Source organism: Lutjanus erythropterus, chromosome 10 (assembly GCF_056507025.1).
Source record: "Lutjanus erythropterus isolate fLutEry1 chromosome 10, fLutEry1.hap2, whole genome shotgun sequence".
In the NCBI taxonomy this organism is placed as follows: domain Eukaryota; kingdom Metazoa; phylum Chordata; class Actinopteri; order Lutjaniformes; family Lutjanidae; genus Lutjanus; species Lutjanus erythropterus.
Window position 1 is genome coordinate 36,483,136 of NC_139326.1, and position 288,358 is coordinate 36,771,493.

General features: G+C 39.4%; 1 protein-coding gene across 1 annotated transcript; it reads right to left on the reverse strand.

The window, feature by feature from the left end:
- Positions 1 to 9,550: 9,550 nt before the first annotated feature.
- On the reverse strand, positions 9,551 to 209,994 carry unc5db (unc-5 netrin receptor Db). The gene is made up of 16 exons (XM_084729244.1): positions 209,886 to 209,994; positions 208,985 to 209,200; positions 159,047 to 159,190; positions 153,010 to 153,113; positions 128,837 to 129,017; positions 127,894 to 128,061; positions 109,079 to 109,243; positions 100,338 to 100,523; positions 91,984 to 92,346; positions 81,457 to 81,541; positions 60,659 to 60,830; positions 35,630 to 35,857; positions 28,312 to 28,461; positions 20,888 to 21,052; positions 16,576 to 16,754; positions 9,551 to 10,690 (listed from the first exon to the last, which is right to left on the reverse strand). The coding sequence occupies exons 1-16, from the start codon at positions 209,992 to 209,994 to the stop codon at positions 10,426 to 10,428; spliced, it is 2,880 nt and encodes a 959-aa protein (XP_084585370.1). The 3' UTR covers positions 9,551 to 10,425.
- Positions 209,995 to 288,358: the final 78,364 nt, after the last annotated feature.

Consider the following 288,358-nt stretch of genomic DNA (forward strand, 5'->3'; position numbering starts at 1 on the left):
ATCAGCAGATACTTCTGTATCTCTTGCCAGACGGCAGCAGGGTGAACAAGCCGTGGCTTGGGTGGGCCTCATGTCTTAGTATCCTCCTTTCTCCTTGATTTGGGTTCTACTGAGAGCTTTTCTTCATTTATCCACCGGAAATATCTGTCTACACGAAGCTGAGCCGTTTATTATTTTCCACAGTTGTGTAAGATCATGGAATAGTCCAAGTTAGTGAGGAGGCCCATGAGACACTCATGAATTAAGGCTGCTAATTTTAGCATAAAGATTTTTAGAAGGACATTATCAATTATCTTTCTTAACCATAAGTTTTGCCCACCCGAAGGTGGTCTGTATGCAAATACTACACACACAGCATGGATGTATAAAGACAAGTGTGGAGAGTATTAAAGCAAACAAGCGTATAATTGGGGGAGAATCACACATCTATGTTTTCCTTAACAAACAGAACAAATTGAAAACAAATAGGAACTAAAAGTAGACCAAGACAAAACAAACAAACAAAAAAAAATCTGTTTCTGGTTGAAGAAGAAAAGAGCTCACCAGACCTCTGCAGCCCGCTGCTCATCTCTGTTTGAGGCTCATGGCTCGAGGCTACATCAGCCGATACAAGCAAAATACACCTGAATCTCTGATCAAATGGTTGAGGTTCAAATTGCATTGTGGGTAATGTGTTTTAACAAGACAGAAGAGCACGTGGGATAACGAAGATGATGCCTGTCTCTTCTTGTGCATTGATTTTGATCATTTTTTTAAAAAAAACTCTTGTGTACCGAACAGTGTTAAAAGAATTAAAAGCTCAATCAATATAACTTCAGATTGAATTAGCATCAATATAATAGGTTGCACTGATTTAGCATTATACACAATATAACATTATACTGATATTGCATTATATTAAGATGTTTAATGCATTCAGTGCACACTTAAAAAGCATGACACTAATGTCCCTCATTCTTGCTTTTGTTAGCTAAATATGTGCAAATTGAATACAGATACGACAGATTTGACCAAGTTTCTGACAAAAAGGCCAGAAAATAACCCACAATACCTACGTCAGAGCATAACCACATGGGTAATCAATGCCTGAAAATAAAAATGCAAAAAAAAGTTACTCAGTCTAACACAACTTGGCAGGTGTCATCAAGACAAACCTTGAAATAAATAAGATGTAGTTTGTTCTCTTAAATGAGCTCATGTTACATTCAGTTAATTTGTGCATTCAAATTAAATATCTGAAAGCAAGAATGACTAATTTATGCACATAAATTAGTTCTTCACTTTTCACAATTCACTCTTTACAATTACAATTATGACATTAAATATAATTTCTAAGTTTCACTTTTGAAACTAAGTATGAAAAATTAAGAATATATTGTACCACGAGAAGCAAAGCTGAAATGAATTATTAAAGCAAATATATTACAGGTTTCACCTTGAGAAAAGTTGATCTAGAGGAGAATACATATTTGTAACTACAGAATGCCTGAGAGTTTTGAATAGTCACCTGGTGCTTTTACTTAAATAAGACATTTCCACCACAATTTGGTGCAGAGAAAACACAAAGCTGGTGCAGAAAACTTTACCAGAATGCAGGAAATTAAATTGTGCTTAATGGTCAATATTTCCTGGACCGTCCATCAAACACAATTCTCCTCTCATGTTGAGACAAAGTCTATGCCAGGGATACTCAGCTTGCTTTGTCCAGGGGCCACTTATGCAAAATGACAGAAGTCCAGGGACCAGTTAATAATAATAAAAAAACACATTAATAATAATGTTTCTTTGTCAGATACAATTAATGAACATCAAAAGGCCATAATTTATTTTTCTTTCTTCTTAAACACAGTGGTTTAGGATTAACATGAGGTGACAAAATAATGGCAAATTAATCTGTTTTTCAATGAGGTGCCTGTTTTCAATGTCAGCCTTTAGACGTTTGCTGTTGTTACTCATCTTTGCCAATCTGCAGCAACAGACACAGAACCACTTCCTAACTACTTCCTGCTCCACACTCCTTCATGCTTCCTTGTGTGGAGTGACCTAAACACCACATAACAACGCTGGACATATTCTTCACTCAAATAATCCACTCCATGTGAATTAGATGATGGAAAATTAATTTAAGGATAGCTTCAAAATAACTAGGGTTTAGACAAGTTGAGATCTTTCAACTGTACATTTATTTCCAAAAGGCTGCATATACATTTGCAAATTCTACTGTACAGAAAACATCCAAAATGTCCATAATTATAGATACAATATACCACAAAGCTGCCCTGGCATTACCAAACATAGATGTTCAGCACTAGAAAAGCTCTGCAGCCTATTCAATATTATAATCTTAAATACTTTGTCAACTAATACCTTTAAATGTATGTCAGTATGATTAATTGTTCTTTTTTTTTCATCCCCATCTGTACTTTACAACATTCACCATTTACAGTAGTTAAACAAGGCACAAGAATAGTGATATGAAGCCGAAGGCCATGCGTGAAGCAAAGAAGAGCATGAGACCGAACAACTGAGGTGACAGAAAATCATGGACTCAACAGTGAGCTTTTAATCTCATGAAACAGGGTTAGTCTTACACCAAAGCATTATACACAGTGAGAATACGTTTGTGTGTGTGTGTATGTGTGTGTGTTTGTGTGTGTGTGTGTGTGTGTGTGTGTCTGAGCTCAAAGAACAGAATTCCAACACGTCGATGAGATACAGTAGACAGAGCCGAAACACATCCAGGATGGCGGTGAATGCTGAGTGTGATGGGGTGTGCCGCACAGACAGGTTTTGCTCTCGATGCAACAGAAGCCACCGCTAAGCGTTACAAAAGCACACATTTTTCCATTTTTGACATTCTTTGCTTGCAGGAATGACAAGGAGAATCCAGATAGTCACAATTAAGGATCAATCAACAATCATAGGAAAAACAATCGAGGAAAAAAAAAAGATTACCTTTCACTGTCTTCACTTACCAGCTTAAATTACAGAAAAGATGAATATAATTTTGATCAGGAATGCATAGAGATGATGCAGTGAAATAAGTAGGATGAAACCATTCACATAGGTCAGGTCAGAAATACTGTAAATACTGATGTGTTCAAAGTCACCAAATCATTCCTTACAAACCACTGAGGGACATATTCAAAATACATTTAGCTCTCTTATCTTAAAAATAGCCAACAGAGCGAAAATGAAGAATTGAAGCGTTGGGTTTACGGACAAAAATGAAAACTGTGGGTTGAGTTTATTTAGCCAACAGCGAGGATTTTACCAATCTTTATCCAGGTTAATTGTGTAAATCAATTATGTAAGTCAGTCATGGTTGGAGGTAGCAATTCAGAGAGTGAGAAATGGTTCCTGACTTTGTTAACGTCTCCAATAATGAGCCAAAAAAATCCCAGAATGTCAGTCTCACTGCTTTTGACTCTTATCAGTCCCTCCAGGATTTCTCAGGCTGTCTGATTTTACAGCAGCTTTTCAAACAAATTTTATTACACCGCATTGTCAAATGCTTGATTCTGATTGGTCAGTTACAGCATTCTAAGGTTTGTTATTTCTGTATAGTAGACCGCTGCTATTAATAACAGACTGTTGCTATGGACACCATTCTGATTGACTCTGGCAGATCACGTCCTGTCATATCAATCTGCAGAAAGACGTCTACACCCTGCACCAAGAAACTGTTTTCTGTTGCTCCGTCAGGAAAAAAAAGGAATATTTTTCCAATATCAATTTTAATGTATTTGGAGAGAATGAAACTTTGTGTTCATGGTAAATAGCTGACCAGTCCCCAGTAAAGAAAAGAAGAGGAGAGGAAAACAAGGCAGAGAAAGAAAGAGAGGTGAAAATACACAAGGAGCTGAACAACAAGGAAACTGACAAAACTGAAGAAGACAGACATGAAGTAAATACTAAATGAAACACAGTCTGGGCCATGACTGTGAAATGTTCAGTTTAATGTGAATTATAATGCTAAGTAGGGTCATCTTCACTACGGAACGTATTGTTTTTTCAAGTGGAAGCAATGAAACATTTTCTAAATCAATAAAATCATATTTAAATCAACATTTTATGTCAAACTTTTGATTTCTTTAGTAAGTAGCCGTGTAATAAGTGGGATAATGTAAAGTGAGCGGGTGGGGGGGTTGATTCCTCTATAGTGACCCGCTCACTCTACATTATCCTTTATGTGATGCATGTTACAATCTTTTTAAGTGTTTGTTGCAATGAAATTGCAGGAACAAGTGGAGAATTTTTTTTTTTTTTTTTTTTTAAATAATTAAAAATCAAAAGCAAGTGAGAATAAAACCACACTGTATTCTGTGTTCTTAGTAACCTTACATAAAAAAAAATCTGTTTTATTAGTAAATAAAGAAATGAACCAATCTTCTTGGAGCTCAAACTAAGTGAAACCAGCACAAAATGATAAAATATAAAAGTGCACAGAGCACTGATATATATATAATACCAATGACAAACCATGTGTTCTTTTCAGTACCCGAGACAAAATAAAGAATAAAACAAAATTACAAAAAGACGAGAGACGTACGTGTGACGTTTGCACAGGGAGTGCTAAGATTGGTGGAGCTTGTGGGAAGCTACAATGATTGGTCAAATTTGTGGAAAACTTGTGGCGGTTTGACAAAATGTCAAGGTCATGCAGAATTCACGGGGATTGGCTGAATTTGCGTTAACCGTTGTGATCGCAACATCGCAACTTCCTGGAGGGACTGGATTATGGTGCATTCCATTTGAACTGGGATGTCAGAATTTCCATGCTCCCAGTTGGAAATTTCAACTTGAACAGTGTTGGTCAATTTATTTAAACTGAGTTATTAGTTACAATTTCTAGTTACTTCTCCCTAAAAGTAATTGAATTACTTTACCGATTACTGCATGACGAAGGTAATTAGTTATTAGGGAAAGTAAATTTTGCATTACTTTTAAATGTCTGCTTTAATTCTTCTGTCACACATTACTTTTGTGACAACAATCAAATTTTTATTTATCACTGCACCCATTATCACTAATTCTTCATAGAATTTCCCCTCCAGGAGATCAATAAAGGAGCATCTTATCTTGTTTTAATAGGAGTTATTAATACTCCTGACCGCCAGAGGGCACCGATGACTAGTGTCTACCTGTAAGCTACACTTTTATTGGCTGTTAAGACAGAAGACTTTTGTAGAAGAGGACCCACAGGAAGCTGGATATGTTAACCAACCGAGAGATCAGAAATGAAGGATCTCGCCAACCCTGAACTCAAAATCCAAGATGGCTGCTGCACGTATCAACGGTACATGAAAGCTGTAGTAACATATTGTTCATTAGCACTTCTGTCCTTTGTGTCTCATTAAATCAGTCATACACAGTATTGTCCAACTTCTATCTGTGCATATGCTGCTATGGCGTTTGCATGCACAAAATAGTGCATCTGCATTCCAAAAGAGCAAGCACAACTAAGGTTTTCCTGTAGACATCTATCTTGGTTTTACCATATGTTGTACTGGAACACCAAGGTAAATAGAGTGCAGCATCAGCGCTGAGATCAGAGACACTCTGGGATTTTTGGGCAAAAGAGATGCAGAGCTGGGAAAAAAACAAAACTCGACTCGACTGGGTGTTACAACAATATCAAGTATGTGCAAGAATGTGGATCAAAGCCAGTGCTTTCATGTCTACCACATTACTCATACTGTATGTTTGCACACGGTTCCAGGTACTGTGATTAAAGAGCTTACTTCCTGAATCGAACCGCTGTTGAGATTGTGAAACGGCAAGACTCAAACCACAGGGTTCACTGATGTTTACCATAAAAAGCCTCACATCGGGGACTCATGATGAGTGAATGAAGCTGTGTGAGTCATTACTGAACAAAAATATTTGTCTCATCTTTACTTAAGGAGAAGTAACGGTGAATATGATGCCACTTCTTCTGGTCTATTTGTTTTAACAGTGGGTTACAATGGTCACAGATGAGACTAACCATGTAGCAAACATGCTAACACTTCAGACAAAGGTGCAGATATGTGATTTGACAGCAGGAGGCAAAAGACGGACATTTCTGACTTTTATGTCAGATTTTCCAGAGTTCCAGGACATTGTTTATGGAAAGATACGCCGCTGTTAATTTTTGTCAGTGTGATTTTTCAGTGCTGCGAGGAGCATAAATGACATTCCGGGATGGACGCAGAAAGCGTGGGGGATCTGGGAGCCTGGGGAGGGAAACAACACTATTTGCATGGCAACATACCATTAGGAGTAAGTGAGGGAATATGTTCTTGCATAATATGGGTGGCCTTATTTACCCAGAGTGCATTTCTCTGGCAGACTGAAGGCAGAGGAGCATTATGATCTGAGGTACAGAATGCTGAATGTTGTTTCTGAAAACATTTCATCTAAATGTGAAGTATTTGTAATTATGTGTATTGAAACCTGTACCGAATCATTTCTTCAGTTAATTCAGTTATATAAATTCTCACCTCAGTGACAATGAGAGTCTGTTTACACCTGGTATTAATGTGCATCTTGGAGGATCCAGTTGCTCATTCAGAGGTCTGGGATGTGTCATGTGACATCCTGTGATTTCCATTCCATCACTGTAATAGAAATGACAAGTTTGGGATCTCTGACCTGCCAAGATAAGCAGTAACTGCAATAATCCCCATCCTCCCTTAAAAAAATGTGCAATTTTGTGAGTTGTTGAGTGAGGAGAAACTTTACAAACTTTGTGAAACTCTGTCTATGACTAATTCTTAATTAATAAGACCCTTGTGTGAATTCGGCAAATGTAATACTTTAAATTGTTTATTTCTTTGTGTAAAAAACATTGTGTTTGCTTGTTCTGGTGTGTTTGTGACCACTGTTGGGCAGCTGCATTTGGTCTTTGCAAACTAAAATGAAGTACATGTTTATTTATATATATAGCAGGGAAGTGAAATGGCTATGGCCAATTCTTAATCATCAGTACCCTCTTGTAAATTTGGAACTGAATTCAACACATTCAGTTGTTTATTTCTATGTAAAAACCAGTGTACATCTAGACCGCATCATCATGACAACATCATGTCAGCGTCATGCTTGCATAACAATCTACATTTCCAATGCCTTTTACTAGGCATCAGCCTTGCATTTATACGTATATTGTTGAAAAATTAGACTTGAAGGCTAAATACAATGCTTCAGGTCAGATTTACAGCCATCACATGCAGGTGGGCAGACAGCTGCAAGTGAAAAACGCAACTGAGTTGCTTGCGGTCGAGAACGGGGGTTACATACCAACATTTTGGTGTTTGAACGCACTTTTTTAAATTATATCTGAACTGACACATGCCAATCCAAATTTTGTGAGTTGTAGAGGAGAAACTTTATCAACTTTGTGTAACACTGTCTACAATACATTCTTGTAAATTGTAGGTTATATCTTACAAGAACAAATTTAGCAAACGGATATGACGAAGCTAGGTGTTTGTTTGCATATAGAGTGGAAAAGTGAGAATCAATTACAAGTGGTCACTTGAGACGCATTGTAATAAGAAGTACTTATGGGTTGATTCCACCAAAAATTATTCTGTTGCGTTACAGGTGTGCAGCATCTGCCACAGCTGATTGCTGCCATTCTACAAAATGCTTGTGCAGAAGCGCCACTATGCATTCCAGAAGTGTCTCTCTATACATGCCAAGTCTAATTTGGCGGATGTCTCGTCAATCTGCGCAGAGCAGACAGAGGAGGCAGGAAGTCAGAAATGGAAATGGCATAGGCACAAAAAGCAAGGAAAGAGGACTAAATTAGCGAAATCGGAGCAAGTAAACAGGTAAGTCATGTACTGTGCTTCTGAAATGCTGCCAATGTGATCTGCACCTGTTTGGAGGAAGGATGAACATGGACAGTGGAATCAACAGGTTAGCGCCGTCCATTTGGGATCATATCACTGAAGACGCATGATAACACCAGGTGTAAACAGGCTGCGAATGTCCACAAAACTCTGACTAAAGCTCTGATGTTCAGTTGGGTGCGGTAACATAATCAGTAATTGCGTTAAGGTTAAAAGTTTAATGGCGTTCTTAAACTACAATTGATTTACTTTAAATCTTGCTGGCTTCTTCCTTTATGATGATTTGAAAAAAGAAGGTCATACAGTATTACCAGCGTTATAATATGCCAACTTTTCATTTACCATCACCTCAGTGGCTGACACCAAATATTTTTGGCTATTTTGATTTCAAGCCTCAAATTCCAGAACACCCTGACCCTCATCGTCCTCTCAGTGTGTATTTGGTGGTGATTTGAGCAGATATGTGACTGCATATTGTATTTCTGACTCTGACCACCATTTGTCTTCCTCTTTTTGTTTGTTGTACATTATGCAAACCCAGAGTCCATGTGCACATGACCTCTGTGGCCATGAAATGTCAATGTGTGTCTGCGTGTGTGTTCGGGGTGAGGAGGAGTTGGCGGCGGGGGCAGTCGGGTGTGTCAGGGCCTGATATGAGCTCTATGTGATGGGTGTTAATAGTTGGAATTGGGTGATAAGATGTGGCGATACGCTCCCCGCAGTGCCAGGAAATGATGTTTTACAGCTTCCTGCCTCTCAATCTCTGGGTGGAGGAAACTGTAATGAACTGTAATGCCACGGTTAGAAATCTCACTCTGCCACATTACACCACAACCAGGGCTTTTTTCCTGTGTAACACACGCTGAGTCACTCTCTGACTGCGCTGTCCGACCTTCAAGGTTAGACTGGGGCTGATATTGTTTTGTTTTTTTAAACACTTTGACACTTTGTTTGAAGGAATGTACATAAGATTGACATAACACTGTCAAAACCATGTCATGACACCTGACATAAGCATGAAGTCTTTGTGAATGTATGACGGTTGTCATTAAGCCAATTATGTCATGCTTGGTGCAAAGTTGACTTTGTTTGAGATGTCTGTTATGACATCTTGACATTAACTGAGCTAATATCATTTATGTTTTGACAACCTGACATTAACCAAGCTAATAACGTCCTTGTTATAAAAACCTCAAAATGACTACTTGACATTAACATAGCTATTATTGTCTTTATTTTGACAATCTGACATGATCCAAGCTAATAAGGTCTTTGTTATAACAACCTGACTTTAGACAAGCAAATATTGTCTTTGTTATAACAAGTTTGCATTAACCATGCTAATATTGTCTTTATTATGACAACTTATGCTAAGATTGTCATTGTTGTGGCAACTTGACATTAACCAAGCTGATAATGTCTTGTTGTCATAATGTCATAAGCTATCATAACAAGGACAGTATTAGCTTAGGTAATGTCAAGTTGCAACAAATACATCATTGGCTTGGTGAATGTCAAGTTGTTATAACAAAGACAATATTAACTCATTCATGTTAAGTTGTAACAATGACATTATTAGCATGCTTAATGTCAAGTTGTCATAACAACATCTCAAACAATATCAACTTTGCATTAAAAATGGCATATAATTAACCAAATTACACTTAATTCATAAAGAACCTCTGTGTTCATGACAGGTGTGAGAACATGGTTATAACAGTATAATGACAGTTTTATGCACACCCCTTCAAATAAAGTGTTACCAAACAGTTTCATGTATAAATGATCATACAACACTGGCTGTCTGTCAGAAACTTCCAACAGACTAGATTTTTTGATTTTTTTTTTTTTAAGAGATGAACATGAGTGAATCTCAAGATACTTGGCTTTGAAAGTTCACAAACACAACATTTAAGCAATCAGCAGCTTCCTTTGAAAAATATAATATCGGACGTCAAAAAAGTAGCTTCTAAGTCCTCACTCATTCGTTGACACAGGGATATGGTGTGGGGGGAAAAAAGATCAGGTGTTTCTGAAATGACGCCACAGGTGTATTAACCTTATTTGCATAGAAGAAGCTCTATGCAAATATGTCCAGCTGCCATGTTGACCACTGGGGACAGTAGGGGGGAGATGGCAGGGACGGTCTTGAGAAAAAAAAAAAGAAAAAGAAAAAAAGGAGCTCCCGTCTCTGCCAACGCAAATTCAGAAAATAATGAGCACAAAAGTTCAGGAAACACCACCTCCCCTCCTCCTTCCTCACTCACCCTTTGAGCTGGAAAATGACGCTTTTAGGTTTAAAATAAGGAAGAAATAAATTAAAGATTAACTTAAATAGAGTGGAAAGGCAGAAAAAGATTTACAATCCATCCCAGGATAGATTCTTAAAAGAAGAAGGGTAGATCCACAGCAGGTACCGGCTCACCTCGACCTGTTGTGATTGGTCGGCATGTCGGCATCTCGCGCCGTCTACTCACAGACAACCTGATGACCTTCTCGCGCACCGCCACAGTGTGTTGTCCGTCACTGGCTGTGCGTGTGCACAGATATACGCCTTAGTTTGTCAGTTTTTCGCTCACTGTCTCTCTCAGCCTGTGTATTCAGGAGCAGAGTCCTCTGTCTTCTGGTTTTTTGTGAGCGTGCCCGTTCCGCACAGGCTGCCCGCCTGTATGTGATTGAAGTCAGACTCCGGCTCATCCTGGTCCTTGGGGGAGCTTTTCGAGTGGATCTTGCCAATCTCCTCGAGGGCGCTGGCTAGAGAGTCAAGGTCAGCAGTGTCCTGGTGGCGAGCCTCCCACAGGCTCAGTATGACCGCCGACGGACTCTGCTGCTTTGCAAAATAACCCAGGTTTCTGCAGAGGAGCAGACAAAGCTGGATTAATGAATGACACAGGGAGAGGTCACACAGGGACATGGGACAGGAAGAACGTCTCACAAAGGGACTGTATCATTGTAGAATATGAATGCATTTATGCAATTATCTTGTAAAAGACATGTGCCAATAAATAATTTAATAATTCTCAATAATCTCAATAAATTCTTGTTAATTTAAATGGTTTTAATTTCCTTTGAGTGAATGTGATTTGCACACATTTTGCACAGAAACTGAGGCCAGTAGTTAAAGTGTGGACCTTCAAGCATGACATTCATGTTATTCTACATTTTTCTTTTGGTAAGAATTTTTCCATATGATCAACTACATAAGAATTTCCCAATCGTAAATATTGATGCTTTATTTATTTTTTATTTAGATCTTCTTTTCAAGTTTTCTGGTTTAGATATTTATGTTTAAAAGACTAATTTACTCTTGAAAGTGGTCACGTTTGCACTTTTCTCATTAAGTATAAGTATGAATCAAGTCAACATTTTCTGTTGTTTATAAGCAAATTATTTTCTGTATATGTAAGTTTTTTTTTAGTTTTATTAAATACCTAAACATGTCTCAGTTACAAATAGATATTCTTTTTATATATAAATACATAGCATTATAAATATTTTGTTATGATTAATTGTATGTCTCATACTATGATTTACTCATGAAAGTGGTTTGCTTTTTTTTTTTGCACATTATCTATGTTCTTTGCATGTAAAGTGTGTGTCTCATATATGTGATGTCTAACATGTATTGTAAGGTGTTTATATATAATACTTGCAAGGGTTTAGTTTGACTAGAGGTTGCCCAAATCATGTAAGTTTCATATTACACATGTCTACACAGGATATTCTATGTGGTTTAATTCACATATATATTAAATTTAATCGTCCAGATTATATAAATTTCATATTTCACTAATTTACTAATAATCCTATATCTGGTTTGGCTGTCATAATTATTGTTTACAAGTTTCAGATAAAACATATAAAAATTTAGCAAAATTCATCTTGATATTTTTTTTATATATGGGTCCATCTGCCAATACTTGTCCTGGTTCTCACTGAAAATCTTGAAATCAGGTCATAAATACATGCTTTCATGTAAAAAAGCAGCCATTACTCAAATACAGGAAATAGTGCATTTTAGGGGGGACTGTTTTCAGCTGTGGATTAATTCGCATTTGGTGCTCCTGACACACCATCCTGCTGCTGGAAATACTCACTAGACTCTAGTGAGTATTTGTATTTTTAAATACTTAGAAATTAAAGAAGTTAAGAAATTCGGGAGCTCTCTGGCCAATTGGGGTTAAAATGGGCTTTGGCAGGTGGGTTGGGTTGGAAATTACAATACATTCAAAATATGTTCATAACTTGTATTCCCTTAGTTATGGAAACACATCCAGTCACTCAGAACATAATTTTATTCATTCTGCGGAGAGCAGACACGAGTTACCAACATCACCACCCACCTGCAGTTTACCCTGTAAACACTGTAGTGTTTTTGCAAATGTGTATTTTCACTGTAACAGAAACCTCTATGATTGCAAGATGTAACATCACTATTGTTTGGCTTTCTGTTGGCATGTGACTGATTGTGGGTACTCCTCTCTCTTCCTTCTTCTCTCTTTCTCCCTCCTCCTGTGTGCGTGTGGGGGTGTAAACTTTAAGCTGGCACACTGTTGTGGTTTGCTATAATTTACCAAGTTAGATAAAACCTCTTGTTTTTGTTATTTGAGTTGTCCATTTATTTTTTCTTCACTTTTAAGGCTGAGAATAGAAATGGAAAAACTATCTGCTTTCTAGTGCCCTATTACTATTATTATAGCTAATATTTTCAAAATCAATATTGCTGGAAAATATCAAACCAATCTGGCAACACTGGAACAACATTTACCAGGCTGTGAATTCACACACAATGCTTGACGGTAGGACACACTCATTGTTGGTTTTGATCTTTTCATTGGAAAAATACAGAACACCACCAGACTTAACCTTTAGCGGTTGATCCAGTCAGTGTGCAAGAACATGTGAGGGCCTCTTCCAAAAATATCTGTTGACTAAATGTGAGCATGTGCTGTGCATCATTTTATTTATTGATCTGTTCAATTATTTAAGGATTGTTGGTATTTTTTTCATGGGAGAAATAATAAGCCAAGAAGCAGCTCTCTGATTCAGCCTGGCCTGCATGGCGATGACTCCAGTATTACAGACTAACAGTAATAACAGGTGATATAATAATGTCTATTAGCTGCAATGATTAGTCAATTAATCAGTCTATCAAAAGAAAATTATTTGTTTACTATCTTTATAGCAGATGTATTGTTTCAGTCATTTTTCAAGCAAAAATATCAAGACTGGCTGGTTTCTGCATCCTCAATATGAAGATCTGTTGATTTTCTCTGTTATTTATGACAACAAATAAAGAGTCTTTGGAGGGTTGGAGGGTTTAAAGATGTCACTTTGGTGATTTTGGAAATTGTGATGAGTATTTTTCTCAATTTTTTGACATTTTATAGACTAAATTACTGATTCATTACTCATAAAAATAATCAGCAGATGAATTAATAATTTAAAAAAATGCCAAACAGTACAAAATGGTTCTATTATTAACAATTTTGTCCTATTGTTTCTACTGTGGAAGCTGTCCCTTAATTAGAATGGCAGGGACCGTGATGGGTGCCCTATAAATTACAGTGTTTTTACCACAAATGATGATTACATGCTCTAAATGGTTGTTTGTTTAATACAAAATATTTAGTGTCTGAGAGCTCAGAACAATTGTTTTCTATGTTTCGATTAAGTCTTAAGTGTCAAGTTTGTGTTCTAAGACCTTTAGTACAAAAAATGTTCCTCTAATTATATGTACTTAGAGAAAGCTCTGTATGAAGAAGAGTTATTCACATGTCTCAGAGCACTCAGATAATTTCTAATAAAACCCACCTGGGTCCTTGGGTCCCCTGCATTCCACTATTAGTAAATCTATTTATTATATCTGTCTGCTGCTGAAAATTAATTTAGCTCAAATTATCTTGGTGCAGTAAACAAAACCATCTGCTCCAACATGTAGGTAAAACAAAAAAGATGACCTTTTAAGACTATTAAAAATATAATCAGGAATAAATTACCATCACAAAAGATGAGTAATTACTGGCACACACAGTCTGGTTCGGATTTAATTCTCAGGTGCTGCCAGAATTAAAGAAAAGGGAGCTTGTTGCCATGCCAATAAAAAATGCCTTTAAGCATCAGGGTGCAGGTGGTGTTGGATCCAGTTGGGGGCAGTGTTTCACCACCGCTCCTCTGTGCTCCACATGAGAGGGGGTAAAAAAAAAAAAACATGAAGCAACATAAAAGGCTGCAGCCATTGGTCACATCAGGCTCAGTTCAAAGCCGCCCAACTTGGAGAGGAAAGCTTATCTGGATAATTTGGAATCCCAAAGGACTCTTAGATACCAGGCTCTCATGAATCATGCACTTAACAGGAGATTATAGCTGCCACAAGCTAAGACAACAACTGGATTGAGTAAATATTAGTAGTAGCACTGTCATCATAAATGCATGTTTTATTATTTATCAAAGGACAAACAAGTGATAAATAAGTAATCACACATACGTTAGGCTGACTGAGATTGACAGAAATGTAAAGAAATCATATAAAGGCAAACACAAAAGCACAACGCAAATTAGGAGCCACAGCATTCAACAGACAGCCAGGCTTGAGGAGTAATAGATAACAAGTAACAGGATTACGTAATTAGGACACAGAAAAGGTAACTGCATTCAAATACAGCTACAGAAAAAAAAAATATTATTAGATGACAGTTACATTCAGTAAAAATGGGGATTATTAAGCGCACACACACACACACACACACACACACACACACACACACACACACACACACACCAGTGTGCACACATTATAACACTTCTCACACCACTCTGGTCTTTGTGAAACCAGCTAATCTTACAGTCAATTCATTATCATGCTAGCTACACAAAACAATCATAGATGTTACCCACACAGACCAACCACTAATGTTACTCACACAGACCAACGAATAATGTTACCCACGCAGACCAACGAATGTTACCTATGCAGACCAACCACTAATGTTGCTTACACAGACCAACCGTTAATGTTACCTACCTAGACCAACCACTAATGTTACCCACACAGACCAACGAATAATGTTACCTACACAGACCAACCACTAATGTTACTTACACAGACCAACCACTAATGTTACTTACACAGACCAACGAATAATGTTACCTACACAGACCAACTGTTAATGTTACTTACACAGACCAACCGTTAATGTTACCTACCTAGACCAACCACTAATGTTACCCACACAGACCAACGAATAATGTTACCTACACAGACCAACCACTAATGTTACCCACACAGACCAACTGTTAATGTTACCTACACAGACCAACCACTAATGTTACCCACACAGACCAACAAATAATGTTACCTACACAGACCAACTGTTAATGTTACCTACACAGACCAACGAATAATGTTACCTACACAGACCAACTGTTAATGTTACCTACACAGACCAACCACTAATGTTACCCACACAGACCAACAAATAATGTTACCTACACAGACCAACTGTTAATGTTACCTACACAGACCAACCACTAATGTTACCCACACAGACCAACGAATAATGTTACCTACACAGACCAACCATTAATGTTACCCACACAGACCAACCACTAATGTTACCCACACAGACCAACGAATAATGTTACCTACACAGACCAACCACTAATGTTGCCCACACAGACTAACCACTAATGTTACCCACACAGACCAACAAATAATGTTACCTACACAGACCAACTGTTAATGTTACCTACACAGACCCACTGCTAAGGTTAACTACACAGACCAACAACTAATGTTGCCTACACAGACCATCCGCTAATGTTACCCACACAGACCAGCCACTAATGTTACCTACACAGACCAACCACTAATGTTACCTACACAGACCAACCACTAATGTTACCCACACAGACCAACCACTAATGTTACCTACACAGACCAACCACTAATGTTACCCACGCAGACCAACCACTAATGTTACCCACACAGACCAACCACTAATGTTACCTACACAGACCAACCACTAATGTTACCCACACAGACCAGCCACTAATGTTACCCACACAGACCAACCACTAAGGTTACCCAGCCAGACCAACCACTAATGTTACCCACACAGACCAGCCACTAATGTTACCCACACAGACCAACCACTAATGTTACCCACACAGACAAGCAGCTAACATTAGCAGCACAGACAATCATTAATATTAGCTACACAAAACAATCACAGACGTTAGCTACCTACACAGATCAACCGCTAACGTTACCGACACAGACCAAATGCTAACTCTTGTCAACCATTACCTCTATCTAAACATGCATTTGTGCATAACAAGAGCTGACTGGACAAGCAATTAATAAACCTATAATGAGCATAAAACATTATATTAAGCTAACTTGGTGAAATCAATATTGTGATACTTGGATTAGGTTACTGATTTTTTAACAGATACTCAGTAATTGTATCAGAATAGATTTTAAAGTAACCCTACCAACCCTGCAGACAGCACAGTTAAATAATCAGCTCCGTCTCCTGCTGCTGAGAATAAAAACTACCTGCCGGCACGCTGCACTGAAAGCCTCATTCATGAGATTAACAACACTCGCAGTATTGTTATCATTCTCCTCAGCGTGTGTGTGTTCAAGGCGAGGCCATTACAGAGGAGAGAAGGGTGCACGGCACACATCACGCAATCTCAGAGAGGATGCACATCATGCGGCATGCACGCTCACCGATCTAAGTGGAGTTTCTGGGCTAAGAGTTGCCAGTCCTTGCCCTTGGCGTTGGCAGTGTCGAAGGTGGCACAGATCCTCTGGCGGATGGACAAGGGGATTTTGAAGGCCTTGGGCCCCGTCTGGGACGTGATGGTGCAGTCTGTCTGCATAAAAAATGGAACTGACTCCTTTTCAGTCTGGAGGAAGAGGAACAGAAACAGACGATAATCAGACCGGGGTCAGACAGGGGTTTGCAAAAGTCGCCTTGTGCTTGTTTGAACCAGCCTGGAGAGCCAGGCGGGAGGGATTTACTGGGTATGATCCAGAGAGGCAGGTTTAACATTTAAAAACATAAGTACAAAGACTGCAAATGAGACAAAGGCAGGAGACATTAAGTTATTCCATCAAGGAAAAGCCTGGCTTACTTTGATAAGGCTTGCTAATTAAAACACACAGTTCACTCCAAAAATCCAAAATACATATTTTTCCCCTGGCCTGTAGTGCCACTTATCCATCTACATTGTTTTGGTGTGAGTTTTGGAGACATCATCCGTGGAGATGTCTGCTTTCTCTCCAATATAATGGGACTAAATGGTACTCGGCTTGTGGTGCTCAATACCAGTGTCTCTTTCCAAAAATCATGACCCAGTTACTCAAAATAATACACAGATCTCGTTGTGAGCAGTTTCATGTTGCTTTTTGGTAGAAAGAAAGTATTTCTGGTACTGCAGAAACAGGCAAGGACAAAAATATATATTTTTTTCATTTTGGGGTGAACTGTCCCTTTAAGCACACATTTCATTATCAGCCTGAATTTAACTGATTGGCTTCCAGACATGTCACAGTTACTTACACTTGAAAAACCAACTCAAGAAAGCAAAGAAGTGAATTTACTATTGAACACTGCTATACTGTGATCATCAAAAATCCCAGCATCCTTTGTTCTACTTCCACATAGAAGCAAACTACAAGCTTTAAAGCCCCTTTCAAGTCTACAGGTGGTCAGGATTTGGGCTGGGGTATTACTTTAAGACCACATTTCCCATAAATCACATTGCTTCATGTCTTCATGCTGGCACTGAATTTTCAGCATTCCGCTAACTGTCTGCAACAGAAGCACAGCGCCCTCTCTCTGCTATGTCTCATATCACAGTCCAGCAGATATTCAGCCTGAGGCACCTCCAACTGCAGCACCAGCAGTTTTCAGCACACACACACTCCTGGGTAGCTCAAGCATGTGTCGTCTCCTGATGTTTCAATCACTGAAGAAATGCCCAGCACAACTGTAAAAGTACGGTCACATTATGCTTCAGTGCATCTCCCATTCACTTCAATCGAAGCCCATAACTGACAAATTCACGCATGCAAACTGTGCTTGGAAATACTGTACTACAGTCGTTATTCTACTGTGTGCCATCAACCTGTTCGGTACATCACACTGCCAGACGACCAGCAGCATGTCTCTCTTACACTGTTTACAGCCTGTGATGGCTCTGCTCACTATTTATTTATTACCCACTGGGACCCTGACATCACAGTCTGTCAGGGATGAGGGACGGGCACTTTTATTCAAGGGAAAGCTAATGTGACAACTGTACAGTACAGCCCCTTTGCACATGATCAGCAGAACGTGGTGTGTTCGGCAAGATGCAGTGAATAGTGTGTAGGCCAGTTGTGTAGTTTCAGTTTGTATATCTGACATTTGAAAAATCACACAGCAAGGCTGTTGTTATTTTAGCTTAGCTTAGCGTAATTAAGCCACGCAGAATAGATAAGCATGACATCAACCCATCTAAGAAGTCATGTGAGCATGAATTTTGGATTCAGCAGCATAGATGGAAAAACTGTGGCTCTTTGCTTACTTCCTAAAGCCTTAAAGGGATAGTTCACCCAAAAACAGAAAAGTCGTTTTTAGTCATTCACTTTAGCCGTTCAGCCCTTCAGCCGTCACACCACACACACCCAGCTCAGATGGTGTGCATGTGTATGTCAATGTGGCTCCAAGCTAAGGATCCACAGTGAAGATTCAGGCTAAAAAACATGGTGTAAATGACATCTTTCAAGTCAACTTAGAATGTCACGGCTTTAGGAGACTTGGATTACACCAGGCGAGCAGTATGGAGGTATTTTATTTTTTATTTTTTTCTGGTTGTTTTTTTCCATTTTAAAACTGGTCACCATTCACTTCCATTGTTTGGGAGATTCTGCAACACTGTTTTCCTGTGAAACTCCAGCAGTGTTCTGTGGACTAAAAAACTAAACTCAACCTTCACTCAGCATGAAGGTGAGTAGATAATGACTGACTTTTCATTTTTGGGTGAACTGTCTCTTTAAGGCCTGAACACTCCCAAACAAATATGAAGAACTGGGAACACCACAGACATATAGTTAGCGTTTATACTACTTTCAGACTGTGCTTGGAGGATGGAGACACACATGCATGGACGGTATTCCGTAGTGTAGTAGCCTTGCACACAAGCCACCGACAAGTCCACGCAGTTGGGTGTACATGTACAACTTTGCTTATTCACTCATGCAGAAAGTATAATTTCAGCTTTGGAGTAACACTATTACAACATTATTATAGCATTATTACCTTCCTGCTTAAATGAGGCAGTTGAGTTGAGGTATGGAATGGATGTTCATTCTAGTTTAGTATAAGTTCTGTGGGTCGCGTTTGAATTCAACACAAGTTCAAATGAATAACAGCCTTCAACAGGACAACAACATGTCTATCCATCACTTTTTATGATAAAACCCTGAGTGGGGTGACATGGTTGGCTCAGTCAGTGGAGTGTTTGCCCCATGCGCTGGGGCTGTGGGTCCTCTGCAGCGGTGTGGATTTGACTCCCTCCTGTGGACCTTTGCTGTGTGTCATCCCCCTGCTCTCTCTACCCCCTTCCTGCTATGTCTTCAGCTGTCCTATGGATTAAATGCATCAAAAATCTGTCCCTAAAATAATAATAATAAAAAAAACTTGAGTAGAAATGGTTCTTAAGATAAAAAATACCACAAAGAGGTTTTTACACTTGGCTAATATGGAAATAATGGATGAAAACCTGGACTGACCAAGTTACTTTTGCCAGTTGACAGGAAATTTGGTTGCAATTTGTGCTAAGTCTGGACTAGAAAATAGTTGGCATAAATCATTGACATATGCCATATGTGAGTCTAAAACATCTTGATTGCCCCCTGGTGGCTGGCTGCAGTATAGGTCATAAATCCCATCCCCTCCATGTTAGCAGATGGGAAATAGGCCAAAAAAAAAAAAAAAAAAAAAATCAAAATACATGTCAAATACATTTTTCCAAAAGATGGTTTCTGTTGTTTTAGGTAGTTCTTATCATGCTGATGTTTGACCATGTGTTTATTTTTCTGTCCTGTCATGACTGACAGCTGAGCTCTGTTAGCGACTGCATCCAACTCTGATCACAACTGCGCAGACTCCAGCTCCAAATCATGTCACCAGCGCAAGATGGCAGCACTCTGTATCTAGGATATTTTTCTGTGATTTGTGTACAGTGGGAGGAGGTGGAGATGCATCGTCCATATTTCTATCCAGTATATGGCATGAATCAGCTCCAAAACAGTTGTGTTGGTGCTCTGTACGTAGATGATACTTATCAAACCTGGTGAACCACAATGTAAAATCAGTGTAACCTTATACAAATGGTCATGTCTATTTACTGAATGAGCCAGAATGAATGTGGCGATGATGTGAACTGATAAACACTTTTATTTCTGCATCTTATCTGCTATAAAAAGCAATATTTCACCTGTGTCTGACTGAGATGCTGTGTGTTTAAACAGTGCTGGTGGCCTTGAGGTAGGACGAGCATGTTTGTGACTGGTTGTGAACGAGCGGTTGGGTAAAATCAATGAGTAGCACTCTCGTCTGCCTTAACAAGTACTGTCAAGGTGCTCTTGAGTGAGGATTTCTAACTCCGACCTGCTCCAGTGGAGCTGCTCCGCGGCTGACAGAAGACAGTTGTTACACCGGGCAGCTCCCAGGTGTTAATGCATGTGAATGTGATGCAGGCTATTTGCTGGAACACATGTCTCCATGGAAAAATAAAGGTTAAAAAATATGTATGGTAAATGTGGTGAACAGCTGGATCTCTGATGTCTGTGTTTAGCATAAATCTGCGAAGAAAGTGTGAAAGTAAGAGTGTCCTCCTTGCTCTATTAATACACAATGCAAGCTCAGGAGAGCTGGCCCTGCTGTCAGTGGACACACTCCAGGAAGGTTACACAAAGGTTGAGTGCGAAAGTGAAACACACCCCACCCCCTCCTCCCCGCCCCCTGCCTCCCACAGCTGCAGAGCCTCACCTCGGCCACAGCCGTGTAGACCTGCAGAATCTGCTCGTGGCCTTTGACCTGGCGCACGCTGATTTTGCAGGAGAGCTGGGCGGTGGCAGGGCTGTATCTCTCCAGAGAGAAGGCACAGTGCAGGGGCTGCTGGTTGCTGCACCACACTTGGGGGAAGGAGAACTCCTGAGGAGGCAGAAGAAAAAGAGGGACATCAGAAACACAACACAGTACACAGCAATGTTCAAGTTCCCAGGAAGTCAGAATTTACGTTTAAGTGCCTTTATCACAGGATATGGCCAACCAATGATGAGGAAGTTGTTTTGTAGACTTGCTTGGGTATTTGTTATAGTATTTCAGAGTTTATATTTTTCTGGAAAATTATTAAAAATGTTAATGACTGCACTAGGAGGCATGCACTAACTTTGAGTCCAATGAAACACTGCTGTCATTTATGACACTGCCAGAGCATTCATCAAAGCGGACTGCAGTGTTTCTGGGCACCTTGCTGTACAAAAAACAACTTTTTGGATCATATTTTCTGAAGATAATATTTTCTGGTTTCCATACTGATTGCCTCCAGTTACTCAGCTTCAAATTTTGCTGATTTAATCACAGAATTTCCTGATGGAATGATAGCTTTAGCAGCTTACTTGGTGCTAAAGTGGCTAACCATGACCGTTAGCTGCTGAAAGTGGGCTACAGAACCAGGCTCAGCAGCCTGCAAGTGAACATGGCTGAGAAACACAGCCTCTGAGGCTGACAGAGAGTATAGTGCCAAGATCATTTACATTGTTCCTTTATGGAAAGATAGCTTTAATTGTTGGTAAAGGAGCTGAGAGCTCTGAAGGTTAGCTAATATTGGTGGGCAATAGAACTGGGTTTAGCAACTTCCTGTAGATCTTTTCCACCAACATGAAACTGGCCCTATTCTAGTTTGTGCACCTAATTTTGAACCTGTGAGAACTTGTTTTTCAAATCAAAAATAAACTGGTTCAGACCATGAAAAGTTCTGTTCCAAGCTAAAACCAAAAATTGGCAGGGTTTCCTCGTGAACCAAAGTCAATTCAAAACTGGTGAAAATGTGGGCTAGATAGTGCCAAAGTTCCAAGAATCTTGAAGAGAACCAGTTCAAGAACCACAGCTTATTTGGTGGAAAAGGGCCTCCAGTGAACACTGCTGGACCAAAGTCATTTATGGCATTTCTTGACGGTAAGACTGCTTCACTTGTTGCTAAAGGAGCTATCCATAAGTCTTAGCTGCCATTAGTGGGCAACAGAACTGCTCAGCAGTTACGGAGTTTTGTAATGGAAAGATAGCTTTAGTTGTTGCTGAAGTAACTTAACTGACTGCTAACAGCTGCTAGTGGCAAACAGATCCAGGCTCAGGAGCCAACAACATGGAACCGGCCCTACTCAGTTTGCGCACCTAATTTTAAACCGGTTGGAGCATTTCCACCAAATCTAAACTGGGTTGGACTGGGACCGACCTAACTGATGTTAGCTTGGTATGCCATGATGTAGCTTCGAGGTGCAAGGAGCCAAACCCTGCAAAAAAACTACCTCAGTATTGAAGCGTATTCCCTGCCGTCACACTGGCCTCTGTTGGTTTTTGAAAACTGTTTTTGGTCAAAGTCGGCCCATGCTCACTGGGAACTCTCAGTCTGGGAAAAGTCAGCTAATACGACCGCTCCCCTTCCTACAGCCACGGACCACTTAAGCTGCAGGGTGGGGGGTTAGGCACGTTCAATTGTAAGCGCAAATTAATGTCCCCGATGAGTCCCACGCTAGCTGCCTTCAGTATGAAGACTAAACTTCTACATCAGCCTACATGAGAATGTTTTACCAGTAAGGCTCATGAAAATATCAGATTTGTACACAGTCAGAGAAAGCACAGGAGTACATCATGAGCTCTGGTGAAGTGGCTGACAGGGCCTCACCTGTGCTCCTTTTCTATCACCCTTCTCTGCTTCCATCACATATAGTTTTGTCGTTTGTGTTGATTTTTCTTTTTTTTACAGCCTGCCATGCTGTTGTATTGTTCTGTGCACAATGACACAGCTAAAACCATCACCACCCATTCCTTTCATCTTCTCTCACATGCTGTCACATGTTTTTTTTTTTTAAAGTGCACCAGCAAATACAAAAACATATTTATGATTCCCTTTATTTGCAATTCCTCATGGAAATATTCTCCCAGTGCATTGTGTAGGCTTCTATCTTTTTTTATACTTTTATCTCTTTTTTACTGTAATGCATACTGACTGACAAAGGAAAAACTACACTGCTCAACTGGAAGAATCCCGGTCGACTGAGGGGTTTCTGACTTATGATTCCCCGCTCTTTTCACTGGAAATACGTCATGTACGCAAGAATTAAGCACTCCTCTAGATGTTTCATGGGGACATTAACATATGCTGTAAATGAGATGATTCAGCGGGCTCTTCTACAGTACATGTGGCTGCGCTGTCACATGCGCAGCCACTTACACGCGGTGAGATAAAAGGTAAGAGCTGGCTTTGAAGTCTCAGTGATTCCACGGTGTGATATATTTATGCATAGCAATAACTATTGTGCAGGAGAGAAAGAAGATATCTCAATATCATTTACAAATACAGCCCGACTCCCTCGCCTAGAAACTCTGATAGCAGCCTGCAGGCTTTGTACTGTAAGCAATCTACAATATGTAGGCATATGGGGAGCAGGGAAAAGATTGCCTTTGATGTATAATTAATTTCCAGAGAACGGCCACATCTGCGGGGAAACGTCCTTGACCTCTGCCAGACTCCGTCTTCGCCACATCTGCATATTAAAAGTGACCTGTAAACGATTCTTAGCGAAGACCGCGGCATTAAAAGCGGCGGCCGGTGTGCCTACTGATGGCTTAACCCTTGTGGCTTTGATCTGCCCGGTGCAGCTCACAGCGGCAGATAATGGAGTCTGGGAGCAGTGGCGGAGGAGGAGGGGGAGGGGTGATGGACGTGGAAAAGCTCGGATGCTCTTTAGCACTAAAAGCTGACTTGATGTATGGCACGGCGCTCGGCTATTATTCTACACCTGCTCCACCAAAGCAGGTTCGCGCCGCCTGCCTGTCGTCCCGAGGCCCTCATGAATAAGGCCGCGTGGAGAGGGTGGGTGTCTTTGAAACGCGGAGCTTTCACCCTGCATTCAGATCTTTAAGCAACAACAGCGTACAGTGGGGACACGGCTCAGCTGCTCCGCAAACGGCAACAACAGGTCTACAAAACAGCTTTCACTGACTGCCGCTGCATCTTAATGCTCCTGCAAGCAGAACAAACACACACAGCTATTAATCTCCAGTCACGTCCGTCTTTATGAGCCCCGGGAGAGGAACGTGGGTGACAGCAGGACTCACACACACAAACACAAATATACAGTCAGAAGCAGATGAATGTTACGAGTGGAAGGGAAATTATTTTCATCGAGCCAGATTTGACTTGACTCGTCTTCTTTATGTGACAACAATGAGAACCAAACATCACCGTCTAACGCCGTCATGGTTGCAGCAGTAATTTAAGATGCAGCTGCGCACTATAAGCTGCAAATGATTGCTGTGTCAAAGCTTACTTTGTTCTTATTCATCAAAACATGTACAGATACATTGAAACATAAAATACAATATATAACAATGTGAAAATATATAATTTATAGTCCAGTTGTACCTATGGCTGTTCTACTACCTGGGTAGTAATAGTATAGAAAGTAGTAGGGCACAGAAAACAACATAAAATACCAATATTTGTCTGTATTTTGACTGATTAACACCATTAAAAGTAGCGAAATCAACTATCAGCAGCTCCTGTTTGCAATGTATCAGTGGATGTACAGATAGCAACCACTGATTTACTCTGATACTGAAGGAAACTTAAAAATGTGATAAAACTCAGGCAAGTTGTGGAGTATATAAGGAACATAGTTTTTCTCTGTTTTGTTAGATAATTCATGGACACTGCATCACTTCGTGGCAAGGGGTTAAAGTAGAGAGTTTGTCCAATAATATATCACACCACACTGTAGAACATTTGGCCCCAGACAATAGTAATAATAATCTACTGCCATATGAATTATTCATGAAATATATGGGCTCACATTAAAATTGGTCCCACAATAGATTTATGACTTTTTGTACGAAAAAAAAGAGAAGACCACACTAAAGATTTGAATTATCTTTTTTTTTTTTTATCATTTGGAAAAGAAAAATGATCTATTTGCATACTTGCAAAGCTTGAGTCCTCGAAAATAGCGTGGATTTCAAAACCAAAGTTGGAGGTGTGGGGTCTGCAGGGTCCACCCCCAGAAAAAATTGACTTTTAGAGACTTAGTTTCCTGCATGCTGGTGACTTTTAAACAGAGACTGCAAGTAACTAAGTACAAATATTTAGTTACTGTACATAAGCAGATTTTTCAGGTATCTGTGCTTTACTTAAGTATTTATTTTTACATTTAGAGGAATTATTGATAATTTCATTTTGCATCACATTCTCAACATCAAGACTGACTTAAATCTAAATGGATCAATAACACATAGAAAAGATAATTCTTATCAATGCATTTGCAATGCACTTGTCAGTGCATTTCACACACGACAGATGTAACTGTTAGCTTTGTTCAGAAATAGCTTGTAGAAATGTCCTTCAAAGGGCCATTTTTTTCTTTTACAAAAGTTGAGTCACTACTTCTATTTTAAAAATCTTTTTTAAGACAAGTATCTGTACTTCTACTAGCACAAAAACTGTGTGTACTTTTGCCACCTCTGCTTTTAAAGAGTAAAAATAACATAATAATAAATAACTCGCACCTAATATCTGGAGAAAACTTGGGACTTGTGACCAGAGCATTTGGTCTTACCCGGTCCAATTTTAAATTTGATTACATCACAGTAAATAAATATCTTACAAATGTTTTTCTCAGGGTACATTAGTCTGGCTGCTAATAGAAAAATGTGTCCCTTCGCTTTAAAACTTTCCGTAAGAGACAGGAGTTCTTTCCAGGAGTATTTCTTTCGTCAGTGCTTTGCTTTTGTCTCTCTGTCTCTCACTCACTGAGGAGGATGATGTATTAAAGAGAATTGAATACAGCAGACAGCTCCGCATCACATGCAGCTATATTGTTGTCTGGGTGGAAACATCAGAGTGTTGAAGTCACAGGGTTTCTACATAATGCACAGTGCAACAAACAGGTTGTGATGACGAAAAGGGGGGAAAAAAAAATGATGTGAAAATCTGTCATAAATCAGTGTTTATGTCTATTTGTGCTCAAATAAGAGCTACTATACTGCCTCACCATACTGACAATGGTTGCTATACTCCTTTGGAAGAAGAAAATTAAATTAGAATAGAATAAAATAGAATATATTGTCCTCAAGGGGAAATTCGTCTGGGACAACATGGAAACATCTGTTGCAGAAACTAGAGGTAACAGTAGTAGGAGCCCAGGTAGCTACATAGCAGCGCTATCAGTTTCCACAAATTTATTCAAACTGGCAACTTATTCAGTGAATGCTAAAACTGTATGACGAATGAGTGGATCATCAGTATAATTTTATTATTCTTTATTGTCATTTATGGTCTTGGTATAATCACTAAGGCTTATGTGTGACCAGTACAGCTGGAAACTGTTCACTGTTATATTGTAAATAAACCTGGAACCAACAATAGCAACTAAACCTGACCTACATCCAATCAGATGTGTCAAAACGTAACCTACAAAAAATTATAGCAACAAAACGTGACCTCCAACCAATCAGAGTGACAAAATGAGGCCTCCAACCATTCATAGTGACAAAACTGTTACCTGCAATCATTCATAGCAACAAAACATGACCTACAACCATTCATAACCACAAAATGTAACGTAAAATCAATCAAAGCAATGAAACGTGTCCTACAACCAATCAGACTGACAAGCCCTGACGTAAAACCATTCATCTCAACAACATCACCTACAACTATTCATGTCAATGAATCCTGACCTGCAACCATTAAAAGCTATGAAACATGACCCACAACCAATTGTAGCAACAAACTATGCCCTACAACCAATCATAGCAATGAAACGTGACCTAAAGCTAATCAGAGCAAAAAACATGTCATACAACCATTCATAGCAATGAAAACAACCAATTATAGCAATGAAACATGACTTACATCCTATCAGAGTGATAAAACGTGACCTTAAACCTGACCCACAGCCATTAAAAGCAATGAAACATGGCCTATAATCAATTACAAAACGTAACCTACAACCAATTATAGCAACAAAACGTGACCTGTAATCAATTGTAGCAACAAAATGTGACCTACACCCACTCAGAGTGACAAAATGTGGCCTGCAACCATTTATAGCAACGAAACATGACCTGTAACCACTTATAGCAGCAAAATGTGACCAACAACCAATCATAGCAATGAAATGTGACCTATAACCAATCAGAGTGACAAACTGTGACCTACCACCAGTCACAGCACTGACATGTGTCCTACAACCAGTCAGACTGACAAACCCTTACATAAAACCATTCATCTCAACAACATCACCTACAACCACTCAAAGCAATGAAACATGACCCACAACCAATCAGAGCGACAAAGCATGACTGACAACCATTCATAGCAACAAAATGTGACGTACAAACAATAATAACAACAAAACCTGACCTACACCTAATGAGAGTGACAAAACGTGACCTACAACCATTCATAGTGATAAAACTGTTACATACAACCATTCATAGCAAAAAAACACGATCTATAACTAATAAAGCAACAAAATGTGACCTACAACCAATCAGAGCAACAAAATGTATGAGGTGGCACTGAGTAACAGTATAGTTACACATCTGTAATAGGGACCATCGTCTGCTGAGGCGACACAACATATGTCTTTGGTTTTGGTTGAAGTTGGGACTTTGCTGGTCAAAATTCATCAAAATTGAACTCCACATGAAGCAAAGATGCAAATTTGAGCACATCTGACCGTGTCCTGACACATGCAAGTCAGGGCAGCACTTGGTCTGATTTCAGGCAGGAACAAATGGAAGGCTGGTTGCAAACTTTCTCAAATTCCAGTTTTGATGCGTTGCACTCGACATGTCATTGACATATGACATTTTAAATCTGCACCAGTGAGGCTCCTCTGCAATCATACCAAACCTACCAACCTACTAAAAGTGGTGGCTTTAACATTACATTAAAATACATCCCAAAATACACATGCAAGTAAAAAGGGCCAAATGCAGGATCTTTAACTAACAAGCGGAAACACATCAGTGCTTTTTACACGGTCTGATTTATGAGTGAACCCTGGAAGGAGCAGTGCTCAAAACACCATGATAATTAGTTCTCAGCAGCAAAAAACAGGATCTTGCAAATTAGTATGTTAGCATCCGATCTGTGTTTTCATGTGATATCTCGCTGGCATGGTTACCTGACATGTGGTAAAGGGTTTGATGTTCCACAGGAACTGGGGAACATCCTGGATGGACACCTGGAGGCTGAAGGTGTTCGCTCGGAAAGGCAACATCTTTGGCTCCTCGAGGAGCTGACCCCCTCTGCTCTTCTCTGCCGCCACCACTCCCTGGAGAGGAGAGGAGAAGAAGGGAAAGGAAAAGAAAAGGAAAGAAAGGAAGCAAAGCAACAGGGAAAGGAAATGGGATAGTGTAGAAGAAAACAGGAGGAGGAAAAAAGAGAAACATGATGAATGTAAGAGAAAACTAAGTATACAAGAATCCTCTACTTTGAAGGTATGCTACCTTTGCATATCAGCACGAGCACCTGTTGCTAATCCTCTCTTCTGTCACATCCACTAATTGACTCGTCACAAATATTAACACAGAAGCCGAGAAGTGACGTCGAGTCTCAGCTGAACAAACTGTACGACTCGCGCTCGCATTAGCATCACATTTGCAGCCTCGACATGACAGATTGAAGCTTGAATTTAATGCAGGGGAAACGCGCGCGCTGGGGCGGGTGTAGGGGGGCGAACGTCCATCTCCCAAATTGAATTTGTGATGATGAAAGAGCACTTTGATTGTCGCTTGCAGGTATTCATCTGTCATCATTGTTCAGTGTCCCGGTGGGATGGTTCCGTGTCTGGTCTGTCTGTCCTTAGCCATCTCAATCACAAAGGGAAGAGACAGAGAACAGAGCTGTGACTAATGCCAGGCCGAGCTGATTGATTCTGACTAAGTGCATGCAAGATGGTTATGCACATGTGTGTGTGTGTGTCTGCAGCTTTACACATGTGTTTGCAGAAAAGCATATTGCATAGTGTCATTGCTGTTAAGTGTGAGAACAATCAACTTATTGGCAAAGCACAGATGAAAGATGTTCATAGGAAAAACACATGTGACAGCAGGGAGCCTGAAATATGGCGTTCCTCCTCCGCCATCTGCCTGCGTCTCTCAAAATGTCAAAACAGCAAGCAGCTGGACAACACTGGATTTCACTGACTTTACCATATAGCATGTAGCCAGCTCAGATCTGTGGTAAGGTTCCCTCGTTTGAACTCATCTGAAGCTGTCAACGCGCCGTGATTGAAGCCTGTGTAGACTGCGACTGTTGCTGATCTGCCGTTTGACACATCACACACAGCTGATGTGTCTTAGATCGTGTTTTACAGCTAAGGGAGTGTTGCAATGTCAACCAAGACTGAGAAATCCAGACAGAAGAATTGCAAAGTTGGTGGAGTTATTTTGGAAGTCCAGGGCTCCAAAAGTAAAAGTTCTGCTCAGCATGCACAAAGTGAGGAGGCTGCAAGATGGAGCTGAGTGTTGCTACCTTGGCAGTTTTCTTGCTAGATTTGTGACTCGCTGTCTACATTTTCGTTGAAAACATTAAGTTGTTTAGATAACTACATTCATTTTAATAGCATTTTGACTATGTGACAGGTTGTTTAGGATCTCCTGGACATATTTCTTAGCAAAAGCTGCTGAAAAGAAGTTAAAAAAGGAAAATCTTCAGAGATGGGACCATGTCATTTGTTTGCAAGTCACAAGTAAGCCTCAAGCGTTCAAGTACCAAGTTAAGATACTCTCTCGTGCACTCCTCACTAAATGTAATGCAATTTTAACAACAGAGCAGGAACTTGTTGTTCTTTGTGCAACTTCAAATGTCGAATGAAGTTGAAAGTTGTTGCATCATCATGTTTTGCCTCCAGCAATTTGTTTTTTGTTGTGCTTTTTCAGACTGGAGCTCAGTAGCCTAACGTTATTTTTTCATGGTTCTCTCCCACGACTTGACTGGATGCTCTCTGATTGGTTCAAACAAAGCAGATCTGGGAAATTTAGTTGTTGATTCAAGAAAATTGATCCATGGCAGACTTTTAATTAACAGACCTTTTAATCTTTGTATTTTCAGACCAAAAGCATCAAGCCCATGTGAAGTCATAAGTCATTGGTGTTCAAGTCCAAGTCCAGTCTTAAGTCATCGAATTTGTGACTTGAGTCTGACTCAGTCATGTGCATCCTACACCTCAGAAAATCCTTTATATACTACATACATATAAAGTGTCATTTGGCAGATTATAGATTTATATGTATGATACCTTTGCAGTAATGGCAACTTGTATACCTCCACCTCAGTTTACTGTGTCCATTCAACAGCTTAGCAGTAATGACTGGGTGCTAAGCCACATGGGTATTATAGTATTCACAGCAATCTGTCATTCCTAACGGATGAAAAAAAAAAGTTGGAAGAATGATGGACAAAACATCAACATAAATCTACAGAATTATCCCTGATACTTTAGTGTTCTTATGTTGATGAACATCGGAAATATAATAAAAGGAAACTTTAAAATGGGAATTTACAGTATAGTAAAAAGTAAAAGTATTTAAGAAACAAGCTCGCCCAAAACTGCAAGTTAGTTCAGGTTTCCTTGCATGTTTCTAGCTTGGACATGTTGCTGTCATGATGGTATTTTTGAAGATTTCTGTAGAGTGTAACCTCCTGATCTGCTGTGATGCATGGTACATGATGTTTAGCAGCAGAGTAAGTATTGCAATATCAACCAAAAACAAGAAATCCATCAGACAAAAGAGTGGAAACACAAACTGACTACTATGATGGAAACCATTGTGGTCATCATTAAAAGAAAAACAGATTATTTCCTGTTGACGTTAGAAATTCTAAGAATTACATTTGTCAAGGTAAAGGCTAAACGTTGAGTGTTTACAGCGGATGGTAACGTCTGCCAGCAGAATACCAATATGGCTGCTATTTTCAGGTAATGAGCATGTATGCAGTTTCTCTCCAGTTTGACATGAATGCTGACCTTGGAAATAGCGAGGTCTTATTTCTGCCCATTTCTCAACAGCGAGACTTTTCCTGACATTTTTACATTTTGGAATGGATCTGAATCACGGGGTGAGTACACATATTATTTTTCACTTTTGCTAACATTGTAAAATGGGCTAATGCATATTTCCCCCCTAGTCTTTAGTGCTATTTATCCATGAGTTTTGATACATCAGCTGTGGAGGCATCTGCCTTCTCTTGAATATAATGGGACTAGATAGCGCTCAGAGTTTGTGGCGTTCAAAGCACCAAAAAAATAAAAATAAAATAAAAAAATTGAAAAACTCAAAACCAGTGTTTCTTCAAGAAATCATGACCAGCGGTTTCATATAGGAGTAGATCTGGTAGATTCTCTTGCAGAAAGAAAGTAGTTCCTACATGAGACTGCTCACAACACGGCCTGTAGATTATCTTGAGAAAATGGGTCCTGATTTTTTTAAAAGAGACACTGTTTTTCTTTCTAATTTTTAAATGTATTTTTGGCACTTTGAGCACCACTAGCCAAGTGCCATTTAGTTCCATTATACTGGAGAGAAAACATCTAGCAAACATCTCTATGGCCGTTATCTCCGAAACTCTGCAACTCTCAGCAAAAAAAAAATCTAAATGGATAAACAGCACTACAGGCCAGGGGAAAACATGTATTTTTTGATTTTGAACTGTCCTTTTAAATGGGATGTAGAGGCGATGAAATATTTAAAAAGTGCATCATTTGGATATAAATATTCAGAAAGTTGGACTTGTTGAAGAGGGACTTTTTGAAAAGAGGCAGCATTATGCAATTGTAGTAGAACATATCAGAAAAAGACCCGTCCTCTGTCTCAGCTGAAGAAAATGTCTCCCTCAGACGAGTGTTTGTGTTGCATCAGGCTTCCTGTTGATTGAGAATCCAGCCTGTGATTGTGCTTGGAAAACACACAGCAGAGATGTGGTGCTAACAGACAGGAGCCCAAGGGACGCGCAAAAGTCTGGCATCTGCTCGGCAGGCTGGGAATTCATAAACCAAATCCAGAATGCATTTTAAAGCCAGCTGCCGCTGACGGCTGCGACATGACAGAAAGGCGGTCGGGAGGCAGAGGCAGTCACGAGGACTCGTGGCGCTCTGTTCAGCTCGGCTCCGCTCCTCTGTTAGTCTAGTCTCTCCGGGGAGGACGGGAGGCTTGATTTCCCTGATGTTCACTGATGAGATCTCAATGCTTAAAAACCCTATAGGTCGCTGAAGGATAATCAAATCAAACAGGATCTAAAAAGAATGATTGGTTAACACGTGGATGGCAGTGATTACAGTACGGCAGCCTTTGTCTCAGTTTATTAAAACCTCTGGAAGGGAATCTGTCAGGCTGTTACAGAGTTCCCACTATCAGCCCGGCAGTATTGTTTCACAGTGGTAATGAATCTGCGATCACTCACACGGTCTCAGTGGTAGACGGCACATGCTGAGGTCCCTGCTGCCTCAGACAGCCCAGGCAAAATCCACATACACACAAGATGTTCAATTTCAATCTGGGCCATGACCTACAATATGTACCTCCTAATAGAGTAAGAATTACTGAAGTCAAAATGTGCACCGTCACGTTTTTGTGAAAGAGGTCAGACAGCTGAAGTTGAGACACACAAAGACTGCTGAATTTACCAGTCAGAAGTCTGGACTGTTGGGGAAATGAGTAAGAAATGTTCTTCTCTGTCTCTCTAAAAACGAACAAAAAAAAAAGAAAAAAAAAAAGAAATCCAATTCAATAGTGACATTAAAGCTACTCATTGGCCTCGAGTCACAAAACTGATGACTTTAGACTTGACTTGACAACATCAAACAAGACTGAAAAGTCAGCTTGGACTTTAACACCAACGTCATGTGAATTCACTTGGACTTTGACCTGAAAATGGTTCGCGTCTTTCCCCAAGCCCAAAAATGTTATTTAAAAAGTCTGCCACAAACAGGGTTGCCAGGTCAGACACATTGCAGGGTAGAACCATCAACGTGCACAACAGCAGCACCCTGACTCCGTTCAACCTGAATGGAACTGAGCCTTAAAGGCGTAGTTCACCCAAAAATATAAATTCAGTCAGTATCTACTCACCCTCAAGCCGATCGAAGGGCGGGTTGATTTTGTCAGTCCGCAAAACACTGCTGGAGTTTCACAGGAAAACTGCGCTACAGAATCAACCAATTTTTATTCTGTTATGTTTTTACATTTGAAAACTGGCCACCATTCACTTCCATCGTTTGGGAGACTCTGCAACACTGTTACAAAATAAAGCTGACCTTCAATCAGCATGAGTGTGAGTAGATAATGACTGAAGTTTAATTTTTGGGTGAACTATCCCTTTAATTAGCAACATTTATAACACCTGTCTTTACTCTTCATGTAACTGCCATGACCAGTTCATATAAAGGGTCACATATACATATTTTCTCACATATTTTCTCTCATGGTATCAAGCCATTCAGATAGTTTTGCTTTAATTTTCTTTTTTAATTCTATTTTGAGATACTTGCCTCTGAGATTTCTTCCTCCAGCCCCACACAATGGATGGATGGATGGATGAATGGAACTTAATTTGTGGTGCTCACAGCTTTGAAAAATGACATTCAAAAGCAAAGTGTCTTTCGAGAAATAACGTTCCACTTACGCTGGATAATCCACAAACCTCATTAACGGTTTTCTTCGGACTAAGAAGAGGTCCCTGTGAGAACCTGACGGCGTGTTCTGTGGATTATCCAGAGGAACAAGAACACTGGAGCAAGACACTGCAGACGCAGAGCAACATTCATTAGGAGTCGTGTTTCTGGCAACCAGACTAATGTCAGTCCAATATTCTTTCTCCTTTTAGGCTTTGTTTTCTTCCTCAGCCAACTCCTGAGGGAAATATCTGCCTCTTTAGCTGCTAAACGCTCCACTATGTTCACCAGCTAGTCACTAATTTTGTCTCTCTGCTGTTTGGTGTTGGGCAGCGGATTTATCAGGGCATTTTTTTTGCTGAAAACAGCCACCTGCCACTGGAAACAAGGCTGACATGAGCTGTGAGAATGAAACAAAACAGTAGAGTTAAAGTAAAAACCAAAACAATGAGCTGAAAGACACTAAAATACTCCACAGAGGTGAGTGGAGCTGCAGAGTCAGGTGATGAGTCTCTGTGGGTTCATCACTATGACTGACACCTGTCATATTACAGTTATTTGATTCATGCATTACAAAAACTTATTAATGCAGCAGGAAGCCAGGACTGCAAATGCTTTACCATTTTCCGCAGGTTTTAAATTTAACTTTCAGGGCACAAAAATCTAAAGGAAAGAACTTTTCCTACATTTTTGTATTCTTATCTAACTTCAGATAACTGTGTAACTGGTCTGCCAGTATGTACTTTGGGTAAATGTGGGTTATTAAAGCCCCAGTAATGCCATAATAGCCTGTACAGACTGGCCCATATGTCAGAAGTGTTCATTGATGAAAATGGCATCACTGAGTAAACAGAACGAGTCTGAAGATTGAAGAGCTGCTTTAAGAGATCCATAAAGGAAAGTTTAAATTTTTAACAGTGTCAATAATGGAATTAGGGAATGAGGGGAGAGAAGCCTAACATGTGCTGTTAAAAGTGAAATAAAGAAGAAATGGTTTAATATGAAAATGGCTTAAAAATGTGACAGCAAGGTGATAGATAACAGGAGGCTGAGGATGAGGGGTGATGTAGACAGATAATAGGTGATGTTGCACTGTCAGCCATTGCAATGGAGGACATTTTCCTGGTGAGCAACTTGCTTGAATGCAACAGTAATAGCCAAATTTAACCTGCATTCATGGAGTGTCATGATAATCAGAAAAATGGGTTCCTGACTAGGAAAATTCATGTGAAAGCCCATGTGAGCAGTTCATGTGAGCAGTTTCCTGTAATAACTGCTTCCTGTCTGCAGTAGAATCTAGAAAGAAAGTAGCTCCTATGTGAAGCTGCTCACAACATGGTCTGTGGATTATCTCGAGTAACTGGGTCATGATTTTTGGAAAGAGACACTGGTTTTAAATTTTTCAAGTGTATTTTTTTTGGCTCTTTTTAGTCCCTTTTTATCAGAGAGATATCTCCAAAACCTTGCAACTCAAACAAAAAAAAAAAAATCTAGATGGATAAACAGCACTACAGACCAAAGCAAATATGTCTTTTTGATTTGCAGGTGAACTGCTACTTTAAGAACTAACAGTGTTCTTACATTCCTGACCACATTAGGAGAAGCACTGGGTAATGTATATAATCACACACTAGTATTAAATTAGCTTTTGCCCTATTATCACTTTATAACCTCAGACTTGGCTCAAGGAAACATTTAAGCCATTACTGTCCACATCCTCTTAATGAATAAATGAGACTGTGGTAAAACACACTCTGCTGGACATGATAATGACTCAACCTTTGCTGGATAAACAAAAGAGCAAAACAGTAGGTGTTTGAGTGGTTACCTGAAAGGCGTGCGGCGTGTCGTCCACGCAGTACACCCGCAGGCTGTAGCTCATGGAGCCGGCCTCCATGCTCCCGAACACAGCCAGCTTCAGCCTCTTGACGGCAGCCTGCGTCAGGGGCTCGCCCACCAGGGCGTACGAGCCCGGCTGGTCCAGCAGCAGGTGGCAGCTCGTCGAGTCCATCAGGCAGTAACAGGAGGTGGACTCCTCCTCCACCGACATCACTTCCTGCAAGACAGAACAGCGGAGGAGGACAGCATGAGGACATGGCAGGTATCCTCCTGACACCAGAGGACGAAAGAGGCTTTTGATGACACTTACCTCTTATCTTTACTTATCACATTAAATATTCAGTATTTTTCACTACAGACAGTTTCTGTATAACTGATCAGAGTTAGAAATGCTTTTACTGAATGCATTTCTATATATTCTGTTTTTTCAGGTTATTATCATTTTGATTATTTTAGCAGTTTTTAAAAAGAGAAAGAAGGTGTGTGCATAAGACTGTCATAACCATGTCAAGACACCTGCCATGTGTGTGTGTGCATGTGTGCCTGTGTGTCTATACTGACTTGAATTTACAATAACTTGTGCACTAACCCACAGTGAAATATATAATATAAAACTGTAATTACACTTTTATACATGGTATAAATTAAAATTAAAAATTAATTCTTACATCCATTATCATATTCCTATTCAGCTTATATTTACTACATATTGCAGTTTTATATGTTTTTATTGCCGTTATAGATAAGGCACATGCAACTTTACATACTTAACACAATGTTAAGTGTTAAGTGTAAGTGTTATTGTCATATTATCCTTTTTATATATTGTAGTAGAATGTACATATTTTTTTTACACACTTCTTATTTCTACTCTTATAATTCTCTAGGCTTTTCTATATTTCTACTGTTGCATAAGAACACCTGGAACATCAACTATTTCCCCCTGGGGATCCATGAAGTATTTCTCATTCTGCTTCAGATTCTGATGAATATGAAGGAGTCTGTATAAATGTTTATAACAGCTGTCATTCTCTCAGATATGTAATTTCTAATGCAAAGTTGACTTTGCTTGACATGTCTTTCATGACAAATTGACATTAATCAATGCAATAAGGTCATGTTATGACAACTTGACATTTACCAAGACAACATCACCTGCTAATGTCTTTGTTATGACAACTTGACATAATCAAACTAAAAGAAACTGGTTAGCTTTATGTTTTAATACTACATTTTACCAGCGGTTCCCAAACTTTTTCTGGCATGCCCCCCTTGTGTCAACAAAAGTTTGAGCATCCCCCCCCACACACACACACACGCACACACAAATTTTTTGATGAATTGTTAACAATAACTGGGGGTGGAACTGATAAAAAAAGGAATTCAAAAGTTGAATTTTAGTGAAATAAATGTCATCAGGATAAAAACAGCAAACTCTTTGTATATTTCCCTCACATGGCTCATATTCATTCAACTTTGTTTCACTGTATATTTCTCCCCTGGTCTTCCACGGCCCCCTGCAGTGCCTCTGCTCCCCTCCAGGGAGGCCTGCCCCCAGTTTGGGAAACACTGCAACTGGTTTTCATGATAAAGATGTCATTGCACCAATGAAAGAAAGTAGTTCCTACATGAAACTGCTCATAAGGTCTGTGTATTATGTTGAGTAACTGGGTCATGATTTTATGGAAAGAGACACTGGTTTTGAATTTTTCAAGTGGATTGTTTGGTGTTTTGAGCACCACAAGCCAAATGCCATTTAGTCCTTGGACAGAAGGCAAGTCACACCAAAACTATCTAGATAGACAAAAAGCCCCAGACAAATATAAGATGAAAACTATGTATTTTGGATTTTGGGGTGAACTGTCTCTTTGAAAAACTAAGCTATTAATAAAACATTTGTGTGATTGCACTTTGCTTAACCGAACTATCTAAAAACAAAGGAAGAAATACACGACTCACCACATGGCTCAGTTATGCAACACTGATCCTTTTCATAGAAACTTTTTCACACAGAGAACTTTTAACAGCATTTTAGACTGGTCAGCACCATTCAAACATTCAAAATGAAAATGTAATGAATCGCTTAAATGTCACTTGGCTGTGATACGTTTCACTTTATGGCATGATGCTCAAAGTTTGGTTAAGCATTTTTACATGATAGTTTAGGCTGATGGACTGTATGAGATTATACTTCAGCCAATTATTTTGATAATCAATTAACTGTTTTAGTCATTTTTCAAGCAGAAATATAAATTATATTATACATTATTTGTATTATTTATAATATTTGCTGGTTTTAGCTTCTGAGATATAAGGGTCCACTGCTTTTCTTTGTCATTTATGACAGTAAATGAAGAGTCTTTTGGTTTTGGACTGTTAGTTGGACAAAAGAAGCTATCAAAGAAGACAAAAAAGTCTATTATGAGTGGACATGAATAATGAATACAGGTGTGCCTTGAAACTTTGGCTGGTGTGCACTGGACAGAAAAAGTGTGAAAACCACTACAGTAAGTCACGTCAGATGGTTAATGATTAATCATCTATCAATTAATTGCCAAATAAGAATTCAACCAATTAAATATGTATCATGTATCAATCAGGTTGGGAACCAATGCTGTAAGGTTCCATCTCTCTACTGGATGTTCATATAACAAAATCTGGGCATTACTTGCATATCTTTACTTCAGTCTTTTTCCCACAAACCATCATTTTTATACTTTAAAATGACACCAAACATGACAGATTCATTCACCTGACGATAAGACTGAAGTTCTTTGTTTGCAATTTCTGGGTTTATAATTGCACCATAAATATTATCACATGTACTCATCAAGTATATTTTTGAACCTTAGTTATATGTTCATTATTATCATTATTATCTGAAGCAAACTCATTACAACATATTTTAACCTCTACCACCTCAATGCTTGTCATGTACATGTTTGTCTCTCCCAGTTCACTACATCCAATACAATCTGCAGTTCTTCTGTTTTCATACACTTCAGTAAGTGTGTCTGTGGTTACTGAAAACATCCTTTTCCTTCGAGGAAAATGAGAACAATACACTGATTAAAACTCACATCGTACATCAATAATAGTAAACCTGGTAACAACCTCTGTTAATAAGAAACAATCAGACGTTATTCTGCACACTGATTAAGACATTCCAGAGCTGCAGAGAGAAATATTCACGCCCAGAGCTACAGGACATACATATCAAGAGTAGAAAAGTGTGCAAATGAACTTCTGTGTACAGTAGAATGTTGCATTATAGATTGAGTTCTGGTACGCTGCTGCTGAAAAATGGTGTAGGTAACATAACGCGGGTTTAAATCACAAAGCAAAAACCCACACAAGTTGTAAGCAGTCTCCTGAGAAAGTGAAAAACCATTTTCTACATGACTGATGGTGTTAGTACATAGCAGAACACAAAATAGTCATTATGGACAATACAGAGTGTTTTATTTATGAGATGACAACAGCAGCAGCCAGGAAGCACTTCATTATTTCCAACTGGAATGAAGGAATCTTTTACGTGCTGTCTGTTATTTTTTTTCCCCTTTCTTTTTGGTTCCTTTTCTTTTCTTTCCTTTCCTTTATTTCCCTTTCATTTCCTATCTTTTGTCTTTCCTATCCATTCCTTTCCTTTCTCTTCCTTTCTTTGTCTCTTTCCTCTTCTTTTCTTTCCTTTCCTGTATTTTCATTGCATTTAATTTCACTTTAATTTCAATTTCATTCTGTCACCGTTCCTTTCCTTTCTGCTATTCTTTTCTTTTCTATTCCATTCCTTTCTTTCCCATTCTATTCTGTTCAGTTCCATGCTCCTTTCCCCTTGTTTAATTCCGTTCCATTCCTTTCTTCTGATATTTTCCTTTCCATTCTATTCCATTCTGTTCCCTGGTCCCTGTTCCTTTCCTTTCGTTTCTCTCCTTTCCTTTAATTTGACTCTAATTTCCATTCCGTTCCATTCCATTCCATTCCTTTCCTTTCCATTTTTTCCTTTCATTTCTTTCCTTTCCTTCCTTTCTATATTTTTCTTTCCTTTCCATTCTGTTCTGTTCCGTTTTGTTTTGTTCCCTGTTCCTCTCCTTTCCTTTCTTTTCCTTTCCTTCATTTTCTGTATGAAGGGATCTTTTATTCTTCCTTTCCCTTCCCTTCATCAGACATTGACTTTGAACAGAAGACAACATCAGCAGGAGGTGGAAGTTCCATTATACCAAAGGGAAGTAATGACAAGACAAAGGAAAAGCGCTAACTTCCCTCTGTGTTTTTGCAATGAATGAATGATCTCATTCCAACAAATGCTGTTTCAGTGCTCTTGGTTGAGCTCATTGTTGTGACAGAGATCATAAATGATGCCGGTGAAAAATTTAACAACAAACTTCACATTGAGGGAAACACACTCTAAACAAAAATTACAAATGATGATGAACATATCAAAGGTAAATATTTGTTTTAGCCTACTTGGGAAACAAAAGGCTCAGGTCTTCTGCATTAGTAGAGAGAGGAAGGCACAGTGCAAAAAATCCACTTTTTAATATCTTTCTGTCATTATCCAAACCATCTTACAGCACTGTCACGCATTATGCTGCAGCTCCCATCCTGGTGAGCAGACAGAACCCATGAAATACATGTGATTATACAATTTAATGAGGAGCTGTGAGACCAAACAGCGTGCTAAAACAGCCCGAGGAGCACTATTTATTCCCCCACAAATAAGCACAAGTTAACTGGCTGTACGGCGATCAAAAGACATGTTGTCGACCATCACGACCTGCAAGACAGCAGACCTCCTCCTGCTCACTCACTGCTGGGTGTCTTTAGAACTGTGTCAGCTGCAAAACTACAGTTCTTTATCATCTAATGCCTCATCTCATTACGCTAACATGTGTTTTGACCTATAAGAAAGAGGTGGGACCACATGGAAATACTTTATTGATGCTCTGCATTTTTCTTGAAATTTAAAGTTCGGTTTTGACCCTGGAAACAGCAGTTGAGAAAACAAACTCACCACAAAGTCTGGACCTGTAAAAAAAACTCTTGTTGCCTTCCCTATCATTTTGTTTCCTTTCCTTTGCTTTCCTTCATTTTTCAAATAAAAGAATCATACCAGCACAAAAATGACAATTACCAATATAAACTACAATGTTCTAATCCGCCACAAATACTAATGAAAAATAATATTTACCTTGTGTTAACAAACTAGCACTTGGTATGATGGGAAATGAGACCATATTGTAGACTGGTTTTCATACTTGTGCAGTGGTCCTACGCTTTGAACTATGACACTAAAGGTACCGCTCTAGGTCAGTTTTGCATAATACTGTCAAAGCCTTAGTGTGTGATTTCATATTTAAATTTGATATACCATGTGAATATTTTTGCATAAGATGTTGATGCTATGGTAATGGCTGCAGCAGCCAGCAGCAACTTTCATCCTTTAATCCATCATTTTTTTCAGTTTTATTGCTGAAACATGCATCACCTATGACAGAAATACACTTGTAGGTGTTGGAAAATTTAGATGTGGGGTTTGGATTACAGAGCAGCACTCCCTAAGACGATCAACAAATGCAGTCGGCATCTTTTGAACTTGCAGTCAGGTCAGCTGGATGCATCGCTGCAGGTGACCACCCCAGGAGGAGAGGAGGTGAGCGGATAAGAGCCATGCTCCTGGACAATGTCCAGCTAGCTGGCCAAAAGATTGGACATCAGAGACTGTTGTGCCCACAGAGAGAGACCTGCGCCACAGCAGATCGCACTATGAGCTGACAGGACACAACAGAAGACTCCAGCGGGACAGGAGGAGAAGCATTCTCTGTTTTTACACTGGTGAGGCTCGGTGCTCAAACTCAGTCAAAGTTGATGGACAGTATTTTACAAAGGTTGATTTTTCTACTTGAAGATGTTGACTATATTCATCACCATCTTGCTGCTTCTGTTCACATTCAACCTGCCACAAATTCAACAAATGCACTCTAGAATTATTTTCTGTGTGTATACATGTACTTTTGTTTTATATTGTCACAATTTAATTCTGAATTTAATTAATCTGTGCTGTATATTGTGTGTTTTATAAAGGAATTATATTTCTGAGTTATTTAATGATAATAAATGTCCTTGAATCGTTAAATACAAGTAAGCGGTGACCATTATAAATGCTGCTGATGGAAAAGACAAAATAAGCTAAATAAGCAAAGAGCTCTGAGGCTTAACAGTAAAGATAAATATGGGCCACAGGTCATTGTCGCCCTTTTTATCTAATGTGTTCTAACAGCTAATTTAAGATTTATTAAGTGTTTACCACCTAATTAAAAAACATTTATAAATCATTTAAAGGTATTCTTATTGTAAAGTAGTACTGCTTAGTCGAATAAGCTTTTAGTGGTTGCAGCTTGCAATGTATACATGGATTTAATTGTATCTCGGAGGAGTTAGGAGCGTCTTTTTTCAAGGACATGACGGATGTGATCATGTCCTCTGAAAGTGTCGGTGACGCTAACAATATGTGAATCATGTGTTTTCAGATTTAACTGAGTCAGGACTTCAAGAAGCACTGCAAAATTTGATGCAAATTGCAGCAATCAGGTGCTAAGGGTTTTGAAATGCACCTTGCCTCTGTGAGCTGTGTGTCACAGCCACTTCTAGTGCTGTTACTGATAATCGTGTTGATAAGGGAGGAAAAAGCAGCAGTCAAACTATAATAAGTAACTTGTTGTTGTTGTTAGAGCGTTGCCATACACCTGTCCCTTTCACCTCACACAGTCGGTCCGTCTTTTCCTCCGTGCCACACACACGTGTCATGCCACCCTGGATGGTGTATCTCGTAGTTTGAAAACCTCTGATATACAGTATCAGGGAGTTCCAATGCAAAACGTTACTGATTTAGTAAGTGATGATCAGTGTTGGGCAAGTTACTCAGGAAGTGTAAGTGTAACTTACGTTTTCTTATTACTCCATAAAAAGTAATGATATGTACCATGTATGGCCATCAAGCTCTGCTAGATTTGCTGAATATTTAAAACTAGGCCTAAAAATCATGAAAAATTGAGTAGTTTTCTCTGCTCTGAAATGATGGGGGCTTGTCTGCTCCGCTGTCTCCATGTCAAACACCACTATGGCCTGAAAACGACCTGAAACGTGCATGCTCCGTCTAGCAACTTTATTGGACATGTCAAGACATATTTGGGCCACCAGAGCCAGAGGATGGTGACAGGATGTTTTTTTTTTTCTTCTGTGTTTGGTTTTTGGAATTGAAGTGAACTGCTGGGTTGATTTGGACTGAGAGATTCGCTGAAGGCACGTTTGTAACGGACCAGTATGGAGGGTGAGGGGAGGTGTTGTTCGTGTGTCAGTTTGTGGGGCTTATATAGTTTTGGGGGACCATGTTTCAGGTCCACCAAACAGTTCAATGGTCTAACTAGAATTCAGCTCTTCATAGTTCTCGGTCTTTTCACATTTTCAGCAACTAATTTCTAATGTGTATAATGCCTTTAGAGCAGGGGTGCCCAATACGTCGATCGCGATCGACTGGTCGATCGCAAAGGTAGTGCGGGTAGATCGCATGCCATTCAACAAGAAAATTAGATGTTAGCCTATCATCCATCCCCAGTATGGCATTTGCCACTTGACTGACATACAGGGCAGCCAGTGTGAGACATAGCCACGGGAACATATTCTCAGCAGGGGGGGCTGAGAAAAAAAAAGCTCTGCGCTGCACTCGCAACTCCCTGCATTCATAATAATGATTAAAAAATACCCGCACAGTAATTAAGACTGCAAAAATCTGTCTGTATAACTGTCCATGGTGCCGATCACCTTGTCAACCATAAACAATTTGTCACGGCTGCTGTCCATGTCACTGTGGTGCTGAACTCTGTGTGTAAAGGCGCCGTGTGCTGCGCGGCGGCAGCATTAGAAAAGAAAAGTGTCTGACCGGCGTCACACAACTCCAGATGTGGCTTTCTTCTCCGGGTTGGCGCTGATGAAGCTCCTCATTAGGCTGCCAATGTCCAGACTGTCCAAAACATCTCCATGAACATGAAACAAACAATGCGATCGCCGTCCTCAGTATAATGGAGCCATCTCCATTTGCTAAACCAGCTCGCACTGAATGACCGACAAAACGTTTCTTTAACAAATGACCTTCCCGGAAATGTGAAGCTAGTTGTTTGATGCGGTGCCTCTGAAATACTAGCATTTTGACCTGGGACGTTAGCTTGAGTTGCAGGTGCACAGCTGATGTCCCGGTCCCGGGGGTCACAATCTGGGGGTGGGCTGTGAGTCTGCCTCCTCACTTTTAATGTAGGTAGATCATTTTGACTTGGTCATTTTAAAAGTAGCTCGCAAGCCGAAAAAGTGTGGGCACCCCTGCTTTAGAGGAAAAACTCCTGACACAGACTCTAACTCAAACCACACTGATTTCCTAATGCTAACCAAGTAGCTGCCTAAACCTAACCAAAATGTGACTGTTTCACAACATTAAGCACAAAGAAGACACAAAGATGACAAGGTCACATGACTATGGCGAATAAGGTCACGTGCTGTAGCTTACCCTTTTAGCATCAGTTTTGCAGGGCACCATGATCCAACAAGCAATAATACATAAGCTAAGTCCATTTAGACTTTCAAAATAAATAAGGCTTAGGAAAAGCTCATGGTTTGGGGTATAATAAGTGCCTTTAGGCATTTTTGTGCATGTAAAGCAACTTACATATGTTAGCTCAATGTAACTCATGTACTTACATTATGTAGGTTCTGTAACTTAAAAAAGAAACCAATGTTGACTTTTGGTTTCACACAGGACGTGAGCCCCGGGCTCCTGGGTGAAAGTCGTATGTACGTTTGTTTGACTCATCCATCCACCCCACCTCCTCTATACTTCGACTTTCTCACTCTTGATACTACATCACCTGACTTCATTGGCAAATCAAAACTGAACGGTAAAGGGGTGCCTCCAGAAATGATGCTTTAGGGGCACCTTTAGGGCACTGACCAAGCTGCCGTATTCCACAAGTTGGGAGTCGAAAAGTATTGAGAGGGCGACGGTCGATTTTCGTCTTTTCTTGGGATTCATTGACAATAAGAAGGATACAGAATAACACCAACCTTATTCTTTGACATATTACTTTGCTTAAAGGGATGTAACACCACAGTGTAAGTACAAGAGCAATGTTCCAGCTCAGTGAATAATGAATTATCTTGGCTGGGCTTGGCGCCTGACCAGAATTGTATCACAGCTCATCGGGACAAAAACCTACACAAAAAGTCTGAAGCCAAATATGCACAATACACTGGGGTCAGTTTACTTTCTGTTAGTTTTTCAGCTCATACATTATAATCAGGCGCTGCATCACTCGATGAGATGAAACGTAAAGTCAGAAATGTTATAGCTCTGTTCAGCACATTCATGTCAGGCATTGGGATTCTTTTGTGAATACTTTATGTTTATGCGTTTTGTACTTATGCTTTCTGCATCCTCATAAGGACATCTTAACACAGTGCAATATGGTACTGAATAATAATATACTGTGGCAGAGAGTGCTGTGGAGTCTTCTGTGGGTAGGCTGTATTTTAATGACAGCTGAAATAAGGCTATTTTAATGGCAGTGTGCATTTGCAGGTATTATGCATCCTGAAAAACGTCCTCGCTCTCCCTCTCTTTAGGTTAGACCTCGATGGTAAGTCATTATTTCTAACCAAGAAGCTCTGAGGAGCTCTGCGCCCTTTTAATATTAGAGTAAAATCTCAAAGCGACATGAATCTTGTATTTATTCATATTCCCTCCGCTCTCCTTCCCGTCCTCATTCGCAACACTTGCACATCTCGAGAAATTGCCCTCCTGCACTGAAAAGAACCTTTTCTTTTGGTCACACAATAGCAAACTTAGAATGCTTAGAAAAGGCGAGGTTAGGTAAACACGAGCCTGGACCCAAAGGAGGAAGAAGGAGATATACAAACTGACAGAAAGCCGTAACACCTCTGTAAGCAAATAGGATGTCGGCAGAATAGCTCATCAAAACGACATTAATCTCTGACTGAATGACCTGAAGAGAGTCGACATGGTTTCTAATCTGCACAAGCATCAGCTGGCGTCTCAGAAAAGATTAGAAAGATGGCAGTGGAAGAACACTTCAGATTTCTGTACAGTGTGAGATGCAGAGGAAGACTGATACTGATCTCATGTCTGTGCATTATGTATGGAGAAGGACCCTGAATAAGTGGTTTGGTTGGTTTTATGCATGATCTCATGAGATCGTGTGTCATGTCTACACGTTGGAGGCTTTTCGAGTGTCATTTTCATGCTGATTGATCAGGCACATGGACACGGTAACGATAGGCAGGTGACCTTGTCATCTTCTTTGTGGTTAATGTTATAAAACAGTCACAGTTTGGTTTGGTTTAGGCATCAAAACTACTTGGTTAGCTTTAAGAAACACTGACAGACATTATATACATTAGAAACGTGAAAAGATGGAGAACTTATTGAACTGGACCATAAAACAGCTATTCATAATTTCTGTGGTCAGGATATTTTGGGCAAACCTGAAACATGGCTCGGTGATGTGTTGGAGCCATGGTCCCCCGACACTATATAAGCCCCGTGAACTGACACACAAACAACACTGCCTCCTGGTCAGCGACTCTCTCAGTCCAAATCAGCCCAGCAGTTCACTTCAGCTCACTTCAGTTCCAACACCTCGACACAGAAGAAAAAAAAATACCATCCCGTCATCGTCCTCTGGCTCTGGCAGCTCAAACATGTCTGGGCATGTTCAATAAAGCTGCTAGACGGAGTGTCCATGTTTCAGGTTGTTTTTTTGTTTTTTTTTAGGTATATACTTAGTGATTTTTTTAAACATTCAAATTTGTCTTGGTGGTTAGTAACACATTTTTGTGATATGACAAAACTAAGAACAAAACATCTCTTCTTGCTTTACACAACCTTTAAAATAAGTACCTTAGTAAATTACATACCATAAGTTAAGTACATTACATATTATACAAACACTGACCATAGTGCAGCAATGCCCGAGCACACCTTTTTTTTCTCCAAGTAAGGAAATAGAATATTCACAGTTTGCTTAATCTGTTTTTTTAAGTCCTTGAAGATCAAATAATTTCTAAAACGTATGGACCTGATCAGACAGAGCACAGTTTCTGCAGTGAGAGACGTCTTTTCTCAAAAGTCAACATCATATGACCACTCATTTTTGACTTTAGTATTTAAATTTGTCACCACAGGACAGTGGTTACATGGCCTGAAACAAGAAATTTAAGTGTGCATGTGCACGCAGGCAAGCCTCTGAAACTGAGGCTTGTTTCAGGTCATGTAACCACTGTCCTGTGGTGACAAATTTAGACAATACTCTTGTCAGCAATGACTGGCCATATGATGTTGACTTTTGTTTGAACAACCCCTTTACCCCACCCCGTCCATATGCAGATTTTCTGTCTCTTTACGCTACATCGCCTGGCATTTTTTTCTCTGTGACACTGAAACATGCGTAAAATGACACGGCGTGAAGACAGAATGGCATGAAATGACAACGAAAAAGGAGCAAAAGGACTTTGACACTGGCATGTTATTCATGCGCCATTTGGTGAGACCGGGCTGTTTTTCATCACCATGGTAACCTATGCTGCACAGCCAACCCTATTCTTCATTATTCAACAGCATACATGTTGACACCTACCATTCATATGGTGAATTCTGATTTGAACAGGCAGTTTTATATCAGTGGCTGAGTGGATAGTGAAGTTATAATAAATTAGTATGGAAACGTGTGATGTGTGTTCTGGATGTATCTTAAATTAATCGTAATGTGTGTTGGAACAGATTACCCTTTCAGTACAAAACATATCTTTCATCTCTACATGGATGATGTTCTGGTGAATCAGATTAAAGAAGCCAAGCTGCCTGGAAACACCTTGGGCAAACCTCAACATCGCTGCAACACAGATAAGACGGTAAGTAAAATGGGAAACGGTAGAATCAACAGATATATGAAAAGTTTTGAGGGGATGTGTTTAAATAGGTGAGCTAATCCTTGATTTGATCCATACTTGACTACAATTTGCTCTGGTGCTTCTACTGGTAATTTAAAGAGCAAGACACAGCAATTTGCATGTTTCTCAACAATTAAAGACTGTTGTCATGCATCCATGTCTCAGTGATTTGATATACTCATTAACTGCTTATGTAAGAAATATCATAAGGACATAAAAACCCATATAAGTGGTGCATAAATGTTTTGCACAGACTATCAGAAATTTTCCTCTCTAATTTGGCAGCAGAAACAGTTTTCCTTTAGTTGCAAATCCTCTCTTGACCTTGGACACAGCAGCTGCAGAGCAGATTAAGACCTCAGAGAGCTCAGATAAATGGAACATTTCCATTAAAAGTGGGCAACTTCATTTACTGAGGAAGATCCTATGATATGATTGAAAGCTCCAGAAATGTGCATCTAGAGATCATTTTTGGACTTTACTTTAGACTTTGAAGAAGCTTAGGAGAGTTAAACTTTTAATACATTAAAAATAATTATATTTTTCAATTTTTACTTAAATTTCTTCTTGTTCGCTCATGAATATTAGATATTATATAGAGAAATCTACATATGAAATCAAGTTTAAGGGGCTTTTCATCTTTCTAGGCTCAATGAGATTATAGCTGTAAATAAAAAAGTATGGTTACAGTTATGTTTTTTTTTATGAAAAAAAAAAAAAAATCTGATCAGATGGCCTCCAGGCATTTATTTATTTTATTCAGGCAATGTTTTGCACAGATGATCAGAATTTTTTCTCTCTAATTTGGCAGCAGAAACAGTTTTTCTTTAGTTGGGAATGCTCTCTTGACCTCAGACACAGCAGCTGTAGAGCCGATTAAGACTTTAGGGTCCTCAGTAAAAATAGAAATTTGAACAAATGTAATATTTCTACGATAACTGGGCAACCCTGTTTGCTAATGAAGCTCGTGTGATATGATCGAGATTGAGATTGATTAAGGGATTGTCTTTGTACTTGTGTTAAACTTTTAATACATCATAACTAAAGATGTTTTTCAATTTTAACTTAAATTTCTTCCTGTATGAATACTGAAGTTGTAGAGAAATCTATCAAATAATTTTTTTTCAGCAGCTTTTCATCTTTCTAGGCTCAATGAAATAATAGCGGTGAATAAAAAAGTATAGTCAGAGTTGTATTTTTTTTAAGTGAAAAAATGAAATAAAATTCAACAATTTGGTCAGATGGACCTCAGGCATTTATTTCTTTTTTCAGGCCACGTTTTGCACAGACGATCAGTGCTTTTTCTCTCTACGTTGGCAGCAGAAACAGTTTTCTTTTAGTTGAGAATGCTCTCTTGACCTTGGACACAGCAGCTGCAGAGCAGATTAAGACTTGAGAGCGCTCAGATAAAATAGAAATTTGAACAAATGTAACATTTCCATGACAACAGGGCAACTTTGTTTGCTAAGGAAGACCCTGTGATATGATCGAATGCTGCAGAACAGTGGATCTACAGATGTTTTTTCTTTTAACCTTGAGTGTCTCACTTATTCATTATGGGCATACTATGTTAAAAAAAGCACAAATGTAACTGACCCAGTATCACCAGTGTTCAGAGAGGGTAAAGAGAACCAGACATTCAGGTCATGAATTATTTTTTTTTAATTTACTTTACAAAGGTGATTTCTATACTATACAAAATCCTTCTTTTCTCAAAGTGAATCCAGTTTTCTCCATTTGTGTGCAGCTGTAGGTTTACAGGAATTACTAGTGTGATGCATCACACTGCCTTATTTATTTTCCCACCCAGTCAGGGAACTCTGCCTCTGATTGGCTAGTGCTCGCTGACTCTGTTGGTGATGTTGGTTGTAGAGGCTCTTTTGGATGGATGAATACAGGTGCCTTGAGATTTTGGCTGCCCCCTTAGGGAGGAGATATATTTGCTTTTAACTATGCGTTTGTGTACACATGACGCATGTCTGCTTCGCATATCCTGCTTCCATTGGGAGCATTGGGTGTGCACGTCCTCAGAAATTAATGATACGCGTCTGCAAGATGCAATACTCACATGACTGATAGGGGCAGTGTAGGGGCAGAATGCAGTGACAGGGTCAGGAGTCAGGAGATACTTCACCAGCAACAAAATCAGCAGAAAGTTTTGAGGACAGGCTCACTGAACAAGTCCGCAACTACCCTCATCTTTACAACGTATCGTTGACGCTACACAGCAACAAACATGCCTGCCACAGCAGCTGGAGACAGATAACTTCAGGCTTTAGTGTGCCTTGGAGACAAAAACTCAAGACAAGATTAAATGGGAGGCATCTGGACTTGTTTATATGTCTTTGAAGACATTTCACCTCTTGTCCAAGAAGCTTCATCAGTTCATGCGTGATTGCATATGATTAGAATGACCTGGACAAAAGAGAACATTCATGGACTTGGGGACAAAACATTTGGAAACCACTGGGCTAGAGTTTCAGTTGTGAGTTCCTTAAGATGCCATGTCTACCATACTGTATTCCTCTGTACACTTTATACAGGAGACACTATTATATGCACTATTAAATTATTATTATTATTATTATTATTATTATTATAAGGTTATAGCTATTTAAAGCCACAACAAAAACATTCATACTGCATTGGTTTTGGAGGCCCCTGGGAACAAAAGCAGTAATGTTTTCACAACCCTAACCAAAAAAATACTACATCAAAAATAAAATTACCAAAGAAAAAACTCCTCCTGCGTCTTTTTAACTGGTTAAAGTAACTTTCCCTGGGAAATTGTAAACATCTGGCCTGTGTGCTGTAAATCATTGCAACTAATTTCAAGGAGAAACCAACCCAGGGGCAGGCATTAAGAATAACTACATAGAAATAGCCAGTCTTCTCACTGATGGTCTTGTTTGCTTATGCGAGTCATGTAGAGATATCAGTACTAAATTAAGACTGTTACATAACCACTTAAAAGGCTGAGGTACAGTCTACTCTGAGTGTTAAGTTATATTGAGTATTTTACACTGGGATTATAACTACTTTGTTAATATAACGCTTTTTCTTCCTTTATTGGAGTAGAATATTTGTTGCAGTTTTTGTTTGAGCACAATGGGATTTTGTTGGATGGCGAGGTCAAACAAGATGCATTCATACAAATGTATTATTAACAGCTTAGTTGTTTCAGAGAGAGAAAAAGACTTGACATTGGATTGGTATCAGTATCAGACATTAAAAAGTGGAATGGAGCCATCCCTAGAGGTGCATTAGCAAATTAGTGTTCAGAATAAGAGACTGGATTTCAAAGCATATTCAACAGCAGACTGATAAATTATGCATCTACCATTACAGGTTGTGGATGTGCTGTAAGAGGGGTTTAATGTTTCACAACAAACGGTTGAAGTCAAACTATGGCTACATGCTCTGAACATGGATTCCAACTCACCAAAAATGCTCTGAGCATCTCGTAATGGTTGGCTACTATTATTTATTATTCTACTAATACAATTAAAGAAAGAAAAAAAATATAAAATCAACTAAACATAGGACTAAACTTTCTAAACACTCAGAAATAGACTGGGTAACACTTTATTTGATGAGATGTGCATAAGACTGTCATTACACTGTCATAACAACGCCATGACACCTGTCATGAAGATGAAGGAGTCTTTATGAATGTTTATGACTGTTGTCATTAAGTGTCATTTGGTCAGTTATATCATTTTTAATGCCAAGTTGACCTTATTTGAGACGACAACTTGACTTTGATCAAGCCAAAAATGTCTTTGTTATGACAACTTGACATTATCAAACTCAAAGAAACTTTTAGCTGAATGACACTAAATGACAACAGTCATAAACATCATATTACATCATTCTGTCACATTCAGCTGGACATTGGTAGTCATAAGACTATTAGGAGTCTGTCATGAATAAATTTCCTTAAGTTTTATTATACCCTCACATGCTTTTTTAACAGTGTCATAGATAGCTTCCTGGACCACAACTAAAGTGGTACCATTTGGACCTGTCATAGAGCTGTTATTAAATGTTATGAGACCAATTTGACAGCATAAATGTTAAAACATGAAGCTTAACAGTCTCTTTAAGTCTGATACTGTCATGTTGCCATGACAAAGACACTGACAGGTTATGACGTCTTGGTTCATGTCAAGTTGTCATGTCAGGTTTGGACCTGTCATACAGTTATCATTAAATGTTATAAAATAAATTTGACCATATAACATTATGGTAAAACATACACCTTAAGAGTCTATTTAAGTTCAATAGCATCACATTGTGGTTGCAAAGACATTATTGGCTTGATTGATGTCAAGTTGTCATAACAAATACATCTCAGACAATGTCAACTTTGCATTAAAATGACATAATTGACCAAGTGGGCAATTAATGATAACAATCATATTGATTAACATTGTTTGAGATGTCTTTGTTATGATAACTTGGCATTAATCAAGTCAATAAAATCTTTGTTATGACAACTTGACATTATCAAACTTTCCTGAGACATTATAAATGAGTCATGAATATTCCCTTGACCTTAAGTAAAGTCATACAATTTGGATTTGCCATAAAGATGTCATTAAGTTTTATTACATATATGCTTTTATTACAAAGCCATAAATAATTTCCTGGACCTCAACTAAAGTGGAACTTTTTGGACTTGACCTAAAGATGTTATTGAATGTCATAAGTCCAGTTTGATGACATGTGTTATCATGACATTTCAAACAATGTCAATTTTGCATTAAAAATGACCAAATGACAGTCATAAACATTCATAAAAAACTCCAGGTGTCGTGACATTGTTATGAAAGTGCAATGACAGTCTTACACACTCCCCTTCAAATAAAGTCTTAGGGTCCATTATCTTTGCAGAACTGTGCATGCGGAGGCCACTGCAGCTCTTGACTATTCTTTATAGCAGCAATCTCTGTCGCTTAGAAAAACATTATTCAGGACAATGGGAGACAACGTAGAAAGCAGGCAGATCTGGCCCATCTTCCTCTAAATAACAAGCTCTTTTAAACGCTGACAGCCACCATAACAGCCAGGGGCAAACCTGCGGTATTCATTATCCTGACCCGTGCTCAGCTTGCCAAAACTTTACATCAGATTTACATTTACATTACCGCCTGACTGAACAATCTCTTCATTATTCGCCCTCCCTTCCCTTGTCTTGTTATCATCTTGTTCAAAAAACGCGAGCAAATAATGCAAAGCGACGACAGCGATCGGGCTTGTTATGCCTTTGGGTTTGGGATTAAGCTCTCGGGACTTCATCCAGACCAGTAAAAACAATCTTCTTCACTGGAGAGGAAAAAAAAAAAGAAAAAAAAGAAAAAGCTGACAGCATTGGAATGAAAACACAAACGCATAAAAAGCTGGAAAAATACAATGTGTCCTCTTCCGAAGCATCAGAGTGAAACTAACTAGAAAACGCAAAATATCGGCTTGTGTTAGGTGTCGATGGCGTGTTAGGTGTGTGTGGTGCCTGTGGATGGAGAGTTGTGGTCAGCACAGAAACAATCTCCATGACTCTCCTCCTGATTGCCTCACATCTAAATTCACCGCGCCATGTCTTTCCTGATCCACTAATCGATACTTCCCTTGTCTAACGGCCCGTTATACGCCCCCCTGTAGTAACCCCCACCACCACCGCCACCGCCGTTACCCCCAGCTGAGTGACAGCAGCCATGCCTCTTCCCAGCCATTACTTGCTGTAATTGTTTCTTTATTTCCTTCCTCCCGGACCGGTGGCGTTACCTCCGTGTGGCCTTATGTCACCCTCTGGAGCCGCAGACGGCATAAAGCTGGATCAATCAGCTCACCCACAAAGCCCCCACGCATAATTCACCAGTCACATGTCACGCTGGCGAACTGAACCTTTTATCACATAAAGCACATATATAAAGGTCGGCTAACAGAGGGGGAACACAGAGTCAACGACCCATGGCATCTTATGTCAAGGAGCATGACATTAACGTCCATTTACACAACTCACTGTCCTACACTCAGTGATCCCCGGTTACTATGTGGACTGATCAAAAAAAGAAAAAGCGAGTTGATGTTAAATGACTGTCTAGTGTTGAAACAGTGGAAACTGTGGAATCATGTCTGCTTCGGTCATACTGGACACTAAAGCAGATGATTATTGTAACTTTCTATTCATTTCTCATGCAGGTTGTCATCTAATTGAAATTTGTATATTTATTACATGAATATAAAGTCTTGACGCAGAAATTTTATTTACTGTTTCAAGATACACTACAGCTGTTTAATTTTTTTTCAAATTAGTGTATAAATTAAATAATACAATTACCATAATACAATAATAATTTAATAATACAAGACTGTGTATAATTCAAATACACTAATACCAAATCTGTATAAGTAAGTAAAAGTACAAAATATTCATATCAAAAACTACTCAGAGTATTAGTTACTTTTAACCGCTGACATCACGGTCACGTCTCCAGACTAGGGCTGCAAATGTTGTGCGTTTTCCTGAACCAGTAATTGAAAATGCTAACATTACATGATTAATCATTGATCATTTATTAGATACAAGATATGTCTTTTTTTCCCTGATTTTAGTTTTTTTGCTTTTTTTTCTCATTTTAAGCCAAAGTTTTATTGTCTTTATACAAGAAATGGCTCAGTGCAAATATCTGCCACAGCTATTGGTTGAATATCCATGAATACATTTTTAAATTCTAAATGGCAAATTAATCAATTAATCATCAACATCCATACTCCAAAAAGTGTGTGTTGTTTATTTGTTTTTCAGTTGTACGTCTTTGTTTTCATTGGCCCGTTTGTGATCAGATCATCTGATTGGCTAATAAATGCAGATGAAAGGTTTGGATATTCATTCAAATTGTACTCAGTAGTCAACTGGATTTTAAAAGTAACTAAGTAGATTACAGCCTGGAATGCATACTTAAGTATCAGTAAAAGTACAGACTTTTAAAGTCTACTTATAAAAGTACAAGTACCCAGAAAAAATACTTAATTGTCATAATCTTTAACAGGGCTGTTTTTCATTAAGAGAAAAAGAGTTTCTTCATCTGTATGTTTTCAAAGTGCATGCAGCTGCAGCTTTAGGTAGCAGGGCAGCCAGAGGCAGACGGGTTACTGCAAGGCAAAATAAAAAAAAGTAAAAGTTAATAAAAAGGAGAAAAGAAGAGACACAAAATTAACACTGTAAGCAGACTGTTTGATTGCTGTAAGCAAATGACATAAACAGGATTTGTATAACTCTTGTCTGATGCTTTTTCATCCATAAAAGTGGTTTTTCACAGTAACCGTGATCACTCACTCATGCTCCAGAATCGAGACGAATATTTTAAAAGATCAAACTCTTTGCTATTCAACCTTGAACTGGACCAGCCTCCTGGTGGTTTAATTTTTTGTTGAATATAGATTTTCTATCTGATGGAGTTGAGCATAGCTGTACTGAGAAGCCATTTTATTTTTTAAAGTGTCTCAGACTCTTAATGTGAATCAAAATATTCTTTTTTAAGCCATAATTCTCATGTAGCTTTGGGCTGCAGTGTTGATATGTTACAGCTGAGACACATCTGATAGCAATATTATTTAATGAATATGTTTAAAAAAGAAAAAAAGGAAGAAAGTTTATTGAGCAGTAAATCTTGCTCATGTTCAAATCATGACAGATTTGACAGAAATCTGGGACGTAGAGTTCATTAAAAAAGTCAGTTTCATAACAAAGATGATTATAATAGCACATTTTACACCTAAGTTATCAGAAGGTATTGTTAGTTTTAGTTTTTGAATTGTTTTAAATTGTTTGCACTTGTGAATTCTTGTGTAGGACAGAGCAAATTTAGAAATTTAACAAATGAACACAAACCAAAATATCGACTCTAACAGTTTTCCCCTGTACTGACGTCTCACTATTGATGTCATTGCCTTTAACAGCTGCCACACAGAAAAAATAAGGATAAAATACTCTCATTTATGTTCTGTCCTGCTAGCATTCAGATGTATTCATACTGACTGCTTGGTGCTAGTTCCATTCAAGATAATCTTATAGGAAAAATAGCTGTTTATTTGAAAAAAAAGCAACTATGTGTTAAATTTCATTGCACTGTTTTCAGTATGGTACTTGAATCTTTGAAGTCGTTGTCAGTGTATTACTTACAGTAGATGGTGGTCAGTGTGCACCCTGTCTGGAGAAGCAGCAGGAAGTTCAGCGATGTACTGTATCAGTTTAAGTGTACACTATATTTAAAATACTTTCAGCACTTTACCCTGCCATCAGACAGTCTTTTTTCATGGGAAACTGATGTTTTATAAGACAAATATTGATCTCCTCAAAGCAACCAGACTCCTTTGACAAAAGCCGCTGGTCTACTGCTGCCACAGTTGGGTCAGTTACTGAATAAAAATTACAGGACATTTTCTGTGATCGCTAACTAATCTGAATACTTTGGGACTACTTTCGAATTACTTCAAAATTAAATAATAAAAATATTGCAAACTAAAAAGGTGGCAGAGCTACTGATGGTGATCAGTCAGCCAGACTTGTTCCCTGTTGCTCATTATATGGAGGACACAGAGAACAACTCAATGGAGTCCAGAGAATAGGAAGGATGTGGCCAGAGACGCTCGGAACGTGGCTGCCAAGGCCCCTTGGATTCACGCCAGCCGCTATACAAACAGTTTCTAGAGCCAAACTCTCATTATCTGTTGGAGCAGGCTACTAAAAAACAGAAGCAGCCACAAAAATTTAAGCCCCACACATATATGGAATTCTTTTTTTTTCCTCCCACCAGATCAGCCACAAAATGGATCTTTAATAGACAACTGGTTATCATGACAAAGATAAGATCATTTTAAAACTGACATTTGAAAGACGTAAACTAAACTATAATCATATAATCCTTAAAAAGCTAACTATTATCTAACTACACATTTTTCAGATATAATCTGGGTTGGTTATAGTTTATAGGTTATAGTTAGTTATAGTCCAGTTTTATAATCTGATTACGTAATCCTGTTTAATCTGTGTGGTGTTTTAAAGGGTCAGTCCACGTTCACCGAAGTCACACAATAACACAAATTAACTAAGTGATTGAAGCAGCAAGAGACCAGCAACTCCAGTGTTCTGTGAGGTATGATTACTGTTTTTGCCAGAGGAGTTTGGTCGATTTGGAGAGAGACATATTTGGCTTATAAAATGGTAGTTTCCTGCCTGAAAAGGCTGTCTGACAACAAGGTAAAGCGGTGAAATATAGCATACATTTAAGATCTTTTTAGGTGGCTGACATATGTTTTGCTGCTGACCCTGTCCACACCAGTACGTTGCTTAGTTTAGTGGTAATCCACCATCTGCTTTAGGTAATACACTATTAATCTATAAGAACCTCATACAACCCCACTTCAAAAAAATCCAAAATGTACCTTAAAACGTGCTGTTGCAGTGGATAAAAAGACAGAGAATTATAACACTTTTTTGCCAACTAGTGATTTAAAGTTTGAAGCCTGCAGAGTTTACAGTCATTTAAAAGTAAACTTCAATTTAGCTCTTAATGATGATAAAGCCCACTAAAGGTGAAGATAACTCCAGAGTTAGGTGTTAATTATCTGTGTTTGTTACTTCAAGTGATCCATTTCTCACTATACAGTTATTTCACCTGTTGCTAATAATACCTATTGGAAAAATATAGATTGGTGCAGCTTCACAGCAAAATAAGCGTGCAGTGGTTTGAGATATTTGCAGCAGTTGCTTTAATTAAGAAACAGATGGGACTCATGAGGGTTGAACCTGAACTGGCAGGAAAGCATATCATTATGATGCACGCAGACATCAGCTGCTACCTGTGCGATTTGTGTAGTTTATTTTTTTTCTTTTATTACCTCTGCGTTGTAGGCATTTTCCGTCATATCCAGATGTTGCAGCTGAAGTTGCACAGAAAAACATGCTGGTTTTAGGCATGTAAACAACTGAGCAGTATTGTGGTCAAAAACACAGTTATAAAACTTGATTATGTTGAGTTGTGTTCAAAGCCGCGGTAAAATAGTCCGTAAAAGCATACCTGTGACCACATCACATCAGTATCACTGCACCTAACAAAAGGTTTTAGAGTGTCATGTTTAGTTGTGAATTGTTGTTGGGCTGAGTGTGGCTGCATGATGGACAGGGCAGAGGAGGAAGACAGAACAGAGAATGAAGACCTGCTGATATTAATGACAGAGAAACTGAAGAGCTGGAAAAGTTGAGAAGCAGAACGGGGACCATCAAACAGGCTACAGGGCCCAGTCGCTGGTTTCAGACCTGGTGTGCTGAGAAAGATGTGGATATTGATTTTCAAACAATTACCAAAATGGAGCTAAACTATGTAGCAATTATTGTGTCTCACTCAGGCTTTTGCTTTTTTCACTCATCACTTACATCATACAGCTGATCTGCACAATTCTCTAATCTCAGGTTGTATATTGTTTTGCCAAACTCTGTGATTCATTTTGCAAAATTAAATGTAGATGTCAGGTTTTCCATCAGATTTTCCATTTGACAGAGCTGACATCTTACAGAGTTGACAAAATGTAAAAAGTTTTGCTCAGAGTTCTCTTAATTCTAATCAAAATACACAATACAATTTAGCTTTGATTTAGAAGGGCTGCATAGTTGACATGTTATGGTTGAGACACATTTTAGCAATATTATTTAATGAATTTTTAAAAAACAAATAGAAAGTTTGCCAGTCCTTGAGCAGTGGTGGACAGTAACGAAGTACATTTACTTGAGTACTGTACTTAAGTACATTTTTTGAGTACTTTTTGAGTCTGTACTTGAGTATTTTTTTTTTTTTTAACCCTAACCCTTTTTTTTGGAAACTTCTGACTTTAACTCCACTACATTTCTAGGAAGGTTGTCGTTACTCATTACATTACTGTAAATGCATCATGAAAACAATACAGCAATGTACTGATATTAGAAAATGTACTTTGTAATTTGTACTTTTGAATACCCAAGTATTTTTAAAAGCGAGTACTCTAGTACTTTAACCCTAGTAAAATTTTGATTGAGCAACTTTCACTTGAGTAATATTTGACCGGAAGTATCTATACTTTGACTCAAGTACTGGGGTCGAGTACTTTGTCCACCACTGCTCCTTGAGTAAAGCCCAGCAGCTTCAGTGGAGCTGCTCAGTGGTCAATAGATCAGCCTCTGCTTGTACTGGGCAGCTTCCAGATGTGAATGTGTGTAACCGTGTGAATACGATGAGGGCATTCCTGCAATAGCGATCGTTGCTGTCTGTGAAACTCCCCTCAATAAATAAAGGTTAAAAAGAGTAAAATGCAGTTTTGCTTTGTGCCTACCAATGCCCCTTAGCTGCTCTAAAGTCACTGTTAATCATGGCCTCTTGTGGATTATTGCTTTAACATGGAATTCCCTTATCTTATTATTACATGTCATCTGAACTGAAATACTGTTTCAAGTAAAAGCAATTAATTAGCCACTGTTTATAGACCCAGTGCACTTATTCCAGCCTTCAATATAGTGATGTTGGATCAGGCCTGGACAAAACACAGCCCACTGACAGGTTCCATGTAGCCAGCAAGGCCAATGTGAGTACTTAAAATCAAACAAAAACAAATGGTATAATATTGCTTTCGCTTAAGTAATTACCCGGTCATTATTCAGAAAGGGGTCAATGCTGCGGTCATTGGTTATGATAATCAACGTGTCAGCGGTCTTCAACGGTCTTCATGGACCTCTTAGCTGATAGAGTGACCGTCATTTTTGACTGTTTTTGGGTCTTTTCTTTTTTCTGTAGTAGCCCTCCTCCCCACACTTTCACCAGTGGTTTCTGAAGTTGAGGCTGTGTCAGAGTCTCTTGCTCATGAAGTTACAAAACAATTAATTGTGCCTCACAAGAGTGTCTGTACACTTAGGAGAACAAAACAGCTCATTGGCCAACATGTTTCAATAATATGTAGATAACTAGTTATTACTACTAGCTGTTACTAGCCAATGCTGTAGTCATTTGGTAACTTAGCTAGCTCACATGATTTATGATTGTGATTTAGGATTTATGGATATCTTTTTGTCAATGTTGTGTAAATTATGTGGGTTTTGTTGTTGTTGTTGTTGTGTTTTTGTTGTTGTTTGTTTTAGCCAATTTATCTTTGCTAATAATTTGTCGGAAGTGTGCTAATCTGTTTTTTCAGACATAATTTTAGACAAAATTTAAAAAACAACTCTAAAGAAACTCATCAAAGCTACATCAGTACATCAACTGTGAGAGATGTTTTGCGTGTAGCAGCAGCATTATACAATAGCTCAGTATGCATTGTAAAAGGGGAAAGGTGGATACTGAATGCAGGACATTCAAAAAAGACATGGACAGGACAAGTATTTTTTCAGTGAAGTAGATGATGACATCAGTCATCACTGCAGCCACAGTGTCCTCTCTTCCATTCTGGACCAGAATAACTGTTCTGTATGTTTGTTTCATGTTAATTAGAGGTTAAATTAATGCAGAATTTTCACAGAATGAGTGTCTATTTATGAGTGGTAACAAATCATTAATAATCTTGTAGAAGGCGTAAATGTAGATAAATATTAAACTGAACGAAATGTGAATGGAGTTTGGCAGGCAGTGAGACAGGCAGCCACTTAGTTTACAGCCTATTTAAACTACAGTCTGTGGCTTCAACTTACTATCTGGACTGCACTTGCATGCTCAATGGCTTCATATTGCTCATTTTATTTTTATAAATCTTATCTTTTCTAGTGTTAACTTTGTGTACAAAATCAATGCATCTGCACTTCAGAATCATAGAAACTGATGTTTGGTGGCTTTACCCTGCTTTCATTCCTCTTGACACTTAGCTACAAAAAGCGAATAGAGCCATTGAGGTAAAAAACAACCGAGGAGAGCCGAGCGCCATGTCTGAGCCCAGCTGAGATCTTGATGAGCTGTACTGTACTTGACAGGTGTGGGCCTGCAGCTCTCACCTCCCATTTGCTGTCCTGGGTTTTCCTCTTGAGCTGGATGTTCCAGTTCTCGGCATCCACCTCGGCGCAGTGAGCGATGGTCATGGCCACTGGGCAGAAGAGGTCCAGACCCGGAGGACCGTATGTCACCTCTGGGCCCAGGAGGATTTCACAGCCTTCCAGTGTTTGAACACTACACACACACAGAGGCACACACAGAGAGAATGAGACACATCGTAAAAGCTTCATAAAAAAGAAGTTGTGGTCCTGTGGAGAGAAGACAGTCTGTGTTTACATGTGGTGATGCATCAGCAGAATGTAATTGTGCTTTTTAATGGCTGCTTCTACCTAAAGCCAAATTTGAATAATTAAAAAAATCACTAAGTAGAAAAATTTAGGCCTCAAATTAGGCCTCTGCTCAGAGCCACTATGATCTGAAAACGACATAAAACATGGACGCTGCATCTAGCAGCTTTATTGGACATATCCAGACATGTTTAAGCCACCAGAGCCAAAGGACGGTGACAGGATGGTATTTTTTTTTCTTCTGTGTCAGGTTGCTGGAAGTGAACTCGGGTGATTTAGACTGAGAGAGTTGCTGAAGGTACATTCAAAATTGACCATTAGGGAGGGTGAGGGGAGGGGGAGGCGGTGTTATTTGCATGTCGGTACATGGGCTTATATAATGTTGAGGGACCATGGTACCGACACATCACTGAGCCATATTTCAGGTCCACCCAAAAACTCCTGAACACAGACCGGTTGTTCACAATTTCTGACTCCAGAATTTAGCACTACATAGACTTTTCACATTTTCAGCAAGTATGTTCTAACATGTATAATGTGTTTACAGGAAAAAAAAAAATTTAAAGTCTTAATCAATAACATTCTAAATAAAACACATAGTTTTTCTGGTAATAATGATACAAGTGGCTGTGAGTGACACATCTCGCTTTCTTCTCATCTCTCATCTCATCATGAGAGTTGCACATGTACCGTTGTACTGATCTCTTAGCACTTTTGCCTGGGCCCCGTCACGCAGCTAGCAAGCTGACACTGGCCAGACTGGGATATCTGAGCGAACATGGCTGACAAACACAGCTTCTGCCAGTCTGACAACGGGGAATACAGCACTGGGGTGGTTTTCTTGCTGGGTTTAGCTCCTGGAACCCTTGAGCTAAGTCCGCTAATTCAGTGGCTAGCTCGATGACTAACTGAGCTAATTAGCAAAGGCCAGCTACAGAAAACAGCAGACATGTAGCGGTTAGCCTAATTAGCAAGCAGTAAACAAGCTAACCATTGTCTGTCTAACAGCCAACTCTGTAAGCTAAATCACATTGGCACTATACTCTGTTGTAAAACTGGCCTTATAACAAATCATGACATCTTTATGACAAGTCAGAGACAGTAGCACTTTAGTTGAAGCCTGGGAAATTATTCATGGCAGTGGTGCAAAAGCATGTGTAATAAAGTTTTGTGACATCTTTATGTCAAAACCAACCACATATGACAGTTTAATGTCATGTTAAAACATGAGGAAACACATTTTTTTTGTTAAGTTTGATAATGTCAAGTTGTCATAAAAAACACATTTTTGTCTTGGTTAATGTCAAGTTGTCATGACAGAGCCAAAAAGTGATCTATTTTGGACTTGTCATGAAGATGTCATTAAGTTTTATTACACTGTCATATGCTCTTGTAATGGTGCCATTAATAATTTCCTGGACTTCAACTAAAGTGGAACCATTTGGACTTGTCATAAAGATGTCTTTGAATGTTGGAGGGCCAGTTTGATGACATATGTTGTCATAACAAAGACATTGACAAGTTATATTGTCTTGGTTAATGTCAAGTGGTCACAACAAAGACATTTTTATCTTGGTTAACGTCAAGCTGTCATAAGAAAGACATTATTGGCTTGATTAATGTCGAGTTTTCATAACAAAGACATCTCAAACAATGCAAATCTTGCTTACAAATGACAGAATTGACCAAATGGTACTTAATGACAACAGTAATTACTTTTCATAAAGACTCTGTCATGCTTATGACCGGTGGCACGACATGGTTATGACAGTCTAAGAACAGTCTGTCATCTAATCTGTGATAAAAAAAAATAAACCTCAGCCACATTGTGCCTGTTATACTCAGCAGCATATTTCCTGCTGTTAACATTTGTCAAGATTATAGGCTCTGCACTTCACATGACTTTCCATATTCAACAGTTTCTATTTATTATCTCAGAGCCATTATATGTGCTGCTGCTGCATGAACAACTCTTATGGACTCTTGCTCCTCAGGTTCAAGTTATTTCTACACAGCCAGAAATTTGTTCCAGCACAGGTGAAAAAGTCACTGCGATTTGCCGGCGAGTTGGAGTGCGCTCATTAAAAGCGGCTTACAGCAAACAGGTTTTTGCCAGTGGATGGTGGCACGGGCAGCAGCAGCAGCCGCTGTAGTTGGTTTCGAGGGAAAAAGGGCAGGGATCACGACAGAGGAGATCACTGCCTCAACAAAGCTCTCTAAGCTCACATCAGTCATCACAGATCAGAGATCAGAGAGCGTTGATTTGTACAGATTTCCTCCTTTGAATGGGAAGTGATTTGTAGTGGCGGTGGGAGCGACAGCTTTAACGTACAGTGTGCTACAGAATGGCTTGAAACTAACAGGCTGAAAATGGAAATGAATGCCTAATGGTGTAGTAGTGGATCAGTAAAGGATTCAACACAATCTGTTGTTAAAAGAACAAGTTTAGTTCATTACAACTTGGGTCTTATTCTTAAATTTTTTACCATAATTTCTATTAGTTATGATTACATTGTACAAGGGCTGGATATCATCTGAGATTTTTGCTGTTGTGATCTTCTCCTGGTTTTAAAGGCTGTATTACAGACTGCTCAAGCTGTTCTACTATTTGCCTGTATCTACATTATTTACCAGAAATCTTGTTGTGTTAATATTTTGTGAAAGAACTGATAGCAATCCCTATAATATTGTCTCAATATCGATGAATATCAAGGTATTTGGTCAAAAGTATTGTAATATTTGATTGTGCCCACATTGCCCAGACCTACTTTGTACCTATGAAAGATATTGCTGAAATCTGGAAACACAGCGACATTGCTCAACAAAGAAGAAGAACAGTCGGACAATCAGGCAGGATGAAACAGTTTAACATGATCACCTGAACCCCTTTATTGGGAGGTAAGGATTAGGGATGCATGCAGTTAGTTGACTATATGATTAAACATCCCCACCCTCACTAATCAGCACCAGAAATACTAGTTATTTAAACTATTTATCAACATTTTATTCATGTACAATGCCAGTTATCTGTTGCCTCTAAAATTTTATGCAGCTGCCCGCCACTAGTCAGGGCTGTGGCACTGTCAGACGGCAGCCACTCCCGCCCAGCGGGTATGCCCCAATCGCCTAGGCAACCCCGGATGTTTATATCAGCAAAGTCGGACAGATGACAGCTCGTAAAACTAGTGCAGTTTGGCAGTGTTTTAATGTAGAAAATGGAAATAATGTTGAATGTAGACTGTGACAGAATAAACTGATATATATTCACTCGACTGGAGAAACCTGTGTCTACTTTAAGCACAGACACGGACATAAACCTGCAAGCAGAGCAGCTGCTGCTGCTAGCACTGCTAATGTTAGCCACACTGTGTGTCAGGCTGGCAGCTAACGTTAGCTCTGGGTCCTTTACCTACAGACACTGTGATCCTCTTTGGTCTGAAAAGGTGAAGCATTTAGGGAGTTGTTGTCATGTTTTGTAGATTAATGTGTAAGGTTTGTATTGCACAGCACAAAGTAGCGTGCAATTCAGCGGCATTCAAAGTATGATTTGACAATTGTTGACTGTTATTAACAGCCTCAAATGGCTCTTATTTTTTATTTTGGACAGCATTTAACATTATAAATTAATAAATTCTGCTCACTTTTAACTTTCTTAATGTTAGACTAGTCGACTAGTCTAAATTAAATTTAGGATTTAGTCGACAGGGAAATTAGTCACTAGGAACATCCCTAGTCGATGGAATACTAGTAAAATTGTGGGGCATTTTTGCATTTATAAGATACAGCATAATGATGGACGGGAAACAGTGGGAGAGACAGGTATGATATATAACACAGGTCCTTGGGTGCAATCGAACCATGGACGACCTTGGACCACTGTTGTACTTAGCTCGGTTTTTGCTGCACTGGCAAAGCACACATTCCTGCTTGAATTGTTAGAAGAGTTACACCATTCATACTTGTTTGAATAAGGCACTAAAGCACTTTGTGACTTCTGATCAAGAAAAGTGCTGTGTAAACATATAACTCAAATTCACCATCTTAGATTGTATTTCTTTGGAATCAGTGGTATTTCAACCCCATTGACGCAACAGCGTGTTTTTTAATGGAGCAAACAGAGTGGCTCTAGGAGATGCCATTGTTGGTCTCTCTGTTCATAATATCTTTAAACGGATACCTGTATATGTAACATACAGAATCTGCAGGAAAAGGAAAATATTTTGGTATTGCAAGCATTCTGGCTTCCATTTGTAGTTCTTATTGACCAATCACTTTTGAGCAGGCTTTGGTCTGACTCATTAGAATTACTCTGTGGGTGTAAGCCTGCCATTGGACATTCAGTCAGCATTGCACCATCCACTATCTGTATCCCTGGGAAACAACAACAACTTCTGAGACAGCAACCTATACATGAAAAATGGCAAATTAGTGCCTGGGACGCTAATGGTATGAATGTAAACAAGCTAGCAGCTGTTACTGTCTTTTGCAGTGATGTAGTCATTTTAATGCCCCGGCTTGCCTCCTAACATGCAAATGTTACACCAAACCAGCCCCCAAGATGATTGTGACTGGTTTGCAAATGCAAATAAGACTTTTTTTCTTCTAATGCAGAATGTGTATGTGTGGAGCCAGACCTTTCTCCAGTGCTGGACGCTGTGGAGAAAGCTCTGGCTATGTGCAACAAGTTGCTTGCAGGTATACAGTCTGTGTGCTTGTGGAGAGCAGAAGAGACAGAACACGTTGGCCAAAATGCATCTCAGAATCCATCGGCTATTGTTTGACGACAATTTAGCTCTTTAGTATCTTTCAAAAAATTGTTAGCATTTACATGCAGATATCTATCAATAGATATCAGCCTACTACTCCATTCTTGCGTCTTGAGTTGCTAATTGTACTGTAAACAATGACTGGTGCACAGAAAAGGAAGTCTTTCCGAGATATACTCTGGCTACACCAGAAGCCTCAAAACATTGGCTGTTGCCACCAGAAGCTAAATTGTCATCAGATGATAGCTGATCCCGGATTGGACTGTCTCTTTGGTCCTGACTGAAACATTTCGTCAGACTGACATGGCTTTTTGTTGATGGTCACCTGATTTTTCTTCTAGAGCAATCAGAGGAATATCTCTACATCTCCTCTGTGGATTGTCATATGCTTTTGGTATATATTTCCCTGGTCTCCAAAGGTTGAACTTTACCTTTATGACCAAATACCTGCAGAACTAAAGACAGTCCCTAAAGACATTCCTATGAGCTTACCTGTACTTTGTGTTTAATTTGAGCATACACCATTTAGGTGAAAGCACTGCCGTGTTTAAGTACAGCTTCACCTCATGGAGCAGTATACCCGAGTTTTAATCTAACATAAGATATAAAGGAAAGCAGCCGAGCCAAAATACCAGAAATAAACCCCCACTGCAAAGAAAACAGTCATACAAAAAAAGGAAGGGTCATTACATCATTAACGAATATTCTATTCCCTGCTTGGTGTTAGACTTTGATGCTGGTTCTATTAAAGCGTATGGGAGATGTGTGGAGGAGCACAACATATCTATTTCATATGGCCTTTGATGGGGAAGTGTCTCTAAAAAATGAAGCAACACACTTCAGAGAATAGCAATCCTGATTGATTTTTCCAAATGTGTGCATTAGTTTATTTGCTGTTGGTCTCCGAATAGTATCCAAAGATGATTATAGGCATGAGCTTCAAAAGAACTGGCACTGAAGTCTGGCATGAAGCAGGGCATAGAAAGAAGAGGACGGGTCATTAGATCATTTATGAACATTAAAGATTTTGTAGTAATAATAAATGTGTGATGGGAGTTTGCCACACCACAGAAACATGTGTTATTAACCACATTTTCTCTGCTCCGAAATGCTGGGGGTGCATCTGTCTGCTCTGCTGTGTCAGTGTCAAACACCACTACAACCTGAAACATGGACGCTGTGTCTAGCAGTTTTATTGGACATGTCCAGACATATCTGAGGCACCAAAGCCAGAGGACAGTGACAGGATGGTATCTTTTTTTTCTTCTGTGTCAGGTTGTTGAAACTAAAATGAACTGAAGTGAACTGCTGAGCTGATTTGGGCTGAGAGAGTCGCTGAAGGTATGTTCGCAACTGACCGTTCGGTTGTGTGTCGGTTTGTGGGGCTTATATTGTGTTGGGGAAGACCATGGCTCTGCCACGTCACTGAGCCATGTTTCAGGTCTGGCCAAAAGTCCTGAACACAGAAATCATGAACAACAGTTTAATGATTGAACTCCACATTTCGGTACTACATAGTTCTCAGTCTTTTCACGTTTTCAACTATATTCTCCCCTTTTCCTTTACACAGACTTAAATATCAATTTCCCAGGACTGAACCAGGAAGTGGGTCTCTAAACTTTGACACACACCCTTGTTGTCTGACTGCTCATGTTTCTTAGCTTGTCAGATGTCTATTTAGTGATGTCGCTACATTCTCAGATCTCAGCAATCAATAGAAACACATTAATTATTGGAAATGGTGGTAAAAACTTCAAAAGTAATATCCACATCTTAACAAACCAGAATCATCCTTCAGTGTGCAAAAGGACATTTCATATTGCCTGAATACCACTTTAAACATTCTCAATGGCTAATAAAGCTAACAATGTGTTTTCACCTCTATGTCCTCATTCTCTCACTCCTTTTATTCTCAGGAGTTCAGAGATTGCTTATTACTTTTCTGCAAAAAGAAAGAAAGAACTTATGTCACTTAACACAGCAGGCATCCAGCACTGTGCTGCTTTTGGATATTAAAGGAGCTTATCTGAATTAAAAGCTGCTTCATGGTAAATGCTCTTTTGGGCTGCTGACATCCACTCCAGACTTCCCAATTACTGCCTCAGCATCTGACCTGGGGAGGGTGGTGGAGGTGGCTGTGGTGGTGGTGATAGACTCATTTTCTCTGGCTATTAGACCTTGCAGGTACCCTCTCCTTGCACAACCCCTCTTCGCTATGTCTCTTAGCTGACAATCAGTTTTTCTGTTATGTCAACAGCAGCCCTGCTCTCGACTGGTCTGCAGAGAGCCCTCGATCCCTCAGCCAACAGCACTGAGCCTGATCACACATTTAATGTAAAGTGTAGGCAAGGAGCAGATTTGCTGCTCCTTAAGTAGCCAGCGACTTGGGGCCCAAGAGTCCAGCAACCTTAAAGAAAAGCAGCCGAGGCTGGCGGACTCTTCTCAGTCCCACTTGTCATCACGATGAAGGGCTCTATACGGCGCCTTCTTGAGCCCGCAGATGAGGTGCATTATTTAAAGTGAGCGATGACTCATTCCTCTGGGAAGCGGGGAGCCGTGCAAAGTGGCAGATTGGGCCGGGAGAGGAGACGGCAGACTTAATAAATGCACGCATTAGCACGCTCCATTAGCTTCACCTTTATTTGCTTGTAGTCTCCCACCTGTTTGTCCCACTGTGCTTTTGTCCATTTTTAAGTTGATGCAAACACCTTATGCGGCACGTGGATGCATTAATCAAACAGGCATCTAGAGGTGAGGCTTTGTGCATTGCTGCAGTGAGAGTTCTCCCTCTTTGATCATTCATAACATCTATATTCAGCTAGTGTCTCTAACTGTGAAGTCTTAACTGCAAAGCGTTCATCAAAACAACTCAAGTAATCAAGGACTAACAAAGTTACTTGATTGAAAGAACGGCTCTGAAAAACATTAACAATAACTTCAACTAATCAAGGATCTGTTTAGGAAAACATCACAAGGCACTGTCTCTTGATTTATAATACCATCATAATGACTATTCAACTAACTTGATACCACTTCATCTCCAGTCCCAGACCTTGGTGTGCCACAACCCACTTGACACATGAGTGCAAGCAACAAGGCTAATCACTTGAAACAACTCACCTTGCTATTTGGTCACTTATCATCGCCACTCAGATATCTAAAAATAAGGTCTGAAATCACTGATCAAGTTGAGTAAGGCTTTGTTAGGACTGCGAGGGAATCAGGGCCACATTCAGCCTTGATGAAATGTATTAAAATACTTATTTGAACACGTTATGTTGTGTACGCAAGTGCACACTCACCGAACAAGAGAAAACGTATCACCATTGCACACTGTTGTGCAACGTTTTAAAGAAACATGCCATTCGATCCGGAAACCGTAGCAAAACGGGACAAACTGTTTTTAGATTGAAAATGCCCCAGATTCACTTCTTAATTCATATCCTTTAAAGACAGACTGTTTGCTAGTCATCAGACTGGATTTGTGCATCCAGACATCATCAACCTATCTCCATGGCTCGCTGTGGTATGAACATACCCATCAGCCCATACATAAACCTCCTCCTAAAGTGCCAGCATAGAGTTAATTTCAGCATCTGTCCATGGTCTGTGTTGTGTCGCGTTGCAAAAGACACTTTGAAAGAGAGATTTGAGCATCCAGACTGTCCAGACTGAGATGCATCTGTCGAAATCTGATTGGAATCACATTTCTTACCATCTTCAAATGTGGATCTGATTGGCAAAAATCACATTTTATGAGGTTTCTTGCTGTCCAGACTTTCTAAAATCAATCTGGATATGCCAAAAAACAGTCTGAACAAGGTCTAAATACTTGAAGCACTTGTTTAATTGGCCTACAGACAGGCGGTAAGATTTGCCAGACTGATGCATTATTGTGCATTTTTATTGCTTTTGTACTGCAGATAGTGATTCTTGACTCATATCCTGAAGAAACATAAAAAGTGTTTGACAGTTACTGACTTTGTGATATTTGCCATGGACAGGATGGAGAATTTTAGTGCTTTCAGAGGCTTTTCCATCTATTTATCCATCCATCCATCCATCTATCATCCATCTACGTATCATCCATCCATCTTCCACTTATCCAGGGTCAGGTTGCAGTAGCAGCAGGCTAAGCAGCATGTTTCAGATGTCCCTCTCCCCAGAGGAATTTTTGAGCTTCTCCTGGGGGATCCCGAGGCATTCCCAGACCAGATGAGATATGTAATCCCACCAGTGAGTTCTGGGTCTACCCTGGGGTCTCCTCCCAGTTGGATGTGCAAAGGAAGGCCCCCAGTAACCATCCATCAGTTGTTCATTCTCCGAAGTCTGTTTTTCTTGTTTTAACAGAGATGTGTCTGTATGGATAGATGGCTCTATTGCCCTAACAATAAAAGAATAAAACCTTTAAATGCCTCATTAATACCAGTTTTATTTTGAACATGTAGTTGATTTTGTAGTGGGTCCTCGGGGACTGCAATGAAAATCAATACTGGACAATCAGTCTGTCTGTTTACACAATATTTAACCCAGGATCTCAACAAACTGTCCAGATTTTCATGAAATTTGATGTTAATATCCATGGTCCTCTGTGAATGGTTTGTAATGATTTTGGTGATCCCTTGGCCTTTCCTCTAGCACCACAATGAGGCAAAAAAAAATTTGCTCTTGTACAAAATCAAATTGGCAGAATACATTAAAATTTAACACATTCCTTCGTCCAGAAGAATGAGTCTTTCCCCAAAAACTTCAAACTCAGAAGCAGAGTGCTGAGTATAGTATGACTATGTTGTACTCATGGAATAAATGCTGCAGAAATTGCAGTACTTTATCTCAAAAATATCAAGATATCATTTAAAAGAGGAGTTTGCATGAAGAGCAAACAGCATCTACAGCAAAATAAATGGCAGCAGTGAACGGGGAAACATTTAACTGAAAAATAATAAAACATACGCATTATAAAAAGTCAGATTATAAATAAAAAAAAAATGCCATGTCTATAATGCATTATAAACACATTCACAAAACAAAGTCTTCATAGATGTTTTTAATCATGTATGACAACTTATAACAAAGCTCATAAAGTGATATAATTGGTGAACATAAAGTATTATATTCATGACACTTTGTAGCTCCATGCTAAAGTGACAAAAGTGTTTGAAAGAAGAATATAATACCAGGTTAACCAACACATTATAACTACCATTACTTTAGCCAGTTATAAAGCTATATGGAGAACTAACAAATGTCCAAACAAACGAATGAAAGGGAATAATGTCTTATAAATATTGTACAACATAATTACCTTATATAGCACTGTCACTTTACCTAAAGCTCAAGTCATGCTATAAGGTAGTATTGATGTTTAGGATGTTCACCACATATAATACTTAATATACCTTGTTAAAAATTGGCATGCATGATTATGAACAAGTTTTATAAAGCATTTTAAACACATTATAATGTCTTATGAATGTGCTTACATTGCATCATGAACATGACCTTCATAGAAAATGTCAGTGAACCAAGTTTTAAATATAAGGTTTTTCAGCAGTTGAGTAAAACAAAGGCCATGGCCACAGTGTAAGAATCTAGAGAGAGAGTTTTAAATGACCAAATGCTCACCAAAGTCTTACGATGCACATTGAACTGCCTTAATGCCTCTACTCTGACCTTGTTTTGATTTTGGATTTTCTTTTCTGCAGCCACAGAACCCATTTGAAGAAAGTTAAAAGGATTTTTTTTAAAAAAAAGGTACAGAAGCAAGAGGTGCGTGCTGATGGGGCTGCAGCACCATGTAAAGCCAGGCATTATAAAAACTATCATCTGATTTAAGAAAGTGTGATGCAGACTCACAGCAGGGAGAGAGGGAGTGTGCAATGTGGATATGTACATATGTGAACAATGACGTGATATAAAAACTTTTCTGATCATTCAGTTCTGTGGTTTATCAGTAAAATATGAACTACACTGCAGACTGGAGTCTCTGTTAACACTGACAGAGAGATCTGTGTTATATACACTTGTCTCCTCTCTCCTCTCTGTCTCTGCCTGTCTGCTGCAGAGTAAAATGTTCTCAGAGTGAGTTATCTTAGTTATCCTGGCCATTCAAATGAATATGAAAACATGAATACTGTGCATCATTTTGTATGACATCATATGAAGACTGATCTGAAAAAAGTTTCCCCCAAATGACAATATGCTATTTGGAAATAAATTACATAAATAGTGACCTTTTCCTAAAAATTTGGTGATGTTGGAATTTCAAATCTGATGCCTGAAGTGCACCATGAGAACATGTCAAATGAAGTGCGTCAGTTATCGCTTTCAGTGCGTTTGGGTGTCAGCTGTAAATTTTTCAGTTCTCTTAGAGTGTCTGAATAACTCAATTATAATAAAAGTGTATGAGCTGGAAATACTAATCTATAGTTATCACAGTAAATTTATGAACATGACTGCTATTCAGCAAGTCTGACTAACATGCTGGCTGGCTTTTACATTCCAGTTATTCACACAGAAACATACATGCTAGAACAATGCCACATCACAAATCCAGACAGTATAACAGGCAAGAAGGGGTGAAAGTCATTGTCCTCAACAGTACAGTCGATGGATAGATGAATTCTTCTACCTTTGGAGTGGTGAGACATTTCAGATCAAGATGGATCTCAGTTTGAAGTCTGACATCTCCTTTTTTCTAGGCGTGAAAAAAAAAAAGTCACCTTGACGGGGACATAGAGTTGTGTGCTCTGGACTGAAACCGTGAACGATGTGTCCATCCAGAGATCTGTGCTGTGAGATCTGTGGACCATGAGAGCTGATGGCTTAAAGCGGGAGCTGCCATTTCCAGAAAAAACAGATCAGCCGGGTCAGCCACTGTGGGCAGCCTGGACTCTGACTAGAGGGGGCCAGGCATCCAAGCAGGAAGCCGTGTCACACCTACGCACTGGTGCACTCCTACTGACAACCATGTATATTAGATTATCATTTTAGCCCTCAAACTCTATTGAACTGCAGTGCACTTTGGGTGAGTAGTGAGAATTTTTCCACTGCTGATTTATTAAATAAAACTTAACCGTTAGCATCTGGACAACAATAAATAACATGCAGCACAACGTCCCAAATGTCCAACTTGGTCTCTTTCATAAAGCACACATATGGAAACTAGCTTCACCATTAAAAGATCTTTTCCTACCAGGACAAAGCTGTTTCTGCCTCAATAGGTTGAGGGATTTATCTCGCAACACAAAGCGCTCATAAAACCTCGGAGGCAAAGGGAATATGTCTGACCTAAGCAAAACCACACCTTCAAAAAGATTTAGATGAGCCTTTGAAAAGCTCCAAGAACACATCTTTCTAAAAAGAAGCTTTAATGGGCCCCTGTCAGGGTGCGGAAAAGTAGGTTGGACAGGGATTGGGGCTGGACACTGCAGCGCGGAAAGAAAGGATACAATTCTCTGCATGTCCCCTGGCCTGCCAGGATGTAGACAGTGATTGACAGCTGGCTAGATGACAAGCACAACAGACCACAGGGAGAAATATGGGTGTCCACAGTAAACATCTCTCCACTTACACAGAGCGACGGAAAAAATAAGCACTTGAAAAGCACCTCTGTGGTCCAAACCAAATACTGTCAGGTTGGAGTCTGAAATATTTTGAAGTGTTTCAAAGGTGGATAAACCAGTGGGAGGAAGCAGACACTTTATGCTGTCAGGTAAGAATCTATAACTGGAGATGAAGGCAGCTCCAGACCTTCTTGTAAAGACTGATGAAGGCATCATGGATTACACATGCACAGTACATTTGAAGAACTCTCCTTAAGAGGAGTTGCTGCAAAAGCAACCAATTCATGGGTTTCAATGTAGAAGTAGGAGAAGCGGAAAGAGCTTCTGGGTCTGAAAAGCAAAGCCAATGTGCAAGTGCCTTGAACCTGCATTCCTTCTAAGTTGCAGCAGGGGGCGAGTAAAAGGAGTCTTATATGAAAATAACCATACTTATCACTTGATTTATGAACTCAGTAAACAGTTCCCTAATGTGTTTATGGTCTCACTCCCTAGTTTACATTTTTCTTCTGTACAGCATGATGTTCATTTTCTTAATTATGGTCCTATTCATAGTAAAATACATGCTAATGCAGGGAATGCTTTGGGGTGGGGCTGCCGTGTGATTGACAAGTCATTCCAGTGAGTCCATCCAGTGCAACACAGGGCTCATGAAACTCGGATCGAACTGTCAAACCTGACGGTATTGATAAAATATGGATCAAGATTCTGTTACTACAGTGCCTATTTCTCACTTGAAATGCTTTCAGAAAAATAATTTAGTGTACTGTTTAATTGTAATACCAGACAGATCATGACCGGATGGCTGCAGTCATGCCAAGAAGGGAACCCTTATCGTTGCAGGAGCATAGGCAACTGGATTTGCTTGAGGTTTCACTGAAGACGTTTCACCTCTCATCTGGGCAGCTTCCTCCATGTTAATGCCCAAGCTGATAACGCAATTCGAATAAAGTGACTCTAATGACCCCCCTTACTCACTATAAATGATCCTGACCCTTCCCTTCTTGATATGGCCGCCATGGTGTTTCCAGTTCCCAGTGGAGCCTCCTGAAGCTCAGGTAAAACTGTCAAACTAAACAGTATTGATCAAATATGGCTCAATAGTCTGTTACTACATTGCCTCTTTCAAACTTACAATGTTCACAGAAACATAATTTGGTGCACTGATTAGTTGTAATACTAGAAACTTTGTGACCAGGTGGTCATGGTTGTGTCTAGAATGAAACCCTTGTTTGGTGAAAACCTGGAAAGATTTGTATGTCTTCTTTCTTCAGTGTGCACTTTGTACAAAGTAATTATATTTTATGTGACAACACTGTGGTTAAAATCTGGGCAGTCTTACCGACCAATAAACTTGGTTAGGCTCGTCCATTCAGAAGAAAATAATGATGGTTTGCCTGGCCGTAATCTTTCTTGTATCACAGATAAACAGTACACCAAAGTATGTTTCTGAAAACATTTTAAGCGAGAAACTGGCAATGTAGCAATAGAACCTTGATCCATAGTTGATCTGCCTCGTTTTACAGTTTGTTCTCCATCATTTAAAATCATCCTAATCCTTCCCTTCTGGACACGACTGAAAGCTGCCATTGTGTATCTGGTTTCCAACAAGTCTTCCAAAACTCAGATCAAACTGTAAAATCAGGCAGCGTGGATCAAATATGGATCAATATCCTGTTGCTATATTGGCTATTTCTCACTTAAAATGTGTTCAGAAACATATGACCCCCATAATGCCAAACTTGAAGCTTTAAAGCAGTAGTCCACAAACCGATGGGTGACATCATGGTCCACTAATTCTACAGTCTGTGGTTTAGCATATTGTAACCTTGTTGAGACCAAAGTAGAGCTGCTCTGCATTCTCTGAGGTCTGTAAAAAACATGTATCATAACTCTTTTAAAGGGAAAATGGAATGACTGTTATATGACGGGCGCTGTCCACATCTTATTATTTTAGTGCGGTGTCAAGGCGATCTGCAGCCCTGTCATTTTCACCACTAATGTGTCTATTTTGTGGGGTCTCTTTTCTTTTGTGACTTTGTTCAAGCAGAACAGTGTGAATAAACAGTGACACTTCAGAGGAAACTGGAAACCCTTGTGGCTCTCCACGGGGAAGAGCATGCAAAACCCCCCTGGAGAGACGCTCAGTCCATCCAAGGGTCATTACCTAGCTGTGATCAGAATACATAATGCTCGTACTGCCAAGATGAAAGGCCTCGGGAGACGTCTGCGCCTTCTATTCCGCTGTGCATGTCCATCAGTGCACCACACTCCATTCATCACTGCATTCATCATCGTTTAAACAAGCTTCCCGGGTCGTGACTCTCTCCCAGAGCGCCACATTGTTGACACCGAGTGGAGTACATAACTACATATTGACTCTCGGCAGAGTAGCGGCGGTGACAGAAAAAAGAGATTGGAGGATTGGAGGTTTGACTTTGCTTCCTATGAGTGTGTTGGCTAAATGAAGGACTCTATTGCAGATCCCCCCCGGGGTCGTGCAGCGCGAACTTGAGTTTCTCTGCAGCAGCTGGGACATCAAAGCCCAGACTACCACCTGTGAGGGGCTTCTGGAAATGAACACCCATATCGTGACATCTAGAGGACTCCTATAGGGAGTGGGAGATAGGCTGCAGTGCTTGCTGGGCCCATCTGTCACACAGCCTGCCTGTAAACACACAGAGATGTGGGGATGGCCATGGGGAGGGTCACACATCAACTCGCTGTATGAACTGTTGCCCACAAATACACTTATTATTTATTTATTTTAGGGCCAAGAATGATGATGACTGCACTGAAATTGTCCATAGTTAATGTTCTGTACCAGTTTTTATTACTACTATTATTTTTATTATGCAGTTCACCTGTGCATAGTTGCACTTTGGGCCCACTTAGTTCTCTACAGTCTTTTTTATACTTATATTTACATATTTATTTGCTGGTATTATTTTGATGGTGTTTTATTGCATGCTTCTCGTCTTGGTTTTATTATTGCTACTGCCTGCACTGGGACCTGAGTATCTCATTTCGTTCCCTTTCCTGTCTAACATGCTCTAAGTATCCTTATCAACTACCACCATTACTACCACTACAATTATTAATAATGATTAATATTGTGATCAAAATCATTCAAAGATATTGTCAGTATTGTCATGGTTCTCACTGGTCTGTTTAACTTCGTTGGCTACAAAAATACAGATGAACGGTTTGGATATTAATTCACATTGTAGGTTTACTCAGTACTAATTTATGATTTAAACAACTAACATAGATTAAATTGTGGAATGCATACTTAAGAGTAAAGTTACAGACTTGAAAAAATACTGATAAAAATACAAGTACGTATTTGCAATCATGTGACTAGTTGTATTTTGTTACTTCCACACCTGTTTATTCTTTTCTAAGTTAACTATTTTTTTAGGATTATCATGCAAGCAAAGGGTATTTAGCAGCTTTGTCATACTACTGCTCAAGCATAGGTTTGGTGATATTCTGCATTTTCCTTGAGGGGCCTTCACATTAGGGATGCACCGATACCGATACCAGCATTGGGTATCCGTCTGATACTGTCCTCATGTACTGGTATTTGTACTCATAAAATTACTCCGACACTCCACACCTGATACCATGTCACAGAAAGAAGCAGTGACTTTGGAAACTTCCTGTAAAATTCCATGTCCAAGTCCATGTAAAACTGAAATAAATACACAGAGTGCACCTGTAGACCACAGCCAGCCGCTGTCCAATAAGTCCCGGTGAGCATCAACTAGTTGAATGTCTCGACTAATTAATCCAAAGATGAAGAAAAAACACTGCTGTCGCCAGTCTGTAACCCTCTGTTCTTCATAATAAGCTGCTACAACTTCTCTTTGTGTACTTAATCTTCATCAAATCGTCCTGACAGCACAGGACACCCAACTCCACTCAGGGTAAACATTTTTATTGCACATGGCACCACACTCATACCTGTCCCCCCTAAACAATAGCAGCAGCAGGTAGGAACTAATTAGCTCTTACACAAGAGGGACAAGAAGAAGACACTTAAATACTACACATGTAAATGTGTCATTAAAATACTAGTTAAAATGCTGTAAATGATAATGACATAATTATCATATATAACATAATTTGTAACAGTAAACTTAATTCTGCAAGTCCGTAATAATGTTGTGAAATTATTATACTGAAATATATCATGTACACAGTAAACTACACAGCTTAATAAGGAACACAAAATCAGTAAATAACCCAGAAATGTAATGTGTACAGTAACTATGGTTACAATTGTAGCAGGAAACTGCAACAGGGATTTGTTACATTTAGAAAGTGAGCATCTAATGAGAATAAAACACGTTTTTAAAGATAATGTAAGAACTTTAACAGTATTATTAAGTACTCGTATCGGTACTCGGTATCAGCAAGAACCCAAATGTAAGTACTTGTATTTGGTCTGAAAAAAAAGTGGTATTGGTGCATCCCTATTTCACATGATAAAAAAAATTGTTCCAGACTCACCGCAAGGCAGGGCGCAGAGAGGTGAAGCAGGTGTCCTGTCTGCTGGGTGTACAAACAGCTGAGCTACCTTTTGCTCTGGATTTAGCTAAATTCATAAACTATATGATTCACAAATCTCATAGTCCGACCTGACTGTCCACAGTTCACCATGCATTACATTTACGAACGATATCATAGTCTGGTTTGTTGTGTTATAGAGTTTGGGGGACATTGAAACACGTATCTTCAGTCGTGTCTGGGAGGGGGTTCTTGATTTGAAAAACTTTCACAAGTTTTTTGTAGGATGTTTCTTCATTGTGATGTTGCACAAATGTTAAAATGATCACTCTTGCAAGATGTTCTGCGCATGTGGGGTTCCCTTCAAGACTTGACCATCAGCTCTGGTTGCGCTTTCAAAGGTCAGCAGCAAACAAGGTCAAAGTTAAAAAAAATTTAACTTGAAACCAACCTGAAACCAGCATTGAATGTGTCCTACTAACAAGTGTACACAAGCCTGATATATCTTCTTCCTCTGTACCATAGAACTTCATTGACCAAAAGCTAGTAAAAACACATCAATGAGCCACACTCACTACATTTACATGCACAAATATTCTGAAAAAGATGATAACCACTACTGCAACCATGCACACTTTATAATATTACAATTATGGACAAGTGGAGCGGATGTAGTCGCTGAGTCATTTTGCTTGTTTGCATTCAAATAGTTGTTTTTGAAAGTTTTCTAACAGTGGCAGACTTGTTTGACTCTGCAAACACAGCCTCCTCTTTCATTTGTTTAACAACCTTCTTGAAAAGGTCGGCGATGTGATATTTGTGCACATACAAAACTCTGCTGATATCCAAGTCTTTCATAATGGTTAAAAGTGGGTGGTTTTTCTGTCTTCCTACCAGAAATTTGGATGTTTATTTTGTGGCTAGTTGGTTTGGTTAAAACACACAGAGCTGAGCGCAAACAGCCAAGATGCCCTGTATCAAAAACTGTTACAATAACACCACCTGAGATGTACAGAATATGTTGCAAACATCCAGAGTGCTCCTATAACATGAATAATATTGATCAGTCGTATAAGAGTTTACATGACCTTTAACAAATTCAGAATATCTGAATAATAGTTGAAAATGACATTTTCCTTCATATGAATACACACAATGTAGTTTATTTTGACTCAGTCCCTCATACACCATTCTCCTGCCCCAAATACTCAACAGATGACCAATGTCAATTAATTTGCTGCTGAAAATAGTCTCCAACAAGTGCACTTCTGCCCCCTGTTAAAGTAACATTTGCTAGAAACTACAGTGTTTTAATAAAAACCCAAAAAATAATTACCAGTGCAATAACACTTTATATTACACCCATGCATCATAAACATACTTATAATACTTTATAATCTGCTTATAATTAGACTTTTAAGTATTCATAAATATCAATAATGCTTTGTAACAACAATCATAACACATTACATTAATGATTTAAAAAGTTAAGATCATAATACTTAAGAACTGCTGGTAATTTTTTGCAAGGATCATAGTGTAATTGTAGTGTGTATTATTATTCTACCATTCTCATAGTTCTAATGCTTTATAATCATTTTGCAATGTATTCTAATCAGTGTTTTAATGCATTATTAATTATAATGCATTAAAACACTGCTGTCAATCGATTAAACTATTTAATCAATTAATTAATTACTAGTGTCTGTAGTTAATCATGATTAATCACAAATTAATCGCACATTTTTTATTTGTTCAAAATGTACCTTAAAAGGGATATTAACCAATGACAGAAACCCTCAAAGGCACTGCATTTGACATAAAAAAAAATATGCTGCTCTTATAACATGACAAACCCAAGTCCATCAGGCACAGATGAGCATATTGACCTGCTAAATTTAACATTAAGGCCAAAACGCACTAAAAATTCCATCAGAAAAGTCAATGGAAGCTTCTATGACCCACAGCAGGCTTCAGATTTAAAATTTATTTATTTATTTAGTATTATTATTGTTAATAATACTTTATTTCTTTAATAAAATATTGTCCTCTGAGGAGAAAAATCACCTTTATTCAGCCCAGTCTATATAATGATGAAACGATGTGCGAAATTCATGTTTTTGTGTTAAGGATCATTTATATCAGTGAGGATGTTTTAGACCACAGCAGACAACAAACTGCACACCGACACACACAGAGGAGATGAAGAGGAGAGACAGAGTCGCTCCTCATATACTGCTATTTCTTTGCGTTAAGCCAGTCGCATAAACAGACAAACCTGTTTACATTGTTGGGTGACAGTGAAGCTCACTTTTGATTCAAACTATTGGTCAGGCCAATATAACAGAATGTGTGTTAATCGTGCGCCAAAAAGATTAGTGGCGTTGAAAGGAGTTTGCGTTAACGCGTTATTAACACGTTAACTTTGACAGCCATAATTATAATGTGATTATAACAACAATAACATTATTTTCTTAAATGTACTCCTGCTATTAATCATTTATTTTCATTTAACCTTTAATTATTAGGGGTGACATTAGTGTATTATAATACTTTTCCTTGCAAAATAAAGTAAATCAGTGACTGGCAGTTATAAAATATTATGATAACTGAGTTTATAATGTATATGAGAAAATATAATATCAGGTTATCAGGTGCACTTGAAAAGTTGAAGGAAAGCAATGTGTTTATGAATGATATTGAGGCATGTATTGATAAAATACACACACAAACCCACAGAACATTTTTCTGTATTTTGTGAATCAATAAAATTGAAAATACTTTATCATGTGTTATGATCATTTTTCGACAGTATTATTAATATTTATGAGTACTTATAACTGTAATTAAATCTAACTATAATTATACAGTGCAATAAACAGATTATAACACATAAAATATGTTTAGAATGCATTATAAACGTGCATTACGTGAAGTGTAACCAAAAAGGCTGTGTGTAATGTAAGACAAAAATATTCATTATCAGAAGGAAGTAAAGCTTTCTTTTGATGGCAAATTTATGTGCAGCTTCATATTCAGCTCTTTTGCTTTTCAAAGCTGTAAACATTTAGCAAATTCAGATTTTTTGGCTGCTCGTGAAATACACATAGATGCGCAGGATCTGGCATAGATCAGGCATGTTTGAAAGAAAATCCATGAAAAAGAAAAGCAACATGTTTTACTACACCAGCATGTTCAGATTGGCCGAACATTCCTATTGCAGTTTTTAGAGACAATGACAATAAATCCTCTAATTTATCTATAAAGCATGAAAGTATTTTTATGTCACACTGGGAAAGAATGAATGAAGTATGCATGATAAGAAATAACACAGGCTCATCAAGCAGAGACAATAAACAGTAAGAAAACATATTTTTTTGACATCAGCGTGCTTGAATCTAATTCTGCTGTAATTAAGCCACCGATTTTCAAGCACATTAAACTGGTAACTTCATAATCTGCTTCAGTAAGACAACAAAGTGTCGAGAAATGAAGGTCCTCCTGCCTAAACCCTGCAGCTGTGATGGAAGTAACGCAGGACGGTAAATAATTAGAAAGAAACAGGACAGTGAGGACGGAGCGTGAGGAGTCGGGGGAGATGGATGATAAGATAGAGGGAGACTGACAGACAGATGGATGCTTGAAATGGTATTTGGGTAAACTCTGGCCTCACCTTGCCTCTCCCTGATTGATCACCATGTACATCTCCCAGGACATATTTTCAGCTACGGCTCCATGAGGCACCAGCAGGCTGACCCCTGGAAAACACACACAAATGTGTCAACATCAACAACTCCGACAGCACTGACAGTGGAGGGGAAAACAAGGGCTTACAGCATGTCGTACACGCAGGGGTTATGGGAATATGTATGAGGGCTTCACTTTACTTGATTCAACTGTGGCATATGAAAGAAGGAGGTAAACCAAACTTGAGATACAAAATCAAATATTCACATATGACTTTTGGGGGAAATACAGGGAATTTTAACAGAAATACAATGAAAAAAATCAGACATTTCTGATGGCACAGGCAAAAACTGATCATCTGGAATATATTACAGCGTGATAGAAGACCAGATAGAAGACAGTTTCAACTAAAACAGTAGTCCACTGAGCTAAGTGTCCTTCAAAATAAAAGGCAAAATACATAATTAACCTGTTACCATTACAAAAATAATACTTCATATATTGTCTGACCTGCTGCTGTTTGGTAAACAGAGGAGGAGAACTCGAGCCACATGACTTGACTCGAGTCAAGCTGCAAATGTACAAAACATGTGCTACCAAAAAACAAAACTAACAACAAATCTAAAATTAGCAATATAACATGTACAGGTATAACATGTACTATTATAATCTTTATAATAATATACTATAAAATCCTTTTTTTAAATGAAAATGTTAGTCCTTTAGAGTTGTGTCCCTGATTTCCTTCAACTCTGTCAGATTTTTACAAAAACATCATTGATTCAGGCATGAACGGGGTGGACCCCATCTCACTTCCTGGTTTAAAGAAGACAGGAATACTGCTCAAGCACTGGTAAGCTTTCTATTTTTGGACAAATTCATTAAATAATATTGCAATCAGATGTGTCTCGACCCTAACATGTCAACTCCGTAGCCCTTCTAAAAAAGGGCTAAAAAAATCAACCCCCCAAAAATATGGTTTTCCCAATTCTCAAGACTGGGTGTTGAGTCATATTGATAAAAGACCTGACTTGATTTTGACTTGGAATTCATGACATGATGGATGACTCGAAAAGGACTTGAGTTTTTAAGTTAAATCTTAGCATTTTTCTAGATATTGAGAGGAGTTATGTTTTGTTTGTTTTTTGGCAATCATTGCTGATACTGTTCTCCTTTGTTACTTTCAGAAATATTCCATTTTTGAAACATGGTTGAGTGATCTCTGGTGCAATGTGCACAAAATTGGCAACATACTGCAGAGGCCAATGCACAAGGTGGCTATGATGGAGGGGGCCAGTCCAAAAATAAAATTTGGATTTATTATGTTGTCAGTGACAGTAGTCGGAAGGGAGCAGGGGTATGCAAAGTCTTCAGAGCCCCACTCCCTGTTGTTCTGGACTAGATTGTGATGAACTGGCATGTTGCACCACTAGAGGTCTTCAAAGTTTTCAAAGTTAGTAATATAATCCACTTTACTGATCCAACAGTATTTTGACAACACTTTCTGTGGTTTGGGTTGATATATATCCTTCATCTGGTATTAGTAATACGATTTTGTTTTGTTTGCAGTAAGTTGGCAGGATGAATCTCCCTCCGCTCGAGATCTCACTCTCCATTGTTGCTCACTCAGCAGGCCTGTTATTGATGCCACAAAATGCCAAATATCAGTCAGATTTATAAGATGTTTGAGGGCTGCAACAGTTTCCATTGATATTTAAAATAAAACTCAAAGGAAACACACCCATTTTTATTACCTGGAATTAAACTTCAGGTGATTATTATCTATAGTGCATTGTATTCTGTCACATTGAATGCAGTTTTTCTTCTTTTAGTTTTCTTTTAGTCAGTTATTTTTGTCTCCATGTCTTCTTTAACTGAAGCACTTGGAATCGATGTGTATAAATTTCTGCTATAAACTTGTTTTCATGACCTTTAGTCGAACAAAATGAAAAAATGATGACTAATTTTGTTAAATATGTTTCACAAAGTAAAAGTGCTTCACCAGTTTCTTCGTTTTATTACATTTTTAATCTGATGAGGTTTGAATAAATGGTGTAGGAGGAATATGCAAGAACACCGAGTCTCTCCAGTGGAGATTTCCCATGATACAAAATCACATCTTGCATGACACAGAAGTTCGGGGAGAAAATGAATTTCTATTATATCCCTGATAGTTTCAGAGCCCAATTCTTAAATATTTATCATATTATATTAAATTTTCGTTTAATTATTAACACTAGAACAACAGCCTTTTTCTATAGGTCATGATTATTTTTTGTGGTGGTGCTAGGTGGAAATTTGTTATTATTAATGTTAAAATAAAAAATAATAAAATATTGCTGCTATTTTTAAAAAGATAAACTAACAGAATAAATGCATGAATCTCTTCTGGTTTTTATCATGAGAGATAATAAGGCTGGAAGTCAAGGGTCAAAATGGTTGGTTATGGCTGTTCTTGTAGTTGTGGAACTTCTGTGTGAAATTCTGTGCAGCACCTCTAGTGTTAAATGATAGATGCTCACTTGGTGCTTAGAACATGTGATCGGTACCAGGTTTAAAGAGCTAAACTGAAGTCACACAGGCATCTACTATGTGCTGAATTTTGATAGATAGATTGGTTGACTGGTGTGATGTTTTCTGACCTTACAGATTTGACTCAAAGGCGATTCGTTCTCTCTCTCAGGATTTGCCTCCAGTTGCATCAGTATCTGACTTTGCACTCAGGAGTTGAGGAACACTTCATCAAATATGTCTCAAATCGACCAGCTATATGGATACCAACACTATTTCTCAAGGGAGTCTGGATCTCCACTGAATGTGGATCAACAGGCTAGAAAAACTTTGCAAAAATTAGGACACTTAAAAAAAGAATGTAGCTCTGAAACAATATGTTGTTGGCTGAAATGACAGAGAGGATGTTAATCCAGGATTATCTAAGTAATCACAAGTTTTTCTTTTAAATTGTGTCACTTTTAGGACAGAAAGACAAAGACAGAATCTGCAGACTCAGTCTGGATGAGAATAAATGTCTACAGAGCATAGATGCATGAATCGATATTTGATTTTGCATTAAGTTGTAAACAGTTTGTACGACACGATCTAGAAGAATTGAAACAGTCTTTCTAATTACTCTGATCTGCCAACAAGCCACACTTGCAACACTTCTGATTATGCAACATCTTTCAAGTAGCAAGTGGAGATTTGTGCAGAGCGACACCGGCCTGCCACTGCTGCCTGACACCATTCATCTGCCTCTGTGCGAAAGGCGACGTATTCACATTGAAGAGAGGGGAGCACATAAAAGCCCTGCTTTACAAATAAAAGGTTCGGAGGAGCAGAGTGGGAGATGACAGATAAAGCTGGTTTTTGGCGGCTCGATCTGTTGAAAGTGAATATTTTGTAAAACCTCGTCCAGCTCTGAAAAGTGCATTTTAACTAGTTTGTTTTGATAAAATAAACATTCTGTGTCAGGCGTTAGCAGAGGCTGTGCCGCAGTGATGGAACAATATGACAGATGTGAAGATTCTCAACCAACAGGGGGTCAACTGCAGCTGCATTTGTTGTGAAATGCTATGCTATGTACTATTTAAAGGGTCAGTTCACCCAAATAATAAACAAACAAATGCTATTTCACTTCTCTACAGTGGCTGTGAGCACTCAAAGCATAAAGGAGAGAATATAAAGGAAACTCAACTCCCATATGCATTTGGAAACACACACACACACACACACACACACACACACACACACACACACACACACACACACACATTAAAGGTACCCTGTAAAGTATTCTTGTGAACTCTTTCTCACCAAAATGAATATTGAGGATGCTTGAACAAACTGTTTCAGCTGATTTCACCACTGAAATAGTAACCACAGTATCCCCAGACTCCCTTAAAAAGTATCATGCAGTTGCAAAAGACAGAGATAATGTGATCATTTTTGTCTGTTTGGGCCACAAGTGGTCATATTGACCACACAAAAATTGCCGCTGTTATATTGTTACTTTTTGCACAGTTGGAGATGCATCTTAGTTGCTTAGCAACTATCATTGTCTCTGTCAGTAAAACTTCACAAGTGGTATCGATTTCCAATTTCCAAACATTAAAATACAAATGATAATAAATTAGACTCCATTTTCAAAAAAGTAGGGATGGTTGGAACACTTTTTGGAGTACCTATAACTCCCTGAAATTTTCTGTTAAACTCTCAAATTTTGAAACAAAGTAAACAGCAATGTTTCCAACTTTTCTGGTTTTGTTTTGGTACTCATTTGCAGCTTTTTTCCACAGGCTATGCTTATTTTTTTTGTGATTGTTCTAGGTGGAAATTTGTTACCATGAATGTTAAAATAACGTCTTTCTAATCTAAAATACATTTAACTGTTTCTCACTCTGAGTAAGTCTAGATTAATCTACAATTTGAATCAGATCACTGATAGTTATTATCCTACAGAAAAAATGCTGCTGTGAATATATTATAATCATTACAGTTTACACATGTAATGGCATGAATATTGATAAAAAATATAAATACAAAATCTACATTTAAGGGTTATTTCATTATATAAATGTAAAGTAATAGAATAAATGCATTGATTTCTTAGTTTGGTATTTATCATAAGAGATAATATAGTTTGGAAGTCAAAGGTCAAAATGACAGCTTATGGCTGTTCTAGTGGTTCTGGAAATCTGACACTTCTAGTGTTAAGATTACTTTTTCAGCTTCAAACTTCAGCTTGAAAATAAGTGGGAGGTGTATTATATTTAAGGACTAGACAAACATGTATTATTCAAAACATTTTGAATAGAAAGAATGTCTCCTATATGAATTTGCATTATTGGTTGTTTGTAGCCTTCATATTGCTAGGATAAGGAGTTTCAAGTCAGCTTAGTCAGTCAACCCTGAAAGTGTTCAGGAAGCCCAGTTACACCTGCACTAGAGCTTGAGACCTGTGCCTGAACCCAACAGGACCCGATGGTACCTGACAGTATCTGATGGGTTTGGGTTGAGCCTTATTTCTCACATATATCATGGGCTCACATCGGGTTCAGGTTGTAGTATATTTATTTATTTATTCATTTATTTATTTGTTTTCATTTTTCTCCCCTATTTAGTCATTGCCAATTCCAGTTACCTGCATGTATTGTCCCTGTTACTGAAAACTCCTACTATTTGGTACATAGAGGAAAGTTTGTTAAGAAAAATGTCTGTATGGCTGTAATCGGGTTTGGGTTGAAATATGCTAATGAGGGTCGGGTTCGGGTCATTCTCAAACGGAATTTTGTCAGCATCGGGCCTCGACAGGCTCAACTTTTCAGGTACGATTAAAACACTAACCTGCAGGGGTTTCTGACTTGTGTAACATTTGAATATTCAGAAATCTGCAGATTTCTTCTCTGTGTGATTAAACAAGTACTTAGTGAGTGTGAATAGTGAACCGCATCACCAGTGTGCAGGGTGTATTCCATGCATAAGCACAAAGAGATGTGTACAAATGCAAAAAACATTGCTCTGTAGCACTTAATTTCCACTTGTGACCTCTTGTCATAGGTTTTAGATTTTACACACATTCTATTACTAGTTACTGTTGCTACTACTATTACTTGTATTTATTGGTGAGTTTCCCCATCAGAAGTTTAATTTGAATAACTTTTAGAGACCCCAAGGTATAAAACTATTCAGTATCTCTCAGGAAAATAGCAATTTTCATAAAACATTGTGAAAAATAAAAATAAGGTGTTCTAGCAGAATATGTTTCAAAGTTTTTGCAATCCAATTAATTATCTCAGGACCCCTCACATTTGTTTTGTAACCTTTTAGAAACTTTTCAAAGTGTGATCTGTGGATTATCAGGACACTGTTTTTGAAAAAAAAAAAGTGTTGCTGCTAAATTTTGTAAATGTCACTTTTCGATTCTGTGAACATCTAATGATTCCAGTCACCACTTTCTTGGGATGGAGGCAGAAATCTCAGAGGCAGAAACCTCAAAACGTGAACAAAATAAATTAAAACTATCTATCTGACTGGATACTACTAGAGGTGAGCAGGGAAATATGTCTTTGTTGTTTTAGTTTGTGTGAGTCCACCATTTAAAAAGACTGACTTTGGGGCGCCCCTGTGGCTCAGTCGGTGGGGCGTGTGCGCCGTGTGTTGAGGCTGTTGGTCCTCTGCAGCGGCCGCTGGTTCGAGTCCCGCCTGCGGCTCATTTGCTGCATGTCATCCCCTGTCTCTTCACCCCCCTTTCCTGTCATACCTTCAGCTGTCACTGTCAATAAAGGCAAAAATGCCAAAAAAATAACATTTAAAAAAAAAAAAAAGACTGACTTTAATAGTTATGTTAACAGTACAGATGCAATGAACGTTGCTATTTCCGTTCCACGTCACTAAAGTGGCGAGAAAGCTTCCGTAATCTGCAGTTAAGTGCTGCATATGGTCGCTTATTCAGTCTATGAATAGTGGTCCCTGCAGACAAGCTGTGTGAGCGCTGCATTTGACAGCAGTGACTCCTCCACACTGAGCTCGATCAACAGATATCTGAGAGCTGAATCTGTGGGCAAGGGACAGGATTTTGGTCACCTGAGTAGTGCTGACCAATCAAGTTTGAGTGGGCTTCGGATGCATGCAGGTAAACAGTCCACAAGGGGGGAGCAAAAGAGGTGGAATGTCTTGGCCGAAATGCAATTTCGGAACCCAACGGCTATCATGTAATGAAAATGTGGCTTTTTATAAGCTGTTAACATTTATATGTGTTCATATGCAAATATCTGTTTATAGAGGGTATGCACTGATGTTACAATGGCGCTAGAAAATGACCCCTCAGGACTGAGTAGCAAAATATCCTGCAACACAATTGCGGTAAATGACTGGAGTAAAACCAACAATTATCTGTTTAAATTAAAGGTGGTTAGACTTTACAACTTATCAAAGAAACAGTGGTTCATGAACATTGACGTTTGGCCAGGAGTTCCATTTTCTGACATTTATACCTCATTCAGACGACCGGAAATGCACAAAGCAAAGCCTGAAGGCATGCAAAAACCTGGATGCTTGGCTGGCGAGATTGTGACGAGGACAACAAAGGATATTCTGGTTGTATGCGAACAGGTCTGTGTAGATATTTTGATTTTTATTACATTATAAAAGAGACACATTCGCATGCAGCAGCACTGATGTTTGCAGTTATGTCCAATGGATGTTTGTAGAACACAAGACTCAGTTATATGGAATATAAACAATAGATGCTAAATATTTATAAGATGAGTAACATTAGTCAACACAGTATATAACTTAGAATCCAACCACAATCCACAAAAATCCAATATAACTGACACAAAATGCAACCGCAAATCCACATTTCAGCATCTGGATTCCAGTTGTTTCTGTGAATTACAGCAATCCATTTGCTTCTCTTTACTTTAGCTTTTAGCAGTCTGTAAAAAGATCACCCCATTTCTTGCTAAATCCATTTGTACCAATGATATAAATAAAAGATGGATGATGCTTCTCCAATTCCTCCCACTGTTCAAAACTGAAGCCAAAATATCCCGAATACGAGCACTGCCATCTTGCACTGGTGATGTCATTTGGAGCCAAAGTCTGCGCAGTAGTGAGGAATTAAATAACCAGTTAAATCCAAACTGATCTGAGAAACGAACACTTGAACAAACATCAAGATGAAGAGAATTACCTCAAATGACACAAACCATCTTTGGAAAAATTTATTTGACGTGTGCTATTTGACGTGGCCCACGTCACAACCATTAACAGTGGGGAAACTGGATTTATGGCCTGTTCTGCAGCCAGCCACCAGGGGGCAATTAAAATGCTTTTGCTTCACTTTTAGGGAGCGCTGTTTTATTTCTCTAAATATAGTCCTGTACAATCAATCATAATATAGCTCTTACTCATTTTACATGGATTTTTTTTGTTTTTGCAACATTCAAGCTAAATGCTAACACTGCCACTCAGTCATCTTTTTGCCACTCAGTGGGTGTAACCACATTTTCTTCTGCATACTATGACATCTCATGCATACCCTCTTTAGAGATTAGCCTCCAACTCTGTTCTTGCTAAAGCTGCTAATCAGACTGTGGACAATGACCCTCAGCCTTAAAGATGATCGCAAGAGGATGATTCCACACCAGATAAAGGTTACCTAAACAAGAAATGCAGAAGGTGTTTGTAAATTTTACCGTACACCTGGACTGTTGATTTGCCGACAAATGTAACAGTCCATGCAAACTCCTTCAGTCGCTCCACTTGTGTTGGTGGGACAAAAAGGCAGTGTGACCCCTCTTTGCCTGAGTGAGGCAGCGAAGATATGGAGGAATAACAAACAGCGACCTGCCTTGACAACGGCTTTGATGTATCTTAGCAACAGCTCACGATATGGTTTCTAAGGAGCGTTTCGATGCTCTAATATTTGTGATACAGTAATAAGGTGACTTCTCAGAGAGGCAGAAATAACAGTGAAAGTGCTGCTGGGCCCAGCAGAAAGGAAGGGATGAATCGAGTTGCTGTGATTGGCTAGTTACTTGCTAGCTAACCCTGATTGGATGTATGATTCAGACTAAGCCCTTTAAAAAAATATATATATAGTAAAGGGTGGTCACTTACAGATGCACATTTTTTAAAGCAAGCCTTGCATGAAAGGGGAACTTTGTCACTTTTCATTTGGACGCGCAGTCAGTGTTGATGGTAGATAGAAGCAATGCATTCATCAGTGCTGCTCAACTGTCCAAGAAAACTGAGTATTCCTGCTAATTGCTTCAATTGACATAATTCACCATAAACAATGACTTGACATTCACATGCAACTGCACTGGCATGCAATGGGAAAAATCTGTTATTTCAACCAAAATTATAATGAAATAATATTGCCAACTGCAGCTTTAAAGGTACATTAAAATGAACAAAAAATAACAAATATTTAAGACACTTTTAACTTACAATAAATTGGTAGGATGTCTGTTAATGTACTATTGATTATACACTAATGAAAACATCCTCCTAAATTTCCTAAATCTTACAAATCAGATCTTTAGGATCCATGTGGGAAACTGAGCCCTGCACTGCTGTCTGAGCTTTTTAAAACAACATCTTTCAATCTTAGCAACTTGGACTGAGGAGCCACTTTGCATGTTTACCACGTGAACTACAGGCTCAGGTGCAGACTTGCGAGAGTTGCTGGCCTAACCAGCAGCCAGAATAAGTGGTAAACCCCAGAGCAGGCTGACTGACTTGTATTGTCAGGAGAAGAGGTAAAGCCACAAGCTTCCTGACAGACAGTTCTCATCTTTTATCCCCTCAGTCTCAGACCCTGAATTCCTGGAGATACTATAGGGTGCATTTGGCAACTGAAAATGCAGTATTTAATTTCAAGTGCAATCAGCATTTTAAAGGCATACTATGCAGTACTTTCCTAAAATATAATGTGTAGACTCACTGAAACATAATCCCTCTAAATCATGATTTATGACCCACTAGAAGTGCATGATGGTGTCTGTATCTGCCCTCTGCCTGTATTTTCTTTTTTCGTCTTGTTTGGTAAGCTTCTGGGCTTCAGTCTTTGGGCAGTGGTGTACAGCCCCCAGCAAATTTTGAAGACTGGACCCTATAAAAACCTTGTAACCAACGATTGCATTTAATTTTCTGTCTCTCTCCACTGCTCTCTATCTGTGAGAGCTGCAGGGACAGTTTTACACATACACAAGCAAAGCAGGCTGAGGATCGCTTCGGCTGTATTTACACAAAATCTGACGTTGTGCGGATGTGTTGGCCTGTTTTAAATCTCTGATTCACTGTTTTGTTCTTAATTCACTCTAAAGGTCACCTTTCCTTTCTGTTTTTATTAAGCTGGGGAGGAGAGACCAAATTTGCATGGTGCATTTACACACAATGTTGCATCGTCTGCCTTTACAAAGACAACAAAAAGTTGCAAATCTTAGTATTCTATTTCATGTTTTGATGGCATGATTGTTTTTTTGATTATGTCCTATCAGAATACTTCATTTATGAGTAAAATGTTGTGCTGTTTAAGATGATTTTGCACTTTGTTAAAATATGATTATAAAGTTGCTTTCTATTCTATTCAATTCATACCTGTTATGAAAACCAGTGATTTGGATGTTTTTTCGGCAGTGTACCACCTACCAGAGCTGAGAAAAGCTCAGTGCACCACTTTTTTGTGTGTGTGCTGACAAAACTCAACAAAGGACTGTACAACAACAAAAGAGCACAGAAGTGGAGAAAATTGGTGGAAAATGATAGATGTTTGTTGTGTTGCGAAACATTCTGAGGAGACTGCACCTCATGCAAAGCAGCACTGGATTGCAATGGCTACTTTAATGAGAAGTTACTGCAGCCTCTCATTATGGAGACCAAGTGCACAGTGTGTGAGCTGCTTTTCATGATCACCAAAAGGAAGAAAAAGATTGAGGCGGTGTTTTTTTTTTTTTTTTCCTCACAAAACAAGCTTGTGCTTTTATCTGCTGCCTGTGAAGCTCACCGGTGTTTGGCACCACCAGGCGTCCTCCGGGATGGCCGAACATGCCGGTGGTCCTCAGCTGCTCTTTGCCAGCGCTGAAGGGTCCGTTGAGGGTGAGCAGGCCTTTCTTGCGTCTGTCCACCGTGCTGCAGTAGTCCCGGCTCAGGTCCCGTGGGAAGGTCTCGGCAGGGCCTTTGGCGTGGAACTCCGCCCGCTCGGCCACACCTAGTGAAACCATAAAGGAGCTCTGAACTTTGACCTTGATGTCTGGCAGAGGGTCAAAGAGCTCTTTATCTGTGCTGTCCTGGAAGCAGAGAGGGGTGCTGTAAGTCCGTCCCACTGTTAAGTCGGGCTGCATCGAGGAGTTGAGAAGCAGCGGGTTGCCTACAGAGATGGAGAGATCATAGACAGTAGAATTACTGGACAGAGCCACTGTGGTGTCACCCATTGGTTTGTGGTCAAGGGTTTTGAAGCCTCGCGTTTGGTATTATGGAGGTTGCCATCTTGTTTTTTTGCATCTGCAGCGCAGACAAGAATGGAACTACCAGTGCTTGGTTTTGGCTTGTCCATTCAGCAGGAAACAATACAATCTGTCTTGTATTACAACTAAACAGCACAGCAAAATATGATTTCCAAAAATATTTTAAGTGACAAATAGCCAACACAGTAACATAATCTTAACCCACATTTGCCTAGTTTGATCTGAGCTTCTGCAAAAGCTCTTGCAAGAGTGATTATTTTAATCGAAACTATGATCTTTTCCTAACTGTAACACCATGTTTTCTGTCTTTAAAACTACCCAGATCTCAACCACAGCATTGTAACATTCCAGAACACAATTAACTTGTACAATGTGCAAAATCAAGAAACAATGCATACAAAAATATCGCAAGAGTTTGCCAAATCTTGGTTTCCCTTCTAGACACAACCGCAGCCATGTGGCTGTAATCTTTTTCAAATTACAACTAAACAGTGCGCTAAATTATGTTTCTAAAAACTTTTAAAGCAAGAAATAGGCAATGCAATAACATAATTTTGATCCATTGATCAACACTGCCTAGTTTGACAGTTTGATCTAAGTTTCTGGAAGCTCAACTGAAATCTGGAAACACAATTATGGCCACCAGTCATGTCTAGAAGGGAAAGGTTAGGATCATTTTAACCCAAACCATGATCTTTCCCTGAACCTAATCAAGTATTTAATTTGTTAAATGATGTGTCTGAAAACATTTTCAGCAAAAAACGGCCAGTATAGTAACAGAATCTTGATCCATATTTGATCACCACTAGTTTTATTGTTTGATCTGGTTCTGGGAGGCTTTGTTGGAAACCGGAAACACATTGGGCCTCATGCAAGAACATTTTCATATTCTTGTCTTAAATTTCTCTTTTTTTCGTACATAGTGCTCATACAAACACACCACGTCAAATTCAACAAATGCTTGTAACATCAGATAACTGTGTAAATGATCCACCTGTGCATATTGGACTGCACGTGCATAAGACTCGTAAATTAGCATAATTGATGTTCCAATAATACCATATATGGCTGCGCTTCCTGCTCCATGTGTCAGGAAGTGTTCATGAAAATGGCATCAAAGAGAAAAAAGAAGAAGTTTACGAGTTCGGAGTTTGACATCCTGTTTTCAGAGATCCATAAAAGAAAAAATGTCATTTTAACAGCAGTGGAATTAAAAGACCTGCTAAAGCAAAGAAACAGGAAAAGCGAGTGCTGTTTAATGCTGTGTTACCAGAGGGTGGGACTATCACTGAAATAAAAACGAAATGCCTTGATATGAAAATGACTAAAGACAAAAAAAAAAAACAACAACAAAAAAACCCGTCTCGCCACAGCCACAGTAAGGGGCAATCTATGACTGCAGTGAGAGGACAGGGTTAAAGGAAAGTTTTTATCATGGAGACAGAGGACAGAATAAGTGAGGATGTTCAATGGACAGAGAATTCATAAACCTACATGTGCAGATATATGGCCAATACACCTGACAGCAGGTAATAATAGATCATTGAATGAATGATGAGAGGCTTTACATGTAAATTTACAATTATATTATCATTTGAAATGTTGTCAAACAGGAAAATGTCAACATAATTATGAAATGTCATTTATTTTTCAAAGTTTGGTTTTGGTTTGGATACCAGCAGACTGACTGCACAACTCTACAACAGGTCCACTGGGAAATTGTATTCGTATCTGAAAGAAAATTCAAAATACAAGAAAAATGGTGAATACCACAAGTACACACCAGTTAAGAACAAATCTGTTTGTACGAGCAGTTCTTGCATTAGGCCCAATGACTGCCACCTGGTCATATCTGGAAGGAAACCCATGATGTGCAAAAAGATCTCACAAGAGCAACTAATCCGAACCATGATCTTTCCCTGACCATAACCAGGTGTTTTTTTGTCCCTAAACTTACCCACAGTACTGTTACATTATAGAGCATAATTAATTTGTACAACATGCACAATGCGGAAATGAGATGTACAAATCTCGGGGGGGTTTCACAAATCTTGGGGTTTCCTCTAGACTAACTAAATTCTGTTTCCTGAGTGTGTTGTAGTGTGTGTTGCACTGGACAGACTCACTGAGAATGACACAAGCCTTTAAGCATACCCTGCTTTATCATGTGTTTTACTCTAATCCAGGACCATATTTTACCAAATGAACATCATGCTGTGTTGAAGAAGACTTGTAACTAGCGATTGAGACCATAAATTCATTAATAAACTGTTTACTGAGGTCATACATCAAGTTTGAAGGAGGCTCACTTTCATATTTGACTCAATACAATCAGACTTGTTTTTGCAACCAGTGGAGTCGCCCCCTGCTGGCCACTATTAAGAATGCAGGTTTAAGGCATTCTGACATTGGCTTCACTTTTCAGACCAGGAAGCTCTGTCTACTTCTTCTTCTACTGTCTCTGGGAGAGATAGCACAGCCACACAGCCACCTAAAAGCCTGGCTCACATGGGACTCTTATTATGTGGGGAACTCGTTTAATTAATGAATCAAAGCCCAACCTCTGTGTTTCCTCAACAGCATTCACATGGGAGGGATAATGCAATTCACTGGTGTCCCAGATTCAACAAAACGAGGTCAAGATTGTAAGTTTTTTTTTTTTTTTGTCACTTCTTGATTTAGCAAAGCAAAACTTGATATTTTAAAAGGCTGAAAAGCTGAAGTACGTGCCAAGAATTCCTTCATTTTTCGTGACAGGAGAAAGATAAAAGGCAAAGAATATGTGCCACTCTGCTTGCATGGATTAAATATTATCAGGGGATTTCTGTCCGCAGCACAATACAGTAGATTACTCTATTTTACAAAAGGCAGACATAGCAGATTTGAGATTGAAATCACCTTTAATCTCCAGAATTAATATAAAATTCCCGAATATCCTGAAGTAACACTAGTCCGGTTCAAACCAGGTATGAGAGCCACATCTCTGGACTCTTTCTACTCAAATTTCCTGCAGGTGACCAGCGAAGCTCCAGCACCAATTAAAACAACATGTCCGGGCAGGCGACCAGTGCATCAGAGGTAAGGGAGCACAACCTGGGCAGAAGGTCCAGGGCTTGCAGCCACGGTCAGAGCGTTAGATTTAATTACCAAGCACACACACAGCTTGATCTCCATAATCCATCTGCTGGAGTCAGCTGCTCTGGACGCCGAGTCGTCCTCCTGAAGGACAGGAGGGAGGGCCAGCAGGGGTGTAGGTGACTGCTCTGTAAATGAGGGGAGTCCTTCAGCGCCCAGTATGGACCCAACAGCCTGTGGAGGGGGGTCTTCATCTGTGGCCATTAGATGTGACGACGCTGCCAAACGGAGCGAGGAGCGGCGCTGCATCGATCTGGCAGGCTGAGGCATGTGGTGCCCCTGGACGAGCCGTGCCAAGATAACGGTGAAGTCACTGAGTCCTTGCTGCCCAGCTGTTGCCTGCTGCAAGGCGGGAGGCTAATGTTGTTTTATTTTTAGGGAAATCGTTAATTACCGGGGGCGTGATTTGTGATGAGCATAATGGGGTGTGTTGGTTTTGACTTGGTCTTCATAACTCAACTTTTCCTGTTGTCTCTGTCTTTACAAGACAAGTCTAGCATATTAAAATATAGAATATTACCAGAAATATATTCACAAAGCAAATGCAATGCCTCTCTAATTCCAAATAAATTCAAAACAAAAAACAACAAAAAAACATTTACAATTTAAAGGGCTGCAACAAATAATAATAATAATTAATGAATAATCTGTTAATTATTCTCCTGATTAATAAATAATCAATTATTATATTGATTACACTTTTCACTACAGTGTTTTCATGTGCAAAGGCCTTAAAGCAAAGAGCAAAACTCACTAAATTCCTACTTTTAAGCACAAAATGCTGTCTTTAAATACAAAGTGCTCTATACATAATTAGTCCTCACAATACACCTGATGTAACTGATGTGAATCCAGGTTTCAGTGGTTATTGTCAGGGTTGGGAGGGTTAATTTAAATGAATAAATGTGTTCCATACAGTTACAAATTACCTGTAATAAATGTAGTCAGTAACCTCATCCAAGTATCATAATATCAAAGTTATGTAACTTGGTTACTTTGCATTATTTCTGTTCAGTTCCAACAAACCGACAGAACAAAATAAATTAATTAATTAATTAATTTTAAAAAATACCACTCTGTTGTAGATTGAGAGGACCAGGATGATTCTTGGGCAGCTCACCATCCTCTGGCTCTGGTGGCTCAAACATGTAAGTCTGAAAAGTTTAATAAAGCTGCTACATAGAGTGCCCATGCACTTGAGAGGAGTGAAAAGTGCTTATTTTTGGACAATTTTGAAACCTAATTTTACATGTTTGTTACTGTCAACAATGTTAAAGGAGTGCTTGTAATAAAGGATGTGGGGGAAAGAGATTTCTAAATGCAAGTTAGGTACACTAACAAACCTTCCCTCTAAAAGGTTGTTCTAAAGACTTTGGACTGTTTTGTAATGCTGGTTTATTTGAACTCTCTTTCTGTTTCCACTCAGGTTTAACAATGAAAGCATTTAGAGATGTGGGTGCTGTCACAACTCAATGCTTCTTCATTGTTTTTTCATATTAAAAGCCCAAGGGAAGGCTGATAGACTTTTAATTTGAAAATACTGGGGTTAGTGTTGATTTTTTTTGATCATTCAAATTTGGATGGGTGGTTAATAACATATTTTTCTGTTGTATTGCTTTACAGAGGCTTTACTTGTTTTTTTCAAAATAAATGGCGGCCATTTTCTGTTGATCCCCATCTAAATCCATCCACATCCATCCACAGATAGTCATTTTAGCCTTAAAGGGACAGTTCACCCAAAAATGAAAATTCAGTCATTGTAGTCAACTACACATGTCAAGGCTTTAGGAGACTTGGATTAAACCAAACAAACAGTATGGAGGCATTTTATGTTTTTATTCTGTTGTTTATTTATATGTGAAAATTGGTCACCATTCACTTCCATTGTTTGGGAGATTCCGCAACACTGTTTCCCTGTGAAAGTCCAGCAGTGTCTTGTGAACTAAAAACTAAACCTGACCTTCAATCAGCATGAGGGTGAGTAGATAATGACTGAATTTTCATTTTTGGGTGAACTGTCCCTTTAACTGTGAGCGTGGTTTCATTTCAGTGTACATAATATTGTTGCTGGGATTGAACCCGTGTGTTACTGCTCATGTATTCCATCAGCTAGGTCACCATGCTCCTTGATTGCCCCTGCATTATACATCATACAAAGCATGAGCAAATATACAGAATAATATTTTCACATCATTGCTACCATGATAATGTTCCATGAAAAATGGAAAGATGCATTTTTCATTTCTAAACAGCTTGATAGCGACAGAGAACCTACGGGCGACTGTGTGGATATTCCAGCTCTCGGTCAGAGCTGCAGCCCAGTGGACATTACCTCTCTGCAGCTGACATTCGATCACTGCTAAATTTTCTCCCCTCCGGTCGAGTGGAGAATGATCTGATTATCGCTTGAGTGTGCATCTTTAAGAATGGCGCGGCGAAAATGGAATGGCAGTGGTGAGATGAGAGAAGTTAATGAAATGTACCTCAGGTTGAATACCTTGAGGGATAGGTTTGGAATTGGGCCTCTGATTAAAAATCACTCAGAAGGAGAAGTAATGCAGAGAGACAGGGTCAGGTCCAAAGACTCATTCAGCACTCTGCCTTACAGCCGCTCCGGTAGCACAGAGCCATCCGAAAGCATTTAAGAACTTCTTTAAGAATTTAAGGGTTTTTTCTCCTTGTGATTATTAGGCATTAAAAAACTACTGATGCGCAATTAAACACATTTTTGGGGTGTTTCCCCTCCGTCTTTACAGGAAGTGTTTAATTTCCTGCAATGTTTATGAAAAACAGAGGTAAATGAGGCTAAAGTACACACATTCTTTACTTATGCAGAAGTATAAATACCTGTTTAGAATCAGATAAGTAAAGTAAGTAAACTTCTTTACTCAAGTAAAAGTGAAAAAGTGCAGATTCTGAAATTTTCTCAAAGTATAAAAGTAAAAAGTTGCCGTGTGAAGGACATTTCTACTGACTGTCAACAGTCGAGTCTTCCTCTGTTTGTTTGCTTTGTCTTCTTAATTTTTGTCTTGTAACATCTTTTTTGTTGTGTTACTTGCTTCATCTGTTTTGTCTTGTTATGCCTTTTACTTTGTTTTCGTCATGTGGCTTCTTTTACATTGTCTTCCCCTTATGATGTCTTTTACGTAATTTTCATCTTGTTACGTCTTTTACATTGTTTTCATCTTGTTACGTATTGTTACATAGATTTAATCTTGTTATGTTTTTTTTTTGTTGTTTTTGTTTTGTTACATATTGTTATGCCATTTTTGCCATGTTACATATTATGTTGTTTTAATCTTGTTACGTTGCTTTTACCTTTTGTATCGTCACATCGTTTTTATCCTCTTACATATTGTTAAAGTGTTTTCATCTTGTTACGTCATTTTCATCGTTACATATTGTTACATAATTTTTGTCTTGTTACCTATTGTTATGTTGTCTTCATTTTGTTACCTATCGTGACATTTTTTTCGTCTTGTTACTTAACATGTTGTTTCCGTCTTGTGAAGTATCATGACGTTTTCATCTTGTTATGTATTATATTGTTTTCGTCTTGTTATGTCTTTTTGATTGTTTTATTCTTGTTTCGTCATATTACATCTTACATTACAGCTGTTGTGTGTGTTATACATGAAGGAAACGTCTTTTCTATGTCTTATTGTTTCATCTATTTAGGCTGAAATTGGTCTTGATGCTGGGAAGGCAGAACACAAGATGCAAAATAAAAATAATCAGTAATTCCCCTTAAATGCATTAAGAGTAAAATGATGAAAATGTAAGAGGTAGCAAGTACAGATATTTGTGTAAAATTGTAGGGAGTAAAAGTAAAACAGAAAATAAATACTCAAGTAAAGTACAAATACTTGAAAAATCTAGTTTAAAATGCCTTGACAACTTCCTGCAAAACAAACTGGGGCTGAGGAAGTGTTCCACATTTCACGGGGAGCCTCGACCGGGCTGAAAGAGATGAAAATGGAAAGGAGTGATTGTGGCCGGCGGAGGGCACAGCAGGCAGGCAGCGGGGAGAGCTGCCCTATTTAAATAGGATTGATGACCTGCTGAATGTGGACCCTGCTCACCCCCCCCCCCCCTGTTTTCCTCACACTCTTCCTATCGTGTGACGAGGGGGTGGAGCTTGACCGACTCCCCGGGCCTTGGGAGAGTTGGGGGGGAGCACACAGCGTGGGCTTCGGCAGATCTTCTCACGGCGCTGTCACGGCGGGGGCGAGGATGGATCACCCCTCGCCACGATGGCTATCACTTGCGCTAACCCAGAAGTGTCAGTGACAGTAATATGAATGCCTGTAGCGGAGCTGGCTGGGACAGCCACAGTCACATACGCAACAGAAGTTATTGCTGTGCACAACAAAAATTGAATTGATGTTCACTGTTCCATACCCCTCACATTTATCCATCAGTGGTTTAGGCCGGAGTAATCTGATGGAGGAGATTGGTTGCCTGACAGTCAAATGTGTGGTCTGCTGGGGGGGGGGGGGTGGAGCGCTGCCGGCTTCTATCACAGATTGATTATCTCCTGCGTCACAATAACAGAGGAGCAGGTCTGTCAAAATGGAAGGACAGGTCCTTTCACTGATTATGGGGGTATAAATCCTAAGCAGATAGCCACACGGCTCCATGCAAACAAATGCCATCAATCAGCGGGGCGGCCCTGTCGCAGAGGTCTTTGATGACACTGCCGTTTGGCCTTGTGGCCGTCGGCGCGTGTCAGTGTGGGGTTGATGGCGCTCTCTCTTACCTTGTCTCGTGGTCTTGAAGTTGAAAGACTGGAAACCCCCGGCGAGCGCCGAGGAGTCGATGACGTCCACGCCGTACTCGCTGTGGTTCTTCCTGTATAGCATGACAGCCACCACGAGGATTGCCACGGCGATGATGCCGGCGCCCAGGCCCGAGTACAGAGCTACATCGTTGGAGCTGTCCATACCTGAAACACATGAGACGTGGACAAGGAGGCATGCGTAAATTCTCATGTGAAAGTTGCTATTCAAATAATGGCAGAAATATAACCGGGGCTGTGGTCTGCACGAATGAAAAAAAGCAAACACTGAAGCCCAACATTTGTAAAATTTAGTATTATGTCCATTTCAGCTGCACCAGTACAATTCATACTTTCTTCTTTGCCATACTTCTGATGTATTTTTTGATTTATGCATGTATGGAAAAGGGACAGTTCACCCTAAAATGAACAATACATAATTTTCCTTTTGATATTTCGAATTTAGAGAAGTCTGCCTTCTCTCCAGTAAACTGGAACTAGATGGGACTCAGCTTGTGATGCTCAAAGTGCCAAAAAAATCACATTTTGAAAAACTCAACCGCAATGTCTTCTTCCATAAATCATGACCTGATTACTCAAGATAATCCACAGACCTTGTTGCGAGCAGTTTCAAGTAGGAACTACTTTCACTCTAGTAAAAAAGAAATAACCGAGTGTGATATCAGAGGAATATTCAAGGGTTTTTTCTCCTTGTGATTATTAGGCATGAAAAAGCTACTGATTAGCAATTAAAAACACATTTTAGAGGTGTTTCCCCCCCTAAAGGAAGTGTTTAATTTCCTGCAATGTTTATGAAAGGGACGTTGGAATGTTAATGCAATCACGGCAGAAGTGGGATAATATAAAAGGCCTCGGCAACATCCTCCAAAACAAACTGAGTAGGTGCTCTTCATTTCATGGGGAATGGCTGCCACGTGAACGTGGTGAATAGAGCGCAAGAGTGACCGCCCACTTTTTCAGCAGCTATGGTTCCAGAAGTGAATTTCCCCATTCATTCATTGATGTTCCAGAAGATCCTTATGTAAAGAGTTTTAAGCCTGGAACCAAACTATCAAACTACAAGATGATTCGCAAACATAAAAACATTTGATTCAGAACAAAAAAAGGCAAAGGTACAAAACTGTGTGCATGATTATTTTAACAGTGAAGAAACTACCCATCCCACAATGCATTGTGAATGACACCACTTTCTCTTAAATTTAATCCTTTTCTTTATTTTGGTGCTTATACTGTTATTACAAATCTTGTAATATGTTGTAGCTTGTGTTATGTGTGCATATAAATTATATTCAGTGTGGCATAACAACTTCATTAGCACCATTCACGTTAGCTACCTAACTAGCCAGACTGCTAACGGAGCTACCTGTTCTCAGGGACGGTAAACTTTTCCATGGTAACAGCAAGCTCCACCAATCACAGTCCTCGCTGTTGCACATTAGCATTGAGGGTATTTTAGTAATATCAAACTGACTTGTGTGATCTACACTGTTCTCATAGCTCGTCATAACTGGTTATAAGTCTGCATTGGTTGGTTACAACATTGTGATTAATAATCTAAATCCTCTGTGCAGAATATGAATGCGATTTTCACCTCTGGAAACTCGCAGCTGAGTTTATGTATATAATACATCTAGGGGTCAATGACACACCAATCAAACAATTGGCTGCTGTGTTGCATTGTGGTTGATGTAGGCACCAGGTGCCACCAGGAATAAGAGTGTGTGGAATAAAAAAAATACCTTTTCTAAAATATGTGCATGTTATTTTTTAAGCTATCATCATCAAAACAGCACTTCCTAATTTTTCTAACATTAAAAGCCTGCCTAGAAAAGAAAGGCTGCAATACTTTTATTGTGAAAATTCGAGGGTGGGTGTCATTCATGGTATTTTGATATCACTGGTGGGAAAAAAAGGCAAGCTGGGCTACCTGATGTCAGTCTTGCTGCTCTGATGGAATTGGTGCTGTAGAAATGCACATTATATTGAATTTATCAAGACAGCAGGGGAAGAACAGCATGGTGGAAGTATTGAGTTTACAATAACAGGGGGGAGCAGGGGAAATTAGAAATATGTGCCTGGTTCTCTCTGCCACTGAGGTAAATAAAGGCCCCGGTCAGTACTTGAGAATTTACACTATGTAAATGTGCTCTTGTGAGATTTCTCCAGCACCAGGATCTATTGTGTTTTTTTTACTATGATGAAGACAGCATTGCCAGAAAAAAGTGAAAAGAATTTTTTTGTGTTGCACATAAAAGAGCCTTGTCTTTGCTGTATTAATAAAGACCCAGAAACAGTGAGGAGGAGATGGAGAAAAAAGGCAGTGGAGACAATACTGTTATTATGTGGATGTTGAAGGTCAGACACAGGCAAGAGTTACAATGTGTTACACTGGCTCCAGCATGGAAATGGAACAAGAAGGATGGAGGATGGTAAGATGGAGCGGACCATCTGTCTCATCTCTCTATGCTACATTATGCACCACAGATAGGAATAGATGAACATGTCCAGCCGTTACTCTAAACTGTTACATATCACACTCAAGCTGCTAACATGGAGGGTGATTAGCCTAACTGCCTTTAGACCCACCGGTCTATATCCAATAGCTGTGATGGATATCTCACAGCGCAGGCAGTCAGAGCCCATGCTGGTGTGGCCGGTGGTCACCAGTCATCGCAAGGACCAATCAGAAGCAAATTAATTTAGAGTATTCCTGCCAGGGCGATCGCTCGCCAGATACCAGCTTGATGCACTCACCGCTCAGTCATTCAAGCTTTCCTTAAAGCCTGCGACGACGGTGGCAGGCACGGCTTTTACACTAATGTGGCAGGCTAATGAAAGCACTCAAGCTAGCACCTGACAATCACTTAGTCGGGCTAACTCTGGCGAGTGATTGAAAGCCGCCACAGGAATGCGAGGACAGCGCCATAAATTGGTCAAATTAGCTCGTTTGCAATGATTACAACCCATTAATTCTCCACAACATAGCACATGTTCACTTGTCACAACCAATATATCTCCTGGCTCAAAGCAGAAGCAGCTGTGATGTCACGGTTGTCATAAAAGTCGGGCACTGAATAATGACATGCATGCGTAATGAGCACTTGCTGGGTTAAAACAGGAGTTGCTCCGTTCAAAGTCAACTAAAAGGTGGTAATTCATGATGTTTCAAGAGCATGTGCTGAGAGAATGCAAATGGTCACTCCCTTTTCTGCTAACTTTAAACTCAGAATATATCATCTCTTGCCCCTGGAACTCAGGGCATGACATATTAGTGGCATGTGGGGAGTGGGGAAGAGTTGAAGATGAAAGAAATCCACAGAGGAAGACTCACTTTGAGGTTTAACGTCATGTAGCAGCTTTCGATCTGCAAAGACAGAGAGATAGAACGAGACAAAGAGGAGAGAAAGTGGTGATTAAAGTCCGAGCCTCTGTGAAGTGACTAACAAGTTCGGTCTCAGATCCAGCACCCTCTTCTGCTGACTGTGCGGTATCTGATAATGGCCAGGCAGGCAGGCAGGCATCATTACTGCCCTCATATCACCGTAAATAAAGGTGCTTGGAAATAACACTGAGTGGGCTAATCATCTCCTAATACACGTCCAAAATACAAAGTTGATTTATTTAAGAGGAATGAAGTCACGCTTTTCTACCAGACCTTCCCTAAAAGCATACTGTGGAAACCAAAATGAACATCATGATCATAACGAAGTACATTCTACTAGGGCTGAACAATTTTTTTCTGAACAATATTGAGATTTTGATTTAAATTGTGATAATTTTCTTGTATAGAGTGCTGCAGGGATGACATATTTTTGTAGGCCAACCTGGAAGTTAGCATTGCTCTGGTTCCCACCACTAAAAGCCTATGGGATTTTTCCATGGGATTTTGGATTACTGCAACAACCATTGTGGCAAACAAACGTTCATAATTAATTTTGATTATGGTCACAAATACCACATTTATGATTTTTAAAGAATAAATACAATCACCAGAAGTAAAAATCTGCTGTTAGGCTATAAACAAACTACATCATGGCTGCATGATTTCAATGTTAAAGCCTAGTTTCATTCAGCCACTTGTTAGCAACCACATTTTTTTTAAAACACATAAAAACTTAAAAATTCACAAATGTGGTATTTACTTATGTATTTTATACCGTAAAACAAAACGTGAAAATCACAGACGTTTTTTCATTCATAAAACACTGATTTTAGGGCTCATTCCAGCAGCAGTCTATTGGTGGTTTAAACAGCATATATTTGAATGCTATATAAATTAGAAATTCCAAATTAATTTAGTTTGAAGGGCTAATATTTATTGATAACAGCTGCGTAGGACAAACTTGCTGGTGAGTGAAATCTGACAATGTTCCGACTGCTGCCTTTGAGTGGGGTCATATTTACCGTAATCACGGGAAGTGTCCACATGAATGCCCCCCTCTTGTAGCATTCACAACCAAGTTGACATTTTCTGAAGGCTCTGAGCTGTAATGACTTAACTGACTTTTCAGAAATGTGGAAAGCATGGTTCATTGTTTGGTGGATGGTAAGTTAAAGGAGCAATATGTTGCAATTGTCCAGAAATAAGCACAGCAGTCCAAACAGCGAGTTGGAGCCATCGATGGTATATTAAATCAGCTGACATCCAATTTAATAGGCTATACGATATATGGTTGAAGTGGATTGTCCATCACTCCGCACCCCCACCCCCACCACCCTGCCTGCTCCTCCTCAGATGCAAGGAGGCTCAGGCAGGCTGCAGTAACACTGCAGGAGTGCGAGACGTGTGCAACATCATAAATTGACGAGAACAAGTGTCAACAAGTCCTTAATTGTAAGCTGATCTGCTGTTTATAACTACCAGTTGTCTGTCAATGCAAAGTTAAGCCTGTTATCCTGAAAACTAATGCCCACTGCTCTGAAAATAGACTCTATGGACGACGAGCGGCTGCCTGTCTCACTTCCAGACTTAACTAACATATTATAAACATCTACTCCTTCTACAAAATTATTAATGACTTCTTACAACTCATAAATAGACACAGGCTCATTTGGGAAACATTCAGCACTGATTTGAAATCTAATTAACATGAAACCAGCATACAAAAACAGTTATTCCATCCCCTAATGGAATATTTTAATAATATTTTAAAGGGGGACCTCACGGCTATAGTATTGTTGTCAGAGAAGTGAATATTTCAGCTTATTTCCTTTACCTCTGATGACATATTCTAGCCATTTTATGATTTATTACAGTAAATATATTGCAGATTTCTCCTTTAATATTTCTCCTTTATCGATGTAATTTCACAGTATGTCTGAGGAAAATGTTAATATTGCCAATGGCCTCATTTTTTCATTACCTTACCAGCTCGCTAGCTCACTACACTGTTAGCCTCTGTGGCCTCTTCGACAACCAAGAATTTTGGCGTCTATTTTTCTGTTGCCTAGCAGCGGTATTCTAATAACTTTCCACATCTGAATCATGAGATCCTGCACTCCATTTGAAGGCAGCACACATCTGACTGACAGCCCTTAATAATAGTGCTTGTAGTGCTACGGTGTAGCCACAAAGCTAAAGTTAGTTTCACTCACAGGGAAAGCTAATTCATAGATTTAAAGCTTTTCTATGAATAAGTGTAATATATTGTAAGTGTAAAGCTATGAATGATAAGTTGTGTTTCAAAGTTTAAATGGGAGATTTTTTCACTCTCTTCAACCTGTCTCTCCACTAACTGAGCTAGCTACACTATTATTAGCTAGATGTAGAAAAAGACTCACAGCCCTTTTCTCCACTCTCTCTGTCTCTTCAAACATTAATGGGTAACTTGAGTATTTTTCAACCTGGACTCAGTTTTTCCATGTTTTTCTGCCCAAGTGACTAATGAGGACAACGATATTTTAAATTGGACCAATATTAAGTGAGACCATGACAACTGTCAGCTGCAAAATAGCCTGCACTGTAAAACCTTACGGCCAAGTGAAGTAGAAAACAGGTCAGTTTTAGCTCTAATTCATATGTTACTTTATGCTGTTGACAAGGTTCATTATTAGAAGGTAGGTCAGTTCAATGCATGTGAATTATTCATGTTAAAATACCCTCTGCTCTCAGTGGTCCTTCAAGTGAGCAGACCGTTAAACTAAACTCCATTCTACAAGCAGGTGTCTCATGGTAGGGACATATTTTGATTTATGTTGAAATAATTTATTGAGGGTGACAACTTCAAGTTTTCTAGAAGTTGGGGTGGACATGTCCCCTCCGCCCCCCCTATGCACCCAAGGGAGAGAATTGAGGGTTTATTTCAACAAAAGCAGAGTTTCTGACAGTAGGAGCCAAGAATAGAATAGAACCAAGATGGTTTTGATGAGTTTGAATTTGGTTTTTACGATAATAAAATCAATATTTTTGTAAATGGAGTCTGGTGGCTTTGGTGGAAGCGATAAATCGCCTGTTTCTGGTTAAACAAAATGGCTCTTACTCTTAAAAAAAATGTCTGTGTTTGTAGGGATCCTTTCCATGATGTTGTCGGACACTGAGCCTGTCAGTGGCAAAACAAGAACTTAAGTGGACATACTGTGACGGGTCGCCTTTGCTAGACCCCTCCTGTGAACAGCAACAGTCTAATCAAGAAGTAGCAACCGAAACTAGTGAGCCGTGGGCCTGTCAAGCTTAGCATTTCTCTACGTGTGGAAGCAGCATGCATGGGGCTCTGAGTAGACCAATACTCTTTGTCTCATAAGTCTGGACGGTGGCGTCTTTTTTTGTAGTCTCTCGAAAATGAGAAACACAAGAATGAATTAAACTTTGTCTATCTGCTCTAATGTACGCTGCGAATGTTAGCATGTCCTGCTCATTTAGTAGTGTTACCTCCAGCCAAACTAGTTAGATACCACTGCATCTGCATTTGTTATGTAGGAGAAGGATGTGGGCTGGTGCAAAATCAAAGTGGGCATCTCTCTGGCTCGCTCTCTTAGGTCTCAGCTGGGTTAGCTTAGCTCTTATCCCGGCTCTCTTCCTGGGGCGATCCTGGCCTGTCTGATCCAGTTCCTGCACTCCCTTTTCTAACATTAATGAGTACATTTCTTTTTGTGCTAATTTCTTTATTGGAATTTAAACATCATTATATAAGGTAGGAATACAAGCTGATAGATCACCCATAAAGTGATCCTAAATTCACCAACAACTATAAGAAAAGAAACAACAACAACAAAAACTTCTATCTTTAGTTACAGTGATAGCTTGTTTCCAGTGTGATAGATTTTCTGTTCTTGCCTGGTGCATGCTGGTAGCCAAGTGCACCACACTTGTTATGTCTATGAAGTTAGAAGACAACTTTATATACTGACAGAAAGTGGAGCTTTCCATCTGCAAGCTATAGCTGCCGTGCAGCTGTAAGGCCAGCAAGCAAGAGATGTCTCTGCTTAGCACAGGTCCAAGTTGGAGCTGTTAATGAGTGTATTTCTGTCTTTATATACATGTATGTGTCATATTTCACCATCCGACTAGTGTTTGCTGAGAGGTAGCTTTATCCTCAGTCTTTTAGTATTAACATTTTATCACGTACAAAGCCATTAAGTAATTTTACATATTTAATAGACTTTCACAGGGTTCTTATTCTTGAAAACGTGTCAGATGGAAACACCGAAAAGTCTGCTGGAGAACTTAGCATTAACTGACATTAGCCAGTCAAACTTATCCAGTCTGCCAGTGATAGTCATCATATAGTCGACAAAATCCACCATCATCAGCTAGAAATGAGAGGCTGCTTAGTGTTGCAACAGTTACACGCAATTTCAATGTGTAAGGTGTAGCAACAGTGACTAAGTGAGGCGGTCCTTAGCAGAGGGTCACTTGCCCAAAAGAGTTTCTTTTGTACCTAATTTTGCTGCGATCTCGCTCAATACTGGACCAATTTCAACCACTGCTGTCCAAATGAGTCACTTCCACACAAAAACATGGGAAAATAGGGCTCAGGTTGAAAAATAGCGAAGTTACCCTTTAACATGACACAAAGTGGTATTGCTTTTTCCAGGGATGAACTTTTGGCCGAGAATGAATAGTATGGACATCAGCATGCAGAGAGTGAAAGACAGCCAAGACCTAGATTTTGTACTTTGCTGCACTGGTTGTCCCGAGAGGAAGGAACTTTTATTAAACCTTACAGCTCATTTAAACATTAAGGCAAGCTAAAAAATAAAATTATGCCTCTTGTGATTTGAAAATGGCATTCGTTCAAATCACAGTTGTGGTATAAAAATGTATTGTTCGGCCCTGTACTGTTGTCGTTATTCACAGTAGTGCTTCCACTTGTGAGTACAACACTGATTTTTTTTTTTTTTGAAGTCATTGCATGTGCATGACCCAAACAGTGCAATGACATTTCATTCCAAACGTCAAGCATCATTCAAGAGTGAATGTCTGCACTTCTTACCCTGTGACAGATTCAGTATGACATACAATATGTCAAGTGAGCAGCACACAGGAGAAAGAGCGCTGACATTATCATGCACGGGGGGATCTGTGTCAATCCACAGAGTGATTTTTCTTTTTTTCTCAACGCACGCCTCCTGCCCAAACATGCTTGTGATGATGTGCCATGTTACAGCGAGTGTATATATGATGATGGTGGTAATGATAGAAAAATGATGACCATCATGATGATGATGATGATGATGATGCACAGCAGGGAGAAAGGCCTTACTCTGGGTGCACAGTCCATCTGTGCAGTTCTCGGTGGCCTCGCTGTCCCCTTCGCACATCTTGCCGCGGTGTCTGGGCGCTGGGGAGTTGCACTCCCGACTGCGCTGCCTCTCGCACTGGCTGCTGCATACGGTCCATTCGCTCCACTCGTCCCAGCCTCCATCAACTGCAACATGAGGACAAAAAGATTAACAGAAATACTGCATGTGTCTGCACACAATCCAAAAAGACAAACAGAAAGACCTTATGCACATGAGTTAAAGGGATAGTTCAGATTTTTTGAAGTGGGGTTGGGTGAAGTAGGCTTCTTATGCGTGGTCAGTAGATGTCAGCTACCACAACCTCAGTTTGGAGAAGCAACAGGAGAACTGCTGCAGGAAGTTAAGCAATGTACTGCTGTAAAGAGGGTCAGCAGCAAAATGTATGTTAGTCATCTAAAACAGGCCCACCTAAAAAGTAGTGTAGGTGTATGCTATATTTAGAATATTTTCACTGCTTTACCTTGCCGTTAGACAGTTTTTTCCTATGGGAAACTACTGTTATATAAGCCAAACATCACTCTCTCCAAAGCAGAGTCTTTTGGCGAATAGCGCCATTGTGTTACTTCAGTGAATCCGAATTATCTTTTGTAACACCAAAGTCACACCAGGGATGAAAGTAGACTGAAGTTCTTGCCAGAACTGCCACCCTAACCTTCGTTGCTTCAACGCTTCGTATTGTTCTCCTTCCTGCCACCCACATTCATTTGTTTAACGCCTGTATGGTGTAGAAAGAGATTAGAAACACTTGTGAACCATCATGTATAGCAAATGATTTATTTAAATGGTGTAAAAGCTGCAGAATAATTTCTGAACACTGACAAATATTTCAAAATCCTTATAATGTAAAAGACAGTGTAAAGTCTTTGAATTTCCAGAGCACTGGGCACAAAGAAGAGATGAAAATGAGTAAAACGTTTCTTAAAATGTGTACATTAAAAAAGCAGATAACTGAATCATTATTTTCACTAAAGCAAAACACTTTGGTGTTGGTTTGGTTGTGAACAGAACAATAAATCAAATGCACTCTTCCCTTATGCCAGAGTTACACAACAACTTATGGAAGTTGCAGATGTTTGACCTGCTGTTGGAATAAGACTGAACATGAAACACCACAACATATTTTGTCATTTTACTTTCGAGATTTTTATAGGAAACAACTATCTAACAAAGCCCCACAGCCTCGATATGAGACAGTCAGACGCAGGTGTAGTGCTATTTCTTTAAGAAGTGATCGATCATATGTTACTGGAAAGAAATTGCCCTAAAATTTTTACATTTCTCTTTTTACAAGTATATGGATTAAAAAACAAGATATAACATCATATAAAGTCACACCACACAAACACGTTATTAAACACCCAGCGAAATTTGAAGGATTAAAAAAATCATTAATTATATAAAATTAGGTCTCAGAATCATGAAAGAATTAGCAGTGTTCTCTTTTTTCCTTCTGTGTCGGGTTGTTGGAACTGAAGTGAGCTGAAGTGAACTGCTGGGCTGATTTAGACTGAGAGAGTCGCTGAAGGTACGTTCATAACTGACCATTAGGGAGTGTGAAGGGTGGGGGAGGCGGTGTTGTTCGTGTGTCCTTTCATGGGGCTTATATAGTATTCGAGGACCATGGCTCTGGCATGTCACCCAGCCATGTTTCAGGTCCATCCAAAAAAACAAAAACAAAACACAAATCGTGAGCAGCAGTTTAGCAGTCTACCTCCACAATTCAGTATTTCATAGTTCTCAGTGTTTTCATGTCGTCAGCAACTATTTTCTAACATGTAGAATATTTTTTAGAAGAAAAACTCCCCTTTTCCTTTCACAGACATAACTTAGATAGCTTAACACAACCTGACAAGAGGTTCATTTTAATTACATTTCCCAAAATGACTGTTTCTTCAAGATAAAATTTTTTAGAACCAAATGTCAACGAAGATCAGATATTATGTAACCGCCAGACACTGTCTCAGCTTTCATTTTGGTTCTATATTTACACACATTAAACATTTAAATATTCCCTGAGTAGCGCACACACACACACATACACTTAATATGACATGCGGTACACGGGGTGAGCTGGTGGTACAGCTTGAGAGACATTTTCTCCCCATTAACCCTCGGGCCTGTTTATATAATGGGATTTGATGCAAGGCAATGGAACCAAGACAGCCTGGTGCATGCTAATAGTTGGGATTTCTCCGCCATGCTCTGTCATCTGATCAAGGAAGAACTCATCATGCTTAGCTTAACAAATATTGGGAGACCATATGGCGCCTGAAGAGTCTTTGGCAGCTGCTGCGATGCCGATAATACAGTCTTGTGGGCGGCGGAGAAGGTAATCTTCCTTTGTGGTGCTCCATAGTCCCTACCTACACTCTGCATTTGTTTGTGGTTTCTTCTCAGCTACTTGAAATGCAAATGATGTGTTTGCATGATGCGGAGAGAATGCTGAGTGCTTCTGAGTTTGACCGCAGTCGCTGCTGAGTGTATGCATATTGTTTCTCCTGACAGTTCCCCTATGACTTGTTGCTGTGATTCTGTTGAATGAGCTCATCTGCCTGCTGGTAAACAATAGATACAGTCTGACAAACTGTAACAACTGCAAAACTCTGAATCACTTTTAACACCGCGTGGATACTTTTCATAATCCAGGCTTCTTCTTTTTGTTTTTCTGCTGCTCGCTGCATCCTTCATGTCTACTTTCTTTAAACTGGTGAATCACCAGATGCTCATTAATTTGTTTTGGTGGCATTTCTGCAGCTAAGCAGACGCTACTTTATTATTTTTGTGCCCCTGTATTTCTTGGCTCTTTGTTTTTTTCTGGTTAAACCTAATTCCACAGAACACCAGGGGACTTTTTTCTCTACAAAACAACCAAATATGAAAGTTTTCATTAACTCACTATATGTTTAACCAGTGGTGGAAAGAGTCCTGGAAAACTGTACTCAAGTACAAATACTCTTACATTAAAATATTACTCAATTACAAGTAAAAGTATTGGTGCTGGAAAAAAGTAAAATAATTCTTCTAAAAAACTACTTACTTTTTAATCTGAGATGTTTAACATTATCAATAGCAGCTTTCAATCAAAAGACTTCCTGTTTGTCCAAATCTTCTAAATTAAGTCTAAATTAATTGCTTTATTTAATCAATTAGTATAAATTGCTACCAGGTCATTTTCCTTACATTACAACCCAAAGAATTTACATGCACCATGTCACAAAATGACTATAAAACAGGATTATAATGTCATATAATAATGTTGTAAAATTAGATAAATGAGAACAGAGTAGAATGCATCTTAACGTTGATACAACCCACTAGATAATAGTAAAAATAAAGAAAACACAAAGATAAACTAAGATGGAAAATGAAACCCATTGAGATAATAGTAATAACTAAAGTTAAAAACAGAGCATATAGAATGCATAAAATCAATGAAAATACAACATTTTAAAAGACGTGCAGCAGTGGTTAAGTGTGAAGCAAAATTCAAAGCAGAGTCTGTATCAGGGACGTCAGAGCTAGTTAAAGGCTGAAGTGATTAACTTTCCTTTGAAAATATTTAGCGAACTGGCTTCTCTGACATCTCTAGCTAGTGTGGCCCTTAGCTTTGGGGCATAAAAAATGCTAACAACTGATTAATCATTAGTAATTTTCATAACTTTTTGTTCCAAAGAACATCTTTGCTCTCATTTTCATGTTTTTTTCTGTTTTCAGGGGGTCATATTCCTTATTCAATAAGTGTCTTGCCAAAGAAAATCATGTTAAATGAGGCATAAGTACTGACATTTCCAGGCTATTGATTAAATATTGATAAATGCATTTTTAATTGGTTAAATTCTTAAAGGCAATTAATTGACTAATTATAAACCATTAACATCCTAACCTGTGCTGCTGCAGTGTTTTGTTTTTGGTCCATATGTCCTGGTGTTCATTGGCATGTTTGTGATCAGATGGCTACAAAAATGCAGATAAATGGTTATAAAATATGAATTAAAACTGGACTCAAATATGATTTTAAAAGCAACTAAGCACAGTAGATAGAGTAATGCAAACTTAGGGACAAGCAAAAGTACAGACTTGGAAATCTACTCATAAAAATACACCAAAAAACTACTTAATTACAATAATTTGAGTATTTTATAATTAGTTACTTCCACCCCTGGGTTTCCACCGTCATGTTAAATAAACCGGCAACTGATAGTTACCAAGTGGACATTTATAAAACTGTAAAACAAAAGGATTGCAGGGTATCTGCAGATTTTAACAAGTAAGACATTTTAAGACCTTTTTGACTATTGTGAAAGTAATTTAAGACCTCATTTACATCCATACTGGTAAAAAGTACATGCACAGTTTGCATTAGTGTTTAGAGCTGCAATCATTAATTGATTATTGAATGAATCGCCAACTATTTTGATCAACGATCAATTGGTTTGAGTATTATTTTTTATACTCCTCTATGACAGCAAACTGACTATCTTTGGGTTATAAATAAAACAAGACATTTGAGGACATCATCTTAGGCTTTGGGAAACAATGACTGACATTTTACACAATTGCCTGACATTTTTAACAAACATTGATTAATCGAGAAATAATGGACAGATTAATTGACTAGAAAATGAATTCTTAGTTGCAGCCTTATTTGTGTTTATTTGTTCAATGTTGGCTTCATTATGTAGTTTTTAGCAGAGCGATTCATACAAATCTTTCACCAAATCACAGTGAAAAGCAACCCGGAGAGCTGCTGCTGCCATGAGGGGGACTTAGTCATTTAACACAACCTGAGGAACTAAGTGAATCAGAGGACGTCAGAGTCTCACGTACAGTCTGCAGCACCGACCATCCACAGCTCCCTGCTGCACTGAATGACACTGTCCTGCAGACCTTGTTCAATATTCTGAGGATAAATTGGAAAAAACCTCTCAGCCAAGAAGGGTTTAACGACGACCTGTCTTCAAAGTAAGTTTTCGGTCCTCACTTTATTTTAATGCATATTGACTATTAGACAATCTGTAACTCGGACAGTAAAGTTTGATTTCAGTCTGAACTTGCTACTGTCTGACCCAAACAGCAGAGTGATGCAGTGCAGCATGAGCAGGCGCTCTTATGCGTAGGAATACAGCTGAATGCTACAGTTAAGAAAATGTAGTGCCAAATAAAAGGGATGTCATGACAAGTGTAGCATACACTTAAAGGGATAGTTCACATAAAAATGAAAATTCATTCCTTCATTATCTGCTCACCCTCATGCCGTTTGAAGGTCACATGAAAACAGCTGCAGAATCTCCCAAACAATGGAAGTGAATGGTGACCAGTTTTCATTCGTAAAAAAAACCCCAACAGAATAAAAACAAAAAAGTGCCTCCATACTGATCGTCTGGTGTAATCCAAGTCTCCTAAAGCCCCAAAATGCCAAGTTGACTAAGAAAATGTTATTTACAGCATGTTTTTTTTTTTCCATTTGAAAACTGGTCACCATTTACTTCCATTGTTTGGGAGATTGTGCAACACTGTTTTCCTGTGAAACTCCAGCAGTGTTTTGCAGACTAACAAAATAACACAGACGCTCACTCGGCATGAAGGTGAGTAGATACTGACTGAAGTTTCATTTTTGGTTGAACTATCTCTTTGAATGGATATTGATTGTTTTGGGTGTGTCTCACACATGTGGCTAAAATACCTTTTTCTGCTGACCCCATGGGACCTGCCAAAATCATTTTGAAGACATTTCAATGCATAAAATTCATTTTATTGGATTTTAGACTTTTCAAGGACCTGTGATAACTGCAGCTGTAAGACCCGATGACTGTACTTCGTCAGATTCAAGCCTCTGCAGCAGCCCAGTCTGACTCAGTCTCATCACAAGATAAGTTTGTCTGCAGAGTGTCTGCAGAGCCCAATGGACAAACATCACTGACTGTTATATCTCCTCTCATTACAGCACCGTGGTCTTTAAGATCTTTAGGATCTCAAGAGCCAAACTGAGCCAGAAAAAGTGAACCCGCTTCACTTTTTTCTGAAGTGGATTTATGTCTGTGAAACTTTACCATGACCTCAGGTCAGAGTCAGCTTGTATCAATTATTCACTGATCTGAGATTAATAAAACAAAACAAAAGTTGTTCTGCCGCTGTTGGACCACTGCACTGCAGCATGAATCATTGAAAATCTCCAAAAGATAATCATTAAAAAGGGGGGACTAAAATATTGTTTATGATGAGTGATTATGACTTTGTAACCCAAAGTTTTGCCTTTTTATCTTAATTTTGACTTTTTATCTCAGAATTCTGACTTTTTATCTCATATTTTCAACTGTTACTTCTTATCTTATGACTTTTTATTTCATCATTTTGACTTTTTATCTGATAATTATGACTTTTTATGTTGTGATGTCTATTTATCTCATAAATAAGACTTTTTTGTTTCAGTTTCAAGTTTTTATCTCATAATTATGACTTTTTATGTTGTCATTTTGATTTTTCATTTCACAATTCTGATTATTCATTTCATACTTTTCACTTTTTATCTTGTGATTGTGACTTTTTATCTTATGATTATGACTACCTCATAATTTCGACTTTTCATCTCATAATTTTGACTATATAATCCATAACGTTGCCTTTGTATCCTATATTTTTGTCTTTATGATCCACATTTTTACCTTTTTATCTTATGTTTAGATTTTTTATCTAATAATCTTGACTTTATAACCCATAATTTAGCCTTTTTTTAATCTTAATTTTGACTTTTTAACTCAGAATTCTGGCTTTTTATCCCGTAATTTCAACTTACTTTTTATCTCGTGACCTTTTCTTTCACACTTGTCACTTTTTATCTTGTGATTATGACTACCTCGTAATACTTTTCATCTCATAATTTTGACTATATAACCCATAACTTTTCCTTTTTATCCCATATTTCTATCTTTACAACCCTTCATTTTGCCTTTTTATCTTAATTTTGACTTCTTATCAAATAACTAAATAATCATTTTTTATTTCATAAATTCAACTTTTTATGTCATAATTTCAATTGTTAGTCATAATTTTGCTTTTTTATTTTAATTTTGACTTTTCATCTCATAATGTTGACTTTTCTAACTCAGAATTCTCATATATCTCATATTTTCAACTTTTTACTGTTACTTTCATAATTTTAACTTTTTAATCTCATATTCATGACTCACCATCAAGACATTTTTTCTTTTAGTGGCAGAAATTAGCTTCCATTCTTTCTCTCATGTGTTTAGTCTTGTTCAGTCTGTTGTGCGTGATATTCACTGATACAACAAGGAATCATCTCTTCTTTGTGTTATTGTCCAACTCATTTAGGTTGAAATCAGTATTGATGTTTGGAAGGCGAATATAAAAATAATCAATAATTCCCCTCAACTGCATTAAAACTAAAATAACAAGCCTGTTTGGAAAAAGTAAGGAGTAGAAAGTACAGATATTTGTGTACTTTTGTACAATAAAGAAGTATTTGTACTTTGTTACTTCCCTCCAGCTAAGCCCTGTAGTTTTTATAAAACATTACTTACAGTAAAAATGAGAAAATAGAGCAGTCTGGGACCAGATTTGGTGTTTTCGTCTGTATTTTACAGCAGTAACACAGTGTATTCAGACTCAGTCAAAATAAAGTACAATACCCACGTTCACTGTGCAGAGGGAACGTGTCACGTCCACTTCATTGTGGCTCAATGATACGTTTTCATAGTTTTTGGACAACAACTTATCTGAGCCGCCACCGTGGCAGTTACAAGATAAGTGCTCAAATAACCCCCTGTCTTCTACTTAGTCTGTGACAGATGTGAAAATTATAGTCATGCAACACTACACTTGTCAGTGATGCAACAGGATGATGATTCATATGAATCAGGAATCTCAATTTACTAACAAAAATACAGTAAACTAGTGGGTGTTTGGAAGAATAAATGTGATTCCAGACACAGTAAAGGAGTCCTGTGCATCAGTTGCTTTAAAAATATAATCAACTGCAGCGGAAGCACAAGCAGGAAACAACAAACAACTCTCCTTGTGTGTTTATTTAACACGTTAACTATGAAATATTTATTTAAATATGCTACATGTCAATTATAAGAGAATGAATGTCTTAATAATTTACTTAAATAATTAATAATTATTTTAATGATTAATGAAGTAATTAAAATGGTAAAATTCTCATTCCAAATTAAATAGTAATTTCCTGTAATCCTGTTCATATTAGTGTTCTCAGTACAAGAGATGATGACAGCTGAAACTACGAAACAGTGGGAGGACATTTCTGCCAAAGTGATGGGGACAAAAAAGGTCCTGTAAGTCTCTATAATGAGACAGTTCCTCAAAATAATGGCTTATTATCTCACATGATGACTTAGTACTACAAAATAATGACGTTGTATCTCAAAATAATGAGTTAGTATTGTGAAATAATGAGTTTGTTTCTTAAAATAATGTATTAGTATCACAAAATAATAAATAATTACCTATTATCTTAAAATAATGATTTGGCAACTAAAACAATTAATTTGTATCTAAAAATAATTACTTGGTATTATAAAATAATGACTTGCACATCTCAAAGTAAAAAAAAAAAAAGTATCTCAAATAATTAATGACACTGGCAAAAAAATCACTTTGTTTCACAGAATAATCACAGAGAATAATGCTAAAGTTTCTCAAAATAATGAGTTAGTATTTCACAATAATGAGTTAGCATCTTAAAATAAAGAGTTAGTATTGCAAAATAATGAGTTCGTATTGCAAAATAATGAGTGCGTATTGCAAAATAATGAGTAAGTATTGCAAAATAATGAGTTAGTATTGCAAAATAATGAGTTCATATTGCAAAATAATGAGTTAGTATATCAAAATAAAGAGTTCGTATTGCAAAATAATGAGTTAGCACCTTAAAATAATGAGTTAGTATCACAAAATAATGAGTTAGTATTGCAAAATAATGAGTCAGTATTGCAAAATAATGAGTTCGTATTGCAAAATAATGAGTTAGTATCTCAAAATAATGAGTTAGTATTGCAATATAATGAGTTAGCATCTTAAAATAATGAGTTAGTATTGCAATATAATGAGTTAGTATTGCAAAATGATGAGTTAGTATTGCAAAATAACGAGTTAGTGTTGCAAAATAATGAGTCAGTATTGCAAAATAATGAGTCTGTATCTCAAAATAGTGAGTTACTACAGCCATATAATGTGCTTGTATCTCAAAATAATGAATTAGTATAGCAAAAAAATGACTTAATATATAACAAAATGACTTAGTATCTCAAAATAAACTACAAAATATACAACATAATAAAATATTGAATTTTTATTCGACTTTTATTTAGCCAGGATGCTAATTCATTTTAGAACCTCATCATCATACTGGCAGAGATGAGCTTCCATACTTTACGGCAAACAATCAGCATTGACTCAGTTTTAATCACTTGTTCTATCCTTCAATCAAACACTTCAGTCTCCACAATATGAGCTTCATTTCTAACAGCCTTCTCTCGTCTCTTCTTGTTAAGTGGCTCTCTGCCTCGTCATGGCGCAGCCTCTGACCTCATCCAGCCTCCGTGCTCTGCCTGCACTCAGACCATCATTAAGACGATGCTCTGGGCTGGCCTGTCAGAACCGGACAGGCCTGTCAATCAGCAGCTCAGACAGCTGGGTTCACCGCGGCCCACGCTTCACTCCTGCCTGCATCCGCTTCCTCCCACAAAGACACGGATCAGCCCCTGCTAACAGGACGACACCCTTCCCTCTCTGCTGCACGCTACTTCAGTCATTCCCTGAGGCCTCCGGGCCACGGCTGTGCCACAGATCTACTTATCTCTGCTTAAGTAGGCTATTCTCATTCTTCTTCTCTTGGACTTAATTATTTTTTTTATGTGAACTCCACACTGCAAACAGAACTCGCCTTTCCCCTTCTCTTAAGGCTGACAGCTTTATTTGGCAGTGAGAGGCAACCGGTTGAAAACTTCGACACCGAGACATCAGTCAGTGTCTAGAAATTCAGGTTTTTTTGTTTCAGACCCCGAGTCAAGAAAGTGAGTTTTGAAAGCCAGACATTACAGCACCTTGAAAAGCAAAAGCTGAGTCATTGTTATTGATCACCCACCTCATCAGAGTTTCTCCTGCACAGACAGGGCTGGAGAGGCGGCTGACTGTGTCATTTTCTCAGCCACTGTCTTGAAAAGATGCATGTTGCCGTCAATTTTAACTAGATAGTGTGTATGTGCATAAATATAAAGCTTGGGTGTAAAAGCATAAAACATAAGAAAAATGACACCCACTCGCCCTTATTTATTAATGGAATGAAGGAAAGCACATTACGGTTTAGCGCTGAAGCGAAGTGCATGACTAAAATATCTGTTTTTTTGAAAGCTGAATCATTTATGTGATGTTACGTGGCTTGTACAAATATTCTGAAGTTGATAGACTTAGAGAGAGAGAATTATTGATGGAGGAGTAAGAGCCTTTTGATAACAGGTGAGAAAGTAGACAATGTTTACCAGCACATTGGGCTTTGATTGCTGGCTACAAATTGTGGGTGCATAAAACACTCTCCATTCTTCTAGATGAATTTTGGGCAAACATACCCTGCAGAGTTTTATTGTAAGCAAACAAAGCCATGTTTACATTCAGTGTTGCTTACCAAAACACTTTGTGTAGATTCTTTAAGCAGAGCAACCAAGCTGAAGGCATTCCTTCCTCATAAAGCATTAACAAAAAACATTTTTTCTGGTTTTTGAAACCTGTATTGTTTAAATCCAAGGTTGTTAGCTGACTGTCTGGAATAACACAAAACTTTTGGCAGGAATATTAGGTCATTGGACTTTTTGCACACTCATGTGCCTCCTTGTGCTTGTCTGCAAGGAACTCACATCGAAGCACCGCCCTCCTTAGTTACTGTTGCTACGCCTGCCAAGCTTTCCAGTTCTGCACTGCATTTACACAGTTTATGTGATAAAGGTGGCAGATTTAACATCAAATCAAGATAAATTGTTGAAACACAAAGTCTGATTCCTTAGAGAAGTAAACAAAAGCAGATACTGATATCTAGCCGACGACTGTGGATTTTGTCAGCTAAAATAATGACTCACAAACAGATTTCTTAAGTGTTGCCAACAAATGTAAGCTACTGCTAACTCAATTTGAGTCGGCTGAGAAGTCTGATGCTTCAATGTTTCCACCTGACAAGTTTTTAAACAAAAACCCTGTGAAAGTGTATATGTCAACCTAGCTGGCTAAAGCTAGCTTACATCTCAGCAGACATTGGTCAGATGGTGAAATACGACAGGTATAGCTACATGACAAACAACAGAAATACACTCAATTGGAAGTTACATCGCTTACATATATAAGATATGCACTAGGGTTTTATCCCGGCAAATTGGATTCCCAGGAAATCTAATCAAGACAAAAATGTTTTATTTATTTATGTTTTAAACATGGAAAATATTAAAATATATTCAGAAAAATGTAGGCTGACAGTTTACTGTCATAAAACATGCAGCAGATATGTGTGTGTGTGTGTGTGTGTGTGTGTGTGTGTGTGTGTGTGTGTGTGTGTGTGCTGTGTGCCGGTAAAACACAACACAGCCTATTAATTAACACAAAGTGCTATGATTAAAAAGCACATGCATGCTCCAAGTCCTTGTAGGATTGCGCCTCTATTGCAGGTAGTGCGGTAACGCCTTTTAGCCCTTCAAATTCATTCTGCTGCAGGCTGACCTCTTGTGATTGCACCAATACTATGGTTAATATGGTTGGCTCACTGAATTGTTGAATCTGTTGCAGGTAGCTCACACTCGCAGCCTCGGCTCACACCAGCGGAGCAGCTGTAGAATACTTGGTTTAACAGAATGGCTTAGAAAATAACAAATGTCTTCCTTTAACACATTTTGTTAGTTTATATAATTAAGATTTGTAAAATGTCACTTTCACGAGGTTGTTATTCTCAGAAGACAAATCACAGACAATAAACTTAGCGTTTCATAATTCTGGCAGTCGCAGTCGAGCAGAACTGTGGCTGCCAGAATTTGACTGGAGCAGGACTTTCCCGGGATTCCTGGGAAAATTGCCTTCTGTTCCTGGCATAGAAAAAGTCTCATTTTCAGGTAAAATATTAATCCCTAATACGTATGTTGTCTTACTGTGGCTTATTTTAACCTAACCATGATGTTTTCTAAAATTTAACCAAGTAGAGTTTGGGCCTTTATTTTGAAAGTCTACCTGGAATTGCATATTTGTTATTCCTACATGACCGTAGAGCTTTGCAGGTGCAGTTCTCAAGCATATAGGGCCACTGACCAAGCTGCTATATTTCATGAGATGGGTTATAGGAATGTGTTGAAATTCAATGTAATAAATCCTCTGTTTAACTTGATTCACAACCTTTTACTTTTACTTCTAATGATGTGAGAGTCAGGAATCTTTCTAATTCTCTCCACCTGACTTGTTTCCCTTCCTACTAGTTCCCCATCTCTCTCTCATCCTGCTCTGGCGTTCTCTGTTGCCATTAAACTAGACCTGACTGTCTGTCCCCATCTGCGCCCTGGCAGTCTGAGGCCTCGCAAACCGAACAAATTGGCACGGGACGCCCTCGCAGGATGACCTCGCCAATTTCTGAGCCCCGGCTTTCAGGCTTCCGGGGCTCTTTGGGAAAACAAGGCGACATGTGTACAGGATGCGCAACAGTGTGCTGAGACTGACAGGTCTACAGGGGCCCCAACATCTGCACGGAGGTGACAAGGCAGAATTCTATACGTTCACTTCACATGTGTTGATAATGCGTACAGATGTGCAGAGCTGAGCTCAGTCAAGCTGGGAGCCACACTAACACAACATAGCAGCTGTTAAATACACCGTTTACCACTTTAGAGTTCAACTTTTTTCACAAAACCTTATTTTCTCCATCTTCTCTAATTCTTGCAAACACCTTCCCTCCTGTTTCTGCCTCAGTTTTGTCACATTCAAGTCTGTCACCCTCCAGGTCGCCCCTGTATTTACATTCTCACACTACAGGTTAGATTATATTATTATGCAGGGAGAACACTACAACAATTAACCTTGCCTCTAAATGCACCACTTTCAACACATAACAGTGCGTTTCACAGGTGGGAAATATGTTCACACTAGATGACAAGGTACAAATTTATTTATTTTGCAAGTGAGACATACTTGTTGTATATTCCAGAATCTTAAATGACAACCCCCCGCTGCCTCATCCTGTGTCACTTCACATGCCTCATGGCGCTACCGGTGGTCTTTGCACCAGATCTAACCTTTCTGTTCTGTAGCTCTGCAGAGAAAAGGTTAAAAGCTGACAAACATTTCCATTTAGTTTAACTGGCGCAGTGTCTTTTTAAATTATTTATAAGGAAAGCAGTGTCTTTTGGAAGCTCTTTGTTGGTCCCTTTTATTGCCTCTTACAACTGATACGCAGACCTCGCAACCGAATGCAGACAGCTGAGAAAATGTCCTCATTTCTGTGCAGATAAGACCCATTTACTAATGTATATGTCAGGTCGTAGAAATCAAACATATCTGATTTGGTCCAGCTGGTTTAGATCTGTCACAGATTTGAGATTTAGGTCTGCATACATAATTCAGGCGGAGATGATCTTGTTGGCGGAGTTAATGTACAAAGCGAAAGGGCAACTGTTTTCCAGAGCGAACCTGTCTCTCAGGATTACTTTCACACAGAACTAATTTGCATTAATACTTTTTTAAGAAACATACATTTTTTATCAACCTAAGGAGGAAACATTTATATTGAACTGTCTGCATGCTGTTCAGTGCTAATGCAAAATGGTGATACAGTGAATCAGTAAAACATACTGAGTTTAACATTGGTTGGGCGTGATCCAGTTACAAGTTTTAGTATGTTTCCACAGTATAATTACAGCTAATTTGATTTTACTGTTACAAAAAGTAACTGTCTGGTGGCATGGGGTCACTGTTATACTTAAAAGCGTCAGTGCAAAATTAATGACAGGCAGGGAGACGTATGGCAGGAAATTTTTCATTTGATTACCACCTGAATAATCACAATACGGAGCCTTCAGTCATGACCAATAAAGCTGCTCTTTTATTATAAAGGTAAGCTTTATATTGCACTATTAAATGTTAAAATTAATAGCAGTTTTTATTGTGTTCTCTACTTTCAGCAGTGAGAGATAAAATGTTGTCAGTGTTGAGTGTATATAATGCATATATTTCATAGTTTGCAAAGGCTAGTCACAAATCTACGTAGCTCAACAGGGCATATGATGAATCAAAACCAATTTTTTTGCTGTTTGTTAGCTGACGCACACAGAGGGCAAATATTTCCTGCATACTGCTGCTAAAAACTGATTACAATTAGCTGATAATTAGCCTGATCAGCCTCCATCAGTAATCAAGACAGACATTATTAAGCCAAGAACTCAAACCAGTAAATAACAGCAGTCAACATCATACCTTAGTTCTTATTCTACCTAGTGTTTCTATAGTGAAGAAGACCTTCAAAAATATACACATTAGCAGTCTGAATTAAACTAAAGCTCCCTGTGATCTCTGGGGAAAATATTACACCAAACTCCCTTTAAGAAATATGGAACAATTCCTCACGTGTCCATGAAAAGACATGACTCTACCAACAAAAGACAAAGGGCATCATATGTCAACAGTCTTCTTGTCAATATGGCATTAATATACACACAGATACACACAAACTTTTCAGTTTGGATTTTGTTGCCTCGACTCTGTGGGAAGACTGTGGGAATGAGAGGCAAACTGTTTCAAAAATCAGATTGACGCCAAATTAAACATGACTCATAACATTGTTCATTCAGTGTGTGTCTGATGGTGTTCGAGGAATTCTTTCAATCATTACTGAGGTGACTACTTGGTTTGTTGAATTCCTGTTTGGTGATGTAGAGAGTGCACCTACCTTAAACATTAAATATGAGCTGCTCTGAATGAGTTTCATGACCGGTTTACAGATTATGAATACAGAGCCTAAGTCACGCCCATTCCAGTGTGCCCCATGGGAAGTAAATTCAGAAAAAATAAACCGTAGGCCAATGGCGAGAGACAAATTATTTTTTGATTGTGTCTGAACTGTGCCAAGAATTACACGCATGTTGTTTGTCAATTTAAAACTTTTACAAGTCAAGAAAGTAGGGCGGCATGGTGTCCCCATGGCTGGGGAGTTTGTGGCTGGGGCAAGACTTTTCTGTGCGGAGTTTGTCATGTTCTCCTTGTGTCCATGTGGGTTCTAGTTTAACTGATAACTCTAAATTGAATGTAGGTGTGTCTCTATGTGTGCGATGAACTGGCGACTTGTCCAGGGTGCACCCCACCTCTCGCCCAGTGTCAGCTGGGATAGGTTCCAGCCCCACCCGCAACCGGTCAAAGATAAGCGATTATGGATGAACAGAGGTCAAGAAAGTCTCAGTTTGTCGTTATTTTATTTTAGTTTTATATGAAACTGCTCAGTGAACTACATCTCTGGTCTTGCACAATATAACAAAACAATATAACAAGAACAAGTAAGTCCTGCGTGGACCTGTGTGTAGTTTTTGGAGGGAGAAAGTCATGACGTTACTTATGCCTCTTCTGGGTGTGTAGTCTTTCTAATTACATATCTTCGCAGTCTGACACTTCAACAGTTTTACAATAAAATTATCTTTTAAATTGGCAAACCTGGCACAATTTTTCTCTTGCCTTTGACTTCTGTTAATATTGAAGGTAGGTCCCATATTGGTCCACTGGAAAGGGCGGACTTGGGCTATCTGCTGAGGAACATTTTGTTTCCTTTGTGATTTTTTTTTTTTTTTTGACCTGTCGGCAACAGAGTCAGTGTGTCTAACACTGGTTTTAATTGGGACAAGTGCAGCACAATAATTGAACACCAAATAGATATTGAGATTGCAGTAACGTAGTTTACGTGGTTTACATACTTCTCCAGCTGTCAGAATCTAGGTAAGGTTGCCACATGTAACTTTTCAGTTCATGAACTACATATAAAAAGTCCAGAAGTAACATTTTTTTTTAAATTCTAACTAGCTCAAATGTTTAAAAATAGCCAAAGAAGGGATGCAAGTCTTCCAGCCTATTAATGGCAGTTCAGATGCTCCACTTGCTCCATTGTTCAGGCATGTATGGCTGATGAGAGCCAAGAGAGATGATTTGCTACACTAACACACTAAACTTAAATGGTAGCCACGGCAAGCATTGCCTGCTTAAACATCTGCATGTTAGCATTAGCTCAAAGATGCATTCTTCCACCCCGTAGAGCTGCTAGCATGGCTGTACATTACCAGTAACACTATTTTTGGCTCCGAATCAGCCCTGCCTTTAACTTGTAGACATACAATCCTAGCCTGCAGATTTGTCTGTACAATGATGGGCCTGATTGTACACCACTCACAGTATAGGATCACCCCTGCCTCTGTGAGAACAAACCTCACCCTTCTGCTCAGAACAGCAAAGCCCCTCTGTGTTTGCTCTTGTAAGGTAAAAACCCATTTCTTCAAGAACTACCACAGCTCACCTTCACCCCCTGAATCACACGGCACACTGAGTCATATCCCCTCTCTCACTGCTGCTTCCTCCACTCACTTTATTTTGCATCATAAACCCACTGTTCTTTTCATTCTTTTTATTTACTTCCATGCGGCACTTCTCTCTCCAACACAATTGGCGCGGTGGCAAACGGATGCTGTCACTATGGATCTGTCCCTCGCAATCCTTATTATCGGTCGTCTGTTATGCTAATGAGACATGATTTTAAGCTCATTCAAGTCGTTTAAGCCACTCTGGATATCAGCAACGGATAAATGTCAAATATGTTAATGTGGGTGACATGCTGTGATAGTGCAAAGTGCCTAAAAAAAGACCTGGCAACACAGTGTGTCATCTGAAAAAAAACAAAGGAAAGGAAAAATCGTGCTAGAAGTGTAAATAATTAATAGCTTGTCATACACTAATATCATTATTATAGCCTCTCATAATTTTTGACATGTCAGCTTAAGCATTCTCAAGCAAATATGAATAACTTTTGACACCAAGAGAAAAGTAACTTGGCTGAACTTTATTTTGCAGTACACTAATAAGACGCAACAAGCTGCACTTTTTTTTTAATCAAATTAGACAAAAACTAGAAATATGTTTGTTATTCGAGGGTATTAGACCCTTATTTAACATTGTTCAAGGGTAACTGGGTACACATTACAACAGAACTGCACTGTAAACCAAAGTGTGTCGTTTCCCACTGTTAGAACTTTACTAGACCTACTAGAGGGTATTTAGAAATACATTACAACAGATTGGCACTGTAAACTAAAGTGCATTATTTCCCATCACACATATTCAACTTTCGTGTAGTGTAATTTGGGAAACATTACAAAATAACTTCACTGTAAACTTAAATCTATTTTTCCCATTGTTAGACACTTATTAGAGTTTATTAAGAGGTAGTAAGCGACACATTACAAAAGAATTGAACTGTAAACTAAAGAGTATTACTTTCCACTCTTAGACCCTTATTAGACTTCTGTGTACTGTAAACTAAAGTGTATTATTTCATTTATTAAATATTATTAACAGGTCATTTGGAACACATTACAGCAGAACTGTACAGTAAACCAAAGTGTATCTTTTTTCACTGTTAGACTCTTATTAGACTTTCTCAGAGCGTAATTATGGACACATTACAGTCACACTGCACTGTAAACTAAAGTATATTGTTTAATTTATAAGACTTTATTAATGGGTCATTTGGAACACACTACACTAGAACCATACTGTAAACTAAAGTGTATTGTTTAATTTATTGGACTGTTAAAGGGCCATTTGGAAGACATTACACCTGAACTATACTGTAAATTAAAATGTACCCAAAATGTTTCCCAATGTCAGACCCTTGTCAGACTTCATTAGAGGGTGATTCAGGACACATTACAACAGAACTGTACTGTGAAATTAAGTGTATTATTTCCTACTGTAAGGCAATTATTAGACTTTGTTAGAGGCATGTGTAGAGGGCAACATAGTAGAACTGCACTGTAAACTAAAGTGTATTGTTTCTATTATTAGACTTAATTGAGTGTAATTTGGGATAAATTGCAACATAACTGTACTGTAAATTTAAGTGTACTGTTTCCCACTGTTAGACCCTTATTAGACTTTTTAGTGCCTAATTACAGAAACATTACAACAGAACCATACAGTAAACTAAAGTTTATAGTTGGACAAAGCATTCATTTGCCTCTAATATTAATTTTGTCCTTTACTTCGTAGGTCTGGCTCATGTATTGTTTTTAAATGGGGAAGTAGAAGATATGTGATTTCACTTTAGTTTCAGTTTTCAGTACAGTTATGTTGTAATATATTCCAAATTACCCTCTAATAAAGTCCAATAAAAGTCCAACAGTGGGAAATAATACACTTCAGCTTACAGCACAGTTCTATTGTAAAATTCTATTTACCTTCTAATAAAATCTAATAAGGGTCTAATGCTGTGTAATAAATTTAAATTATTTCTAGTTTTTGTCTGATATGAAACAAAGAGCAATCTTGTTAGTGTAGGGTAATATTGTGTCTATAAAGAACATCTTATTCTTAGTTTTCGTCTAATTTGATAAATAGTATGACTTATGTCTTCTTGGTGTGCTGTAAAATAAAGTGCGACCAGTAACTTTTGTATCTGTACAGTACAACTCCATAAAGTTAAGTGTTACATTTCTGTGCAGAGACTCAGAAATTAAGTGGAACTGACTTGGACAGAGTGCGTTGCAGGTGATCTTCTGTACAGACATGCCCTCGCAGAAGGCCCCGCCGTTGAGAGGCGCCGGGTTAGTACAGGTTCGAGATCGCTTCTGGACACCCCGCCCACATGGCACATTACAGGCCGACCACTCTGTCCACAGGGACCAGCCGCCGTTCACTGGAGAGAGTTCAGCAGAGTCAGTGGAGAGTGCAAAACAACACATATTACTTTTCCAGAACTCTGGCGTAGTTAAATACTCCAACAAGAGCCGGGGTTATTAATGAATATGCAGGCTGCGAGGCACTGCAAGGCAACAATGCAGAACCGCTGGAGCAGATTGAGCACCGCACATTCATTGTGGTGGATATACAGCTCCCTCTTTCCTAATTGCCAGTTCAATGTTCCTTGCTCTTGGATTAAGATAAAGACGTGAAAGTGTGCGAAAGCAAAGAAAACAGCCATTAAATGAAATTGCCATTTCTAAAGGCGACACTGACTCATACTGGTCGACAGGTTGGAGTCGACCACTTAGTGCTCTGACTGAAGCGGTTTACTCAATGATCTCTCTGTCTAACGTGTGCAAGAGCTAAATGTTCAGCAGCGCTATCAAAGCTGGTGAACCCACATTGCTGGAAGGCCTCTGGCAAATAAATACTTAATAAGCAACACTCCTTTTAAATGAGATTAAGACACAGTGGCTTATTTCCTTTCATAAAGTACACATTGATTTTAAATGAGAGGCAGTAAATTGAGTCTTTGAATAATACATTCATCGAAATAAAGAGGAAACATCGCTCTTCAGTGGAAACATTTGAGATGGGTCTCTTAATCACTTGTGTAGGGGTGAAGGAAACCAAACAAATTGATCTGAAGTGCCATGTAAACAGTGTGTCAGTACACTGTAATGTGTTGTAACAAGCAATAACAGCAGCTGGGAGAGAGGACAGCGTACCGAAGACTATTACAGTGGCTGTGGCGCTGCGTCTCTTCGCCACGATGTTGCTGGCCAGACAGGTGTAGTTGCCCGAGTCGGACAGCCGCGCCTCGTTGATGATGAGGTTGTGGTCCGCTCGGGTGTCAATGTTGTCATCAGTCAGGGAGCTCAGCACTTCTTCATTTTTTAGCCATTCCACCTGCACAGGAGAGGGGATAAAGGACAGAGACATGACGCGCTTTTGTGAAAGACATCATTCTGAAACAACTGACTATATGACTTTTTTTTTTTTTTGGTTCATTACAACTTGGATCTTATGTTTGCTGGATGAAATTTGACAGGACAAGAAGAACAAGTGGTCAGATGATGAGACGGGTTGGAAAGCCAACAGTATCAGCCCACTCCCTGCATGTCAAATACGGCTGCTTGGTCAGTGCCCCTGTGCTTCAAACTATGACACTGCATACCTGTGTGGCGACATTTCTGGAGGCGTCTGTCTAGCATTATGTTTTACGTGTAAAACTAAAAGGACATAAGTTAACTTGTGTAACATACTTAACTTGTGTCATGTACTAATAATGTAAGTTAACTTGCATACTCATTTTAAAGTTGAGCAACAAAAGTACTTATTTTGATGTCTTTTTAAGACATTACGTATATCATGGGACTTTTATGTAAGTACTCAACATACGTTACATAAGTTATTTAAAATGATCAGTTCTAGTATGTTATGATATGTTATGATATGTTATGCTATGTGACGTTATGTTACGTTATGTAACGCTACATTACGTTACATTATGTGATGTTATGCTACGTTACGCTATGTTATGTTACACTATGTTACGTTACGTTATGTTACATTATGTTATGTTATGTATGTTGTTTACATTGATGAGGTCAATGGATAGATCAAACAAACACAGGACTTTCAGCCAGGACACCAGGGTTTGTTTCTCGTGTGAAATCTAAAGTCAAGTTTGACTTATTTTAACTGACGTACTGTGCATAAGTTAACTTACTTAACTTGTGTCACATATTTATGTATGTCATATACATACTCGTGATGAACATAAGTTTTTTAACTTACATATGTATAAGGTATAATAATTTGACTTCTTTTTAAGATGTTACGTATGTTACAGGACTTTATTTAGGAATTATCTGTGTTATTTATGCACATGGGGTGAAAGGATGTGTCAAATAAACACAGGACTGTGAAACCAATAGTCCATCTTGACTATTTTAAAGACATAATGTAACTTTTAAGTAACACAATTAACATAATATTACATTTCATACTTATGTACATAACTTACGTACATTACGGTCATGAACTTTTGTACATGACCAATGTGAACTTGCCTGTATATAACATATTTATTTTAACCCAAACCTTCCCAAGTAGTTCTTGTGCCTTTATTTTAATGTCTACCTACCACATTTTTGGAAGTAAAACTCCAGTTATTGTTAAAACAACCCTGATGATGTCATCAGGGTTGTCTGGGGCTTGAAGTGTTATAACAAATGGCTGGCTTTACAAACTGGTGGCATGTAGTTAAAGCTGTGTGGCAGCTGTCCAGGTAGGGAACGTCTAATGAAAGCTGCTGTTGAGTTAAATGATAGGAAATGTAGCATCCGGTGTTTTCGGAGTTGTGGCCTTAAAGTCAGGATAACTCTGGTTCTGATATGTTGATTTTGTCAGATGTGAAGAACTAACCTGCTTGAGTGTCTGTTATTGAGCTGACTTTATTTGATGTTAAAATATTCCACTAATGCAACAGCAGTATTGCAAATTTGCTTGGTTTGCTCAAATAAAATTCTGGCCTCAGTGGTGGAAACCTTTATTGTTTTGTTTCCTCTCTCTCAAATCTGAAATTCTTTCTTTTATTACAGGTTTTCCAAAATGTTAATCACAGTTTGCATCAGTTTGCCATTTTAAAAATTTGCCCATTTCAAAGGCTTTAACACAGGTGCTGTATCAGGGTCAACATCGGTGTCAGAGCTGCTAATTTGACAGCTGGAGGTCTCATTCAGTTTGCAGGGACACCAGGTCTCTCCGACCTGTTCGGGGGACCACAAATGATGGTTTTGGCATGCATCATTGACAGCGAATGAGGCAATGACTTGTGAATGATGTCAGGTGTTAGCGGGTCACAGGTGAGACCATTCACTCGGTCAAATCATGCCTCTGTGAAACGGATGCACAAAAATAATACTATATATACTCTTGGTATGAAGCTAAAGCTCCATTCAGACTGTATTTTTGTTTGTGGGGGAGGTGGTGTGATTGTACCTGCACTGGTCAGTGATTTTACAGTAATCCAATCTGGAGTGCATATGTAGGTCATTTTTAATCCCCACCCCAGCAATAATTACAAACAACTACCTGCTGTTTTCTGTGAATTGGTCCTCTTGTAACTTAAATCCAGAGCTACAGCCTAATTTAAAGTGATTTTCAAGTTTCTTGTTCTTTTGCTGTATTCATTTATTTCATCAGCTTGATGTGAAATTTGACTTTTGGGGGAAAATGGAGCAATTTCTAAATGTTTTTACTAATTTGATAAGAGTATAACATGCTAACCATGAGGAGGGCTCATCACATGTGCTGCTAGGTATTGGTATTCTCTTTTGGCGAGTCCTGAGCACAGTGAATATTTTATTCCCTACCTCCCCTGCAATACTAACAGGCTGGATTATCTACCCTATTGAGCACAATTTTCATTCTTGACACAACCACTTCTGTCACTTTCAGTGTGTACAACAAGACCAACACCACAAATGCCTTCGAGGGTAGAATTTTTGAAAGTATGCCTATTTGCATCAAGACTAAAAGCATAAGACAGGGCTTTGGGCGAGAGATCTGTGAAACAGTATAATGGAGTCGAAAGGAGGCTGTGATGGCAGGCTTTTTGCCCCACCTACGTTCACACTGCAAGCCTTTGGGTTTATTGCTCAGATCAGAATTTTTTGTGTGGTTGTTTTTTTCTACTTTTGAAATCCAGCCAATATCAGATTTCAGTGTGAACGGCTCATGGTCCTGAACTGACCTGCGAAAGAGCAAAAACATGTCACACAACGTCACACAGCACACTGTGAAGCAGAATTAAACATGGAGGCCACTGAAGTCAGCGTTTTCAGTTTTTTATAGGCTGATGTGCAGAGGAAGCTAGTTGATTTATGATCAGATGGTAATGAAGACGAGGAGAAAGAGAACCACCTTTCTAAATTATGGCTTTTTGTGGAGCAATGGCTACTACTTCTGTATGGAAAGGTGTGTGGATATAACATCAGAGCCAAGAGTGTTGGGTTCCAGACTTGAATGGCTTCACAGAAACAGATTTCCCCCAGATTTTTAGGATGTCATGTGCTACTTTTGACTACATCTGTCCGCACATCTGTGACATATGGATGGATGAATGAGTACTCAGATGACTTTTTTTGTCGTAACTAGTGATGTAATCTGTTAGATTGGCAATCCAAGTACTCAGTAATTAGGTTACATTTACAAATCAGCAATCCATCACCGTTACAATTTCACTGCATGCAGGAACCACTGCCACCTCAACTGTCGGAGGAGACTGAAGGTGAACAAGCACAGGACTTTTCACCAAGGAGACCAGGGTTCAAGTCTTGTGTGAAACAAAAAGCAAACGTAGAGTTATTTAAAGTTTTAAGTAAAATCGATAAGGACATAATCTTTGTTGCAACACCACTTTCGTCGCGCAAGTGACGCCACTTTCTGCCCAGTGTTGGACAGTAATATATCAAGGCAGTTGTTGCCTAAAGGTTAGAGAAGCAAGCTTTGGACCGGACAGTTCAATCCCCCAACTGGCAGGATAAATCTAGGTGGGGAAAGTGAAAGTCAGTGCTTCTCATTCCCTCATTACCACCACTGAAGTGCCCTTGAGCAAGGTCCTTAACCCCAACCGCTCCAGTGGCCGGCAGATAAGACCACGGTTGTACTAGGCAGCTTCTAAGTGTGAATGTGATCAGGGTGTTCCTGCAAAAGAGAGCATCACTCTAAGTGAACCTAACCTGAATAAATAAAGGTTAAAAATATATATATTTTACTCAGTAATTACTGTTAATAGTGTTACTGTAATATTCTCTCCAAAGGATGAAGGATGTGGGAGAAGGAGGGAGGCATGCTGTCCACAGGTGGAAGTATTGTCAGTATTTTGAGTTTGTTCGGCTCCCTGAGAGAGAATTTGTGGTGATGAATCTAATTTGACACTCACACTCGGAGAGGCCGACTTTGTTTTCACCATAGTCGACATCTGGACAGCAACAACAGCAACACTTCACTGGATCAGCAGTTCAACTTGGGAGCACAACAAGGCTGCCAACAAGGTGCGAAAGTAATATAGTAATATAACTAGTAATTAGGGATGATAACAATTAATCGATGACCAATTACTTGTATATTAAGAATTTGATGGATTAAGTAAAATTTAAGTGATCTACTATCAAATAAATTAATAACCTCTGAAAACAAGTAATAAGTAAATTATTACTTAGTAGTAGGAGTAATAAGTTGAAAAAACTGATATTATTACACTTCCTGAGTAACTTGCCCAAAAATACTTCCTACTCAAACTGCAACCATTTTACAACGTAACATGTGACATGTTATGTTGTCGCATGAGTGATGTGACTTTCGTCAAATGACATAGTTATTTAACTCAAACCACTACAATGTTACAACATAAACCACATATGTAATGTCACCTGACTTATGTCACATGGCCTATGTATTATAGTTAAGGTTCAGTAAGCCTGTAGTGGTCAGTACTCTCCACTGGTAATATTTCAATCTGGAGAGACCTCATTCTGAGTGTATAAAATATATTTATTTGACATGTGCACAATCTGGATGAAAGATATGGAAAATCTTTGGCGATTAGACCCCATTGTGACATCATCGGGTATAAGGGGGTAATGAAGCCACGATTAATGTAAGAAGAAGGGATGGCAGAAGATCAGGATGTGATGAGGACTGGACTTCTGATGAGCTCAGCCTGGGCTGGAGTATGAAGAACAGGAGGGGAACGGGGTGGGGAAGGGTAGTAATGATTCCACACTGAAATGACAGCTGACAACAGCAGAGCGGAGAACAGATTTTACATCACTGGCTGATGGAGATAGTGGCTACATCTGGTTGGTTAGCTGATAAGCGAACACCCATAATCAGCTGATTCAGAATAAGCAGGAAATAGAGCAAGAGAGAGTTGTGAATGAATGAGGCAGAAAGATTGTCTTGCTGATTGAGCCTACGCTAATCTTATGTTGTTTTGAGAGTAACCGACAATCAACCTATTCTGGTGTTTAAGTATTTTTCCTGCGCTCTGACCTTTGCCCTAGAGCATTGCCATTCGTAAAAGGTATGAGCTCCCTAGACTTGTTCTGAGCATACCGAACCTTTAGTTCTCAACTTCGCAGAAGATGCGGATCTCATGTTGGGATTTGCTCCAAGCTCGGCAGCACAACCACCAACACTAAAGCCATTAGGCAGTCAAAAGAAGCCCTATAACCAATTACCAGCAACAGAGAGGAAAACTAATTATGAATTACAAACTTAGTGACGCTTTAGTGCTTCTACCCTGGTAAAGGAGCTGCATCGCTGCGTTTGCAAATTATATTCATAGTGTGGCAGAATGGGCTGGGCTGATGGATTTATAGGACGCACACACAGGCACCCTTTATAATAAACAACACTCTGGCAGGATGCAAATAGGAAGTGCCTGTGGGCATGCAAACACTGGGTAAATAGAAATGACACACAGAGCCCAGGGATGATGGATTGCAGGTATATATTGACACGAATAAAAATGATAATGAACATCATAACACAGTAATCATTTCTCACATTCAGTATTTTTTCACACCTATTTGAGTCAATTGTGCCACTGTTAGCAGGAGTGGGAATTTTTCCTTTTCAGAGGAGAAGAGTACTGTACGTGTATGGTGGCTGAAGCCTCCCCCCCCCCCCCCGTTTGCCTTGAAGAAAACTCGCCGTCCGATCTTCAAAGGCTCCCGGATTCTTCTCCACAATTAAAAGATAGCCTTTAGCGCGGGTTTCATCAGAGGTAAAGCGCTTAGCATCGTCGAGAGATAAGAAAACAGAGAGACAGAGGACTCGGGGGACGGAGTCTCGTTTCTCATGATTAAAGTCATCTGTCACTGAATGGGTGACACGAGTGGCGGCGCCCCCATCCTCCGACTCTTTATGTATTTATTTCAATTTTATCCTGGGAAATTTGTGACTTGAAAGAGGCAATTAACGTGTGGCACGAGCTGGCCCTCGCAGTGTTTGGGGCCACGCTGCACATTAGCTGTCTGTCTGCCGCTAACAGCCCTTGGGTAATGATGAAAAGATTCACCGAGCAGAAGGGAAGAGAAGAGAGATACACAAAGAGACGGGGAGAGGAAGGAGTGGGGGGGCGGAGGTGGTGAGAGGAAGAAAAAAAAAAGAATGAAGGGACAAATACAAATTAGCCTGGCAAGTGTGTGGCAGAGGATGTGAGAAATGAATTGCCTAATTGGCACATTTGTTTCAATTAGGATGTGGTCATCAGTGTCATCCTTGACGGAGGGGTTTCCAGGCAGGGCCCCCGCATCAGGGCTTCCTCCCTGTGATTTCAATACCCGGACCACCCCTGAAGGTCACCTCCTCCAGCCCCGCACAGCAGCCAGGTCCTCTCATCTACTTAAGTACATACACACACACACACACACACACATGCTCACATCTCATTCAGATGACATTTGCTGATGATTAGATGCTGAGAAATGTGGCGGCTGAGGGGCAATTAGAGGACAGAAGAGCAATGTAACGAGTGACACGGCAGCCATCATCAAGACTTATGAGGAGAGCGCTGATCAAGACCTTGCTAGCTAACGCTTTTTTTTTTTTTTTTTTTCCGTTTGCCTGTGTGCCTGGCCGTCCCGCTCCTGGGGCTAATGGTCATTTGATGTCAAGGTGACGCAGTACAAACGGTGCGCATCAGTGCAGGAGAAAAATCCATCTGCTGAGTCATGCTTAAGTCTCACAGTTTACCATGACCTCCTCCCCTTCAGGCGACTCGCGGCGGCCTGTGGAGAAGACGGCGCGGGTGGCACAACTTTTTAATTGCTGAAAATCTCATCAGCGCAATTACATGAAGCGTCTCCGTCAGGCGTCACACTTCAGATGAGTGAGTGACGTAAAAGTTGCATTAATTCTGACATGACTGTTCAGACTGATGTTTCCTTACAAAAAGATTAGACCTGAGTCTGATACACATATGAAAGTGGTCTAAATCACAACTGAAAAGATTGATTTCTGATGTTTACACTGTCATGAAAACAGATTGGACCACTTGTGCTTGCAGAAAGTAACACTGTTGACATGTGGAAAAGGAATCAACTAACATTCCTGGGTCTAATGGTCATTTAATGTCAAGGTGATGCAACACAAACTGCAGGCCTCAGTCCATAAGAAAAAGTAATCTATTTGCCTGGAATCAATTTTGATTCGCCACTGTAAAAAAAAATGTTTTCAAATGTTGTGAAAAATGCCCATCCCAGTTTCAAGTCCAAGGTGATGTCTTTAAATGTCTTGTTTGCCAGTCAAAAGCCAAAATATTCAGTTTTGTATAATAAAAAATGGAGAAAAGCAGGAAATCTCCATATTTGAGAAGCTGAAAACCACCTGCCATTTCTGCATTAAACATTTAATTACTTTTATTGATTATCAACATAGTTTAATAGTTTTACCACTTTCCTGGTCCTGGCAAGTTAGTTCCTCAATGTACTAGCCTGACATGGCACTTTACTTGCCCTGGGCAGGCAAGCCCTATTGTTGAGCCCTGCAATGTCACATGCAGCACAGAAGTAAACGTGATAGCCACTGAAGTCAGCATTTACATTTTCATTTGTAAATTGACATGAAGGTGAACAGAGCAGATTCAGGAGCAGATAATGAGGATGAGGAGAACGACTACTGTCTGTGGCAGACAGCAGCTCACCTCAGCTCTCTCTAATGCCAACAAAGCCTGGATGCTGTTCTCAACAAAGTGACAGCTATGACAGCTCATAAAACCAGAGTGCTTTGTCAGCATTTTGAGTCTGTGTTGAAATAAACTGTCCAAAACCACTTGTGTGGGACATTATGTAACCACATTCTGTACACGCTTGTGGACGTTAACCTGAAAGGAGAGCAGGCTACTGGTGCTACCACTGCTAATGTTAGCCATACCATGTGGTGGCTAATGATGGCTCCGGGTAAACAATGTAATTTACCAACAGATGCTGTGATCCTGCTTAGTTTGAAAAGTAAGTGAGATAATATGGCAATTAATACACACAATATTTATGCAGACCATTTATGTTATCAATTGTGCTCAATTTTAACTACTCAGAATGTGCCATGAATGACTTTACAGAAACAGATTTCATCCAAACTTTCAGGATGTCAAGGATGTTATCTGTCAGCACCTCTCCACAAGTTTCACGGTAACACACTTCATGCAATGAGTGACATAAAAATCACATGAATTCCGATATGATTGTTCAGACTGAGATCACACTGCAAAAAAAAACGAGAAGAGAAAAGACTCCATGTGCTGTTCACACTGTTATATAAAAAACAAATCTGAGTCAAATATAAGCAAAAGACAACTAAAAACTCCTGGTCATTGATGTGAAGGTGACGCAGTACAAACAGTGCACTTCAGAACAGGAGAAAAATCTCCTGAGTCATGCTTTGGTGTGAGCATGATCTCCTCCCCTTTGCAGCCGCCTGTGGAGGAGCCCTTGTGGGCGGCAGAACTTTTTAATTGCTGAATATCTCATTAACACATGGGTTAAGCGTCTCCATCAGGCGTTCTCCGAGGGACCAGACGATGCCAGCTGGACACATATCATAAACCATACCGCTGAGCACGGACCCAGTTCAACCAACGATCCCCTCCCTCCCACACACAATTTTTAAAATATGGTCAATATCAGATTCCAATGTGAACTGGTCACGGTTCTGAACTGACCTGCAAAAGAACAAACATGATGATTGTCACACAAGGCTTACTTCCTGTTGCCAGTAGGTGGCGCAACAGCTATGACTCCTAATTGTCATGTTCAGGCTGGAGCTTTTATCAAACATGTGAAATTTGTAGGGGATTGGGCAATGTACACTGAAGTTACAACAAATCCTGTTTGATGGCGAAACAAATTTGATGCATTTGATGCTCTTAATAACTTTTAATAAAATAATAATCTAGAGCGGAACGGTCACTAGTTGCACACACCAGTTTTGAGGTAGATGTCATTAATTATTTTTGTACAGCAGGAAATGATACATGTGCCCACCAATTTTCGTACATGTAGGTCAAATTGCCTCAGGGTTGCTTTGTTGTAATTCTGTAGGGGTCCCTCTCCAGCCATTTTGTCATACAAACTGAATATCAGCCTGTAAATTTGTTTGGGACTGGACTTTTTGAAACATGTAGTTTCAGGCTTCCTATTTTTTGGTGAAATATTGAAGTGTACTGTGCTGGCACAGCAGCGGTGTTCAATCAAAACCCACAATCTTCACAACAAAGCAGCATCAAGGTCTTCTTTTCTGACCCAGTGTGAGGAAGACTGGGTCAACTTACTAGGAGGAGCACATCAAGCTATTTTGCCAACCCATATGTAAATTTCCACCATATTTGAATATTGTGCCAAGTTTGGTGAAGTTTTGAGCATGTTCAGCGGATTAAAAATGTGATTCATTGCATGAAATAATAGTAATTCCTTCAGTTTCAATAAGATCTTTGTACTGCTGTTGGTGCTCATGCCTTATTATGTTTTTTTTTATCAAGAAATGGCTGCTACTTCTGTAGGGACGTGTGTGTGGATGTAGCCTGAGCCAGGAGTGGTAGGATTGTGCTGTGAACGGCTTCACGGAAACAGATTTCATCCAAAATTCCAGGATGTCAAGGGCAACTTTTACTACTTCTACATCTGTCAGCATTTTTCCACAAGACTCTTGCAGCAACATGCATCAGGCGAGTGAGTGAATAATAGCTGCATGAATTCTGATATGACTGTTCAGACTGATGTTGCCTGCAGCAAATCATACTTGTATCTGATAGGACAACATATTAAAGTGGCCCAAATCACAACTGAAAAGATTTCATGTGATTTCTACAGTTCACACTGTCATGAAATAACAGATCTGAGTCACATATGAGCAAAAAAAAAAAAAGATTTGGAAGTAGTTGGACAACAAGTTGATGCCAAGGTGACACAGCACAAACGGCGCACCACAGTGCAGGAGAAAAATCCATCTGCTGAGTCATGGGTTGGTGTCACAACTTAGCGTGATCTCCTCCCCTTCGGGCAACTCACAGCCTCCTGTGGAGAAGCCGGCGTGGGCGGCAGAACTTTTTAATTGCTGAGTATCTCATCAACGCAATTACATGGATTAAGCGTCTCCGTCAGGCGTACCCCGGGGAACCAGGGGGACACCAGCGGGACATGCTGAGCGGCATATCAGAAACCATACCGCCGAGCACGGAGCTAATCCACCCGACAATTCTCTCTGCAACCAATCAGCAGCACACATAAAGACAGGCATGTTCATTACCCCCCCTACACACACACAGATACCAGCAGACGCTTTGAACTCAGCATGGCTCAGCGTGTTCATACGGACGTCGAGCCTGACAGCAGCAGGTAGAGTCGCGGGGAGCTATCGGCGGCTTAGCCGTGCTCTCCCACTCCGGAGGTTAATCAGAAAAGATACGGGGAGAACACAAAGTGGGCCCGCGTTGCCCATCCGCCTCCCCCGTTGCTTCCCAAATGCCACCTCTCCTCCCCTCTGAGCAATGTGGCACTACATTACTATTCCACCCCGATCTGTCTTATCTTAACGAAATAAATAGAGGGAGCTCCCGGCTCCGGCCTGTGCTGGGGGGGATGTAATTGCTTAGTTTAATAATGAAGCTCATCATCTGCTCTCTAGGAGACTTTCCCTGACCTATGAGAAAATAACAGAGGCAGCTCGGCAGCCAGATCGGAGAGTCAAAACAAGTGCAGGGGAGGCAGGAGGTGGGACGGAGTTAAATGCTAACTTGTTTTTGGAGTAGCATTGCAAATGTCTCTGTGAAGCTCAACAGAGAACTGCTTGTATCACAGAGCAGAAGCATTTAGTTGATTCCCCTTTGTGCGGTAGCCCAGGCTGTCTACCTGAGCTACTGTAGATCAAGGGGATTCATCTTGGATTAAAGGCTTTCATTCAGGGAAGATGAAATTGGCTTCCAGTTTGGCTGTTCATTTCACACTTTCTCTCAGAGTAACCTCTCAAAAGAAACTCATTATACAGGGTTCTCATGGACTCCTTTCTCCCCGAGTTAAAAGATCTGCTCTGCATTCACACCCCCTGATATCTGTGAAGCAAAAGTGGGGGATTGGTTTTGGATCGGGAGCACCGAAACGAAATTACAAATAAGCTGCTCCTACGTTCTATTAACCATAGGCAAATTACAGCGTCTACTCTGTGGATACGTTGTATGAAGGAATTTAAGTGGCAAAACACTCTGAGAATTTGCATGTTGACACTCAGACAATCCTCACACACCGTGGACTAAATGTGAATTAACAGTAAACACCCACAAGTGTTTTGCTGTTGATTAAGCGTTGAATGCATGTCTGAAGATATCTGGGCATAAAATTGAAGCCTGACAAAGAAACGTTTTGTAATGCAGGGAGACAATAGCTATTGATTTAACAGCATTTCAGCTAGTCTACTAAAGTGCAACAGTTTTAAATTCAACAAAGTCAATAACAACTTTGAAAGGGATGTAGCACTTAAATTGGCACAAAAGTTTCAAGTTTTGTTTTTTTTTTTAACCCTAGGGACCCAGAGGAATGGAAAATTTCAAAATAAGATCTTGTCTTTGTCTAGCCTGTGTCTGGCAGACATAAATGATCTCAATTTAAGACCATTTTCTCATACTTCTTAAATTCGGCTCTTGAGAAATTACCTTTGTCTTGTCTCAGCCTGAAACTAATTTAAGCTCAATCTAAGATCTTAAAATGTTTCTGTAAAATCTTTTTTTCACTGCACTGACCTTAATTTTGTCTTTAATAATCAGTTAAAAATGTTCAAAAAGGTCTCTGCACACCTGAAAGTATGACAGGTGCGTAGGAGGAAAATTCAACTTGAAGAAAACCAGAACAACCTTCATCAGGTATACTAGCTACTGGCCAGTATACCTGATGAAGGTCGTCCAGACTGAAACATCGTTGTTGGATATCTAATAAATTAACAGAAAGCGACCCAGTGTGCGGGAGCCTTTTCTGTTTTTTTGTCTTTAATAATCAGCTCTTGAGATAACAGTGAGTCTCAGGGGTCAAATGAAAGTCCTGTTGCTCCGTACGGTTGTCAAGGAGGAAACCTCTGAGACACCTGTGAGCTCAGCAAAAGATCTCCTGCTTAAGAATCTCATTTATTTCTCATAAGACAAAGAAAAAGATGAGCATGAGAAACAAAAATCTTTATTCTTTATTTTTTAAAAAAGACTAAAATGCCTTGTAAAATATTGAAATTTATTTTTTTTTAAATAGCATAAATGACACAAATATTTTTGTAATTTAAATCCTATCACATTATACAACTAGGGAATCCAAGAAAAAGCAATAACCATTTATTTTGCACAAACATGTCAGCACTAAAATGTGGTTCATGATGCTCTTGAGTGTTCATAGATTCTGTTCTTACCTAAGAACTAATCCCATACAAAAAAAAAAACATCAGTGAATGCCAGAATCTTTGTGAAAACTACGTAAGTGGGTTTTAAGAAGAAATTTCTTTTTAAGAATGGTTAGTGAATGATGCTCAAGATGTTGTCCTCAAACATCTTTTGTCAACAACTCAAAAATATTCAGTTTACTGTCAGAGAAGTTTAAAAAAACAGAAAATATTCACATTTGAGGAGCCGAAATCAGAGAATGTTTACTATTTTTAATTAAAGAAATGACTCCAAACAAATAATCATTTAATTAACTCTGTCACAATCTTGTCAGCTGAACAAAGGTTCATGTAGTCCACATGTTTGGACCTATTTTTCAAGCCTTTCTTACAACAATTGTTGATTAATCTGTCAACCATTTTCTCCATTAATCAATTTGTTGTTTGGTTTGTAAAATACCAGAAAATAGTGAAAAATATTAATCAGTGTTTTTCAGAGTTCAAGATGATGTCCTTGGATGTCTTGTTTTGTCCACAGCTCAAATATATTCAGTTTACTGTCAAAGATGAGTAAAGAAACCACAAAATATTCACATTAAAGAAGCTGAAATCAGAGAAATTTGACTTCTTTTTAATAAAAAAAAAAGCTCAAAATGATTGATTATCAAAATATATGCAGATTAATTGAATTTTACATTAATAGTAGATTTATCATTGCAGCTCTAAGTGTTTTATGTTTCCTGTTATGTTTATTAATTGTCCAGTTGTTCCTTCTTTTGTTGTCTGCAATTTATTAAATGATTGAATTTCAATCCAATAAAAGCGTTTTTTTCACTAGAGGCCATGAAAATGAATTGGCAACTATGTGTGCACTGTGCATGATAATAGGCACTATCTTTATCATCTTTTTTGAAATTGTAATCCTACTAATAATTCACAATTTTACTTAATAAATCTGCAATCTGCTCATGTCTTTTTTCTGTAACTGTAATGTAATACAGTTACCTTTTTTTTGCATCCAGATTACATAATCCCGTTCCATGTAATCGGTTACTACATTACAACAGTTTTAACTAGTTACACACATGGAATTAAACATTTCTGTCAGTGTCACCAAGAAGTGAACATTATGAGCTTTGTTGAGACAGATGTGATGGTGGAGCTGTTGTATCAGACTGGATCAGATCCTACAGGTGTACCCAATAAAGTGGACACTGAGTCTATTATCACCTTATAAACCTACCTTGTTAACATCTTAACAGTTGCCCATAAATCCAGCATACATTTAGTGACATTAGCATTCATTGGGGGCATTTTGTTCCCCTGGTGAATAAAAGTCCGATATTCACTCTCCTTTTACACCTGTTTTGGTCTCTATAGTAAACTCTTGTGAGGAAACCTTTTCCCCAGCAGCCATATTGATATGAAATAGTTGGACGAACACAGGTGTTATCAATGATACTAATTAGTTCCTGTTCAGTAGCAGAGTCTTTCCAGTGAGCTAGCATAGCAACATAGCAGCACCCTGGCTCTGTTTGAACTGAATGGAATAGAGCCTTAATTAGTATAATTGGTAACACCTGTGTTTTTGCACTACTATTTTATGTCAAAATGGCTCCTGTCAAAGAGGTCAGTATGTGGTTTAACTTTTTCCTACAGCTAGTTGCTGTTGCTAACCTTGTATAATTAGTGCTGGGCTGGTGTCAGTGGTCCTATCAGAGCTTTTGACTCAAAATAAATACTGTTTGCTAAACATGGAGGTGAGGTTAGTGAACCAAAAGAGAAATATTTAGCAAAGCAACATTAAAGTGTGGGTGAAACAGCATTTTGGAAGAATATGGCTCGCGTATTTTGACATATTTCAGGAAAAGCAGTCAGGATATAATGTTGGGAGGCATTTGATTCGAATGAAAAAACAGACATAGCCTGCCATGTTGTTGATAACCAGTTAACTAATGAGTCTTAGCTCTGACGTACCATGCTGTTGTCGGTTAGCTAACTAATGAACCATCATTGTTATGCATTGGTGGAAAGAGTACTGAAAATCTGTACTCAAGTATAAGTACTGTTACATTTTTAAAGTATTACTCAATTACAAGTAAGTGGTGTTACAAAAATACTTGAGTAAAGTACAAAGTACTCATCTCAAAAACTACTTAGTGTATTTACTACATTGGTCCCATAACTTCATGGTTAATTATATGATAATTACCAAATACTATATTTGAAATTTCTCAGAAATTACTCCCAAATTAACCCCAGATTTCATGGTTAATTATGTGATAATTGGCAAGTAGTCTTTTCATGTAGTGGGTGGTAATCACCAAGTAACATCAAATTTGCAGTTAATTTCAGAGAAAGTTCAAATATGTGAAATGTTACCACCTACTTGCATAAAAACGATACTCGCGAATTATCACATACTTACCATGAAATCTGTGGGTAATTTCTTAGAAATTTCAGATATGCCACTTGGTAATTACCACGCACTACATGAAAATGGTACTTATTAATCATCACACAATCAACCACGAAATCTGTGGGTAATTTGCAGTTAATTTCTGAGAAATTTCAAATATATCAGTTGGTAATTACCATGTATATACCATTAAATTATGCCACCTGGAAAATGAAGCCTCATCTTACCTTTTAACTGTTGACATTTAATAAATTATCAATAGTGGACATTATTTTGGCTTTTTTTCTCCTCATTTTAAGGTTTAGTTTCCTTATTCATCAAATGGTTCCACCAGAAAAAAAACAATGTTAAATGAGGTACAATTCATCTATACATCCTGGTTTTCATTGTCCCATTTGCAGATCACATCAGATTACCTGATTGGCTACATACATACATAAGAAAGGTTTGGACATTAACTCAACTTGTACTTAGTACTCAATTATGATTTTGAAAGTAACTAAGTAGATTACATAGTGTAATAAACATTTAAGTACAAGTAAAAGTACAGACTTAAAAGTCTACTCATAAAAATACAAGTACCCCAAAAACGACTCAACTACAGTAACTTGAGTATTTGTTAGTATTAGTTACTTCCACCCCTGCTGTTATGTACCATGCTGTTGCTAGCTAGCTAACTAATCTTAGCTCTGTGGCTCTAAAAGTTGAAGATTGATTGATGGCTGCATGTCATGATGATATTGGTTGAAGATGGTTGGGTCACAGCTACATAAGCACACATCTTATTTTGTTTAAGTGGAAGAAAACATGATTGGAGTTTGAAGAATACAAGAAATTGATTTTTTTTTGTAGTTGTTATTTTAGAGTATATTGTTAAACAGGTGCACAGAATTACCAGGAATGTGATCTAATATTACTTTGAATATTTAATTAATATGAAAGACGTGATTTCAGAGCTTTGGTTAAAAGTGATTTGTTCTTAGCTGGAAAGATACTCTACAGTACAATATCTATAGCTGCTCGCTATGTTGACATCAGCACTAGCCCTCAAACTGTGATGTCAGTATTTTTTGGACCACTACAAAGCTTGAAATGTGTTTCCTTTTTTATTCTGTTTCCTTTCTTGAACGTGTTTTGGAGTGCAGCTCAGGTATTACAGCCTCTGTCACTTCAGTCTGTGAAGACGCCGTCTCAGGCTTCCTTCCTCGAGAGCGTGATTCTACATGCTCTCACTTTTACTCCCATTGTTGTGACATGCGTGGTGCAGAAGTGATTTGGAGACCTGTGCCTTGCTGATACTGCATAGAGACAGCTAAAGAGGTGCGGGGATGACAGTCCTCCAGCAGGCACGGCCGCTCGGAAGAGCAGGTAAAAGCAGCTCTTCCTGTCTTTTCCTCAGTGATCTAAAACAACGTACAACTCTCAGAGTACAAACCTGTCAGTCATGCTGAGACGTCCTACTGAGTTATATTTTTATCGCTAGAATATAGGCTTTTACAGTGACCTCTACTGTCATGGAAGCAACAAGCAGCCACTATCATGTCCAGGTTTTCATGTTTATAACAAACCACATTTCATGAAAACTGGTTCAGAATAAAGCAAGTTACAGCTGATTTTGTAGCGACATGTAGTGTGATCCGGAAAGTTTCAGACACGTAGTGGAGACGTACAGCAGCCAGTGATCTTAGCTCTGGCACCCTTGCAGTCGAGATGGCAGCAGAGCTAACAAAAATGGGGATTCATTAATTCTGTATCACGCCTAGCTTCAGTGGACCATAACATATCGGGTATGGAATTAATTTGCAGAAGCTTCAGTTTAAAGGTAGAATGAAAGTTTTCTATAGGCATCACTTTTTGAACCAAGACAACAACCAAAATGCCAAAACAGACTAGATAAGCCTTGCTTTTAGCCATGTAGTTGGTTGATGATTTGTGGCTGGCTAAGAGCCGGTCAATACAAAACAGAGCAGCCAATATTTATTTATTTTTTTTTTTAAGGTTTTTCAGACATTGTGAATCACTGCAATCATGAGAGGTCCTTGAGCATACAGTCATAAATGTGCACATAAGACATTAGGCTGATGGCCCTCCTGGCTTATGGAGATACATGTTTTTTTAAACGTACTTTCACATTCACTCTACCAAAGGAATATCTTTACTTGAACAAACAAAAAACCCTATTTTGCTTTTCATATTTGTTTCCATTTTCCAAAACATAACACTGCCTATAAATGTCTGATTGTGATTTTACTCCGAAAAAACTAATATAATAAAATTGGCCTTTGTGCCTTCTATAGGCCTAACAAAAGAATTGGAAATGTGTAATCAGTTTTATCAACCTTTAACATTTAAAGTAGTTTGCCTGATAGAACAGTGAAAGTGAGAAAATTTACATCTCTAACCATAAACCACGTACACTAATTAAACTATAAACTAAAACTAAATTGAAGAGGCATGCAATGCACTGAAATGCAGTTTTTGCCACCAGGCATCAGAACAACAACAGATGTGTATCCTGACGGGCAAAACCAATGAAAAGCCTAAACACACTTCCTGCATACTCACAAAGTTGAATACTGCTGTGAGCTCACTGCAATAATAGAACAATTCCATCACCTTGGATCGTCTCTCATTGTGTTACATCACAGCTAGTTTGGAAGCTGTGATTGGCCTCCAGCCAGCCAGACTGTAACTTAGACAAGTGTGATGTGGAAACCTGAAACCTCTGGTGCGCATACACTTTTCAGCTGTAGGAAACATCTTGCTTCCAGCAGTTAAAACTTTAAAAAATAAAAATATGTACAAATTCATAGATTATGGTTCTTACAATGAGAATATTGTATTGCGTTGGTGCCAGGGACCGGTGGATCAGCACACACATCAGAACTGGCAAAAGTCACTAGGTTTTGCAGTGATTGTGGGCTCGGTATAGCGTCCTCAGATGCACGCCATGGTTGGGATAAGGTTGCTTTGATATTCATGAAATTTGCTGGGATTATTGCTCTCATCATAAAGAACATTTTTTTTAAAATGACAGTTTACTCAACAGGAAGTTGACCATATTGGATTTCATGAGCGTCTTTAGGATGCTCAAAAAGTTAAACTTAAAACATGTCTGTATTGCGGATCTTTAAGCCAAAAATTGGACTGTTAGTTGGCCAAAAAAGTAAAAAAAAAACAAAAAACAAAACAAAACAAAAAAGTAAGACTTTGAAAAATTAGAACCGGAATAGTCAGGGCCCAACAGTCCCTGGCACTGGATCAAAACACACCAGAGAACTGGAAAAAATCAAAAAGTTTTGCAGTACTTGCGGGCTCCATAGCAACCCCAAATGCATGCCATGGTTGGGATAAAGTTGCTTTGATGTTCAGGACGTTTGGTGGGATTATTGCCCTCATCACAAAGAACAGATTTCTTCTTCTTTTTATTTTTAAACAACAATTTTCTTGACCGGAAGTAAACCATATTGGATTTCATGGGCGCCTATAGGGATACTCAAAAAGTTAAACAGCTTAAAACGTGTCTGTATAGGGGATCTTTAAGCAAAACAATTGGATTGTTAGTTGACCAAAAAAGTGAAAAACAAACAAACAAACAAACAAAAAAAGAAATATTATAACAGGAATATTCCATATTCATGAATATTCCCATAATGTCATGCCCATTTTATAAAGAAATTTAGAAACCAACTGATGATGAATGTCAGTTGCAGCCCTAAATATTATAGGCCATGGGAAATTAGAACCGGAATAGTCAGGGCCCAATAGTCCCCGGCACTGGATCAGCATGCACATCAGAACTGGCAAAAATCACAAAGTTTTGCATTAATTGTGGACTCCATAGCACTCCCAAATACACATCATGGTTTGGAAACAACAACAACAACAAAAAAGAACAAGTATGGTTTATATTAGCTATGCATGAATATTCCATTAATGTCCTGCCCATTTTATAGAGAAATTGAGACAGGAACTTGGAAAAAAGATGCACTGATAATGAAAATAATGCCACTTGCAGCCCTAAATATTATATTTAAAGAATAATAGAAATGTCTCTGTCTATCCTCTGTGTCAACTAAAGGAAATCAAGTGCTGATAATCTCATATTCAGTGTCAATACTGTCTCCAGCAAAATCAAACTGAAAGTAAAATAAGCACCAGCAAAACATGTCAACTGTTGCTTGAAAACTTACAGTCTAATTGGACAAGTAATGTTAAGGAAAGAGTATTGTCAGAAATATATCTCCGGTGTCACTTCCCCTCATGCAAATAAATTAACAACTCTGGAGTCAATGAGACATTCCCGCGCAAATAAACAGTTGGAACCACATGATACAAACTGATTCCTCAGTGAGTGACTGGAGACTCATTAGCTCCCTCTGACATCCTTGCTGACGAGGTTGATTTCCAAACACACCCCTCAGAAGCACGGTGTTTACGCTGCGCTTCAAACCGCAGGCTCACATTCTGTTGGGCCTGCCTGCGCCCTGTTTGCCACGGCAGCATCCATACTGCAGCTGCACTCTGAAACCTCACACTACCGCGCTCACGGACGCCACCTCAATATTTCATGGACGAGGTGCGCTGATATCGACTTGGGCTGAGGATATGTGCCATGTGCTCTCTACATTATTCACTCCCATCTCTTGTGGCCGGGCTCATTTGTGTTGACAAAGGACTAGATGGGAGGATGTGATTCAGTCTGTAGCGCTCAGATTCAACTATTTTTATCCCCACTGTGGACTCTGCAGCGCTGGAATGACATCACTTCTCCATTTCCATGTTGAATCATTTATACGGTGCAGGGTCGGAGGTTGACCTCCACTTAAATCTGTTCCCTGCATGCATCAATTACACTTCCATGCTGATTATCACCGCACCAAATATTGTATGGAGCCTGCATTTGGAGAGGAATGTGCACTTGGCGACATCTTTTTCAACGAGATATTTAAATTCTATGTTTGCCCCACAAGTCAGTCTCTCAGGTTGAGCACACTGTGAGAGACATCTGTTCTCCGTCTCACTGGGGGCTGCAGTTTCACTTGCCACCAGGTATGATTTACATGCTAAAAGCAATCAGAACAACAATTAACAATCAACTGCTCTTTAGCAGGTAAACGATGTGTTAAATACTGCTGAGTCATGCTGATGTGGTCCTGCTAGGGAGCATGACCACAGCAGAATTTTCTCTTCAGGTTGGGTAGTTCGGGTCTCAGTAGTTCTAACAGAATCTCTGTGGTTTGGAGTTACATTCCTATCAGCCTTATTTCACTGTCCACTGAACATTTCAGCTGTATTAAATCACTGCTGATGCCAATCGAATATTTCTTTTATTGTGACGAGGTTATGGGAAATGCAGTGCGTTTTGTCACAAATTAGTGGATCTTCATCGGCGATGCTATTCTTCAGTAAAAACAGGTCTAATCAACCAGATATGAACATATTCTCCTCTGTTTGGTCGGTGTAGTAGTTTGAAATATAATAGGATTGAATGGTACAAATGAAAAAAAGACACCCAAGACATTGTGTGACCAACAGGTGTGTGCTTAGTCAGTTAAAATGATTAAAAAATAAAAGTAAAAAAAGAAAGAGAAAGGTATGAGAAGTACAGTATGAGGATTGGGAAAAGAAAGTCTATCACTGACAATGCAGAGGATTAGGGGTAGACAAATCCTCTTATCACAGTGTTGCTTAGTTTTGCACAGTAAATACAAAGTTATGCTGATAATATGGTAAATTTTCTGAAAACTCAAATGAGAAATAAATGGAAATCAGTGGATAAAACAAATAGAAATGAAAAAGTCAGAATAATCTACTAAACACTGGAAAAAGAAATATGTTAAATTTAGAGGCAATACAGTAAATCAACAGACTGAATTGTATTGTGGCTCTTATCTTCCTTTGCTGATGATCAGATGTAGAAAGTAGATAGAGTGAAGTAAATGCATGAAATGTTCATTCTCAGCTTAGCTCAGCTTAGATACTGTAACCCAGCAGGTAACAAAATGACAGATCTACTGCTTGATGTCAAAGACAAACCTGCACTGATACACATGATGACAGAGTAGGCTTGGACAGTAGCTCTGACATTTTTAAGAGGTATATAGTATTAAGACAGTATTTGTGCAAAACTTATATAAAACTGCTCAACTCAACTCTTTTCCGATGCAGATACAGTAGTAGTATCATTGAAGTCAGAGCTGATCGTTATAGTGATGCTATAGCCGCAGTTGAGGAAAAAAAAAGAAACACACACACTCAGGAGCTCTGCTTTGGCCTTGCAAAGCTGCAGCCTTCATTCACAGACAAACCCAAACCTAAACTGTACATTTACTGCTACGACTACAAAGCCCTGCAATTCCAAGAACTGAGCAGAGAAAAGAGTCCCCTCACCCAGCTGGTCCTGATGCTTAGTTCACGTTCTAACCCTGTTCTGCTTCAGGATCAGTCTACCAAATTATAACACAAAAGAAACAAAACTACATCACCAATTGGAACACACAAATAAAAGCACAGAGCAAAATACAGTGCTATCTGGCCAGTACATTGTGGCAAATTACCTGACCACAGTGACTGATCACAAACAAGGAACTACGTTGATGAAGTACAGACTCAGTGACCACACAGCCTGGCCATCGAGACGGGCAGATACAAAAAAATCATGGCTCCCTATAGAGGGGTGCTTCTGCCAGCTCTGCAAGGAAAAAAAAAAGTTGAAACAGAGCTTTCTGAATGCATAAAATTCCAGCCCTTCAGAATCAAATATTTCCCCAAATTTAAAGAGAGACACCCTGAATACAGCCACATAAACAACATAAACACACACACAATTTACTGTTCATGTTTTTACTGCTATTATTTTACTGTTGCTGATATCCATCAGTTATGTTCAGTTTCATGTTCCTGCTTTTATCGCTTATTGCCTGTGTTTAATTTAAGTATGTTTCTTGAATGTGCTTTGGCAATTTGTTATGGTCATGCCAATAAACCCTCTTTGAATTCAATTGAATTGAAGTACTGCCAGACCGACAATTTCACTGCTCACTTTTTCCTCCGCTCAGTGCGTATTCACCGTCGCTCTCCGATGCTCGCTCTCTCATGCTTTCTCAACTACACACTCACTACTCTCCAACCGAAATTACTCTCAAACACGGGCAAAGGCATTTTTCTTTTGTACTAGTTAGTCCTTGAACTTTATCCTCCGAGATGCTGCTTTGCTCACCAGTAGAGAGACTGACCTCTTGTGGCACATACTGCAAACTACAATACATCACTTGAATACAGCATCTGCCAATTAATTTAATAAAAAGAGGAACATCATAAAAAAAATCATGCTGTTGGGATTTCTTAATACCCTGGTAAATTGTAATACCTTCATACTGCCCATGCAGAATCATGTACACAGGGAGATGAATATACCTGTTTCTCGTGATCAGTGTAAATGATCCACAAGAGGAAAATACTGGAAAAAAAATGGGATACTAGTGTGCATGCAAATGAACTCAAATAGTAACCAAGCTTCCAGTCTAATAAAAAAAAATATAGCTTTCATATTCACAGATCTGGATGTTGTGACCAACAGTCACAATGATGAGATTCTCTTTCATGACTTTTATGTCTTCACCAGCGCACAGTAGCAGCTGCTGATGGATCAAACCACAGAATCCAGCAGGAGAAAGAGCCACAGCCCTCTCTGCCCCCCCTACATACCCACTCCCCTTTAAATCATCCTCCAAAACTGTAATTGGACCATTCACTCAGTGGCCTGACCCACTTTAAGCCAGATGTTTCTCACAGTGTGAACTCACAAGACTCGCAAGGCTAATGGCACTATAAAATGAATTTGTGAAGAGAATCTCTGAGTGTCTGGTGTCTATATTTTATTAACACATTGTGCTGTTGTTAGGGGAAGGTTTGACTCAAATGGTGGCAAAAGTACACACATTCTGTACCTCAGTAGAAGTACAGATTCATGTTTGTAAAAATACTCTGATAAAAGTTTAAGTACTGATTCAACTTCTTTACTCAACAGTGAAAAAGTACCCTGAATTGTATTGTACTGTATAAAAGTAAAAAGTCGCCCTCTGAAGGATATTTCATGCTGTCAATCTCTTTCTGTGCAAAGCTAACTGACCCTCATCGTTTTTCCACACTCGAGCCTAACTTTTACACTTCTTTTACATCTTGTTACGTATTGTTCCATATTGTTGTTACGTCTTTTGCGTCATTTTCATCGTTGTGTCTTTTATGTAATTTTTGTCATGTTATGTATTGTTACATCGTTTTCATCTTGTTACATTTTCTACATTATTTTCATCTTGTTGCATCATTTTGGTCTTGTTAAGTATCGATGTGTCATTTTTGCCATGTTATGTATTTTACATTTTCATCTTGTAATGTAATGTTATACCATTTTTTTTTGTCTTGTTACATCTTTTGCATCATCCTGTTAACTACTGATGCATCATTTTGCCATGTTACATTTTTTATGTGATTTTTGTCTTTTTGCATCTGTTATGTCATTTTTGTCGTGCTATATAATTTCCATCTAGTTAAGTACTGATACGCCCTTTTCATCTTGTCATGTATCATTATGTTGTTTTTGTCTTGTTGGGTCTTTTTGGGTTTTTTCATCTTACTTCCTCTTTTTCATTGTTTTCCTCTTGTTACATCTTATTAAGTCTTCTTCTATCTTTTTCATTGTTTTCATCTCATTACATTTGCAAAGTACAGATACCTGAAAAATCTATTTAAGTTCAGTAACTAAGTATTTTTATGTAGTTACTTCCCACTTCTGCTCAAATGTATGCTGTGAATCCCTCACTTTGGAACCAGCACCTTCCTTTTTAAATGTTTATGTGCACTTATCGCTGCTATCCAACACAACTCTATCAACCTCTTAAAGGTCAGAGACAGCAGAGCTGAAGCTAGAATCTGAGCACAGGCTTTCTCTCGTCCAAAAAAAGGACGACCGATCTGATGCTGATCTTCTCTGCTCAGTGGGAGTATAAGCTTCTCCTCTTTCAGGAGAGGAGGAGCGAGGAGCGACGGCCTTACCTCCGCCACAGGCACTCCCTCTGGGGGACGGCAGTGCAGAACGATCATCCCGTTGATTGGCACCTCCTTCCCCTGGGGGTCCTGCTCAAAGTTTTTCCGCAGGTCTGTGTGGGGAGATAAGAGGCAGCTGTCAGGTGTCAAGTGTTACGGTCAGCCTGGCCTCAATCCTCTTCAGCGGCTAACACGCCGGCCTGCCCCCGGCTCTGCACGCCGCGACCTTCAAAACCCGCCGCAGCCCGTATGAGATAGAGAGGATCCCATGGCCCTGTGCTGGGTAATCTGTTGACAAGGTGGTTTGGAGGATACACTGGATGGAGGAAGTGCTCGAGGATTGCTCTGATCATCCTGGGCATTCATGTGCATACAATAGTGACAGAGCCCATAGAGCCCATTCGGCCCATTTTCTAAACTGCCTTTGATAGGTTATTGCACTGCTGCTATCCACTGAATACCTTTAAAATGTCAGCCTTTTTGGAGAGGAGGAATGTGCCTTTGAAATCTCTACATGGGTTATGAATGGGTCTCATGTACTCTAGGATGGAGGTTCTCAATTTTTTCTCAGCCAAGGACACGTACAAGATAGAAAATATTATGGAGATCTGCTTGTGCATGTCCTTTGGATTAATGAAGAAATATGTAACAATTGTACATCCAAAAATGACATCTCCAGTCAAACACCAAGTTGCAGCCATAGATGGTATATTAAATAAGGTGAAATCCTATCAAATATACAGTTGGAGTTTTAGTTCAGTGACTGCCTGCCAAACTCCATTAACAAAATGGTTCATTTAACTGTAATGAAGATATACTTCTTATAAAAGACTATTAAAGATTTTTTATCACTCATAAATAGACCTTTACTTATGTGGAAAAAATTCTGCATTACTTTGAACTCAAATTAACATAAAACAGGCCAACAATAACACAAGATATGGGTTGGATTTGAAATTTAAGGAGGACACCGCAGCTGTAAAATGAGTATTCCTTAATGTCTTATAACATGTCATGGTCATGTTATGATTTATTACAGTAAATATGCAACAGATCCTTTAATTTGATGTTCACTTTTTGTGCACTTCTCTGTGAAATGTAGTAGAAACAAGTAAGAAACGTATTAAAAATAACTGTACTAATGCAGAATACCCATAACATATATATGTACACACATCAGGAAAGCATGTTTCGCTCTAAATGAATACATAAAATAAAATGCTGACATTGATTATTTTAAATAATATACAATAAAATAGAAAAAATATAAAATATAAAATAGGCCCAATAAAAACACAGAAGAATAATAATAGGCCTAACCTGCAATGTAAAAAAGAAAAGTCGAGAAAACTTAAAAAAGTAAAACAACCAGCTGCAAAGCCTTCTTGACTTTACTCAACTAAAAGGTAATTAGTTGAGTAATCTTAACTAAAGAAGTTCACTCAAAGTGGTAGTTTAGTTAGTCTGTCAAACTCAAAATCAGTATTCAGATATACTTTTGTACTTAAGTTAAGAAAACTTCTTATAGATTGACTGATATGACCAGCACTATGCTGGGTTATAAGCTTTGGATATTGCTTGACTTAGACTTAAAAAGTCAATGACTATATTCACATGCAAACAAATTTTTCACTATTATTCAAAATAAGATGATATTCTGAATTTGATACAGGTCATCTAAATGGCTTATTTTTGTTTGGATAATCTGAATTAGCATTTCTAATTAAGACATATGGGATGTGTAGATATTATTCAGCTTTTCAGAGTATTCTTTGGACAACCCATTCAAGAATATGTATCTCTATTTATGACACGCAGCCTCTTGACTATTTACAGTCATCTTTGCGTGCTGTAAAAAAAGACAGCTAACCAACAGTGTACAGAAGAAAAGCCCACATTTCTAGTCAGGAGGAGAAATGCCTACTTTTAAAACTTTTCAAAGACTTGGATATCAACAGGCTTTTAATTATGCACAAACATTGCAATGAGTATGCACAGCTGCATGTAAACATAAATATTAGTCAATATTAATTCTCATTAGCCGTGTAAATAACTTTTCCAGAAATAAGGCAAAAACCTGGATATTTTACACGTCGTCAGTATGTCTTAAAGCAATATCCAAATATTGTAAGTCATACAGCAAGTATATTCCAAACGATTTAAAAGTTGTTTTTTATTGTAGGGTGACAAGTTTTCTTAAGTTTTCTTAAGTACATAAATGTTGCGTTTGGCAAGTTTTAGCACAATTAACCCTCAATTAAGTAAAGTCATACAGGTCTCAAAGATGGTTCCTTTACTTTTTAACTTTTTTTTTTTTTTAAGAGTGATAGCACATGAATATTAGTTGGTTTCCACCATCAATGGATGATGTGTGCTTGACTGGCAGTTGGAATATTTATGTATATATTCACTGAGAGCTCTATCTATGATTTGCTTTACATATAAACATTATTTGTTGAACTTAAATCCTTTTGTAAATAAATGAATATTTTTATTATCACAATAATTTAAATGATTAAGTGAATGAAAACTTTTCAGGGACCTCCTGGCAGAGTGCCATGGACCTCTGTTGGTGCCCCTGACCCCTGTTTGAGAACCATGATCCTAGGATCATCAGAGACTCCCTGCATATAAAGGACCTGAATACAGGGAGGAAATTCTATCGCCTGAAAACCTGAGCTGAGCTGGCAGGTAGGTAAGTCCAAACACAATGATATACAAATCCTCGCAGATAAAGATTCTGACATCACATCATCTTTGAACTCAAATTCTTTTACTTTCTTCAAAGGACAAGAAACGGCTCCTTTTGTAAGTGATTTGTTTCAGCTTTCTCTTCAGGAAAGCCATAGAAAAAAAAAAATCAAGTTAAAACACTAAATTCACCACAGAGGAGGTTCTTAGAGAACCTATAACACCCTCTGGCAGCAGTATTGGATTTGGACAACACCAGCTGTGAATAGCTGATTCTATCTAAACTTGATCAGACAGCATTCGTTTCTTGGAATTGATTATTTCACCGCTGATAAATCTGATTCATTTTCATTTTCAAGATAATGTCAGCCTGCTCCGTTCACGCAGTTTGGTGCAAACTCCAAGAAAAAAAGACATGAAAAAATTCTGTTGTGTTTCAGCTCTGGTGCGTGAGGGGTTAAAGTCACATGGACAGACATTGTAAATCAGTCTTGGTGACCTGTCATTCTGCATGATTGTAAGACTGCTGGGACCTCCGGGGGAAAATCAAAGGCTTTTTCCACAGTGACTGACAGCCAGTCACGCTTTACTTCACTGCACTTGAAGGCTTTATTTTTTATCTGCTTTTATCTTTCATTTATGTTTTTTTCCATTTATCTTCTGCTCCGGTGGCTACAATAAACTACTGGATACAAGCAGTGATCGGGTCCATCTTTAGATCCAAGTGTCACATATCATGCCATCTAATCCTGGTCCTGAGCAATAAATGGACAACATCTGAGTTTGATTTGAAGTGGGTCAAGATCTCGGTTCAGTTGTTTCATCGACATACTGTATGTGAGGGGTCGAATGAAAACTCTCACCAGGACAAAACAGATTTCTCTTGAAGTCTGACTGAAATTACAATTACTCATCCCCTTTTCACAGTCCAAAATCATGTCAAAGCAACTTAGTATTTTAAAAATATATTGAATGTTCAGACCAAGTGGGAGGGCCAGTTTACTTGTTTGACTGACAGGTTGAGCTGTGGCCAGGAGCAGGAAGAGACACAGTAAACAAGCTTGCCCTGATAGCTTTATCTTACAAGCTACAGACAGACCACATTTTATTAGCATTTTAGCATCTTAGCTGACATAGGATTATATTAGGAAGCAGAGGTGTGGACTAAAGTCACATGACTTGGACTTTAGACTGGACTTGAAAAAATCAAAGAATTTTCACACAGATGAAAACACTTTAAAATACCTCCACCAAAATACTGGCCTACAATAAAAACATCTCATCTAATGACATTTCAAAAATGCGAATCCACGAATCAATTAATTTCCCTCAATTTCCTGGATCAACTAACATTAACGCTATTCATTCTCAGCAAGTTGACGCTTAAATACCCTGATCCACTTTGTTTGAAGCAATCTGACTGCATCCAATCAAATTACAGCGGAGAACCACGAAGAGATAATTTTGCACCAGCTGGAAAAAATGATATCAAAGGTAGTTTTGTTTATGTACAAAAACTACAAGGTGGTCAACAAAAAACAAACAAACATGGTGGCTGAAAATTACAGAAGATGTAACAAATTCAAACTTGATTTGACTTTTAAAATTAGAAGCACTATGAACATTAAATCAAGGCTAATATTAACATAGTTAGAGAGTTTATGCTTAACTTACATTAGCTTAACTGCTAAGTAACTTTGTAAACCCATGAGGCTGCAAACTCGCTGTTACATTATGACTTGTTTAAGACTAAAATTCTAATTTTGGACTCAGGACTTGTCAGTCTTGAATTGGGATGTCTTATCTTGACTTTGGACTTTACTTAGGACTTGAATGCAAAGGCTTGAGACTTACAAAACAATGGGCCTCATGCAAGAACCACTTGTCCGAACAGGTTTGTTCTTAAGTGGTGCGTATGAGTGGTTTAAGAGAACTTGTCGCATTCACCAGTTTTCTCGGATTTTGAATTTTCTTTCAGATGCAAACACAATTTCCGAGTGGACCTGTCACAGAGTCATGTGAAGTCAGTCTGCAGGTAACCAACTAATGACTGCATATTTTAATAGTTTGAAAAAAGTTTGAGTTTGAAAACAAAACAAACAACCAAACACTTCACATTACACTTCAAATTATAATATAACTCTAAATTTACATATAAAGCCTCTCATCCTTCATTCAATGGTGTATTATTACCTGCTGTCAGGTGTATTAGCTGTATGTCTGTACATGCAGGTTTATGAAGTCTCTGTCCAGGTGAACATCCTCACTTATTCTGTCCTCTGTCTCCATGATGAAAACTTCCCCTTAACCCTCCTCCTCTCACTGTAGTCATCGATCGCCCTGAACTGTGAGTTTTTTTGTTTTTTTTTCTTCTCTCTCTTCATTTTCATAGACAATTCCTCTTTATTTCAGTGACAGTCCAACCCTCTGGTAACACGGCATTAACAGCACTCGCTTTTTCCCTTTCTTTGCTTTAGTCTTTACGCTTGATGCTGTTAAAATGAAAGATTTACCTTTATGGTGCTCTGAAAGCTGAACGTCAAACTCAAAACTTGTGAATTTCTTCTTCTTTTCTTTGATGCCTTTCTCATGAATGAACACTTCCTGACATATGGGGCAAGAAGCGCAGCCATATATTGTTTTATTGTGATGTTAATTATGCTAATTTACAAGTCTTGTGCATGTGCAGTCAAATACGCACAGGTGGTGTTCGTACGAACCCCTCATATGAATATATATGAAAAGAAGTAAGAAAAATTTAAGACAAGAGTTTGAAAATGTTCTTGCATGAGGTCCAATGACTTGGCCCCATCTCTTTCAGCAGGCATACTTTAACAAGCTAATTAGCTATCTAGCCTGCAAACTGAAATTACCACTGTTCAAAAAAAAGTTCTCAAGAGCATTCCAGCTGGTTAATGCACATGCAAGAAGCATAAAATACCACTTTGACTAACTTGTATACTGATTTTTTTTCTTATAGCAGAACACAGGACATCCATAGAGCCGACTGTACTGTAGCAGGAAAAACACGCAATTTAATTTAAGTTTGAGCACCTAGCTGTATCCAGTAAACGTATCACATCTGTCTTGGTGTAAATATGCACTGTAGCTAATTTAGCATATATAAACCTCAGGTACTAGTTTCACCTACACCAGCACTGGTCGATTTGTTTGGCCTTTTAAAATGGACAGTTTGTTCGGGCCACCTGAACTGATAGGCTAAAGCTAAGATAGTGCACCCTGTCCCAGCGTCAACTGGACACTTCAACACTTTCTTTTATCAAAATGCAGGTACAAAAAGTTTTGCGACACAGTTGATGCATTCTGGATCACTGAGGTGTCCTCATATACTCACAGGCGATGCGGACGGTAGCCTTGCGACTCTTGGAGGTGCCCAGGTGGCTCCAAGCCACGCAGAGACACCAGTAGTCCTCAGGGCCGTGGAAGTCCTCCACCTGCTGGCGGGACACGTTGATCATGACCTCACGCACCTTAAGCCCTGCAATGACAGAGAAGATAAGACAGTTTAGACACTTAAAACACAAAATATGTTAGATGGCCTGTAGTTACAGTCCATTACCCGACCTGAATCCAACAGATTCAGTAGCATCAGTTTTAAGTTTTAAGTGTCTTTTACGTCACTCGCAACAAGACACATAACAACAATGTCAAATCCAGACTGACAGAAGGACTACATGTTGCTACTACAGTATGGAGGACAACACAGTATGTCTTGTGGAGGAGTTCTGCACATAACTTGACAGTGCAATTGTTCATCAAGATGATGTCTCTCTACTTGCATTGGAAACCTGTGTTACCAGCGTATGCAGTTACTGATGCCTACATTGTTACCACAGCAAATTGCCTGCAGTCTGAACAAAACCTATGAATCTACAGCTAATGCTAGTGGCTCTCTGAGGCTGTACTTAGGTACAGACGTTCTGTTAAGTTTTACTGATTAGCACTAAACATGAACTTCAGTTGAGGCTGATGGGAATGTTATTGCTTTTGCAGGTATTTGATCATACACCAAACTGTTGGATGACTTAAAAAGTTGACCTGATGGTGGCGCTCCAGGAGAAATCAGAGAATCACTAAAGTGATTACAGTGATTGTAGAATATGTGATTTTATTCTGTCCAGTAGTCGTTCAGATTTTAAAGTTTGGATAAAAGTGGTGACAGACCAACGTTGTTTCACCATTGATTAATCTGCTGATTATTTTCATGATTAATTTAATTAATCATTTAGACTATGAGATGCCAAAAATTGTGAAAAATGCACATCAAAATTTCTAGGAGCCCAAAGTGATGTCTTCACATTGGTTCTTTTGTCCAACCAAAAGTCCAAACCCACATTTACAAAGCAAATGTTTGACGTTTTTTACTTGAAAAATGCCTTAAATGACATTAAATCAATTATTAAAATAGCTGGCAACTAATTTTCTTTGTAATAAATAAAAAATAAAATATCAAATAATCATAAAATGGACTAATAGTAGTAGTTCTACTTCCAAGGCTGACAATATAGTCTTGGGTCTTGGATGGGCTTTTGAATTTTGATCAACCAGTCAGGTTCATGAAGGTCGGGTCAAAGAGGCATTTACAGGCTGGGTTCAGGCCTTTGTTTTAGGCATGTGCAGTACTACAGTTAAAGCAGATAACTGAAAAAAGAAAGCCCTGCATTCTAAATAAGGGTCCTTAAGGAATCTTTAATCAATACCCCAATACGTCTACAGGCTTGCGTCAGTGATCAATGGGTCTTACAGGATTAGTTATGCATAAGTTCTTAGGAAAGGCTGACACACTTCCTAAATCAGTGCATTCTCCCCCTCTCAGCTGAGCTCTGAGAGCATGGCTAAGGAAATTGGCAGAAACACAGTCCCTCGGGGGCCTCTACTGTATGTTTTGAGCACTCAATGCTGCTAACAAGAGGAAAGCTAAATCAGCTGTAGCAGAATTAGCATTAATAATTTGGACTACACTTAACCACTTCAAAGAGCGTGTGTAGGCTTGCTGTGAGAGCGACACAAGGACAATATGCCATATTATGTAACACAAAAGGCATGTGAACACAGCATGCCGCACAATGCTCTTATTCTATTGAATGCATTAAAGAGGAGGGGGAAAAAAAGACATTTATTTGAAAATCCTCTTAGGCAACACGCTGCAAGTCCCCAGTGGGAAATGTTCGTCACCCTGTCATATAGCTTCAGATGGGTATACAGCACCCATTTTTAATCTGAGTCATCGGCTTAAGGCCTGTCACATGTGTTTTCTCACTGCTCCTCAGAGCTTTTCGCAGCCTGGAGGCCTGATACCCACAGCTGGATTAGAGGCGAGGAATGTGTTAGGGGACTGGAAAAGACCAAATACCCAATACCCTTCCACCCCTGGCTCTTCTGGCTCTTGTGCATCCACTCTCTCTTATAAATAACACTTTAATCTGACATGCTCTTACTAAAGTCAAACAGCCTCATACTGCGGCAGCACAGCTTGCAAAGCTTCCCAGTGAATACCAATTAAAGTCGAGTGAACGGCAGCGGGGCTACGCTGGCGGATCCATGCTGGCGTTCGCGGTGAAATTAAGAAATGGAGAACATTTAGTGGCGGGCGGTCTCCACTGTGCTGGGAATAAATGACAACAACAGAAAAGTGGGCTTCTCCCTTTTTGTCACACCAAACGCGCTTGACAAGTTGTGAAATGCTGATACAAATTAGGCGGTTCGTCTCAATATGGTGCACTGCAGCGTATTTGGTGACCAGGGCGGTTTAAATTGTGATTGACGGGCCTGGAGGAAAAAAAAAAAGAGGCACGTTTAAGAAAAGGAGTAAACAAAGCAGCAGCTCCATGGTTGGTGCCTCCCAGTCGCAGCCCCTGTAGAGAGTGAGACATGGGCATAATTCATAATTTTCTCGAGCAGCGGCAGAGAGCTGGCAAGTGACAGAGTACATGTGGGAAGAGAGACAGCGGAGAAAATAATGACTAATGACTTTCCATGATACCCTGAAAAGTGTGAGTCTGTGTTTTAGAGAAGAAGAGGAGATGGATGACAGACAGGAAAGGCGGCGGTAAGCCTTCTCGACAGAGCAACACATTTCCTGGAGTCCAAAGCGGCGTCGACAGGTGGTTTGCCGGAGAGACGGAGACGAGTGCTGCCACTGTGTCATCTGTCAGCCCTATTTGTTTATAGGCAGAACACTGTTGACAGGGCTCATTAGAGTAAACCACTTGATCTTTTCTCCTCCCCAATCCCCTCCTTGCTCCTCGCAGTTTCCTGAGTCACTTGATAAATCCATCCAAAAAGGCTGAATCACTTGGAGAAAGACTGGCGAGATGGCTGAAATAGGATCTGAAATTTGGCTGTTCTGATCACTTTTTTGAACTCTCTTTCTGCTTTGTTTTTACTCATTTACAGTCTTATGTCATCGTCACTATCACTGCCATATTCTTATTTTCAGGATGCATTAGGCTCTTTGGAAATGTCATTATTTGGCATGTAGGTGGTACTAGACAAATTCTAGGAAACTTTTCATAAAGAAATAAATAAATGCAGAAGGAACTGATACTGATTGATACCTATTGATACCTATACCAATATCAGAAACGCTTCTAATACAGCCTAAAATACTGGATTGAGTATTGGTCAGTATTCAAGTCTATGCATCATCTAATATCACAATATATTAGCCCCAAATGCCAATTTTTTAACCTGATCTTGACCATACAACAATAACAGTAATCGTATCCAAGTATGACATCACCCATTGGTTTGTGGACTACTGCTTTGAAGCCTCAAGTTTGGCATTATGGGGGACGCAATGGTTGGTTTTTGCAACCAGAGCATGCGCAGTACTAACGAGAGCATTAAGCTGGTGGTCAACATACTGCAACTTGGACAGTACGTGGTTTTGGCTTGTTCATTCAGTCTGGCCACCAAGCTTTTCATATTACTGCACAACCCCCTTCTCAACGGCAAGTGAGTCAGGTGTGTTTTTCACCAGCACATCTTACGAAACAGAAACGAAAAAGAAAAGAAAGTCTGTCATTTTTTGACAATACATGCACAAAAGTGAGGCCGGTGCCCAGTAAAAAGGCAGTGACAGCATATTTTATCCACATACTGTAACACAGGCAGAGCAGAGTGTGAGCAGAGAGGAATTTCTTGGACTTTTTTCCTACAGTGTTTTCATGGGCAAACTGTACATTTACTGCCATTAGACAACTTCACTGCTAAACTTTAATCCCTCTGTACTGAGCAGCCATGACACTCACTTTTTTTTTTCTTCCACACACACTGCAGTGCTTATGCATCATACTGATGGAAAAAAAATTGGGAATATTGACACATATCGAAGGAAAATGGCAGATTGTAGAAAAAGTTTTGCTGCTCATTTGCTGATGGACACCTTGAAATGTGCAGATAATACAGAGCCTATATAGACAGATGCTTCAGTCTAAAATGAACGCTGTTGTCATATTAGTATGATGCTAAAGTGATGCTTGTCATCCAGACAACGGGTAATGGTCACTAAAACATGTTTCTGAAAACATGGTCATGATCCTTCTGGTATTACAAATAAAAAGTCATTAAAATATGCTTCTGAAAACATTTTAAGCAAAAAATAAGCAATATAGTAACACAATCTTAATCCATATTTGATTAACACTGCCAGTTCGAAAGTTTGATTTTGAGTTTTGGGAGGCACCATTGGTAACTGGATACACAATGTCAGCTTGACGGTCAGGACATTTCTTGTATTACAGCTAAACAGCACACTAAAATGTGTTTCTGAAAAACCCTAGTCCAGAAATAGGCAATGTAGTAATAGAATCTTGATCTGTATTTGATCAGTATTGTCTAGATTGACAGTTTGATCTGAGTTTTGTGAGTGCTGTGTGTTGCACCGGACAGACTCACTGAGAACGACTTGCTCTCGGCCTAAAGCGTACCCTACTTTATCGTCTTTTACTCTAAGTAGAACCATAATTTACAAAATGAACATCATGCTGTATTGAAGAAAACTTGAAACTAGTGACTGGGACCATAAACTCATTAGGAAACTGTTTACTGAGCTCATAAATCAAGTGTGAAATAGGGTAATTTTGCCATAATCAGGCTTCTTTATGCAGCCAGTGGAGTGGCCCCCTGCTTGCCATTAGTAACAATGCAGGTTTAATGCACTTTCGCATTGGTTTCACTTTACAGACCCAGAAACTCTGTTCACTATTTAATATATGGTCTATGATCATATCACATCCATGCAGGGTTAGTAGTGGGGAAGGAAAAAATGGTATCAGAACATCTTTAGATGAGAGTGTTGCTGCTGTAAGCTTTGCCACAGTCTGGCTTATTAACTCGGATGTGGATGACAAGAACTTCATTAAAACGTTGCATTAGGATCATCTCCGCTCAAAAGCTTTCAACTTGATGGGTTCTAGTTCAGCAGAAAACTTTTGTCCCGTGTCATCTTCCTCTCTCTCTCTCCACATATCCTCTGGTTCTCTTCTGTTAACCATCCAATAAAGGTAAGATGGGAATGGGGTGCTGTCCCATAGATCAATATTAGACTTTGTAGAAAATGGCAATATCTGCCCAATGTACTGGCACACCCAAAATACTGCTCCACTGGCTCTGAAGCAGATGGAATTAGACTTTGTCACCCTCACTTCAAAGGCACTGCCCTCAATTTAGAGGTGATATTTCATTCAGATTTCTGTTTAGATGTCATTAAAGTAACTTGCAAGATAAGGACCTATGTTAACCCTTTGAACCATCTCTTTCTGCTTCGTTTTTACTCATTCAGTTACTTTAGGATATTGTTAGCTAGTGATAGTAAAATGCGGTATGAGATTGTGGCCATTGTGTTGAAGAGGGAGCAAAACTTTCAATTTAGCAGTAAAATCTACATCCAGCCCTCACCCTGTGGTCATGAGATTTGTGGTAGTGACCTAAAGAATGAGATCGCACATACAAGCTGCCATAATGAGTTTCCTTTATGCAGGGTGTCTGGGCTCAGCCTCGGAGATAGGGTGAGGAGCTCAGATGTCCAGAGGGAGCTCAAAGTAGAGTTGCTGCAGTTCTGGCTTCTGATTAGGACGCCTCCTGGGCGCCATACTTTGGAGGTTTTCAACAGGGAGGATACTCCGTGGTAGACCCAGAACTCACTAGGGGGATTACATATCCCATTTGGCCTGGAAACATGTCGGGATGGCACAGGAGGACCCGGGAAATGTTGGTGGGGCGAGGGACATCTCTATTACCCCGCTTAGCCTGCACCCACTGTGACCCAACCATGGATAAGTGGAAGAAAATGGATGGATCTTATAGCATAGTCACCACATATTCTTACTTCCAGAATAGCTTAGGCTGTTCAGAAATGTCATTATTCAGCATGTAAGTGGTACTAGACACATTACAGGCCACTTTTCCTTAAAAAAAGGAAACTTTTGAGTCTGTCTGGGTTTTTTTTTTTGCCAGTGCAAATTATACCACACAGCAAATATCTTTATATAAGCAGACAGAAGAGACTGTTTTTGTTATAGGGATACGGGAACTGCATTAATGGGACATTCTATGCCTCAATACTGTCAAAACATGTATTGAAGCCAAAGTAAAGTCGCAAATGCTACCCTATTCCTAATGTGCATTTAGCCAGTGTGGTGGGTCAGATTCTGCCAGACTTCTTCCACATAACAGACACTCCTCGCCAGAAAAAAATGACAGCATTGGTTATTTGCCACTTTTGCCACTTACACTGACTTGCATTTGAAAAGCAGCCTCTTGCAGTGACGTACACAATAGTTGTCTCTCAGTAGAGAAGGCAGAAGTAGCTTGACATTTCTTAACTTAACGTAAACGGCATGACTCATCTTAGTCTATTTGGAACATTCATATTGGTTACATCCGAAGGCATTGACAAACACCGTATTTTGTCATTCATAAGAAGACTTGTTGCACAAAGGGCCAATGAAAGGGATGACTGAAAATAAAACATGCCAGAGGCAATATAAAAGGCATATAAAATGCATAAAAAAGCAGGATTTCCTAATTGGATTAAACCACCCTGTCTAACATGTGGTGGTGGACACGAGCAGGATTTGGATCCTGCTCATGTTAAAGGGATCGTCTGGATTATTTGAAGTGGGGTTGCATGAGGTACTTATCCACAGTCAGTGTATTACCTACAGTAGATTGTTTTTTGGTTCACCCCCAGCTTAGAAAAGCAGCAGTAGTACCAGCACAGCTAAACAACATCCTGCTGTGGACAGGGTCAGCAGCAAAACATATCAGAGCCACTTAAAAAAATCAATATTAATTTAAGTGTACACTATATTTAGAGTATTTTCACCATTTTAATTTATTTTAAGAAACTCATAACTTGATGAATATGCATCATCAATGCAAATAATTTGTATCAAAGCATTGTTTAATATATACATTGCATTTGAAGTGCAATGCAAGGTAGTTGGTACGTAGTCCATAGAGGCTAAATTTACCATCAGAATGTTAAATATAGTTTTACTGCTGCTGTTACTTTTTAAACTAATAATTTCCTACATTTCAATGCAGAGTTGCAGTGAAAAGACAAGACAGATGCACGTCATGTTTTACTCTGAAGGGCGACATTGAGTGGCTTTGGGTCAAGACTGTAACTTCAGTGATATCTGCTGCCTAACCTGACACACAGCTCCTCTCAGCTCACCAGAGCAGCTCTGTTTCCTGCCTGTCTGTCACACAACCTTCAGTGTTGATTGGCTGTTACTCATGACACGTGACCAATCAGATAGTATTGTGAGTGGCACACAGAGTGTGGTAATACTGTGTTACAGTAAAGTATGGTATTAGTAGTATACTGTGTAGTATTATACAATGTAATTTTTTTTCTAAAAAGAAAACCAATTAGTTCATTTTAAGAGAGCTCCCATATTTATTTTCAGTTCTTTTTTACTGCTCTTTAATAAAGCAAAAGTATGTTTGATCCAGTGACTCGATTAATAAATAGAATAACTGGTAGAATACTTGATTACTAAAATATTCAATAGCTGCAGCCCTTCATCAAACAGCCTTTTCAGACATGAAACTGCCACATATCACTCTCTCCAATGCTACCAGACTGCTTCGGCAAAATCAGTCATTTTACTTTTGAAAACACTGCCTTGAACGCTGCCTTGTTTCTGTTATTGTATAACTTAAGTGAATCTGAACAAACCGGCTGTGGCTCAGGAGGCAACGTGGGTCGCCCACTATCGGGCAGATTGGTGGTTCCTCAAGTCTGCATGCCTAAATGGCCACGGGCAAGATACTGAATGCCGAATCACCCTCAGTGGCTCTTCCACTGGTCTGTGAATGTGTTCGTGTGAACGGAAGGGTGAATGTGCAAAAGTGCATTGAATAGTCAATAAACTAGAAAAGCACTATATTAATGCGAGGCCATTTAACAAATGCAAGTCCAAAATACAGATGGTAGGGCAGCTTGTATGCTGCTTGAGAGGCAAATTATGGGTCAAAAAAGTCAACTAACAACAAGCAACTGCTTGTAAAGCTTAATTGCTGTGAGCACATGGTAATAACTGAAGGCGACTTTTAACATTTTGATAAACGCAGACCTTCTCCAATTTGACAGTAAGAAAACATAGTGGTGTGGTTATCTTTCAGTAAAAGAATCAAACTGAAATAATAAATGTCCAATACATCTAAAAAGACAGAATTAAAGTCCTAATGCCATAGCTTTGCCTTGATGCACAAAATTCATATAATAATTCAAAACCACTGTACACTGTCCTGTTCACTGCTTTCAAAAGCTTCAGCGGCAGTGTAGGATCCCTCACTACCATCATCATTCTACCTTCATAATCTTATGTATGTGAATAAACACGGTTGGTGAGGGACTGAAGTGTTTATTGTAGAGGTTTGATGCCTCCTTCAACTGCTAGCTCTCATGTCTTGGAAGCAAGGTGTGAAATTGCTGCTTACCTCCAGCCAATTGCAAGTAAATTATGACAGCGGCTGTTGAGTTAGTGGGTTTGACAGGTGCCGACCATCGATCAGAGCCTCTTTTCTACTCAATAAACCTTTCTGTCTGGTTTAGAAAAAGAAGACTGAAAGGAACAGATGCTATTTTTGATTCAGCTTCCACTGTGGTAGTGAAAAGAGTTAGCTTCTCCTCCTTTGGTTATATCAGTCAATGACATAAACACCCCCCCAACCCCCCACCCCCCACCCCTCAGTGTGGCAGCCATGATAAATATGGACGCTCCATTCACAGCACCCGGCAAATCACATCATGTTAAAGGTGTTATCAGCATGTTTTTCTGTGTCATCTCCTGTTCGATGCCTTTGAGGAGCGGTGCAGATCCCATCACTAATGCATGCAATACTCAATGGACAGGTGCTCCTATCTGCACTGGTTGTACTGGTCTGCTGCACCATGTGCCTGCATGCTAATAAAGCCAAATGAACTGAAATCACAGCTGCTTTATTTATCAAGAGCTGAGCATGTAGCCACAGGCTGTGCATCTTGAGATATTTTATAATTTATGAAATACAGTACATATCCTGCATACAGTTCATTGTGCATAACCTGAACACCTTATCAGCAGCACTCCAGTTGTGTCAACTCACCATCTACAGGGCTGCATTATCTACGAATTTCCACATGCCGCGGTCAAATTTCTATTCATTACAAGAAAGGTAAGGATTTGTATGGGTTTATTTTAAAAAAGCACATCTGGTCACACCTAGTCCCATCAGTCGTTAAGCTCAAATCACAGGGTTCTTATGGGTCCTGGAAATCCTTGAAAATGCTTGAATCTTGATGTAGTGTTTCCAAGGTTTGAAAAGTGCTTCGATGTTGGATAAAGTGCCTGCAACTTGCTTGAAATTGTAATTGCAGTACTTTCACACCAAATCGCTGTCTGACTGAATTGTTCGCTCTTTAGTGAAGGAAATAAAAAAAAAAGTCAGAGAGCCTCACTGCCACTCAACACCCACAACATGCTGGGAGGTCGCTGGTTCAATGAGTGCTGGCTTGAAAAGAAAAAAGAAAGGAAAGGATTTTATTGAAACTGAAGTTATTTTTTTCTAATAAATGTTTGTGCAATTGTTTTGTAAGTGATCAACAGGTTATATAGGATACAGGGCTGCAACTAAATTATTTCCATTGCAGATAAATCTGTCGATTATATTCTTTATTAATCAATAGTTTGTTCAATAAAATGTCAGAAAATGGTGAAAAATGTTGGCCAGTGTTTCCCAAAGATCTGCAACCGAAACATATTCTTTTTTCTTCAAAAATGACTCAAACTGATGAAAAAACAAAATCACAATATTATAAAGACGTCATTTACCACAGATATAAGGTGCTTGAAAACCTTGAAAATGGACACTGAAAATGCTTGAAAAGTGCTTGAATTTGACTTTGACTTGTAATGGTGAACATTGATTCATCCTGCTCCACACAGGCATGGTTCACTACACTTTACAATAAAGAAGGACCTTGAATGGTAATAGAAAAACTAGAATTACAGGCCCATGATACCTTTTTTCAAAATGGTGCAACGTTGTCATGGTGATGGGTTGATGGGGTGGCAATGTGTTGTCACTTGACCCGAGTCTTTACTGTCTATTCATATGGTAGACAGGCAGGGCAGAGAACAGTGTTTCTTCACAACTGAACATGCAAACTCCATGCTAGTGGGTGATATAAAAAAAGCTATTTTGATCCCTTCCAGAGAGCCAGAAGAGAATTATAAATATTAAGTTCATTAGTAAAACAGGCTGCTGCATTATCATGTAAGGGAAAGCTATGTGTCATGAGGTACATGCATCATTAATGGACTACTTCTGAATACATTTTTATTACCACCAAATGACTTGCCAAACATTCAGCATGTCTTTTTACCATTACCTGTTAATTACTTCATCCCATGCACATTAAACCCAAGGAGAGATTTGACAGTTAAATAACAATGTTTATCTCACTATAAAGGAACAAACCTCAGTCTGTATGCGTGTGTCGGTTGGTTCTTCAATTTTCTTGACAACCGTTAATCTGATGGACTTCGCACTTGGTGGGTGTGTTGCTGAGGACCCGAGGGAGTGCATTGTCAAATTTGGTGTAATTTGACCAGATGGAGGCGATTAGAGGAGGATGCCATCCCACTTGTTAGCAAAATGACCAAAATACCTACATCCCCCATTAGCCTGCCATCCCCCTCTCCATCCCCAGAGAGAGTTAGTTAGTCTAGTCTGCCTGACTCATTGATCCTTCATCTGACTGAAGTTTGTGTGAGTTAGAATCTATGGCCCTGACCACGGCTCTGAAATACCAGTAGCCTTACTGTGTGAACAGATCAAACCATGACACTGTCCGAATTTTTATAATAAGCCTCTGAAACATCCTTATAAAGCCCCCATATGCATCTAGATCCATTTTCTGCCATTTTGAATTTTGTCCAATTTGTTATTCCCTACTCCTCCTACTACTACTTCAGAAGCCGTCACCAAATTTGGTACAGAGCATCTCAGGACAGAGTTTGCTGAAACACTGTAGGCAGGGTGTTTATTACAAAAAATGTCATATTCCCTGACCACTTTGGTGTAATTTAACTGATACGTGGAGTTGTAGCCGCATCGTCTAATTATAAGGCAGTGAATCTCTGTCTCTGCTGTGTATGTATGTACGGTATGTGTGTATGACTGTCCTTCGCATATCTTGAGAACCGTTCATCCGGTCGACTTAACACTTGGCAGGTGTATTGCTGAGGGACCAAGGGAGCACAGTCTCAAGTGTGAAGTTGATCGGATGAGCAGTTCCTGAGAATGCTGCAAGCAATACTGGGAGCCAAGCAATCGGCCTGTTCTGAACGACACATGCTCTGAAAGGGCACTGCATTAGTTATTTGAATTCTCTAAACTAAGGTGGTGATCCACACATGCACACACAGCAGCAGAGGAGAAGAAAATGCACTAATTTAGTTTTCAGTAGGCCTATTGTCGCACTGATGCTCTTTTGATTCTCAAAACAAGGCTTCTGGGGTCTCAGGTAGGGTCTGCATCAGGTATGAAAACACCAAAACAAGGAAGAGGACTGCTATATCTTGTGATTGGAAGGTTTTTCTAAACTATGGCAACAACATAATTCAGGGGTCTCAAACTAAAAGAGGCCTGGGGCCACTGATGGTATTATCATCTAATAGCAGGGCCACTTCAAAGATCAAGCACTGCAAGAAAGTGCAGTATTTCTGGATATGTACTTTTTGTTTCCATCACTAACATATTTTCATCATACTAAATGAAAACAGGAATTTAATTTTGTTTGGTTAGCCCTGTATTGGACACAAACTCAGATGTTCTTCTGTCGCTTCAAATTTAAAACACCAGATGAAAAAGGCCAGCTGAACATTGTCAGTTTTGTCTGCGCTTGCAACAAACACGTGGTGAAAATTGAGCTTTGTTGTGTAACTGATTATAAATGTCACTTGATAACGTGCTAATCTGCTCTGCCACTGTGTTTTCTGATAAAGAAACATTGTTGAACAAGCTATTTTTTTCTGGACGTAGAATATCAGCAAATTTCAACATGCAATCTTTTAGAAATACATACTATATAATATATATGTATATATTTTTTTAAATGTAGTGGGCTGCAGGGGGTTGATAATGCAAGTGTACCTGAGTGCAGAACATTGCTAATGTGCAAGCTGAGCAGTGGGGGTGGAGGAGGAGGGTGCAGTTGTACACCTAATATGAAAACACCCTTAGGCTAGTTTTGGTAATACCCAAAGTATTGATCACGCCAACCTGTACTCTGCACAGGAAGGCCCCAGTGTGCTGCCTTTTTAAAATCAATAATGGTATCATTCCGGAAGCTCTTTACCTCATGCTCAAAACCAACCAGACAGTTTTCTGAAATATGATTTAAAACATATTTTATCTAAGATTATTTCATGCAAATCCAGAGAACAAAGTACAAATCACATCCATGTTCATGCATCATCTCCATTTTCACCTGTTCTACTTCACCAGTGGAGGATAGCTTAAGGAGAAGCCTATCTGACAAAGGCTAATAATAACTAATAATCATTCTGTTTTATCACTCTTGCCCATGTGCTTGCCTGTGTGCCACCCACATGCTGCAAGAGCCACGGTAGAAACCTTCCAGCGAAACGGACGACACCACACTTCAGATCTAAGAACAGCATTAGCACATTAGCGTCATCCTCCATCAGGGTCTCATTACGTCCGCTCCAGCTCGCCAAGTAAGGCTGGTTTCCACACCGGGACTTAATGCTGACAGAAGAGTCTTGCAGGTATACCGCTCTGCAAACTCTCCCCGCTGTTCAGTAACCGGAGCACTTAAAAGGACTGAGGGCTTTGTTCAAAATGAATCCCCAAATTAGCCACCATTTCGCTCTGCCCACATTCATATTGCATACCAGCAAAACTGGCTCTCACACAGACACACACACACAAATACACACACGTGAATGGAGCCATTAGAGTGTATTTCACCTATATTTTGGGGAAGGATATTTGATAGCACATCATTTTTTATTCCTCCCAGAAAAGAGAGACTTTTATCTCCCAACTCCATTAGGCCCTGTGCCCACTTCTTAGCTGTGTAACCAGAGACAGTCCCAACCCCCAGCCATGTCTCCTTGAAATGATACCCAATTTCAAGCCTGCAAAACGTGAAATCAAGCCTGACGGACCCAAAACATACCGCTAACAACCGACACATCTTGCAGTGTTACGAGACGGCGAGAACAAAAAGTGACACTGTACAGCGGCGGTGGGAAACAGCAGCAATTAGAACTACAGTGGCTCATAAACAAAGAACAAGGGAAAGTTGTTGTTGTATTTCTCTTTCTGCGTCTGGGAGAAGAGCTGAATGCAGATTGATACGTCAAGTCAGCCCACTCAAGTGAAAAGTCACCACTAACTCCAGGATTTTCTCTGTAACTCTGTAGCAGTGGCGTTTGCAAGGAGTCTGTTTCCACATTCATCCCTTATATGTTTCTGCTTCAGGTAGCATCTCTAAAATGTCTTTTAGACAACACCATATTGAGCACATTAATTCTAATCATTGGGACTACACTTCTTTGTGTTTTAGAGCAGAATTTGTCTAAATTAGACCCGTATTAGCTTCAATTTCTCTGCAAGTGCCAGTAATTTTATTGCTACATAGTGGTGCACTGCAGCTAAATGAGCAGAGAGAAAAATGGTGAATTTATGGGTATAGGGTTCAGGTGCCATCAGTAGGGTGACCAGACATTAAAATAATCAGTTATACAAATAGATTAAAGGTAAAGGTCAACTTTATTGTGATATATACAAGTGTGCAAAGTACAATTATACAGTCAGATTGAGTCTTTGCATTTAACCCATATTAGGAGCAGTTATCATAACCAGTTTAAAGCAGAGTTCAGCCACCACTGTGGAAGGAATTTGTGGTAAAATGTCTAAAAAGAAATGTTTGTGAGCTCCTGCAGTTTGATGACAATTTTAGCTGCTGAAAAGATGTTTGAAATGACTGTAGTACACCTGTCACCTGTGTCAGGACCAGAGCATGTGAGCGGAGCAGGGAGGGTTGGACAGAGCGTGGAGCAGCTTTTTTTTTAAAGGATGGAGCGTCGCCTTTTCTCTCGCTCTAATTTCGCTCAGGTACTGCTCACACCTCAGGCCTGACATACACCCAAGTGCCCACTGCATAGACACCCACACTATTTTGATCTCCTCGGTGTGTGACAGTGTTCAGTTTGATGTCTGCTGTGGTCTAAAATGTTCTCACGGATGTAAACTGAGTGCCACTGCCATATCGCACATTGTTTAGTCATTATATAGACTGAAAAAAGTAATGAATTTTCAATATGTTATGTTACAATATGTTTTCAAGGAATTAAGCTATTATTAGCAATAATAATTGTAAAGAAATAAATAGATATGAATAGCGATCTTTTCCTAACATACTGCTGGTTCTATGGTGTGAAGCCTGCAATGTGCCACAGAAGCTTCATCTAGTGCATGTATATTGAAGCTTTTAGTGCGCTTTGGCTGATAGGCTATGGTTTAAACTAAAGCTGAATTATAATGCAGATTTTTCGTTTTTGGGGGGAGTGATTTGAGTGAAGTGGGATGAAATCTGAGTTGAGCATCGAGCGATAATGAGCGGAGCGGCCTGGCGGTCACAGCGGGGGCGGTCAGACAGGTCCATGAGCGAGGAGCGGAAATTCTAAACACTCCACTTCGCTCACATGCTCTGATCAGGACACTGTGCTTCACATCATCCTCAGAATCTGTAACCGATCTACATATTATTAACAACAAATGATGTTAGTCTAAATTAGCCGTGCTGATTGAATTGGCAAGAAAGCAAGAAAAGCAATGTCTGGCTTTCAGATAATAGATGGGTTTGGTTATGGGGTTGGGCATCAATTTTTGGACCATGAAGACCTCTACTTGGTTGTACATTATCGTCCCCTCCCTTTCCCCATGTCAACTATCAAATAAGAGTAGTGAACCTTTCAGTCTGAAATCATGCAGCCCCGAATGGCCGTTCCGCATCTTCACTTTCTTGTGTAAGTGTCACAGAACACCTTCCCAAGGGTTAAAATTGGATATAAAAACAGTAGTGCATGCATCGATACTCCTGTGACGGTTCAGGTATTAAAGCCAAACCCGCTGACTCATCAGCAGCGACAAAGGCTCCTTTCTCTCTCGTAAAGAAAAAAAATCAAACCTTTACAGCCTACTCCTCAGGCCTGGCAGCAAACATGCGGTGAGGCTAAATAAAATCATCTCTAGGAAAAAGAGAAGTTATAACCCTCTCCTTTCCCCCCAGGAGTATATAGTGGCGGTGAGAGTGTGTGTGTGTGTGAGGTGTATTGTCCGGGCCACATTCGGTTAACAACCCCATTAACTGGCTCACAAAGCAACCCCGTGGCAACGATAACATCAATCCTGGCTTTAGAGGCCATTACGTTTCAGCCCGAGATATACACGCCGCGCTGCAACAGTGAGGCGAGGCTGCGGCAGCGGAGTAGCTAAAGGGGTGGTGAGGTGTCACCGCCCGGTTGCCAAGCTGAACCCTGCATCCACCCGGCAACCCCATCCTGACCACACACACACACACACACACACACACACACAGACAAAGCTCCAACAAGCCCCCCTGGGCTGCTTGGCAGGAGAGGACTGAGGCTGTTTATCTGCTTTACTCAGGCCTTTACCCTCCACGCACACAAACACACTCACTCCACATATACATGTACCTTCTAAACCACAATTCTTCATTTTTTTTCTCAGCTAAGGACCAATTACAAGATAGAAAATAGAGACCCCCTCATGTATATCCCTTGGAATAATTTCACATTCACACTTTTTTTACACTGCTACTTAATTAAGTGGAACAAAAACACAAGAAATTTGCATCATAAAGGCATGTGTTAAAAAATATTTGCACCGTGTCAAACAGAAGAGAGAGGAGAGTCTGACCAACACTGGATTTTTGGGGATCAGTAGTGATAAGGATTTGAGGGAGTAATCCACTTTACATCCGTGGCTAAAATATAAGAAGCAGGACTAAGTTTAATGAATGAAAAAAGCAAGTCAATAAGTGCCACGAGGCTCTATGACAAGTGGGTCATGAGTTATGAAAGGGACGTGGCCAAAATATAGGAGGTGAGCCATACAGTCACCAATCAAGAAAGAACTCTGCTTTGTCCAATAATGACTAAAATTGCCTAAAACGAACAGGTCATGAGTTATGAAAGGGGGTGGGTAAAGTATAAGGGGCGGGGCTAACTCACACCGTTGTAACTCATGATGGTTCCCACAAGAGTGAGACCGCTTGGACAAGGGGAGTGGCTACCATGTGAAAGGTGTGGCTACAGTGCAGAGTCACAAATGAAAAAGGAAATCTGATGAATGCAATGATGCCTCCCATAAGAGTCTACGACAAAATGTTAAAGGGTTCAGTCTTGTTGCGGTAATCTATTTAAATGTTACGTGCATTTTTGTTATAGGCCAGTCCCAGTACCACGCCCCCTTTTGTGAATTGGCTTAATCAGTTAATCAGCTGTCCTTTGGCCCATGACGAACCTTACCTCAAAATACTGTGCAAGTCTGTGATTATTTAAATGAATGGAGGCAGCTGTGGCTCAAGTGGTAGGGCGGGTCATCTGCTGATTGCAGGGTCGGTGGTTTGATCTCCACCTCCCTCTGGCCACATGTCAAAGTGTCCTCGGGAAAGACGCATTCCCAGATTGCCCAGATAAATGGAGAGGGTTGCATCAGGGGGTGCATCTGGTGTAAAAAGCCTATGCCAAATCAAATAAGTGGATCCATGCTGGGTTGGGTGGGGCCCTGGCCTGCCAGCAAGCAGATGATCTGTTGTGGCGCCCTCTAACAAAAGCAGCTGAAAGACAAGGATAATATGTAAAAGTTTCACGGACATCCTGTTAGAGTGCCATGGACACCTGTGGGTCCCTGAACCCTGATTTGAGAACCAGTGTTCTAAAATATGCAAATACATACACTGCAAACACACAGTAGAAACATACACTATGTGCACCAACACACATGCAACAATCCATACAAACACACTCACAACCTCACGTCAAACCACACACCCTTACACACAAACGCTGTCTCATTATGTACATATGCGTACAGGCAATACCAATGCAAGCAGTACAAATAACACATTATACATATTCACAGATGGCCCAACCACACACATTCTGCACATTAGCTCTCAGACAAACACACACCCCACATGACAATATGTACACACAGATAAATACTTATTACCCATGCCCCCGCACACACCCACACACCCTCACACATACTGTACACACGTGATACTGCTGCTGCGGTGTATAAAGGCAGGAGCTTTGTCCGCTCGCTGCTCGCCGATGATAACATTCACATTCCGCAGATGCTGCAAAGAAAGGTCAATGACACCCCCCTCCTGCCCCGCCGCCTTGACTTTATTTCTGCTTCATGGGTAACTATTGAGCACCGGGATTCTATATGGAAACATGTTTGTGTGCAACTCCAAGTGTTTAATAGCCAGATTCCTCCAAGGGAGGCTTAACTGCCTCAATTAAAATCACATAAAGGAGAACGTGTGAGTCCTAACAGCATAAGCACGTCTCCTCTTTTAGAACAAACAAGGATAAAGAGTTTCCCCCTGATAGAGTCAGGTGGATGCTGATTTTCTCTCACGCTCCCAGGTTGGAGGCAGTAATCACGATTAGGGAAGTGCCAGGAGAGGCGGCGCGGATGAGTGACGGTTCCCCCCGCCGTCGCGGACATATGGGTGGGAGGGGACCGGTTTACACCTGGCACCCAGGGGATCAGTCAGCTCTCCCAGCAGGCGCCCCGCTGAGTGTCTCCCAGATTCGGTGAGACGGGGAGTTTTTCACGGCAGCAGTGTGAGGAAGCGCTGAAGGTTTCCGCACAATGGGAAATAGGACGGAGTTTACTTCAGGGGAAGGAGTTGTGAAAATGCCACCTACACTCAGTTTATCTCCTGAGGCTGACAGAAATCTTAATCATGTGAAAGTCTTGGTTTGCATTACAGTGAGAGGCATCAAACAGAAGTTTGTGAAGATAAGGTGTTTTAAGGCCACGTTTCTTTCTACCTGACTGTGTGTTGATCAGAAACTGGGCATCCTGCTTTCTAGTATTATATTTCATAGAGTCACTGCTTTTTTGCCCTTATTTGTTTTTTTGTTTTTTTTTAAATATGTGATTAGGCTGTTTCAATATATAATAGAGGCTGATTTTGTAAAAGTAGTCCTTTTTGTAAATGGAGTCACTAGTGACAGACCAACAGTCAATTATCATCTGGAAGTGTCTCTGGCAGGGTTGGGTACCAGTCACACTGGACATGGTACTGGTACCCATCGGTACCTTTTTTCGGTACTCTACTCTCTCTGTAATAAAGAAATGTAATTTTTGTTATAAACTTTAAGTCCACTCTTCAGCTTTTACATAAATGTTATGCTTGGAAATACAGGTTGCCCTCGCCAGTTTCGCATTTCACATTACATACAATGCAGCGAGTCTTATCTGTGTTGAGTTTTGAAAAGCATAACCACACTTGGAACCGTTATCAGCTCGCCATTGTTCTGACTCACTGTGACTTCTCTACTTTGCTCCAAGTTACTCTCTCACCAAGATGTGCTCTCAGGTACCGAAATTTGGCAGTGATTGATTTGCTACTCGATATAATTTGGTGCTGAAAGGTACCAAATTTGGTTTCCATTCCTTGTCTTTATAGAACACTTTAGCATCTTTCAGCTCATTGTTTTGATTGTCTGTAACTATATTGTTTCTTTCAGTCTCTTCACTCCCTTCTACCTTGTTGCTAGAAGCAGCAGACAGGTGCTTTAAAAAAAAAAAAAAAAAACTCTATAAACCCACTGTACACTGCCTGCCAGGCACCAAACAGCAGACTGTTGGTAATAACTAGCAGCTGAACATAGCAGAGCAGTAACAAACAAGGCTTTTTATTTTGGAGTTTGTCTCGGGCCAAAAAGATCAATCAGTCAGTATCAGTTTCTGATTGTGAAGCAAATTTAAGAGGTGATTGACAAAGTTGACCTAAAGATGCAAGTGTAGGTTGGAAGAGAGACAATATTGATTAGTGCAAATGTGTCTCTCCAAAGTCATATTTCACTGGTAACATTTCATATAAAATGTCATAAATATGGAACTATATTACTGTGTGCTGACAACACACTGTTAGCCTGTTGCTATGGGCAGTGCCAGCACTCACAAATGTAGTAAATATCTTCAGTGTTAGCACGCTATGTAAGCAACTGACCATTTTTTCCAACAATTTGTGACAATATGTCACATATTTTTTTGAAACCATAATGTTGGGGGCCAGTAGAGAGTTGAAGTCACCCCCCTTCAGGTGGACCTTCATGGGGCTTTATTTAATTCAACTTAACTTTATTTTCTCACCCATGGAGAGAAATGATATTTTTACCTTCTTTGAATTGTGCCACGAGTCACACACATTTGGCAATTTAACGACAATCTTTCGTAAATCTGTTGAAGTATCAGACTGTGGAGAAATGTAATTAGAAAGGCTACACACCCGTAAGTGGTGTAAGTGATGTCACGACTTACTCCCTCCAAAAGCTAAAGTTAGCCACTGAAGCTACTGGATACAAGCAGCATGAGTTGCTATTACAACACTTCATTTAAGAAACTTTACAAGGGACAGTGATGTTGGTGTTGATGACGTATATTGTGCAAGATGAGACATGTAGTTCCCTGAGTGGTTTCACACTGATCTACAATAAACCTACAACAACAAACTGCGATATTCTTATAAAATTATCTTTAAAAATTGACAAGCATCATATGTTTATTTTTTATTTATTTTTTCTAATACAATAATGTTCTTCTGTTCCCCAGATATTTTTAAACAAAACACTAGTATTTCTTTGTCAGCATTTTAGTAAATGACCACAGACCTTCTGTGGGAATTTGCTCTCGTTTACATCAGGTCAAAATGTTTCATCCTTTAACTGGGGATGCATTGATTTATTGGCCAAACATCAGCGTCAGCCAATATGATGACATTCACCGATGGCAGTGGCTGATATTTATCTGTTGTGTCTCATGAATTTTGTGCTCAATAAACAGCGTGCTAGTTTTCTTTTTTGAGTTTTTTGCAGCAGGACTCAGACAGCAGTAGTATACTCAGCTGCTGTTTCTGAGAAGTAAGCACTGACTGGACTCAACTCTGGTGTAAGAGGGCGATTGTTGCCGTGGGCTACATAACAATAAAAACCAAAATAAACATCCCCAAAAAAATCACCTGCTATTGGCCAAAATATTATTTTAAACATCTTCATCAGTTCAGAATTTCATTGCATCCCTACTTATCCCGCATTACCACAATTCCTGGAGAGGTGATTCACTTAGAACACAGGAAACAAACAGGTTTTCTTCTTGCAGCACACCACCGCAAAGTGAGGTGTGTCCATCACGCACCGGCATCTATAGTTTGAAGCTGCCAGTATTCTATATATTCTCTCTCTGCAGATTTTCATTCTTGTCATCACCACACTTGAACTCCCCACTGTTTGACAGACTAATGAAATTCTTTGGCTGCGGCTCCTTATGGCAGGGTGAGGCAGATTCCATTACAGGCTTTACAGACTGGCACCCCAAACACTGTTGAGTCAAATCCTAATCCCATATTGGTCTCAGCCTTGGTAATATTCTTTTCATATAGCTCCCCTCATATTTCTCCCAGTCTCATGTCTCAGATAGATATCAGTGGAGTTATTAGTAGAGTAGAAGGCATGAAAGATAGCGGTAAAATTTAGACAGCTGTACCAACTTATCCCAGCTCCAGTAGACGGAGTCACTTGACTAATAATGTGTCCAAACAGCCCTCTGATGAAGTGACTGGCATCATGCGCATCATAAACGCTTTGAATGTGATTTTAATGAAAGCACCTGTCACTGTTTTTATTCAACTGAGAAGTAAATGATTGAGAAACTGCCTAAACTTCCCAAATGTCAAAAAAAAAAAAAACATCAACCAGGATATCTTTTATAAATTGGGAAGCTTCTGCTGCTCCTCAGAAAAGGGCTCTTTTTTGCAACATTTTATGCGGTCTGGAAACATAAAAGAAGATGTGAATTTAATATTCTAATCCAGCACCAGCTAATGGGTGAATACATATAGCGGAGACTTGCAGCAGAAACACGTCTAGGACCGTGGCTGGATTAACATTCTCGAAAGCCAAGCAGTATGAATTTGTTGTTGTGCCGCTACCGACCCGAAAAGTACATGGAAGCTTCTTTATTTTCCTGCAGAAGTTATGCAGGAAAAAATACTACCCAGCTTGGGGTTTCCTCATGTCAATTACTTTGAAACAGTTTCATAAAATTTTATTTAGGAACATGCACCACGCAAGCACATGATTAGGTAAAAGAATTACGGTCTTAAACCTAGGACCAGGACCGTGATGTTAGGAAAGAACAAAGGTTTTATTTGATTCTGTAGCCCAATGTCACAGCAGTTTAAGAAATGTAAAATGTAATCTATAGGAGAGAACACTGGACCCATGAGATCTTGCAACAGTTGAACCAAAACTGCAGAAAAAATCCTGCAAGAGTCTCGCAAACTTTGGGTTCCCTTCTAGACGCAACCAGCAGACAACGAGGGTGACGGACACAACCTGCAACCGCAGTAATGGAAGCACCACTAGATGGCAGAGCACACAAAGTGGTCGCCGGATTCATCTATGAGGATAGAGAGAGAGAAAGTCCACAGGGATGAGGACGGACTGGATGACTGGTTCAAACACGGGACTTTCACACAGGAGATCAGGTTTCGGTTCTTTGATATTGTGGGTACAGTGGGCTTCATGCATGAATCCTTTGTACGCACAGATTTGATCTTAAATTGTTCGTGCAGACAATTTTGACCTGGCTGGACCTGCTGCACACTAGCAATGGAGAAATCTCACCAATCCAGCAATCCCCTCATTTGTTTTTTCCTGTCCTTAGGTGCCATTTCATTTCCCTTTCTTTTTTGTAGATGAGTTTAACGTCACCTGTCAAATGTCGGTGGCAGAATGCTAACAATGGCAATATTGGTTTTTCAATGGCTCAGTCTGTTGGTCACCACTTTTGTCAAAACCACTGACAAGTATGAAGATGGACTACATGACAGCTCCCAACAGTAAAGTCAAAATATCTCTATAAGCACCCTCTGGTGGCTACAGTGTAGGTCATAAACCCTGCCCACTCCATGTTAGCAGATGTGACATATGTCAAGCTAAAAAAATCAAAGTTCAGATGGTTTGTGTCCTTTTAGTTAGGTCTTATAAGGCTGATGTTTGGTCAAGTGTTCAGTTTGGCCATGACTGAGTCGGCCAGGTGTTGGCAGATCTCGACATCAGTACAAGATGGCAACGCTTGCTTCACTTTTGTACAGCAGGAGGAATTAAAGACGTGGCAGCTGTCTTTATTTACAGACATTTGTCCAGACTGAAATATCTCAAATGTTGCATGGATTGCTGTGGAATTTTGTGGAGACACTTGTGGTCCTGCTCTGCAGTTCACTGGTAATTTATTATTTCTAATAATTTATACGGTCTTTAGAGAATATAGATATAAAACTTGAAGCTTCACGCCTGCATAAAGCCTGAAAATTGGAAATTTTATCTAATTTTGCCATTGCCGGTCCGCTTTTGTGGTGCAATACGTCCTAGTTAGCATGAAAATAGGTGGATGAAACCTTTTTAATAACAAGAAGGCATTTACTGGAGACTTCATCAGGATATTCACATAATTGCATTGACCTGCACCAACTATTTCTTTGCATGCAGTCCCTGGGAATAAAGAAATTATCTTGATTATTATTTCTATCCTCTGCATATCTCCTCCTAGTCATCGCTCTGCATTGTTAAGCTGATATTATATGTCTAACTGCTCTGATGAACTTTATCTCTGGGAAAGAGTCCAACTAAACCGTCTGTGTGTCACCCAACTCTGGAGTGTTGAAATCCAGTTTAATGTGCAAAAGATTGGCAAGAATATCAGTCCTGTTTTAAAGGAAGAATCCACTCTCCTCCATCACTTTACAGTTATATATATCATCAATTTGTGAAGTGCATTCCAGAAGTAGTGTGTAATAAAAGTGTCTTTTGAGACCCCATTCTCCCTCAACCTGCCTCATCTGCTTCTACTTCACTTCTACATTTCTCAGAATGCCTTTCAACAAGGGGTGTGAGCCTCGCCTTCAATCTCAGAGGGGTTTGTGAGCAAATAAATATGTTGTTGCTCCCGACCTAACCACTGTGAACACTGGGGTGTGTCTGCAACCTGGCCCTTGCTCAAAATGTCAATTGCCTTGTAGCTGCATTGCATTCTGGTCCAGTGGGGCTACTGTGGGTGGAAGAAAAGGTATCTCTTTTTCTTCTGTGATGGATTTCTCCCCGTATGACTGTTGAACGGTGGTCCAGAGTGGTGAGTTTAGATCGAAGGTGTCGAGAGATTACAGTTTACAATCACAGGCAGAATTTACAAGCTGGGTATGTCCTTTAATCTCTTATCACACTCAGGCAGGGGTGGAGGAAGCGCTCAGATCATTTAGAGTTGTGTCCTGCCAGATCATCTACTAGCAATTGCACAAATGAGTACAGCAGTCCAAACAGCCAGTTGGAGCCATAAACTGTATGTTAACCAGGCTGAAATCCTATTTAATATACAATCTATTGAAGCCAGTTGTTTCCCTCCACCCCCTCATCCCCAGACATGAGGAAGCTCAGGCAGGCTGCAGGAACACAAGACAAGCGCAACATTTTAAACCGACAATAACAATTTACAAGTCCTCCACTGTAAGTTGATCAGCAGTTTATAACCATCAGTTCTCCATTGATGTAAAGTTAAGCCTGTTATCCTGAAAACAAAAGCCCACTGCTCTGAGAATACACAATGTCTGTCTCACTGCCTACAAGACTCCATTAACATTTTGCTCAATTTAACCGTTATAAACATCTACTTCTTCTAAAAGATTATTAATGATTTCTTATGACTCATAAATAGACACCAACTAGTTCAGTGAACATTCTGCATTAATTTGAACTCTCATTAATGTGAAATGGAAAGAAAAACAGGTATTTTGGCTCAGAATAGAAACTTTAAAGATACTGATTACTGCTTTCAATAAAAATAGCAAAACCTCAGTGTGAAAATACTTTGTTACGTGTAGGAGTCCTGCAAAAATGACAAGTTTTCTCAACTTTTTACTTTTTTTCCCCAGTGTATTATATTACTGGATTGTAATTATTGATTCATTATTGTTTTCATGACTTTAATATCGCATCTGGTAATGGTGAAGTTCAATTTAATTACTTTATATACTGCTAGGTACCTTAATCTATAACAATACATGATAATTTATTGGTTGATTTTTATTTCATACACTGTGGAAAAAAAGTGGAAACAACTCCAAATTTCAAAGCAATTTACTTTTGAGTTTTGAGCCAAATTCAACCTCTCAAGTTCTGAAATAAACTAAAAAAATGGTTGGCTGACCTATAATCTTTGGTTGCAATGATTTACATTTAGATAAACTTTAGATGAACTTGAAACTTTTCATTTTTAGAAACAAAAAAAATTATTTTGTTGACTGAAAATCAAATGATTTTAATTTAAAATATTAGAATATTAACCATTATTCTCTTTCACTTCAATGAAGTACTCAATTTTTGAAATACAATGTTTTGGGCCTTCAAAAACTCCAAGATTCAAGTTTATCTAAAGAAGAAAAGTAAATAATCTCAACAGAAGAATAGTAGTTGGTAAAACCTTTTCAAAACTCTATTGCACTAAGGTGCCTTAAAGGTTTTCTCAACATTTTTGTTTTACAGTGTACTAATAAAAATAATCTGTAACCAGTAGCTACAATTATCAAATACAAGTAGTGGAGTAAAAAGTACAATATTTGCCTCCAGAATGTTGTGGAATAGAAGTACTTGTACTTGAGTAAATGTACTTACTTACATTACAGCACTGGATTCAGTCCTCAAAGTGACATTCAGGTGAACTTGGTAAAATTTAATCTACAAACAGCTGCTGACAGTGTTTTTTTATAGATGCAACTGGAATAATCTATAAAAAATGCAATCAATATCCATGCACACACACACACACACACACACACACACACTTTGCAGGATTGCGTGTCCTCAGGTGTTGTCCAGCACACAATGCAGATACACACAGTCCGGCGTTAGCGTCTCCTGCTGCTGCTGCTGGGCAACTCAAGGGCATTGTCAGCTTTATCAGCGCCTAGTGATTCATCAGGCCAGTTGGTAAATAAGAGATGCTATCAGGTGCTCCTGGTGGCATTGAGGGCCCATGTCCTAATCAATAACATTCCAATTCTTCACTGATCTCCTTCTCTGATTAGCCGCGCTAATCCAATACACAATGTTGCTGTCTATTACTGAGCCAGGACAAAGCCTTGCCGTTAAGACCGCCCTTATCTGCGGTTGCGTTTACTACTGATATAAAGCGGGCCCATGCCAGGGGCTGTGGCGAGGACATCCTCGGGCTCTTCTAATTGCTAATCCACTTGGGCCAGCAGATAGCAAGGAGATTTCAGCTGGCCTGGCAGCGCCACAGGCAGTTAAGTGCGGTGATTGTAGTGAGATGTAACCAGTCGCTGCTCAGAGACGGAGTAAGTCGAGGTAAAATGGCCCGTAATTTTTCAGCCCTCTTAAAACGGGAATGGGAGACGGTGGAGTGGCACGGATAATGAAACGGGTTAAGGAGAGGAGGGGCGGCTGGGCCGTCAGTCAGCAAAGAGCGGCGATGGCAGCAGGCACTTACTGATGTGGGAACGCTGATGAACAAGCCGAGCCTAATTTGACTTAATGAATATGAAATATGCATCAAATTTCCCTTTCGGAATGATCTGCGATGAGCATAACGGAAGGAAGAGGATATTAATCTGCATTAACTAGTCTGTGTTTAGCTTCTACACACTGATTATACAATGGATATGATTCTCAAATGGTCACGTTACACACATTAGTCCATAGACCTCGGAATTATACTGCCCACGCTCTCGGTACACGAGATAACTTCATTTTTTTGGTTCACTCCTTTTTTTTAATGCAACGACTAATTTGAATAATTCCAGTGATTTCGACTTGAGTCATGGTTCTGTATAGTGGGAAAAAAACAACCAAACAACTGTATAAAGATACATTTTTTTTCTTATATTTTGAACACACCATAATGCAAGTGTCAAAGACAGACAGAATCCTCTTTGCTTGAGGCTAAGGTAACATTTTGCCCACCGGCAATTTTGATATACTGCTTTCATTACAAAAATAAGAAAAATTTCAAAGATCTCACAAAAATGCAACAGGCTATTAACCTTCAAAAAATCAATTACTTCCACCATGGCTATATTTAAACATTAAAAGCACACAAAAAAGATTTTCACTGTATTAAGCAGTTGAATGTTTGATGTGTTTCCACTTACAGTCCCTACAACGGTGGAGCACATCGTCCTTGTCTCCACAACTCTCTTTATGTTGTTGTTGTTCTACCTGACTGGAACCTAAATTGTTCCTGAACAACCAATTTGAAGGGAGCAGGTCTTCCAGCTCAAAAAGTCTGTTTGTGTAGGACAATAGGGGACACGCTACCAATGCTTAGACTGTGCACCAAAATGCCATTTTAAATTAAATATTGTCATGCTGCAGAGATGTCCTGGCTTACACGTCATATTCTACAGAAAGTATCTGTTGCAATATCAGTCAAGATAATCACAAGATATTTTTTCAAAACTGTTAAGCCCTGAGCATAGTCTAAAATTCTATGATGATTTGCAGTTTCTTTTCTGCACACATGACATCTATTGCATGTCTGTCCATCCTAAAAGGGGAGGTTTCTTCCAATATTTATTTTTCAGAGTTTTTTTCCTCACCCCTCTGCAGGACAGAGGGTGTCGCACACTGCACAGATTGTAAAGCCCCCTGAGGCAAATTGTAATTTGTGATATCTGGCTATACAAATAAAAATTGACTTGACTTGAAGAAAGAAAACACTTGAAGAAAACAGTGACATTTTCTGACTTTAACAGTAGTAGACCTAAAAATACAATAGGGGCTTTGAAGAGTGACTTAAGACTTAACTGAAAAGCAGCGTTTAAGGTCTTTGCCCTGTCCAGCTGGAAGTTTCAAGCATGTTTCCCCTCCGATGACAGCCAACATCACTTATGTGTGTGGTTGGGTATGACCAGACGTGTGTTTGTGACACTTGTCACCCGTGGTGGTGTCTTGGTATATATACACCTGTACATCACTGCAGCAAGGTGAGACGTTGAGACCAGCAAAATTAAGCTTTGGAGGTCAGTCTTTAAAATATTCCTCTGAAGCCACAGGTCGTCTGGGGACCCTGGATCTCACTTAATTGGGAGCTTCTACCAAACTGTGTCGTAACAAGCTTTAACCATTAGTTTTTATTTATCCACTGCATCAATAGAACAGCTGTTCAACAGGAAAGAAGACACTGAAGGCGATTGTTCTTCACAGGTGTCCTTGAAACTATTCCACTTGTATAACAGACCTAAATAATGTGCTTTTCTTTCTTTCTTTCAGTTACATATGAAGACAACATGCTGAACTTGCTGTTGCTCAATACTCAGACGTGTAAGCGCTCAGAAATTACAGTATTAGTCATGCTTTTCATGCCTCACTTTAACCAATAAAATGTAATCAACTTCCAATTATATCCAGGCTTTTCCTAGGGTAGGTCCCGCCTCTCTCAACTCAGCTGATTAGGTGTACGCCCCAGTACCTGTCACTCATTTTGAGGTCTATTTACAATGCCAAAAAAGTGTTCAAAGTCTTAAAAATCTAAAATTAAAATTACTAGGATGAAAATGTGATATTGCAATCATCTTTTGTCATTCCAGATTTCCATCAACTAAAAAAACAGAATTTATTCAGGCATAAAAAGGGTTAGTTATACCCTAAGGACCCCTGTCTTACTTCCTGGTTTTAAAAAAGGTGGGAATACTGCTCAAGCACTGGTAGACTTTCTATTTTTCAACGCATTCATTAATAATATTGCTATCAGATGTGTCTCAACCATAACATGTCAACTCTGTAGCCCTGCAAAATCAAAGGTAAATAAGAATTATGGTTTAAAAATGTGTATTTTGATTAACATTAAGAGAACTCTGAGACTCTTTAAAAAAATAAAATGGATGCTCGCTACAACTATGCTGTGAAATGAAAGAACTAACACTGAACTGTTTTAACTTTATAAACTGAGTGTTCCACCTGCCTTAAAATTTGAAGTTGACTGAAATAGAAAAGACGAGTTGAAGCAATTGTGTAATGATGCAAAACAAACTTTTCTAGTCAAAGAAAAACCATAAAAAGTAGGGTCTCAGGAGAGGTGTAACTCTCACACAATGAATGCTGGGACATGCTGATTGTGTTTATTTTGAAATTTAATTTAATGGGTTGATTGAACTCTGTACAGTTCATTTATTCAACTCACCAACTCATCAAGTCAACCCATAAAAATATACATGTGTCCTGAAAATAAATACTAGGAAGTTTAAGCTTAATTAACTTGAACACATAAAACTTTTATATTTATGTTGAGAAAAGATTAGTTGATTCCACCCATTTCCTGTATGGTTTTATTTATTTTTCTTTTTTTACAGTGTAAGATGTTGACCACCAGAAAGCTGCTCCGTTGTAAGGTTTAAGAGAAAAGAGTTTGATCATTTAAAATATATTTTCCCAGCATAACTGAAGAATAAAAATCAAAATCCCAGTTCTCAAGAAAGAGCACATTCAGCCTGGGGTTAAACTAACAGGCAGTTGTTACTGTGGCGTGGTGAAGGTGTCAGTTTACCATCAGGCATGCCTGTGGTCATTTTTAAAGAAAACTCTCACCCTCAGGCTTAAGTGACTTATCATAAAACCATGACAGGGAGCCAGCGTGCACAAAACCAGGGCCTTGGAACTTCTAACCCTAAATGGAATGCGGCCATCTTAATGTTGTTAATTAGATTTGTGTTTTTCCTGCCAAGACATGTTAAAACATCTGCTGTGATGAATATATATCAGAGCATTAGTGCATTAGTCAATATTTACCAACACTTTTGATGCTAAGAGCTATCTCCTTGAGTTTTTTTTTTTTTTTTTTTTTGCCAGGCTCTGGAGTCCTTACACCGACTGGCGTGCATTTTCTCCGCACGTACAAAAAGAATGGCTCAAAGCGCAGTTTAATTACAGTATTTGCACGAAGGTAGCCACAAGGGTATCGCAGTAGCATCTCGACAGAAAGATCAGGTTTGAGGGCGAATACTGGAGGGAAGCTGACAATGTGGAGGAGGCGTCACAGCCATTAATCACACTATCTTCTGTAGCATGGAAACAGGAATATTAATAGATCTGTCCTCATGTAAACAACTCAGAGTAATGCCTTAGTGGGCTTGTTGTTATTGGACATAATCAGATTATTGATCACATGTGCCTTTTGTTTGTTTTTGCTATTGTCAGAACCATGTAAGAGCCAGTGAGATTGAGTCGTCTGTTAAACTGGTGATAAGTCTGACAGATGTGGATGTGTATGACATTGTAATTGAATAAATTACAATAGAAGTGTGTCTGTAATGCTGCTCAAATTAATATTTCTATATTGACAACAGATTAAAGGATATGTTTATTATCAGTGGAGTCCTTCATGGTAATAAACACACAGAGAACTATCATCAACTCTGCAGTTCTCCTCAGATCTACGGAGCGTTTTAATGTCTTTCAGCTCATTGTTTTGGTTTTCCAAACAGAGCTTCACAATTTAGTAAAAAATTCATATCGCAATCATTTTGACTGAAACTGCGATTGCAATATACACCACGATTGGTCGAAACGATAAGTTTTGCAATATAATTTTCATGTTTACTGAAAAAGAAATATTAAAATTGTGATGACGTGATATTTATTGAATTCTGTACCAAACAAACTTGTTTTCTGTCTTCAGGAAAAATTTTTTAAGATTTTTAAGATAGGGCATCTCTGCAGCACCACTGTACCTCATTATAATGCTGTTTTCTCATTTGTCCTTTTTTTAAAAATTGCGATTCAGCTCTGGTTCTGCAGTTTGGATATTCCACATGGCCAGATTGCAATTTTATAGCAATATATATATATAGTGCATCTAATGCACAACTCCACTGTTTTGATTCAGTCTCACTGCTCTCATCACTGTCATTTCCACCAGCAGCAGCAGCAGGAAGCTGTTTTCAGTAAACTTTGTCAACACACTTATAAAATAAGCATCTATGGCGACAGATAGGTGATCCACATTGTGGAGCATTTAGCAGATAAAGATATTTCCTTCAAGAGTTTGAAAATACAGCTGAAAGAAGAGTGAACATTCAACACGTTCTTACTCCCAAGTGCCCCTATGCTTCAAAGTGTGACAGTGCAGGTACCCCCATAGTGTCATTTCTGGAGGTGCCTCTCTAGTGTTTTACTTTTATGTGCCATCAAAGTCAGGTAATGTAGTATAAAGAGCGAGGAATTCCATGTACAGAGGAGGTGTGGTGGATGGTTGGATGAAACAAATAAAAGACTTTCACCCAGGAGATCAGGGTTCGTGTCCTGCATGAAACCAAAAGTCAATGTTGACTTGTTTTTAAGACGTGATGTATCTCATGTATGTAATCTTATGAAAACAACTTACTTTTTGAAACCTAACCATGCAGTCTACCCAGACGTTGCATATTTATTTTTGCTAACTTGTCCCCAGGACTCTGCATGCTCAAAACTGGTGCCAGAGTGGTACCTACAGTGTCACGGTTTGAAGCATGGGGCCACTGATCAAGCTGCTGTATTTGTAGAGTTAGGAGGAGGAGAACCTGTTGTACATGCTTTTGTCAGGTACCCTAACACACAGATCCAAATGAATGCTGATCTTATTTAACACTTGGTATCTGCTGGATGTGTAACTAAGTAACCATTTGCCACATCACTATTAACTTAATAGGGTGATAATTAGTGTCGTGTTGCAGCTTCTTCCACTGCCTCAAGAGGTTAAAAAAAGAATTCTGCTTTCAGGCTATTCAGTTAAGTGCTTCTGTCTACACAAAATGAATTAAGAAACAGTTTTAGAATTGGTGTAGTTATAGATCACTATAAGGCCTGGTGTGTAAAATTTACAAGGATTTATTGGCCGAATATGAGAAAAATTGAATATAACATTCATAAGTATGTTTTCATCAGTGTATTATCACCTGAAAATATGAATTGTGTTTTTCCTGCTGAGCTGTTTACATCAACAAAAGTCTAATTCCATGGAGGCAATCATGTTAAACTGCCATGTTTCTACAGCAGGCCAGGACAAAAACAAAAACAAAACAAATGCTGGCTCTCTGTACTGCCTGTTGCATCATTCGCGAGTTTTGCGGCCACTGTTCTGCTGCACATTCGGAAGGGGAGGGTGCAATCTTCTGTGTGCAATCTTCTCACAGCTAGATGCCACTAAATCTGACACACCGGTCCTTTAAAGAGAGACTATGGTGCAATATATGAACCTAGACAGGGCATTGCTGTTCAGCTTTGCTGCCAATTTTCCCCAGTGGCACTCATGGCATTTTCCCCCTTAAGCCACCATTATAAAAGAGACATGAGACTGTTGACACCTCGGACTGCAAACAAGATCATTTACAAACCTTTCTATTATGAAATTTTGATCTATGAAGGTTTTATATTTGTAAAACTTAACTAGAACAGAAAAAGCCATTTCAAAATCTATGACATCATCACTTTGTGACATCTATGGGCCAAGCAAGAACTCACAGGCGGGGCTATAGGGGGGAAACACTACTACAGTACATATTCAGTGGGTCATAAACCCAGGAAGTAAACCCAGAAGCTAGAAAACTTTTTTGGCTTAAGCACCAGATGAGCAGCTCTCATTGGAATAAATGCATTCGCTATCTAGTTCAAGTAAGAAAGAATCATAAAGTCAGCTAACTGACTCTGTAATGTCACTTTCACAGCAATAGTATCAAACTAAAATTTACTTAACATTGGCCACGATAAGCTAATGGTCATAACTGTCCAAGTAAACCTTGGCAGTGGCAGCAAAGCTCCTGATCAATCAGTGATCAATGACATGTTTTACTCCTTATGAATTCAACTTTTAACTGTAAGAGAGGAAGAACATGTTATTTTTTAATCTTTAAGAGTTCCATATTCTGGCTTTCATTCTGGAGCCAGAAATTTCAGATGTTACTTTGGTGCTTTGTTAACACAAGTGCTGCATGTTGTAGCCTTGAGGCAAAGCCGGCTTTTGGTATAGTTTCTCGCTCTTATCTGTCGAATCCACTGATTAGCTTCCCTCCTGCCGGATGCTGGATGTTGATGTGGCATATGAAGTGAGCTGGCAAATACCACAGAGTGAACTTTCCCTTCTACTTTTCCTCTGCACACAGAACAGCAAACAATTGAAGTTCCAAATTTCATTTTGCCATTATCAAGCTTACAACAATTTCACAGCACAGCAATCACACTATAATGAACTTCCAGAAGCAATTAAAGCCTCTTTCCTGTGGAGGGACCTTCATGAATACAAGAAAGACGGCTTTCTCACAGCCTCTAATCACAGAGCATTCCAGCCGAGGTGTCACATTGGCTTTGTTGTTTGCCAGAAATCCCTTCAGGAGGCCTCAGTCAGGTCCTCTAATCAACACGCTTCCACCTGACAAAAACTAATGGGACTTAATTGGTATGTCATACCACAGCTTCCCTCACGCTTCAAATCAGAAGCTCGACCTAAAACTCAAATCAGAAATATAGCCGCAAGCGGCAATTTGCGGGTTCTAACCTGTTCCGCCCCAAACCAGCCACCGTGACCCTCACCACCCAGCGTGACCCTCATCTGCCGTAGTGCAAGACGTTCCCCACCCTGTCCCCTAAAGCTCCAAGCAACACATAACTCTTTACAAGTCACACGTTTCTTGAAATCGGGTTTTCAGCCAGCCTACACGCTAATGACATTTGTGGTATACTTTCACACAGAGACTCCATCTGAACATCAAAACATACATTGAAATTGTACCTATTGATGTGTATTTCAAAGTTTCAATAGGTATTTTAATGTTTAAGCAATCACAGTTCCACGATCATGATCATTTTGGGAGAAATGTGGAGATAATAATGGTTGTGTATGGGAGAGGCTGTAAAATAAAGACACAGATGTGAGTGTACTATTATGATTTGACCTAAATGAAGGTAAGTGAAAGTTCAGACAGGAAGACCGTCTCTTTAATTAAGTATACCTCAAAGCCACTTCTCTGTTTTCCATTATTTAAATTTGACCGTGCCATTGCCAACCGGCGATTGGCTGAATCAACTCCAGCCGTTCGGCCAATCGTCTGTGTGTCACAGCACGGTCAAATTTAAATACACCAAGAAAAGGCAGAAACTGAGCCAAAAGTTCCTCTGGAGCTCCAACTGTTTAAACTGTGCTGTGACACACAGACGATTGGCCAAAAGGGCTGGAGTCGATTCAGCCAATCGCCGGTCGGCAATGGCACAGTTAAATTTAAATACACCGAGAAAAGGCAGAAACTGAGCCAAAAGTTCTGTGCTGTGACACACAGACGATTGGCCGAACGGCTGGAGTTGATTCAGCCAATCACCGGTCGGCAATGGCACAGTCATATGAGAAAAGGCAGAAACTGAGCCAAAAGTTCCTCTCAAACTCCAACTGTTTAATGAAAAACCGTAAGTGCTACGGCTACAAAAAGCACACTGTCGGCGAGAGGACGGGATGCGGATCGCAAAGGTGTAAATTTCATTTCTGTGGTGTGAAAAATGAGGCCAGAGCCACGATGGACATAACTGGAAAGGTCTGCTTTCTTCCAGAAATTTGGGCTCTCGCTTAACATGGGAGCGAATGGGGCAGGCGGTCGGACTTGTTGTCGTTTCAGACCGCCTGCGGCCAAAACCCTAAATCCGTTTTCTTCAGCGGTCGCACCTCTGCGACCGGAACGGCTTTTCCTACAATTTGGTGTACAATTTGTGTATGTAGAGTGAACGATGCGGCCGCACCAGCGACTTTAAGAGAAAATTTCTTGATGATTTCAGAGGTGCTGTGCACTCTAGCGATGACATCACCCACTCTAAGTGGCAACATTCCACGCAATACACACCCATTATAAATTCTGAGAAGGGCTGAAAATTTCATGATTTTTAAACAGCTGGTGTAGAAAAACTAAAAGAGATATGGAAAATACGAATCGGTCACTGAAATTCGACGGCAATGTCGACGTTTCAGAGTTGGAATGGAGTTTCTACGTGAATGTATGAGTTGGTGAAGCGTGGGTGAAGATGAGTGAGTTTGAAGGATTTTCTCATCCACTTCCATTATAACCAAGTTTCAGAAAACACTGAATATTTTGGAAAGTTTGAATGGTATTGAAAGGTTGAATCATATGTAAAAAGTCAAGGAATTGCTGAACATTTTCCAGTTTGAATGGAGTTTCTAGCTGAAAGTATGAATCGGTAGTTACCGTTTGAAAAAAGGTGATTTTGGAAGATTCCCTCATTCATTTTCAATGGGAAAACGGTTTGGGAAAAAACAAGAATATCTGGGAATGGCGGTGGCGCCCCCTATGTGCCAATCTCAAAATCTTTTTGAGGGTGTGCTTCCAAGCCTCATTGTGGACCTACCCACCAAGATTGGTGACGATAGGTCAAAGGGTGTGGGAGTTATGGCCGATCGATTCTAAGCTCCGCCCACAGCGAAGATTCATCGGTCCGTGGAGGCCGTGTTTTTTGACCAATCTGGCTCATTTATAATAGAAATGCGTCTCGTCATCCCCCAAAGCCGTGTACCAAATTTGGTGTCGATGGAGTCAAAACTGTAAAAGTTTATTCATTTTACTGTTTTTAACATTATTGAAATTAGCAAAAATTCTGTAAGGGCGGCGTTCATGGTGCAAGAGGCTTTTTTGTAGAGGATAATCGGGAGGACGTGTGTGTAAAATTTCAAGTCAATAGCACTTGCGGTGCAGCGGGCAGAGCCTTTTAAACTTAAACTCTATGTTATAGCGCCCCCATGAGGCCAATTGGGACCAATTTTTTTGAGCAATATTTGGATGTCATTTATAGTCCATGTACCAAGTTTCATGTCCCTAGGTCCTTCCGAACGGTTAATGACGAATAGGCCACGCCCACTTGCACCTGTCAACATGGCACTCATGATCTTGGTTAATAGCCACGCCTAGAGCATGCATACCAAATTTGGTGAAATTCCATCCAACGGTCTTTGAGATACAGATGTGTGGCATTTATAGCGCCCCCTATAGGCTGAGCTCAAAATGCTTTGGTAGGCAGCTGCCAAGTCTCATTGTGGACCTATCCACCAAGTTTGGTGATGATAGGTCAAAGGGTGTGGGAGTTATGGCCAATCAATTCTAAGCTCCGCCCACAGCGAAGATTCATTGGTCCGTGGCGGCCGTGTTTTTTGATCAATCTGGCTCATTTGTAATAGAAATGTGTCTCGTCATCCCCCAAAGCTCTGTACCAAATTTGGTGTTGATGGAGTCAAAATTGTAAAAGTTTATGTCATTTTACTGTTTTTCAAATTATGCAAATTAGCAAAAAATCTAGTCAGGCGGACCTTCATGGTCCAAGAGGCTTTTTTGTAGAGGACATTGAGCTGGACCTGTGTGTCAAATTTCAAGTCAATCAGACTTATGGTGTGAGGGGCGTGGCCTCCCCAAAAAGTCACGTTTAAGCCTTAATTACAGCGCCACCATGTGGCCGACTGGGCTCATATTTTAATAAAAGTTGATGCACATCATTTCCAATCAGTGGGCCAAGTTTGAGGTTTCTGGCTCATTCCAGCTCACGGGAATTTGAGCTCAAGCGGCAGACAACAAAAAATAATAATAAATATAGCCGCAAGCGGCAATTTGCGGGTTCTAACCTGTTCCGCCCCAAACCAGCCACCGTGACCCTCACCACCCAGCGTGACCCTCATCTGCCGTAGCGCAAGACGTTCCCCACCCTGTCCCCGAAAGCTCCGAGCAACACATACTCTTTCCAAGTCACACATTTCTTGAAATCGGCTTTTCAGCCAGCCTACACGCTAATGACATTTGTGGCATACTTTCACACAGAGACTCCATTTGAACATCAAAACATACATTGAAATTGTACCTATCGATGTGTATTTCAAAGTTTCAATAGGTATTTTAATGTTTAAGCAATCACAGTTCCACGATCATGATCATTTTGGGAGAAATGTGGAGATAATAATGGTTGTGTATGAGAGAGGCTGTAAGGCTAAAGACACAGATGTGAGTGTACTATTATGATTTGACCTAAATGAAGGTAAGTGAAAGTTCAGACAGGGAGAGCATGTCTTTAGTTAAGTATACCTCTGTGCTGTGACACACAGACGATTGGCCGAACGGCTGGAGTCGATTCAGCCAATCGCCGGTTGGCAAGGGCACAGTCTAATTTAAATACACAGAGAGAAGGCAGAAACTGAGCCAAAAGTTCCTCTGTGCTGTGACACACAGACAATTGGCCGAACAGCTGGAGTCGATTCAGCCAATCGCCGGTCGGCAATGGCACAGTCATATTTAAATACACCGAGATAAGGCAGAAACTGAGCCAAAAGTTGCTCTCAAACTCCAACTGTTTAATGAAAAACCGTAAGTGCTACAGCTACAAAAAGCACACCGTCGGCGAGAGGACGGGATGCGGATTGCAAAGGTGTAAATTTCATTTCTGTGGTGTGAAAAATGAGGCCAGAGCCACGATGGACATAACTGGAACGGTCTGCTTTCTTCCAGAAATTTGGGCTCTCCCTTAACATGGGAGCGAATGGGGCAGGCGGTCAGACTTGTTGTTGTTTCAGACCGCCTGCGGCCAAAACCCTAAATCCGTTTTCTTCAGCGGTCGCACCTCTGCGACCGGAACGGCTTTTCCTACAATTTGGTGTACAATTTGTGTATGTAGAGTGAACAATGTGGCCGCAATGGCGAGTTTAAGAGAAAATTTCTTGATGATTTCAGAGGTGCTGTGCACTCTAGCGATGACATCACCCACTCTAAGTTGCAACATTCCACGCAATACACACCCATTATAAATTCTGAGAAGGGCTGAAAATTTCATGATTTTTAAACAGCTGGTGTAGAAAAACTAAAAGAGATATGGAAAATACGAATCGGTCACTGAAAGTCGACGGCGATGTCAACGTTTCAGAGTTGGAATGGAGTTTCTACGTGAATGTATGAGTTGGTGAAGCGTGGGTGAAGATGAGTGAGTTTGAAGGATTTTCTCATCCACTTCCATTATAACCAAGTTTCAGAAAACACTGAATATTTTGGAAAGTTTGAATGGTATTGAAAAGTTGAATCATATGTAAAAAGTCAAGGAATTGCTGAACATTTTCCAGTTTGAATAGAGTTTCTAGCTGAAAGTATGAATCGGTAGTTACCGTTTGAAAAAAGGTGAATTTTGTGATCTTTGAAGATTCCCTCATTCATTTTCAATGGGAAAACGGTTTGGGGAAAAAACGGGAGTATCTGGGAATGGCGGCGGCGCCCCCTATGTGCCAATCTGAAAATCTTTTTTAGGGTGTGCTTCCAAGTCTCGTTGTGGACCTACCCACCAATATTGGTGACGATAGGTCAAAGGGTGTGGGAGTTATGGCCAATCGATTCTAAGCTCCGCCCACAGCGAAGATTAATCGGTCTGTGGCGGCCGTGTTTTTTGACCAATCTGGCTCATTTGTAATAGAAATGTGTCTCGTCATCCCCCAAAGCCGTGTAACAAATTTGGTGTTGATCGAGTCAAAACTGTAAAAGTTTATTCATTTTACTGTTTTTAACATTATTAAAATTAGCAAAAATTCCGTAAGGGCGGCATTCATGGTGCAAGAGGCTTTTTTGTAGAGGATTATCGGGAGGACGTGTGTGTAAAATTTCAAGTCAATAGCACTTGCGGTGCGGCGGGCAGACCCTTTCAAACTTAAACTCTATGTTATAGCGCCCCCATGAGGCCGATTGGGACCAATTTTTTTGAGCAATATTTGGATGTCATTTAAAGTCCATGTACCAAGTTTCATGTCCGTAGGTCCTTCCGAACGGTTAATGACGAATAGGCCACGCCCACTTGCACCTGTCAACATGGCACTCATGATATTGGTTAATAGCCACCCCTAGAGCATGCATACCAAATTTGGTGAAATTCCATCCAACGGTCTTTGAGATACAGATGTGTGGCATTTATAGCGCCCCCTATAGGCTGAGCTCAAAATGCTTTGGTAGGCAGCTGCCAAGTCTCATTTTGGACCTATCCACCAAGTTTGGTGATGATAGGTCAAAGGGTGTGGGAGTTATGGCCAATCAATTCTAAGCTCCGCCCACAGCGAAGATTCATTGGTCCGTGGCGGCCGTGTTTTTTAATCAATCTGGCTCATTTGTAATAGAAATGTCTCTGGTCATCCCCCAAAGCTCTGTACCAAATTTGGTGTTGATGGAGTCAAAATTGTAAAAGTTTATGTCATTTTACTGTTTTTCAAATTATGCAAATTAGCAAAAAACGTAGTATGACGGACCTTCATGGTCCTAGAGGCTTTTTTGTAGAGGACATTGAGCTGGACCTGTGTGTCAAATTTCAAGTCAATCAGACTTATGGTGTGAGGGGCGTGGCCTCTCCAAAAAGTCATTTTTAAGCCTTAATTACAGCGCCACCATGTGGCCGACTGGGCTCATATTTTAATAAAAGTTGATGCACATCATTTCCAATCAATGGGCCAAGTTTCAGGTTTCTGGCTCATTCCAGCTCACGGGAATTTGAGCTCAAGCGGCAGACAACAAAAAATAATAATAATAAATATAGCCGCAAGCGGCAATTTGCGGGTTCTAACCTGTTCCGCCCCAAACCAGCCACCAGAACCTCACCACCCAGCGTGACCCTCATCTGCCGTAGTGCAAGACGTTCCCCACCCTGTCCCCGAAAGCTCCAAGCAACACATACTCTTTCCAAGTCACACATTTCTTGAAATCGGCTTTTCAGCCAGCCTACACGCTAATGACATTTGTGGTATACTTTCACACAGAGACTCCATTTGAACATCAAAACATACATTGAAATTGTACCTATTGATGTGTATTTCAAAGTTTCAATAGGTATTTTAATGTTTAAGCAATCACAGTTCCACGATCATGATCATTTTGGGAGAAATGTGGAGATAATAATGGTTGTGTATGGGAGAGGCTGTAAAATATTCTGTGAGGCTAAAGACACAAGTAAAGAGATGGTCTTCCTGTCTGAACTTTCACTTAACTTCATTTAGGTCAAATCATAATAGTACACTCAGTATACCTCAAAGCCACTTCTCTGTTTTCCAAATTTGACCGTGCTGTGACACGCAGACGATTGGCCGAACGGCTGGAGTCGATTCAGCCAATCGCCGGTCGGCAATGGCACAGTCAAATTTAAATACACCGAGAAAAGGCAGAAACTGAGCCAAAAGTTCCTCTGTGCTGTGACACACAGACGATTGGCCGAAAGGGCTGGAGTCGATTCGGCCAATCGCCGGTCGGCAATGGTACAGTCATATTTAAATACACCGAGAAAAGGCAGAAAATGAGCCAAAAGTTCCTCTCAAACTCCAACTGTTTAATGAAAAACCGTAAGCGCTACAGCTACAAAAAGCACACCGTCGGCGAGAGGACGGGATGCGGATCGCAAAGGTGTAAATTTCATTTCTGTGGTGTGAAAAATGAGGCCAGAGCCACGATGGACATAACTGGAAGGGTCTGCTTCCTTCCAGAAATTTGGGCTCTCGCTTAACATGGGAGCGAATGGGGCAGGTGGTCGGACTTGTTGTCGTTTCAGACCACCTGCAGCCAAAACCCTAAATCCGTTTTCTTCAGCGGTCGCACCTCTGCGACCGGAACGGCTTTTCCTACAATTTGGTGTACAATTTGTGTACGTAGAGTGAACGATGTGGCCGCACCGGCGAGTTTAAGAGAAAATTTCTGGATGATTTCACAGGTGCTGTGCACTCTAGCATGACATCACCCACTCTAAGTTGCAACATTCCACGCAATACACACCCATTATAAATTCTGAGAAGGGCTGAAAATTTCATGATTTTTAAACAGCTGGTGTAGAAAAACTAAAAGAGATATGGAAAATACGAATCGGTCACTGAAAGTCGACGGCAATGCCAACGTTTCAGAGTTGGAATGGCGTTTCTACGTGAATGTATGAGTTGGTGAAGCGTGGGTGAAGATGAGTGAGTTTGAAGGATTTTCTCATCCACTTCCATTATAACCAAGTTTCAGAAAACACTGAATATTTTGGAAAGTTTGAATGGTATTGAAAAGTTGAATCATATGTAAAAAGTCAAGGAATTGCTGAACATTTTCCAGTTTGAATAGAGTTTCTAGCTGAAAGTATGAATCGGTAGTTACCGTTTGAAAAAAGGTATAATTTTGTGATCTTTGAAGATTCCCTCATTCATTTTCAATGGGAAAACGGTTTGGGGAAAAAACGGGAGTATCTGGGAATGGCGGCGGCGCCCCCTATGTGCCAATCTGAAAATCTTTTTTAGGGTGTGCTTCCAAGTCTTGTTGTGGACCTACCCACCAATATTGGTGACGATAGGTCAAAGGGTGTGGGAGTTATGGCCAATCGATTCTAAGCTCCGCCCACAGCGAAGATTAATCGGTCCGTGGCGGCCGTGTTTTTTGACCAATCTGGCTCATTTGTAATAGAAATGTGTCTCGTCATCCCCCAAAGCCGTGTACCAAATTTGGTGTTGATCGAGTCAAAACTGTAAAAGTTTATTCATTTTACTGTTTTTAACATTATTGAAATTAGCAAAAATTCTGTAAGGGCGGCGTTCATGGTGCAAGAGGCTTTTTTGTAGAGGATCATCGGGAGGATGTGTGTGTAAAATTTCAAGTCAATAGCACTTGCGGTGCGGCGGGCAGAGCCTTTCAAACTTAAACTCTATGTTATAGCGCCCCCATGAGGCCGATTGGGACCAATTTTTTTGAGCAATATTTGGATGTCATTTATAGTCCATGTACCAAGTTTCATGTCCCTAGGTCCTTCCGGACGGTTAATGACGTATAGGCCACGCCCACTCGCACCTATCAACATGGCACTCAAGATATTAGTTAATAGCCACCCCTAGAGCACGCATACCAAATTTGGTGAAATTCCATCCAACGGTCTTTGAGATACAGATGTGCTCATTTATAGCGCCCCCTATAGGCTGAGCTCAAAATGCTTTGGTAGGCAGCTACCAAGTCTCATTCTGGACCTATCCACCAAGTTTGGTGATGATAGGTCAAAGGGTGTGGGAGTTATGGCCAATCAATTCTAAGCTCCGCCCACAGCGAAGATTCATTGGTCCGTGGCGGCCGTGTTTTTTGATCAATCTGGCTCATTTGTAATAGAAATGTGTCTGGTCATCCCCCGAAGATCTGTACCAAATTTGGTGTTGATGGAGTCAAAATTGTAAAAGTTTATGTCATTTTACTGTTTTTCAAATTATGCAAATTAGCAAAAAATCTAGTATGACGGACCTTCATGGTCCTAGAGGCTTTTTTGTAGAGGACATTGAGCTGGACCTGTGTGTCAAATTTCAAGTCAATCAGACTTATGGTGTGAGGGGCGTGGCCTCCCCAAAAAGTCATTTTTAAGCCTTAATTACAGCGCCACCATGTGGCCGACTGGGCTCATATTTTAATAAAAGTTGATGCACATCATTTCCAATCATTGGGCCAATTTTCAGGTTTCTGGCTCATTCCAGCTCACGGGAATTTTAGCTCAAGCGGCAGACAACAAAAAATAATAATAATAATAATAAACCGGTACAATCTTAGAAGGGTTCTACCCCTTCGGGGTTAGAACCCTAATAAACCGGTACAATCTTAGAAGGGTTCTACCCCTTCGGGGTTAGAACCCTAATAAACCGGTACAATCTTAGAAGGGTTCTACCCCTTCGGGGTTAGAACCCTAATAATAAACCGGTACAATCTTAGAAGGGTTCTACCCCTTCGGGGTTAGAACCCTAATTAGCTGAACATGCATTGGACGTGGAAGCTAGCTGAAACAGTATTCATGCATGATTTTCAGGTTTCCAGCTGGTGTAGCCGGAGGCCTCACATATCTCCTCAGTGATTAGCCCAAGTCATGCTCCAAACATAGAATTACTTAATGCCTCCTCAATTTAGTTTCCGAACATGAAAACAAAAATAAACAGAGTGTAACCGGGGCTCAAACCCAATGAATAAAAATAATTGCAACAAGGAAGTGCAAATTAGGCTTTAAAACCATGATTAAAAGCATTGCAATGGCATTTAGAACTGAATCTGGTTTATTGCTGCTTCTAAAAAACCCTTTAATTTTCACAGCATAACATTTAATATGCCTAATAAGGAGGAACAACAGGCCAATAAAGCAGGTGTTCTACTGAGACGGATAAAGAGAGAGAAAGTCATGTTCAAGCTGAGCTGGTTTGTAATGGCAGGTCTCTACTAAGGCAGTAAAACAACATTTAAAAGGGATACTCCAAAGATTTAGTATTGTACTTCCATTATGTTGGGGAACTCATAAGTTACCGACAATAAAGCTGGTGTAGGCAGTTTATTTTGGGCGTCTTTGAGCAAAAGTCTGTTTTCAGGCTTTAGAAAATCTAGCCAATCACAGGATGATAAGGTAGTTGAATCTCATTTCTAAAGTCTTGGTGATTTCATGACAGAGTATGAGACTCGATAATGAGTGATCTGAAATTTCACTCAATATCTACTCACCCCTGTGCTGATGTGAGGATGGAGACATTCTGTGTTTTTTTTATGTTCTTTTTTTACATTTTAAAACTGGTCACCATTCACTTCAATTGTACTTAGATTTGGCTGCAGCAATGTTTTCCGCTGAAGCTCCAGGAGTGTTTTGTGAACTGGAGATCTTCACCCGTCCTCACATCAGCACAGGGGTGAGATATTGAGTGAAATTTCATTTTTGGGGGAACTATTGCTTTAACTGACTAACATCCAGTATGTGTCAAGAATACTGGATCCTTTGTTTCCCATAATGCAGCATGGTAGCATCTCAGTAGAACCTCCCTGGCAGGTTAACACCCATGCCTTTAGAACACCATGTCCCCAGTTTACAATGCAGACTTTCCGTTAAAAAAAAGTTGTACTCTCCGAGCCCTGGTCAAGATAACTTTGATGACATGATCAGAGCACCACTCTTTTCTGGTCCAAATTATTTGACACAGGAGTCAGCTAACTGCATGCTGTGTCAACTAATTTATTTAAGTATAGTGAACCTGACATGTTAAGGTTACATAACGTAACTTGATCAAAGCAACAAGATGGTTTGATTGAGGCAAGTTGGGTCAATAAGTCAACTTGCTCTGTTCTGTTCTGTTAAAAACGTATATTTTTCGAGCCCTATAAAAATAATCCTGATGACATCATCAGAGTAATTTTTCAAACATTTGAAAATGTTTTAGAGTCACAGAAGACATCAAACAACTGCTGGGGGTCACACATTTCAGTACTATAGTACAGAAATGAAGTAATATAACATGTTACTAAGAATATTTTGGTAATATTGTTACATTTATATGTGAAGTATTGCATTACAGAGGATGCCAGATTCATTTCAGAAGTAAGGAGGGGCAACAAGTATGTGGAACTATAGCAAAATACTAACCTGACACATCAGATGGTTTGTTACATGGAACCATCTGGGAAGTCATTCTTAGAAACTGTTTGGAAAAGGGAAAGCACTTGGCAGATGATTGGGTGAACCATCTGTCTATCACGTCTAACTCAGGCTTCATCTTCAACAAATCAGATCAAACTCTTGCTGAAGTGAAGCCAGTCAGGAGAAGGGGGGAAAGCATCTTTTCCATAAAGAAAAGCCTAAATTGTTCCAATATAACTGATGCCATCACAGTATCAACGCTGACCTCTTCAGGAGCCGCCATTGTTTGTTCCAGATGTGTCACTTCCATGGACCACATCCGTAGTTCCTCCTAGGACACTGAATGCTGATGGCAGACGGACTCTCGCATAATTTCGCAAATCCGGCTGCCTCACAAGGAAAGCAAAATACAGCTGGTGTCAAGAAATCTAACATCCACCTCACGAAACTTTAAACCGGTACAACAATAACAACTGCCAACACATTAAACACTAACGAAAACTAACATTTTAGACAACAGCAAACTTAACAAATTACTCAGTCTCTATAGGCACTATAGGCATGAAACATAGGAAATGTCAGTTGCTACCTGCTACAACAGTGGAACAGAGCACTCTGCTCTGCTTAGGTTGCAAAATGTAGATAAATATATTTATTTAGTGCCCTTTTTATTTGAGCATCAACCTCGTTTTTACATGGGTTTTGCACATAAAGGGGGAGTGCAATTATAAGTTTCAGGTGACTGTTACACCTATGAGACACTGCTGAGAGACTCCACATGGAGCTGGTGCATACAGAAGGTTGACGGCCATGACTGAAATGTCTTTTTACCGCAAGTGTTGCAATGTAGGAGCATTTGCCGGAATACCAGCATAGGGGAGGGAGTGAAAATAACGCAAAAGTAGTATAAGGCATTACTACATGGACAGTGATATTGCAAAGTAATTTATTAACTTTGAAATGTATGTGACCAGTAATACATTTTAAAAGTAACTTGACCCACACTGCTCACCATGATGAGCAAACAAAATCAGATGTCTAAACTCAGTGGAATGCCCCTCGATTTATAGATTTTCTCTCAGACCGTTGCAAGTTCATGCTGTGGAGCTAGTTTTCTGCCTCTAAAACAAAACTTCAGAGTTAAATGACTGTACCAGAAATTCTTCACTTTTCTTTGGGAAAGATCACGGTCATGGTTGAAAGAAACCACCGTTGACTGCTGGAAGAACACCAGCAACAAACAGCGACCTCCCGTGACCCAAACATCCACCAAAACATTCACTCTTAAAGAGTTGTTGCTGCTGTAACATCACCCCAATTCTCATTTTGCTCCTGTCAGAAAAAGCAGGCAAGCACCACAAGACGTGTTTATGTCAGGCAAGGCTAAAAAAGGCTATTTAACAAAAATGACTAATAAATGCTAATGCTGTTTCTGTTGGCAAGGCAGCCTTGATTCTCTTGCAGTCCACTCAAAATTAGACCAACTGGGAACCCTGATTTATGGAATTTTGGTTAAATGCCCCCCAAAAAAACCTATCCAACTTTTCTTTCTCATCAAGTGAGAAAAGTTTGAAATTTTCTCGTGAGAGACTGGGATTGGTATTGACATAGTTAGAGAGCTAATGTGTTGCAAAAGTGAATTTAACACAGTAGTTTTCAAACTTATTCTGTCCGTGGTACACCAAACAGCAAGCCAAAATCTCAATATCCATATCCACCCAAAATTACCAACCTAACCAGCGCTCAACACCAAAATGCAAAAAGTCCAAAGCAAAGTCTTCAATGGCCTTTTTTGTCCAACTAATAGTCCAGAACCAGGGACTCTTCATTTGCTATTAATGTCAGAAAAGGGGCAAATCCTTACATGTAATAAGCAGAAATCAGCAAATATCTCCTCTTAACTCTTTCTCCACCATTAATAAGATATTCTGTCACTTGCTGTTCTCACTACCAGGCGGTAGGGGACGCTGTGACGGACCGTCTGACGAAAACACTCGAAGAAGAAGAGAACTGCCAGAATTGAACAGCAGAAGAAGAGGGAGATGTTCTGTGGCATGAAAACAGCAATGCACAGCTGCAGATCCGTGGATCAGAGAGAGCAGAGCAATGCAACCTGGGCACAGAGCGGGGCTGCTCATGCTGCAGGCCCCCGAAAAACCCACAGCTCACATACCAGCACTCTGGGACTCACGCTGCAGCCGTGACAGAGAGCGCTTCAGCACCCAAGCCTCTCGGACAGTGTTTCAAGGGGGGGGGCGAGGTACACACACAGCTAACGTTAGACATTTTTGCTTGAAAAATGACTGAAACGATTGATCGATTATCAAAATAGTGAGAGATGTAACTCCAGCAACACTTTGATTTGATTCATTGTTCGACACAGTACAAGTTTTTCTGGAGTTTTACCTCTTTCGCCCATTGTCTGTGCATCTTGGAGGTGAAGGTGCAGTTGTGCCAAAAACCACAACCTGCCACTACACACTCTTAATACTTCCCACCATCTGGTAACTGTGCAAACTGGGGTTCACTTTGATGGATGGGTTTTTAAAGAACTTTTTATTCATGGTAAAGAATTTGCCTCTGTGTTGGGAAAGGAGTGTGCACAAAGTACTGAGAAAGTAAATTAAAAATTAATTCCTAACTTTTTGTAAAGTTGTACGCAATGCATGGTTGTCACAGAATCCTAAAGCACATCTGGATTTCCCTCACGGCACATCAGCGTGCCCCGGAAACTGCTGCAGAAATAACTTTGAGGGTGGAGACTCAGTGTTAAATTATGACTTGTTTAGGACTCAGAACTTAAACTTAAGACTCAGACTTGACTTGGGACTTGTCTCACTGCTTGAAACTTACAAAACAATGACTTGGTCCTACTTCTGTTGCTTTAGTTTGACTGTTAAAAGTCTAATAACTATTTACAAATCTAATATCTATAGATGTTTATTTTCCTTAAGTTTAACTGTAATTGTGACTTAATCATGAATATTTAATGGTATAAAGAAATACATGAGGTTAGAGGGGGTTTTAAAGCAAATGGGGGCATTGATAAATAACTATTGGTATCAAAGTGGGCTTTTGAGTTGGCAAACTAGAATCAATATTTTGTAGCATATATATATATGTATATATATATATATATGTATATATATATATATATGTATGTATATATGTCAGTATCATTAAGTTTTTCTATTCCCATGCCAAATTAAATGGTATATTCAGTGTTCCCTCTCAGGATTTAATGAAACTCTCCACTGTCCACCCACACTAATGAAATTCTTCCAGGGCGAGCTCTTTAAGGCAGGGTGACCCATAACATCTACTCGCTGGTAATGAACTGTAAGGCAGCAACCCTTAAATTAAATATTAATTTAAAAATGTTATTTAAGAGCTGAAGTATTCAAATGTGGAATAAAACTGCAGTTTTACTACCGTTTTTTTTATTTAGCTGCGGTCAGGGAGGAAGAGTGTGTGGTCATAACAGGAAAGCATTTGGAAATCAGACCTATAGATTCCTGTGAGTGACGACCGGTGAAACTAGCTGAAATAGTGCTGATACACATATAGCCCTCCACCCAGCACTGCAAGGAGCTTAAAATAAGCACATACTGCACATATTGCTCGACCCGGCTATGATTACTGAGGCTGCTCTGCCTTTGTTGGCTTTTAGGCTTAAAGCATCTGAGGCCACGCTGATATTCTCACTGAAGGTCAGTTTAAGTGGCTGCGGACCTCAAACGTCCACATGCAGAGTGAAACGCTGCATTAATGCATGACAGAAGAGCTTTCCTGTGTTTTCACCGAGCGAACAAATCTAATCGAGAGCGAAAGCCCGTGGCCTTCATATACTTTCCAACAGCTCATGCTTGTGTAAATGTTCTTTTATGTTGCTGCTAAATTAAAACCTCACTTCTCACCTTGCTGGTGAAACTCAGTGTTATCACAGAAAACAATGTCTGTACTTTAATAATAACTCCTCACTAGAGGAGGAATAGGAGGTGTTTCCTCGGTGCTAAATTTGTCTGACCAGCTGTCAACAACACAAAGTATTTTCAGGCTTTAAAGAAGGAAATTTTTAATTTTAAATGCCAAGATGTAAGATGTATAGCCAGTATGTTCTCACTTCCAAGCCGTCAAATACGTCAGTGCCCCTATTTGAATAAGCACTTATAAAACAGTGATTTATTCTGTTTTATATTTGTATTTTTTGCAGATATTGAAAACATTCTGGTTTCAAAATGATTTTTATATAGAGCAGATCTAGACCTTATTTTCTGTAATATTATCAATATAGGATTAGTCAGCTGTGACCTTTATTTTATTATATTTTTGTTGCCATTTCTCATCTTAGCCCTAACTGATTTGCAGTTTTATATTTTTTCTGTTAATACAAAAAAAATCTGAACACAAAAATAAAAACTTTGGATGGCAAAGGCGCAGCTGTGCAGGAAGCAAAAGGTAGAATGAGGAGGAGGAGGAGGAGGAAGAGTTGAGAAAAAAGTTGAGAAAAGTCAAAAATTTCAAGGCAACGTACCACAATAGAGTTTTGAGTTTTCAGCTTTGAGATAGTTTCCTTTTCTTATTTAGATAGACTTAAATCTTTGAGTTTTAGAAATCCCAGAAATGTTTTTGAAAAATAATTGAGTGAATTCATTGAAGAGAACATAAATGATGGTTAAAATTTTAATATTTTCAAATGTATTTTTATTGGAGGCTTGACATTCTTACAGGATAATAAACTACTTCAGGTTTTACAGTATTTCACATACATGACTTAACATGAAAGAAAGAGAGAAATGAATAAGAGTCGAGGAAGAGAGAAGAAAAAAGAAAAGAGAAAAAGGGGGAAAACCCATCTAACCCACCCGCTTGCCCACCTGCCTAATGCTACTTGAAATGACTGAATTTTTATTCTCTTTGTGTGTTGTTTGAGAAAAGAGGTAAATGGTTACCAAATCTTTAAAACATGATTTAGTTCATCAGTTAAGACAAACCTAATTCATTCTATGTGTATCAGTTGGCTCAATGATCCACAACCTCACTGGGGGGGTTAGCTTCCTTCCAAACTTTCCAAAAAATTTTTTTCCAAAAGTTTTATGGCTGCTATTAGCCCATAGGAGAGGGGTTGTTGAGAGACTTTAAAACTTTAATATTTTCAGCTAAAACCATTTAATCACCAATAGACATTTTTTAAATACTTTCTTTAAATACTTTTCTATAGAGTTTCTATAAGCCAAAGATTCAAGTTTATCTAAAGAAGAAAAGTAAATTATCTCAACTAAAGATTATAGGTCACCAAAACTTTTTTTAAGTTTTAGTTTCAAAACTCAGTGAGCCAATGACAAGACAGTTACTTATTCCTCAGCACAGCGTGTTTGGAGTCAGAACTGCCACAGTCCGAAACACAGTAGAATAAAGACATTACATTTATTTTTCACTTGCCCCACTGGACAACTGAATGAGGTATTTCACTTACCAAAACACAGAGTTTAGTTGCCGCAAGCGGGCGAGTCTTACTGCCACCCTGAGAGGTAAAATCCAGTGAATGCATCAGTTTCAAGTGTGTTGTTTCTGTGGTTAGAGGAGCAGCAGTGTTCTGGTTGGATGCTTAGTTGTGATGAGACACCTGCAGATTTTGCACTTTTTATTTTCTCTGTTTTCTTAAAGAAATCTTTGGGTACACAGCTGGATCGTCACAAGTCAACCATTTCAACATGGAAAGCAATTAAAAGAAACCGCTCCAGCTGTGTAATTGATCCAGGTCCATTACCAGATATCAAGGTAAACAAGCACATGCTAAAATCCCAGGTTCCCTCTGGTATGTTTTCTGGGAAAAGACAGTCAATTTGAAACAACCACCCCCTCGGCTCCTGGTGTCCAACACTAGCTGTAACCCCTCTGTCATGAATCATCACAAACCATCAGCTGACTGCTTTGTCACACTCTTATATTACAGGTTAGCGGTGGCTGGAAAAGGTCACAAAGCTTTATCTCACCGGTGTTGAGGTCCTTGTACTCCTGGGAGAAGTGCTCGTTCTGGTGCACCCACTCCCCATTGCACTTGAAGAAGATCTGCAGCGCGGGCGCAGCCCGGCAGCGCAGCTTGATGGGGTTGCTTTTGACAATGTAGGCGTCCTCCGGCTCCTGGATGAAGTGCGGCAGGGTGCCCTGCACCGAGGGCAGAGTGTCGGGCTGAGCATCCCCCGTGGCACCTGCAAAAAAACACCAACACATCGGTTACTCCATCATCCCACGTCTCTTTCAGGACAACAGTCTCGAGATGAACAATAGCTCGTCTGTCAGAAACAAAGCCTTTTCAGTTGGATACACAATTTGACGGTGAAAAACACCTTCAAGTGCATTTTGTTTTGCTAACAACAGTATAACAGCAACTGCCTGCGAGTATAAAATGATTGCTCAGTGGACAATGTTCTGAATTCTCTCATTCATCAAACATATTATAGAAAAGCAAAGTACACACAGTACAATCCGTCCTCCATTTGAGCAAAATGTTCTCCACAGAGCAATTTGCAGATGAATGAAATCAGAGCGGACCAAGTGGAGAGGAATTAGGAGGGGACTGATTACCCAAATTGTGGCTGTGGAGTCTGAATACATCTTATCTCCGCCACAAGGCCCGGATTCTGGTCCACACACAAACAGCCTTTGTGCTGCCGCCAACGTGCCACCGTCTTTAATGACAATTCACAGCAGGTTAACCCCCCTTTTCCTTTCAGTTCGGCGAGCGCCCCGGCCTAGTTCACGGCTATTGTTCGTGGTGGCAGCCCATCGATCTAACGTGTGGTTTTGGAAACACCGATCTGAGAGATTGCAAGAGTGTGACTTTGCACACAGGATTTTTTTTTTTTTAGTTTGAAGGTAGGTCTCGGGCCTCACATGGCGTCCCGTGTCGGCCTCCTCCGGGTGAAGCGCGGATAATAAGGAACAGGATGTTTGTGCTCCTGCCATCCCCGGGATCCTTCTCAGAATTACACCTCAGTCCCATCAAGGCAGCTCCAGCTAAGCTATTCAGCGCCGTAAAAGCCCATGAAAGCTATTATGCCCCACCATCAAATCCAATTCTGTCCTCTGAAATCGAATCGGCCCTCTCACCACCTCTCTCAATCAATGTTGTCCTTGTTAAATGGGTAAATGAATGGATGCAGGTGTAAAGGGAGACCACACATAAAACAAACAGGCAGGGGGGTTGAATGAATTGAAATAATATGCTGACATTACCATCTGCAGGACAGGTACATGTCTTTATCATATCGCTACACGCTTCCTTTAGCTATTCATGCTGCCATTATACCCTGTTTTCTTTGTGTTCAACACTGGGGAAAAAAGGAGTATAAAGCGAGGCAGTGACAGGGCTGCAACTCGTGTATTATAATATAATCCTCCAGGCATGGTCATTTATATTACAGTGCAGAGAGATTTGCTTTGAGATATTCAAGCAGGTGAATGATATGGAATTAGAGCAATGAAAAGTAGCAATGCAACTGTGCAACAGCGGTGGAAGAAATAAATACACTGTACAAATGAATTATTTGTTTTAATTTGATCTCAAAAACAAAAGTATATACTTTTCCCCTGACCTGTAGTAGTATTATCTTTTTGTTCATATTTTCTGTCTTGTTACGTGTTTTATGTTGTGGGTTTTGTTTGTTTGTTTGTTTGTTTGTTTGTTTGTTTGTTTGTTGTCAGGTCAGAGTTTTCGCCTTGTTTTTACGTCATTTTCATCTTGTCACATCTTTTTTTTTTTTTTTTTTTTGTCGTGCTATTTCTATTTTTGTCCTGTCAGGTCTTTTACATCATTTTCATTTTGTTGTGTCTTTTTTTTGTCCTGTCAGGTCTTTTACATCATTTTCATCTTGTTATATTTTTTTTTGTCTTGTTTGGTCTCTTGAATTGTTTTTGTCTTGTTATGTCTTTTACATCATTTTCACCTTGTCACATCTGTTATATTGTTTTCATCTTGTCTTTCTTTGTCGTACTATTTCTTTTTCTTTTGTCTTGTTAGGTGTTTCACATCATTTTCATCTTGTTACGTCTTTCAACTTGTTTTCATCTTATTATGTCCTTTTTTCGTAGTTTCTTTTTTCGTCTTGTTAGGTCTTTCACGCTGTTTTCACCTCGCTACGTCTGTCGTGCGTAATATGTGCTGATGGATAGATCAAGGAATCATCATTTCAATGTGACAGTGTTCCATCCATTTAGGCTGGAATCAGTCTGGTGTTGGGAAGGCAGTGTGCAGTGATGCAAAATGAAAATGATAAATTATTCCCCTCAAATGCATTAAAACTAAAGTAACGAGCCTGTTTTGAAAAAGCAAGGCAAATTTTGATTTTGGGGTGAACTGTCCTTCTAAAAAAGCTTGTGTCCAGGTTGCCCGAAAATTTTACTGAAATTGAAACAACAAGTTCAGGTAATTTTGTAGCAAATGAGCTTTTTGAGCCTAATAAACTTGGTGTTAATTCACTTGTACTTGAGAAAACATGTTCAATAAACTTAAGATATTAACTTGAAGCAACATTACAAACAAATTTAATTTCTTTTGACATTTCTTCAATTTGAAGCTCTATTTCACAGAACTGTCAGCTGCAGCTTCTCCTGTTGGAGCTACTTTGCCCCCGCACTGGCACAAAGACAATATATGAAACTGCTCCCAGTGAATTTATTAAATTCTAAGGGTACAGGACGGGGCTGAAATACAATACTAACCTCCATCTGACTCATCTTGAAGTGCATTAGAGACACACAGCAAGTTTTCGTCATATATGCTTTCTTCAAACTATAAAAAGGAGGGTCTCAGGAGAGTTTTTGACATTCAAACAATGCATGCTGGGATGCCTGCTAAGATGGTAGTCATGTTCCTTCAGAAACTTAATTTAACCAGTTGATTGAACTCTGTACAATGCATTCATTCAACTCAACGTTTCAAATCAAAAGACTTCAAGATAGAAGAACTTGTTTATTTATATTTCAAGTACTGTATTTCAGTATAAATTAAGTCACATCTGAGTAAAAACAAGTCACATGAAAAATATAAACTGTGTGAAAAATGTAGAGGTGTTATATGAGCAGCTGCAGCAGAGAGGACGCTGCTGGTGTGTCTGTCTGTGTCTGCAGGAGGTCACAGCTCCATGTCCACAGAGGTGACACTCTGCTGTCACTCTGGAAAACAAACACGTTCAGTGGTTCGCTGGCAGAGTGTCAGGTGGATATGGGGGTTGCGGTCGCACAACAATGCAATAAAATTAATGATGACACAATTTAGGGTTATGTTTATTGTTAGTATAATTTTATGCTAAGTGATCCAAATCAGTTCTGCTTGACCAACAGGTTCATGCTGTTGTCCACAAACAACTCATGCTTTATTATTAACTGATTCAGTTTAATTACATGGTTATTACATTATTTTTTGTACATTTTGTGACCAATTAAACTTATATATAGGTGAAACATAAGTGAGAGTCTAATAACTTCTAATGCACGTCTTCCTGTTGAATACGGAGACACCTGAACATCTGGCTCTGTCATACGGAATACAGAATAAGTGATGTAGATTTAAAGTAAAATTTGAGCGTAACTAAAATCATCTTTATTTCCTTCCAAAGATAAAATGTCTGGACAGGAATATGACAATGTTGCGTAGTAACTTTATTCCTGTTTTGACAGAATTATGTATGAAATATTTAGATATCATGTTATTATTTGATTGTATGAAGTTGTTTTATGTTGTGCCCATCATTGTACTGTGCACAATTCAAGGTCAAATGTATAAATTATGGCGACCTGTCACGGCCTAACTGGGACCAAACACAGCCTCCAAGACCGATTAAGGCCGGTCTCACAACAGGGAATACAGTACCAAGGTGATTGACGGTGGCTCCGACCAGGTCTCTGACTCCACAGACAATGAAGACGGTAGTTGGGGACAGGAGAGACGTGAAACAGAGAGGGGTAAAAGGGAAGTGGGGAATTATAGGGAGCCAGAATATTTTCACATCTAATACAATGGATTAAGGGGTTATTTTCAACCAAACCAGAGTTTGTGATTGTTGAACAGTGAAAAAAAGAATCAAGACACTTTTGATGAATTTTTTTTTGTGCAGTCAAGCATGGTGAAGTTTGTTTTTACAATCAGTTAGCAAGACAGTTAATTTAGTCTGAGAGAGAAACTTCATATCATAATCTGTACAGTTTATTACAGAAAATAGGTGGATATTTCAGATTTCCATTCTTGACATTGTGTGAGTTTATTTTGTTTATTTATTAGACCAAAACAACTATGAGAGCTTGTAAAAGTAGCTAAAATCTGGTTGCACCACACACATCAGGAGAAACATAACAGATTATTTTCTCTCAAATCTCAAACGCCGACACACTACAAGATTTGAAAATAATAGCGCACTGCACTGCACAGGATATTATCAAGATTATCATGCCAGAGGGAGCGCAGTCTCACGTGATTTCATGAAGGAGATCTTGCGTGATGTCGTGTGAAAAAACAAAGCAGAAATTAAACGAATCTGGATGAGAAATGTTTGAAGAGACGCAGTGAACACGGCTGTGAGATTTTAATGTCTGTCAACAGTAGCATGCAAGCTAACATTAGCCACAAGAGTTTCTTGTTGCTTGGCAACACCTCTCTTTCACTCCGCCTGATGTAATCATCCAAATTTTAAATGATAAACATGTCTGAAATGATCAGAGAAGCACTGATGATTCTAAGAGCCAATCAGAGGGGTGAAAATTGGATCTGTAAACGCCTCACATTACCAGATTATCTGAAACAAAAACATCTGTGCCGAGTCGAAGTCCGGCCCTGATTTCTCCGGCTGGATCTGTGGAGAATCGTCCTGAAACTCCTGTGGTGTGAGGCCAGCTTTACCAGACAGGACGGACTGGAAATACCTGGTTAGCATGCTAACTTCATATTAACTCTGCAATGCAATACACAGATATGTTTAACCAACACATTGCGACTAAGTGGCATATGTTAAATGTTATATTATAGAATAAACATTTATTGCATGCTGAGAGATTTTGCAGTAAAAGCAAGTAAATGACATGTACTTGTGTTTGAAAAGTGGATGAAATTGGAAAAGCACTAAATATACAGGTGTGAGGCTGTAATGAGAAAAATGACAGACTGCTCAACACCAGCAACTTCTCCATAATCAGTAAATGACATCTTGAAAACAGTCCTACAAGCAGATGGAGATTAGATTATTTCTTGGTGGTGGATGAGAGGGACAAACTGGGTGTTTGGGGACAGTATATGAAATCAATTCATCACATCTATCAGCGCAGGGGAACTCAGACCAGTGCACACATCTGATGCAAAATTGACTTCTTTCGGGTTTTAAATGCCTCTCCAACCCGCATTGTCTTCAGTACATTTACAGCCAATTATGTATTCATGGCATACGTGACATTTAAAACAACAAACACAGATGACAAAAGAATACGCTGTGAAGAAATCAATGCGGCGATGCTTTCCTAATGTTTGAAAATCACAGGCAGCTCTGCAATTTGAGCCGCAGTTTTGCTCTCAGGGGGACGGCGGTCTTTCTTTGTCCATACGTAGCACCACATGTGGAGGCAAGCCATTACATGAGCCACCACAAGCTGCGTCCGCGCACGCTGCTTCCCTCTCAGGTCTTTGCTGTATAAATTATGCATCCTGTGCATCAAATCAAAGCCTGTTTCTCTTTAACTTTGCTTGATTTTTTTTTTTTTTTTACACATAAAGGATCTATTTTGTGACACCATGCAGGTAATTATCATTCTAATCTTTAGGCAAACTGTCGGATTTTCAAAGACTGTAAGTACTTTGTGTAACCTGGCGCGACCTGTGCCTTTTCAACACACATCCATGAGAGAGCTATTTTCAAAAGAACATTGCTGGGGCCCGTCTGCACACTGTGCCACGTCTGTGGCAAACTTTGGAGACATTTTCTTCTGAAGAAGCAAAGTTTTTCTAACATATTAATAAGAAAACTAGACAGCTCTGACATGAGCAGCTGATCATGCATCATCTTTGAACAGTAGATACTAAAATCAGACTATTTCACTACATCGCCAGTTAAAACATTACATTTTGCTATATAAATATATAAACGGGGTACTTACAAGTTATGTGGATAAATAATGGCTACTATTAACTGTAATGCGATTTCGACAAAACAATGAGCATTAAATCTGCTTTTAAATAACCCTGGAAGGAGGATAATTTGGAGGTTGATTACAGCAGCAGGCAAGAAAACAACATTCACACAAAGGTCCCTGTCTTATTTATGTTATCATTTCACTGCATGTTATGACTTACTGGGAGGATTACACGCTCCTCAGTGGATTAGGAGCTTTATGAACCTTCAAAATACCAATTTAAAAAAAGTCAAACTTACATGGTGGTCAAGTTAAGAACACAGTAGCTTCATTAGCTCCAGAACTGCTTATATTTTAGAAGCTCACAGTTAAATACGGCCAAAGAAAGATGAGAAATCAACATGATTCCAGTGACACGGACAAAGGACAAAATCCACGGTCATCTTTCTGTGTTGCAAAGTTCAGCCAAAGCCAGTATGAGACTTCATAAGATACAGATTTTTTAGTAGAAAAGTTCCTCCATGTGTTTCCAGAGATTCAGCAACCAATAACTTCCAATGTACACATAAGCATGTGAGTGTTGGATTAAGAAAAATGTGAATGGCATTCCAGAGGGTCTCCTATAATATTTTGTAATGTGTCTAGAGATGGCTCGATGCCATTTATGAAGATCTGCTGATATTGATACCAGTTCCGTTTTTTCCTCTCTTAAACAAGTAAGCTGTTAAGATACCTTTAATGTTTTCGTACCGGTTAATGGATGCATTCTGCTTAACTAAAGCCATCTAAATCATCACCATCATGATCACATCGAAATAAAAATTCTACTGCCTTAAATTAATATATACGTAGTCCACAACGTGAGTCTGTTACGTGATACAGCTGTTTTATTTTACACACACACACAATTTTTTGCAGGATTTTTGGTTGGTCATCCCTACTTATTCATTCATTCATTCATTCATTCATTCATTCATTCATTCATTCTGTGTAACCACTTATCCTTGAAGGGTCGTGGGGGGCTGGAGCCTATCCCAGCTGACACTGGGCGAGAGGTGGGATTACATCCTGGACAAGTCGACAGGTTATCGCAGGGCTGACACACAGAGACAGACAACTGTTCACTCTCACATTCACATCTAATAGTTACAAATTAACCTATTAACCTGCATGTCTTTGGACTGTGGGAGTAAGTTGGAGTACCCAAGGAGAAGCCACGCAGACATGAGGAGAACAGCAAACTCCACACAGAAAGGCCCTGTCCCAGCCACAAACTCCCCAGTGCCCCAGCCGGCTCAGGGATTCAGACTCAAGACCTTCTTGCTGTGAGACAGCACTGCACTACTGTGCCGCCCTCATCCCTACTTATGTCTGAGTAGTGTTGCTTTCGTCAACTAAAATTCTGACGAAATATTGTCGTCAACAAACCTTTATCACGTGACGAAAACGAGACGAGACAAAACGTAAATGGTGTATAATAAAATATATAATGCAATATTGCTGATGAATAAAAACAAGACGAAATGTGGTTTACAAAATAAAAACTCTGCTAAAATGTCTCTTCATTTTCGTTGACCAAAACGAGACGAGACGAAATAACGTTTTAATGTTTAGTCGTGTTTATTATTGTTTCCTAGGCTGTGTATCGCACTGCGTTGACACAGGCGACGTCACTTCCTCAATCCCCACTCGCGGCATTATTTAGATGCAGCTGCGGTGGGATCATGGCCGGGCAGCCGGGGAGAAAACAACAACACGATATATGGACATATTTTGAGTACAAACAAGTGGAAAACAGAATGGAATGTGTCATGGAAAAAGATGGGGAGAAATACGGCCACAAAATAACGGGGAAAAACACGACAAATCTAAAAAGGCATCTCAAGAGCTTCCATGCTGAAACTGAGGTAAGTTAAGACATTAACTTTCTATTTTAGAAAGCTCATGCAAACTCATGAGGCTGTGGTTAATGTGTCACATTTTAACGTTAGACGTTAGTCACTGGAGCTGAAAACAACTGAGACAGACTTGTGTGACTAGCGTGTGTGTGTGTGTGTGACTAGTGTGTATGTGTATTTGTTTGTGTGCGTGAGAAAGAGTGTAAAGTGGGTTTCTCCAAAATATCTGCTAAATATAGTGTGTGGGAACTGTTATATTCTTGTGTATCCACAACAACAACACACATATATTTAATTAGCTTTAACTGGGAGCTAATTTAGTCAGTACGTTTTGTCATTCACATAGCCATCACACTGAACTGAATTTGGCATCAACAACATGATTTTGAATACCTTATTGAATACATTTAAACAAATGGTGTTTGCATTAACATGCCTCCCTGCTTAGTTTATGACTACTTCTGTTTTGATTATGTAGACTTTTTTTCTTTTATGGACAGTCAAGTCACTCACTCAGAGGTTGATTTACTAAGGTAAAAATCAGTTCCAGAGGCTGCATCTGTCCTGACATTGTATCTATTCCTGTGCTAGATTCAAGATAGAGCATCAGTGAAGCAAGTCCCGCCCAAGAAGATGGACAAGCCAGCTAGTGCTCAGGATTTCTTTGCCACAAGGAGGTACAATGACAACTCCCCAGATCAACATACCAAAGGGGAGGGGATAGCGCAGTGAATAGGTCGCACAGGACTCCCAGCACGAATTGTTGAAGATGAGGAGTTCATCGCCATGATGGCAAAAATGGGCAAAAAGTTCAAAGTGCCAAAAAGACATAAAATTTTAAACTTGATTGACAAAATGTACAAAGAAGAGAAAGAAAAGATCAAACAAAAGCTGGCCACATCATGCAGAATTACAACAGGGTTGGATATTTGGACTAAAGAGGGGCTTACAGCATCCGTCCTGGGAGTCAGCGCCTGTTACTTCAATCCTGAGGACAACCAGGCTGAACCCTCACACCGCAGTCGATTAGTACACTTGTGGAGGAGTCAATGGAAGAATGGGGGATCAGCAGAGAGAAGGTCCTCACAACGGTTACTGACAATGGCAGCAATATGGTGGCTTCTTTCCACACACACATGCAGAAGTTGCCACATCTTCTGAAGAAGACTCAGAGGCGGAGCACGACAATGCAATAATGCAAGGGTTAAAATGGTTAATATGTACATTTGGTTTTTTTTATATTTCCATGTAGGTACGACTACGGAGCCATAGAGAGGACTCCATGCGTGGTTCACACCCTACAGCTTGTAGTGAATATGGTCCAGAAGGAACCCCCAATCTGAAGGCTGTTGGAGAAAGTGAGGCACTTGGTGAACAAGTTTAGGAAGTCATCCGTCGCCACAGAGCGGCTGCTGCAGAAGTGTGCTCTGGTTCTGGTCAAAGACTGTCCTAGCAGGTGGTCAAGTTCCTTTGCTATGATTTCATGCTGTCTTGAAGTCAAGGAGCACCTCACAGCTGTGGCTGAGTCCATGAGCTGGGACAGCCTGCAGCCCAGTGAATGGCAGAAGATTGGGATGCTTAGAGACCTTCTTCTGCCATTTGCGGAGCACACCGAGTCACTTGAAAGTGACACTCAATCACTTTCCCTTGTTGTGCCAGCACTTCTGGATCTCAAAAACCATCTGTCGGAGTTCTCGCTTGGACATGGAAGAACCTACAAAGATGCAGCTACTCTGGCTCAGAAGATGCTGTTCAGTATGGATAGGCACTTTAGTGTGTTTTTGACACAACAGCTGACAACTTCCCACCACTTCCTGCAGCAGCATGCTTTGTTGACCCTTGTGTTGCTGAAACCCTTCTGGAAAATGATGACAACGAAGTACAGAATCTTGTCAGAAAGGCCGAGGTACCACAAAGAGTGCAAGTACGCGAAGAGCAGTTGACTGATGATGAGAAAGTCACAAAAGAGGGTACAGAGGCTCCAAAAGCAACCCCTGCAAAACAGCATAGATTTAGATTCTTCAGTGCCAGCCGTCCATCAAGGCCCAAGACAGCCAAGGCAACAAACATTAGGCAGGAGATTCTAAAGTATAAAGGGGCTGTCCGAGTCCCACCAGGCTGCTGCTACTAGTGCTGAGGTTGAGGAATCTGGCATTGAGTATTGGTCAACTCAGTGTTGTTCCACTGCTTTTTCAACACTGAAACCTCTGGCCTTGGACCTCCTGGCGATGCCAGCCTCTCAGGCATTTACAGAGAGGGTCTTCAGTGTAACAGGTTACCTCTCTTGTGGCCGCAGGAACAGGGCTAGGACCATTTTGGAAAGAAGCACTTTCCTCAAAATGAACAAGCCTAAATAGTGATTAATGGCTGGCCTGAACAGACATGCAACAAGCATGCATATACTGTACACACACACAGATCCTAAATTGTTGATTCTGATTTGGTTGTGAAGATTTTATTTTTTTGATTCCTGAACAAATATATTCAGGTAAGTTCAGGCTAACACACAGTGTTAACAGCAGAAAACTGAAGGGGTAGAGTTTTAACAGTTTGACAAATGTGGGTTTTATGGCAATCAAACAGATATACTCCATCTATTGTTTTGGTATGTGTGGCAACCAGTTTTAAAATAAGACACCCAGGAGGTTGCAGTTGATATAGTTGCTGCTGTTGTATGCAGTCAGTGCCATCTGTTGTGTTGTTGTTCTTTTCAGTTTCAGTTTACAAGCAAGACAGATACACACACACATTTTATTATGTTATTGTTGTGAATTGCATTCATGCACTTTGTTTCTCTTTATGTTAAACTTGAATGTATTCATTTTTTTCTGTCAGTCATGTGATGCTATTTTATTTATTTATTTTATTTTAATTTATTAATTTAATTTATTAATTATATTTTAATTATACTATATTGATTGGGTTAAATAGAATCACATTACTAAAGAGAGAGTAAAATACAATTTTCATTGACTAAAACTAGACTAAAATGTCATCAGTTTTTGTCGACTAAAACTAGACAAAAATAGTCATGGGTTATTCTGACTAAAATAAGACTAAAATGCTCAGACTTTTAGTTGACTAAAACTTGACTAGACAAAAAAAGAGTATGAAGGTGACTAAAACTAATAAAAACTAAAATGACAGTTTGACACAAAGACTAGACTAAAACTAAAAGCAAAACAGGCCGCCAAAAACAACACTATGTCTGATCAAAATATTGTTGACTGTATGTGCCAGGAGGTAGGGTTGTTCCGATACCAGTACTGACACCAGTATTGGAAATGCCTCAGATAGATAAATGCTGGATCAGTATCAGTGAACATGCAACATGTGCTGATCCAGTATCATGTAATTTATTACCCCCAAACTCAGACCCTGCTTCTTTAAAGCAGCAGCTCCCAGTTTTTTATTCTGAGCTAGGCCATAAAACAATCATAGCAAAAAATAATATGTATTTTTTAAACACACTTGGATCTTATCAGTACTCTGTATTGGCCAATACACAAACTTCAACTATCAGAATCGTATCGAGAAGGAAAAAGCTCCACCCTGCTTCACCTCTTTGCCCATTTTTGGACAGGGAGTTAAGCAGAGTACCGCCAAGATGGTGAAACCTATAGGTGACGGCATGACCAGGAGTTAGACAACATTCAGACTATCAGAATATGTGACATGTGAAGCTCCTTTGACAGTGCTATGCTGTGTTAGTAAAGTAATGTAATTACTTTTTCAATAAGAGTAAAGATAATAGTTTTCAAGTAACTTGCTAAACACTGGTCTTACACTGTATGTTGCTGTCTTACTTTTTTCAAAACACGTTCCAGGAATTATGGATGGGCATTAAATAAAATTAATGAGAGTGGTGATTCTTAACCTTTAAGTCACAAGTTACAAGTTGTAAAATGATCAACAGCAAAGCATGCATTGCTTTACAAAGTTATGCTTACTTTTCAGACTTTCATCCATTCTTTTGCTTCTTTTGAATTACTTGGATAATTGTACTTCCTCAAGAAAAATCACTTTTCAGTTCAGTGGGCTTACAAAACCTGTGATAAGGAGGTTGGAAATAGAAATTTCCTCAATTTAAAGTGTGAAAGGGTTTGGGAACCTTTGTGCTACAGTCTTCAGTTGCCAGTTCACAAGATAGTCAAACACCTATTGGAGATTTTGACACGTCATATCAGACAGCGCTCCCCACCACCAAATAAGAATGCTGTGTATTCCTCCCAAAAGGGCTTTTCATACTGTTTTCAGCTGTTAGCCACCAGGCTGAGAAAGCTTTTACACTGGCACAGTACTGGTGCAATCCAAAACTTTAGCCCTGGGCTTGCTGGACCTACTCTGGAGCAAGTTTGTGTGGTTATCCCCTGAAAATCAACCAAATCCAGGGCTAAAAGCTGCCGGAGTAAAACAGGGCTAAAAGATTGAAGGAGTGGTCATGGAACATCCTGAAACGTTCACATCAGTTGCTGTACCAACAGATATTTAACCCAGGGCTAGTAGAAATGCAGCCCAAGACTTTTAGCCCAGGGTTAAAGATAGCCATGGGGTAAAAATATGCACTGTGAGAAGCCCTAAAAAGTTCAAGAGACTTGTAGAAAAAGTCAATTTACTTCGTCACCCATCTGTAAATGCTGTCTATATGCTGTATAACTGTGTAGCACATTGTATAATCCAATCAGCCAATTCCAATTTTTAATTATTTTCGGGACCTTGATACTATTCTAAATCCCTATAATGGCATTTTGTTTTTAAGCTTCCAAAAAAGGTGATTCCATTCGGGATTATTGTACAGTATATTTGAAAAACTGGTGCCACCAGTAATCACTCTGATGGGCAGTTTTATTTATTAAAAATCTTTCTTTTTTTGCCTGTTATTTGCTGATAATGAACAGAAGCATGAATGCCAGTGCTGACTGGGAAGGAAACAGCCTTCATATCGAAGCCTGCTAATAAAACTGAAATTGTTCAACCAGAAAGAAACACTGCTTCAACATAATTTAAAGCACTAACACATTTAATGGTTAGGGCATGTAATCCTCCTCCATCCTGCACCTTCCTCACCGCTGCTCTAATCAGCTAATTGCCGCTATGATGAATAAAAATAGTCCGACACCGCCGAGCCCAGACGAGCCTCTCCTTTCACTTTTTTTTTCCCCCATTGCACAACAACTAATGATGTGCCATGTCCTTTTCTCTTAATGTTCAAACATTCAGCACATTCAAAGGTAGCAGATAATTGGAACAAGGTGACAATCCACGCTCCATAAACCTGGAGCCGTGGCGTTGGCTGCTCCACTCATGATGGATGCTCATAAATATCAGCCTTAATGAAGGAAATGACTGTGCGCCAATAAGTCACTTATTTCCTCATTACGCTGGTTAATTTTAACACTGCCTCCAAAATGCTCTCTCACCCTATCTGCTGCCAGTCACAGGTTTCCACCTGACTTAACATGAGGCTCAGTGCAGTGGACCTGCAGCTGATAAATGCCCTGGGTATCAATCTGCATACAGGGACACAGACGACATGGCGGTGGCACTGTCGGCTCAGGCTGGCTGACAATGCCTGCGAGCCAGGGGACCATGTTGAACAAAAACAGATTCAAATCAACAATCTCTTAGAGACCTGCCAGGGCAATAAGCACTACAGGGCCTGTTTGGATATGCAAGGAAGGATTGAGACAGTGCCGGTTTTAATGATGGCGTGTAGAGTCATGGGGCTTTAGAAGAGCGGCTTTGGACTTTTGGAATATTGACTGCAAAACTAAATCGTAGGAAACAAGCTGTGCTGGTCTGCCCTAGAGGCTGCCATGGTCATTACACCCAACAAAACAAAAGTGTTGGACCACAAACAACATATTGACTATTTTGTGAAGTTTGAGCCAGTTTCTATGCAAACCTGCCAAGCCAAGACTTTTAGGGCCCTATCTCACACCCGACGCAAAGCCGTTGCGCCACTGCCACAGGTGGTTTTGCTATCTTACACCAGCGCAATTGCCATTTTTGCCACGTCTGCAAGATAGCAAATGAGCGAGCACGCGTCTGTGCAGCCTTGGGCAGGAGGTCTAAAAAAGAAGACAAAACGAAGGCACGGCATGGCGCATTTGCTATCTTGTGCTTGGTTTATTGGAGTAAAACTCACTCGGGCCTCAGACCAACTAAAACCTGATCAAAGCACAAAGTCTGTGGTGCAGTTGGTTTGTCTGCACAAGATAGCACCTGGTGCATTTGCATGAAGCACACACACACTCTCCACAATAACAAAACACCTTCATTTATGTTCAGCCTTTTCCTCACACAGGAGTGTGGACTAATAAAGTGTCTTTTGAACATATTTTCTTCTTTTCTTTTTTTCAGCAATTGTACATGCTGAAGTTAACAGTATGCGTGTGTGTGTTTGGCTGAGGCACACACACACACACACACACACATCTCCACAATCACAAAACACCTTTTGTTTATGTTTAAGCGTAGGGTCAGATTGCCTTAATCATCCAATAGATGGCGTCACGTTGCCACCTGTCCATCTAAGTTTGGCTCGCAGCACTTTTTGTACTGGCACCAGTATGAAACAAGCAGCAACAGCAACACAGTGCTACTCTAATGATGGACACATGTGGTGGTGATGATGGGCAGGTCCCTCATCTGGTCTGAATACAACAATAATGAGCCGGGAGACAGTAATGTTGGTTATTGTTAGAATCTACGCACCTGAAATCTACCAGCAGAGCGCCACTGATTCACCAGACACTGTACACGCAACTCTGTCTGCACAGGTCAAGCACACAGATCGACGAGTAGCGCAGCCAAAGAGAAACTGGGTCACACCAAATACTTTGCCTAGGAGGGGAGTCCTTGAAGGAAGTCAGTATAGGTGCTGGATTCCAAAAAGCCCTCCAAAAATATACATATGTATTTTTTTTAATTGATCAGTTCAAATTTGCAGGACCCTCCCCAGGACTTCAATTAAAAACAGCGTACCCTCCCACAGACTAAAAAAAAAAAAAAAAAAAACATGACCTTGCCATGGACCCCTCCCATAAATACCGCATTTTGTACATTATGGTCCAATTTTGACTAAAATGGATGATAAAGCAAGTGTATGCTTTAGAGCAGGGTTACCATGGGATGGGATTGTCCAGTGCAACACACAGGATCACTAAACTGAGATCAAACTGTCAAGATTAGCTGGAATACAAGAAAGACCACAACCAGGCTGCTATTATGTACTGCTGAATGGATATGAGCCAAACCAAGCACTGCCTGAGTCGCAGTACATCACCAATCAGCTTCTTGCTCTTGCTGGTACTGTGCATGCATGATGATGATGATGATGATGATGGAGACGACGTAATGCCAAACTCAAGACTTCAAAACGGCAAGGCTCATGCTAAATTTCATGGTAATCTGACAGGTGGTTGTTGAGATTTCTTACTCTGGACAGACGATGGGCATTAAGTAGTGTTTCAAAAATCTGAGGTAAACATGGAACTCTGGAAACAAAAAATATTACACTGGTGTGAAAATTGGATTTAACAAACACACAACTGAATGTGAATCTAAAACAATTCCTGTTTAAAAGGTAAATGACGTCCCATTGATGTATCACCTGGCGTGTGTGTCTCCAAACCCATTCTTGCCTCGAGATTGACAGTTTGCTTCAGCATCTATCCTTTTCAAACCCTTCTACAAGGGACACTGGAGGAGAAGGGCTCGTGAAAGATCAAGCTGACAGCACTATACGCTCTTCCTTGCCGAGCCTCCTGACTGAGTTGGACATTACTATTTCACACATCTCCTCCACAGCCAAAGTCCTCTAAAACCACACATTCTTCCCTCTCACATCTGCGAGATCACTGGGGACTTCTCATGGATTTTTTACAGGAGCTGAGATAGGCGGAGGGCGAGGATGAGGAGCGTCAGCAGTGTGAGTATCGGCTTTACATGGTGAGCACCCTCTCAGCCTTTCAGCAGGAGTCCTCCTCATTTGAAAGGCAGAGAGTCGGGAGATGTCAGACTAATCCTTGACACTAAAGGAGAAAGAGTGGCTGAACAAAAATGCAGCAAAAGGCTGTGCACACGGCAGGACTGGGAGACCGCTGAGTGAACTCCACAATATAGGTGCTGGAGACACTGAAAGGACAGAAGCTGTGGTGAACACACACACTTAAGAATACACACACCATTTGTAATACTTGTGGGTAAAATCACTGACATTCTCTCTCACGCTAACCTCAGCATGAACTCTAAGAGAAATCGAATCTCGGACGACCAGTAGTTTTTGCATGCTTGTCTGTGTGTACTTTACATTACTGTCAACCATTTTCCAAAGCACACATTACTTTAGGATGCATTGTCTACTTTGAAAGCCTCCTATGGTTTCTGTGATTTGGTTATTTTCATATGATTTAAATTTCCTGACAAATTTGCTACTAATCAAATTACCAAAAACATAAAAACTGTCATAAAAATGCAATAAAACACAATTAGCTAAGAAGATTGATGCAGTTTTCCTTTTAGATAAAATACACTACATGAATGGACTAGTACTTGAGCATGCGCTCAGCCCTGCTGCCAATTTGTCCCAGTGGCCACTTGTGGTATTACAACGAAAATTCCCCACCAGCCCAAATAGCGTTTTCCCCCATAGGCCACAATTATAAAAGAGACGTCTATAAAACTGTTGACAGAACACTGCAAACTGCCAACAGGTTCAGTTGTTTTGATGCATGGAGGTTGTATTCTTGTAAAACTTTCCTTGAGCCGAAAAAAAAGATTTTTAAAAATCTGTGACGTCTCTACGATGTAAAGTCTACAGGCCGAGTGGGAACTTGCAGGCACAAGAGAGGGAGACACTACTGCGCATTTTCAGTGGGCCGTATAACCAGGAAGTAAACCTGGAAGCTAGAAGACTTTTTTAGCTGATGTGCTAGGCGAGCAACTCTCATTGGACTGAATGTGCACCATCTTTGCATCCATTATCTCACTCATTATAATATATCTATGGAATGGACATATTCATTCATATTATCCACTTTTTACATACAGTAGCATTCATATTACCTTTTTAAAAGATTATTTTTTGGGCTTTTTGCCTCTATTTTGATATTTTGACAGCTGAAGATATGACAGGTAAGGGGACAGAGAGAGAGGACGACACACAGCAAATGGGCCGCAGGCAGGAGGCGAACCAGCAGCTGCTGCAGAAGACCAACAGTCCCAGCACATGGAGCACACACTCCAACAACCAGGCCACAAGGGGGCGCCCCATTATATTAACCTTTTAAAAGGAAAACCAAAACATGCATTTGAAAAAAAAGTTATTCTGGGGAAAAATCATGTTGCCTGATGCCCATTTAGCAATTCGTCTTTTTTCGTTTTTATTTTCTTTCTCAGATGATCCAATCAGGGCACAGTTACATGTGTCAACCAGCTGTGTAACTTGCACAGGGTATTTCTTGCTATGACCTAACAAACATTAAGCTTCCATTGACTTTTTTCATTTGTGTAACTAAAGTTTCATATAAAACATTAAACAGAGTAGAATATACTAACAACATTCTATATCATTAATAATTAATGATAATATTCATTAAAAAACAAATTTCTTATTATGAGGCACATAATAAATGCATTGTAAAAAATGAAATAGTCAATGTAACAGAAAAAAAAGTAATGTGATAAATTAAACTGAAACTAAATTAATACATAGAATATCAAATCTTGAATTTGAATCTCACAGAGCTTTACTTTACAGTACTATCCAAATGCAAAAAGGAGAATTTACATATTTTTTTATTTATATTTTATAGTTATGTTATCCTACTTATTATTTTGGGGTTTTGCCATAATAGTGCAGATATCTTGAAAGCAGATTGGTTTAAATCTCCTGTTATTTCATTGAACAATGTGTTTGAGATCAGACCTGCCACACACATGCCCACACAGCCTGTGACTGGTCGACAAGTCCAGAAGACAGCCTTTAAATGGTCGAAAGACTCAATTCAAGGCATCCTGGGATTGCCAGTGGATGGCTAACGACAAAAATAACAGTTTTCAACAAAGAGTTAATGGTTAAATAATCACAGAAGACATTCAGTGTGGGATTTGTCATTATGGAAAGGTTCACGTTCAGTTCACCCTAAACAAGCAATTCAACCAGACGGCCACTTTTTTTCAGGGTAAAAAAGAGATTGTTGTCACAGTTTGTCCTTTCAACAAAAATATAATCATTAGGGGGTCTAGAAAAATGATTATGTCAATGGAAGTCATATCTGAAGAGCAGCTTCACACCAGTCCACTTCCATTTTTTTTTCTCAGCTTTCAGACAGCGAAACATTTCTACCCAGTGGATATAAATGACATCATTCAGTCATAAATAAATACATAAAGTGATAAACAGTCAAATATGAGTGTTTCTTAAAGTTGTTATTATAGCAATTTGGATGTGAAAAAGGTCAACGGTGAGGTGACAGTGTCTGTGGTGGAAGAAATATTTAGCTCCTTTAAGAAGTAACATATTATTACTGCACTGTGAAAATACTCCACTACAAGCAGCATGTGATTTTTTTTTATTTCTAACAGCAGGGATGGCTCAGTGGGAGTGTTAGGGCTAACCCCCATGGGTCTGTGGGTGTATTTTAAAGGAAACGTATAGGAATACTACAGGCAGCAGTGTGTCTCTATGATCCTCCTGCTCCTCTGGGACTTCACATAGATACTTGTCACTTTGATCATGGAGGTGTCACTACTCTACAGAGTATATAGGCTAACAATACAATAGAATTACTAAATAATATAGAGAATTTTTAGTTCCAAGATGAAACTGACAGAGGGGTGGGACGCAGAGAAAAAGGCACAGTTTCAAATCTGTCTGTTTCTTCAGCACCACGGACAGCGCCACAGATTTATCAACACAGCACAGTTAGACTGCTGATATTTCAGAGCCTTGGTTGAGTCATAGATTCTAAAATGTAAAAACTTCAGTCAGATAAATGATTTATGAGTTAGACTAGACTAACATTGATTTCTCTCTGCTTCTAGAGGCAGGCAGGTTAAAAAGGGAAAAACATTTTGGTCATTTTGCAAACAAGGGCCGTAACATCCTCTCCTCTAATGCCTACTGACTACAAGTCAAAGTCCCACATTCAAAACCTTACCTCAGTACAAGTATTGTGTTGAAATGAAGGGGCTTTGTGACAGTGGATTTAGCAGAACTCATGAAGGAACACTTCATCCTTCAGTTCATCATTAACCTTCACATTCAAAGTCACCAAATTTGGAGATAACATAGTTTAACATACTCAGAAAGGGTATGAAAAATTGTAACTGGAAAATTAAGTAGTCACTAAAGCTGTCAGACAAACATAATACAATATTTGCCTCTGATGTAGCAAGGTAGAAGAATAAATTGTATAAAATGTAAATAATCAAGTAGAGTACGAGTTCCTTGAATTTCAACTTAAGTACAGTAGTTGAGTAAAAGTAATTAGTTACATTCTGACACTGATTAGAGACAGACACTGCCAAACGATTGCAGGGATGCTGCAAACTTGCTCTTTGGTTAATGTAAAATGCAATGTTGTGCAAGTAAATTTTCCACCAAAAAATAATTTAACTATTAAACTGAGAAACATTTAATGATTAAAATAATCAAATACGGAGTATTCAAGCTTTTCTTCATTTGTTATACTATATTGAACTGAATATCTTTGGGTTTTGAGCTGAAAAAAACAAGACATTTAAAGACACTGGACTTTTAAAAACTGGGATGGACATTTTCACTATTTTCTGACATATTATACAAATTGTAGCCATAGATTAACCATGATAATTAACTTAGTGTTTATTGCTATTTGACTTCATTTAATAAATAAAAAAAATACAGGGGCAAGTAAACTCTGGACAAGTAGATTTTTGACCCATTTGTCCAGCTTGGAAAGAGAAAAAAAAACATTAATGTTGAACCCTGAAGAGACAGAGAGCTGGTTCTTAATAAAAGTGAGGGTCATCACATGCTCTTTGCAGCCTTGTACTTCTTGTTCTAAAATACAAGAAGTCACTATCCTACAGCTCTATACACATGCATGTGCAAAAGTGCACACCTCATTTAATTTATTAAAAAAACACACACACAAGCAAATACAGGCGTCCATACAGAGGGTCATATTTTTATATACTCCACCAGGCCCACTTGCACAAAGACATCAGAGCAATTGCAAGTAATTGAGAAGAAAATAACTCTCAGAGCAGCGAGAGATTTTCAATTTTTTTCATTTGCTAGGTGGTCCGTCAAACACAGGCCGGGGGGGATTAGACCCTTTTGTGGGTGATGAGTCAATGTGTGCAGCCTCGCTGCATGAAAGAGGAGTCAGCCACATTGTTTACAGATACACATTTTGTAGCATGACATTGTCGAGCAATATTCCCACTCCACCCTCCTCCCCACCCTGACTGTACGCTTTTCAGCAAAGCCTCTTACATGGCCTGTAATCAATTTTAAAAGGTTGAATGGTATGAAAAGCAATTACACGGCACATGTGTCCACTGTCAGGCAGCTGCAGTTTGAGAGGTGGGCTCCCCAGTGATTACAGAGCATAGATCTGGAGCTGTGTCAGTTATAGGTTGTTTCTGTTAGATCCTCCTGTTACACCAGAGGCCCAGGCAGCCTTACAGGCCTGATTGACTGAGACAGCCTCTGACAGTTATTGACAGGCTGCTGCACTTCCCAGAAAGGGCAACAGAGAGGGAGAGGGAGAGGGAGAGGGAGGGAGAGAGATTGGGAAGCAAAATCCTGATGTTCGGGCTGCTCACATATCCTGATTCTGCTTAGTCTCACCGAGGGATGCTTTCCTCTGTATTATCTGAAGGTAGTTTGTGGCTGTTTATTAAATATCAAATATCTGCCACTCATGATATCCTTCACCAAAGCTCTTCCTCAGTGATCCTGCGTAAGGAGTACATTACTGACTCGGGTTTGTATGCCTCCACTGAGCAGTCAAGCTGCATCTTACATCAATGTATGTCCAGACTCATATTATATAAGTAGTGAAGGGTATGAAGGAATAAGAGGAAGTAAAGGGACACAAAATAATAAAAAAAATACATATTTTCCCTCTGGTCTATAGTGCTATCGATCCATCTAGAATTTTTTGGTGTGAGTTGCAGAGTTTTGGAGATATCAGCTGTAGAGATGTCTGCCTTCTCTCCAGTATAATGGGGCTATATGGCACTCAGCTTGTGTTACTCAGAACACCAAATAAATACATTTGAAAAATTCCAAACCGGTGTCTCTTTCCAAAAACCATGATCCAGTTACTCAAGATAATCTACAAACCTTGTGAGCAGTTTCATGTGGGAACTACTTTCTTTCATGAAAATATAGTGAGGTCACACTGTCATTTGACTACTAAAATGTTATCAATTTCAAGTGGACGCTTGAACCAAGTTTGAAGAAATTCCCACGAGTGGTTCTTGAGATATCACGGTGACAAGAATGGGACGATCTGAAGGTGCTAGTCCAGTGATCACACACACAGAGACATGGACGTAAGGCTGACTATTGTCTAAAAAAATGATGATACCCTTAACGTGGAAACTTCTCATCAGTGGCCTATGTTCTGAAATGAATATAATGGCTAAAGTAAAGTAAGTATGTAAGTAAAGTGAGACCGATACCAGTGGAGTACTCAATTCTAGGGATGCAATGATACCCACTTACATTTGGGTACTTGCCAATACCGAGTGCTGATACGAGTACTTAATATGCTGTTAAAGTTTTTTACAATAACATTAAAACATGTTTTATTTTCATTAGATGCTCACTTTCTAAATGTAACAAATCATTGTTGCAGTTTCCTGCTATCCTCCTTCCCCCAGTGTAACCATACTGTACACATTACAATTTTGGGTTATTTGTAGTAAGTTATTGAAGGGGCAAGTAAAAAGTTATTGAGTTATTACTGATTTTGTGTTCCTAATTAAGCTGTAGTTTACTGTGTACATGACATATTTCAGAGAGAATAATTCCACAACATTATTATGGACTTGCAGAATTAAGTTTAGTGTTACATATAATTATTTCATTATCATTTACAGCACTTTAACTAGTATTTTAATGACACATTTACATGTGTAGTATTTAAGTGTCTTCTTCTTGTCCCTCTTGTCTAAGAGCTAATTAGTTCCTACCTGTCATTGTTTGGGGGGGGGCAGGTATGAGTGTGGTGCCATGTGCAATAAAAATGTTTACCCTGCTGTGAACCCCAAAGGGTGAAGTTGTGTGTCCAGTGCTGTCAGGCTGTTTTGTTTAAGATGAACAGCAGAATAAAGAGGAGAACACAAAGAGAAGTTGTAGCAGTTTCTTACCGAGAAGTACCGTCAAGGCATTCAACTAGTTTACACCCACCGGGACTTATTGCACGGTGGCTGGCTGTGGTCTACAGGTGAACACTGTGTGTTTATTTACATGGACTTGGACATGGAATTTTACGGAAAATTTCCAAAGTCGCTGTGGTCATTAGTGGATGATGCTGAGGACAGCAGCAAACGTCTGCGTCATGTTGGTTCTTTAGATGTTTACTTGTGTCAAGCGGCTACTGTTTGTGACGTGGTATTGGATGTGGGGTATCAGAGTAGTTTTATTAGTACAAGTACAAGTACTGATGCTGGTGTCGGTATCTGTGCATCCCTACTTAATTCTATACCTGTTTCTGGAGTTTTTTTTTTTTAAGACAATTTTTGGGGAAATCTTTGCCTTTATTTAATAGGGAGACCTTAAGATATGACAGGAAAGGGTGTAGAGAGCGAGGGGATAACATGCAGCAAATGGGCCGCAGGTGTGAGTCGAATCAGCAGCTACTGCAGAGGACTGATGGGGGCACAGTCTACCAAGTGAGCTACATGGGTTCCCCCTGAGGTTTTTTTTAAAATGAAAAATACTTGTGTAGATTGGCTATAAGCAAAATCATATAAACAGACATTTTTTTCTTGATCTGGGTACCAAAAGAACTGATTACAGGTATCATTTGACTGGTAATGTTTCAATACTTCTTGGTACTGCACTATTTCAATCAATACCTTAAAGCTACTGAATATCGATACCCAGCCCTACACAGAAGCGATCGCATAATCCCCTCCTGGCTACGCCGGGCGAGGATAATAAATAAAAACAATAAAACTTGTTTTTTCTTTGCACATACAGTAAACTCAGCAGTTTACAGAAACTTTCTCAAACGACTGCTTCTTTTGCTGCTCTATATAACCTACTGCTGACTGATACCACACAGAATGTGTTCAGTCTGGAAAGCTGAGGAAAGCCTCTTTCCTCAGAGAATCCTCTGCTGCTCAGAAAGTGATATCCTTAATATTTACAGCAGCTTGTTTGGAATGAATAAATGTCAGAACCCAACAGCTTCACTGCCTTTATTATAAAAGGAAAATTGGGGAAAAGCCTGCTCTAAGTTCAAAGCAGTCTAAATAGTGACGGCATATTACCAAACACAGGGTCAGAAGAAAATAAGCAGGAGAAATCTGTCAGAAGACAAAACTGAGAATCTATCTGACAAAAAGTTTTTTAATTAAATTACAGTCATTATTCTTTATATCACCATCTGTGAAATGTCACACAGCTGAAATAGTTAGAAAATGAATCAGCTGGTTGACAGAATAGACAGAAAGTTAATTGGTAACTATTTTGATAATTGATTAATCATCTGAGTCATTTTTCAAGCCAAAATGCCAACCGTTACCCAGTTTAAGCTCCTAAACTGTGAGGATTTCTTCATCTTACTGAGTATCTTTGGGTTTTGGACTGTGACTCAGACAAAACAAGCTATTTAAAGACATCAGCTTGGGTTTCATGAGTGACAGTGTCGGTGTAGGCAGGAGGTTGGGGCGGATGGATGGGTCAACAAAACACTGACCTTTAACACAGGAGACTGCTGTTTGCTTACCTTTTTCCACTGACAGTCAGCGTCGGTGTCTCTTGCTTGACTGCGGTCATTCCCAAACTGTAACAGAGTGGTTCTTGTTGCAACCACGACGACAAAGGTCAAAACCTTAAAGATCCAGTGTGCACGATTTACAGGGATTTATTAGCAGAAAATGGCAGGAATGAAATATGAAACCCTTTATATCTACAGAGGGCATGGGTTGTCTTCCATGGGCACTGCCATGTTGAACCATGTTTCTACAGTAGCCCAGAATGGACAAACTAAACACAAAAACTTCACACGTCCATGTTTCTTGTCATGCTATCAGTGGCTAATGTAGCTTCAAGCTGCTAGTCTGAAGCACATATGAGGAACTTCCCAACTATAATTGAGCATAAATGTACTATTTAACAACAGAGTATAAAGGTCAAAATTGAGTTTGACGAAAGGGTGTCCCTTATACTCTCTAACAACACTGGAAGTGTGCCGGGGCACTGTCACTGCACCCTGGGCTTAGCACTTCTAAGAAATACAAACCAGCCATTGTATTGTTTCCTCTATAGCAGAATGATCAACGCTGAGAGATCTGGCCATGCAAGACTAGATGTGAAGGTTGGAGGTGGACAAAGAAAAGAACTGAGTTATGTTACACTCGGAAAAGACTCCTAGCGTGGAGAACACACAGCAGCTGGCACCATCAAATACGCATCGGCTAAGCTTTCAAACTGTGCAGATCTGAGAGCAGATTTACTGCTGCTGATTTTGCAACATTTTTACAGTGCGAGTAAATGAACATTTGCAATTTCCCTGAAAGCTGGTGGGCTATACCATTAACTACGCCATTAACGGTCAACCGGCACTTGCTGTAAATGACAACACTGAACCAGCCTCACCATTAACAAACGGTATTATTGATGAAAAATGGACAAATACAACACAATTAGCGTAATAGCGGAAGGGTTTGGATGTGCAGACAAACAGCTTGAGCCTCATTTATTTGTCACAGAATCTCCACATATTCAACACATCAACACCCCCCCCGTGAGGACTTATTCAGGCTCAGCAGATTTTCGGCGTCGACACACTGACAGGTGAAGATCACACCAGGACTGCAGCATGTGCACCATGTTTTCACAGGACAAGGAGAGACATTTCCCCATCAGCATGCATTCAGGTGTTGTTGTCTTCGGTCTGCGAGCCATTTCAATCATCCTCTGTGCTCAGGCTTCGCTGCTCTGTGTGCAGCTGCTGAGGATACTGTCAGCATCAGCAGCTCAGTTAGGTGTTGATTAACATGAGAGGAAAAAACAACGTTTCTGTGACGGAAAGGTGGAATTCATGACAACCCTTCAGGGAGGTAGAATATAAAACCATAAATGGTTCGATATTAAAAAAAATAATAATAATTAAAGCCCACCTTATGATTTTTTGATAGATAAATATCAATTTAAAAAAATCTTAATACAGTCTTGTTCTGTTCAAATCTGTAATCTTATTTTGCCTCAACTCCTATTCTATGGCCTCTAAATGGCATTGCTATGTGCTATGCTATTGCTATGTTGTCAATGCACAAAAGGCTAAACTTATATATTTGAAATGTAGCCCAAAAAGGAGGAGTGAGACAAAGTGTTTGCAATCTTCTAGCTCGATTTACATCTGTATCATCACATATTTCTAGGTGAAAAAGGATGGGCCGGCAGTATACAACATTGGGGTTGATTGAATTTGAAAGTTAAAAAGTGGGTATAACCCGACATATCATGCTAGCTAGATAATTAAGGATGCTTAGCTTTGTTAGCTGTCCACTAAACACTGATCGATGGATGGATGTCATGAATATCACATATATAAAACTTTTGGGTTCCACAGCAAAAACTTTGTCGCCAAAGTAAAGCTGTTGATTACAGCCCACATCGTACTGTATAATTACTTTGGAGTTACAGTGTAATTAACAAAAATAACACTGTACCAGCACAGTGCCTACTAATTCATATATGTAGGCTGGGTAGCTACAGATAATAAGAATGTAACAATTAAGGATTTTACAAAGAAATTATACAGTACATATTTTTTAACTACTGGGTAACAATTGTATTGTTACAGGGTAAGTACGAGTGGTAATGCTTTAGAATACAGCCCGCATGTAGTGTAGTTATGATCACAAATGTCCAGATAATTGCTCAGTAGATCATACTTACCCTGTAATAATAGAATGGATACCCAGTAGTTCAAAATAACTACAGTATCATTTATTTGTAAAATCCCAAATTGTTACCCCCGTATTCCATCCTGTTATGCAGTACTTACATATTGGTATGTCTCTAGGTTATTAAAAAACAAAAAAAAAAAAAAACAACAAAATAAGTCTGGAGTAATTACGGAGTACATTGCGAGTTTTAAACTAAAGCATTGCCCTAGCAGTAAATTGTAGCTGCATGTCATTAATATTCAAAGAAAAAATATGACCTCTTCAAAAGGTGATTACAGCTGTAAAGTAGTCAGTTTGTCATGTTACTTTATTTCTCCTGGTGCTCGCCCCCCAAAAATGGCTAAAAAAGTTTCCCTATTAGCATTACAGTGCACTGAGAAATGGCTTGTTAGCATTGTTAGCAGTCATAATGGATACCGATGGTTCTACCAGTAAGCCGCTGGCTCATCAGCATTACATTTGGGTCTCATGTATAAACATGAGGTGTCTGCTGCCCTAATCCTCACAATACTGCTGAATCAATCCGCCCTTTATTAGACTTCAAGCCACTGTAGAAATGTTGTTGCCAGAAATACTGATGACACTGATTTACATATTACTACAAAATCCATCCCTGCCATGGATTGTCTTGTAGGCGAGCTAACCTTGCTTTTATGATCACAGGCTCATCAGATTAAAAATTAATCCCAAGGCATAAAACAGGAGTAGACAGGCGCAGATAGATGTGCTGTCAGGTTGTTTGATTCATAGACACCGACACGGGCCCCCGTGCTATAAAGACCTTGTTTGTTATGTAATCTTATAAGACAAATTAAATCCATTTTAATGTCCTCTGTTTGATGATCCGAGGTGTTTGAAGAGCGTTTTGTAGCGAAATTAATTTGCTTCTAGTAATTTTTTTTTTCTCTTGGTGAAATGATAATCAAAGACTTCAGATGTGTTTCAGAGAAGGTAGATTTTATGCTTTATCTGCACAGGACAGGAAAACAGGGCGGCGACACCGTTCTGCACTGTGTCGGCTCTGCACTCCAGAACACTGAAATCAAACAATGACTGTGAGGTTAAAGTGCTGACTGTCTTTGACTGTTGTTACATCCACATGAGATGAACACTGCGGCTCTTTTTATACACTATCCTCCAAATATAGTGGGCAGAAAGTGACAAGTTAACATAAACTAAACTAAACAAGACCAGGAAGCAGGTAACAGGGTCAGGGCAGGCTGCCAAAAGCTATAAAATCTATAAATTCTAATTGTAATAACAGGATGAGTCACGCCTACTTTTACCAATCAATCATTTATCAATCATTACCAAATTCTGTACATAGACTGAGCCACCACCCTGAGTCAAACGATTTTCATATGAAACCACACAGCCAGTTGAAAGATATAAACAATTTCTCCTAGAAGTGAAACACAACATATGTCAACTCGATTTACATATTCCTCATTTTCATTCTGATATCTCTCTCTTGCTGTTTTGATAAAGTATTGAAAATTTTGATTGGCTCATAATACAGACACAGATCGAAATTCCTTGGATGTCGTTAGATCAGCAAAGTCCGAACATGATCCCAAGTCATTTTTCGTGGCGATTCACCCGACGGCATTCGCAAAAATAGGATGATAAATTTTGATAAAGTTCTAAAAAAAATCATAAAAGTTGACATTTTTAAAGCAGAAGACCAACTGAGAAAAGATGAGGACAAATTGAACAATTAAAATGGCAAGATAATTCTGAGTTTATGCAAAGCCCTTTTTAAGATAATTGCAAAAATGTAAATAAAGAGTGTCAATAAGTTTTTTCGCCTGAGTAGTGGGTGGAATTTGCAACCCACCTGCCAATTTTCTTCAACTTTCATATTGTGAATTTTGCTGCAGAAACAGTCTTAGCAGAGAAAAGAACGAAAGAAAGAAAAGAAAAAAATCAGAACAAAAACTACTGGCATTCACAACAAGCGACGCTCTTAAAATATTCTGAGCAGTCAGTGACTGACTGAAGTCTACGACTCACATGCACAAGCAACAGACACGTTCTGTAGATCCTTCCTGGAAATACTCGTGCCGTGCCTGTACTGCAGCCAGATTCTCTTCCTGCTCGTCTGAGGCACTTTTTGCCTTCAGTCTGGTCTTCAACAAGAGAAACACATGCTCAGTTGGATTAAGCTCAGGTGAATAAAATCTGTTTTCTAGTTCCAACTGAAATGTGTAGCATCATGTGACGAAAACTATTAAGGACCAAAAACTGGCAAAGGAACGCTTGTTGAGATTCAAACTCTTTTCCTTTCAGTTAAACTCAATTTGTTTATTTATTTCGATTTATTCAGGCAAAATTTCTGTAAAATCATTAAGTGGAAAAGACATTTATTTGTTCTTAGTAAGAGTTAGATGGGAAGATTGATGTGTTATATTTGAAGCTAAAGCTAGGAGGAAAGCAAGGACAGCTAGCCTGGCTGTGTTCAAAGCTGAAAAATATGCTACCTGCTCCTCTAAAACTCACTAATTCATTCAGAAACAGAAATCTAACAGAGTTAGAGGCTGTGTCTATTTGTTGGTGAGCAGAAACTGAGTGCAGTGACTCAGATGATTGCTTTAACATCAAGGTGAGCTCGGCTCCCCTGAAAGGGACGTGAGCTACTCTGAAAGGCTCATTTGAGTTACTTAGGAGGAGCTCTGAAACATCATCCAGTTTTTAGTCTTTATTCCTCTGTAGTTAAAAAACATACGTTTGCTAAACATGTTTAACAAATATGAACAATTCTAATTCTGTTTTTATCATGTGATGTGTCATACTTGTCTGCCTGATGATTTTGTGATTTTTTTTTAAATCTTTTGTTTGTTTGTTTTATTTTATTTGCTCTGATAAGGTCTATTCTTTGATTATGAAACAGTAACCTTATGTTGTTGTAATAACCTCTATGAAATGTTATGGAGATTATTAACTCTCTGCAGTATTTACTGTAGAACTTTTTTTTTTTTTTGCAAAAATCCTGTAATTGACCACACTGCTGTGCACTTCCATGTATGCACATGCATGTAATATGTTTAGTAGTGATGTGCATCAGAAAATAGGGTTCCCCCAAAAGCCATTGTGTAATTTGAACCCTGGCTATATGGCAAAAATTATCATATCAAATCTAATTTCTGTCAGCAGGATCATGATCAATGATTTTATCATGATTCTTTATCATAATGGCACTATAGGTTACAAAACAGTACAAGCAAACAACTTCCTTGCTTAAACAATATATAGCACTGCAAGGTAACAAAACTTAACAAAAAAGAATACCAGACCATTTAGACCAAAGTACCTTTTTGAACTGGACTGATAAAATGTTCACTGTAGAACGATAATAACAATCTCTCCGTAAAGGCAGTACGTGGAGACATTTTAGTCATTTACAATCCAATACTGTCATATCGCATACCCCTATGTCAAAGTGACAAGACAAGACTCCAGGAAGTCACTGCACCTGGACAAGAAATAGTTCCAACATGTAACTACCTCAACTTTTTTTTTACTTCACATTTACATTTTGTTTTTTGTGTGGTGTTGGCTGTATCTGCAGAGACCCTGCCCTCTGCCTGTATTTTCACATTTTTTCTTTCACCAACACAAAACATTGATATTTAATGTCTTGATGCATTTACAAACAGCTCGGACGAATCCTATGGACTCAACCTTTAAATGAAAAAGGTTTCTGCAGAGAAATAATACCTAAAGTAAGACATATTATTCTGATATCACTACCAAAACTCGGTTACCTTGTCTGTATGTTTAGGATCATCGTCCTAAGTTCTGATGGTTCCACACTTTTGAAATGTCGCCTACATCGCCACCTTTATCAGCGATTTAGTGTGCAATTCAGTGTGCTTGCTGAGCTCTGTGGGAGGGATTAACAATGGGGACATCTTCCTGTGCTACAGCAAGAAGGAGGACAAAACAGAAAAAAAAACTGCCACAAAGAACGAACAAGCTTGTAACGGTTCCATGCAAATGAAAAGGTTGTTTTAATTCAACAGAAATAACAACCCCTATGTGGGCCCATGTTTTGATCGAGTCAAGAATAGTTATGCTAACTGCTCCTAGCAACAGGTAAGAAGAAGCTGCCACAGCTTCTGTGTTCACTGAAAATTATTGTTGAGTATTATTTTTAAAAAGACAATACCAGAACCCTTAAAGTGACAGTGAAACAAATATAGTGCTTCATTAATATAGAACTTTTTCCCAACTTCATTCAACAACTTTCATGTGAATGGAAGCATTCCTGACACATTTTATGCATTTATTTTGGACCCAAGCTATACATAGCCACATTGGCTATTTACACCCACAAGGCAGAGACAAACCATAAACTTTTCTTAAGCCTAACCAAGTAGTTCTGTCTTCCAAACCTAACCAAACTGGTTGGGACTGAACCCTGTCTCCCAGAGGAGAGTCCCACTCATCCAACACAACCTCCTCACTACAGACACTTTGTCACTCTTTATAGCAAAACTAGGGGCTGGGCATAAATAGCTGAACAGCTGCTGTGTGACTATTCTCACCCACATTAGCAAATAGACACCGTTATTTTTAGCAGACGGCACAGCCATGTAACATGGTGGTGCGATTGTGCCATCTTAGGGCATTTATCCTAATATATTATAGATGGTTTGTTAAATAGAGCCATCTGGGAAGTCGTCCTTAGAAACAGTTTGGAAAAGGGCAGGCACATTAAAAAAAACACTTAGCAGGTGATTGGATGAACCATCTGTCTATCACATCTAACAAGAGCTAACCTCAACCAATCAGATCAACGCTTCCGTGGACGCTTCTCGCTGTCATTACACCTAAAATCACACCCATCGCCACCAGTAATCCCTCCTTGGTCGCTGATTGGCTGCATCACTTTTGGTGTGGACACAAACTTTTTTCTAGATATGGGTAGAAAAAGGAAGTAATAATACCCCGCTCCACTGACAATGATGTAAAATGCAAAATACCAACTGATCCGAAAGAGAAAAATGGCGACTGTTTGACTTAATGATGTGAAAACAACAAAATTCAATTTGATTATTAGACTATAAAAGAGCCACAAGTACTACACTCTTTATGGAGTGCAGATGCAAACATAATTTAAACTTGTGTGCAATGTCCATTTAGAGTGTGAGACACTTGAATAAAAACAGACATAAACCAAACATCACAGAGACGTTATCTCCCTAAACTGAGACAGTTGTACCTCGTTTGGAAATGGGAAAAGGTCTGCAGCCCCTTCGGAATTGAACGTGTCTGGCTGACTGAATGGCTTTGATCACTCTTTCAGCGATGGCAAATGCCTTAAGCGTTACCTGTGCCGTCTCCTGGACACATTCAAATTGAAAGGCCAGAAACTAATTACCAACTGCGACTGCCTGACAAAGCTCCAATTCCAACTCATTTTCCCTGTCAAACAGAGAGAGGGGGCGGATGCCGGAGCTTGTCAAACTCAAGACTCACTCTGCATAAGCCTGGCTCCCCGCTCTGCCCACCACCCCCCCCTGTTTAAACTCTAACTGTCCAGCTCGCCACTGTCTCCTGATGTGAGGAAAGTGCACAGCGGCTCAGCGGTCGTGAGGTAAATTGAATCTCAAAAGACGAGAGCCATACGGTTGGGGCTGATTTATTTACAAGCTGGCTGATGAGGGCCACAGAGGGCCCACACTGGGATTCAGGGGAAATGGCCTCTAAACCCGGGCTGAGGCGGCTCTGATAAATCTTATTTAACACTCTGCTTTATACTGCGGAGGAAAACTCAAGGTGCTTCTTCCTCCACAGTTGCACTCGCACAAGCACAGAGACAGACAGTGAACAGATAGTTTCTGTGCATTAATGCAGCCCTCTGGCCCTGCTGAATTTTTATTTCCAGTCGCTGCTGTGGCACAACAGTAATTGGAGCATGCTGTTTTGTAGTCCACACAACATTTAGATTTTAAGGGTCACTGGGCTTGAACCCAGATGCAAACATCCACGGGGCGGAAAGCAGACAATCCTGACAGGTCTATCACAGACGTCTCCGAGGCAAATTTATGCGGTTCAAGAAAACTCCGCAGTCTCATGTGCACACATCAAGGAATCAAACCCATGACCTTTTGGCTCATAGATGACAACACTAACCAATGCATAACAGTAAAGTAAACTTATGTAACTTTTGCTGAACTGCAGCCACAAGTTGCAATTACAGGATAACGGTAAATGTTAAAATGTCTTTCGGTTCATTGGTCTGGACTAAATTAATCAAATAAAAATATATATATGCATTGCTTTTTAGATGTAATTAGTTAAGTATTCAACTTATCAAAAACAAAGAAAAAAAAATGTAAACTTGGAGTCAGATGGTAACACTGGTAACTAGAATCAGACAAAACAATCCAAACTATGCTGCACTTTACTGTGCTTGAATCATTGAATCCTCTTCTCTGGTGCTGTTTCAAGCATGTACTTATTCATTACAAGATGTAATCTACTTAGTTACTTTTAAAATCATAATTGAGTACTGAGTGCAATTTGAATTAATATCCAGACCTCTGATCTGCATTTTAGTAGCCATGAAGCTGATCTGACCACAAATGGACCAATGAAAACCAGGACATGTAGAAAAAATGCTGCAGCAGCACACATAATACACACATAATGATAATTAATCATTTAACTCATGTTAAGAACTAATTAACCAGTGTATTCATGGATATTTAGTGAATAGACATGGTGGTAATTTGCACCTCATTTGACATTGTTTTGTCTGATGGAGCCTTTTGTTGAAAATGAGGAAAAAATGTGTTTTATATCTTATAAATTATTAATGATCAATTGTTAGCGTCCTGGTTCAGGAAAACTCACAAAATTTGCAGCCCTAGTTCGGAGAGGTGACTGTGACATCAATGGTTAAAAGTAATTAATACTTTGAGTAATGAATACTTTGTACTTTTACTTAAGAATTTTTCTAATACCAGTACTTTTACTTGTAATTGAGCATTATTTTAGCAATGTACAGTTTTTCAGTATTCTTTCCACCACTGATCAATAATGATGGACAGGTAGTCTTATATCATAAAGTCATGGTGTCAGATGTCAGTGTCTGTCAGTCATCAATTAAAGCAGTGATTCTCAGCCTTTTTACCTTGGAGCCCCTTCTGCTTGTATTTGTGATTAATGAAGTGATAAGTGATTCATTCCAAAGCTCTTCAGGTCACATGTTCACATCATGTGTACCAGGTGTCATTCATTCTCAGTTGAGACAGGTAGTCAGCATACACTCTCAATACAGAATACACATCATATCAGACCACGGAAACACAAGAAAAAGAAAAAAAGCAACAATAATTATTTACAAATGTATAAATATGTACAAAATGCCAGGTATTTTGTACATACTTGTTATTACATATATCTTAGCAGAGGTGTGGCCAACTAAGTAGCCTACCATTTTTGATTGAGGTCAAAAAAATCTATTTTTTCAAGTAGTTTTGTATAAATTATGATTTTATTTAACATGTGAAATTTTAAGTTTGGTTGGGAACCAGTGAACTACGGGATGGATTGGGATGAAATCTTTGACGGACAGTCATGGCTGCCAGAGAATGCATCCTACAGAGTTTGATGACCCAGTGACCAGCAGATCAAAGTTTTTCCTTATCCTGCAAAACATATCAACATTTCCAAGATGTATTGTCACAAAAGTTTGTGCAGGCATCCATGATCCCAAGAGGATGAATCTTACAGACTTTGATGACCCCCAGACTTCACCACAACTCTCTGTTGGATTGCCATAAAATCTGTGTCACACATTCATGTTCCCCTCAGGATGAATCCTAGTTACTCTGGTAATCCTCTGACTTCTCATCTAATGCAGAGATACTCAACTTGCTTTGCCAGGGGGGAAAAGTTTTGCAAATAAACAAACATAAATAATATTTGTCAGATAAAATTAAAGAACATGAAGAGGTCCATAACTCATCTTCCTTTAGAATTCTTAATTTTCAAATTAAATGAATTATCAACTTATCTGGTACAAGGATGATATTATAGGCCTTTATGACAAATAAATCAGATATTTTAATGCATTCAATAACTGCAACTTCATTTTAGTTTATACATTAGCTGGAACATCTTTCATCATGCAATAACTGAAATGTTGAAATGATTCATAAATATAAACTGTGTCTACCAGAGACAGCATGAACGGGATATTTAAGCTTTGTCACGGTGTGTTAACAGCAGCTAACACGCAACTTCACAAGCAACAACCAAGAAACATTTTGTTATTAATAATAAGCAAGTGATAGCATGCTAACACACTAAACTAAGAAGATGTAGTTTTGAGTCTTGTTTAATGAGGATGTCAAAGTACATGGAGCATGAGACAACCTCAGCCCACATGTTTAAACCCCTCCTCGCTTTCTGGTGTATCAGGGGAAATCTGCACATGTGTTCTAACCAAATGATCTTACATAACTGCACAGATCACTTAAGAGATCGCTTACTGGGTAGTTACAATAATCAGAACATGGATTGTGGAAATTTAGTAGCAGAAACGTTGCATCTGTAGTATCATACAGGCCTATGGTTTGATTTGCATTCACAGCATTAATTAACTGAACCAGAAGCATAGAGGCTAACTCTCTGAAGTGGGCTCTGTGCACTTGATTGATCCAAAACAAAGTTTCAAACCTGCAGTCATGAAGTCTGACCCTGCTGTCACTTTCACAGCAATATCTATCTAAAGCATTGCTAACATGAGGTATCACAAGAAAGTTAGTTTCTGTTACTGGTCATATCAAACTGTAGCAGCAAAACTCCCGAGTGCATTGAGGGTATAGGCAACATTTCATAGCTTATGAATCCAACTGATCATTTGTATGAGGAAGGTTCTTCTTCCAAAAGTTGCACAGCGTGTGCACAGTTTATTGTACATACTGTATAAGCCAAAGAAGATGATGATTCTTTAGCAGCACAGACTGAATGTCTCCCTAAAGTCAAAAAAGCAGCAGGAATCCAGGCTGTGTGGTCAGTGTAGGCAGAAAGAAGTGCTGAGTTAATATGATAGTTGTATCTTTGGATCATTTCCTCATATTCAAAATTATGAATTTTATTTATTCTATTTTAATTTCTCATTATTCATAATTTGTCTCAGGATCACACATACTCTAGTACACTGGTTTCCAACCGGGGGTTTGGGTCCCCAGTAGGGGGGGCGCCAGAGATCACAGGGGGTCCCCAAGACTTTGTCTGTTCTGAGGTCATCATAATCAAATTTACACATGTCAACTAAAATCACAATTTCAGGACTCATACACACTTCACAAAGTCAAACTCAAGCACTTCTCAAGCATTTTCAAGGTGCATTTTGAAGCTTTTCCAGCACCTTCCAGCTGTGCTAAATGATACAAAATGATTAATTCACCTCTCCATCACATTAAATCAGATCAGTTATCAACCAAAATTATGTTTTGTGGTAGAATTCTACAGACAGGTGGTAAATTAAAGGAAAACACAGCAGTTTCTTGTTTCATGATGTATCACCTGTCTGTAAGTAGACTTGGCCGCCTTTTCATGTTAAGAATTTTGTGCATTTTCCTTAACTGGTAGTTGCAAAGGCTAACAATCCCTTAATCATTAATAATTAATAAGATATAAAACACAAGTTTACTTCTCTTTCTTGCTTATTCTATGTTTAATTTCAAATTTCTTTATACAATCAATGACTCCACCAGAAAAATGAGGCGCAATTAATGCCATTTCTAGACTATTGATTAATTATCAATTAATCAGTTAAATTCTTATTTCTAATTAATGATTAATCATTAACTCCTAAACAATCTGGGTCAGAAAATATCTGACTTATTTTAGTTTTTTATCTAATAAGTTAATTCAGTCAGGCAGGATACAAGTAGGGAAAAGATATGCAATGACTGCTCTAGTAAAACTGGTCAGAATCTCTCTATTCTTTTTTTTCTCCTAGAACTTCATGCAAAAGATGAGTTGAATGAAGGTACTGTGTAAAGTTCAGTCAAGACATTAAATGTCTTGTATATGTATATATATATATATATATATATATATATATATATATATATATATATATATATATATATATATATATATATATATATATATATATACATATGTATATTAAAAAAGTATCAGCTCTGAAATGTTTTCATAGCATTAAAGTGAAATTTAACTCCTTTACATCATTTTTTGTCTTCCCCACACTGAAAACAAATAAACTTTACCACACAAATAAACTTGTTAATTAATTCAGTTTTTAATAAGCTTAAGATATTAAGTTGAACCAAAAACTCTTCAAGCACACTGACAAACATTACACACAAATAAGATTTCCTTTTACAGTCTCTCAGTTTGAAAAGACATTTCACACAAACGGTGTTTGGAAATCTGCTAATATGCTAATCATGTTTGAAATTCATTTAATGTCTTGACTGAACTTTACACAGTACCTTCATTCAACTCATCTTTTGCATGAAGTTCTAGGAAAAAAAAAAAAGAATTTCAAGTTTAATTAACTTGAATAAATAAAACTTGTATACCTATGTTAAGTTTATGAAAAAAGATTAGTTTATTCTACTAAATCCTTGTAGAATTTTTTTTACAGTGGAATGGAAAACCAGTATTATTGTGTGTGCAAGTGAACAATGTGTGAACACACTGTGAGCACAATGTGTCCGTGCAATAGATTTAATTGTACATTAGCTTTAGTTTGCAATACGCCTTAGGCATATTTGTTGATTTATAGCCTGACTAATGTGGACTATATTTAGTCTATACAAGTGTAATATGAACTTTGGTTGCTGCGTTAATTAAATGTAGACATATGCCGCATTGATTAGTCACCGCCAGGCACATGTTCATGGTTTTCTGCTCACTGGAATGTCACATCTGGAAGCAAATTAAAGGAAAAAGGTAACTTTTCCGTGGACATAAAGAACAGGCCAAGATGAAGGAAAATCTTAATTTTCTGTAAAAACCAGCGTGCCAATCTTCCTGCAACGAAGCATTCCGTCTTTCAGCTGTCAGCTCCATCCCATTGATTTATGAATATATCATTTAGTAATTGATTGAGCGGTTTGCTGGAGGCCCTTGTTAATATTTCACTTGACCTCTCACCAAATTGGAGTTTATCATCTCTGACAGACGACTTCGCCGTGTGAAGGAATGCGAGATGTGGAATGAAAGCTGTTGCTTGCCTCTCCGTTTCATTAAAAATGCAACACAGGACCTGCCGGAGGTGCGGCGTAATGAGCGGAAGCAGGCACCTGGGTCCTCGATGGCTCCCATTCATATGGGCTACCACGCGGCTTTGTCTGGGAAACCTCATATTTTGCATGCTTCATCACCAGGGGTTAGCGCATATCTTTCCTGTAGGATATAATTAAGATCCAATTGGCAGAAGGCTTTGCATATGGATTAATCAAATTACATTGGCCTTTATGAGCTAAGAATATTTATGGGTGTGTAATGTGCTGGAGGATTTGGCATGTATGCGCATGTATGTTGTATTATGTTGTAAGTTTGAGTATCATTATCATATTTCTTGTGAAAATGCATTCTTTATGGATTTATATAAATATTAATACATGTAATTTCTAAACTTGCTCTGTGCTAGAAAACAGCGTTGTCCCAGACAAGAATTCACAACTTCGAACAATAAAAATGTGTTTTTTTTTTTTAATGAAAATGTCAGCCCTTTAAAGTTGTGTCCCAGATTTCTGCCAACTTTATCAGATTTTTACTAAAACATGATTAAATCAGGCATAAAAAAGGTTAGCTATACCCTAAGCTCCTCTTCCTGGTTGAAAAAAGGCGGGGAAACCACTCAGGTAGTGCTAAACTTTTAATTTTTTGACAAATTCATTAAATAATTGCTATCAGATGTGTCTCAACCTTAACATATCAACTCTGTAGCCCTTCTAAATCAAAGCTAAATAAGAATTATGGTTTAAAAATGTTTATTTTGATTAGTATTAAGAGAACTCTGAGACACTTTAAAACATAAAATCGTTGCTCACTATGACTTTGCTGTGGAATGAAAATAATATAACATCTTGTTAACTCCATAAGATGTCAACATGTCTCAATCATAACATGTCGACTCTGTAGTCCTTCTAAATCAAAACTAAATAAGAATTGTGTATTTTGATTAGCATTAAAAGAACTCTAAAGAACTTTAAAAAATTAAAAGGCTAATAACTCCGACTATGCTGTGAAATGAAAGTAATATAACATGTCATGAACTCTATACATTACATTTAATAAAACAATTTAATCAGTAGGAGGCTGGCCCATTACAAAGTTTAATACCCAAAAGTTTGACCTTTTAAAATCTATTTTCAAAACATAAATATATATGCTCAAAATATGGTTTTGTCCCAATTCTAAGAATGAGTGATACATAATATGCATTACATGCACGTGCGAGTAAATGATATTTTATCAAGCAATATGTTGAATGAATTATCATGTAATATATAGGCTACGAGCTTCCATACCCATTAAAATGTGGCTAATTCAATCTTCATTACCATCCATTATGAGCAGCATCACATTATAATTATGTGAAATGAGATCCTATCACGAGGAGGAAGGAGAACTGATAGGCCTGTTTTGAAGTGCCCCCCCCCCCCCCCCCCCCCCAGCAGGGACGGGATGGTTACAAGCGGGTAGATATTATCTCCTCTGACACCCATTGTGTAGTCGACTCCCTCTGCACGGGGCCTGGAAGCATTGTTGGAATTGATTCCACGAACGGCGCCCAATCTTTGGACACTTTGCCGCTATTGACTGCTGCTTCAAATCAGAAATTCGAACAGAACTCAGTCGGGGATTTAATTAAAACTCAAAAGAGGGAATGACTGACATTGCGGACAGGGTAGTTGCGAGAAATCAATTGTGCAATGCAAATGAGTTTCAAATCCCCCCTTTGCCTTCTGCTTCTATTATTTATTTATCTTTTTTTTTTTTCCTCCTCTCCTCTCCTCCACGGCTCTGTGCTGCATTCTTAACTGGGGGCACCGCTCTATCTTTATTCAGCAGTTAAGAAGATAAGCAAATGTTTTTAAGCTCATTACTTAAATGTGCGCCATTACGATTGCATGCCACCCCGTTTTCATGTCATTCAAAAAAGCCTGTTGTAGATCCAATTACTGCCAATATGAAAGGGAGAACTTTAAAGGGAAAAAAAAATCACTTTATGCATCAAATATAACAGCTATTGTAGCTGTATGCGCTGTTTCTGGGTCCATTTCGTTGTTTGCTGGTGTATTTCTTGACTTTTGTGGACAACCAGCCAAATGTAAACGAGACGTCAGGATACTTCCAGTCCAGTTTGACAGCAGAACATAATTCAGCTATCCGAAACATCAACAGCAAAACGTCAAGTTTTGATCTCACCTCTTCAGAATAAAAGCAGCGGGTTATTCTACAGTTGTCATTTTGCACGAATGTTAAAAAAAAAATAAAAATAAAAAAGTCATACAGGGAGAAATCTATCCCAGACAGGTGTGTGCTGGAGAAGAGGATTCTTCCTGCTCCTAACTGTTCCTATTACTTTCTCCACATTCAAAACCACAAACTGAAGACGAAAGTAAGACGAGGCAGGCTGAAGGAAGAGTGAGCGAGCCTAAAAAGGCAAAAATTACTGTCGCCTGGCAACGCCAGCCCACAATTTTCGCTTTGATTATTGTAGTCTGGCAAGCCTGAATAGGCATATTGCTCGGGAGAGAAGTAATTTCAACCCGGGCTGTACAGACGGAGCAAAGATGATTGGCAGTTCCCTTCTTCGCTCAGACATCAGTGGCTACATCTCATTGGATGAGGCCACGGCTCGCTGAGCTGCCATTGGTTTGTGCTTTTGACCGTCAAAGTGAAAGAAACATGGCGCAAGAGTAGCAAGTTTCTTCTATCCAACAAAATAAGTTTTTAAGGAAATTGGGCTCAAAAACTGCAACATTAATTTTAACACCTACAAATTCATAGTTATTGCCAGGGTTCAGACATAATTCAAAGCTGCACTAATTAATATTTTTATATAAACAGTGTGTGGATCAGTGTAATGTGAAAGAAGCTGCCCGTTGTGACGAAGCCCACACAGAATTATCAGCCAGATCTGCATTTCTCTTCAGCTCTATGGAGAGTTCAGTGTCTTTAAAATTATTGTTTTAAGTTGGATGTTTTTCTCAGAAGTTGGAGAACAAATCAGAGTGAATATTTGACAAAGATATGACTTCAAATGATTGCTAATGTTGCTCTGTGGCTGCTGGTATGTTCGCAAGCATTAGCTAGCACAATGAGCATTTTAGCTTGTTTCTGCTATGCTTAAGCCACCAAAAACAAAACTGCCTACAAGTACCAGGATGCATTGCGCGCAATGTTCTGATGTTGCTGTGTATTACCACCAGTTACTTTGTTGGCTAAAGCATAGAATAGGTAAGGTAACAAAAATGCTTATCTAGCGCACCCCCCTGGCTACACATCACTGTGACATCAATGGTTCCAGTACAAAAAGCAGCAGAACTCATCAACTTATTTCTTTGATTCGCAGGCTTTCATGCTACCAGCGCTCCCTCACCTTTTCCAGTCTCTACCTTGATGGCCCACCACTGTGCTCTCTCTCTCTCTCTCTCTCTCTCTCTCTCTCTCTCTCTCTCTCTCTCTCTCAAACATAAAACCAAACCAAAGGAAGCTTCTTTGTTTCGTTCTTTTGCAGCAGAAACTGCAGCCAGACGCAAACGTCAAAGCTGGGTGCACAAAATGAAACCAAAAAGCAAGGATTCAACTGCGGGAGCAGGCTGACGTGACGTGACATCAGGTTGCGTTTCTCCAAAAGTTGATTCTGTTTCAACCTCAACTGCTGAGTTTTTGTTGTTGTTGTTGTTTTTTTTTAGCATCCCCTGCAGCCCCTGCAGCATAAACGGACTACCTCCATTCAAATGAATGAGATGACTGACGTTTTCGCAGCTTCTATCTGACTGTGGCCTTAAGGCTTGACCACGAGTTTGAGTCCAACAGCACCACGCAACACTCAGCAGTTGGCCAATCAGAGCTGCTGCTGCCTTTCTGTGAACTGTACCTCATTTAAGTGTCAAGTCCCAAGTGTCTTTTAACAATAAATCCAATTTTCTGAGTCAGTACTTTACATACACAGTCATTTCATGATGGTATCAATTGAATCTGGCCCCAGTGTAGTTTTCATTATGACAGAAGTTATGTTCCTTTTCCTGGAGAAAATCCAGTAATTCTGAGACCCACCGCACACATCTGTGACAGCCAAGGCCAGGTTAGCAGTGTGGGCAGTGTGGAGTATGTAAAGATTTAGAGGGCGCAAATGATAGTAATAAATGTACTGTAGGAATAGTACAGTAGCAGGGACCTTGAAATCTTTGAATGACTCTGGGGTCAGAGATTAGATAGACCGAGAAATATTGCAATATAAGTAAGTGTGATCTGAATACAAGATCACTCTCAATATCATAGTTATTATTAGTTCAACATGTATTAAAAGAAAAACTTTTGCCTCCTTTAACATGCACTCCCTGGTGTCTTTGTTTGTTAAACCTGTACAATTCAAAGCAATCCAACAGATCATTTAGAATGATACTGCTTCCAGTTAAAACACGAGTTAAATATTCAAACTATGGTTCTATGACTTCTGGGTGGCCGTCAGATGTTATAGAGTAGTGAAGTCCCACCCCTTCTGGTGGAACACTGTGGAACCTTATTTTTGAAAAAATATACACGGTAGTTAAAGGTGAGAGACAAGATCATAAGACAAGATTTGATCCCATTTTAAGATTTTTGTCAATTTAAAGGTGTAATATACAAGATTCAGCCTTACCAGAACTATTTGATATGTAAAGTTGAAATCGAGTTATGGCATCCTGAGCAGAAAATATAGTTATACTTGCATGTGAGTCCCTCTCTGTCTTCCCCACATGTATTTTCAACATGGCAGCCTGGTGCCAGCCAAATGTTACACTAACATGTGTTTCCAAAAACATTTTAGGCAAGAAATCGGTAATGCAGTAACTCAGAATATTAAAATATTTTTATTAACTGCCTAGTTGTACAGTTTGAGTTTAGGGAGCTCATATATTTTCACAATGTGTCTTGTATTATGGCTAAACAGTACACAAAAATATGTTTCTGAATGTATTTTCAGCAAGAAATAAGAAATATAATGGCATAATCTTGATTGCTTTTTTATCAAGACTGCCTAGATTCACAGTTTTGGGAGTCTCCATTGGAAAAAAAAAAAGCCAAAATAGCAGCCACTTGCTTACAATGTTGTATTATATTACAGGTAATCAGTACTCTAAAATATGTGTCTGAAAACATTTTAAGTTTAAGTTTTTTAAGTTAGTGAAAAATGGGCAGAATCCTGAGCCATATTTGTTATATTAGTTTCACCTTGGCTTTGGGGGTCTCCGTTGAAGACCAGAGCCAAAATGGCAGCCGCCTGGTTATAATATTTCTTGTATCACAGAAAAACAGTATGCAAAAAATATGTTTCTAAAAACATTTTAGGAGAGAAATAGGGATGCAGCAAAAGAATCTCCAGAGTCTCTGTTTAAATCCAGAGCCAAAATGGCGGCCGTCTGGTCACAATATATCTCATATTACAGATAAATAGTCACTAAAATATGTTTCTAAAAACATTTTAGGTGAGAATTGGGCAGTGCAATAATAGAATCTTGGGACAATTTTATTAACTGCCTAGTTTGACAGTTTAATCTGAGTTTATGGAGTCTGTTTGAAACCAGAGCCAAAGTGTCGGCTGCCTGGTCACAATATATCTTGTGTTACAGCTAAACAGTGCACTAAAATATGTTTCTGAAAACATTTTGGACAGGAAATAGGCCATGTAGGAACATCATCTTGATCAGCACTGCCTAGTTTCACAGTTTGATCTGAGTTTAATGAGCAGTACGTGATCAGATGACACTTTTCACCCCAATGTTATTAAGTAAATGAAACGTGCGTCCTCTAGAGGAAGTATTTGTCAGACACAGCATGTTTAAAGCCTCTGGAAACAGCCAAAATGGCCCCTCCTGGTCACAATATATCTCATTTTACAGTTTCATCTTAGTTTCATGGGTCGCTGTTTGAAACAAGAGCCAAAGTGTCAGCCACCTGGTCACAATATATCTTGAATTACAGCTAAACAGTGCACCAAAATATGTTTCTGAAAACATTTTAAGTTAGAAATAAGGAATATAGTAACACAATCTTGATCCATAGTTTATCCGAACTGCATGGTTTGACAGTTTGATCAGAGTGTAATGAGCAGTGTGCATTCAGATTACACTTTTTCCCCAAATTTATTGAGCAAACACTTGTCTTGGTCTGAGATGCTGATAGTCTACAGAAACCTCTGGAGGTATTAAACATTGTATATATATTTAAAAGGTAATTTTGCTAGGCAAGAAAGTTGCTGATTGAACAATATTAAAAACTAAAACTTTTCTTTGAAAAATTAATTCATCAAGTCACTGTTTAAAGAATACAGAAAACCCACAAGCCATGAACTCTGAAGAGTATTTTTCTTCCTCAGCCAACATTCTTGTTTTAAATGTTCTGTATATGAATATTTATACTGCACAGATGAATTGATGCTTTCTTCTCTTTGACTGCTGAGTTAGATAGTGACTGAAAATGAATGTATGATGAAAATGCAATGAAATATTTAGATTGCAAAAACGAAAGATTAATTGGCAATTTAATGATTTTAATGTTTCTTAATGTATCATTTAAATGCTAATTTTATTAATCAATTTATAATTGCTTTTTTAAACTGCACATTACACCAAAAATAACTCACAAGAGCATGAGTGCATTGGTGATCACTTTGAACAATCTACCACCGCGCGTCTTCTGAGAAAAGGCCAAAAATGACGTAGATTCCTCCATGTTGTTCGTGTGGCTGTGTGCTATGGCTGCGATCCACTGAGGTTACCGCTGGTGGCACATTTCGAGCTAAATGATCATTATCATAAATACGTGGCGAAAGTTCTTTTCATTGCTATTAGTGTGCAGCTTTCTAGTGCATAATGTCCAGTGAAAAGGGCCAGCCTTGACCCCCCTCACCTTCCCAGCGGCTAACGGTGCGTAATCATTGATAATTGGCAGCCAGCAGCATTTACAAAAGGGCCAGTGATTAATGCTAATTAAGAATGGAAAATATGTGTGTGCGTTGTCATGTGTGACTGAGTACTTGTGCATCTGACCTTGCCTGTTCTCTGAGCCCGGTCCCAGCAGTTGAGTTCAGCCCCTTTACAACCAGCATGCTGCAATCAAATATGCTGTTTCAAACGTGGCTGGGCTGCAGCCTGCCTGCTTAAACACACCACCACCACCGCTGCTGCTGCTGCTGCTGCTGCTGCACACATGAAGTCAGAAAGAAAAGCTGACGGAGAGAGAGAGAGAGAGAGCGAGAGAGAGGTCTCTGAACGGCCTGATCTCTCCCATGGATCTGTTGATGTCTCCACTCTCTGAGGAGAAGTGTCGAGTCAGCACAGAGTTGAATGACAGACTGAGGCAGAGTGAAATGTGGTAAAGAGTGTCTGGGAGTGCATCTCAAAGAGGTGGAGACAGGCAGGCTTTTTGTTATGCCACAACTGTCAGAGAAAGGAGGTAAGAAGTGCAGCTTCATCTGCAGTTTGCTTTTTTCTGCGTTGATACTAACCCTGAAATTAAGACTGTATGAGATATAAGAACATCCAAACATACCATTGCTTCTATCTAATAGCTTATAGCTGCTGCCCTCGATTAACAGGATTGGTTCCTTAGGTTTATGACATCATATACCCAGCCTGGCTAAATCTTTTTTTTTTTTGAGTCGTCCTTGCTGAACGCAGTTTAAAAGCAAGAAATGGACTGCTTGTAACACATGAAAAACTCCACATGGACATGCCAACAAGGTTAGAAACATGATTTTCACTGGAGGGGGTCTTTAATATGTAATTAACATCCGCACCCCTCAATATTTATGAAGTAAATTAGCCAATCATATCCAACCACTTAATTTGTATCTGTCATTTTGTCTAAAAAAATCCTGTTTGACCACCAGAGACACAGACAGGTGAGCGGCAGACTCATAGGTGAACTCTCATATCACAGTGAGATGTCAGTAACAGGGATGAAACTCATTAAATGATGATTGATTAATTGGTCATAAAGAATTTGGTTGTTCATGTAAAATTGAATTGATCTACTGTCAAATAAAAATATGAAACATAGCAGACTGCATGTTATCTGATATTCACTTAGACTGTACGTGTTCAATATGTTAGACCTTCATGTCTTTATATATTTCTTAGGATTTGCAGCGCTGTCGGAGAACATGCAGTATGTTGCTGTGGAAATAAAACTTTGATGTTGGGGGGAAAAAACCAAATTGTATTAAGCTGCATTTGGTATTAGACTGTCAATGGGTGGGCCTAACGGGCCTGGGCCCCCACCTTAGATGACTGGGAGAACATATACTTTCTTAACTTTTGTTTTTAATTATTAAAATCATCATTTTGGGGTGGTGGTGGCACGGTGGTGCAGTGGTTAGCACTGCCGCCCACAGTAAGAAGGTCCTGAGTTCGATCCCCCGGCTTGCTGGGGCGGGACCTTTCTGTGTGGAGTTTGCATGTTCTCCCCGTGTCTGCGTGGGTTCTCTCCGGGTTCTCCGGCTTCCTCCCACAGTCCAAAGACATGCATGCTAGGTTAATTGGTGACTCTAAATTGCCCGTAGGTGTGAATGTGAGTGTGAGTGGTTGTCTGTCTATGTGTCAGCCCTGTGATGAACTGGTGACTTGTCCAGGGTGAACCCCGCCTCTCGCCCAATGTCAGCTGGGATAGACTCCAGCAACCCGCAACTCTTATGGAATAAGCAGTTACAGAAAATGAATGAATGAATCATCATTTTAATACACCGTTAAAACATATCATTGTCTTATTTTATAAATGCATTTCTTATTGAAACTGGAACTTCTAGAAAAAGTAGACAATACAGGAGGTAGAGCTGAATATTACTGCCTGACTTGATTGTCTTCAGATGACCTTCACAGCGGAGACAGTTTATGTATTCAAGTTTATGAATGAACAGCACATCGCACCGTGCTCTCTCTCCTGTTAAAAGTCATTGTAACTCACTCACTATTCTGATCGCTTCATTTCTCTCTCTCCTCACAATCAATTTAAAGAATAATCCAGCCAGACCAAAAAAATGCATTTAAAGGAATTCAAATATCAGTTTTCTTAATGAAGTGATGTATTGATCAACTTGATCCATAGTGAAAATATAGATAAAAATTTATCCTGTGCCACTTGAAATAAATACAAATGGCCGCAGTGAAATAATAAGCACTGAAACTGTTTTTAAAAAGATTTTAAAAGGGTCAAAATCAACTGGAAGTGCTTGTCACCCTCAACAGTATGATACCAGTCATTTTTGTTAAAGTGAGATTACAAGTTGTTAACAGTGTTAACTGTTAACTTTTGTAATTAAAAGGTCCATCCAAAGTTACCGTGGCCCACCCAAAATTTAAATCCTGGTGCCGTGCCTGTTTAGTGGTAAGCAAAATTTTTGATATTTTGTAAGTATGACGAATTCATTCAGTTGTTATTTGACCAATTATTGATTAAGGAAAGAACTTACTCTATACCCACTAACTCATATGCTGGTCAAAAAATAAGCACTGTGGCCAAAATCACAATGAGAAAGCAAAGCTAACTAATGTCAGGTGAGGTTTGATAAAGAGGTTAGAGGACTCAGTTGGTTTAAACTGGGTGGAGCGTTGCCTACCAGTTATTATGCATTTATTTTGTTATTTATTTATTGTGAATCTGTCATATGGCACTTTTAGATATGGAGTTTAGTTTCATATATGGACTATATTAATACATTTTTAAAAATCTAATCTGTGCCAGTCATAAAATTGGAGGTAATTTAGTTGGAAAAGCCTAATAAGGTACTTGATTACACCCTCTCAGAAAACCCATTATGATGGGAACCCTCCAGTTTGCTGGAGAAAGTGTGAAAATCTAAATGCAAATTATTATCATGTTTTCTGGGTTTCTGGTTATTAAAGACCTTTGGAGAGGCATATTTTCAGATGTCATGTGCCCATGGAGAGTAAGAGCGTGTTTTTTTGGACTCGTACTTCAAGAAGCTGCTAAAAAAGAACCCTATAGGAAACAGGCTTCACAGCAGAGTGCAACTTCCAATGCATGGATGGACATTTACAAAATGGAGATGATAACAGCATATGTTAAACATAAATTTAATTTTGTGTCACACTGGGAAAAGTTGGTTAAATATGCAACACTCTTTATGCCAGACTTTATTTTAACAAATCTATGATTTTATATTATAATGAAAAAAAAAATCACAGCCTTACTTTACATAGACTCACTGTTTTGTTTGTATTTTCTCTTGTATTTGTTGTAAATTTAAATATGGGGCATTTCAAACAAACATTAATAGATGGTGTGAAATTCACTTTGTGATATATGATATATATAAGTGTTGTCTGTATGTCAATAAAATAATTCTTTAAAAACATGATAAGTAAGGATATGTTACATTAAATTATGTTACGTTACGATATGATACAACTTCATTGTCACTTTAGACTGAAATTCATTTTGCGTCCCTGAGCAACTTCATTGTAAAGATTACACACAGATAAAACACAGCACACATATGACACCTTCCACAAATGTGCACAAACAAACAAACAGTCAAAACAAATGTGCAGCGCATATCACATTATAACCTTTGGATTAAATCGCTCCTATCAACTCAGCGACTTTGGTTTAACAAAAGGAAAGACTGACATATAAAAGATTTTTTTTAAGCCTGTTGTGTTTAAATGTAGGGACTCCCCTATTGGAGGGGAGAGTCTGGTATTCACTTGACAGATAATAAGACCAAAAATGAGGCTAAACTTGTGCATATACCAGACAGGAATATCTAGATCAAATATTTGCATTCAGATTAAATGTTTTTCTAGAATAATCATTTTTACATTTTACATTACATTACAGTTTCATCAAAACCTGAGGAAGTGTTTATCTGGGTTGCCAGGATACGTTCAGATGCAGTCACATAAACAGGAAGATATAATCCTGGATAGTATACACGGTTTAACCCTGTCCCTAAAAGTTGTGTTCCAGTAGAGTTCATTTGATATAGCAAATGTGTTTTGGTGGAAACAAAGCAGTGCCAGTACATTCTTATTCTTGGGTTTAGATTAAAAAAAAAATGCATATACTATTATCTGTGGCCTATGAGACTACAAGTCTCTTTCAAGTGTCTATCCATCCTTTGTAAGAGGACTTCAAATGGTGATTGCTGTCGTGTGTCTGTGCTGCATACAGGCTGAATCACTGCTGTATTCTATCTCAAGAAAGGAGCAAAAGTTTACTTAATTAACATTATGCCAAGCACACAGACAAAATAAAACAAAATAAACCCTGACAGGGTGGTGGTTTATTTCACCATAATGACCTACTCATTGTACATTATCCCACTTATTATGTGATTACTTACCAAAAAATGAAAATTATCAATAATTTGATGCAAAACATTAATTTAAAAATGATTTTATGGATTTAAAAATTATTTGAAATGATTACGATCAGAACTGCACCCATAGTTACAGCCTGTTCTTCATAACAACAATATGCTATACAGAAATAACAGACCTTATGCTGTAATTGACCAATCAGAATGAAGTATTTAAAAAAGTCATGTAATAATTATATATATATTTATCCATTTATGGAAAAATAAATAGATAAAAGAAAGGGAGAATTAATTAGAAAAGAGTAAATAAAACCCTGGCCTGACCTGTCCTGGTTTGAGCCACTGACTTAAAATACACTGCTGTACAGTGGGTGGGGTTTATGACCTATACTATAGAAATATATACTGTAATAACTCCTCTCTTCCTGCTGTAGTCACACACCTAAGACACCTCCTATTGAGGACCGAAGCTTATCTGCATTGTTGTTGTTGTTGTTTCACATGTGTCTTCCCGTTAATTACTGTCTGGCACTATTAATTAACACCCAAAAGAAAATAAAAAACTTCCAGCCAAACAGTTTTTTTTTTTTTTTTTGGAGCTAACTTCTTTATTTAACATGCACAGGAGGTCATTAATCTGAGAATGTGTTCGCTTCAGTAAATTTCAAACAGCTGTTGCTGTTCATTTGAAAATATAATATCACAGTGAACAGGTTTCAGCATCATGCCACCACAGTCCACACTCGAGCAGCGTGTTCTGAGCGTGAAGTCACCACAATCACCTTGGTTACTGGCAATAAAGTTTCTTCACTGTGCTACAACTTAAATAAGGGTTCCAAAAGGATTCTCCTAGAAGGGCTGAGGTTCTACCCTGAAACATTTGCTTCTGAAGAAAGGGTTTACCAAGAGGTTTTTTGTAAGACCATTAAGAACACCTAAAGAAGAGTTCTTTAGGGATTGTTGAAATTCTTGAAGTTCCTTTGCATTAAGGGTTCTTTAAGGGTTTTTTTGTACCATAATATAGAATGGTTTCCTGTAGAGCCCCCTGGGTGGGTTCAAGATGAGGGCCTTCGAGCATAAAAAGGTTCTTTGTAGAACCTCTTGAATGTTCTACATTCAAGTTAAGACCCTTGGAATATATAAAGGCTCTGCGTGTGGTTCTAGATAAAACTCTTGGAATATAAAAAAAGTTCTTGGTAGAACTGTCTGACTGTGTTCTAGAAAAAACCATTGGAATATAAAAAAAGGGTCTCGGTAGAACTGCCCAAGTGGAATATAAGGAATATAAGAATCCCCCGAGTGTGTTCTAGATAAAACCCTTAGAATATAAAAAGGTTCTCAGTGGAAACCCGTGGGTGGGTTCAAGTTAAGACCCTTGGAATATAAAAAGGCTCTCTGTAGAACCTCCTGAGTGTGTTCACAATAAAACCCTTGGAATATTATAAAGGTTCCTAGTAGAACTGCCTGGGTGTGTTCTGGATAAAAGCTTTGGAATCTTAAAGTATTCATAGTAGAACCCCAAGTGTGTTCCAGATAAAACTCTTGGAATATAAAAATATTCTTAATAGAACCCCCTAACCGTGTTCTACATAGAACCCTTAAAATTTAAAAAACGGTTCTTGGTAGAACTGTCCGAGTGAGTGCTGGGTAAAACTCTGGGACTATAAGAATCTCCCAAGTGAGTTCTAGATGAAACCCTTAGAATAAAAAAAGGCTCTCTGTAGAACCCAGATTGTGTTCTAGATAAAACAACTGGAACATAAAAAGGTCCTTAGTAGAACCCCCTGAGTGAGGTCTAGATTAAACCCTTATAATATAAAAGATTCTTAGCAGGGCCTTGTGAGTGGGTTCTTGTTGGCACCCTTGAATGGTGTAAAGATTCTGGACAGAACCTCCAGAGAGGGTTCTAGGTGGAACCTTTACACATAATTAGATAGTTCTGGGTGATACTGGGTGGTACTTCTCACAGATGATTCTAGGTATAACCCTTTATGCTGGGTTCTAACTAGAACTCCCTGAAAGGGTTCAAAGTAGAAACTTTACATAAGTTTCTAACAGGAACCAATAAGGGTTCTCCTATGAGGACAAGCTAAAGAACCCTTTATAGTTCTAGTTATCGCCTTTATTTCTCAGAGTGTAGTGTTAAATAACTGTGATTCTGCTGTTTTTTCAGTGCTTCTCTTTTTGGTTTTTGCCCACCAGGAAACACTGAACTTCCTCTGCAAGAATTTCAATCTCGAAGTTGTCATCTCTGACCTTCACGCCAGGTCAGCTTCCTACTTAATGTCATGAAGAGTGGCAGCCGCGCTGCGATGAACAATCTGTGTCTCAAACTGTCTTTTAAAGCAGCTTAAGAGCCGAATAGGATTTCTCCACCATGACAGACAAAGATGTTCTGAAGACAGGGCTTTAAAGGGCCTTAATAAAAAATATGCTCGCCTCATGTTGGTGTGGACAGCTTTGCCAAAGGTTTTACTCCATTCCACTGACACTTAACAAGAGCCAGGAGAGGATCCCACTTATTCAACATTACGTCTGCACTGGCGGCCTCATTATCCTCCATAGAGAGGCTTCACAAAGGCTCCTGAGACAAGGGGAAGACAGACTGTGACGGGGTTAATGCTGTCAAATCAGAGATGCTGCATATTTAAAGAACTTCATGTATACATCCTAAACATGTATCACAAGCTGATGTAGGTGCAATCAGAGCGGCAGCATCCCCAGCGACAAGTTCAGATTTATTTCAAGTCTTCTTCGTCTAACGCAGGCAGATTTTGGGCCAATATCAACAATTTAACAATTCTGTGAGTGTCCAAAAACAAGCCTTTGGTGGACTGAGCTGAAGAAACAAGAAAGTCTACACCAGCGTTTGGCACAGTGAGTCTTGTCTCAGCCCCGTGGAGCTTGTTTGAAGTCGCTACTGATGTGCTGTTATTTATGCAGAGCAAGACCACAGAGACCACAAGCAGAGCGCTGTGTGACCCACATTCGGCAGACTTGAAAGTGCTGCTCATTGCCAAGTTTAACAGAGGGCAAAAGTACACAGAGGGCACGGCTGTTTCATCTCGGCTGCTCGTCCTGTGCAGCCAGCCTATGAAAATACAGTGAGCCTAAATGTTCCAACAAGAACAGGAAATGAACAAGATACAACAATCTGCTTTAAAGATGAAATCTTTAATATTGTTAGCATCTTGGTGTGAAAGGATCATTGCTTTGGTTTGGAGATTTAGACTGGAATACAAATAAGATGTCAGTTTTGTGCCAGAGTTTAACATTTAAATCACCCAAATATGATAAGACGTTAACCAAAACAGTGGGTCGACCAGTCTTGGTTGAGATGAGGAGGTCATGTTTTTGGTGTTGTCTGCTTGTCTGTCTATGTCAGGATTATGGAAGAACTACTGGACCAATTTTCATGAAACTTGGTGGAAGGTTGTAGCATGGGCCAAAGAAGAATCACAGGGTGCGAGACACGATATTTGACCTTTGGAATTAACACCAAACATCTTAAAATCCAGTAGATGGTAGTTAAGTTAGTGCAACAGCCAAACGCAGCAATATGATGATATTATAATCCTCATTCATGGGTGAAATTAAGGTGTGACTATCACACTATACACACTTTTCCTCACATCCATATGTAAACTATCTGCAAAAAACTCTACAAGAGATATTATGGAAAAATGTTGACACTTCACTAAAACAAACTATGCATATACAGATTTGCATAATAGTGGACTATTGGCTTTGGTGGAGCTCTGCGTTCTCTGAGTGCCCTCCTAGTTAGCTATTCATCTTCGAGAAAAATTTTAATTGAGTAATTTTACGTCTTTATCACTCAGGCAGTCACTACAGAGTTTTTGCACTGCACTAGAGATGTTCTGACCCCTTTTTGTCCTTCCCAAAACTGGACATGTTACATGAACTTTGTGTATACTATGTGTTAAAAAATTTACTCTGCTTGATGTCAGATCATGCATAGCCGCACGCACATAGACTCGCGTGTTTGCTGAAATCCAATCTAGCATTTTAGGCTACATCAGGGGCAATTCAGACACTGGTATCAGTAGTAGAACATTCCTGCCCTGAGATTAAATGTTAATCAGAGAGTGGATGTCTGCTGTAAGATCGTCTCCTTGGATTTTAAAAGTTGTCAAGACATTGCAAAACAAGAATGTTAACCTCATGGAGGTGCTTCAGTGAAGCCAAAGAGACCATCCAACACTCTATGTGGTGCTGAAGTTCAGTCACTTCAATCTGCGTACAAATCATACACCTATATACTTTGAAATAGCATGCACTGCATATGCCAAAGTCCAATTTTGCTCTCAGGCGATACACCAATCCTTCCTGTTAACTTCTGCAGAGAGAATTAAATATTGATACATTTGAGTATTGCCATATTATTTTATGTGATACTGTATCAATTCTCAAAAAACTGTATCATGATATCCTGATATTTGCAAACATATGTGGGAACAGTTTGTTTTGTGTTGTGTTTGAACCTCCAATCACTAGATAGCAGTGCTATATCTATCTTCACTGTCCTGACTGCTTAAAAAAGTCAACTTTGAGTTAAAATTTTATGCATATCATCACAAACCTCATATATCCTTATATATATTTTGACATTTATTTTGATTTTTTTTTTTTTTTTCAGAGATCAGTGGTATTGGTCAATCTTTGTGTTTGCCTGTGGTTTTTCAAGTATGACTGTTGACAAGTATTGAAAACAGAAACTGACTTTGACTGAGCATTGTCAAATTAGTTTAAAAGCACAAGGTTTTTCCCATTTGCTGAAGAGTAACAGTTTCAGATGTACAAATGAATACAAATACAGTCTGTTTTTTATACTATGACACATTTCATAAAATCGGATTTTAAAATAGCAGTATATCACCTTGCGTATAGTATTGCAATATACTGAACTCTAACCCCTGTATCATGATAAGTATTGTATCGCCAGATTGTTGATGTACAGTCCAAGTCCAAACACCATGCATAAAAGATGGTGTCGTAGTATAAAAGGCTGTTCCACCAAAATTGATAACTATAAGAATGACATGACTTTCTTTTAAAATTCTAATTTAATGAACGGCAGAGTCCGGACTGCAACTTTATAGCTGTGGTGTGGTCAGTTTGTCTGTGGCAGAGGTTGGGCTGATGGTAATGTCAACCCAACAAATGAAACTGGTCTTTGTCTTCCATGTAAAATCAAAAGTCAACATAGGCTTCTTTTAATGTACGTTTGTATGCTTAACAGACATATTTAACTCATGTCACATAACTTAACATTGTCATTTTAACACACACCGTGATCTTTTCCTAAACCTAACCAAACTCTGACCTTTTCACAATGTCAACCAAGTATTTGTGATACCATGAAACAAAGATCCGCTGACTATGGATCTGCTGTCCACAGAAAATTCATGAGAAGGACTGGCGCATCATTTACACGCAAAATTAGACTTTGGTGTAAGCTGTACGCACAATTTCATAGCGTAAAGATGTGTTATTCTTAGGCAGATTGAAGAGACCGGGTTGGGTGTCAATCATTGACTAAGAGTTACTGAAATATTTCAGTCTGAACCAAAGTCTAACCAACCCACCAATCACACGGCTTTAAACAGACTTCTGACTTGATTGCCAGTCAAGGATTCTGTGCGTGACTCAACGACAGATAGGAAGCACAAACGTTCATTGCAAAAACAGCTCAACGCATCCAAGAGGCACTATCTTCTAAAGTGCACAGCTAGTTAAAACAGCTGGGAAAATGAACAGGTGTTCATTATAACTTATTCAGCTCAACATCAAGCACACAGCCCAGCTTAAACCCTTTCATGAGAAGTTTGTTCTCTCAGAGACAACTTGGGACGATCTGTCTCTGCGAGGACATGAGTATTGACTCAGAAGCCTTGGATGTGATATTTAGCTGCAGCTTTTACAACTTCAAATTGTGAGCTTGGAACATAAAGTTTAATCCGGGTGAAGTGCAGCGCTGAGATATTAAACATCAAAGGTTTGTTACACAACCTGGGAGAACTGTTACGCAGTCTGTCCTTTTAAACTTTAATCTAAAAATCTACTTTTGTGTGCCTCTTTGACATACAGCTTGTTCTCATCCCCCAGTTGGTCGAACAGTGACGTCTTTTTCACGCCCCCTTGGCATCTCATACAGACGCACAAGTTATCCTTGAGCATTTGTTTGAGATGCACTGGGCGTTAAGTAACTTCAGTGAAAACTCATCAACGTTACGTGATGTAGTATAAATAGCAAGAATGTCTGTATAAGGAGGAGATGTGGTGAATGGTTTGGTCAAAGACACTAACTTTCACTAGGGCTGTGATGATAACTGCAATACTGTTGTCATGTAATGCCTACTGCAGGGGTTGAGCTTATCTGAAAATTTTCTGTTATTTTGTAAAGTCAATCTCATATTATTCCACTGTGCGATGTGCTTGAGAACAGTACTGTCAAACATAACAAGTCAGCAACGTCTCTGATGGGTCAACAGATTTACCCCAAGGCATAATGGGATTGCGAGTGGACACCTAACAAATATAGAACATTGGATGAATTAACATCCTGTGTTAGATTTATGCAACACTGCAGTTCAAGGCTGAATTTCAAAGCTTCTGAAAGGGAATCAACATTGTAGGCACAAAAGAAAGACTATTTTTAGTTACTGTCTGCTTACTTTGGAGCTAAACCTTCACTTCCAGTAGTTGTAAGTAACAGAGACTTTTCTTGGTCTTGACAAGCTGCAGAATTTCTTAACTGACTCGCTGTACTGTACATTTACTGCCAGACTGACAATTTACTGCTAAACCTTTATAAATAAAGATGGACAACGTGACTCCACTCTTTTCTTCTGTATAAAAATGAAGCCAAAATATCACGGATATGCGTGCTGCCATCTTGCATTGGTGATGTCATTTGGATTCTGAGTCTGTGCAGTATAGTGATCAGCGTTGGAGCCACGCTTTCCAGTTCCTGCCCATACAGCCAGCTGACTCATTTGTGAGTAGAAAAGCTGTCAGCTGTCAATCATGACATGAAACCCCCTTTTTAGGACATCAAATAACTACTTAAAACTAAAGGTGTCAGAAAAATGAACACTTTAACAAACATCAGCATGATAAGAACTACCTAAAATGACAGAAATCATGTTTGAGAAATAATCTTTGGAGGTGTACTTTGATATTTCATTTTGGCCCATGTCCTTTGACAACCTGGGATGACAATGGGTTGTGACATACCACATCAAGCTTAGAGCCATTTAATGATTATGAATAGATTCATCCCTGTGAAATTCAGAGACAGAAGTACTTTTTTCATATAAAAAACAGAGCTGATATAAACTCGAGGACTGCTGTTTTATCAGACAGTGACAGAGAGAAGCAAAACTTATGTAAGCGATACTTATTGTAAAGTCTGGAAAGTGCACTTCATCGGCTCTTTTTCCAGAGGGGTCAGGGAGTCACCTGAACAACTGTTGTGTTCGGCGCCGTGTCGACAGTGCAAACCGGACTCGATTTTCCTCCCTGTACATCAGAAGCCAATGCTGGCTGGCAGTCAGGAGGGAATTAATTACACACTCACAGATTCACAGTTCTGACTGCAAACACAATGAGTTCAACACAAACAAACACTGGTCAGCATTCATTCCCGCGAATGAATAAAACAACACCAGTCATTATCTACGCCTCTCATCTCTCCTTTGTCTCAGCTGCTCCACTTTGCCCAGAATTTTGCTGACAGCCTTTATTGTGCAGTTCAATATTGGAGACAAAAATGCATCCGATTTCTTTCTTTCAACGATCCTACCGCCACAAGACGCTCAACTATCATTTAACTCACTCCCCGGCTAATGAATAAATACATAATACATCATTGTAATGTGAGGCGTTTTCTCTCTGAATAGCTCAGATTGAAATAAATTGGTTATGATTAAACCTATAAAATCCTTCTTTGTCAGGGATTGTCTCTGCAATAAACTTAAATGCTTGTTGATGATCAGACAAAAATGCTATTGTGTGATTGTATACCGTTGTTGCACAATCAGAAAATGGATATGATTATAGTCTTGCACTCATTTGGGGCTCTCATGGGCTGAAACACATGACGCTTCATTACAGAAAGTCTAAATGAATATCATTAGATCCCTTCTAATTTTACTCTGCTTGACTCCCTGGCAAAAGCAAGGCCTTTGTATTCATCTGAATTAACAATACAGTGCCACTTATAAGCAGTGGTGGAACAAGCACTCACATCCTTTATTAAAGTAACACGGCATAGGAATTAGAGCCCGACCAATATATTGATCAGCCGATAATATCGGCTTGATATTGGCTTATCGTTGCAATATCAGTCTATACTGGTATCAGCATATATGTTGTTTAATGTGCACCTAAGAAAACTTGTATTTTTAAGAACATAATGCAGATTATCTTTATTTGTTAGCTTCATAGGTCACATTGTATGTATATTTGATCTTTTTTTCATAATTAAGGTTCAATATAAACACATTTTGCTCTATTTGTGTATTTTTACTCATAGCTATACATTATTATTAAAAATACTGATAAAACTTTATTGTTTCAGTTCCCTGATATCACTCTGGACAATAAAGTTCAGTTAAAATACCCTGCCTCCATTACATATCTTTGTCACATGTGTTAATTCCTTTTCAGGGATCACTGCAAAAATGGGATGTTTATGTATATTCCATATTATGTATAAAGAATAACAGACCATATATTAAATATTGCAATTTCTTGCACTCCCTAATGTCGACATCAGCCTACAAAATCCAGTATCTGTCAGGCTCTAATAGTCATATTGCATTACAAGTAAAAGTCCTGATTTCAGAAGTAAAAGTACAAGGATTATGAGCAAAATTTACTTAAAGTATCAAAAGTAAAAGTACTCATTACATTACAAATGTCCCCTGTGACTATACATTATTATAATGTTAATAATAATCCATCAATGTGTAGCTGCTCAAGGTAGAGCTTTAACCACTTAAAGAGATAGTTCACCCCAAAATCAAAAATTCATATTTTTCTCCTGGCCTGTAGGACTGTTTATCCATCTAGATCAGGACTCTTCAGCTCCTCTCCTGTGGCTCCCTGTGACTTTAGCAAAAAAAAAAAAAATGATATGGAAAAGATATTTTTCATATCTTCAGTTTTGAAAAAGTTTTACCAATTACTGATCTTTTGTTGAGATAATTTACCTTTCTTCTTTAGATAAATTTAAATATTTGAATTTTAGAAACCTCAAAATTTTGTATTTAAAAAATCATAGTGTAAACCACTTAATTTTAAGGCAACAAAATAGTAACAAATCAGTTTCACAGTTAACTCAAAAGGTCAGCAGAATGTTTTTAAAAGTTTGAGTGTGGCACAAAACTCAGTATGCAGTATGTTGTACACAAAAAATTCAAAAAAGTGTTAATATTTCATCAACTAAAATATCAAAGACTGTGTCTATGGCTCATTGTCCTTTCCTCTAAATTGTGATGGTGGCTCGTCTTCTTGAGTCTCCATAAGCTATGGCTGCCAAAAAGTCTTCATGGAAAAGAGAGAATTTAATAGTTGTGGCTCCAGACAGATTTTTTCCCCTTTATTTGGCCAAAAATGGATCTTTTGATCGTAAAAGTTGCAGACCCCTGATCTAGAGAGTTCTGGTATGAGTTTTGGAGATATCAGCCATAGAGATGTCTGCCTTCTCTCCAATATAATGGGACTAAACGGCACTTGTGCACAGTTACATGTAGGAACTACTTTCTTTCTGCAGTAAATCCAGCCTTCTGTAGAATCCAACACAACTGTTTTCTTTTCTACACCCAAGACAAACTATACCTCTGGAAAAAAAATGAAACTTTTTGTATGGTTTGGCTCATAGCCAATCTCTGTAAGTGTTCCATAAGCAGCTAAAACCCCTAAAGTCTGTAATGTAGAGAAGTTGAGTGCGGTGTAATCGACAAAGTTCAGCATGCCGTGATGCCAGGTTCAAAACTATGGCTACACAACACACCTGCAAGATCTAATAAAAATAAATGCTTAAATTGCTGATGGATTACTTCAAGAATCTTTCCATTCTTATTATTGATACTGAAGAAAGTTGGGGAAAAAAGGCATCAGATAAAGTACTCTATAGGTATCAAGGCTTCTGGTGTCATACTTTTTTTAAACATTACCCAGCCTGAATGTTAAGCCACTTCAAACAAATGTGGAAAAACCTGAACCTGAAAGAAAATATCAAAGACTTCCTTATTCAGTATGATCTAACTTTAAAGTAGCCATATTACGCCCATTTTCAAGCTCATACTTTTATTTTGGGTTCATACTAGAATAGGTTTACATGCTTTTCATGTTCAAAAAAACCACATTATTTCTCTCACACTGGACACAGCTGCAGCGGCTCTGTTCACCCACTGGTTGAAACACTCCATTTTTAGCTCCTGTCCGGTTAAGGCCCTTCAGAAACTTTAAAAAACTAGCTGTGAGTTATAACGTGATGTCACCAAGTAACAGAACAAAGGCTGGATTACAAATGCTGCGTTTCATGAGCAGTGTTTTCTGTAGGAGTGAGTAACTCCCCTTGGCTCTGACTTTGGTCTTTGTGACTTCACAGACCTTTATGCGCAAAAAAAGTTATATAACACTTTAAAGGAAAGGGATGGAATCTCAAAAAACATAGTATGAACACTTTAACAAGAACTTGGAAACTATGTGTAGAAGCATATCGCTTGGCAAATGAACTGCTAAGTTGTGCACAAGTACTGGCAACCAGAGAAATGACTGTGAATATGTAAATGACATGCTTAACATGATTCGCACCCGTGAGCTGCAGGCTGGAGAGAATCCAGAGAGCCTGCTACCCTCTGTGTGAATATGTGAAAAGGGGTTTAATCACAAGCTTATCTTTAGCCAGTGGCTTATGTATCTTAGAAACAATGGTGTGACACATGCGATGGATGCTAACTGGGCTGTTAGCATCATTAGCTCTGGTAGTTTACTGTGCATGGGCTGTGTCTGTAACATGCATATTGACAAGCACACACAGTCAAACACCTGTTTGGTAAATCCCTCCCTTCTGCCATCAGTGGTGCTGCTCATACAGTGAGTGATATCAGGCTGACAATGAATCAGTGTGTGGTCAGACTCAGCAGACAGAGTCTCGAGCTTCAGCCCGTGCAGCTGCAGAGCAGCCTCCCGCTGCCTTCAGACATACGGACACAAAGAGACAGGCTGTCTCCAGCCTCTCGCTGAATCTGGAGCTGTCGGCCATGTTTACTGCTCTGCATCATCATTTGCATATTTCAAATGGGCAGTTTTTGACATGACCCCGGTGAGGAAGGGAGAGCTGGCCTGTCATGTTGTTTGGTAACCACTGACAAATGTTCATCTGCACAGTTTTCAATGTTTTCTAGGGAAAATGTTCTGTTCAAAACACTTGCAATATTTTTACTTTTACTTTTAAAATCGCTAAAATGGTATAATGTAAAAATGCACCAAGCCAACATGACTTATTGATTGAGTGATTGATTAATTGATTGATTGACTGATTGATTGCACGGCCAGGTGGAGGAGCTCCAATTCTGAGCACTTGACATACCATTCAAATTTTATCTGTGTTATAGAGCTGCACAGAGACACCATTATTTGTGTATTTAACTGTCTTAACTATATATTTGTACTCAGATAGAAAGCCAGAAGTGGGCGTGGTTTATACTAAGTGAAATGGTTTGTTAGACAGAACCATCTAGGAGAAGTCGTCCTTAGAAACTGTTTGGAAAAGGGCTGGCACTTTCAAAAAAACACTTGGCAGGTGATTGGAAGAACCACTCGTCTGTCATGTTTAACAGAGACTAACTTCAACCAATCAGATCAAAATCTTGCCGAAGCTGGTCGGAAGAAAAGCCTTCAGTGTCGTTCTTTTCTCTCCTTTCAGTGAAGACATACTCTCCAGGTCTGATATAAATGATGCCTCCTCAGGAGCCGCCATTATTTATTTGAGACAAGTCGCTTCCCTGGATGATTCTTGCTGTTGTCACACTTAAAACCATGCCCTTCACTGCCAGTAGTCCCTCCTAGGACGCTGATTAGCTGCACCATATTTGGTGTGGACACAAACTGATAATTTGAAGGCTGGGAAGATGGATTCCTGCGTGATCTTCCAGCTAGCTTGTAAGGTAAGGTTTAGACTGGAAATCATGCTAAATTGGGTGAAGGTTGTGTATCCTTAATACTCATTGGAAATACAATGATGTGCCTATAAAGAATCAAAATTATTTAATACTGGCACATAATTAATTATGAAATATAATTCAACATTCTCATTCTACTTTTACTCTACTCTTTTATTCTACTTTTAACTCACTCGTCTCACTCTTTTTATTTTTAGGTAAATTAAGTTTTATGATTGTCTGAAAAATCACAAACTGAAAAAAGATTATGTTATGCATTGGAAATAGATACTTAACTTAGGATAGAGTACATTTGTTTCCATCCCATTATTTGTGTTTTCCCAAAGAACATATTTAGACTCAGGTGCATCCCTATTATGCTAACCCAATCTCAGAACACATCGCTGTTGTCTGATGAGAATTTAGCCTTTTAGAGCAATGGCCAATATTTTGGGGCTTCTGATGTAGCCGGTGAATATCCTGGTCACAGATATCTGGGCCAAGTCTTCCTCTCCTGTCCACGAGTCATTACTGACAGCCTGATTAGCTACTTGAGATGTGAGAATGAAGTTGCCGTCTGATCTCTTTTGACAGATATCTGGATATGAATGCTGATAATTTTTTAATAAGTTAATATAAAGGTAAATCGCAGCCAAACAATATCCAGTGGATTCTGAGAATTACTGCCTGCTGTGTTGCTCTCCACACATTTACTTGCATGCAAGCAGCTCACTCAAACGTGATTGGTCACACTATTCTGACTACAAATGAACTACAAACAGAAACCAGAATGCTTCTGATACCAAAAGCTTGTCCCTTGCCTACAGATTCTGCATTTGTATGCAGATGTCTTTAGGTCCATAGAGATTAGCGTTAAGCATACCTTTAAGGATTGTACTATGCAGGAAGCTACACATGCTTTCAGCATTCAGCAGGTCAGGAAAAGAGCAAAACGTATGACAAGTAACACTAATAGCACTCTCTACCCTCTGTATGCCCTGCCAGGAAAGTGTGGAAGGGGCAGAATCGGAGACGGTTGTGTGTTTTTTTTCCTGTAGAGCAGGGCCTTGGATCCTTCAGCTGAAGGAGCTTTGCTCTCCCCAGACACGCTTCCTGCACACGCAGCAATACTGGGGAACTCAAGCCTGATTGGAGAGGACAGGCCGGTCCACTATTGCCAGCAGAGTGTTCAGGATTCGGCATATGCGACGGCGTCCTGGCAGGGACACCGGTCCGCTGGGCTCTGACTGGCAGCAGGAGCCAGCATGGCTCACTAGCAGCACACCTGATGACAGCGAGGTTCAGCCAGATAAGGCTGTCTTGACGCTGCCCACATGACAGCCAGCCATAATCATACATTCTTCTCAAAGTGTTGCCTGTACCCTGGGTATATCTACATCAGGCTGGAGGAAATCACTCTTCAGCCGAACATGGCTCTCTCCAGCTCAGTGGAGTGATGGACGGCCAAGCGGGCAGGACAGCCTGGTGGACAAATAGCTCACACTCGCATGCTCCTCCACCGCAGAGGACTTGTGTCAAAAGCAATGCTTGACACCGCAGCTTTGAAGCCTAATGGTATTAGGGTTGTGAGCAGACAGCTGGTTAGAGCGGGGCACATGGAGCCTAGAGTGCATTATTAAGTGTAATGAATGTCAGCGTACTGAGCTCATCCGACACATCAGGTGCCAATTATAGAGGTGGGCCCCGATTTGGTTCTAAACTCAATGCACAGAGGAGGAGCTCCTTTGGCCTAACTGACATCTGCCTCATTAACTCGGAGGAACAGGGAGAGAAGGCTTGCGACCATCCTCGCCTCCAGGCCTCCATGGGCCCTCACGAGGGCACAGGGACACACATTTTCCCCGCTGCACCTCCACATGGAGCTCACTCCTTACCTATTATTGATGAGGTGGAGGGTGAATGGAATATGAATGGGAGACAGCCAGAGTGACATTTGGAGGTGATTAGATACTCTTGTGCACCATAGCTGGAGTGTTTGGCAGGGCAGTTCATTCATTAGTCAACACTGAATAGTGCCTCAAATCTTCACGCATAAAGAGGTAAATAAAGCATTCATGGATATCATTGCCTTGGGCAGCCGGAGCAAACACTATTGATTTTTCTGGAGTGTTCTAAAATAATGGTCACAGATGTGTCAAGACATTCATCAAACCGTCTCTATGAGCCAAATCCTCAATGCAGTAAAAAGCCAATATGCTGCTCTGTTCTCTCGGAGTAATCGGAAATCTGTGCCAGTGTTAGTGGTGACAGTTTAGCTACTTGGTACAATATACTCTCAACCAATCACACGCAGAGACCACACAAGCACCAGCATTTTTCCTTCCACAGAAATACGACATGTGCGGCTTTCTTGAACTGCTGAAACGCTTCAAGCACCAGTTTTACACAGACAGGAAGGTAGCACACTACTGGTGGACACCTGGAGGGTAGGGAGGGGGTGGCGGGTCTGTGGCGGGGTGTGACCGGTGCCCCCGTGATCTAAAAAATGTTGCTAAAGTGCCCTCTTGGACGTCCATATGGTAGATAAAACATAATAAAGTGCCCCTCCAATGGACAAGACATGACAATATGGGGTGCCTTTCTAGGGGACAAAATTTGGTAAAGTGCCCTCAAAAGCGCCCTTCTACCACATGAAATTTGATAAAGTGCCCTTCTAGGGGACAAAATGTGGTAAAGTGCCCTCTAAGTTGCCCTTCCAGTGGACAAAACATGACAAAAGCCCTCTTTGGTGTCCCTGTAGCGCACAAAATATGATAAAGTGCCCTCTAAAGTGCCCTTCTAGTGGACAAAATGTGACAAAGTGCCCTCTAAAGTGCCCTACAAGTGGACAAAACATGATAAAATGTCATTTAGGGTGCCCTTCCTGTGGACTTTTTCACCTTAAATGCATAATAATTTCCACTGCTGTGGTGGCCCACCACGTACAGCCGGTGCCCTTTTTATTTTTTTTCGCCCCTGTCCCTCAGACAGCCTGAGTCCACTACTTTAGAACACTCTGATTTAGGATCAGGACAAAATATATTCTTGTTGACAATGCGAAAAATTCTCTTCAAGCTGAGGAATATTGCAGCTGCAGATTTACACGTCCTCCCGAGTCTGTCTCAAACCAACAAGCCTCAAGGTGCATGTTGTCTACTCTTTCAATAATATGTAATGTACTCACCACTATAAAGTGGATTCTCCCAAGGCACCGCCAACTGTCCCACAATATATTCTTGGTCAGCTCGGTGGCGCTGATTATTAGGCCGATACATCACGGGCAACAACAAAAACAGCAAGAGGAGGAGGACGACCACGGGGGAGTTTTTATAACTGTCGGCTTCAAGCTTTATTGGAGGATGTATAACAGGTCAGCTGAGAGGTGACCAGATGGTTTGACCTCAGCTGACCATGAGGGAACGCGACCAGAGAGGAGACAGTGACTGCCATAATGGAGTGATCTATGCATCGTCTCTGATGCACACACCCCTGATCAAATAACCACCCGTCAACAAGGTAAAGGAGGGAGGAGTGGGGGTGGAGGTTGCAGCATCAGGATGAAGCACCGGAGATGGTGGTGTGGTGATTTTTACTGTGTTTCCTTTGTGGAATACTGCTCACAGTGTGTCTTTTGCAATTAAAGCAACTTTATGTTGTGCGTGTTTGAGTGACAGAATAAAGAGGAAAAATCTGTCCTGTAAAGGGTAATTCCAGCAGCTTCAGTCAGATTATTCTGCTGTTCTGAGCTGTCAAGATGAATGGAAATTTTCTTTCAGCACCTCAGACCGTGCGATAATAATGCCACAAGATTAAAGGGCGACTTCATCTGCGTTCTTTTTTGGTCTTTTCAAATGGAAACGTCCACTCAGCCATTAGAAAAATGCAGTGACGTAGGTTAGACTGCTGATGGTGTTATGAGTGATTCTGGAGAGAGATAGTTGACTGTTGAGTCATATGCTGCATTCTGTTTACCTCAGCCGCTGGAAGTTAGAGTTGACCACGTTCCAGTACAAGTCAGAAAACAAAGAACACCTTTGCTGTGCCTGATAACAATGCACTATGCGGTATTTCGTGCAATGCAAACACCATAGCAACATATCCACAGATAGAAGTGGGACAGTAGACATTGTAATAACCAGTATATTACTACAGCTTTCATTAGTGTTGATGCATGGAACAGCCATCTTTGAATTTGAGACTCAGGTTGGCTTTTTTTCTCTCACTTTTTGAGTCAGAAATCTGGCTTCAGGGGATGTTTCGGTTGAAATTTCCAACTGGGAAATTAGAAATTTTGACTAATCAGTACAGCTGGAATGCATCATCTCTCTTAAGAAAACATATGACCTTCGACCAAAATTTGATTTGACTGAGAAGCTTCAGAACTAAAAAACACAAAGGTAAGGACAAATATTGGACCTGCCCCTGAACTAAATTGTTAAGGCTTTAATCATAAAAGGCTTGGAGATTAGCTATTTGCTGAGCAACCTAAACATCAACTGTAGTGCAATGCAACATTCAAGCAACACTCCAGCAATACTTGTAGTGTGTTCCAACCAATGCATTTTGGCTCTGGTTCAATAACGCTGATGAAGGCCAGAGCTGAAACAAATTGTTTCAAGGTTGTTTGACACACTAATAACAGCAATACATAATAACTAATAAATAACAAGAATGCTTACTCACCTGGTTGACGAATCAGTGGATGACAACACAGCAGCCAGCACATAAAGGAAGAAATAAAAAGACATAAGCAACACTGGCAATGTATCAGTACCTTTACACTGACAAATTACTGCCAATTTAAAAACATGTATTGTTATATAATATATTAGTTGGGTTTGCATCGATGTATTTTGGAAGCATCGTGTAAGAAAAGGTTGATGGAAATGGAAAAATTCCTCAATTTCTTGAGGTGGTTTTGCCTCGTTCCAAGAAGAGTTAATGCTCCTAATGGGAGATGGAAGCGCTTTTTCCAAATACGTTCTGATGTAATAAACATGTAAGTCACATGACTGATCACCTGTTTCTGCTCTGACAGTCTCCTCATCTCTCCCATGGAAGAGCCTTCCTCATATTAATACACATACTTAATACACTTACAACCGTGAAAACTCAAAAAATCTCAAAGTGGGGGGTTTTAGGGGGGTGGTGCCCCAGAAAAAACTGAGTATCATTGAGTTTATTTCTGGCATTCTGGTGATTTTTAAAACATTGCTGCAAAAGGACTCCTGCCCACTGTCTAATATACCTTTTTTCTGCAACATTCCTTCATCAGGCAAACAGTTTGTGTCCATGACCAATCATATTCCCCACCTGCTCATTTTGAATGTGAGGAATGTGATTGGTTGTGGACTGACAACCACTCTCTATTTAAGATCATGCACACAAACTGTTTGCCTGATGAACATCTATTACCAAAATGTCGCAAATAAATGGCGTATTGCAAGTTTTTGGAACTTTTTTGGTCTACTCGCCTCTCTCCTATGCACGTGTCTCATCTAACAGATGTGCGAAGTGTTCCTTTGTTCAGATTTTTAAAATATAAAAATAACAAAAATAACAAGTACACAGTTTTTTTTAGCAAATGGATACCTGCAGTTGAACCATAACTGAGACTTAATAGCAGGAAATTTCAATGGAACCACGGCATTTGGCCTTCAAATTTCATTACAATAACACAGACAATTTATATTTTAATCTAAGGGTATCTCAGTTGGGCTGCTCTTAGAAAATATGTGTCCATTTCCTTCAAGATTTTCTGTATGAAACATAATTTCTTCTGTCCAGGAATTTTCTTGAGTATTTCTTTCTCTTAGTATTCTCCATTTCTCTCTCTGTCACTCACTGAGGAGGATGAGGCACAAATATGGATGTATTAAGGAGAACTGGATACAGCTGTGTGCTGTATTATTGTCTGGGAGGAAACAGTTGACTTTAAGAGTCATAGGGCTTCTACACAGTGACAGAAACAGGCTGTGATAATGAAAAGGGATGGGAAAAAATGTACGAAAATTGTCATTAATCGGGAGAAATATGGGAGAATTGTGACCACGGGAGCACACTGAGAGAGGACAATGAAAAACATGAGTTTCCAAGGAAAATGGGAAGAGCTTGCAAGTATGTTAATACATGAAACTAACAGAAATGTCAGATTTCCATCCTGTTTTATAATTCGTTTTTCATTGTTCGAGGTTTAACTGGCATTCTTTTAATTACGTCATCTTGTTGCACCCTATATTTCAATGCTGCAAAGGTAAAATAGTTCTCTGATTGGACAATTTGCACCACCTACTGCTTATCTCGATGAACCAACTCCTAATAAGGGCAATGAATGGAAATAAGCCTTCATTTGCATTTTCTTTTGCAGATTTACTTGAAATTCAGTTAAAATTTGAGATACATTTAGATCAAAGCACAGCTATTGATCTCACTGAGTTTCTGAGCCTCTGAGATTAAAAAGCTGCATCCAGGACTGCAGTGTACTGTAACTTGGAACCTTTTGAGAACCCTTGTCGCTCCATCCTGCCCTGTAACATTTGTACCATCAGCAGTCAGCCATGCTGTGACAGGGCCTCTGGAGGTCTACAAATGCTGTCTGTCTGCTGCAGTCCCAATTAGAAGGCTTCACCTGAAGTCAGAAGTCCTCCATCTGTCAGACCCGAGCACCACCGCGGTCATATCAGTCTTCAGAAACGGCCGCTGAGGCCAACAGCCACTGCCTAAAAGCCTTATGTTTCGATGGCCATCAAGCCCCACTCGAAGTATTCGGCTCCGCTTTGACAGGCTGCTCCTCTCACTCCTTCAAGGGAGACACGTACACAGTAAATACTGCATGTCAGACAACTCTTGAGTACTCTCTAGTACAAGCAAACTGAGGGATGGAGAGTGGGGGGGTGGAAATCTCCTGACAACTCGAGAACAGGGAAGATGGAAAATACTCAGCACAGGTTTGTGGGGCAAGGTTGTAGAAACACTTTTGAAGAGCTCCAATATATCAAAACTACATCGGCATCCCGCAGTGCCCTTGCTGTTTTTACACTTCCTTTTAAAATTCTATCTATTAAATAAAAGGCTGGCCGAGCTAACAGTTCAGCCACCTTCAAATTCATAGAAGTTTATTGTGGCATTGAGGCCAGGCCAGCCTGGAAGTGGGATTTTGGGTGGGTCTCCGGTCACGACCTAGCGGTGGGAGCTCGCTCCCGAGGGCCCGTTGGACAGTCCTGGCCGGTGACACATTGATGTATGAGCTCCAGTTTTTGCTCCCTCTCCCCCTCAGCACAGAGAAGCAGGTGTGCTGATCAGTGCCACTTGATCTGTCAGTCGGATGGATAAAAATAGCCTTGGAGATTGAGCTGGGAGCAGAACTCGCCTAAATCTTTGGTGGAAACTCAATTGACTTTGAGAGGCTACTAGAACGTTCTTGAGCACGGTAAATGAGCCAAAGTCTTCTCAAGGTCAAACGTCTTAAATGCAGATTTTCAGTTATCTGTCAAGGAGGACAGAGAAGGTTTTTCTTTCCATTACGTGTCTATTAGCCTGAAAGGAAGAACTCCCTTCTCTTGACGTAACATCACCACCACATCTTTTATGCACAGACTAGGAAAGTACTCTATAATGATGAATCTTCTTTGCTATGTCACAACTGGCATCACAACTACTATTTTAAATTTAATAAAATAAATAGGAGTCAAATTTGCTTGATGCAATTAACATTTAAGTAAAGACAAAACTACTATCCAGATAAAAGGACCAGCTTGAAGATTGCAAACACGTCTGCCTCACCATCCTCAGCAAACCCAAAAAAAAGCTTTGCAATTGAGCATCACAAAAGTCTAAGATTGCAGACTGCAAGTTGATCAGAATAATTCTGCTCAAGGATTTTTTTTTTACGGTTTGACACATGCACATGTCAAAAAATAGCTGAAATTGAACAGCTGATACAAAATTGCCTTCTTCCTGTTAGGTTTAGGCAAAGGCTTAAAGAGGGTCTTTTGTATGTAAGTTTCGTGGATTTTTGAGTTTGGCAAAGGCTTCAAAAATGCTAACAGTCATTAGAGGGCGCTATGGATCCAATGTGCCATGCCCAATTATCAAATTAAATAAAAGAATTTACTAATTCAAACTATCCCAATGCCTAAGACCTATCACTGCAGAACTTTGCTATTTTTGCCGGTTCTGACATGCATGCCAATTTTTGTGATTTTTTTGAGTATCACAAGGCCCTCAACAATGCCTTGCAATAATAGTCTCAAAGACAAAAGATTAGTTGCACCTCCCGCTGCACCACTGGGGTAATTGGAATCTCGGTGCTCAAGCCCTAATAAGAGCCCAACCAATATATCGATCAACCGATATTATTGATCCAATATTGGCCTATCACAGATATATCAGTCTATATTAGTATCAGCATATATATTGTCCCATATAAAAACCTTTTTGGCTCCAGTACATATCTTTATAAACCCTTCATCCATTCCATCATTGGAAATATGTGTATTTATATATTCTCTATGCTGTATATTATATTCTGTATAAAGATTATTTACCAATATATCAATATCAGATTTTTTTTACTCTGTAATATCAACATCGGCGCCAAAAATGCAATATTAGACAAGCCCTTTTATGAATATTAGACTCCATTTCTGCCATATTCTCCCAGTAAACCCCTGTAAATCTTTCACGCTGGACCTTTAAAGCAAAAGTTCTTTGCTGCTTCCTGGCTTTTTTCTTCCTGGTCATTTACTGTCAGATTTACTTGGCATATCCTGGTCTATCCTCTCCCGCTGTAGGCTCTGAAAAAATGCATAACTTTGCAAGTTTTCTCTGAAGTTCCTGATCAAGAGAGATTGAGGGCAGAGACTATAAGATGGGTGGGGAAGCTGCAGTGTCAGCAGCTTTCATTGTGGGGAAGCTGAAGAGGCTCTGCTAGTTGTTTGAACAGCAGGCGGCTATTACACCACATGGATGCTCAGAGTAATTAAATGTGCTCTGTTCCCCTTCATGTTCCTTTCTCTCTTCTCTACCGTGCCTTAAATCTGCGTGGATAGGTTCAAAGAAGTGTTAATGTCAATGCTGTTTGCTGAAACCTTTTTCCGCCAAGTGTAGCAGGAGTGTTTTTATTCACTTGTCGTTGCCTCACATTTACAGCAGAGCTGATAAAAAGCACCCGAGTGAACATGCATGTTGGTAAGGCCGTATGATTAAGTCCTCCATTAAGTCCTCAAGTGAATTAGTGATGTTGTAGTTACGTTCCCTTTGACTGGGTTCACTTTTAATGAGCAATTCTCTATTTCATTTCCACTTGACACGCTCCTATCTAACTTTGTCAAAGGTACAAAATGAGGTGCTAAGAAGAAGCTTGTCTAATTAGCTAGCCACTTGTGGTGGTCCCAACGGCAACCGCCATTTCAAATATTGAAGCTATTATTATGATCACTCTCACCATTAGCATAAAAGCAAAGCAATGGACCATTTAATGTGGATTCCTGAGTAAACACCTTATAAAGCATATTCAAATCACAGAGAGATACAAACCCGGCAGGTGGCTGCCTCACATGTTAGGCTAATAGTCAGTGGTGGAAGTACAGCACACAGTGAAAATACTTCACTGCAAGTAAAAGTTCTGTATTAAAAAGTTTACTTAAAGGTCAAGTGTATGAGATTTACAGGGATTTATTGGCAGAATATGCCAGAAATGGAATACATTATTCATAATATGTTTTCATTAATGTATAATCACCTGAAAATAAGAGTAGTTGTGTTCTTACTACCTTAGAATGAGTCCTTTTTAGTCCTGTACAGAGGGCACAGGATGGCGCTACGCTGCACCGCCATGTTTTTATAGTAACCCAAGACCAGTGGTGGAAGAATCAGTACTTCAATAAACTAGCAACTAAAGTTAAATACATTTAGAGCAGTAAAAAGTACATTATTTGCCTCTGAAATGTCATAGAGTACTAGTCTTGTCAAAAATATTAATATATCAATCTCATTTTCCATAGTACGTGTACATCAGTACCACTATTAATTTTGCTTAAGTTTTAATATTAGTTATTTAGGCAATTTAATCATTTTTAAAGGCTTAATCTACATCTACTCTAAAGGTTTCTCATTGTCATGGTATAGCCATGGTATATTTGTTTTAATAAAAATCTTACATTTTGTGCCCTCAATGTTGTGTTTTTTCCTGGATTGAAAATGGTATAAATATCTACATTTTTCAAGGTATTAAATCAAAGTCAGACATTGTATCCGGACAGCCCGGAGTACTCAAGTACTCAAGTACAGTAAAAATAACTCAAAGTTTTACTTGAGTACAGCACGTCAGTAATGTTATTTTTAACTGCTGGAATGGACACCAAACACTGGCTCTAGTTATAACCTTTCTACATGATTTGAATGGAATAATGAAATGAGGTGTTAAACGTTAGATGGCACTTCATCCCACACACTGATCTTTTAAATAAAATTACCAAAGTATTATCTGCAAAAATACTTAAAGCACTCATGATACAGAGAAGTTGTCCCTGCCAGTGTTTTTCTATTACATGTGCTAATAAAAAACTGCTAATTTTCATTACATGGGCATTTGGGGTGCTGTTGGTTTAACCTGCAGCATCACTGTAGCATCGCTGTCCTTTCAGAACCAGGTATTTCCACAAAATCACCTACTGTAGGCCTACTATTGCTACAGTAGCTATTAAAAAACAGCCCTAGCTCTCAACCCATAAAATAACACTTCATCCTTCAACATCCATCCATCCACAAACATCCAAATTCCAAATCAATCCATTTAGAGATAGGGGAAACCGGGGAGTGTTGTAACACTGGGATAGTCAGTTTGATTAATCAGAAAAGTATTTCTTTTTAAAGCATTTCCTTGTTGAGCTCACAGGAGAAATGGCATGTCTCTGTCAGCAACATAGTGGATTTTATGACCAAGTATAAGTAAGTAAAACATTTTTCTGGCATCAGTTGTAATTTAGATACAATGGTTTGACCTACATGACCTAAAGCAACAGTTTCTCTCTTTGAGTTTGATGCTTTGCATTCATACTGCCTTCAAGCCCACATGCGAAAACAGTTTGCTATGTAATGGCTGCTTGAATTGGGGACAGTTGTAACAGTTCATTAAAGCGGTGAGAATTTATGCATTGTGTGTATGGAACACTTGGCAAACTCAAGGCCAAAAGAAGTGTTGACAAAGTCTGCACATTATCATTTCTGGGCCCACACAGCCTGCACATCAGGGGCAGCCATCTACATTTGCAACGACTGTGACAGTAATTGAACCCTTATGTGGCATATTCAGAAATACAGTACAAACACACACACACACTAAAAGTGTTTTTTTTTTATTCATCACTTTAAATTGTTCACTTTATTCAAAACGGTTTATTCTTTATTCTTCAGAAGTTCTTATTGGAACAAATTACCTCTCATTGTTACATCTGTCCCCAGCTGTTACAACTCACCCCAGTAGTGGGGGAGGTTGAAACAACACAGCTCCTCGTATTTGACATTAACTCATGTAATCTGTGATGATGTAGTAGATATCCAAGTAAATTTAATTTGTAGAAGACAAATATGAGTACTGAGAATCAACATTTGAGAGATCTAGTATGAGCAAACACAGAGTTACTGATGCTTAAAAAAGTGTTACTACCATCCCCGGTCTCCCCTGTTTGGTTTTCACAGGAAGGGTGTGTAAATTGTAATCTGAAAAGTAACTAGTAACTAAAACAGACAAATGTAGCAGAGTAAACAATACAATAGAAGTACTAAAGTTAAGTACAATTACCTTGAATTTGTACTTATGTACAGTACGTAAGTAAACATATTTAAGTACATTCTACCACTGCGAATAATCCCATAATTAGATATTGAGCTGTCTTGTGAACATGTTAAGCTGATATATGAGAGCAGCGGTCATCACCGTCACTCTGCTGAGACGTCCCTTTAAATCAGGCATTAAGTGTCTCCAACTTAAAGTGCTGACTCACTAAGTCCCGGGAGTATTTCATTCATAACTTGAAAGGCCACGCTGATCCCAGCTGAGCTCAAAGAAAAGACAAATATGCTCATATTCCATCTAAGAGGGAGATTAAATAGCATTAGCAACAGACCCTAAAATAGTGCAGAGGAAGACAGTCGTCTGTTTCCTGTTTGAGAAGAATATGCAGAAGAAAAGGCTGTCACGGGTGTCAGGAGCGAAATGTCTGGGTTTGCCTGGATTAAAAAACATCCCGTTACCTCGGGCAAGAGGTCCGAGCATTGAGAAGGAAGGATTAATTATGTGCATATGTAAAAGAGTCAAGACATCATTTAAATAAAGGAATATCTAACCAAAAGGAGCTGCAGGAATTGTCTGACGGAAGCCTGTTCCACCCCCGCCAGTCCTGGAGCTTTTATATTTGGTATAATGTCTTCATGTGCTTGTGTAAGGAAAAGGAGAATGTCTTTGACTCGGAGAGATTGTTTGTTTCATCACTTTGCTTTTTTATTCTGGGAGAATAAAAAAAAAAATGCTGGCTTGGAAACCTTTTCACAGAAGTTGGAATTAACTGTGAGTAAATAATTCCACAGTGGAACAGCCTGGAATACCACAAAGCAAGCCAAAAAGCCATACCACAGTGACGGCACGACAGCCCTCCCTCCGATCAACAATACACGGCAAGAGGGAATGAAGATGGCACCAAAATGGAGAGCACTTAATCTCTCAAGTGTTCTGAATGAAGTCGAGGCTTTTGTCATCGGCTTCTTGGCAATAAGTTACGTAAATCATGTCCAATAGCTCCCGTGTCTTGGAAAATACCCGTCTGCCACTTGTTCCCCCTATGCAAAATAAGTCAACATGTTACCCCCACATGACTGGTCCCGTTTTAAGGATGTTCTCGGAAAAAAAAAAGGGGGTTGAGGGGGATATTTTACACGCATCATCTAAATTACTGTCAGGAGAGTCGGCGCGGAGGGCAGGAAAATCTGAAGGACGCCTGCTGTAATCTCTGCTGAAAATAAATAAACCAAGCATGGCCATTTAATTGCTGCCTCCGACTTGGCCTCTTTGCGGTCTTCGGGGAGCTGAGCTGCCGCAGAGCTGGACGGCCATCAGAGTAAAGAAGAAAAAGAGAGGAGGAGGAGAAAGAGAGGGGAGGGATGTGGTCACGGGGACTCAAAAGGCTTAAATTTAACCTGCCTGGTCTGGTCCCCCCTCGTGATTCCAGTTCATACTTCATTCACAGCCGTGATTTTGCCTTTATATGTCACCAAGGGCATCTCTGCCGGCTCAGGATTCAGCGGATAGAGATCTAGGGAGCCCAACGCTTTGATAAAAGACTGATATTGCAACAGAGACCGACCCTCTGTGGAGAGGGCGTTGAATGAAACGATAACAGATGAGATATTGATTCAGCGCTGATTACAGCCACACAGATGAATGTCAAAATATTGTCACCATCTCATTCTTCATTATATTATCACTGCAGGGACAAAAGGACGGCCAGAAGCAGATTAATTCCACCGGGAGGTATCCCAAGCAACGGTTTTCATGTCAAGGTTAGCTAAAGTGACTTTACTGTACATGATGATAGACTCGGTATCAGATTCAATTAAGTGGAACATGTTCGCACAACGGAGCGGCCCTGCAATGGAATGGATGGAGTGTGGTCTGATCATGTCCGGGGTGAGAGGTTCAGGTTCCCCTGGGAACCATTCACTAAAAATGTACACGCACTCAGCACATCCTGAAAGGACATTTATAAAAGCTTCAGCTGAATTCTAGATGTCATATATCATGTCATTTGTCTCTTCAAATCCTACAGTGCCAGAAATATCTGCAGATATGGTATAACAGTAGCTGTCTTTAATGTGTAATTAGGGCCTAAGCACTGGCCTCAGTGCGTGGACCCTAGGGAAACTTAAAGAATTAAAGCTGCAAGCAGCAATGATCGGGCCTTCGCCAAGTTCAAGGCCGCACCATGACCATGACATTAGTTGAACACTTAAGCTTTTAACAGTTTTTCATGAAATTTATCCGGTCAGTTCTCTAGAAAGAGTTCGTTGAAATAGAGCAGCTGGAAATCGCCAAAACAATCCACTTAATTCAAATGGCTGACTTCCTGTTGAGTATAGGGTATGGCTTCTCAAGGCTTTTTTGTTTATCTGGGCATGATACATGTGCATGCCGATTTTTGTTCATGTGGGTGAAACATGGCGCAGAGGCTGCTTTGTTGAAATTTTGAAGGTGGTGCTATCAAGCCATTTTGCCACACCAGCTGAATATTGACCCATAGATGTGTTCAAGCCATTACTCTCACTTCCTGTGTCATGGCGAGACATCAACATTCAGTGTGCTGCCAAGGTGATGCCATTTGATGAACCAGTCTGTGATAATTATTATTATTTATCTCCAAAATGAGTCACATTTTGAGGGCCAAAATATGCTTGAAGCCGCGTGAAATGTGGCACACATCAGTTGTGGCTAAAAATTCCAGCAGCCCCCACAGCACATTCACCTACATCCACAAAAACCAGTAGGCTCATGTGTCATGGCCAGAACCCAAGAGGATGTCAGCCATTTTGAATTTAGTGGTACATTTTGGTGATTTCCATGTACTGTATTTAAACAAACCCCTCCTAGAGAATTAATTGGATCGACTTCAAGTTGGTGGGTGCCATCTAGAGACCTTCGCAATGAAAAAAAAATTAAAAGTATGTTTTCATTGAATGGCCTGGCCGGAGCATCACATGGAATTTTGATGTTTCGCCATTAAACAGGAAGTTGTTGCAACTTTAGTGTGAATGCCCAAATCTGTCCCAAAATTTATGTTTGAAAAACATCTACATGACAACATTCAGTTGTATAGTATAATATATAATTATATATGTGAGTGAAAGTGTACCACCTACTGGCAACAGGAAATGACATGTTTTAAACTGTGATGTGCTCCTCCTAGCAGGTAGACAAGATCCAACTCCAATATGGTCAGAAAAGCAAGACCTTGATAATGTGTTATTGAGAAGACCGTGACATTTTGTAAGTGGGTGTTCTGTAGCGCCACCTAGTGGAGACACTGAACTCCTTTATGCAGTGCACAAAACATTTCAAGTTCAGGGCCTCATTGTCTAGTCTGCGTTCGGCCAAGAGGCTGCAGCCGCCACATGCCCCAGTGCGCATGGGGGTACAAGGGCCTGATCATGACTGCTTGCAGCTTTAATATATATTCTTTTCTTTTTTGCAGGAGTTACTTTCTGCTATTGTACAGCCGCTGTGCTACTTTCTGTTTACAAAGCAAAGGCCTGGGATTGAGAACAATAAGTCTGGATCCCTCCAGAGAGATATGCAGCACAGCCCACAGTCCATGCTTAATACAGGAGCACAAAAACAGGTCATTTATTGAGAGACAATAGGAATAGTTCTCACCAATTATCAGGAAGAAGCTTCAAAATATGAGATAAAAACAGGGGCTGCAAAACTACCAGCATAAAAATAGACATGAGGGAAATATGAGCATTGTGAAACCACATCATAAACAGTGAAAAGCCAGTGAATATAATGACATTTTAACAGTTTTCAGTTTTTTCATAAGTTTGAAAAATGATGGTCTAGACAGTGAAAGAGTTTGGTCAAAGATGTCAGGTCATTATTTCAAATGTGACAATAATTCTTGCTTTCTATGACGCACGGCAACTACAGTCACTTAAACTGGCAATGACAGGCTTTTTAGCCACTTGTAGGCAGCACAAATGTCAGAAAGGAAAAAAAAAAAAAAACGTTTGTTCACCTATGTTATCACTGATTTGAAGGTTTTTTAAGTCCAGCAGTTATGAAGCACATTATCATTCATCAGGAGTAATGCTTCTGGCCACCTGATGAATCTAAATATAATATTCACTCTTTTACCTCTGTTTTGGTCTCTATCAACTCCTGTGGGAAATACCTGGCTCATTAGTATATAAATGCGCCATTATGTTCATCAGCTCATCTGTTGTTTGGAGCTGAGTAGGTAGTGTACAGGGGGCTGCTGAGGCTGAAAATTACACTATGAGTGTGGTGAGAGCAGCTGGACGGCTAAGCAATGAGCTGAAACTTACTCTGAAGCTTTGTAAAGCTGAGAGGGAGCTGCAGATTGAGGTGATGATTCTATATAGACTCACCTTGTCTTCATAATGCCATTTGATACATTGTTATTATAAAAATATAAATCATAGCCACTTTAAGGTAGGGAGAGTTTCATGGAAGAAAAGAGCAGTTGGTATGGCCAGTGGTAAAGCATCTAAAAAGCTTGGTTAAGCTTAGGGAAAGATCGTGGTTCTAATTAATAGAAAAGCAAAGGTCTGTTGACAACTTGTTCTCACTCCCAACTCAAACCTGGAGGTTGGCCAGTGGCCCTATGACACTGTAGGTAACCCTCTAGTGGTCAAGCTAGCCATAATGAATACACAACTTTTGAGCATAATTTCAAAATAAAGCTACAAATCTGACGGAAGTGACGTCACTTGTGCAAAGACATAACTCACCTGACATTAAATAATGTTTATGCTGTAAAATTGTCAGGTTGGTCAGGTTTAGGCACAAAAACTACTTGGGAAAGTATTGTGGTTTGGGTCAGAAACGCTTGTGCAACAGAAGTGATGCAATGAACATCACATCCATGAGGACATTTTAAGTTACTCAAAAATGTATTTAAGTCTTCTTTGCACACAGCACCACCTCCTATAAATGCAAAGTTCTCGCTCCTTAAACTTCTCTTGTCATACTTGCTATGTCCACTTGGGGGGGCTGCCCAACAATAAACTCACAATCACAGTCGGAATACGCAGCTCACACTTCCGGCCAACACGCACGTTTTTCTGCTAAGGACAGGTGTTAGAACAGGTTGCTATTGCAGACAGGACACAAACTCTAGTCTCTCATATGAGTCTGCGGTGCTACATAACCATTTACCTCTCAGGTTTCTGCAACCTTACTTTCCACTTCACTACAGCTACTTCCTGCACTGGGACCGAACGTTGGCACTGAATGTAAATCATCCAGTGTACAAAAGACTGCACATACTCTTCATATTGCTCTTATAAATCTACATGTAGATGCACACAGCATTCAATATGCAAAAGCTCTGGTACGCCCAAGACATGCTATAATATGCACTTACATGGCCATATATCATATTAATTCTCCAAGATACTGTGTTGGAGATTACCTCACAGGAAGACTGTTTTGGGTTGCTGAAGCAAACCTTAAACCACCACGATGTTGACTGTGCTGTTAATAAAAAAAAACTTCTATTTATCACAAAAAAATGAACTGTCAATATCCACAAACCAAAAGGCAACCAGCTAGAAATATTTCACTTCACAGTCTTGCAATTTCAATAACATAATCACAAAAACTCATTTTCTGCCCTGTAATATTAAGGATGAGGTGATTCCTGGCCTCATTAGTTATTCATTGCCTTCTAATGTCCGAGCATCTGGTGAGTGACCACCAGTGATCCTTGCATAACTGCCACTGCCCGTATCACCCTGACCACCAAAAAATCCATTCAGGCTGAAGTCCAGGAGCCTGCAGGGTTTCTCCTCCAGCAGCTCTGCATCCTTTAGCTGATCAGCAGCTATTCAAGGTAGCCAGACCTCCTGCCTCCAGCTTATGTACTGGAAATCAGAGGAAGCACACACCGGAAATCACTTCAATCTGTATGATAATTTGAGACTCTCGTCTGGGATTTGGTGTATCGGTCCAGTTCAGCGGCTGGAAAGTGTCAGATTGGATGGTGGTTTAATCTACATGATACACTCAAAGTAATGTGTATATGCTACACAGAAAAGCACTCCATAGAGTAAATGATACTTTTAAAGAAATCTAAATCTGGTTTCAGTTTTTATTGCAAAAAGGAACCATACACTCTTACAAATAAAAGTGCCAGCTAGAACCATAAAGGGTTTTTTGGCTTGTCTTCCTTGAAGGAACTTGGCTTCCTTGGCTTGAAGTAACCTTTTGTAACTGTTACACTTGCAATGCTTTAATACAGTTCTACCTAAAACCCAAAATAAAGGGTTATACTTAGAACCATTTAAGCAAGGTTCTACCCAGAACCCCCTATGAGAGGTTCTACAGAGAACTCTTCTATGGTGTAATGGTTCCAACCAAAACCATCACTGGAGTTTTCATCCAGAACCTGTCCACCTTCTACAGCCACCAACAAGGACCCACCCAGAGGTTCTACCAAGAAATTTCTCATATTATATGTGTTTTATTAATAACACTCCCCAAGAATCTTTTTTAGGTTCTTAGGATTTGAAATAGAACCCACCCAGGGGGATTCTGTGGAGAACGTTTTTTATGTTTTTTATTTAGATCTAATCTAGAACTGACCTAGGACATTCTACGATTTTTTTTATATTCCAAGAGTGTTATCTAGAGCCCACTAAGAGGGTTCTACAGAGAACTTTGTA

Bases quoted from the DNA above. Each gene is read 5' to 3' on its own strand.
- unc5db (XM_084729244.1), bottom strand. From the start codon at position 209,994: ATGGGACTGAGGTGTAATTCTGAGAAGGATCCCGGGGATGGCAGGAGC. The intron at 81,542-91,983 runs GTGAGCTTCACA...TGTGTTTTCCAG, and splicing joins CCTGGTGGTGCCAAACACCG to GGGTCAGCCTGCTGGTGCCT. The intron at 28,462-35,629 runs GTAACCACTCAA...TCTCCTCTCCAG, and splicing joins ACACGCCGCACGCCTTTCAG to GGAGTGGTGGCGGCAGAGAA.